Source organism: Triturus cristatus, chromosome 7, assembly GCF_964204655.1.
Source record: "Triturus cristatus chromosome 7, aTriCri1.1, whole genome shotgun sequence".
Taxonomy (NCBI): Eukaryota; Metazoa; Chordata; class Amphibia; order Caudata; family Salamandridae; genus Triturus; species Triturus cristatus.
Window position 1 is genome coordinate 109,131,016 of NC_140590.1, and position 288,358 is coordinate 109,419,373.

Below are 288,358 nucleotides of genomic sequence, written 5' to 3' on the forward strand. Positions count from 1 at the left end.
AGAGAAAGAAGAGAAAGAAAAGTCAGAAAAGAAGACAAAAGATTTAAAGACTAAAGTACTATTGCAACAGGCATATCCGCCTCGCTCGAATCAGTCAGATTCACAGCAGCGACCCCAGTTTCAGCACCAGCCACAATTTCAACAAGGGACGTCCCAAAGATTTAATTATGGATTTCCTCGACAACAGTTAGCATGGAATCAGTGTGCCTATTGTAAAAAGGAGGGCCATTATAAGAACGAGTGTCCAGTACTGCACGCACAGACCAGTGGTGTCCCAGCTCAGAGAGGTAATGGCGGGTTTATGCAAGCTCCTAGAGGTAGAGGACGTGGTACTATGACACCACAGGCCGATCGCCCATCAAATTATTTCGACCAGCGAAATGTACAACCTGCGCAACCGAGTAGATCTTCACAGTATCATGTTGAGGATTACTATGATCATAATGAAGAGATTCAGAGAAGCGAGTACTAGGACAGCCACAGGCAAAGAGAGGGAGTAGTATCAGTTCCAGTTGATCAGAGTGGACCTTATGTCGCAGTAGTTACATCAGGCGTGGTCGAACCGTTTCTGTTGGATACTGGTGCGGCAAAAAGTTCAATTATGCATGCGAAACTCCCTGGCGCACCTTTGTCTGGCTTAACGAACACTTCAGTAGGTTTCTCAGGCGCCCCTGTTCACAATCCTGTTTCTAGTCCTTTGTCAATCTCTGTTGGGCCATGCGAACTAGAAGCACCCCTTATCCTAACAACCGGTTGTAATGAGAATCTGCTTGGTTTAGATCTGTTGAAACGCCTGCATGCGACACTGTACTGTTCTCCTTCGGGAGTGCAGCTCACATTAGGCAAGAGAGTCATTTCTCCAATGTACATGTCGATGGATAAGCTCCCACCGGAGCTGCGTTCTCTCCCTGATACTCTTTGGGCGACTGGTCCTAACGATGTAGGCCTTTTGGAAATTCCCCCTTATGTGGTAAGTCTGAAAGTGAATATTAAATTCCCACGAATCCCACAGTATCGGATTTCAAATGAAGGTGAACGTGCACTTTTACTGATCGTGAAAGACTTAATACAGAAAGATGTGATAGAGGAAACTAGAGGAAATGTCGGCAATAGTCCTGTTCTGCCGATTTTGAAACGCACTGACCCGTCCAAACCTCCAATCTACAGATTTGTGATTGACCTCAGAGAAGTTAACAAAATAGTGATTCCGCAGTTTCCTGTGGTACCATATATCACTGCATTATTGACGTTGATTCCTGCCTCAGCCTCATGGTTTACAGTGATCGATTTGAAAAATGCATTTTTTAGCATCCCGATAGCCGAGGAAAGTAGAGACATTTTTGGTTTCTCCTTAAGTGGTCGCAGTTTCAGGTTCAAGCGCGCTCCACAAGGCTATTGTGAGAGCCCTTCAATTTACAGCCAAGCATTAAAAAGTCAATTAGATGCTCTTGTACTTCCTCCTAGTGTTGCTCTGATCCAATATGTAGATAATCTTTTACTGGCCGCTGATGACAAGGAAACTTGCAAAACAGCTACAATTTCTTTATTACGTCATTTGTCAGATTTGCATCACAAGATTTCACCTTCTAAACTGCAATATTGTTGCCAAGAAGTGACCTACTTAGGTCATCTTTTGTCAAAGGAGGGAAGAAGGTTGACCCCAGAGAGAATCAAAGCAATTTCGCAGATGACTGTACCAAGCACACAGAGAGAAGTGCGTGCATTTTTGGGTATTACGTCACACTGCAGGCAATGGATCCCAAATTTTTCTCTCATGGCAAAACCATTGGTGGCCCTGACTGGAAAAGGTGTTCCGAACCCTTTGCCATGGTCTGATGAATGTCAACAGAGCTTCTCCAACTTACGTGATGCGCTGTGTTCAGCTCCTGTGTTGGGTACTCCTGACTACAGTAAACCGTTTACACTATATGTGCATGAAAGAGAAGATTGTGCATTGAGTGTTTTAACGCAACAATTTGGTGACAAACAGCGACCTTGTGCATATTTCTCATCTACATTAGACCCGGTAGCCAGAGCGTTGCCAAGTTGTTTAAGAGCCACAGCAGCAGCTGCAGTGTCTATTCGACAGTCTGCTGGACTAGTCATGAACAACATGTTAGTAGTCATGGTTCCACATGCTGTGGATACACTCATGAATCGAACGAAAACTCAGCACCTCACCAGTGCTAGACTATCAGGCTATGAGCTGACGCTTTTGGCAAGTCACATTCAGATCAAGCGATGCAACATACTGAATCCAGCAACGCTGTTGCCGACTACTCTAGAATCGAGTGATTCAGAGCCCCATGACTGTTGTTTCAGAACTGAAGAAGAGACAAAAGGTCGGATTGATTTAAAAGACACTCCGTTATTAGATCCAGATGGCACTTTGTACGTCGATGGGTCATGTTTTAAACTACAGAATGGTGATGTGACGGCCGCGTATGCAGTTACGACTTTGAGTACAATTGTGGAGACCGCAAGAGTGAGTCAGAATTCTGCCCAGGCTGCAGAATTAATTGCACTAACAAGAGCGTGTGTTTTAGCTGAGGGAAAGAGAGTGAATGTGTTTACTGATAGCCAATACGCCTTCGGCGTAGCACATAGCTTTGGACGCCTGTGGAAAGAAAGAGGTTTTCTCACGTCCCATGGGACTAAGATCCAACATGGACAGTTAGTCAGCGATCTATTGGAATCCCTGACCCTACCGAATGAAGTTGCGATTGTGAAGTGCAGTGCACATCGAAAGATTACGGATGATGTTGGCCGTGGGTATGCGTTTGCTGATGAGGTCGCCAAAGAGACGGCCAAGAACATGACGAGCCGAATGTACGTCGCAACGTCTGCAAGATGGATTGCTGAATCAAGGATGTGTGAGAATACGACTGAAAGTGTGAAGGCAATCCAGAATGAAGCAACTGAAAATGAGAAAAATGAATGGAAGGAGAAAACGGGTAAAATGGATTCAAGTGGATGTTGGGTTGATTTGTCTGAACAGCAGTGTTGGATGTTACCTGATGCGTATGTGCTCGCAGTAGTCACGATGGCGCATGGAGCGGCGCACATCAGTTCGAAAGGGATCTGTAAAATATTAGCTCCAGTATGGAAGAATGATGGAATTACTAAGTGTGCGGAAAGAGTGGTGAAAAACTGCATGATATGCCTGATGCATAATCCTGGCAAGGGAACCCCAACCCCAACTGGTCATTTTGCTACCCCTTCTTGTCCCTTTGAAGTGATTCAGTTGGATTTTATCCACATGGACAGGTGTAACAATCTTAAGTATGTCCTAGTGGTAGTCTGTGCCTTTTCAAGATGGATTGAGGCATATCCATTAAAGGATAACACTGCTATGTCCACTGCCAAAATCCTCCTCAAAGAGTACTTCCCTAGGTATGGTATGCCACGGATTGTTTGGTCGGACAATGGAAGTGAGTTCGTAGGGAAAGTTATGAAGAGTGTGTGTACGGGTCTGGGGATCACCCAGAAGTTCCACAGTGCGAATCACCCACAGTCCGCAGGTTTGGTTGAAGGGTACAATGGTACCTTGAAGCTGAAACTTGCTAAAATTCAAGCTTCCACTGGTCTATCTTGGCCAGATGCACTGCCTTTAGCTCTACTGTCCACCAGAGCGACTGTACACTCTCGAGTAGGGCTAAGCCCATATGAGATTGTGTTCGGTCGTCCTGCTAATGTTTGGGGAGTCCCTAGGCCAAAGGAATTCAAACAGATCGAATATCCAATGTTGATTGATTATCTTTATGACCTGACTGCTAAACTAAGCCTTATTTGTCAACAGGTATTCAAATCCTTGCCTAAACTGCCAGAGAGTCCAGGCCACACGTTGAAACCCGGCGACCAAGTGGTGGTACGGAATTTCGAACGAACCCGGAACCTCCAGCCAAGATTCGTGGGCCCGTTCCAGTACTCCTAACAACGAGAACTGCTGTACGCCTAGCTGGAAGAAAGAATTGGGTGCACGCTAGCCATACGAAGCGTGTCCCTCTCCCACTCCCCTACGACAACTGGGTTAGACAGGGATTTGGTGTATCCGAGACAGAACCTGTTCCTAGGCTCATCCCATTCAGTGATGCAGAGTACATAACGGACCCACGAACTGAAACGCAGAACTCTGACACCTCAGCAGGAACCGCTCTTTCGAACCCAGAACAGAGTATTGTACAAAGTGATCATTTGTCACCTGTGGAGTCGAACATTTCTACACCTGTAGACCAGCTATTTCAAGATCAGACAAGACCTGGAAAGTACAGATATAATCTACGTTCTCATGCTATGAACTAATGACATTGCATAATTACCTTTCTGTTTGAAAACTGTTTTTGATCTTCTCGCATTCCATTCAGTCAGGAAGTTTGCTTTACATTTTTTATCTTTTTTTGTTTTTGTTGTTCTCTCACCTTGCCGTCTGGGTTACCGTAGGGTCGTAACGTGTGCCTTGTTTTAATTTGCAGGGAACCAGACACAAGGTCGGTTTCTTCTGTTTACTTTGGGAACCCCAGGGTAGACAGAGGCAATTTTTTAACAGGTACAAACCATCCGTTGCGAACGGTTGTAGAAGATGGAGCTTCCTGAACTGCGATGGGCTTACGTCATAAATGTGCACAAGACAAAACTATATGACATATTGTATAGCAAATGTTTCCTAATGCAATGCGCTCTGACACTTCTGATTGTTTTAATAACTTTGGTAGGCGGAATTATTTTTGGTATTCAATTGATCTTTGCACCTGTTACGTCTACAGTATCTCCCCATGTTTCTGTTTCTCCGACTGTTGTTTCTATTCATTCTTTCCATCCTTTTCCTGCACACGAGCAAGCTCGACGCTCCGAGTTTATAAATAACACTTTCATTCAGCTCTTGCACCAACATCAACTAGTGGTTAACACAACGAACTGCTGGGTGTGTGGCTTGATACCACATACCATGGATAAGGGCATCCCTTATCTGGTTCTGCCCTTTAGTTATAATGGATCATTCTGGGCATTTCAGACCATGTTCGCCTATGCCCTAGAGACCTATCCCCCACGACCTCCGCGTTCCACTAGATATAATTCCGCTAACAGAGCCTTGGTAAAGGGAATTACTGACATGGTTAGAGATGTCAATAACACTCCGTTTATTCCCAAGGATGAATTGCGAGTTTACATGGGTTGGAACGTTACGGAATATGGCATTACTTTGGGTGAGAACAAACGTAAAAGCTCGACTCTGATCTGGGTCGTACCCCACCAAGGTCAAGTCTGTTTGCAAGGAAATGGGAGGAATCCGAAAGCTCGACTAGGGAAGAGTGACTGTATTGAAACATACGTTTTCCCGTCACAGTCTTCCCCGGCATTCTTAGCTGCTAAGGGCACCTATTTTGTTTGTCAAGACAGAGCATACACATGGCTGCCCGCTGACTTCTCAGGCTCATGTTATATCGCTCAACTGTTACCTCCGACATACACAGCTGCACCGGACTATCACAAAACTAGAGTTGTGAGAGGTGTTTTCAGTAAAGAAGATACTGCCGGCCAAGAAGCAGGAGACTTCTTCAAAGGTTTCCTTCCATTCTGGGGGCCTATGGCCAACAGTAGAAACTTACGTCAACTAACACGGGTAGTTGAGTCCACTATTACCGAAACTGCGGGTGCCCTTAGTAACCTGACAGCTGAGCTTCAAGCGGATCGCCTCATGACGCTACAGAACCGTATGGTCCTTGATGTGTTACTTGCAGATCGAGGTGGGGTATGTAAGATGATCCAATCAAGTTGCTGTGTTTTTATCCCAGATAATGCGCCAACGGTATACAAGGCCATCTCTAAGTTACACAAAATCTCTGACTCCATTCATGTAGAGGAAGGTGACTGGTCATTAATGGGATGGTTCTGGAGTCTGTTATCTGCGTGGGGATGGAAGGTTCTGATAGTCACTGGTGTTGCGTTGGTATTTTTATTTTCGTCCTGTCTCATTGTTCAGTGTGGTCCTGCCTTATGTAGCGTTTGTGTTTCGTCATGCGTAAGAAGACCACCTGTTTTTAGAGATACGCCACGGGATAGAGTAATGCTTCAGCAACATATCAGTGACCTGATGAACATAGAAATGGACTCTGACATAGAGTAAGTTATTGCCTATGTAAGGGCAAACGGACGGTCTGAGGTTCTGTAGCAATCCGAACTCGTGTATTCAGTATCGTAGTACTGACACGATTTTGGTACCAATGAACCGCAAATGATCCATTATATGCATGACAGTGTTTTCGCTGCGCAACTAACATGAATTCACTGAGAAATAGGGCATTCTGTTGTTAAGTCATGGCATCCATTTTAGATATGGCATCCATTTTGTTTCTTGCCCTCACATAGTCAATGAACGGGCGATGACCCCGGCAGAATCACCTTGTTAAGGACACGTAAGCTCGAGCCCCGAGAAAGGCTGACGCTGCATGACTAGGCAGAATCAAGCCGCTTCCCTTGCCTGAGGCCAGTCCTGCTATACTGGTTCTCGTGTCCATTGTCCTGACTGAGAGGCCGAAGACGGTAGCCATGCCCGTTTATGATCCATAAACACCTCTTATCCTACTTTTCAATCCTTTGCACCTGGCTCTACTCCTCTCCTTCTGGGCTTTTACAATGGGGAGGTTACGATTTTTATGATGGGGAGGATCGGGCAAAGAATGGAAAACTGACAAGGGGACCTGATCGAATACCGAAAACCTACGACTAATTATTGTTTGATGTCTATTTATTGTCTGTTTGGGATACCGGGTTGGGCACGAGAAATATTCGTGTAATGTTGCCTTAAGACATATTTCGTGTATTTAAGGCGCAACCCACTTAATGCAATTTGAACAGTCTCGTAGATTCTGCCTTTGTGTGGTTCCTATGACTTCTGTGTCCCTGCAGTAAATAAACCTTGGTCTTTGACGCCACCATCGAGAAACCCGCGTCTCTGTTTATTTTGTGCACCGAGACAGGAAGGAACTCAGGGGTCTTCGGGTGTTGTTTCCCTGACACCTCTGGACTCTTAAAAGTCCAGAACCTCAGGAGAAGAAACAGTAACGAGAAATGCCTCCTGGTTCAGGGCGGTCCCATCGGTAGAGGGCGGGGATGACACCGAGGGAGACCTGTTGCAAGAAGGGCTCGAGGATAATAACGAAGAGACGGTCACTGAGGAAGCCTCCCGGGGAGAGGCTGGGGCATCGCCCACGCCAGCTGCGGCTCCTGGTAGCCCTGGGACCCCAATTCCGAGCGGAGGACCCCGCTCGGGGAGGTATGGGTTGAGGCCGAACCCCCAGCCCAGCCAGAGACTGAGGGACTTTGCATGCCTGCTGAGATCCAGCCGACGATGCCCTGGGAGAACGCAAGTATCCAAAGACTGTGTGAAAATTAATGGTCATGTAAAATATGTTGTCATGTACCTTTTGTGATGCTGTTTGGGGGGAGAACAAAAAGAACCCCGAAGTTTGGTAGGGATGTAATGACTACGGTCTAGTTGTTGGGGGTTTACACTGAACACACGCCCCTACATCCGCAGGCCAGGCGTGGCCTGCGGGGGAGCCAATAAAGGGAAGCGGCCCGCTCGAGGGCAGGACTTCCGACCAAGACACGTTGTGGTGCAGACTGTTTTCTCTCCTCCCCGCAGTATAGGCCTGGTGCTCCCTGTCCCCCCCCCTCTCTAATCGCAATCACCCAGGGCAGTTCTGTGGTCAGGACAGTGCACACGTGCGCGCTGCGGGCCCCGGCCGGGGCCCCCGAGGCTCTTAGTAAATGGTGCCCGGCCCCGGTCGGGGCCCCTGAGGCTCTTAATAAATGGTGTACGGCCCCGGCCTCAGTCTGAGGCTCTTTATAATAAATGGTGCGTGGGTGGGTGCGAACAGGCGGCGCGCAGTTGCTTCCGCGACGCATGTGCGCGCTCTTCAGGGTGGGGGGTGGGGCAGGGCTCTGGACCAATGCCCTGATTTGAATTTGTCAGATTCCTGACATGCGCATTGCCCAGCCACGCAGCCGCTCCTACGCAGGACTGTCGAAGTCAGTCACCGGCGGCCATAATTTAAATTATTTTATTAGCCCCCCCCACCTGGATAACCTTGCCCTGTCCCTATCCTGCTGCCTGGCCATCCTGCTCGCGCCTAACTGAAGCTGCAGGCGAGGCCCAGCCCTAGGGTCAGGTGAGTCCGAGTCTGCGCTGTGTCCACTCCGAGGCCGAGCCAACTAGCTGGTCAGCCTCTTCCATCGACAGCCTTCTGCTTGCTCTTAATGGGGGGGTGCTACAGGCTGTCTTCTCCCGGATGGCAGGTCGGTTGGCACTACGCCCCAGCGGTCAGCTTCTTCAGGCCCACCAAGGTGGTCAGCTACTTCAGGCCGCCTTTCTCACTGTCGGTCAGCTTCTTTGGGTAACGAGACGACAGGTGGCGTTCAGCAGCCACCTCTGCAGGCAACACTAGTCATGCACCAGAAGGCGTTTCTCCCTCCATTCCCCCCGAGACGGCTGGCAGCACGCTGGGCTTCTGATGGGTGCTCCAGCATGTAGGGGGCAACTTGGGGATCAGATATTTGTCTGGCTTCATGTACAACCCTCACTTCTCTTTAGATGTGCCCGCTCCTCTCACTGGCAGGTGCTTCGTGCACTTCAACTTCTGTGAAGACTTTTTTTTGCCCATACAGGCACTGCCGAAACGGGGAGGCCTCTCACCGGAGGTTTGGCGCTAACTGTGCAGAGTCAAAGATCAGGGAGGTTGGGGGCAGAGTTAAAGATCAATGGGGTTGGGGGCAAAGTCAGTCATTTCAGACCGCGCCTCACAAAGATCGGAAGGGTTGGGGCAGAGTCAAAGATCAGGGGGGTTAGAGGCAGAGTCAACGATCAGGGGGTTGTAGGCAGAGTCAAAGATCATGGGGGGTGGGGGCAGAGTCAAAGATCAGGGGGGTTGGGGGCAGAGTCGGTCATTTCAGATCGCGCCTCACAAAGATCAGAAGGGTTGGAGCCTGTGATCGCATAGGGTCGAAGGGGAAGGGGGGGGGGCAGGACATCTGTAAGACCCACACTGCCACAGCAGAGATGCTGTCCTGGGGTGTCGGTGCTTCCTGGTCGGACGGGGGAGTGGGGGGGGGTGTGAGGGCTGATGGCGCTTTGCATTGGACAATAAAGGCTGCACATGCCTCTGGTGTTTACACAACACTTTGTCACTTTGTGGTGGTAGTCAAATGTTTCGTGGCGGTGTGCTTGATGCTTGACAGGGCCGAGGGCTACTTAATACTGTGGCTTCACGGCCATGATGGGGGTCACGGTATTCTGTCTCCCACAGAATCACAACTGGGACTTCACCTGGCAGTCTCAGCAGAAAGGCCAAGTAATGAATGTGAACCCCCTCACCCCCCCCCCCCCCAGCCTGTGACTCACCCCTTGGGGCACCATGACAACCTCTCACTGGGCCCCCAATGTCTCTTCCTTCACATACAAGGTCAGCCAGGGGCTCACACCCCCGCCTTGGGGCATCATGACACCCTCTCAAGGGGTCCCACTGTCTCTTCTTTCACATGTGAGGTCAGAGGGTCAGCCAAGGACTAACATCCCTTGGGACACCATGCACCCTCCCACGCCTCCCCCACCCACTGCCTCTTCCTTCACATACAAGGTTAGCCAGGGACTCTCACCCCTTGGGGCACCATGACAACCTCTCAAGGGGCCCCAACTGTCTCTTCCTTCACATGTGAGGTCGGTCAGAGGGTTAGCAAGGGGCTCACACCACTCGAGACACCATGACACCCTTTCAAGCGGCCCCCACGGTCTCTTCCTTCACATACAAGGTTAGCCAGGGACTCACATCCCTCAGGGCACCATAACAACCTCTCAAAGGCCCCCCACTGTCTCTTCCTTCATGTGAGAAGTTGGCCTGGTATATGCTGTCCACTAGTTCCAGTGGGAACCTTGTACCAGTCCAAACAACCCTTATTAATAGTAGGTAAAAACAACCTTTATTGAAAGCTATCCTAGTGGTAGCTATGGAGAGCAGCTTTCAGGCTAAGTCTTGAAGAAATGTAAAGCAGCTTGTCTTACCAGTCTATAATCTCTTGAGTAACCAAATGAAACGAGAGCCACACAAGGTATATATATAAAATATATGTATTTATTTCTAAAACACTCCCCACTAATCTCTTGAGAGATTAGAGGTCAAAGCACATACGTTGCAATCAATAAAACACACTAAGTTAGCACAATATACGACAGGCCCCGGGGGGGGGCGAACCATATACTAAATGAGTGGTATAAGAACCACGACTAGACTAGACACAGTGCCTAGAGCATGTAGAATTGCTGGGACCCCACGGAACCACCCAAGGTAGTGACACAGGAGACCCATGGGGGACGAGTGCAGTGTCTGAACACAGGCGCGATCCCCGTACAATGATATGAGAAAGTCGCGGTTGAGAAATTAGAGTTTAAGGGCACTTAGCGGTGGACTAGGAACAAACCCTTTCAGACTTAGAAGGTTCTAATGTCAACACCCATGGGAGCACCCGAGTACTCGTGTTGCCTAACCCAGGGAAGCCGGGTGCATAGGTGTCAAATGCCAGAATAACAATAGTTTAACTTATACCTGAAACCCTACGCCGCCATAAATAACATGCTGAGTTACTTCAAGTGTCCGGGAATGCACCCTGCATTCAGACAACTCACTCCTCTTTCTCGCCCTTCACATTTACGCTCACCCTGCACTCACAGCAATCACACTGCACTCGCAATGCACTTGAGCTGTTCACCCTGCAGTCACACGAGCACACTACTCACCCTGCACTCATGTCACACTTCACTCACCTGTCCCCCTCACTGCTCAATCTGCAATCTCACTCAAATAAGCCCATAACTAACCATGCATTCTTTTGTCCAAATCTGCACTTGCATATGGTCACCTCACTCACCCTAATGTCGCTCCTCTTACCCTACTCTCACACTGTTGAATCACTCACCGTGCACTCTTTAATCTATGCCTACTCAGGACCATTAACTTTTAAACAGTAGGCACAGTATTTCCAGAATTGATGACTGACGACTCCGTGCAGTAATCACCAAGGTGGAATTATGTACAAAAGAAATGCCATAAAGGGACCTGCAGAGAGATGAAAAACAAAATAGTGTGCATATCTCTCACCTCTTAAGCCATTGCTAAGCGCTGCATCCTATTGCACAATAAGCTGCATGCACCCCAGTCAGTGGTCCTCATGCACAACATGGAATGGGAACACTTCCAACATAGCATCAAAACAAATACAACGCTCTTCCAACCACACGCCCTACACATATTGTAGCTTGCTACTCATGTAGGCAAGCGCTTCAATGCTCCACCTAGGGGTAGTAGGCCCTCTACAAATATAACAATACAATATCAATTCAAAACCACTCCATCCCCTGTCTTCTTGGCTCTGTCCTTTAGCTCCTGCCTCCTTGCAGCCGTCCATTCAATTCATGCCTTCTTGCATCTGCCTTCTACTCCTGCATTCTTGCCTCTCACCATCCTCATCCAACTTTTGAGTGATTACGTCCTGAAACATCTGCATCAATGTTCGGAAGCATCCAAACAGTTTTCTTCTTCAGCCTCGTTTGCCTGCCTGTTTTGCAGTGCTTACTAATAAAGACATGATGGTAGAAATTGAAATTGCTTCCTCAGTTTACGTTATTATCATACACAACCCTTGACAGTCGCTAGTTTGTGACATGCGGAGAATTCACCAGTCTATTTCTCTTGACTTTCACAGGCTACTGAGTTATATCTTGTGTACTTCTCATGTGTATTGTCAGTCGAGTTTTTATGGAATTGCAGGTTTGGATTTATCTTTCAAAGTTTTAAGTTATTGTCCATTAATGTCAATTCTATTTCAGACCCTTCATAGTTGTTCTTTGTTCTTCATCCATAGGCAGTTCCTGAAACAATAGGATCTCTCCTTGGCATTGTTCTGATTGCTGGGTCAGTTAAATAATATGCTTTTGACAGTATTGTTACAAATGGCATAGCTTGTATGTAAAGAGTATTTCCCATTTTCTCATTAGAACTTAGAGAAAGACAATATATAGGCATTTAATTTAAATGTTGGAGGGTTCAAACCAAAAAAAACTAGATTTCTCGGTGGTAGGGCAAAGTGGTAGGCTGGACCGCCGGGGGGGAGGGGCCCCCTCCATGTGCTTTGCAGGGGGGCCCCCTCAAGTTTCGTTATGCCACTGTTAGTGGGATCCATTTTAGCAGCCCATTGGTCCAGTGGTAACCTACGCGCCAGTTCTAGCAGCTACAATTGAGGGTCACAACAACACAGCATTGGAAGGTTTGAAGTAACTATTTGGGAGGCAAAAGGAGCACGGTAGAAAGGGGGAGAGGCTGAGGGTTACAGATTGTCCAAGACAGTCACAGAAGCGAGGTTGGGGCCAAAAAGAGGCAGGATGTCCATAGAAGAGGATTGCCCAAGAGTTGGGGCCGTATTTCGGAGTGCAGGGTCTGGGTTTACAAATGAAAAATCGATTCCTGGTCATGACCCTTTGTGTGTTTGACTTTGAAGCAGCATTGCGGCACAGATGTCTATCAGGGTGTCCGTGTAATGTTCAACTTCAGATTACTGAGGCATATGGGCGCAGTCAAAGATTAAAAGGCTGACTGTGCGTCCAGCAGAGGGCAGCACTGATGCGTTTAGTGCTCTCTGCATATGTCCATACATTTATTATAACGACTTGTTACGAGCGATTGTCTGTACCGCATAAACAGATCATAAACAGATTGGTTTTGTTGTGGTGGTGGTAAAAGCTGGCGGCAGTATTTTTATTTGCTGTTCACAATTCTGTGTGTTAAAGTCCAACTGTAGTCAATGCAGAAAATGTAAATATAGGAAACTGTGGACACATTCAAACACAACGACAAGAATCTGATTGCATGATACAGCTATTACCGCCGACAAAGCTGTTAGTGATATTTCCTGGTAGGTTGGATGGCAGTATGATTAGGGTGACCAGATCTGGAGAATCAAAAACCCGGACATTGTGCAACAAGCGTGCACGCCTCGCGCTGGCAGCAGGGGGGAGGGAGAGAGGAGGGGACCTGCGCCTGTTTCCCTTGCGGGAGTGAGCAAGAACCATCTGTCAAAGCTCGCTCCCGCAAGGGAATCGAAAGCAATGCAACGCATGCATGTTTTTGCCTGCAAAAGTGAATCGATGGCTAAAGGTCTTTTTCCTATGCCACGCAGGCGGGCTGCGTAGACGAGACCTAATGACTGAGGGCCTCATTTATAAAAAGTGACGCATCACTGCGTGAAAACAGTGATGCGTCACTTTTCACTGCGCCCTCCCTGCGACTCCAGTGATGCGTCACATTTACAGTATGACGCATCATGTCGCAAGGAGTCACAGATACGTCAGTATTTCTGACGTATCTGTAGGCGTTAAAGTGACGCATTGCTGGAGTGTGTCACAAAAGTGACGCAACTCCAGCAATGTGTACTTTCACATGGGGCAAGCCCCATGTGAAAGGGCCTGCGTCAGTCTTACGCCTGCTGTGAGGCAGGCGTAAGATATTGACGCATTTGCACCCTAGAAGTGGCGCAGTGAAATCTCGTAGATTTCACTGCGTCACTTCTACGATGCTTACTTACGTGGGAACGCCCACCCTGCATACATTATACCTGACGCAGGTATAATGTAGCGCAGGGGTTTACAAAGTGACGCATCTAGGTAGATGCGTCACTTTGTAAATATGGCGCATCATGGCGCATGTTTTACGCCACTGGTGCGTCACAAAAAGTGACGCACCAGTGGCGCAAAAGTGACGCAGGGGCTCATAAATGAGCCCCTGAGTTCCTAAAGTGAGGTGATGCAGGTCACCTTGTTTGCTTCTTTGCTTTTACTTCAGTTACTTTGAAAATAAATGCTTGCCCGGTTAAAATCTTTCTGAATGTTAGTGCTCGTCAAGTAAACAGCTGCCCGGGTTACATGTCAACTTAGCTTGGACATAACTGGGTTGGCAATAAAAATGTCACTATAAAATCTGGTTTGGCGGCAGGGCATGATTTTCATTAAAAAAACGCACTAACAGCAGACTCCATCTCCTCAAGAAGGAAAGAACGATTACATTTGGGGCGTGTCATCTTTGACGTAAGCTGATTGCTAGGGTAAATACCATTTATCAACAAGTGTTTTCCCTTTTTCTGTTTTTCTCATAGATTAGTGTTAAAAGGGGAGCTGTGGCCTACAGGAGCAACCCATCCCTTCAGGAGAAGCATCAATCCGCAGCAGCGGCGCTGGTTTTATGGAAGCAGTCTCAATCCACAGGTGCAGCCTCAGCCTAGTCTACAGGAGCATTACTCTATTCCAATGAACAGGGCTACTTTACAGGAGTAAAACCAGCCTTACAGGAGCAGTGTCAGCATCCAGGAGGAGAATCAGCTTTTCAGAAGCAGCACCAGTCCACAGGTTCATTGTTAGCACTACATAAACAGGTCCACACTACTCGAGGAGTTTCCATCTACAGGAGCAACAGCAGGTTACAGGAGCAGCATCGGTCTTTCAGGAGTAAGTAGAAGCATCAGTCCACCAGAGAAGCATTCCCTTGCAGACTCTGCTTCATTCTACAGGTGCGCTTCTTCCTTATAGGAACAGCATCAACCCTTCCAGAGTCCCGCGAGCCTTACAGGGACATTGAAAGTCGACAGGCGCATTGTCTCAGTCCTACATCATTACACTTACAGGATCAGTGTTAGAGTTACAGAAGCAGTGCCAGCCTTACAAGAGCAGTGCCTGCCCACAGGAGCACTGTGAATCTACATAAAGTGTCAGTCTACAGGAGCAACATTTGCCTTACAGGAGCAGTGCCATTCTACAGGAGGAGCACCAACTTACAGCGTCAGTCTACAGGTTCCCTGCTGGTCTTACATAAACAATTTCAGCCTACATGAGCAGTGCCAGTTTACAGAGGCAGTGTCAGTGTTCAAGAGCAGTGCCAGTCTACAGGAAAAGTGTCTTTCCACAAGAGCAGCATAGGCCTACAGGAGCAGCTCCCCATGGTGGTTGTCAAGGGAAAGGATGAAGGGCCGAAGGAGAGTGAACCATCCTCCACTGGGCCTCCACCAGCATCTGAGGAAGAAGCCAAAGGTACAGACAAACAGTGTTTCCTTAATATTAGAGCATATCATCTTTCAGAATCTGAAGGCCAGATGTCAGTGAATTCCAAGGAAAGGTGCATGAAGAGTCAGAATCCAACTGCACACTTGTCTAAGGCACATATTTTATTTCCTGCAAAATACCCAACATTGGGTTGTCCAAATGAGGCGAGTAGTCATGGGATAAGGAGCAGACATATGGTGGTGAAAACACCAACTCATCTGGAGCACTAGTAGTGAAACTTCACCAGGGGTATTGTGTTCACCATTAGTGAGTTCTCACCTTGAGTACTATGTGCACTCTAAGTGTAACCTCACTAGAACATCACGGTCACCTCTGGTGAGACCTCACAAAGATGACTGTTTTTATCACTGATGAGACCTCACCTGGAGTGTTGTGTTCACCGTTAGTGTGTTCTCACCTGGAGTTCTGTGTGCACTCTTAGTGTAATCTCACTTGAGCATTGTGGTCACCACTGGTTAGACCTCACAAGGATTACTGTGTACATCACGGAAGGGACCTCACCTGGAGTATTGTGTTCTCCATTAGTGTGTTCTCACCTGGAGTTCTGTGTGCACTCTTGGTGTAATCTCACTAGAGCATTGTGGTCACCATTGGTTAGACCTCACGTGTGTACATCACGGATGAGACCTCACCTGGGGTATTGTGTTCACCATTAGTGAGTTCTTACCTGGAGTACTGTGTGCACTCCTAGTGTAACCTCACTAGAGCACTGTAGTCACCTCTGGTGAGACCTCACAAGGATTACAGTGCACATCACTGATGAGACCTCACCTAGAGTATTGTGCTCGCCAATGTCAGACCTCACCAGAACATTTGTGTGCGCCTTTAGTGAACCCGTAACAGGGAAATTCTGTTTGCTGCTGGTATGACCTCATCTGGTGTGGTATCCACTCAGTCAGATATCACTTGCACTTCTGTACTCACTACTGTACTCACTACTGTACTCACTCTTAAGCGGTTCCTCACTTGTAGTACTGTGCCCACTCCCTACTGAGTACAGAAAGATTACTGCTTATTGCTACCACATGAGGATCTCGGGTCAGAGCTCTTCCCAAGCAGGACTGCACCCAGTCACCAATGGCAGATGTCAGCTTTCCAAGCCAACCCCTATTTATTTTCATATTGTTGTTTGGTTTTTTATGTTATTCAGTACAAAAGCTTGGTTTAGCAACATTGTACACTACACTATAGCATCGTGCATAACAAGAATTGGCAATGCTAATAGGTCTGGCTTTAAAGGAATATTGTATGGTAATGTAAAGTGTTAGAAATGGGGGTCTCTAGTTGGCACAGGTAGGTACCTTTGTCCAAAAAGGGACCCTTGCTTCTAATCAGGGTAAGAGGGTACACTTTTAAAATAACACCTGCTCACCCCCTTGGTAGCTTGGCACGAGCAGACAGGCTTATCTCAGAGGCAGTGTGTAAAGCATTTGTGAACACATACAGTAATACAGTGAAAGCACTACAAATGGACACCACACCAGCTTAGAAAAATAAGTAATCTTTATCTAAACCAAACAAGACCCAAAATGACAGAAATCCACAATACAGTATGACTTTCAAATGGTAGAAATAGTTCTGTTCAAAGCAAATTGCAGATACAACACTTTTCACACAAAGTACCTTAGATGCGTCACGCACACAAACAAAAATGGCCGCAGGGAAGGTGATGTGTCGGTTCCTTACACTCAGGGACGTGATGTGCCGGTTCCTTGCTCTGAGGCGGGTGATGCATCGGTTCCTTACTGCTGCGCAGGGAAAGTGATGCATCGGTTCATTACCGGAGAGAGGTGATTCGTCGATTTCTTATTGAGTGGGGAGGTGAGCGTTGGTTTCTTACTGCGTCCCTCAACCATGATACAGACTTGGCGCCTCAATGTGATCTGACAATCAGGATGATGTGTCGATTCTTGCAGCTGCACAGGAGGGCTTGCATTGGAATCGATGCGGTGATCTCGGACTTCGGAGATCGTTGCACTCGATGGGGCGTGCAGCGATTTCTCGAGCCGCGGCAGGTGCTGCGATGGTTTCTTCAGCGATGTCTTGCAAACAGGTAGGGATGTGTTATGCGTTGTGGTTTTGCATTAAATTTTCTATCCCCCAGCGGAAAACAGTCTCTAGAGGTCCAAAACAACAGCAGGCACCGCTTTGCAAGTCAGAACTCCAAGCAAGGAAGTTCAGGGGAGCCTTTGTGTCCCTGAGACTTCAAGCCAGGATGCAAGCTCAGGTTCAAGCTCTTGGAGATCGTCCTCAAGCAGGGGACACAGCACAGTCCTTTCTCCTTTCCTTGGCAGCAAGAAGCCACTGCAGGCCGACCCCATACAGCAGACAGCACAGGGGCAGTATTCCTCCTCAGCTTCTTCTCCTTGGCAAAGGTTTCTCATGATTCCAGAAGTGATCTGGGCATGTCCTACCTTTTACATACATTGCACCCTGCCCACTTGGGCCTACCGTAGGGGTGACTTAACATGTAAGAAAAGTGAAGGTTAGGGCCTGGCAAGTGGGTGCACTTGCCAGGTCGACATGGCAGCACCAGACTGCTCACAGGCTCTGAAATGGCACGCCTGAGTTACATTTACAGGCTGCTTATGTGGGTGGCACAATAAGTGCTGCAACACACTAGCAGCATTTTATTTACAGGCCCTGGGTACACACAGTGCACTGGACTAGGGACTGACTAGTAAACCTAACATCGTGGAATCACCAATCCATAACAACAATTTACAAAGGGAGCAGTTACACTTTGTCACTGAACAGCAGTGGCAAAGTGCCCAAAGCATCTAGACCAGCAAAACAAAGTCCAACACACAGCAAAAACACAGGAGGCAAAAGGCAAAAATACAGTTCTAACATAAAGCATTTCAAGTAAATAGCAATTGAATGGATATGTATTTGTGGAGAAACAAAGAACTTGTGAATAATATTGGTGTCGGTTAAAAGGTCAGGTGTCAGTTATACTGTCAAGCTCCTGACCCATGCATACAAGGTCCTACACAATTGTAAACCTGCCTACTTGAACCACCGCCTGAACTTCCGTCAGCCCAGCAGACAACTCTGTGTCCCTTTCTCTAACCCTCACCCCCGCATCCGATGTAGCAGATGCTGAGGTCGCTCCTTCTCCTACCCAGCAGCAAAGACATGGAACAAGCTACCCTTCCATTTACGGACCTTCCAATCTCTTCCAAAGTTCCAAAAGTGCCTGAAGACTAGTCTATTCAGCGAATAAACTGGATTCTGCCAACACCTGGATACCCTCATTGGTGATAAGTAGAGCTCTACAAATCTACTCATTGATTGATTGAAGCTAGATCAAAAAATTCATGTAGATTATGGACTGTCCTCCTTGCTGCTGCCAGAGAAAAACAACATACATTATCTAGTTATCTAAGACACTTTACTAGCATTCCAAATTATGTTATGTGTGTTCCCCTAAAAGTTCCACCTTATATTAGACAAAAATGATCCCGCCTGCATGGAGGGCAGGTGGTTTTCGGGGGAAAGTGCACAACTTCTACCCTATCACATGTACTCCCGCTTTTCAACATATGGGTTGGAGTCAATGCCTCTCTCTAGTGATGCTCACATAATTGTCTGGCATTAGCTGTGCTGTTGAGCCAGAGCCTAACAAGCATTAAAAATACAATAGGTCTCACCTTTTATTAAGTTAAAGCAATTTGCTTGGCTATAAAATACCATTAGCAGAGCAAATGGCTTTAACTTAATCAAAGGCGAGACCGATTGCATTTTCAATTTGCAATGCAATAGGTCTCACTATTGCGAGATTTTGAGCTGTTGGCGCTGTAAATGACAGTGCCTTTTATTTTTATGTTTAAAAAACCTGAAATAATAAAAGACATTGTCATTTACAATACCAATGGGTCAAAGTTTGGAAAAAATGCGAGACCTCTTGCATTACAGAGAGCGCGGTGTCCCTGAAGTGGGCGCCGCGCTGAGCATTAAAGTTAAAAATAAAAAAAGCTTAAACAGAGAGCGTAGGACTATCTTCCCATTAAAATGAAAGCTCAATTAACTGGACGTTTAACTGGAAAGGACAGGAAAACTATCAGCTACAGGCTATGGAGTTGTGGGAAACACTGCAGCTTTAATATTCACACTGGCACTGCGGTCAATCGACCACTGAAATTATGCAATACAGGGACGAAAAAATTATGTGGCAGGGTTGAATTTTTTTTATTGCAAGTAAAAGCTCTATGAATCACGTCCTTATTAATTGCTGGAAAACGAATTACACCAATTGTGGCACAGCAAAACTCTGAGCTATATATTAAAAAGTGTATAAAGCTCATGCCTACTGCTGGCGAACTTATGCAGCAATGCCCATCCGATGTATGAGAATGCAATGCAGTGCACCAGTCTTGTGCATACAAAATCATGTGAGGAAGCGCTGGTATTGAGACAGAGCTGATTTGCATACAGCATGCCATTAGGATTTTGCATTACCCCATAAGTGAAAGGAATGCAAGTAAAACAACCTTGCAAACGGAATGCTCAGGCAGGGATGTAGCTATCAACTGTGCAGCAGGTGCTGTGGCACCGAGACCCAGAGGTATGAGGGGCCAAATGAAATTAATTTTTGGGGTACTCTACAACCCACACAGGAGTCAGTGTCCTAGGTTCCCTTACTATTTTCCCTGGCCATGGGTCTCTGTACCCCACTGTAATAAATAAATACCTTGTGTCACTCATGCATCTCACCTGCTTAAAGTCTGCCAGGAGGGTGATAAATGTCCCATTAGCTTTTTTGTACTCCACGCTGATGCAGTCCTGCTCCCTGTCCGCCTCTATTGTCCAGCCGGACCCTGACGCGGAGCTCGGCCAGTCCCAGCATGGACCTTGGCAACAGGGCCAGCAGGAGGCACACGACCCCCAAAGACTATAGGTGCAGAGCAGAGAACACATCCTCCTGGGCACATCCAGACACAGGGGGTGGGGAGAGGCCCCAGAGTGGAGGGGCAGAGTTGAGTTGCGGGGAGAGTGAAGCAGGGAGTGGGGGGGAGGGGAAGAAACAATTGAGGGAAGCAAACAGGGGAAACAGACAGAAACAGGACAAACTGAGCTGAGAGAAATGATGGCCAGAAGAGAGTCAAGTGATAGAAGAAGCAAGTAGAGGTAGTGTTGTGAAGTGGAGCATCGAAGGATGAGCGAATAGGTTATGGAAAGGAGTCTTGGTGAGGGAGTACACACACTCATAGAAGACGGGGGAGAGTTGAATGCTAAGCAAGAGATGCAGACCTGAATGATGCGGGGGAGTAAAGGCAAAAACACACACAACTCCCCGCCTGCTCTCCGGGTTCTGAAACTTTCTAAAGTTTGCAGAATGTTTCCCCCAGAGTCTGGCGGGGGAGGGCAGCACTCTGGGGGATGGTGATTCTTTTGTCCCAGGACTGGCTGCTGTTCAGTCCCGGGGGCTGGCTCTGCCATGAGATCCCGGGACGGTGCTGCTCTGCCCTCCCCGTGGCTCTTTCTCCTTCCATTAAGGGAGGCCCATCACTTCCTCCAGCCCAGTCCGGCTTCAAAAGGGGTGGGAGCCAGCTCCCTCCTGTTACAGCCCCAAGCCTCCGGCCCGGCATCCGGGGGTAAGTGCCGTCAACCCTGCCCCCTCTAGACTCCCTAACTCCCCCACCCCCATCAGACGAATGGTGCCTATCAAGGAGCCGAGAGGGGCGATGGGCAGGGGTTACTTGGTCCACCTGTGGGCGTGTGGAACGGCGCGCCGGGTCTTGCTGCAGGGTTATGTCTGATCTTGAAGGCAGAGCTGCCTCCCCTGCAGCGGTGATAGCCTCCAAGGCAGCTGCTTGTTTGGAGCCTGTCTTAAGCGGGTTCGGTTCTGCGTTTAATAATTTAGTCAACAGATTAAATGCAGGGGTCCGACGATGACTGTCGGGTCTGAAACGAAAATCTGTCTCACCACTTAAAACCAGTGTGAAAGTTTCGTCCACAGGAGACGGTCTACAGCCCACCTTATCACGAACGTCTTTAAGATAATAAATATGGATTATTCTAAATTTTCAAACCGCATTTGTGATGCTTTATATTTACTAGAAACTAAAAAAAATCATGCCCTCAAGGGTAGCACTGTATGTTTCTTGTAGTTTTCTCTGTGCTCGCAATAAGAAACAAATGACTTTATGTAAGGGCATTTTTCATATGGGCGGGCTAAACTTTAAGAAGTACGTGTTTCCTTATTTGTATTTACATTTTAATTTTATGCTTATCCTGCCTCGGGCTGCAGTCCGCAAGACTCCAGAGGGTTTAGGTGAGAAATTAAAGCCTGCAACGCACGCATCACAACCGGCGCAGCGACGCAACTCAAAATAATCTTAGGGAAACACGGGGGGATGTTAAACAAGCTCTCGACATTGCAATGGCAGCCACTTGTTTAAATTTGCATCGCACTTTCACTTAAAGTGAAAGCGCGATGCAAAATTAAACAAGCTGTCGCCATTGCAGAAAGGCTTTCCCCTTAATGAAAAAACAAAGTGCCTACACCAGGTAATGAAGAGGAGAGTGTCACGCCACCAGTAAAGCATCCATTCCAGGTGGGCGGTGCTAAAACTGGACAGGGTGGTAACCAGGAGGGACTAAAAAGCCTCACTAACAATGGGAAGCGAGGGTTTAGCATGCACGATGACGCTAGCGAATGGAAATGGAGCGGAGGCTACACTCCACTTCCAAAACTGTATTGATTACAAGAAGCCCTCGCATGGCGAGAGCAACACATGCGCGCTGCTAACGCCAGGCGAGACCTAAAAAGGGAAGGTTGTAGTTCTTCAAGATAAAGACAGAGCCTGGAACAACAATTGCATTACTGCCATTGCTACAGGACTTTGCTGCGGTAACAACATAAACAGTAGAACATTTGAGGGGGAAATGAATTAACTGGGAGGATAGAGATGGACAGAAACGCTAACCTTTCTGTTTCCACGCACCAATTCACACCTAGGAGGGACCCGTTAAGGTCACTCTCTGCCATTCCCAAACCATGCAGACAAGTGTCACTTCATAGAGGAACTGACCAAGTCACCAGCCTTCAGCTAAGAGGCCTCAGTTGAGAGGATAGACACACTGGCCAAGTTCCCATCATGCCACTCACTAGCTGCTCCCGTAGAGTGCAGCTCATTAAGTTTAGTTAGAGTCTGCTTGATAAGGCATCTCTGTCTAAGTGTCTTACCTACAGTGGGTTCCCAATGTAGGTGTCAAAGGGTTGGCTCAATATCAAAAGTTTAGGCTATCCTCATAAGATAATTTAACATTCAAGTTATCTAAATGGAAGACAGTTAGTTAGTGGTCATCCTGAAAAGAATTGGGACCGTCTGGATCTACGTTGGACACTCCTGATCTATAGTTACCACAAACACCATCTGCTGACTGTGGCTGTACACCAGAGTAACTGGTGTGTGTGGCTCAATGGTCACTGCTGGAACACTATCTGCCCCTTAGCCAAGAGCCCAGGGTAGGGTTAGACTAGTTAGGAGCAGGGGTGATCACATTTTACATAGTGGATAAGGGACAGGGTTGACCAATTTACCCCTTCCGGGTGTCCTCTAAAGCCTTCTGGGTGTCCTCAAAAGCAGCCACCACTGAGGTTCTCCCCTGCATCCTTGGAGCTATTGGCACATCAGGGGTTCTGCCAGGATCTAAATCAGTTATTATTAGCCTGATGCCCAAGGAACCTTTCCCCCCAAGCCACCTCATCTAGTGCAAAGATCTCACACTGACCCTTGACCTCTCCCTTCCTGCACGCAGCTTCAAGGACTGGACTCACACTATGTGTACCCAGATATATCTCTTGTTCTGATCACAGTCCCATCAGGGATTATTCCAAGGACAGATGTTCGGACTTCCATCTCCTTCTCTTGTTAAAGGTCAGCAGCGCTTCTGCTCTGCTCAATTTCAAATCTCAATAGAGAGTACCACTGGGCTTTGCTATCTCTTAGCATGAGCTGTTATTACCTGCATGCCTACAATGTGAGGCTTATGGGGCATATTATCAAGCCAGGCGATAAAATTATCGCCGCTTTAGCGGCAGAAAACTGCCGCTAAAACGGCGATAATGGGCTTGATAATATGCTCTATGTAATTCCAATTGAAGCCCACGTTAGATGTGAAGGACGTCTAACATGGGCTTCAACTGGAACTCCATAGCGCATATTATCAAGCCCATTATCGCCGTTTTAGCGGCAGTTTTCTGCCACTAAAGCGGCGAGAGAGACTCAGGCCATTCTATGTGTAAGCGAGAACGTTGACAAGGCTGCATCGGTTAATCAATGTCCTTCATTGATTTGCTTGTTAAGGTCAGTAAATTTCCGGACTCTAAAAGATCTGCAATCCTGCTCACTAATCCCACCGCCCCTCTTTGCGGGGTGAACTAATCTCCTTTTATAGGATGTGCCCTATGCCACCTCTGAGATCAGGGGGTCTTGGCATCTTGGTAGACACTTCCATGAGACTTGATGTCCTGGTCACAGCCACGTCAGGCAGCTACTTTTATAAAATAAACATTTCAAACTGCAACTTGGCCATCTCATTCTTCCTCTCACAAAACTGATGCCATAAAAATAGGAGAAGAAATGTATGGTATTTGGAGGCTGCACATTACTAACACACTGCTGGTTCTCATCAGTGCAAAGTGTGCAGCTCCACGTAAGCACAAGCGCAAACCTTAGAAAATCTGGCTCTAGTTTCAGGTCACAGACAGAGGTATATGAGTCACACAGGTAACCCTCTGCCTGCAGGTGAGGTGCCTCCAGAACTCAGCCCTCTGCTTAACCCCTTCACCCTCTGACACACGAATAAAGAAGATTGGGGTGTGTTTAACGCACAGTGCCCTGGGGGTATAAGGAACGTGTTTGCCTGCTCTCTGTACTACTGAGGCATTGTTGTACTACGCAAAGGTCCGCAGACACTTGTGGAACCTCTTCTGTACTATAGATTGAGGCACATGTAGCACCAGCATGATCACCAGGGGGGTATCCTCATTTGCATGGGGCACACCCCTATGCAAATGAGCCAGCACGTTGCCTTAGCGTCCGTTCCATATTACAGGTGCTGGCACACAGTCAAAGCTGTCGGATGATTTGATCGTCCATCGCACAGAGGTTGCGCACATCAGTGTGCCTGCCAAGCCTCACAGGTAGCACTTGAAATAGGGGGAAAGTTGACCTCATCGACCCCCTCAGACATGCTCCTGCAGGCAGGTGTAGTCACTCATTACACTCGTCTTCAGGGAATCCCTGCTTCCCTTTAAAAATAAGGCTGCATTGCAACCTGCACTTTCGAATGTGGACATGCTGCTTCAGACAGCCGAGCAGCCTTTCATTAATGTGCAGCACCCAGGGCAATTGCGAGTTCACATTTGCCCTGGGGGCAGTTTATATGTAATAGTTCGTACTGTGAACTCAGTTAAAAAGCATCCTACACATAATATGGCACCCTGAGTCTCAGACAGTCTAAAGGCCAGGACATCACAGACAGAGACACAGAACACTAGGAGACAGAATAGATCTTAGGGTGTAGAATACCTCCTTTGTTCATAGCAATCAGGTCCGGCACATTTCTAGCCCTTCCATCTGTCTCAACAGGAACACTCATTGTGCCATTTAACGTCAAAGGCTCCTCCCTGAAAACAACAGACCTGCAGCAAAGTCACAGAATACACCTCTTGTTTCTGATGTACAGCCAAGTAAAACCCCTTCAGGTTGTTCTTGAAGGCACTGTAAGACGTTTTTTTGGGAGTACTTAAAGGGTGGCATTCCACATTTTCATGTAGACAACCACAAAGATTGTTTGAGACAGTTTTTTTCCTGCATTTTAGTATTTCTAGAGTGGTGTTTTCCTCGCTCTTGAATAACTGTATATAATAATAGTAATGTGCATGTATTTGTTGGGCACGAGGGTGTGTTATGACGCTGTACCTTGTATATGATGTATTGCATTCTGAAAAGTTTTAGTTTTGCTGTTAGTGAGACAATACACTGACTCCAGTGCTAAAAAACCAGGTTAAATGCAAATAAATGGGCCACGTTTTAATGGTGAGTGGTCAGCAGTATTTTACACATATTGGACACGGTGTATCTATACCTGTGATGACCCTGCTTACATCCCATCAGTTTTGTGAGGTGAAGAAAGAGCTTCACAGACAAGTGCCTTCACAAACACTACCCACAGCACACTCAGGTGCATCTGAAAGGCCGGAGGGTGTATTTAAAGGTCTGAGATGATCTGGCAGCAGTGTTGTAAGCCTGGAAGGTCTGCCTACAGCTTGGTCGGTCTGCCGACTGGTCTGCTAGTGCTTTTAAATGAGAAAAGCTATCAATGTATGGGCTTGTGGATGTATGATAGTGATTGGTAGGTCTGGGGAATGCAATAAGTAGGTTTGAGGCTGTCTATCAGTGCTGTGGTAGGTTGCAGAAGATCTATCAATGCTTCGTAAAACTGATAAGGGCTGTCACTGCTAGGGTAGTTCTGAGTAGAACTCTTCATGTTTCAGTATGTCTTACAAGATCAACCAGTGCATTCTTGGACCAGAGAACCTTCTTGAAGGACTGCCAATGCTTTAGGTACAACCTTTAGGACTGCCAGTTCCTGCGTAGGTCTGCAAAGAATTAGAAGTGTTTTGATAGGTTTGAGAAACTCTATCACTGCTGAGAGCTATGAGGAGGTATAGCAATGCTTTTGTAAGCCTAAAAGGTGCCATGTAGGTCTGTAAATGGCTGCACATACTGTGGTAGGTCTGTGAAGCTCTGTCAATGCCTTTGCAGTTTTATCAGGCATATTGGTTCTTGGTAAGCATGGAAACATCTATCAGTGCTTCTGTAGGTCTGAGCAGGACTATCAGTGCTTTGTTGGGTCAGAGGAGGTGTAGAGATAATTGGGGAAACCAAACATCTCTTATTAATGCTTTGTTTGGATGAAACTGGCCATTATTGCTTTTAGCTGTATCTGCGAAGATGTATCCGTGGACCATGATGCTATGGTGGGTTTAGGAAGGTTTTCAGAGCTTTGGGAAGTCTGAGAAGGTCTTCCATTGATCCTGTAGTTTGGGAAAGGCTGCCTGTTCTTTAGTATGTCCAGTGAGATCTATCAGTACTATGTGCTGTGGGTGCTTTGGCTGGTTTCAGCACTACTGTGAGTGCATTGGCAGGTCTCAACAGTATTGTGAGTGCATTGGCAAGTCTCAACAGTACTGTGAGTGCATTGGCAGGTCTCAACAGTACTGTGAGTGCATTGGCAGGTTTCAACAGTACTGTGAGTGCATTGGCAGGTCTCAACAGTACTGTGAGTGCATTGGCAGGTCTCAACAGTATTGTGAGTGCATTGGCAAGTCTCAACAGTACTGTGAGTGCATTGGCAGGTCTCAACAGTACTGTGAGTGCATTGATAGGTCCCAACAGTACTGTGAGTGCATTGGCAGGTCTCAACAGTATTGTGAGTGCATTGGCAAGTCTCAACAGTACTGTGAGTGCATTGGCAGGTCTCAACAGTACTGTGAGTGCATTGATAGGTCCCAACAGTACTGTGAGTGCATTGGTAGGCATCAGCGGTACTGTGAGTGCAGGCAGGTCTCAACAGTACTGTGAGTACATGGGTAGGTCCCAACAGTACTGTGAGTGCTTTGGTGGATTTCAACAGTAATGTGTGTGCATTGGTAGGTCCCAACAGTAATGTGAGTGCATTGGCAGGTATCAACAATACTGTGAGTGCATTGGCAGGTCTAAACAGCACTGTGAGTGCATTGGTAGGTCCCAACAGTACTGTGAGTGTATTGGAAGGCATCATCGGTACTATGAGTGCATTGGCAGGTCCCAACAGTACTGTGAGTGCTTTGGTAAGTTTCAACAGTACTGTAACTGCATTGGTAGGTCCCAACAGTACTGTGAGTGCATTGGCAGGCATCAACGGTACTGTGAGTGCATTGACAGGTCTCAACAGTACTGCGAGTGCATTGGCAGGTCTCAACAATACTGTGAGTGCATTGGCAGGTCTCAACGATGCTGTGAGTGCATTGACAGGTCTCAACGGTACTGTGAGTGCATTGTCAGGTCCCAACAGTACTGTGGGTGCATTGGCAGGTCTCAACAGTACTGTGAGTGCATTGGCAGGTCTCAACAGTACTGAGAGTGCATTGGTAGGTCCCAACAGTACTGTGAGTGCATTGGCAGGTCTCAACATTGCTGTGAGTGCATTAGCAGGACTCAACGGTGCTGTTAGTGCACTGGCCTGTCTCAATAGTACTGTGAGTGCACTGGCAGGCCTCAACGGTACTGTGAGTGCGTTGGCAGGTCTCAACGGTGCTGTGAGTGCATAGGCAGGTCTCAACCGTAGGTTTTTAAGGACCCACCAATGCTTTGATCTGTCTGGGTAGGCCCATCACTGTGCTAGAAGGTATCAGAAGGTTTATCACTACTTTCCTTTCGTGAGGAGATCTGTCAGTTCTTTTTGTAAGAGTGAGACGGGTTATCAGAACTTGGGGGCATATCAACAAGCAGGCGATAAAAAATTATCGCCACTTTTGCGGCCGTTTTCGGCCGAAAAGCGGCGATAATTTTATCGCCTAATCAGCAAGGTCACGCTAACGTGTGAAACCTTGCTTTAGCGTCAGGATTCCTAACGCCCAACTTTGCATCTCTAATGAGATGCAAAGTGGGCGTTCCTGACCTGGCATGACAGGAGAAATGTCGCTAAGCGACATTTCTCCTATCAGCAAGCCTAACGCTATGAAGCATAGCGTCAGGAAAAGTAGCGATAACCCCTGTTATCGCTACTTTCCTTATGCCTGCTTCAGGACTGACTTAGCTATGATATCCTATGGAAGGTGGATATCATGGCTAAGTTTGTGAGTCCCTTTCAACTAGCTAACGTGAGATTATCGCTGATGAGATAAGCGTTGCTAATAGCACGCTATCTCAGCGATAAAAATCGGCGCTAGCCGGTGATAATTATCTGAGCGCTAAGTGCGCTCAGCGATAATTATCGCCAGTTGTTGTTGATGTGCCCCCAAGTAGGTATGAGAACAACTGTCACTACTTTCGTGTGCTGGAGAGGTCTATTGATGTATTGGTAAGTTGTGAAGGTTCTTGGTAGGTCTAGGAGATGCCATAAGTGCTTTATTGGGTTTTAGTAATCAGAATGTATTTTATATCACACTAAAAATGTAATGTTGATAGACTCCTGGTTATACAACTACACTGTGTCGTAAGGTTACTGATGGCCATACACAACACTGGCCATTGTTCTTGATTCTGTAGTGATCCATGTTTGTAATTTCCAATAAAAATGCAATAGTTTTTTTTTTAAAGGGCTTTCATATGTGTTAGAACCTCTATCAGTGCTTCAGTTGATTTTAGAAGGTTTATCAGTACATCAGTAAGTATGAGATGCTCTAAAGGTGGTTTTGTAGACCAGGGCAGGTCTACCGCTGGCTTAAAAAGCGAGAATAGGCCCCTTCGTTTTTTTTATTCATTCTTGACAGACCTCATCGGTGGTTGGATTGACCTTAGTAGATCACATCAGTGTCTGTCTTAGATCTCATTCACAAAGCTTTTGGCACACATTGTTCCATGTATAGCACCTCAAATGTTCACTAAACTTAAAATGTGCCTTCTGTCACAAACTCCCTTATGTATGCTTTTCAAACCTTGAACTTTGTGTGGCTATTTACTCATTACTTTTATTATTCCCTCTCCTCACTTTCCCATCCTTTCATCACCTATCCCAGCTGTAGGTCCGGTCACGCCAAAGACAGGCCCCGCCTCTTTGATCCGGCGCATCCTGACCATGGCTTTGGCTGTGGCGCTTTTCAGCGGTGTGCTGGCAGCCTACAGTGTAGAGTTTCAGATCACCCATGACCGTCTGCGTCTCACATCCTTTGGTCTCTATGGAGCAATTCAGGTGCTACACTTGGTGGTCCAGAGCTTCTTCGCCTACTTGGAGCATCGTCGCATGGGAAGTGACCGTCTGACCTGCAGCGGGAAGAGGAAGGTGGCCCTCACCATCTCTGCCTACCAGGAGGACCCCAAGTACCTGAAGCAGTGCCTGCTTTCAGCGCAATCCATAGTTTACTCTCAGGCATGTTTAAAGATCATCATGGTCATTGACGGGAACAGTGAGGAAGACCGCTACATGCTAGACATGTTCAAGGAGGTCTTCAAGGAGGAGCAGGAGGTTGGGACATATGTCTGGCCAGGGAACTACCACTCCAGTGAGACTGGTGCCACGAGAGAGTGGACTGAGATCACGAATATGGTGGAGAACCACAGACACGGTAGAGGGGAAGTTCATTACTGTGAGATCCCCCCGGAAGACCCCGGGCAGGCGATAGTGGAGGATCTGATCCAGAACAAGCGCTGTGTGTGTATCATGCAGAAATGGGGCGGAAAGCGGGAGGTGATGTACACTGCTTTCAAGGCTCTGGGATCGACAGTGGACTACATCCAGGTACGATAGGTTTCTTCTGTTAAATAATTTGTTTAGAGCACAGTATGCGATTGGTATGGTACCATGGTGCCTTTTGTAATTTGTGAGCAACTTTTCAAGGAACTGCTGGGTGTATGTACATCATAGACCAGTGTCTGATTTGCCGTGTGACTCTGCCATGGATGTGATGTTCTGGTACATGTTAAAGTTTCGAGGGTATGCCTTAATTCATGCAAAAGTGTGTATGTGCCTGACAGGATCAGAGTAGTGGGGAACTCACAAATTGTACCTCAAAAATAGCACTTCACGAATTGCTCCTACTAATGGTCATGCTTTACTGCCCGTTCCCTGTCTCATCCACCACTGTTCATAAATCATCCTCTGTTTCAAATAGTCCACGTTTGATGGTGTTGAAACACTTGCGTAGGCGTGTCCTGAATTTCTGTTCAAATGCTCCTGATGCGCTCAATGTGCGGATACACCCTTCACCCTGAGGCCTGTCCCCACATCAGTCCTTGACTGGCACAGAATCTATATGCCTGCAGATGCTGAGGCTCTCACATTATGCATCCACCAGCAATAATACTACAGTATAGATCTCTGTGTTGGAGCCTGTCCATGACTAGGAGAACAGCCTTGTGCGCCTGCAGAGTTATCATCCCTCACCATTCTTCAGACTAACAAAATCATGTGTGTGCTGAGCATTCTTAACATAACAGGTGCATCTGTGGACTGCATCTCTCTTAGAGCTACTCTAAACAGGGGCACAACTGAGATACTTCTATTTGGTAAACATGAGGAGTTGTGGGAGATGGATTGGTGGTCTCCCGAACTGGGGCCAGCCCCGTCCCCTAAGCAAGTAGTAACAAGCATTGGCATAGCCAATAGGTCTCGCCTTTGGGACCTTATAAGTGTTTAGCCATGCAACAGTTGCATAACTAAACACTTATAAGGTCCCAAAAGCGAGACCTATTGGCTATGCCAATGCTTGTTTTAACTGCTGGAATCTATTGAAGCCTCACGGAAAGTGAAAGTAATCGCGGTAAAGCGCGACGCGCGCGCCCGCGAACATGCACTGTAGCTCTAGGCTGGCCTGGCAGCACTTTTTGGAGCCCTCTCAATAAGTCTCGCCAGACAAGCGCATGCGCTGGGTCAGGCGAGACCTAAAAATGTAGGTGCAAAGCTAGAACTCACACTGTCTATGAAAGAACATGTATCCTCGTTTTGGGAATTCTACTTTGCCACCGTGCGACTATTGAAAAAGCATTTCCTTAGCTCCCTCCAACTTTGGAAAAATTCTCATTCAAGCCTTGATCCCCAGTCGCCTAGACTATGGCAATACTCGATTGGTAGCAGCTAATGATACTTTGCTATCTAAACTGCAGGTGGTGCACAATACAGCAGCCAGACTAGTTTGTAATGTTCATCTTGTTCCTCCTCTGCTTCAGTTCTGAACTCTCTGCACTGGATACCCATTAGGAAAAGGCTCATCTTTAAGTGATGCTGCATTACCCATAGTTCACTAAATGGCACGTCTCCATCCTCTTTGCAAAATAGACTCAGACACTATTACCCAATCAGACTGTTAGGGTCTAAAGACAAAGCCTTTTTTCAAATCCTGCATATTCGTGCTGCTAGTTTCGGTGAGAGATCTTTCTCTTATCTTGCCCCCGTCCTTTGAAACAAACTACCTCTGCAGCTCTGATAATGTGCAGATTTTGGAAAGTTTAAAAAAAAACTAAAAACGTGGTTATTTTAGACCATTACTTCAGATTTAGTTAGTTTTGCTTGTCTCTATTCAGCTAAATGCTGAGGCATTCCTCCACGGATGATGTGCTGTGATACACCAAGTTTCGTTAACGTAGCATAACATAACATAACATAACTGACCAATAGCAGATGTGTATTTTGGCCTAACTAGACGGTACTCATTTCACCGACATCAGAAGAATGAAAGGCTGAGTGGAACTGTAGGGAATCACTGTTGATCATATACATATCCCTACAGTTGATACATTACCCACTGAGCCACCGGCAATGTCATATAACTACTTTAATGCACCTACCCATATTTTAAGGACTATGGGCCATACGCATTGTGTATTTTACCAGTCGGAAATGGCCCAATTCTGCAATCAGCCCGTTTGTGGCCGGAAAAATACATTTTGATATGTATGAATCCGAATTTGCAATTCAGTAACATGTTATCGAATCGCAATTAATACATACCGATTCGGTTTAGGAAGGGGCGTGTTTAGGGCGTCACTTCCTAATACTGACTCACAGCGGTATATAAGAATGTTTTGCGACCGAAATGTGATTGCAAAACACTTGCATTTTATCACCTACTTCAAGTAGGGGGTAACCCATTCACAAATAGGGAGGGGTCTCCAAGGAGCCACTTTCCCTTTGAGAATTCTAGGGAAAACGTTTTTTCAAACCTGCTCTTACAAAATGAAAGGAAAACTTTTCATTTTTCTTTTTAAAACATATCCAGTTTTCATTTAAGGAAAACTGGCTGCATTTAATAAAAAACGTTGCTTAATTTAAAAGCAAACACATACACGGTGGTGTGCTGTCCCCAGCAGGCCACCATGCCTTTTTTTAGCGAGTCCCAAATGGTTTGCAAATTGCGACCAACCTCATGAATGTTAATGAGGTAGGTCAACTGCGAGCCACTGGGAATCTCTAAATGAAACTCAGGAAGTTTCATACATTAGGAATAGCGAATATCTCATTGAAATTGGCAGAGAATCACAATTAGGTAATCACTTTTTCCAATGATGATGCATATGGCCGTATACCTTGTGTGGTGGTTGAATCAGTTACCTTCAGCCTCAGACCATCATGTATTACTTTATCTTTGTTCAGGTCATAACCACCACTGGTTTCACACATTTCAGGGCCACGCGCTGCTTCTGTATAATGTATTTGCAGATTTCCGAATAATGGGCGCTTGCCTGCCGTCTTCAATAATAGAGAGGCAACTTTCGTGGCCATACCACAAGACAGCGCTTGATGCCATGTTTTCTGCTTCCTTGAGTACATCTTTAAAATAGTTAGAAGCATGTGCTTTTTCCACCTGGCAAAAAAGGAAGTTGTGTTCCAAGGTTCAGTCAGAGGTTTTTGCCCAGGCTTTGCGATAACGTCTGTCAAGCCTCGCTCACATGCACATACCCTCTGATTTAATATTGCATGTGTACTTAACATTGCGTAGTACAAGACAGGCTCAACCCTATATGCACAGGGGGACCAGGATCAATGGTATTAATATACATATCAGTCCTGAGGGACTCATTCAAGAACAGGTGCACCTCTTAATGTTTCAAAAGCCACAGGACCGATGTCTATATTACACTTAACATTGTGACCATGTCTCCTTTTCTAAAGGTAATGGATATCATGGTCCATAGATCCCTTCCGCAAGCCCCCTTATCAGACATCGATGGCTCTCTGTTTCTCTCATCTTCACCTCAACTAGCTTTACTTTGTCCCTCCTCTTTAGCTAGATAGAAAAACCCACAAAACTCCAAGTTGAACACATTGACTATGCATGTAGTACTCACAGTTACCCATGAGATGTCACTGTCATCAAGCCTGGAAATCAAGCATTGTTTACTTGCCATGCTGCTCACAGAGGCTTAAAGCTGAAGATAGCTGCAGCTGGCCCTGTACAGCATAAGAATTATCCCTTGGTATATAACAAAGAAGGACAAAATTCCTAGGACTGTACGAACAGCTGTGGCATTCAGGGTTTTAGATCTGTCTGTTATGAGACGTATTGTAATCTTACAGTGGGCTTAGAGCCTGCCCATTGCTTTTCATTGGTTGGCTTTGTTGTTACTTTTATTTGCTTGCATCTTATTTGTTAGCGTGTGTTTCCTTCCTTTTCTTGTATTTGTCCCTCCCCTGAAACATGAACGCTTTACTGTGTCCTTACACTGTTATCTATTTCAGGCACTATTTTCTTTCTTTGTAACCACTCTACGAGTTGTGTTTTCCTGCTGTCTCTCCTCTTCACGCTGCTTTCTTTCACACCCGGGTGGTTCTCCCCTGCCCCCTTCCATGAAGTAATTGCCCGTGTGTGCTTCTTCCTACCTGTGTTGCTTTCTCGCCCGTATCCTTTCCCTTTCGTTGCACGTTGCTCTTGCCTCTTTGATTTTCTCTTCCGCTCTCCTCACTCTATGTTGTTCTTCCTCTCATCCGTTTGCTCCCCCGTATCCTTTGTGTTACTTGGACCCCACCCACTCCCTCCGGATTGCTTCAAGCACACCGTGTTGCTCCACCCCCCCACCTGCTTTTGCCCTTTTTTAGGTCTCGCTGGCTATCGCGTAAGCTATCGCGTAAGCGATCGCTCAGCGAGACTCTTGTAAAGGGCCTCCCAAAAGCGGATTGCATGGCGAGCACGCGCACAATCACGCGCATCGTGCCGCCATGCACTCCGTTTGGCATCCTACTTCAAAGGGTCCGCTCCCCCGCCTGGAATGCGCTCCCCCCCCCGCCAAGCGCGCACGCCACGCTCTGCCGGGCTTGTCTTGTATATAACGTATATACGTTTCTTATCTCTTCCTTAAAGCCAATCGCGATCACTTTCACTTTTGCAAATTTCTTGCGCTGCACCCTTAAAGCTAGATTACTTTCACTTTTGTCTACCGCATCACTAATACGTGTGCGTCTAGTCTAACTATCTCGGGGTTAACCTCTGGTCTGTGGCGGCATAAATCAGCTTCACGAGAGCCTGTCGGCTGTCATGCTCCAGCAGCTATAGAGGGAAAATCCTTCAAATGGCGACGGAAGCACAAATATCCCTCCGTAGCGTCTTCCCTCAGCGAAGCTCTCTCCTCTCCTCTTCCGGAACCAAATCTATCTCCGTGGGTCGCAACCATGTGCAAAGAATACTCCTGCCGGGCCCTTGAGAACATTTCCACTGCACCATATAAGTAAAACCGTTTAAAATTCGTGTTAAAACAACACAGAAACACACTCAGAACTTATTTCTTTTCATGATGTTCGTCTGGGGACGCAGTTTGTGACATGCCGAGAAAACGTGCGTGCAGAATAGTTAAGTAAAAAGCGATCCTAAAGATGAATGGTGTTTATTGAAGTGAGCCCATAGGTGTTACCCCTGGCAGTCTTGCTCCAGATGGACACTTTCTTCCGCTGTTTCTACGGCTGTGGTGTTTGGGGGCTGACCAGCACATTCCTGCTGTTGCCCATCGTCAACACGCATTCGCCGCTCCCCAGCCCGACAGCGAAGGTCTCAACACAACTCCCAAGCCCTCGTGTGTACACTTGGTGGCTGTACTTATTGCCTGTTGTTTTACTGGGAAGAGGGTGACCGCACCTACAAAGACTGTCCACAAGCATGCCGTGAGGCTGTGGCTTCTCCCAATATTTTGAAGGCAAGGCCCCCCAGCTGCACTAACGTCTCCATCTGATATTTACACAGTCAGCACCAAAACTTCGCACACCAATACAGAGTCACACAAGTAACCCTGAAAAGATATGTCTGCAGAACCTTCTAAACTGGTCACACCATCCAGGCACAGAGGGCCAGGGAAGCTTAAGTAAAGTACTAATACGGGTGTTCTCAAATGTGCCTTTTCAAAAGAGATCACTTTGATTATAGCAATATTGGCAAAAAGTCGGATTGTCCCTCTCCTGATCAGCAACAAAAACTTGATGAGTGCAGGTTGGGTTGGGGACTAGCCGATGTCTGGCAGTCTGTGAATGTGCGGGTGGGGTAATGGCTGTCCCAGCTGTAAATGCAAAGCAATTACAAAAGGAAAAGCATATTGGCAGCAATCTCCATCAGCGGGCCATGGTTAGCTGCAAGATACCTTATGCCATTCTTTTCATTCAAGGTGCATGGAAGCAAATCATTGGCATTTACACAATATTTGTGTCTGCTTACCGCAGATTGAAAAGAAAATGCCAAGTCACCTATGCTGAGAGGGGGCAGTGCCTATTAACAAGAAAGCTCATGCTAATTCAATGGACCACTCTCAGCTCTCATAAGTTCTCACTGACATTATGAATACAAAGACTGACTGTGAAGAGGGCTCGAGCCAGCCTGAGGTATGCTACCATAGGTAAGGAATAAGCCCAGGAGTTGGGCAAGTGATCTTCCATGCTCCCGATCAGTCTTTATCAGTCAGTGATAACTTTATTTCGGTCGAAGGACCATAAAAGTGCACATACGTACATCAACAATTACAAAACACAATAAGAAAATAAATAAGCATATCAAGTTAAAAATTTTTTTAAAAAAGATTAAACTTCAGGTTATCAGTATGAAAGTAATTAGGTTAAAAAAGTTTGTCTCCTACGCCACATGCTGTATAGATAGCGGGATACAGCGAAGACAATGTTGGGATGAGTATCATAGACTAACGACCTACAAGCCTGCTTAAAATGACGAAATCCCAGGTTCCTGCAAATGGGAGTCAGCCAACATTTCCTAATTGCATGATAAGCAGGACAAAAAAGTAGCACATGTGCAACTGACTCTGTTTTATAGTTACAAGCAGGACAACTTTCCTGGTTTTGTGTCTGCCACTTGGGTGAAAAGGACCTAACCGGTAGGGTACCATATCTTAACTGAATATACAATTTTCGACCAAGTGGGGGTTCTATTTGATCCAAGAATTCCTCTAATTTGGGATCTTGCTTAACCATGAGGAATTCTGAGGTCAACCTACCCATAGCTGAAGAGCTCAAAAGAGAAGAAAAGTTTTTCGTGGATATCAGAGAAAGAAGTTCTTTCCTTGGTATCCCAGAACAACTTGCTTCCGGGTTTGCCCACAATTCCGGGAGTCCTAGTTGGATACAAGCTGCATTGATATGCAGAAGCCAAGGGATCTTTTTATATTTAAGGGTAGGCCAAATCTCTGCAAATTCTGATCTATACGAGGTCAGTTCAGGCACTGTCCACAGCCTCTTCCAGTACAAAATTGGTCTTGCCCTTGTGGTAAATAAAATTCCTTTACCTGGACTTAATTTGATACAGAAACATAATAAAATAGCTCAGTAAAATGAGAGGCAGAATCCGTGGTATTAGAGGTTCGGAATGGGCTTTATTCCAATGATCGATTATAATCGGTTGCTCCAAGTTCCATCACCACGGGGGTTCAGGAAGTGAAGTACATACATTATTGACATGAAATGACTTTTATAGATCATACATTACAATGAAGCGAATGCAGTAGGCGTAACAATTGATAAGGAAAATGACGATTTATCTGCGTAACCAAAAATGGGTGTAATAAGGAGTAAAAAGGAACATAATTGGTTATGATGTCACATATAGGTGGATCTATAAGATAATACTTGGCATAGATGCGCGCGCAGCAGTATGACGTGTAATTGACGTGCAACTAGGGGGTGAAGGGGACTTGACATTTAGCTCTACATGTGGAGACAAAAAGTCTGGGGGGTCAAGTCAACCTAATCCCAAATCATATCTAACATCCTATGTTTAAAGAACTATGTTATCCACAAAAGAAGGACTCTCGGACAGAATCTATTCTATACTGACTGTGCGTGTACAAGCGTCTAAGTGTCTACACTGAATGCGAGGGTGTAGGAATATTCCATGGTAACAGGACTATGAATTACTTGCATAAGGGCAGAGAAGCCGGGCCTTTTTGCTCGGTAACTGGAAGAATGTTTACTTAAACTGCTAGGCAGGAATGCATCGGCTGAGGGGGAAGCAGATAATTCGAAGGTGAAATACAGTTCTTGGCAGAGAATAGGCTGATGTCAGGCTTCGGGAGCCGCGCAGAGAATGAGACAAAGTTCATGGTCACAGATGCAGGCTCAGACTCGAGCTTTCAGAGGCAGAAGGTAAGAAGAGTTTGATGACAGAATCAGGGCCTACTTGCCTGGACTGTAAAATGGCATAAGTGAACCATATAAAGTCGGTGGCCTTTCATATTTAGGAATGGAATATCCGGCCTATTCATGGCGGATCTAACAGAGGACATGTTGACGGTGGACGCACATGTATTTGCGTCTTCATAACTGGAACTGGAGGGAACATACATGTACTTGTGACATGCACATAGAACCGTTGGGGTCCAAGATAGGGGACATAACTGACCAGAAAAATCCATATTTCCACATTCCCTCCTTGTCCCCTACTTGCCCGTCAAGAGATATCAATCTTCATTAATCCATTGATCTGTTCATATAGCATCATTTGTTCTTCTTTCTTCTTCCGGGATCTTGAATGAAAATCTTGATGTGGAATGCACGATGTGGCACACAGACCACAGATCGCTGGTCCACATTGTAGACATAGACAGCAACTGAATAGTATGAGAAGGCCAATACCTAGGAAGGATAGAACTCTCCATCCCCAGGCTGATATCACACTCCAAAACCAACTGGACCAAGTCCAAGTGCCTGGGTTCTGGTGTATCTGGTTTACAATCTTATGAAGGCGAGTGATGGCTTTATATACAGATGGCGAATTTTCTGGTATGAATACGCAGCAGCTTGATCCGATGACCCTACAAGCTCCGCCCCTATCAGCCAGGATGACGTCAAGGACAAGACGATTTTGAAGCACAACAATCCGCATAGCAGACTGCTCTTCTGTTAAATTGCCTAAGGCGGAAATAGTTTCATTCACTACTGCTTCAAGGGTTCTAGTTAATCTACGTATCAGCTTACTATTTGTAACAGTACCTATATAAGGAAAGATGCCTTTATTGAAATCTGTGTATTTTTCCCATGCTGTTTCAGTGTAATCGACAATTGGGAGATCTCTCCGCTCTCTGTTGTGTACTAAATGAATATTTCTGTAATAATCAGGAGGAGCTAGGAAAACAGGTGGCAAAAGGAATGCAATGTAGCAGGTACCATCCCAATCTAGAGGTAGACGCATATATGCAGTCTGACCACATATAAAGTAGGAGTGGCGATAAGCTCTAAATGAAGATTTGCCTTGATCACTGAATTCTACTATAGTAGTGCATTTACTATGGCCCATATGTATGGAACCAACCTTTCTTACACACAATTCACCCTTCGCTGGGAATACTGACATGGTGGGTAAGACTAGTTCAACTTCGGATACGACATTTAGAATCATGAGATTAGGTGTAAAATTACCTAATCCATATACTTCATTTTCTAGATCAGTTCCTGTTCTCTTGGGGCGACCCTCCTTGTCAGGGTAGCAGACCTTGAGTAAAACTAGGTTCAGGTTTCCCCATACCCAATGATCTTGGTAAACTGCTGTGTCTGAGTCTATGGAATTGATTAAACTAAACCATGCTCCACAGGAGCCATTATGTGTAAACGGGTGTGGAAAGAATGGCAGGACTCCTTCATAATTCTGATAGGGAGGGAGCCGACCACACACCCAACAATTGGTGGCATTACTAGTCTGATGGGAATGATGTAACATACTAATGAAAGTGTTATTGCGCAGCGCAAGTCTATAAGACAATTCATGCGGAGGTAAGTCACTAAAAGAATGTTCAGCAGTAACATTATAAACATGTCTAGAAATAGGGTAATATATGTGCAACAATATACTTGCAGTAATTATTAAAAGACTTAAGGAAAACAAGATTATTAATGTCACTATGCAATGGCTACGCAGTGATTTACAATACGCCTGTCGTTTCAACATTTTCCGCGACTGTCCATGATTCAGGTCTAGAGGATACATGTCAGAGACAAATTCAACCGCTTCACCTTGGAGAGGACTTAAACAATCAAATTGTCTGACGTTCTAGGCCTCAATTTTACTTTATAGAGTTCGGTTTCAGTCTTTTCAACCAAAGGAAGTTTTGAATCAGTCTGTGAGGGAGTGCAGGGCATAATGTCTATATCCGAGGATAGTCCATGAAATTTCTTGATATGACTTGGATGAATCCAGCCCTTGCGGCCCTCGATCTTCACGGCTGTTCTTGTGGTCAGCAGAACCAACTTGGGTGTCTTCCACCTGGGCTCCAGCTGAGTCTTTCGGTCGAAATTTCTCACAAATACGAGATCACCCGGAACTACGTCATGGGGTTTCACCTCAGTGTTGTCGGGAAAGGCTGCAGCTACCTGTGAACGACAAGATTGTAGTGCAGACATCAAGGAAGCCAAGTAATCTGTCAGCATATTACAGTCAACATCAGTTATTTTGCGTGGTATAGGCGTCCCCCACATATTTGGTGGTCTGCCGAAGATCACCTCATACGGGGATAGCCCTGTTCGAGAGTGTGCTACCATTCTCATGTAAAAGAGTGCAACTGGTAACGCTACTACCCAGTCGACACCTTTCTCTCTGCATATTTTGGACAATCTGATTTTCAGTATCTGATTATGTCTTTCTACGAGACCTGCTGCCTCGGGGTGTCGGACACAGTGGAATTTCCACTGATATCCTAACAGAAGTGAAACATGTTTCATTAATTCGGATGAGAACGGCTGGCCGTTATCTGAGTAGACAACACGTGGTAAACCGTATCGTGGGAAGAATTCTCGAACCAACTGTTTGGCAGTAGTCGGGGCAGTGTAATCTGAAACCGGGTATGCCTCTGTCCAACGGGACAGAGCGCAGACAACTACGAGAACATATTTGAATCCTCGACATCGTTCCATCTGGATATAGTCCATCTGGAGGGCTTCAAAAGGGTGATCAGGAGGCTGAAATCCACCCTGTTCTACGGGAACGCTTTTTCCTGGGTTAAACTGACAACAGATCATACAGGTACGGACCTTTTGTTTGGCTGCTGCTCGTAAATGTTTATTGAACCAAATGTGTTGAATGCTGTCTAGCATAGCTTTTTCTCCTAGATGTGCTGGACTATGTATAGTGTTAATTATAACTTGGACCATTGAATCAGGAAGGAACCATACAGACTTTTCCTTCATCATCCATCCTTGGTCCGTTTGAATCCCTCCTAATTCAGTCCATTTCTTTATTTCGTCTGGTGTAGCATGTGTCTGTATGTCAATTACGTCAAGGGTAGGATCTTTAACTGTCATGCAATGTGTCGGCATCGGGACTATTGTCTTTATCATGTCGGGGGTTTGAGTTTGAGCAGTCTGTTTAGCTGTTCTGTCGGCTAGATCATTGCCTTGGGAAATGATATCAGTAACCTTCGTATGAGCCTTACATTTCATAATTGATATTGCAGTGGGTCGATGTATTGCATCTAATAAGGCATGAATGAGGGGTCCGTGCTGAATGTGGGCACCGTGGGAAGTTAAATAACCTCTCTCTCGCCACAGCACGCCGAAGTCATGTACAACTCCGAATGCATAACGTGAATCAGTGTATATGTTGACTTTTTTATTCGTGGCTTGAATACAGGCTTGTGTCAGAGCGATAAGCTCTGCGGCTTGAGCTGACAAAGTATTTATACGATTAGTTTCAATGACTTCAGTATCTGTTGTGACTGCGTAAGCGGCCACTAACTCTCCTGTACTTGTTCTCATACATGAACCATCTACATACAATGTCAGGTCTGGATCTGACAATGGGACATCGGTTAAGTCTTGTCTGGGTTTTGTCGTTATAGTAATAACTTCAATACAGTCATGAGCTAGTGGGTCTGTTCCGGTTACTGGCAAAAGTGTGGCAGGATTCAATGTGTTACAGCGTCTGATTTCTATATGTGGCTGAAACAATGTAAGTTCGTACCCTGTAAGTCGCGCTATAGTCAAGTGTTGTGTTTGCGTTCTATTTACAAGAACCTCTACTGCGTGTGGTACTTGAACTGTCAATGGATGTCCTAACACTATGGCATCTCTTTGTCTGATTGCTAAAGCTGTCGCTGCTACTGATTTTAGGCATGCAGGCAAAGCCTGAGCTACGGGATCTAATGTACTAGAAAAATAAGCACATGGTTTGTGTGCTCCTGCTTGTTCCTGTGTGAGTACTGACAAGGCAGTACCTTCGCGTTCTGTAACAAAGAGTGTAAACTGTTTTCTGTAACATGGTGTTGCTAAAACAGGTGCTTGACATAAAGCTTTCTTTAAGCTTTCAAAAGCTTGTGTATGTTCCTGAGTCCAAGGGAGAACAGTCGATGTGGCTGCCTCCTGTGTGGTTAACTGAATGAGTGGTTTTGCTAGAAATGCATACTGAGGGATCCACTGCCTACAATATGAAGTGAGGCCTGTGAAAGCCCGCACCTCCTTTTGTGTCTTGGGTATTGGCATGTTAGCTATTAACTGAATGCGGTCCGGTGTAAGCTGCCTTCCCTCCTTGGACAGCGAGTGTCCAAGATAAACAACTCGCTGGACACAGAATTGCAGCTTAGAAGGGGACACCTTGTGCCCCTTTTCGGCTAGAAATTTTAAAACTGTCAGTGATGCTTTTTCACATTCCGGTTCGCTTCTTGCGGTGATCAGCAGATCATCGACGTATTGGAGCAAGGCAGTGTTAACTGGCATGTGGATACTGTCAAGTTCTCGTTTCAGTGCTTGGCTATAGATGCTGGGGCTTTCTGTAAATCCTTGGGGTGCGCGTGAGAATTTAAAGCTACGTCCATTTAAACTAAATCCGAACAAATATTGGCTCTCCGGATCTATTGGGACGCTGAAGAAAGCATTCTTGAGATCAATTACAGTAAAGAATGTTGCTTCGGAATCAATGGCTGTCAGTAATGACGAGATATCTGGGACCACAGGGAATTGTGGCACAATGCATTTGTTTAATTCGCGCAGATCAATAACCAATCGATATACTGGCGGGGCCTTTGGATCTGTTCGTTTAAGAATCGGAATTATCGGTGAATTACATACATTGGAGTCTGTTTCCACAACTACTCCTTGGGCAATGAGCTCGTCAATGATTTGTAGTAAAGCCACTACAGCATCTGGTGGTAACTTGTATTGTCGCATTCGTGGTAGCACCACTCCTGCCTTTAATGTGACTCGATATGGTGTAATATTCATGCAACCAACATCAGTAGGGCCTTGTGCCCATAGATGTGTAGGTAAAGTCTGCAGTCGGGGATCCATGTCTCTAGACACATAGTGACCTTTAAAATCACGTAAAAACAACCTTACTCCTTCCGGAGAACAACATATTATAGCTCCTAGAGCTTTCAGAGTTTTTATCCCTAACAAGTTTTCTGGACATGATTTAGTAAGCAATAAATCTGTAGTTCGGGTCAGAGGTCCTATCGTAAGTGGCAGAGGTTGTGACACTTCATTAACAATAGGTTTTCCTGAAAAACCAAGGGAAATATTCTGTGAGCCTGAGAGGGGTGCCCCTGGAACTTCACTACGTTTTATAGTTGTTCGACTTGCCCCTGTATCGAGTAAAAATTTTCTATCTTGGCCTAATAATTCACTATGTACATAAGGTCCTTCTTGATCTACAGGAATCTCGATAAGGGGTAAGTCAACTTCCCTCTCTAGGCTAGTTCATGCGTAACGCTGATACTCAGGATATTCATACTGTGCGGTCTGATACATTTGTCGTGTTGTTGTCTGTGTGGCAGCAACAGGCAACGGTGGTGCAGCTGGCACAAACTGTATTGGCTGTTGTGCGGCTGGCATGGCCTGAGCATGCTGCAGAGCTCCTTGTTCATTCTGCTCTTGTCTAAATGGCCGTGGTCTTTCTTGTGTTTTACCTATGGCGATATTATGTTTTAAAACTGGACAATCGTGTACGTAATGACCTGGCTTTTTACAATAATTGCATGTCCCTTTTACAGGTCCTGCTGAATCGGAATGTGTCATACCCTTTTTATGTCCTTCAGCTGGAACTGTCTGGGAAACTAGCATTTTCATTTTCGTGTCTTTCATGCGTCTGTGTTCATGTTCTTGTTCCTCTCTAATTCTATTGTGATGGTACTGTAACATTTGTAACATTTGTGATGGAGTGTTACCTTGCCAGGTACTCTCGAATTTTAATACTCTATTCTTTACTGGGGGCAGGGCATTTTCCACTAATTTTGTCACAAACAGATGTGGGTATGATTCGCTACTTGCTTTTATGCCACTATTTATACCAAAACATTTTTCAAATCGGGCATAGTAATCACTAGTGTCTTCATCTTGCTTCTGTTTACAGGCTGAAATTGTACCCCAATCTTCCTTTTTCGTAGTTAATAAACGTGGCAGTACCTGTACTAATAAACCTGGTAATGCTTTAGTTTTATCCCCAAGTCCTGCTCCTGCAGTTCGGGCCTTTTCTTCCGCTTCTAACACTGACCATTCTATCTTTTGGTCTCCTACCTCCCACTCTTTTTCCTTGAGTTTCTCATAAATGCCAGCAGGCATCAATACCTTTAATATTGTCATAATGTCGGGATAGGTATACTCTCCCATGAGTAACATGTCTTTAATTTCTCGGTGAAAACCCGCTGGATCTTTGTCATGACTGGGTACCACTTTCTTCATTTGTAATAATTCTATTTTTGATATGGGCGTATATACAAATACGCGCTTAAACTCGTTGTCCTCGCCTTTTATTGGGTGCACTTCTCGTAAGGGATTCTGTCTATCCATGTGATACGTGGTTCTTTCCTTGACGGGCAATGAGACATGCTCTGCGCATACAAAAAGAATATACTGCTTTCTTGATTCTAGAATTTCTTTAATTAATTTAGTACCTGCACCTCTCCATTTATTCATAAGCAATTCAGTCAATATGTCAGGTAAGGGACCAGGGTCCGAATGCTGACTCCGATATAGTATAATGAGTTGTTGAATCATATAAATCCCAACTAACCTCTGTTCATCTGGGGTGAGATTCAAAAATGTGCGTGCTACTGTATCATCACTATATTTTCCGGGACTGTCCACCCAATGGACAGCTGCCCTGGCTAAATCTTGTTCATCCATAGAATCGAGAAAATGATAACCCCTTCGTTCTCGGAGTAGTTTGTCGGCGGTTTGGAACGAATGCTCGTTAGACCTTATATTAATTATAGGTATTTGAAAATTCCTGTTATTATCTGGACATATCGGACGTATCGAGTCAGTAAGACATCTATTACTATTACAAGATCTTCCTCTACCTACGTAGGCTATCGTGTCCGACTGTCCCACGGGCAGTCCTGACCCTTCTTCCTCGCTTTGTTCGAACTCGTCTACCTCTAATCTTTCTTCGTGTAGGCGTTCTATTTCTTTACGGATCTTTCGGCACATGGCTATTATACAATTTTGCTTATCATGTCTCCCTTCTGATATATTCTGGCTCCATCTGGTAAGAATTTGCATTGCTTCCGGGTTTACCCCCGGTCGGTCTTGATTTCTGATCACACAATTTATGAGGAAACGTAACAGTTCCCCCTGTATCTCTACTTTCTGGTATTCCATAGCTCTGTTAATACATTCTGGATCTCGCCCTGTTTGGACAAAATGATATATTTTATCTAGATGCGCAGTCATTCCTGGTAACTTCCCTAAATACACTGCGGCTCGTCTGATACGCAATGATGCCAGGGTCATTTCGTCCTCTTTACCGGGCACAGGGTCATATCTGCAATCTATAAGAAGTTCCTTAAGCGTACGGGCACTTATGAGTTTGGGTGTACGTGAATGTGCTGACTCTTGAAAAGTAAGTTTATTTATTCTGGGTGGCGTAGAAAAAATATTGGTAGCACCTCCCGTGGCCCCATCTGGGGTGTCGGGTGTGAAAGGATTCGTCGAACGTGACACAGCAACTACAGGTGTGGACACAGCTATAGAAGTAGCTGTAGGGACGGATGTAGAAACAGATGTGCTTGCCGGAACTTGTGACTCGATCTGTTGTTGTAGGGATACGGGTACTGGATCTTGGCGTTGGACCTCCCTGGTATGCGGTCTATGTGGGGCGGAATTAGCATACTCGGGAGCTGCGTCATCTAAATATGAGGAAAGAAAAACATCTTCTGCGGTTCTAGGATGCCCCTTAGGATGTACCTTTATTGGGAACAATGGGGGTGGCAAGTCTTTCGGTATTTCTGGAGTAGCCTTAGGTAATCCTTCGGCCAGAAGGGGATACATACCATTCATAAGGGCATTTCTTTGTCTGTCTACTTGTTCTGATTTCACTCGGATACCTTCCTCAATTAATAGATTTTCTCGAACTTTATTTGAACTCTCTTTATTCTTTTCTTCCTGTCTACGTGCTTTTTCCATACGTCTATGAGATTCTTTACGCCATAACTCAACGGCGTCTTTCTGTGACTGTCTGACCTTCCTTTTCCATAACTCTTCCTCGACTTTCATGATGCACTCTGCATCCCAGGTTCCCGCTGCGGGCCACCTCTGACTTTCTGGTAATCCCTTGGTGTAGTCTACCCATAAATCAAGAAATAATATAGCGTCTAAGCCATGTTTGTGATACATGAAGTGCCCTGGAGTGTCCCTAGGAGGAATAGGGACGGCTTCTTCGAGAACCCCTTTTCTAGTAGTGATCTGTCTTAGTTTCGAAAAGAACGGCATATTGAGAACTGACCCGATACTTAATCTTGAACACACTTAATACAAAAGCACAATAATGAACAACCATTCATACCACAATATGCAGGACGTTTTTAAACACATTAAACATTAAACATTAAACCTTTAACTGAAACAACAATGATGATCGTCTGCATAACTAATCACCAAGATAATTCTTGACAATAACTAGATACTTCGGAATACTTGATATACTGCTAAACAGTACAGATACACTGCTAAAATAGTGCAGACCGGATTTGTGTACCCAAACCCGTCTTGACCGGCACAACCTATGTGCACGTCAGAAATGCCTCCCCAGTAATGGTACTCACCGGGTAGCTTCGGAAACGGAAGGCCTCGGTAACTTGAACTTGGACCGGACTGGACTAGACTTCGAACTGGTGGGTCTCTGTATACCTCGGATCTTGCTCTCTCAGCTAGGCTCTGGTCGGGATACTTCGCACTTCTCACCGCCTCGTCTGGGTGTTGATCGCAGTCTCAGTCGCCCCCGCTTGACCGGAGGGAGATACAGGAAATCCTGCTGGTACGCGTTATTGTCCGTCCAGCTGTGGCAGGAGACCGGGCCTGCAACTCACCGCCGGCGCGTGAGATGAGAAAGTGTCCCTGTTCGGGCGCCATTCATGTGGTAAATAAAATTCCTTTACCTGGACTTAATTTGATACAGAAACATAATAAAATAGCTCAGTAAAATGAGAGGCAGAATCCGTGGTATTAGAGGTTCGGAATGGGCTTTATTCCAATGATCGATTATAATCGGTTGCTCCAAGTTCCATCACCACGGGGGTTCAGGAAGTGAAGTACATACATTATTGACATGAAATGACTTTTATAGATCATACATTACAATGAAGCGAATGCAGTAGGCGTAACAATTGATAAGGAAAATGACGATTTATCTGCGTAACCAAAAATGGGTGTAATAAGGAGTAAAAAGGAACATAATTGGTTATGATGTCACATATAGGTGGATCTATAAGCTAATACTTGGCATAGATGCGCGCGCAGCAGTATGACGTGTAATTGACGTGCAACTAGGGGGTGAAGGGGACTTGACATTTAGCTCTACATGTGGAGACAAAAAGTCTGGGGGGTCAAGTCAACCTAATCCCAAATCATATCTAACATCCTATGTTTAAAGAACTATGTTATCCACAAAAGAAGGACTCTCGGACAGAATCTATTCTATACTGACTGTGCGTGTACAAGCGTCTAAGTGTCTACACTGAATGCGAGGGTGTAGGAATATTCCATGGTAACAGGACTATGAATTACTTGCATAAGGGCAGAGAAGCCGGGCCTTTTTGCTCGGTAACTGGAAGAATGTTTACTTAAACTGCTAGGCAGGAATGCATCGGCTGAGGGGGAAGCAGATAATTCGAAGGTGAAATACAGTTCTTGGCAGAGAATAGGCTGATGTCAGGCTTCGGGAGCCGCGCAGAGAATGAGACAAAGTTCATGGTCACAGATGCAGGCTCAGACTCGAGCTTTCAGAGGCAGAAGGTAAGAAGAGTTTGATGACAGAATCAGGGCCTACTTGCCTGGACTGTAAAATGGCATAAGTGAACCATATAAAGTCGGTGGCCTTTCATATTTAGGAATGGAATATCCGGCCTATTCATGGCGGATCTAACAGAGGACATGTTGACGGTGGACGCACATGTATTTGCGTCTTCATAACTGGAACTGGAGGGAACATACATGTACTTGTGACATGCACATAGAACCGTTGGGGTCTAAGATAGGGGACATAACTGACCAGAAAAATCCATATTTCCACACCCTGATGATCTCCTCTATTGGGACTAGCCCGAGATCAAACCTAAGGGGGATCAACGGTGTGCTGGAAGGAAGCCCTAGAAGAGGTCTTAAAAAAGATTGCTCAGCCATTAAGAGAGACACTGTCTGCTTATGTCCCCAGAGTTCAGCCCCATAAATTGCAGCCACTCTTGCCTGCCGACAATAAATTTCAAGGGCAGGAGACACTGGTTTAAAAGTCGATTTTTTAAAAACTTTATTCAGACCCCCTGTCAATTGGACAAGCTTGAGCGTTGACTTAGCAATCTGAGAGTTCCAGCTAAAATTCTCCGTTAAGGTGACGCCCAAATAAACGAAAGTTTTGACCCTTTCAAGGGGAATATCAAATAAGACTGGATTTGGTCGCACCCGCTTAGGGGGGTTAAAAATCATATATTTTGTTTTCCCCAGATTTATTTCAAGTCCTCTTAGCTCGCAAAACTTCGCGAAACCATTCAGTGTGTTTTGTATGCCCGATGATGTTCTAGACAGTAACAGAGTATCGTCTGCAAACATCAGTGCGGGCACACGACCTGATACCAATTTGGGGGCATCATTATTTACCACACAATTCAGATGGTCAATAAGACCATTAATATAAAGGCTGAACAGTGTGGGGGCCAGGACACACCCTTGGCGAACGCCTTTTTGGACGGGAAAACGGTCAGTAAGCTCACCATGTTTACCACACCTTACTTGGGCAAAATTGTTAACGTGAAGCCTAGATAGGACAGCCAATAGTAAGGCGGAAGACCCAGATCTGCCAGTACTTGCCACAATTTGGTTCGTGGAACTAGATCGAAAGCTGCCCGCAGGTCCACAAACACCAGGTAGAGGCTGACACCCTCAACCAAAGCTGTTTTCCAATACAAGACCTGCAGGCGTAAAATCTGATCTAGAGTAGAAGTACCAGCCCTAAAGCCTCCCTGAAATGTGGACAGAATCGCGTTCTCCTCGATCCATCCCAAGACCCTGTCCAGAAGAACCCTCCCCATTAATTTTTGTGAGGTATCTATAAGACTAATAGGCCTATAATTGGAGGGGGTTAGTGCACAGCCCTTTTTAAGAAAGGGTACTATTTCGGCCCCGAGCCAAGTATAGGGTACTTCACCCCCCTGTAAAATACGATTAAATAAGACAGCCAAGTAGGGTGCCCATATCTTTGGTTGAGCCCTAAATAGGTCCCCAGGCAATTTATCCAAGCCAGGAGCCTTATTCGGGAGCATTTTTCCAATTGCTGTTTCCACCTCGACCAAAGTAAGGAGTTCAGATGGGGCATAGCATACTGGGGCTGGTGGAAGTTCTGGGGTGTCAACAAACAGACTATCAAGATCACGTGTGCCATAAAGGTCACAAAAGTGATTTTCCAAAATTCAAGCAGCGATATTAGGGACAGGGGCAAGAGAATGTCCACTAACTCCAGTTGCAACGATGGTCCAAAATAATTTAACATCCTTACAGCTGAGCGCATGGCCCAACTCTTCCCACAGTTCAGCCTCCCCTTCCTTCTTAGCATCACAGATAGCTTTTTTGTACAAGGAACGATTTGCCCTAATTGCTTCTCTGTCCTTAGCTTTTATTACCATCAGCAGGGCCTTTTTGGCTGTACGGCAGGTTTTGTTAAACCACTGAGCTGTTATAGCCCGAGACTGTGTGACCCTTTTTACTGGGTACAAAGTATCCTTTAGTGCAGCAACCAGTTTGCCGTGAATATCAGTGGGGCTACCCAGAGGCCCAACTTTCCCCATCTCTTCAATAAATGGTATTATTATTCTATACAGTTCCGCCAGCTTACTATTGGACATTTGGAATTCTGGCCACTTTACTCTCCTTCTACAATTTGTGATTGTCAATGGATCAGTCACAAAATTATCACCCGGGACAGGATTTTTGAGTCCAAAGCTCCCCGATTTGAGGGTCAGAGCTAGAGCGTTATGATCACTATCTGACCTCTCAATGACCACAAATTCATAAAGCCTATCCCAATGTCTAGCTTCGATAAAAATGTAGTCAATTATTGAGGTATGGTTTGCTCTGTTGGACATTGCTTTCCCAGGTCTATCTGGCATCACCCTTCCATTACATGCTCGCAATGATGCAGCTAAGGAGAGTGACTGCAATTGCAAGACAAGGGGAGTCCATACCTTAACCAAAGGGGTCAGTGGGTCAGGAATATTCCATAATTAATCCACTTCATCCCGATCTCCTGTATTTGAGTCCAAAAGAGGCTCAAAGTGGCAGTTAAAGTCCCCGCCCAGGATTAGCACAGTAGAGGAGTCAAGTGACTGTAAGAGTTTGGACAATACAGTAATAGCCTTCGATTCAAGGCCCCTCTTAATAGGTCTTGAGTAGACATTTATCAGAGCAATACTTGGGCCATTCACTACGTCCAATAATACAAATTGTACATCCCGAGAATCAGTTGGGATGTCCTTTGCCTTAACTCCCAGGTGGGAGCCAACCCATAAGGACAGCCCCCCCGAGGGCCTTCCCCTACTACTCTTGCATGCTAAAATATCAAATGTTGCAAAGCCCGGAGCCACACTCTCTTTAAGCATCCAGGTTTCTTGCAGCATGCAGATGTCAAAGGAAGTGATAAATGTACCCCACTCAGGGTTGGGGAGTTTATTTTTGAGGCCTGCCACATTCCATGAAATAATGTTAACACCTTCAGCATTAGGGGATTGCTTAGATGTTTGAAAATCCGATAGGCCAACGGAATTACTCAAGATGGAGGACCCAGCATCCGCCCCCTGACTGGATACACAATTTAAAGAGGGGCATGGAATAAAGGGAGGGACAATTGGTTCTGGAATCAAAATCCCCTTCAGCGGACTTTGTCGTTCCATTAGATCAAGTTTCCCATTTTGCAATAGCCCAAGATTTATTAATGGGTCAGACTGGATTGCGACAGGGGGTAATTTTGTCATTTGCCTCATCTGTCAGTCGCAGCCATCAAGGTTCGAGAGGGCCTCGTATCAATTTGAAACATCCAATGGTGTGAATGGGACCAAATGATCCAAATGGTCCAACCTCCCAGTGCGATTCCCATAACTCCATGGCAGTACGGTGTCCCACCTTGGGATGCTATCAAGGGTCATTGATTGGGGATTAGTTTCAAACATTTTGTGCTTGTTTTTACGAAATACGCGAGAGTTAATCAGAGAAAAAGGAGGAACCCCAAGGTATCTGGCTCTACTCCCTTGGTTTCTGGGGTAAAAGAAAGTTAGTTCCAAGGGAATAATAGAAGTACCAAGTGTCCCTGCAGGCCAGTTAAGAATATGCCTTACGGCCGCGGGGTCCCTAAAATTAATAACAATTAGATCTCCCTTAATGTCGTTCGTCCTACTTCCCAACCAGTCTAGTCGGTGGACATGAAGGATTTCACCATTGATGTTATGGGGGAGTGGGCGATTTTGGCTCAGCCAATGTACAATCTTATTTTTAAGCTGAAAGAACCCCTCCCTCTTACCATCTGGCAGTTTAGGAACTCTCGCCAACACTACCACATAGGGAACTGCTTCAGGTGGTAGTTCAACCTGGGGCTCCCTACAATTTGTGCCCCTGGCAATCCTGGAACTCATACACTCATCAATACCCATATTTCTTACATCTCGTTTGTCCCCAACCCTCTGGGTTTCATTTGGGATTAGCAAGGCCGAATGTCTTGCAGGTTTAGGGGTTATTTGGATCAGCTCTTTAGGCCAGTAGTCGTCTCGCTAGCTCTAGCTGGACCTTCTCCCCCGACAAGACATAAGGATGGTTTAGTTATAGCGGGAGGACGGTCCAACATCACTTTATCTCTAGTCTGCCCCACTTTGTTGCTAATGGCCAATTCTATATTCCCCAGCCTTTCCTCGACCCTCTTTAGCCTCTCAATAATTGGTATAATAAAAGACCTTATGAGGTGTTCAATACTTTCCAGAGGGTCATTTGATTGTATTTCCTTAGGAGGACTATATTGAGGGGTACCTACTTCCACCAGGTTTGGTACGATATTAGATACAACCTTTGGGGTTTGTACAAGCAACGCGGGGGCTTTGGGGATAGAAACAACTGGTTTAATAATCTTGTCACCTTTCCCAAAGTCAGTGTGACTAGTCCTAGGTCTACTTGCATCTCCACCCTTCTTTCTCCTTTTCTTAAGTGGTGGGCCGAGAACTTTATACAACAATGGATTTCTAGTCTTCCTTTTGGTAGTCTCTTTGTTTAACAAGGAAGGAATTGATGACACTTCTGTTCCCGGCGAAGAGTCATACGGGCAGGAAATAGTTTTTAGAAGTGTATAATCCGAGGAATTGGATGGGGAAGGTAAAGGGGATAACTCCCGGAGAAGTGCAGGGACACCATCTAAAGAAAACAGATCATCACTAGAGGGGTTTACAACCAACGGGGTAACTTGTTGTGATGAATCAATGGGAGGCCTTTTCTTCAAACACTCAATTGACTGGCGGCGCTCGGCCCTGCGCTCAGCTAGTGTATCCTCCCTCTCTAGATCCATGGTAACCTTACTAAAGTAACTGTCCAATGTGCCCTTAGCCAAACTGCCAGGCTTTGTAGAAGACAGATACTCTTGACTCTCAGCCATAGTGTGATAGATAAACATACAATCACTTAAACTTCGCTATGAGAGAAAAGAAAAGAGAAGTGACCCCAGGCAGTGAATAACACAAACTACAATAGTCCAGATAAACCCAATCAGAGTCTCTGGCCCACAACAGGCCTATCTCCAGGCCGAGGCAATCCACAGGGAGTGACAGAGTATATCCTAACAGTCATATGCTAATAATATGGCCAATCCAGGTAGGACCAATATCACAAAATAAGAGGGCAATACACAAGTGAATGGCAGGACAGGTAGGCGCTGGCAACACTTACAGATCGGTAGATGTGTAGCAGATGTCGGAGGGTATGCCCAGCCCGGCCTTGAACGGTCCTTGACGGGCAAGGACGGGCCCGCCCTTGGCCCGGGCTTTGCCCGGGCGCTGCCCGCGTGCGTCCCGCGCTGCGGTGGCACCCGGCGGCTTTTACGCTGATCGGGCGCGCGGAGGTGACGTCACCCGCAGCGCCGGTAGCGTGGAATGCTGAGAGAGGTGGTTTCTTCAGGGCCGTTCCCCTCACGGCGTTAGGAAAAAGTGAGGTAACCAGGATTCCCCCACTGACAAAGCCGTTCCCCTCACGGCGGATCAAAGGTATGCAAGGAAAGTTTTATTGGCTTTCAGGCGCGTCCCGCGCTGCGGTGGCACCCGGCGGCTTTTACGCTGATCGGGCGCGCGGAGGTGACGTCACCCGCAGCGCCGGTAGCGTTGAATGCTGGGAGAGGTGGTTTCTTCAGGGCCGTTCCCCCCACGGCGTTAGGAAAAAGTGAGGTAACCAGGATTCCCCCACTGACGAAGCCGTTCCCCGCACGGCGGATCAAAGGTATGCAAGGAAAGTTTTATTGCTTTTCAGGCGCGTCTTTATCGAATCCCATCCAATGCAAAAAGAAAGTGCATGTTTATCTAATGAAGCCAGTCCATTAACTTGAACATGTATATAGCGCAGCTTCACCAAAGTTTCTTGGTGCCAAATTATCATTACACATGTCTTTTTAAGCCTGCAGAGTAAATATGTATCTAGACTGCAGCAAGCTCGAGGCAACGTTCAATTTATATCTTTGCACAAAAAAAGAGGGTTTGAAGCAATGGATGATTGTGTCATATGCATAGAGAATTGGGGGGGGGGGGGTGTTGCGTTAGTTTTTCATTAAATTAAAGTTTTCCCAAATTCCTTTCACACATTCATTTTCCTGCGCCCTTAATTACCGCCCAATGTTTGTTCAGTCTCCGTGCGCATATGCATTCTGAAGGCACCAGTTGCTGTGTTTCACCCCCCCCCCCCCCAGCATGGTTTTAAACTGCCTCCTCTCCACAGTGGTGTGTGACAAACATTGTGTGCACTATAGAGTTTTACGTTTCGCATCCAAACCACCTCCCTGTATAACCACTGAACTGTTCTCCCTCGCTATCTTGCGGGTCAAGTGGTAAAGGCGTGCACTTGGTGCGCAGTTTGGGTTAATAGTAAGATAGCGACTGAAAACCGTAGCTAAAATACCTCAGGTGTCCCAGTTGGAGTCTAATAACCCTTGACTGCACTGTGATTACCCACTCTGCCCCCCAAATACTTCCCAAATGATTTGCGATGAAGGGGCATTGCTAATGCCCACTGTCCCAAAAGAAATCAGCAGTGATACTGGCCATTTCCCACAGCACACCTTGGTATGACCCTGCAACTTCCAACAGTCAACGCTGAGAAAAAACGGCCATAGAGGATCAGGCCACATGTGCCAGCAGCAGGGCAAGTACAATGCAACGGAACCCCGTGAAATCCCTCCTCCCGAGATCGCTGCCGCACCCAAACTTAGCGTACGGAGTGGTCTGTTTGCATGGTCATAAGCAAATGATAGAGCTTCTTTTGTGTGCTCCTTGCTCTTCCTGCTTTTGACTACGGCCTGGCTTCTGCAAGAGCCACCAACCCTTCTTCCTGGAGAGCATTGACTGCACTCGGAATAGCCTTTATGCTATCTCTGATGAGAATAGTGTTATTTGGTGCATGTGGGAGAATATCTTCTTTGGCACATGCGTAGTACAAAGATTCTGTTGGTGATGAACCAACTGCTAGCATTTACCCTTTCTTTGTTATCTTTTAATGGAACAAATATTTTGGCAAATGTTGCCATTTTAAAAAAAAAATATTTATCGACTTACACTTGTTACCCTGAGAAAATCTTAATGAAATTGGAAAGCCTTCCTCTCCATATAATAATAAAACAGCCCGGGGAATGGGTTTTAAGGGGCCTCTTGCAGGTTTTATGATGGGAGCTGCAAGCCACCCCGCTCCTTAGTAATAAAACAGCCACAGGGGATGGGAGTTCCTGGGGCCCTCTAGAAGACTTGGGGAGGGGTGGTGTCAAACCTCTCCCCTAATAATGAAATGCCCAAAGGGGGTGGGGTTTATTACTTTGCTAATTGGAGGAATCTGCATGAAACTTTCCAAATATACATGTTATACTCCTCAGCTTCTTCCTGACAAGTTAAGGGTTGATCCGTCAAGCAAGGGATGAGATGATGGGTTCCCAAACAAGCATTTGCAATGCAATAGGTCTCGCATTTATACGAGTTTGAGCTATTGGCATTGTAAATGACAGTGCCTTTTATTTATGTTTTAAAAAAAAAAAACTTAAATAAAAAGCATTGTCATTTACAATGCCAATAGCTCAAACTCGTATAAATGCGAGACCTATTGCATTGCAAATGCTTGTTTCATTTTATTGCCGATCCGAGTTGGAAACCTGTTGTGATATCAGGGTAAAAGACAGGAGTCAGGAACCGGTGTAGATTGCCTAAAAGGAGAATTTATTTAAGGAAAATAAATTAAAGTGTACAGGACCCACAGCCAATGCCAGTTGCTCAGGAGAAAGCCCAGAGATTCTGATCTTTCTCCTAGCTACTAGAGAAGGACTGTGGAAAACAAGAAACATTGCATTAAAGCAAGGAAAGAAATACTAACATATGACAACAGTAAAGTAATGTAATATTACACAGTAAATAAAAGTAAACAATCAATGTAAGCAAGCACAATACTACACCACCTTCCCCCTTATAAAACAAATTAAGATAAAACAAAATCATGAAAATGGGGAGGCAGTCTAGAAATCCTATTGGAAACAGAAGATTCCGATACAACAGAATCAGTGGATTGAGAAGAGGGTGTCGTTTGAGTGGGTCTAACATGTTCAACAGGTAAAGAACGTGAATCTTTGGCATCCAGAGAAGCGGAAATTTCAACATGACCTGAAACATGTGAATCAGTAGACACTTCTTTAGAACATGAAGAAGAAACCTTGGATCCAAACAAAATGGAGTCATCCACAAAAGGAGAACCATCAAAAGTGGATGCATGAGATCTAAAATAAATATGTTTTTGAATGTTGGAGATGGGAACAAGCATGTTTTATTCCACCAACCTCTTCCATGTAAAAGGATAGAACCTTTGCTGACACGCTCAATTTTGCAGGGAAAAGAAAATACAGATTCTCCCTTCGAAACTCTGACAGGTTTCTTGATAAGAACCCAAGGTCCAACTGCAAAATTTCTCTCAGAAACATGCTTGGAAGAATCAAAATATGTCTTTTGTTGTTTTTGTTTACATAAAACATGTTTCCTTAATGATAAGGCATCATAGGAATTAGACATGTTTTGAGAATCAAACCATGCAGGTAAAAGTTTAGATCTGCATTTTCTGCCTCTCAACAATTCAAAAAGTGAAAAGCCAGTAGTTGAGTGAGGGTTGGAGTGATAGGCATTGATTTTGTCCTTAAGAAAGATATCAACATCAGCCCCTGAAGCTAGGGCAAATTGTATACCTTCTTTTCTGAAGCGATTGGCTCTTTCCACCAGTCCATTAGAAGATGGACTGTAAAGTGCAATCTGTAGGTGTTTAATATCAGATTCCAAAACAAAACTCTTCATGAGGGAAGAAGTAAAAGGTGTGCCGTTGTCAGTGACTAAATCTTTAGGGGTACCCTCAAGAGAAAAAACAAGTCGTAAAAAATGTAATACAGATTGTGTAGAAGCAGATTCAACAAATGAGAAATAAATCCATTTTGAAAAATAATCAATGAGCATAATGAGAAACCTGTTACAAGATGGAAGAAGGTTATATGGGCCAGCAAAATCCAGCGCCACTTTGATCGAGGGACCATCAGGTAAGGGAACAGGATGTAAAGGTTCTTTACTAGTTTTCCAATGTGTATCAGAAATGACACATTGAGGACATAAATCAATAAATGAAGAAACCTTGGTGTTCATAGCAGGCCACCAGTAGTGCTCTCTCAAGATTTTACACAAAGCAGTTGTGCCCAGATGACCTTGATGAGCCAATTCAATGAGATGTGTTCTGAGGAGAAGCGGTGGAATACATTTCCCATTTCTGGTACACACTTGATTCACAATGGAAAGTTCAGGTGAGATTTGAGCAAAAGGTTTCAAGTCAGTATGAATATTACGTAAAGGAGGCCAACCAGATTTGATGTATTCCATGACTTTCTTGAGAACTTCATCCTGTGAAAGAGCGTCTAATCAGTCTTTTTCAGAAATTGCATTTTTGAAATAAGAAACAGCATCCAAAACAGCAATAACAAATTCATAATCATCATTAAGATCAGAGCCAGAAGATAGAGGCATGAAGGTAGGCAATCTGCACGATAATTTTTTCCACCTTGAATGTCGTTAATAGTAAAATTGCATTTCTGTAACTTGGAAAGCAGACACATCAATCTGGAGGAAGCCTTGCCAAGACGATTACCTTGAAGTAAAAATACATGGGGTTTGTGATCAGTCAAAATCTCAAAAGAACTGCCCCAAAGGTAAGTTTTGAATTTCTGAACAGCCCAAACACAAGCTGGAGTTTCCCTTTCGATGGTGCTATGGTGTGATTCTGATTGAGAAAGAGCTCTAGAGGCAAAGGCAATGGTGAGTTCTTTGCCTTTAACTTTCTGACTAAAAACTGCACCAATACCCTTCATCTGGCATCGACATAAATGATACAGTCATAACCTGGAACAAAGGGACTGAGTGCAGGAGCAGTGGAGACTAAATGCTTGAGATCAGTGAAAGCATGGTCAATCTCTTTGTTCCAGAGAAATTTAATCCCCTTTTTGAGAAGTATCCTAAGGGTTGAACAGCATTGGCATAGGAGGGAGCAAATCGAGCATAGAAGTCACAGAGACCAAGAAAAGATCTCAAAGAATCTCTATCTGTTGGGACAGGTGCTTTGAGAATGGCTTCAATGTTGCTGAACTGAGGTAAAATACCAGTGGGTGTAATAGAATGACCAAGATAATCTAAATTTTGTACCAAAAACTTGCATTTTTCAGATTGAATAGTAATCCCCCAGGAAAAGAGAATATTTAAAACTTTATTGAGAACTAACAAATGCTGTTCTTTAGTCTCTGTAAAAACAAGAATGTCATCTTGAAAAGCTTGGACATTTTTAATATCTTTGAATAAACTGTCCATGGCTTTCTGAAAAACACTTGCTGCCGAAGCGAGACCAAAAGGCAGTCTTAGATATTTGAAAGCACCAAAAGGTGTTATGAAAGTGGTGAAATCTTGTGAAGCAGGAGTGAGGGGAATTTGGTAGTATGCAGAATGTAGGTCGATGGTGGAAAAGTACTTTGCCTCACCAAGATTAGCCAACATCTCTTGAATGTGTGGAAGCGGAAGGCAGTCAACCAAAATATTGCGCTTAAGAGATCTCAAGTCCACACATAGACGAAGAGAACCATCTATTTTTGCTAAAACAATGGGAGAAACCCATTCTGAGCATTCAGTAGGAGTGATGATCCCCTCCTCACTAAGTTTCTCAAGTAGAATCTTTAATTCTGAACGAACACTGATGGGAATAGGCCTGACTTTATGTATTACAGGTGTGGCATTTTTTTTAGTTTAATTTCATGTTCAAACTCTTTAAAGGTACCAATACCATCCTTAAAAACATTTGGAAATTTGTGCATGAGGTCCAAAACAATGTTATCAGAAGCATCAGGAAGAGCCAAAATGAGTATCTCACCCAACACGATAGGATTTTTGTGACCAGGTTTGAGATATATACCCAACTTGGCTAAATCCATCCATCCAACAAGGTCTTTACCATTGATGGCAACATAAATCTTGGTATGTACAGATCTCCCCAGAATGCTTAAATCGTCAAAGAAAAAACCTAAGAGATCAATCTCTTTGTCACCAAAAGCTTTGGGACACATATCAGGGGAAATAAGTTGAACAGAAGAGGACCACAAATCATGAAAAGTTTTATCAGCTAAGACAGTTATGGAAGCACCTGAATCTGCCGTAACATTTAAAATGTTGATACCAATATAAGCTTGACAATAAGGACCTTCACTTTGCCTGAGATTTGGCCATCATCAACAGTGAGTAAAAGATTTGACATCCTGCGAGCAGAATCATTAGCAGTCATAAGCATTGCAATCAAACTTTTGTAAAGAAATTTCAGATTGTAAAACCTCTTTAGATTGCAACTCAAGTGCATGAATGGTAGATCTGCGAAGTTGACCTTGCGATCTACACACAGTGTGAAAATGTCCTAATTTCTAACAAATTATACATTTCTTACCAATTGCAGGACATTTAGGATTATTGCCAATGTGTGTTTTAGAACCACAATGATAACAGAAAGATTAATTTTTTTAATCTTTGGTATCTTTAGAAAATGTAACTGTCGTAATGGTGGAATCATCGTTAACCATAGAAGACAGTAGGCTGAATTTGATGAGAAGCAAGAGCTTGCGAAGATAAAATGGAACGCTCAATGCTTTTGGCAATGTCTATAACCTCAGCTAATGAGGGATTACGGCAGGTAAGCAGGCGTTCCTGCCTTTTTTTTTAATAGCAGTTCAAAACAAATTGATCCCTGATGGAGGTTTCAACAGAATTTTCAAATCCGCAAATGGAAGCTAAGACACGTAAATGAGCAATAATTTCTTCCACAGTTTCATCACTGGTTTGTTTACGCATAACAAAGCTGTGTCTCTCCAATAATATACTTGGTTCATCAGCAAACTGTTTTCTAAGGCTCACCTTAGCTTCAATGTAAACATTCCATACAGAAACCCCAGATGAATGTGGAAAAACAGGAAGGTTGTCAAAAATATGCTGACCTGCAAAACCTAAGCTGTTAAACAGTAAACCAAGCTTTCTAGCAGGTGAGTATTCAAGGCCATCAATCGCAACTAAATAACCTTCAAAACCTGGAAGCCATTGTTTCCACTTGATCCCAGGTTTTCCAGGCTTCGGTAAGAAAGGAGGAGGATGTAAAACATTGCTAGAAGAAGCCATAGTGAAAAGAAAGACAGGAAGAAGAATTAAAAGGAAACACAAGGATAAGTGAAACAGAGTAAGTATAGAAGAAAGAAAGAATAAGTGGATAAAATATAAAGCAAAGAGAGAGCGGTTGGAGCAAGAATGCCGACAATGCAGACCGAAACTCCCACAACCAAGTAAAAATAATGCAAAAATGAAGAATTCTATAAATGCAAGAAAAAAAATGCAGAATGTAGAAATATCCTGGCTGGAGCAAGTCTGTCAAAACACAGATCGAAACTGCTGCAGCAGGATGTTAAAGGTGGCACAGAAGTGGAGGAATCCCATGTAGTAAACAGTGTGAAATAAAATGTTCCTGAAGAAGAAATATGAATGCACAAGTTCTCCACTAGATGTCAGGGTAGGACAGAAATCTGAAGATGTATGTAAATATTCCTTAAAGAGTAACAGGAAGCACTTAGGGGCCCATTAGGATAGTAGTCGGAAAATCACTCCGAACGCCATGGTAGCGGGAAAAGACCGTCCGCTAGGACTGCGGTATAACCGCTGGTCCAATTAGTATGCTCCGCAGTCGAAATCCGACCGCGGCGGTCGGATTCCGGCAGTTAACATTGCAGCGGTTGCTGCTGCCAGCAGCACCGCCGCGATGTGAAAAGGAGCATGTCTTGCAATTCCCTGCACTGCGTGGCAGGCACTGGACAGTGCCTGCCACCTGGTACAGGGAAATGTAGTAGGGGGTTACCATGGGTACCCCCCCAGTGCACCCACACCCCCACCCAACACATTGGGGGCCCGCATTGGGCCCCCGGAACCAGTCTCCGCCAGCCTTCCAATGGCGTTCCCACCGCAGCGGAAAGGCTGGCTACCGCAGGCATCCTGATTGCACCGGCGGTGCTTGGCCCTGATCCGCAACAATAGTAGCGGTCCAGCTCCACCTGCAGGGCAAGCAGGCGGACTGCAACCGGCGGAAATGTGGCGGGCGGAAAATCACACCGCCGCGGTCACGACCGCAATGCTAATCAAACCGGCGTTTTCCCGGCTTTCAACGTGTTGAGGGAGTTTAGAGGCTCGACCGGTGCGTGAGGCAAAACCCCAGGCAGCTCGGACCCTGCCCGCCTCGCGCCCGCCAGTCAGACTTTCCTTCCCTGCGCACACAGCGAGCCCGTTTCATTGCCCAGCTACAGTAGCCCGCCAGGAATCCTACCCTGAATCGGCAGGTACCAATAAACCCAATGCTATATAGTTCATAACCTCAAGGAACTGAAGCTTACACGGCCAGTACCAAGATGAGGTTATGTGTACCTGCCATGTAACTAATACTAGGAGGGATGGCAGTCTTGATCGCTAAGCTTGTACCACTGTAGGTTAGAGGGATCTAGCCCTTGGTGAGCTCACGCGCATCTGGCGGGATACATACAGCAGCCGATGCTAGCGAACCTGGGTTTGAGCTGAGAGCGGGAGGCAGGCACTCAGGATCATGTTTCACTAGGGCAGTATTCCTGGCCGGAGATTGTGCCCTGTTAATTGTACATTTTGTTTTGTATATGGTTGGCATAACTAGCGGCTGTGCATAAAAAGGGCAGGAAAATGTGACCAAAAACAGCAGCTACTAACTGAGTGCCATAGACTCTTAAAGATCACGACAACACAGGAGGCTCACGTAGTGATATTCCTATTGTTAGTCCATGTATATTCCAGAGTGCAATGACGTGTTTGTGCCACCAGGTGGCACTGTCCCACTGGTTTTGTTATTTCTCCTTCGTAGCTAGAGTATTGGAAGTTGAGCATTTAATTGTTTTTCTCCTGAAAACCATGAAAAGGCGTACCTCGGGCCTCGCTTCTTAGAACCATTCTTAGGACTAGTGGCACCCTGGACTTGGTGGTCCTGATTGCCCAGGATCGGGATAGCGTGCCACCTATGGCTATATATGTTTCTGAAACTCGGGTAATGTTTGTCACAGGATGGTGGTTACCTGTCCCCTGGAGGCGATCATCCTTCTGTCGGTTGCCAGCCAAGGAGGATCACTAACTCTTGAGACAGATTTTACTATGTAATTAGTGAGTTGAAGTGAAAGTATTTTAGTACAGCCAGTTCTGCGGCTTCCTTACAGAGGATAGGCTGACGATGAGGAACCTGCAGATGTCGCTGTTCTAGCTTCCCTGTTGCTTCGTAGATGCTGTCATGCCCGCGTATGCTAGTGACAATCAATTCACTTTCTCTATGGTTTGTCGTCTTATTCAGTCTCCTCCTAGCGATAGACTCTCTATCGATCATAAGTTTACTTGTGGTGTCTGACTATATGGCCTCAAACTTAATGTTACAGCCAGCATAGACTGTCTCGCTCCTTCGTGAGTTGATGCTTAAGCCGAGAACTCGGTTGCTCTATCTGTGTTTGTAAACAGATCTGACTTGTGTTTTATTTTCTCTGCGAACTTATTACGCTATTTTAATCATTTGGCCCTCGTGTCCAGTTTACTGGGCAGGTTGACTGGCAATGCCATTGGGCCGCCAGTAGTAAGACTGGCAAAGTGATGTAGGTTTTATGCAAACAAAAAACAAAAAAAAGCGTAATAAGACAACTGCGGTGGCAGTGAGGTATATCGCCGACAGCGTTGCCTATTGCCAAGTACGCGACAGGGACGGAAATCATACTTGGATGCTAAATACGCCGGCAACTGTAAGGCAGGAGCCTGGGTTCCAGGGCTGAGGTCCTAGGGAGAAAGGTGGCATAAGGGTGTGATCAGCCAGCTATGGCACTGGGGCCTTTTTCTCGTACCTGCTTAGCGCGATAGGCATAGTGCCAATATCGGCAACAGTTATCACAAAGCACATAAGTACATAAGTACATAAATAAAACACACGACACTGTAATGTAAGTGGAGAAATATTGCTGCAGGTTTATTAGCATAACCAATATGCAAACAAGGTGGGTTATCTTATGGGCGATCCCAGGGCAGGCCAGCCCTATGCCGCCTGCCCGTCTGATAAGCCTAGAGTCACCATGGCAACGCCAACTGGTGTAAACCAAATATTGGGAGGGTCCACCCCTCCCATCCGTGGACCACCAGTCCACATGCTTCACACGCCCCCCCGTGATGGGTGGGCGGAGCATACATGGCAGCCCCCGGTTGCTCAGACCCACAACCGCCTTTCGGTTAACGGGGCGCCGTCGTTCTTCCAGGGGACCCGCTAAACATCCCTGGGTATCCTGGCTTAGCACCCCGCGGTGCTACTGCATGCTGTACCCCTTGGTATGTGCAGACCCTGGATCGCCCTGTAAATCCTCCTGCAACACAAAGTAAAATTGTTAGAAAAAACCTGCCCCCCTCCCTTTTGTCCCTCCGGACGCCGGGTAAGCGGAGGGGCGGGCAAGGCGAACGAGCGGACAAGAGGACGAGGAGGGGGCGGAGACAGTATAAGTACCCCTGTCTCCTGCCCGCCCTCGCCGGAAACAGCTATCTGTTGGGGTCTCCCCCGGACTAGCCCAGGGACTCGACCTCCCACCCCTGTGCCTTCCTGTGGCACTAAGGCGGCCGCCCTCCAAGGGGCGGGCCGCTGCGCAACCCCCCCCCGGGCAGCCTTACATAGTGCCAATATCGGCAACAGTTATCACAAAGCACATAAGTACATAAGTACATAAATAAAACACACGACACTGTAATGTAAGTGGAGAAATATTGCTGCAGGTTTATTAGCATAACCAATATGCAAACAAGGTGGGTTATCTTACGGGCGATCCCAGGGCAGGCCAGCCCTATGCCGCCTGCCCGTCTGATAAGCCTAGAGTCACCATGGCAACGCCAACTGGTGTAAACCAAATATTGGGAGGGTCCACCCCTCCCATCCGTGGACCACCAGTCCACATGCTTCACACGCCCCCCCGTGATGGGTGGGCGGAGCATACATGGCAGCCCCCGGTTGCTCAGACCCACAACCGCCTTTCGGTTAACGGGGCGCCGTCGTTCTTCCAGGGGACCCGCTAAACATCCCTGGGTATCCTGGCTTAGCACCCCGCGGTGCTGCTGCATGCTGTACCCCTTGGTATGTGCAGACCCTGGATCGCCCTGTAACTCCTCCACAGCCTTGGGAGTGGCCACCGTCACTACCAGGGCCCCCCACCAAGGTAGACCTGTTTACTTACAACCTGCTGCAGCCCAAGCTTCCCCTAGGTCCAGTAGGAAAAGGTCCATGCCTAAACTAGAGAGGAGCACCCCATCTCCCTCCAGGCACCCTGTGGACTTGACGTGTATAAGACCATGCCTGATGAAGCCAAGGCCTCTTTGCTCTGCGCAACTGCGCATGGCTCCCGATAGGCCTTCATACCTACAGCATATTGAAACCGGGCTTCTCCCAGGTCCAGCCAAAACAAGTCTACGCCCAACTGGGCCGGCGGCCAGCGGGCACAATCAGGACATGTTCCCCCATCCTTTCTCACTCCCCCGTGGATTTGACTGAAATGACCTTAAACCTAAAATAGGCGATGGTCCAAGGTTGCCTTTGCATGGCTAAATAACACTCTCTTTGCCGAGACACTCCTGCCTGGCAGTGCCCATGCGGGAGGAGGTAAGGGTTGACAAGCCTGCCTTACTTCCTCCTTCACTCCGTTGGAGTACGCCCCTCGTATTCCATCAGTTACCACCAAATGTAAAGCCTTGCCCTCCCAAAATTCTGCTAGTATACCAGGGAGAGACAGATCAGGGTGACCACAGAGGAGAACCGCCAATTGTTCTCCTGTAGATTTGTAGCCCAAAGTGTTGCCCCGTTGTTTCCCTTAATCGTATGGACCATAAGCCACTTCCACAACCTGCATAGCTGCCAGCCAGTGCTGGAGGGGGGGAGAAGTTACCCGGTACTGATACTCGCATCAAAGGTACCCGTTTCGTCGAACTCAAGGGCGGGCTACTAAGTGAGCAACCAGGCTCCGCCCTAGTATCCAGGGTCAAACCCAAGCCCCTCCAAGTTCTGCTGCCTCACCTGCCTGATAACACGAATCCCAGGGCAGGCCACCGGCCTATAACCCATGCATGGCCATGCCCGAGCTAAAATACCTCTGAACAGCATGACAACAGGCTAACCACCAGCATTGCGTTCTGGATGTTTCTGACACTGCCAAGCAACATGGGCATAACTAGAGCAACTGGCACCATGCCATAAAAGTATCAATTCAGCCTTCTATGAATGCAAAATGTGCTCTTGTGGCAATCCGTATTAGTGTTCCCTCCAAACCAACAGCCCTAACCAGGCAACCCGCACCCTCTTGGCACTGGCACACTCCCGCCACAGCAGCACTAGAGTGCCTGGTCGTTTGTGGCCACCACCTGCGTATTATCACTGACGTTATATCGGGGTGAGATGACACTCACTTAACTCTACTGCTGAGTGCCCGTTGCACCATCGCAAGTATGTATTTGCCTACTCCGTGTCTGACTGCAAAGTTAGATGACCGTGGCAGCCCGGTCCCGGGCGAGCATAGCAGCTTTACAGTTTCTGGTGCTATAGACAGTACCCGTAGCTTGATGGAACAGAATGCAATTCCCTTGCTCCTGTTGAGCACGAAACCCACAACAATTGCGCACCATGGTTCAATACCTTCCTGATGCTCATCATGTCCTGGCAGAAGGTTTAGAAATCTATGTTCTGCAATGGCACTGCTTCGCAGCCTGCACCATTCTGCCAGTGCCGAAAAGACCCTTGTCATGCTGCCTGGCCTAATCAATCTTGCCCTGTTCTAGAAGCGCCCGCTTCCGCCCTAGAGCAAACAATGCCTGTTAACATGAGTCCCAGAGCAGACCACCGACATCTAACCCATGAATGACCCGGCCTGAGCTAAAACACCTCTGACCGGCATGACACGTGCTAACCCCCCCTTGCATTCAGAAAGTTCACAGACATCTACCAAGGGAAATGCGCATGATGAAGCAACTGTCACCCTGCCATCAAAATATCAACTTTACCTTCTACGACTGCAAGAGAGCTCATATATTGTCTGTGTTACTACTCACTCCCTTACCTGTCAGCCCTAACCAGGCAACCCGCACCGTCTTGGTACTGGCACCCTCCCGCCCCGGCAGACAGAGGGTGCCTGATCGTATGTCACCCCAGCCATACGATGTCACTGACGGTATACCAGGGTACAATGTTAACAACCATGTTCTGCCCTAGCGGGAGTGCAAGCTCTACTCAGTTCCTAGAAGAACCCTGGTTGACGCCCCCAAAATTACCACTTATCGCCATGTTGCCTGGGCAGGAGCAACTTGTCAACGTATCCAATAGAACCCAGCAGTCTAGCCTTACCCATAATAGTGACCCCATCTCGATCCAGTGATAAGGAGGATATCTCCCTTGGCATGCCATTCCTTTAGCACCACATTTACAGCCTTAAACATGCCGCTTAAAAGGTATGTTAATGCTAAATGGATTGACTTCTGCTCTTGACAGCATCCCTTCCAACCATCGTAGAGTTCAAGGATCATTTAACAATTAACTAATCTGCAGGGCTGCCCAGACGCTCAGGCGATCCCCCTGGCAAGCAGACAGGCCACCAGCACACCGTGTCGTTACTAGGTGTTCCGCACATTGAAATCCTGCCTGAACACTATTCATGGCTAATTTCCGGGCATTGAGAAACCTCTCAATGTAGAAATGTAACAGCTGTGACGCCGGAGTAGAAACGTGAAACAAGAGCTCCCCGAATCTGGGATACTGAGCACCTGACATGCGTCCCTATCTTTACTACAAATAAGCACTCCCTACAACCCACCCATCTGGTGGCTACCCAGCTGACCAACAGAATCGTAGCGAAACTGGCTCAAACGTGCACGTGCCGTGGGCCCACTGGAAGGCAACAGCCTTAAGATGCCTGACAAGTGTCCCGCTCTGTGGATGCCAGCCTGATCACCCTTACTCACATCACTGATACCTGTTGTGTCAAACTCAAGGACGGGCTACTAAATGAGCTTGCCCGGCTCTGCCCTTGTAACCAGAAGTCAGGCCCATGACCCTCTAGGTACTGCAGCATCACCTGCCTGATAACAACTCCCAGGGCAGACCACTGACCTCTAACCCCTGCTTGGTCATGCCTGGGCCCGAACCCCTCTGGGAAGCATGACAGCAGGCTAGCCACCAACAGCATTCTGGATGTTCCTGACACTGCCAAACATGTGCATAAGTAAAGCAACTGGAAAACTGCCTAAAATGTCTGTGTATGTGGGTGCAAAGGTGTTGAAACGATAAACATGAGCTCCAGTTACATGACACCTGCGCACATATCATCGCATCCCTACATTTACTACGCGAGGAGCACTACCTCCCAAAGCCCATCTATCCGCTGATCAGTGCTATGATTGCATATCGTGAATTAATATCCCCTCGTCGCTTCGTTGCCAGGCCCACCGAGAGCTATTCTACATCATGTCATCCTGCCCGCGAATACGACAACTGGGCTGTCCCCCCACCTAGAAAACAGTCAATTCTAACACCACACCCGGGGGAGCCCTTACCAAGCAGCGATGATGAAGGAAATGCACAAGATATACAGCGACCTTCTAATTGGCCCACTGCGCACCCGACGCAGGCTGCCGTCGACACACCTGGCTGACCGCCCTAAAGTGACAGGGCACACAACAATGTGAGAGACACATATCCGTGACCATAATTAACGGGGGGAGAAAGCATGTTGCGATGGTGAGAGAGATCTATATCCACGTACTGGGACAGAACGCGGGAGAGTAGCAGTGTTAAGGAGGGACAGTCTGCTCAGCGGAGGTCCAAGTCAACCTACGATCGAGACCTGCTGGACGGGCGCGTTGGTAAGAGACGAGCCCCGAGAAGGCTCCAGCCTTCCCTTGACACCTGTAAGCGCGGGGGAAACCGAGCCCATCGCCGGAGGCGTGCGCGATCCCCCCCCCCCCCCAAGACAAGACTTGTTTCCCTGCTCCAAGCCGTCACGACGGGATAGTGGTGGGGGGTGAGATTTGCCTATGAACACAGCTGAAGACACGACCCCCAGGACCAAACCCGTGTCCCGTGTACTGCAGTCGATGCCGAGCTGCGAGTATTCTGTTCACTCATTCCCCCACCGTACACGTTAAAACGCGACCCCGACCTCGTACCCACCCCCACGCCTCGGCAATAACTGGCCTCAGCTCAGGGCACGACCACCCCCCGCCCGTGGTACGCCTACCACAGGGTCCCGTCGCCTGGCACTGCCCAGGGACAGGGCCGGGGCGAGGAATGCAACCGGCCAACTCACCGAAATCAGAAGGAGCAGGCGCAACGGTACGGCGACTCGCGACGACGATCTAACCCAAGGCGAACGAGCGGACAAGAGAACGAGGAGGGGGCGGAGACAGTATAAGTACCCCTGTCTCCTGCCCGCCCTCGCCGGAAACAGCTATCTGTTGGGGTCTCCCCCGGACTAGCCCAGGGACTCGACCTCCCACCCCTGTGCCTTCCTGTGGCACTAAGGCGGCCGCCCTCCAAGGGGCGGGCCGCTGCGCAACCCCCCCCCCGGGCAGCCTTACAGAGCATCTGTTTATATCCGTATGTCCTGAGTTCGATCCCTGGGCATTCAGGAAGCGAGCACTGGTTTGATTGCCCATCCTTGAGCACGCAGCATGTTCATGTTTGCCGGTCTGGAAGAAAGCCGGTTTGGGAGGTCCGCGCTTACTTTTAAGTATACTTTGTGCCTGGGGGAATTTGAGACTAGGGTGTATGGTCAATGTATGACCCAGCACACGTGAGACCCCATCCCTAGCCGGGAAAATGTGCTCAGTAGGAGCACAGGGCATGCAGATGGATCCCTTTGCAGTGTGGTTTTGCCCCACTCTAAGACTTGACTTTATTTAGTTAGGTTTGGCTGTCTGGCAGGGTGCCCAGTGAATAGGGCTTGCCATGAATTTTTTTTTGTGCGGCTGGGATTTGCTTCCTTGTACAGTTCATATGGAGTATGTACCGGACGCGGGGGTGGGGCAGAACAGTCTAGTTTGAGGAGAGAGCTTGTTGTTACGGTCTTTTATTTTGTCGTGAATTATGCGTTTGGTGCTGTCTTCCATATAGCTAATATTCATACCTTAGCGTGCAGCTGGGTCAAGACAGCAGGCCCTCCAAATATGGTCTCCAGTGCCTCATGGGGACATTGCGCCCGCAGTTACAGTGAAAGGGATAGTTGAGCAGCCCCTTAGAGAACGCTGCTCCGCATCCCCCCGTTCTGATTTTAGTAGGTTATCAACTCACAAATGTGAAATTTGTGCACCTCTTCAAGGGTGCTCCATGGGCCACGTGCTAATATGTTCAGTAACAAGTCCATATTTTCTCTTTTCACTGGTGCAGGTATCAAGCACCATTAATATCACAGCCCGAGTTCCGCCGCTTGCTGCTCCCAAGGGCCTGGAGATTTGTGGACTTGTTTGAAGTTTGCTGCTTCGCTGGCGCTTTTGACTTTCAGTGTTGACAAATGTCCTCTGGTGTGTTCTAGATGATTGCGATTCTGCGCCTTTATGCGAGGGCCGGGGATCTTGGCTCATTTTGGGCCATGGGCACGGTGGCCATGTGTCCTCCCTGGCACAGGGGCAGTACTGTCAGGAGAGCAGCGGGATGTGGGTCCTTCCTGGTTTTGCAGTGCTTGGGCAACAGGGGGTTTGTGCTCCCCATCGCGGTGAGCATTACATGGAAGTAAGTGTTGCGGGGGGACGTGGTGTTCTTTCTCTTCACCATTTACATGTTTTCATTGTGAATTGTACTGCCATTTTGGGCAAACCGGTGTTGGCGTGTTGGTCGACTTGAGTTCAAGCAACGACTGCAGCGGGAGGTACGGTAACAGGGCTAAGGTGGCCGGTAGTGTTTGCTTGGCCAGGCGTTGGCAGGAGGTGTCGTACAATTTCTTCGTGGGCTTAGCTGTGCAGGCTACCCGGCGGACGGATTTTTAACAGACTAGGACATGCAGCGAAATTTGTGGCAGGCAGGAGACAAGAGATGAGTCTTCCAATACACCTATACATGGTTTAGTATCTAGGCCATGGAGTGGCTGCGTGGCATTCTGATGTCGGAAGTTGTCAGCCGGTTGGCAGGCTGTCTAGATCTGGGTTCCTAGCTCGGGCCTGTCCAAGTATGGGTTCAAGTGCCAGATGTCGGCCCTGGGATACAATTTCACAGGCCTGTGGAGCGCAGAGCAGAAAGTGGCTTGTTTCAACCTCTCGGTCATAGGTTCAGTCCCAATAGGTCCACTCAGCATTTCATCCTTCTGAGGTCAATGAAACGAGTACCTTGGAGTTGGGTAACAATAAACATGTTATGCAGCGCCAAGATACCATTGGGCGAACGTGTTCCCAATTACAGTCAGAAGAGGAAATGGTGAAGGAATTTGGTGAATACAGTGGGCTCACTCTGCAGTGTAGTAAGCGAGAGCTCAGCACTATTTCCATGGGGCTGAAGGGTGGCGCAGGCAACAACATTGACAGCCAAACCAACTAAGTTTTCAATAGCGCCGCAAGTGCAGGGGCATGGAGGCCTCAGGAGAGTAACTAGCTCACTGCACCTTTAATACTTATTGTGCAACCCAACATGATGGGAGTGGGGTAGTTACTTGTGCATTATCGGCCATGAAGCCAAGTATACTTCGCGGGGCTCTGCTCACACCTAAGTGGGCAAAGATCACACATAGCATAGGACGAGAGTGCGGTGTCACTCATATATGGCGATTTATGAGAATATGCCAGAGGTAGCGAATATGACATCACAGACTTGATCAGTGATATTATCATGGCTCATCTTTTGTCCCAATAGAGACAGTAGTTACGGACAAGTTCTGTTTTGCAAAGAATAGTTATTGTCTCATTCGAGTGCTGCACGTTGTCTCATTTGAGTGCCGCACGTGTCTCGTTCGCAGTATAACGAGGTCAATTTTGTCTCCAACATGGGGATTGTGCGCCGCCATTCCATTTTCAAAAGGGCTGCCGCCTTCTGGTTTTGGCACCTGGCATACGCGCAGGTGACCTGTCTGGCTGTTGTGGAAGTATGGAGGGTGCGGAGGGACTCTGGTGGACTTGACATTTTGGTGATAAACTGGTTCTAGTGGTTTCGTTTGGCTGCGGCCGGGTTTTACACACGTCAACGTGTTATTGGCTGGCACAGCACTTGGCCGTCAGTCTGTACCCTTGTACTGGTGATCATCCAGGGAAAAGTGCACATTAGGGCTCAGTCATCCCAGAATGATATGTACAAACTGGCACGCGGTGCGTTAGGGTTTGTGCCACACAGAGTTGGCGTTGTCTCAGTTAGCACACCCACTGCCCATGCATTGTGCTTTGGCCGGTTTGTTTAATCTCTTCATAGGGAAGAAATATGTGGGGTATCTAATTGCTTACAGCACGGCACATCAAGTCGGGTGCAAACCAGGTTGTTAACCGTCAAATGTTTTACAATAAATGCTTTAGGGCACCTGCAGCAGTGAGGGATGCTTCCTGAGTCCTTAGGACTTGAGGTTTATCAGCACTCCCCCCCCCCACCCTCAGGCCCACAGGGCTTTCAGAAGAATGGTCACAGGCTGGAGCAGGTCAAAGGGGAACTCCTGCGCAGCGCTTGTACAATGTCACGTACCATTGAGGGCGTGTTCCTACTAAAGCTGTCCCAAAGGTTTGGGGGTCAAACTGGGCGGAGCAGTACTCCGTAATGTTCGCATGACCAATGCGGTTTGTTGTATCTCCTAGCGGATCCACTGAAGGTGTACTGCAGCTAAACAGTAAACTGGGGATCTGGGATTCCGTCACTTTTGCGGTTTTAAAGCATCCAGGGCCAAAGATGGACAGTAGGTACTGTGCATCTGTGATCCGACGGCAGTTAAGCTAGCGAGGTGCGCTGCGTAAGTAATCTCACAGCACGATAGGGTGAGGTGTCGCCAATAGTGGGCACAAGACATATATTGTTTCAAACCAGATTGGACACCATTAAAGAGTTCACCAGGGTTCAGCAATCAAAGGGGTTTGTGCAATCGTCTGGTCAACGGGGCGAAGTAAGTGCACCCCAGAACCAAGGGTAGGTGATATGTTCTTGCAGTTAAGTTCTAATGCCCCACCCAGTTAGCTATATTCGCCTCTCTGGGTGGGTTCGCTGTCTGTCAAAATAGTGTGCTACTGTCCAGAGAAAAGGGGAAAACAACGTGTCAAGCACAAAAGGCTACTATGCAAAAAGAACATTTGGCAAGTCTAGTGTTCAACAAAAATTAAAATTTATCGGAGCAGGTTATTTTCCACTGCTGGGGCTGCTCAGGGTGGCCAGTGTAAACCAACCCCAACCCCCTATCTGGGAGTATTCTAGGATGGTGGTAAAGTAGGACTTAGTCAATCCTTAGTGTTAGGACCTTATTGCAGACAGGGCGCACTGTATTAAATCAGACAGAATCTCTAGCTGATATGCCTAGGAGGTTTCACCACTAAGGGAGCTGAGTGGGCTAAATTCCCATAAGGAATAAGGGATGCTTGGCAAGGGCAGGAGGGCACCCTTGCTCATTGTCACATACTACTAGTTATAAACATTCCCATGCTTCATGATTTAGAAGGCAAAGAGACTGTTCAAATGTTAAGGGTTGGGGGAGTGGTCACCTAGCAAGTGGGCTGCTGTCCCATAGAGGAGGGACACAAGTGTCCAGGCACACACGGTGTTAAAAGTACGGCAGCGAGGTAAGATCAGCAAATAGATGGGGCAATGTGAGCCATAGTGTCTGAAACCATCCCGCCCAGAGTTGGCCCGGGGCTGAGTCATGTGATGCAGTGGAACTTTCCCGCATGGGGTGAATAGTCTTGGCACAAGTTCATAGGCCAAAAGGGCCTTTTGTTTCATCAGACACTAACTGATCCAGGCTAACTTCAAGGGCTATTGTGATATAGATGGGGTTCATCTATCAACAGTAGGGATGGATCTCTTTCTTCTAGACTTCTAGGCGCTAGAGATGAGAGGTTGCAGGTAAGACAATAGCGGTTTGGTGGGGGGCACTGGCGGCGACGGTGGCCACCTCCAGAGCTGTGGTGGAATTACATGGCGATCTGGAAGCAGGGCATTACAGAAAGGTACCTCTGCGCGGCACCATAGGGGGGGCCAGAGCCAAATCCTAGGAGCCTCATGTGAGATTCCCGGAAAACCGTGTCAGCGCCCCGTTAGTCCTTCGAGCAGTTGTGGGCCTGAACAACCGGGGGTTTGCTATGCTACGCTCCGCCTTGAAAGGGGCGTGAGTAATATGGGACCAAGTGTCACGTGATCCGGGAAGAGGATCACCAGTAATAGCAGCACAGGTGGGGTTCGCCCCAGTGCTGCCTGGCTCATCAGGCGGCCCAGTTTGTTGCCTGCCCTTGGATCGCCCGTAAGATAACCCACCTATTACATAACGGTGTATGTAATAAACCTGCAGCAACTTTACCCAAACAAATAAAAATGTGTTGGGTATTTATTTATTTGCATACATGTTATGTTGGAGGGGTGGGAAAGGATGCCAATGGTGATACTATGGGGCTGGCTGAGGCCCCCACAGGGGGCCACTATAGAGGTCAGCACTCTAGTGTCACCTGGGCACCCCACACCCCCTGCCCCCATCAGGGGCAGGGATTATGGGTGGAGTCCCCCTAGCCTGGTCGCGGCACACTAGGGGCGTCACTTCCTGGGCGCCAGGACTTGGGGGAGGGTATATATGCCTCCCCCACCATTTTAGCACCCTCTTTTGCGCGCCCGACACGCCGTCTCCCACCCTATCGCTTACCCGGCGTGGTTTGTGGCAGGCAGGAGGCAGAGAATGTTCTGATGTTTTCTTTATGGTTGCAGGCGGAGTTACAGGGCGATCTGGAAGCAGGGCGTTACAGAAAGGTACCTCTGCGTGGCTCCATAGGGGGTGCCAGAGCCCCAGGCACCCCGTTAGTCCTTCGGACGGTTGTGGACCTGAACAACTGGGGTTTGCTATGCTACGCTCTGCCTTGAAAGGGGCGTGAGTAAAATGGGACCAAGAGTCACGTGATCTGTGAAGAGGATCACCAGTAAGGGCAGTACAGGTGGGGTTCGCCCCAGTGCTGCCTGGCTCATCAGGCAGGCAGGCGGTCCAGTTGGTTGCCTGCCCTTGGATCGCCCGTAAGATAACCCACCTATTACATAACGGTGTATGTAATAAACCTGCAGCAACTTTACCCAAACCAAAAAAATGTGTTGTGTATTTATTTATTTGCATATATGTTATGTTGGAGGGGTGGGAAAGGATGCCAATGGTGATACTATGTCCATGGAAGAGGCACCTGGGCCGGGGCCTCCATGAAGGCAGCTCTGCTGCTGCCACGTTTCACTGTGTCCTGATCCCCGGGGACGCCAGCTGCTCGCAGTGTACACAGGCCACGTGCACGGCCCGGCCTGATGTTAACACATGTCCATAGGGAGGTTAACATCACGGAGAGTCAGAGATGACCTGAGATGACCGGAAGTCTGACACCCAGACCTGCTGCCCCTCGGGCCCTTTCTCCAGCTCAGCCTGGACCGCTCAGGAGCTGCTGCTGGAGCGCACTCAGTCCAAACCGCGTCTTGCAGGTGTGTTTGCTGGTCTCTGTTTACCAGAGCCTGTGCTGACCAACAGGGAAAAGAGAGACAAAAGAGGGTGAGGAGAGAGAACGGAATTTCACAAAACGGAAGAGAAAGAGAGGAAGGGAGGGACAAATATAGAAGGAGCAGAGGAGAGAGAGTTGACCGAGAATGGCATTTCACAGACTTAGTGGCAATGGGGAGTGCCAAGGGTGCAGAGAGGAAGGGAGAGAGGAGAACCCACTTCCTAATTCGGTGCAATGTGGGGATTATTTCATCATTTTTGTCAGGGCTGCTTTCTGTTCCCAATCTGCCCTGATGACCTGCTTAATGGTTCAGTCTGTCCTTGCTTTCCTAGGGTGTGTAGCCCCCTGGGACGCTGTAGAAATGTGGCCCTTTTCCGGCTTGGGGGATACCCAGGGCAGGATCTAATGGCTGAAGTACAGTGCCTTGAAGCGCTTGTTAAGCGCAGACTTCCTGAATCCTGCTTGACAATACGCTGCTTGCATCTGGTAGGTCTATCTTTCAGCCTCCTAGTGAGTCGTCATCTGCTACCTGCTTCCCTCCCATGTAGAGAGCCGGGGAAATATCCACAAAGACGCACCTGGATGGCTGGGGAGATGAAGATGGCGCATCTTGTGGCTGGGCGCTGTGTCCTGGCGAGTGCCCCACCATTCCACGCATTTTGGCTAGTACTTTGTATCATCAGCTGCGATCAGCCTGCAGGCCAGGAACAGACTCTGTCACTATTTACCGTGGAGTAAACAAGGAGTGATGGATCGAATCCTTGAATTAATCTCAGCCCCTGTTAATTACTCAGGGTTGCATCCTAGCCCATCGTTTTGTGCACACCCTGCCACCTCAGATTAGCCTGAATCACTTGCAAGTCTTGCAAGTCAGTCTTGACCCTGCTCCAGTAGGAACAGTCCAGCTCGAATTGTCAAGCCAGGCCCTCTCTGAACTGGAACACCAGCAGTTGAGGACCAGTGTTGCCCTTATTGGGGCTCTTCAGTCAGGTGCAGTTTGGTTACAATGGCACAGTGTGCACGGAACTCATGTCTTGGCATACCCGTTGCTCTTTTAGGGCATCACACTGATGAAAACAAAAAGTGATGGCTGATTGCTTGAATTAATCTCAGCCACTGGTAATTACTCAGCGCAGCATCCCAGTTCATCATTTTTTTTGCCCTCCGTACCACCTCAGATTAGATTCAGCCATCTAGTGGATTTCCCCTTACCACTGAGAAGCTGTCATGTAGACACCAACTGGGGCATACTTTTCGAACATTCACTCAACGTAGAGCAGGAAGCAAAGTTGCTGCATAATGTTGTGTAAACAGGAGAGAGCTGATGAGCGCCATATTTATGAAAATATGGTATTCTTCGGCTCGCTCCCTTTGCTAGCGCAGTCACACGTACACTATTGCCTGACTGTTTTTGTGCAGGAAGAAATACGTTTCTGCACAAAAATAATCCAGAAAGACGTATTCCTCTTTTTACGCGTAATGCAGAAAGCATCAGGCATAGAAAGAGGAAGTATTGAGGACACGTTATCATATTTCTCCTGTTGCTCCTCTCTGTGGTAGGCGTGCTGATTCAGGTAGTTCCAGCTTTACAAACTGTAGTTAAACTGGAATTGCTTGAAATCCATGGATGGTGCAGGAGCCGTCATCCTCCAACCATGGAACGCATACCAATGCGAAATGTGATGCAGCACAGTGCGAGCTACTGCATTTCGTTGCATTGCTTTACAAAGCTATCCAATGCCATGCAAATCAGGCCTTGCATGGATTTTTAAATCTCAAATAAGCCTTTGCATTGCCCTACGATGCCTTGCACGTTGCAAGGTCGATGCAAAGGCTTAGTAAATCTGGGCCCACCTCTGGTTGCACGGCATCTCTCTCTGTACATTATGGAGCACTGCCTTTCTTGGATAAAGAGAACTTGGACGTGGAAAAACAAGTGGGTTGGTGTATTTCACGTTTGTACAGTGAAAGCAGACAGGGATGTGGATTCTTTGTCTCGACTTTCAGAACTGGCTTTGGGTGGTTCTTCTTTCAAGTGTCATCTCCAAACTGTTCTGTAGACCCAGCCTTTGTGTAAAGCAATGCTCTTCACAGCAGGATAATCTCCAGCCTGAAGTGCCCACAATAGAGGTACAAAGAGATGTTAATTCTTTGAACCAGACTATAACCAGCCGCACTGGGCAGCGGTGCTTCCTCCACTAGGGGATAAGAGCGTCCCCTCACTGTTCAATAGGAAAAATAAAATGATAATAATGCAACGTTATTATCATTTTATTTTCCTAATGCAGTGGCTCAGTATCATGAGGGGGCGGGTTGGGGCAGGGCTGAGCAGAGCAGGGGGAGGAGTGGCGGCACTCTCTACGTTTGAATGACGGTTTGACTGGCCGTCTTGGGCCGGCCAAACAGTTATGCCCACTTTGCATGTTCCGCACCAGGTTATAATGAACAGCCTGGTGAGGAACATACACAGCCTCCTTGTTCCCACCTGAGCGCCGAACCACGGAGCTTAGACCAATCACGATGCTGCTGTCATGGTGACAGCAGCATTGTGATTGGCTTAGGGTTTCCTAGGATCCCGGGTGTTTCTTTTTTGGGGCTTTTTTGTGGGGTTTTTCATTACCTAAATCACACCCCATCCTCACCGCCTCACCACCCCAGTCCGGTAGCAACCGCTACTGACACTGAGCAGTGATCAGGAAAAATTAAAAGGCAGGCCTCACCAGAAGGACCTTTCTCACTCTTCACAACAGAAACTGGGAAAATGCAGTCCCTCCCTTCACTGCCACCACCTACCGGATGTATGTCGTTACAACGCACACTTTTACAACGCATGCACTTACAACGCATTTTTTACAACGCAACATCCACTACAACGCATTCCATTACATCGCATGACACTACAACGCATTTTTAAAAACTACCTTTACAACGCATTCCATTACATCGCATACTACCTTTACAACGCATACCATTACAACACATAATATTAAATTGCATTTAAGGTAAGTGTTGGATAGTATAGGGCTAAAAATTACTATTCTTACTCCAGGGGGTGCAACAGTAGGGTAAGTGTTGGATAGTATAGGGGTGAAAAATTACTATTCTAACTCCAGGGGGTGCAACAGTAGGGTAAGTGTTGGATAGTATAGGGGTAAAAATTACTATTCTAACTCCATGGGTTGCAACAGTAGGATAGGGTAAGTGTTGGATAGTATAGGGGTAAAAATTACTATTCTAACTCCAGGGGGTGCAACAGTAGGGTAAGTGTTGGATAGTATAGGGGTAACAATTACTATTCTAACTCCATGGGTTGCAACAGTAGGATAGGGTAAGTGTTGGATAGTATAGGGGTAAAAATTACTATTCTAACTCCAGGGGGTGCAACAGTAGGGTAAGTGTTGGATAGTATAGGGGTAAAAATTACTATTCTAACTCCAGGGGGTGCAACAGTAGGGTAAGTGTTGGATAGTATAGGGGTAAAAATTACTATTCTAACTCCAGGGGGTGCAACAGTAGGGTCAGTGTTGGATAGTATAGGGGTAAAAATTACTATTCTAACTCCAGGGGGTGCAACAGTAGGGTAAGTGTTGGATAGTATAGGGGTAAAAATTACTATTCTAACTCCAGGGGGTGCAACAGTAGGGTAAGTGTTGGATAGTATAGGGGTAAAAATTACTATTCTAACTCCAGGGGGTGCAACAGTAGGGTAAGTGTTGGATAGTATAGGGGTAAAAATTACTATTCTAACTCCAGGGGGTGCAACAGTAGGTTAAGTGTTGGATAGTGTAGGGGTTTTAATGTAATATTATGCGTTGTAATGGTATGCGTTGTAAAGGTAGTATGCGATGTAGTGGAATGCGTTGTAAAGGTAGTTTTTAAAAATGCGTTGTAGTGTCATGCGATGTAATGGAATGCGTTGTAGTGGATGTTGCGTTGTAAAAAATGCGTTGTAAGTGTAGTGCGTTGTAAAAGTTGCGTTGTAAAGGTTGTTCCCCCCACCTACCAAATGACAGTGCTTAGGAAGACAGCCTCTCTCAGCAAATAGACCCAAAAGAATTTCTTAAGACCCCGTATTTCCTCTTTCCTGGCTTGAGTGTGCAAGTCTCTTCCCAATAGCAGGGCTGGAGATGTCTTTTATTCCAACAGGTGTTCCCCTGGTGGGATGGAGGCAGGTTTTGAAAGCCTGAGGGTTCCTCTATCACTTTCCCAGCTCCCCGAGGTTAGTTACAGCAGGCACAGAGAGTCTTCGAGAAAGAGAGAGAAGGAATGGGGAGGAAGAGAGAAAGTAATCAGAGCAGGAGAAGAGGCAGGTGAGAGAAGGAGAGAAAGAGTGGATGGATGGAAAGAGAGAGATTGCATTAGGAGACAGAGGGAGAGGGGCTAGTTTGAGCATTTTTGCCAGGGTTAGTCTTGGTTTCCCAGTATGTCCCTTTCCCTCTCTCTTCGGAATTGGCTTCAATACATTTTCATTCTCTGCGGAAACAACCTCATCTTTGTTTTACGCACATGAACAAGACAGGGGCTTTCAAAAGGATACCCACAGGCCTCCATTATTCTGGTTTACTCACATACTTCCAATACAGGTACCACGCAGACTCATAACAAATAACTGGGATGTTAGCGCTAGAATCTCAGTCAGCGCATAGAAGTGGAACTTTATGCAAGTAGGCCAATAGTCCTCCACTCCTGTGACGATGATGATACTACTTATAGTGCTCACTGCTACTCATAAGTGTGTCCCGGCGCGTACCAAAAGATCTGCCCTCGGACATGAAGGAAACTAACTCTGCACAATATCCAAGTCCTGAGCTTTTTTTCAAACTTTGCAGCGTTGCTTAGAGCTCAAAGCTCCAATGGAAGCTTATTCCATGCCACTGTACCTTGGTAGACCAGAGATGTACCTCCTGCCTTGGCGCATTGAATTTGGGGGATGGTTGGTGGCAATTGTTTGCCGCCCTTCAATATTTCTGAGGATTTTAGAGACTAAACCGTGCTCTGAGATAGATCGCTCCTCACTGGTGCAGGGCCCTATGTACTAATGCCAGACCTTTAAACAGAATACTTTTTTTGGATGGGGAGCCAATGAAGATCTCGCAACGGGGGAGACATTCGAGTTTTGATTGGCAGATTCAATAATAGATGAGCAGCTTCGTTTTGGACCACTTGGAGCCTACTCAGTTGCTGTTCTGGTAGTCCAGGATAAAAGGCACTACCATAATCCAGTCTTGAGGTTCTCGGGCCTGAATCACCAACGTTTTTGCTGAAAGTGACAAAAAGTGTAGCCATTTTATCAGTGAGCGTAACACCCCGACGCACATGCCAGCTACTGATCAAATTTGACATTTGAAAGGCAGACTATCATCCAGTGACACTGATAAAAAGGTCTGGTCAGAACTATTGATTCACAAAACATAGTACGCTCCCACCACTCCTTTTGATGCTGAATCCATGACAGGGACAGTAGGCTGCTGTCAATCAAATGAGGACATGCTCTGTGCACCCCTTCAGGTCACAGGACAAGTCCAGGACCTCACGCATGTCGAGAGAGATGTCTACGCCTGTACATGCATCTTCCAGCTTCATTGAAAAGGATGTGAATTCAAGACTAGGCATACAACATCTCCATTACAATGACTGATTCAAGGAGTAGGGAGTCAGGGGAAGCAGCACAGGCAGGAAAAGGGATATAGCATGCTTTCTTCCAATAATCTTTTTATATGGTGTGGTTTATAATCCTTCCTTTTGCAATAATTCTGTCTGATTTCTAACATTCAAACAACAGCAGGAATATGACAAATCACAAGTCATCGCACCCAAGCTACTATCTGCAGCTATTTCCCTATATCTTACCATTGACAGCAGACCTAAACCTTCAGCCTCATGGCAAAAAAATCACGAAAAAGACAAGTCCCATCCATTCTGAAAACTAAAAGGTGCTTTGCTTCAAAAACAGCTGAGAGTGACACTAGTAAAGGCCATTCTATAAAGTCTACTCACAGTAACGTTGGCCCCTCTTAAGATGAGACTATGGGTCATATATACAAGAAGACTGCTCCACCAGAATGTCAATTTTTTTATGTTCTGGTGGCACAATGCTCTGTACCATATTTACAAAGCGGCGATAAGCCACCTTGCATGACTTCTCGCCGCTTTGTAAATATGGAACCCTGTTACGCAGGTATCTGCATGAAAGGGGCGTGCAATGGGTGTTGCTGAGAGCATTCCATCGCATTGCTTTTTGACGCTGCCCCAGATTTACAAGGATGTGTAAATTTGAGGCAACACCAAAAACTAACGCTATGAAAAAACAGACGTTAGATTGGTGCAACGAGGAGGAATGCTTTTATTTATCCTTGTTTTGTCTTTATCTATGGGCGCTGCATTCTGCAGTACATTTAGAAAGAGCAAAACACCATTAATTATTGTTTTTGTGCAGAAAGATGTCCCTTCCTGTCAAATTTCTACTTCAAATTTGCTATTTGCAAGAATGCAGCACACATAGAAGTAGCAAACCGCTATTAGTGATTGTTTATGTGCAGGAAAGGACACCTTCCTGCACATGAACAATCATCCCTGCAAAGTAGGCACCCTTGCACTAGGGTGCAAGGGTGTCTTTGTTGGTGCTACCCAGCTATTTTTAGTGCTAGTGAAAACACAGGGGTGTGCTGTATGCTTGTAAATATGGCACCAACCTCTTCCATGTAAAAGGCATTTTTGTTTGTGATCTCAACATTGTGGAATCCCTTCCATAAGACATCTGACTGTCTACCTCCCTCATAGGTTTCAGAAAAGTCTTCAAAAAGCATTAGTTCAAAATGCATTGATCAACGTGATGATACTAGATCCCTTGGTCACTTCCACCATCTCTTTCCCTCTGCAAAATTGCCTTTCTTCCTTTTACTTATATCAGGATAATCCGCCTATTGTTAATTATTGTCCTGTGTCCTCTTTTGTGTATGACTACTCCCTTTGGAGCACATTTACACCTCAAATGTAGGCCACAGTTTAGAAATAAATAAATGTTTATGCATTCCAGGATGTCTCCACCATATTTCCAAGGTCACCAGATAGAAGACAGCGGATATGTGGATTTATCTGCTCATTCCGTATGATGCATTCCTGAAGATCTCCACCATATTTCCAAGTTCACCAGATAGAAGACAGCGGATATGTGGCATTATCTGCTCATTACATAGGATACATTCCTTAAGGTCTCCACCATATTTCCATCGCACTAGATTGAAGGCAGCTGATATGTGGCATTATCTGCTCATTCCATATGATACATTTATTAAGGTCTCCAGCATATTTCCACGGGCACTAGATAGAAGGCAGCTGATATGTGGCATTATCTGCTCATTCCGTATGATGCATTCCTTTAGGTCTCCACCACATTTCCCAAAGCACTAAACAGAAGACAGCTGATTTGTGGCATCATCTGCTCATTCTACAGAATGCATTCATTAGGTCTCCACCATATTTCCAAGGGCACTAGATAGAAGGCAGCTGATTTGTGGCCTCATCTGCTCATTCCATAGGACACATTCCTTAAGGTCTCCACCATATTTCCACGGGCACTGGATAGAAGACAGCTGATTTGTGGTATTATCTAGTCATTCCAAGCATTCACTCTTTAAGGTCTCCACCATATTTCCATCACACTAGATAGAAGACAACTGATTTGTAGCATCATCGGCTCATTCCACAAGATGCATTCCTTAAGGTCTCCACCATATTTCCAAGGTCACCAGATAGAAGAAAGCTGATATGTGGCATTATCTGCTCATTCCATATGATGCATTCCTGAAGATCTCCACCATATTTCCAAGTTCACCAGATAGAAGACAGCTGATATGAGGCATTATCTGCTCATTACATAGGATGCATTCCTTTAGGTCTCCACCACATTTCCCAAAGCACTAAACAGAAGACAGCTGATTTGTGGCATCATCTGCTCATTCCATAGGACACATTCCTTAAGGTCTCCACCATATTTCCACGGGCACTGGATAGAAGACAGCTGATTTGTGGTATTATCTAGTCATTCCAAGCATTCACTCTTTAAGGTCTCCACCATATTTCCATCACACTAGATAGAAGACAACTGATTTGTAGCATCATCGGCTCATTCCACAAGATGCATTCCTTAAGGTCTCCACCATATTTCCAAGGTCACCAGATAGAAGAAAGCTGATATGTGGCATTATCTGCTCATTCCATATGATGCATTCCTGAAGATCTCCACCATATTTCCAAGTTCACCAGATAGAAGACAGCTGATATGTGGCATTATCTGCTCATTACATAGGATACATTCCTTAAGGTCTCCACCATATTTCCATCGCACTAGATTGAAGGCAGCTGATATGTGGCATTATCTGCTCATTCCATATGATGCATTTATTAAGGTCTCCACCATATTTCCATCGCACTAGATTGAAGACAGCTGATATGTGGCATTATCTGCTCATTCCACAGGTCTGTGATTCTGACACAAAGCTGGATCGTCGGGCTACTATCGAGCTAGTGAAAGTTCTGGAGTCCAACGAGCAATATGGTGCTGTGGCAGGAGATGTGAGGATCCTGAACCTCTCTGACTCAGCCCTCAGCTTTATGAGCAGCCTCAGATACTGGATGGCCTTCAACGTGGAGCGTGCATGCCAGTCCTATTTCAACTGTGTCTCCTGCATCAGTGGCCCCATTGGTGAGCCGGTGGGTCAAGTGGGTATGGCCAGTGATGGGCATGGAAGTCAGTCCTAAGACATCAGGTGAAGGGGTGGAAATGAGAAATTATATGTAAAAAGGCATTGGCCTAAGTGACTCCATCTTCTTGTGTTATCCCTACCTTATGACAAAGGCATTGGTGTGCTGTGCAATGATGTCATTTAGTTTCCATTTCCGCTCTTGGTTGCAGTGTTGATTATTTATATATGGTGCTAGTGAACAGGAAGGAGTGTGAGCTCATTGTCTGAGAGATGTACTTAACAATGAGCCTGTGTAAGAGAAGGCCTTATGACCCCAAATGATCAGTACATCTGCCCTCTCAGTGGAATTCCCCAAGATCTGGTAGGAAGGATGAGATGTCATTTTTAACTGAAGTGCCTGGACCCAGAGACAGAGAGCTCACAGCAGTGGGGTCAGGAGAGCCATCCAGTAAGGAGAGTAAGGAGCTTATAGCATTCAGAGAACCATCCAGTAAGGAAACAGGGGGATGGGGTAACAGCGAGCGAGAGAGAAAAAGAGAGAGAAGAGAGAGAGAGAGAGGAAAGAGAAAAAAGAGAGTTTCAAAGCAAGTTGAGGATGTCATATCCTTCAAAATATGGCTAGCAGGAACTCAATCCAATTGGAGGGCCTGATATCCACTCAGAGCCTAATAGTAAGTCAGGAGACTCAGATGGTAATAGACTCAGCACACAGCAGTGAGACCCCAGAGGACACTCCCAGTCCGGGAGAGAGGAGATGGTCACCTCAATGTGGCTGACACAGAGATGCTCAGAGAGTTGAGGGATGAGTTCCTCCTCTCTGCCCAGGTAACTAGTCACAATATCGAGAAAAAAAAATATCGACTGGACAGAATATCGAGTTTTTAATATAGAATGGACAGATTATCGAATTGCAAAAATATAGTGGTGCAGAATATCGAAATTCAGGTAAGAAATATCGATTTTCATAATATCGAAGTTAGTAATATTGAGTCATAATATAGTTGTTAAAAATATCGAATTTTTTATAGTGTTTTAAGTGCTAGTATATGTGTTAAAAGTATTTATTATTTTTGTAATGTATGTTTGAATTTTTTTAAAGTAATGAATTTTATGTTATTTAATTTTTGCGTAATTTAATTCCGTAGCGGGTTGTGGCTTTATAGGGGAATAGGGTGGGAAGCAATTTAATTATAGTAAGTTAAATATTAATTTGTAGGAATTATTAAATATTTGAAATTTAATTTTGCGTTTTAGTTCTGTAGGGGGTTATGGGTTTATAGGGGAATAGGGTGGGAAGTAATTTAATTGTAATTAAGTAATTATTTAATTTTATTTATTGGTATTGATAATTAATTTGTTGGTAATTAATTATTAATTGGTAATACATTTTTATTAATTGGTAATTTATGTTTATTAATTGATTATTTGATAATTATATTAATTGTATTAATTTATTATTTGGAGCGGGTTGTGGGTTTATAGGGGAATAGGGTAGGAAGTAATTTAATTGTAATTATTGAAATTTTTTTTGTGTATTGATTATTAATTTACTGTTGATTAATTATTAATTGGTAATATTTGTTCATCACTTATTAATGTTTGGTATTGACAATTAATTTGTTGTTAATTAATTATTAATAGGTAATTAATTTTTAATAATTGATTTGTATTAGTATTCATAATTAATTATTTGTTAAATAATTTGTAATAGGTAATTAATTTTTAATACATTTGTATTTGTATTGATATTTAATTTATATATATTTAATTATTAAGTCATTACTTTCCCTACTGTTGCACTCACTGGAGGGGGAATAGTGATTTTTACACCTCCGCTATCCAACACTTTCCCTACTGTTGCACTCACTGGAGTGGGAATAATAATTGTTACCCTCCCGCTATCCAACACTTTCCCTACTGTTGCACTCTCTGGAGTGGGAATAGTAATTTTTACCCCTACGCTATCCAACACTTTCCCTACTGTTGCCTTCACTGGAGTGGGAATAGTTATTTTTTCCCCTACGCTATCGAACACTTTCCCTACTGTTACACTCACTGGAGTGGGAATAGTAATTTTTACCCTCCCGCTATCCAACGCTTTCCTTACTGTTGCACTCATGGGAGTGGGAATAGTACATTTTACCCTCCCGCTATTCAACAATAAAAATATTGAATATTTTTTAATAATATTAAGTTAACATATATATGTATTAAAAAATAAAAATGCATGTTTATATTTTTTTATTTACATTAATTATTTATTCATTTTAAGGTTATTTAAGTATTTTTAAATATGTTTTACTTAATTATATTCTTTATTTCATTATTTTACATTACTTCTAAGACATTTTAAAAATTCGATATTTTAACAAACTATATTATTTACAACGATATTTTGAATTCGATATTTTTGTACTTACCTGTCTGTAGATAGGAAGTCGATATTCTGTCATTCTACATTTTTTCATCGATATTTTGGCAGGTCGATATTTTGCTCCTCGATATTCTGTCAGTGATCCCTGCCCACATGTTAACAATCTTTCCTTTCCACCCTCCATCGCAGGTTTATACCGCAACAACCTTCTCCAGCTCTTCTTAGAGTCCTGGTACCACCAGGTGTTCCTGGGCACCCGCTGCACCTTCGGAGATGACAGGCACCTGACCAACCGGATGCTGAGCCTGGGCTTTGGCACTAAGTATGTCATCGGTGGGAGAGCACTTTATATCTGCACTTTTGTGAGACGGAGAATGTTCAGGCTGATTGGTGGGTGAGTCTGAAGCTTGAGTCAGAATGTTGCCTGTAGGTTCATGTTTGGAGGCTGGAGGAATATGATGCAACTAGCGAGGGGGCACAGGGCATATGTCATACATGATCCTCAGGGGTTAGCCCATTCCCTTCTCAATGCCATTAAATGAAATGACTCTGGACCTAGTTTTGACTCACCGCAGAGGACACAGCTAGGAGAACAGCCCTCCACAGGTCTTCACGAGGGCCACAAACACTCTGCAGGGGCCAGGCTGCTGGCAAGGTACCAGTCTATATGTGGTCAAGACCCTTCTCATAGGAGGCCCATTACATGAATGTGGACAGCAGAGTGCATTCATCCATCATTGCCCAGAGACTTGCACTATCTGAATAAAGATGGTCCCCACATTCCTCTGGGATGTGGGGCCTCTGGGGAGAAGGATGCTCCAGAAGCTAAGTGACACAGTAGCCTAGAAAGCCTCACAAGAGAAAAAAAGAACATGAGGTGTGGGGCTCGGGCCCACAATCTATAACTTTCAAATACATGAGTTTTGGCACACGATTGGTAAGTCTGTGTTCCTTTGTGGGGAGTCGTGATGTAAACTTCAGCAGTCCCTGACCTGCCTAAACACCAGGGGGAGGTGCTTTGATTGGTTGGGTTATGTGGCATGAGCACCATACATGGAGCACACTGGACAGCATAGATCCATGCTTAGGCCCTCCTGGTGACCAATGCTTGCTGCTCTTCTCTAGGTTTCTTCCTAGCAGAGACATGAAGCTACACTTTGGCCCATCACCGTCATTCCATAAGGGGGCCTAGATGCATCACGCATCATGGTCTACACTGACTGCTCTCGATTCTGCACTGGTTTTCCGGGGTACAGGTCTGTCTAGCAGTCTCACACATTCCTCGGAAGTCAGTCCACATCCATCACTCTCTCACTTTGTCGTTACACACTGCGCAGACACTAAGGGGCATATCCTCAAGGGCTTTATCTCCGCTTTTCTGGCTTTAAAAGCCTAGATAAAACCAACGCCCTATCAGCAAGAGGGTGCTAACATGCGTATTCGCATGTTAGCACCCTTTTACACTACGCCTACCTTTGTATCTCCAATGAGATGCAAAGTGGGCATTCCGTACATACACTACATGTCAGGAGAGCAATAACGCGTCTTTGCGCTATCAGCAAGGATGCCCTTGCATTTTAGCAGACGTTAGTTTTTGGAGAAAACTGCTGTTTTCTCCAAAAACGAATGTCTGCTAAAATCCTGACTAAGCCTCCCCTAACATTGGGGGTGGATTATGCTGATACGACCACAGGGTCGTATCAGCAAGGTGATCGCCTTTTGCAGGGAACATCGCTGGGAAACCAGCGATGTTCCCTGCAAAACGGCGATAACATCGCTATCTCTGGAATCTTTATCGCCCTGGAGCAGTGCGTTGATGATAACGCGCTACCAGGGCGATAAAAAGCAGAGATAGCCATCGATAAGAAAATTATCGCTAAGCACGGCCAGCGATAATTATCGCTGGCCGTTGCTGATATGGCCTTAAGCGTCTGCACGCAGACTCTAGTTGTCTGCTTCCAGAATGCCAGAACCCTGTGGGTGCCATTCATTTGATCACCAGCTCCCATTTCTGCAGGCCTGTGTCCGTGTCACCTAGGTTTCCTGATCAGCTACAGTTCGGATGGCTCCAAGGCAGCAAGAGAAGTAAGTAAGAAAAAAAAGCTTACCAAGTATTGCTGCAGGCACTTGCACGCTGAATTTGCTGTAATTCAGTGAAGCAATACAGCAGTAAAATAATCACGTAAACAAACCATGCTGCTCTGACAGACTCCATTAAACCAGAGTCCGTAGTGAGCGAGTTACTTGCTCTGACTGTGTTAAACCGGAGCCAGTGGTGAGCGAGTTTGTTGTTATACAGGAAGTATTTGTTTTCAGCTTTGTGAAAGGAGAAACCCCTCTGCCCTCTCAGTAAAAGATGAGGCAGTGGATCCCGGGGGTGGGGAGGAGGGCAGGCGGGCAAAGGGGAACCCTGCATTGAAACAACACTGGCTGTAAATTAGCTCAGGGTAGTTGTTGGGCCATGGCCAGTCTCACAGACAGCTCACTGTGCATTAAGTCTGTCAGGCCCAGCAGAGATTGCATGTGTCAGTTTGCAGCCACCACCACAGAGTTGCAGATAATCAATCAATCAATCAATCAATCAATCAATCAATCAATCAATCAATCAATGGTTTATAAAGCATGCTAATCACCTGCGAGGATCTCGAGGCGCTGGGGGATTTGGGGGGAAGGGGAGGGTGCAGCTCCATGTTCAGTCGAAAAGCCATGTCTTGAGGCTCTTCCTGAAGGTGTGCAGGGTGGGGGAGCGTCTGATGTTGACTGGGAGCTCGTTCCAGGTTTCGGCTGCGACGTAGGAGAAAGCCCTTCCGCCTGCTCTGGCTCTGGTTCTGCGGATACAGGGGGTCTCTGTGAGGGCGAGGTCTGCGGAGCGGAGGTTCCTCTTGGGTACGTGGAAGGAGATTTTCTCGTTGAGGTATTTGGGTCCGGTGTTGAGGAGGGATTTGTAGGTGTGGGTGAGTAGTTTGAAGGTTACTCTCCTCTCGACGGGGAGCCAGTGGAGGTCTCGTAGATGTTGGGTCATGTGTTCATTCCGTGGGGTTCTGAGGACGAGTCTGGCTTCAGTGTTCTGGATGGTTTGGAGCTTGTGTAGGAGAGTTTTGTTGATTCCGACTGTTAGACATGGCATTTCTTGGTGTGATTACCCCTGACTTTTTGCCTCTACCTCCTCTATTTTTGATGCTGTGAACGATTGTGTTTTATTGGCTTAGATGCTTTTGGCACTTTGCCACTGCTGATCTGTGTCAAAGTGCATGTGATCACTGTATAAAGTGTAGTGATAATTGGTTGTCCATTATTGGTATGTTTGCCTTACTGGTAAAGTCCCTAGTAAAGTGCACTATGTGTGCCAGAGCTGGTAATGTAAATGCTACTAGTGGGCCTGCAGCACTAATTGTGCCACCCACACAAGTATCCCTAAAGAGAGAGCTCAGGCCTGCCACTGCAGTGCCTGCGTGCAGTTTCTTAAACTGCCTTGTAGTCCTGACAAGTGCACCCACTTGCCAGGCCTCACCCTTCCCTTTTATGCACATCAGACACCCCTATGGTAGGCCCAAGGTACCCCCCGGGGCAGGGTGCAGTGTATGTGAAAGGTAGGACATGTACTGAGGTGCGTACCATGTCCTAACAGTGAAATACTCTCCATGTTGCTTTTCACTGTTGAAAGGCCATCTTGCCTATAGGACAGAATAGGGAGGCTGTGTAATATGTTTCCAGCCTATCTTCCCATAAGATTAAGATGGAGAGGTGAAGTTAAGTGTGCCTCAACTCACAATTCAATAACACATCCTTTTGTAGATCCGAAGGCAACTCAGCAATCAAACCAAATTTGGGGGAAGAAGCTTGGTGATCCCATTTTAAATCTTTATATTTAAGTCCTTTAGAAGGAGATGTAGTTGCAAGGGCACCAGTTATTGAATGAATTCCCCTAAACACTCCTCCACCTCTCTGCACATTGACAGAGGTTCCTTTGGCGCTGGCTAAATTGCTACCAAACAAGGCACCAGGGCTGGATAGAATCCCTGGCGATCTGTTTAGGAATGAACAAACAGTATGGGCACCCTATCTACGGATCCTATTCAACGCCATCCTTCAAGGTATGGCACCCCTACCAACTTGGGCCGGCGCAGAAATCATTCCTACATATAAAAAAGGCTCCCCCCCTCAATCCGGCAAATTATCGGCCAATAAGCCTCATTGATGTCAACCAAAAGATATTTGCCCGGGTTCTCCTAGGTCGATTGCAATCATGGATGGATGAGATGAATATCTTAACTCCTTTACAAGCTTCGACCATTGACCAAATTTTCCGATTGCAATTGATATACTGGAAAACTGTAATTTTGGAGGGTGGCAGTCTTTACCTAATCTTTGTGGATCTCAAATCCGCATTTGATATGGTGAACCGCAATCAGCAATGGGGCCTACTCCATGATATGGGAGTACCAGTATACCTTTGCCAACAGCTGAAGCTGAAGCGCTTACATGATGGCACTTATGGGAGGATAAGACATGGTAAGATAGGGGAATTGACAGCTCCCTTCCCAGTAGAGAAAGGGGTGAGAAAGGGGTGAGACAGGGATGCGTTCTAGTGCCGACTCTGTTCTCCCTCTTTCTAAATGGTTTAATTGAAACCCTCCTGGCAGTGAAGGACACAGATTCACCAAGGTTAGCGAACCGCAAAACACCTGCTTTAATGTTTGCGGACGATACGCTGCTCTTGTCCAAATCACCCATGGGTATGCAGCGGGTATTGGAAGAGTTTACCCAATTTTGTAGGAAGAGGGATTTGGAGATATATCTCCAGAAAACAAAATATATGGTCTTCCATGCCAATACCAGTAATTGCCCACACCCCCAAATGGAAGGTAGGGCATAAGAGAGGGTGTCCATTTTTGATAATCTGGGTCTCACACTGAATGATAAGATGGATTGGGGAACCCAAATTAAGAAACCCAACCTTAAATTAACACAGTCTATAGGGGGCATTTTAAAAGTACAAGAAATTGCACCCAAAAGGTGGTGGGTCCTCCAGCCGAAATGTATAAGATCCAAGCAAGGGGAGCCTCAATTTATGGAGCTGAACTTTGGAGACATTATTCGTCTAACATTCTATGTGTAACAGAGAACACGTTCATCAGGCAGCTGTTGGGTCTTCCCAAAAGTACTCCATTAACCCCACTAAGGATGGATCTGGGCATTGGCCTCATTACCGACTGAATTGCCTCTTGTCCACTCCTATCCTGGCGTCACTTATGGAGCACGCGCGAGTTAGAAATGTATAGGGAGGAATTGAAGGATGTTATGTCCATACTTGGAGCTGGGAACCTACCTTGGTTGTCTTATATTAGGAGTACATGTCATGCAATGGGGAGGGCAAACGTGTGGTTAACACCAGAAGAGACCTGCCCCTCCATCCCTAAAAAATCCTTATCCCTCGCCTTTGAAGAATACAGATTTGCTCACCTGTCCCAGAGTATGAATTCTTGCTGCCTGACCTCTAGGTTCACGGATACCAAACAGCATTACAAGTTGAAGTTGGCCCTTGACAGTATCCAACCTTTTATGGCAAAGAAATTGTTTTTACAATTTAGACACGGGACGCTCCCGCTCCGCGCATTTACAAACAAATGGAAGGGAGCCACCAAACTAGATTGCCCTGGGTGCATTTTGACAGAAGAAACAGAACTCCATGTTATACTTTTCTGTCCTGCCTACAGAAGTTCTAGGTTCAAGTGGGTCATCCAACTTTGTAGGAATCTGGGGCTTAGAAATTACATCGAGGTCTTTAGGCTACTGAAATATGGGACATAGCCATTATTTGTAGTCGCAATCTCGAAATTCTTATTCATGATGTGGTGCATACGTAGAGGCATTATAAAGGGGAAAAAAGCTGGGTAATATTCAACAGTACCTTCTTACTAACTGTCAGTGATTTGTATCTGCAAATATCTCCAACTAGGGAAACTGTCTTGATATTTTTCTACAAATTTTAATGTTTTATTTTTAAATTATTTTTTTTAAAGAATTTTTGTTATATTTTACTGTCTCAAATGTCTTTTACCCCTGCTTACAAGATAGCCTGGCTACAGCTGATGCATAGGATGGTCAATCAAAGGGTGTGGAGTAGTAGTGGGGTTCGAAAACAAGTTATAAAATTGTAGTATATCGTCCATGGTTTTAACGGTCTTCAGTATCATCATTTTAATATTCAATTGTCGGGCACTATGAACTTTGTAAATCATGTACTGTTATAATTATGTGCTTTTATGGCTGTATAAGCGAAATAAAGTTTTTTGACTGACTGACATTTCAATAACACATCCTTTTGTAAAGGTTTTTTTTTAATTATGAGTTTAGAAACCACTCTTTTAGAAGTGGCTGGTTTTTTGTGTTCTAACATTTCTGTGTGTCTCTGCCTGATTGTGGATTGACTGTCTGGATTTGAAAGTGATAGGATCTGGGGAATGTCTTGACCCAGGGAAGGAGGTGAGACAGAAATAGGCTGACCTGCATCTGGAGTGTAGGGGGGAGGAGTAGCCTCTGGAGGTGAAGAGGCCTGGGCTGCTGCCACAAAACAATGGCTCTAACTCCTGCTGTGTGATTAAGGACCCTGACCCCTACTATCAAAGGAAGAAGTTGTCACTGGCGGGGAGACACCCAGAACTGGGTTTGACAGGGGTCAGTGCCCCCCTGAACACAAAGACTTCAAAGACATTTAGGGGTATAACTATGAGAGTTGAAACCCCTGAACGTTGGAAGAATGGATTTGATCAAGACTGTAAAGGATTGAAACTTCTTCGTGGTCAAGAAGAACCTTTGGCAAGGAAGAAACAGTTGAAGAGACTGAAGGAAAGGACTGACCCTTGCTGTGTGTTCTAGGTCTGGCCTGCAGTTTGCTGCTGTAACCAAGGAGAGGCTAAAGGAACTTTGCTGTGTACTGTGTGCCCCTGCTTGAAAGGACTTTGCTGTGCTGTGTCCTGAAGTAACTTAAACCCAAGGGCCTGTGGAGATCTGGCTCCTTGTTGTGGAAACTCAGGAACACAAAAGTTTCCAGAAGTGTCTCAGCGGCGCTGTGTGCGTGTTCTTTGTGCAGTCTGAGACCTTCATGAGGATTGCCTTGTGATCGTGCACACCCGAAGTTCAAGTGTGTCTCAGCGACACTGTGTGCGTTTGCTTTGTGCAGCCTGAGACCTACGTGAGGATTGCCTTGTAATCGTGCTCACCTGAAGTTCAAGTGTGTCTCAGCGACACTGTGTGCGTGTGCTTTTTGCAGCCTGAGACCCTCGTAAGAATTTCCCTGTGATCGTGGGCCCCAGGAGTCCAAGTAAGTCTCAGCGACACTATGTGCTTTTTGCATCCTGAGACCTTCGTGAGGATTGGCTTGTGATCATGCACACCCAAAGTTCAAGTGTGTCTCAGCGACACTGTGTGCGTGTGGTTTTTGCAGCCTGAGACCCTCGTAGGAAGTGCTTTGCGATCGTGGGCACCAGGTGTCCAAGGGAGTCTCAGCAACTCTGTGTGATTGTGCTTTGTGCAGCCTGAGACTTCGTGAGGATTGCACTGTAATCGTGTGCACCCAGAACTCAAGTGAGTCTCAGCGATGCTGTGTGCGTATGCTTCGTGCAGCCTCAGACCTTCGTGAGGATTGCCCTGTGATCGTGTGTACCCGAAACTCAAGTGTTTCTCAGCAACGCTGTGTGCGTGTGCTTTGTGCGGCCTGAGACCTTCGTGAGGATTGCCCTGTGACCATGCACACCCAAAGCTCAAGGGTAGTCTCAACGACGATGTGTGTGTGTGCCCTGTTTCAGCCGAGGACCTTCGTTATCACCATCGGACATAAAGCAACCAAGTTGCATCAGAGGCCAAGTCGCGAGAGGCGGAGAGGAGAGCGAGGTCTCACTCCCCAGGTAACGTGTATCGCCGCCTGGGGCGGGTTGCGGGCTTGGAGAGAGACGCTCTCGGCCTCTCCCCTTCTTGCAGCACAAGCCTCAGTTCCAGCTCGTATTGCGGCCCGTACGTGCCAAGGAGTGGCAGTACCGGGACCGGAGTGTGGAGCGGCACTGTGGTTTATACCAGACCCGTGTTGGGGGCATATGTTGACGGAAACTGACCGCGAATCAGTACGAGGGGCGGAGACACCGTCTAAAGCACCGTGATCGGTGCTGGAGTGTATTACGCATTGCATTATTCCTGCATAACAAACTGCCTGATTGTTGCATTACACATTGCATTAGTTTGCAGAACGAACTACCTGGTTGTCGCACTACGCATTGCATTATTTCTGCATAACAAACTACCTGATTGTTGCATTACGCATTGCATTAGTTTGCAGAACGAACTACCTGATCGTTGCATTACGCATTGCATTATTTCTGCATAACAAACTGCCTGATTGTTGCGTTATGCATTGTATTATTTTAGCATTACGAACTGCTGGATTGTTGCATAACGAACTGCATTATTTTTACATCGCGAAGTGCCTGATTCTTGCATTACGAACTGCATAGCATTGCATTAGGACTGCATAGGATCATCTAGAATTGCTCATTAATACCGCCAGAACCTACAAGGGCTGGCTGGCCTAATAACCGACCAGGAGGCATGTTACAAATACGCATATGTTGGATTTTTATCATGTGGTCTCATCGTATATATTTTTTATATAAACTTATGCTTGTTTTTCTATGAAACTAGTGTGGAGTCCTTTTGTGGTGTCATCATTGGGTCACTGAGATTGTGATTGCAAATACTTTACGCATTTGCCTTGAAGATAAGCCTGACTGCTCATGCCAAGCTACCAAGGGGGTGAGCAGGGGCTATCTGAGAAGGGGTCCTCCCTTTCCCTGATGTAGAAGCGAGGGTCCCTACTTGGCCTAAGGTACCTACCTCAGCCAACCAGGGGCCCCGTATAGGGTGTTTCCGTTCCAGATAACAGTGGTCTCACACTTTATATCGTAACATTTAGCCTGCAACATCAGCAGGAACCCTTAGCCTAGCAACGGGCAGTCACAGTGTCCATAGGCCATAGTTTATTTAATTCCAATTAGCCTATTGGTGTACCAGATTACACAATGGTTTCTATAATCTTGATGTTTGGAGGTCGGACATTTTGCAGTGGCCTTCTTAGAAATGATTGGACACTGACACTTAATTTCTGTGTACAAATTAAGCACTGGTAGACTCCCTCAAGTGAATCTTTTGATGAGTGCCCTTAAGGGCTGTCTGTTAAACCTTTGGCTTTCAATGATGTATTTGAAAACTGTATTCTAAAAAGGTCAATTTGGCTCATGTTTCAAAACTTTCTTGAAAAGAACATTTGCAAGAAGGCCTGGAGGAAAATTAGGCTTTCTGGTTTGGATTAGCAACTTCAGTTCAGGTCACCAGTTTAAGCCACACCAGTTTGAAAATTCACTGGCCACCACTGGTGCCAGGTCAAGCTAGAGAGACCTGCATTGACTTCCATGCTTGTCAAGCTTTTATAAGCAAGTGTCCACCTTTACAAGGTCAAGAGTACCACTGTTAGACCTGTCAGCCCTTTGGGTGGTCCCTCCTTATCATTATTTATTTTGTCCCACTTTTGCCTCAAGCCCTGTTAGTATTTTTCCTTTTTGGGAACCACCAGACTTTTTAGTGTTGATGCAGATTCAGGGAGCCATTTTATCTACCCCTGAAACTTCTGTCTGAGGGCCTGGAGCACAAAATGGTGGCCACCTGTGACATCATCAGCACCCACTGGAACCTACTAGAACCTTCTGCAACATTCTGGAGCCCTGTGACAGTTGGAGGCGGTTTAGAATGTTGGGAAGCTAAGACAGAGAGTTGGCAGTTGGAGCGGGCAGTTGGCACCTGACTGGTGAAGAGTGAGCAGCAGAAACCTGAAGGAGGAAGGAGTGAGGCAGCAGGGGTGGAAACTTGTGCCTGGAGTGGGGTCCATAAACCCACCCTTGATGCTAGTCCCTACTGACTGAGCCCAGCCTGAAGCCCTGTGTGGGAAGAAGTAAGAAAAACCATCCTAAGGACCTGGACAGCAGGAACAGGCCTTAGAACCAAAGAACAGCAAGATCCTGACCTGAATACTGGTTTCCCTGGAGTCCGGCGTCGAGTAGCCTGAGACCTGGAGCCCGAGGTGGAGAAGCGGCGCTGACTGGAAAGCAGACGTCATACTCGGAGCCGCCGGAGGTCGAGAGAGGGCGCCGACGGAGGTCGTGGAGAGTACCAGAGGTCGAGGAGGAAATCACCCGAGGTCGAGTGAGTGGCGTCATCGGAGGAGTGAAGTCCGCCCTCCGGAGTCGTCGGAGACCGAGGTGAAGCGTGCCGGAGGTCGGGAGTGGAGATCGCACTCCGGAGTCGCCGGAACCTGAGGAGAATCGTGCCGGAGGTCGGAGTGGAGGTCGCACTCCGGAGTCGCCGGAAACCTGAGGAGAGGAGCACCGGAGGTCGGGAGTGGGGATCGCACTCCGGAGCCGCCGGAAGTCGACATCGAGCCAAGGCCGGCCGACGTCATCGAATCCGAGGTCGCCATCGGACTGGAGCCGCCCGAAGTCGACATCGAGTCAAGACTGCCCGACGTCATCGAATCGGAGGTCGAGATCGAGCCGAGGCCGCCGACATCGAACCGGAACCGCCTACCGGCGTCGTCAAGAACTGACATTGCGCCGAGGCCGCCGACATCGAACCGAAACCGCCTCACGGCGTCGACACGACTCCAGCGGCGTCGGAGCATCAGAAAAAGGGCAGTAAGTGGAGTAGAGGGCGCCTAAGGCCCTGTGGAGACCTGAGAGACTACTCTAAGGGGCTAGGGAGGTGCTGGAACCAGCCTGACTGTGCCAGGGGTGAGCTGAGACTACTTCAGTGGGGTTGTGTAGAGTGGGAAAGCCAGATCTCTAAAATCCCCCCTTGATCTACCTCAGTTTAGGCCTCAGCCTTGTCCAAGCCAGGGAGTAGACACCCTCAAGCCATCTACCTCACCACAAGCTGTGCCTGGGCCAGTTCAGCCCATAATAATCTAAATGTGATCTGATTCTATAAGTGTCACTGTCAGCTTTTAATTATTTATTGAGAGCACTGTATTTATTGTATTTAACCTATTTATTGCTTCACTGTATTTATTGGTTTGCAGTATTTATTGCCTCAGAATATTTAATTGCCTGTATGTATTGCACTTATATTTATGCCTTAGTTAATTATGATCTCCCCTATTTATTGAATCATTAAGACAGTATTTATTTGACCTGCACTATTTAAAAAGCCTTGTATATTGTGATTGTCTTATAATTTATTTATCTAATCAGCAACTAAGAGAAAAAGAAGGTAAAGAGATATTTTCATAATTTTTACGGTGTAGAGTCGTTTTTGGAACGGATGCACGTATGGTTATTGTATGGGTATAACGTATGCTTAGCACGGTGCCTGTTTCCTGACCACTCGAGCCAAGCTACCACAGTGTGTTCGGGAAGACCACCACCACCCTTCCAGGGTGGGAGTGGGTATTTCCAACATAATTGGTGTTCAGTGGTGGGATAGAGCTGTGCCTACGTATACTCAACAATAACTGTGGGTAGTCCATAGGCCTACACCGGGAGTTTTCTCAAAGCGGCCTTCCTATTTGTTAGTTTTTGTTTTTCCAAATTTACTCTGGTGGTGGGAGGAGGTATTATATAAGGTACCCCCCTGCATAGTTACTGCAAATAACTGTCCTCTGACCTGAGTGGGCAAGATGGAGTTTGTACTGGAGAATTTAGAAACGTACACGGTGGCCCAACTCAGGGAGTTTTGTCAGCGGGAGGGGGTGTACTGTCCCCCAGGAGCAAAGAAGGGTGCACTCCAAACCAGCTTAAGGGCTTGGGGGGAGGCACGCCGAGAAAGCAAGGCTGAGGAGGAGGACAGGGATAGAGAGCCCGACAGTGAGGGAGCTGGTTTGTACCAACCTGAGGTGGGGAACCTGTTAGCGGGGCCCAGGACACTTTCCGGGAAGGGCAGCAGTGCCTCTAGCGGCGGCTTGTCTGAAGTGGAGTTAACAGACCGGAGGGAGAAAAGACAGCTCACATGGGACTTAGCAAGGCTGGAGAAAGAGAAGGAGGAACAGAGGATGGCTCATGAGATAAGGCTGAAAGAGATAGATCTTCAGATCCTGAGAATCGGGGCACACCCTGTACCTAACGGTGGCAGCGAAGAACGAGAGTACACCAGGGAACCCAAACCCTACCTGCCAAAGGACATAGTAGCTAGCTATGGGGTGGGTGACGATATCGCCAAGTGGCTAGCGGCCTATGAGGTCTCGTTAAGGGCCCATGGGGTTCCAGAGAAGTACTGGGGAGGGGGATTGTACAAGTACATGCCTCCAGCTGGTAGGGATGCTTTATTGGCCCTCGAGGAGGATGAGCAGACCCACTACCCCACCATGAAACTGGCGCTCATAAGAAAGTTTGGACTAACACCCGAAAAGTACAGATAGAAGTTCAGGGGTAGTCACAAACTGGGAACACAGAATTGGGTGGACTTCCTGGACTATGCAAAGAAGGCACTAGAGGGTTGGATTCAGGGCAGTGAAGTGAGGAACTACGAGGGGTTGTGTGATCTAGTACTGAAGGAACACCTGCTCGAGAAATGTTTCCCTGAACTGCGTCAACACCTGGTGGATAGCAAGCTGACCAGTCCCCGGAAGCTTGCTGAGGAGGCGGACATTTGGGCTAGTACCCGGGTGTCCACAAGGGGGACTGGAGGGGATACTCAAAAGGCCGGACAGGGCGCCCCCCAGAAGAAAGAGGGAGGGGAAAAGAAAAAGGAGTTCTCCAAAGGCCCCCAAAATAACTTCCAAGGGAAGGGAACAGGATTCACCCCTAGGGCTAACCCACCCAGAAACCCTAATCCTGGCCAGAGTCAGCAGCCAAGGGTTGTCCATTGCTACGAGTGCGGTGGCGTTGGACACTATAAAGGAGATGCGAAGTGCCTGAAACGACCACCCCCTCCCATTGGAGGAAAGACCCCCGGAGTAGCTAGTGTAGTGCTCGGGGAGGAGATGCCCTTAACTAAGGGAAGGGAGTGGGCGGGTGTCACTTTAGTGTCCCTGGGAGAACGGGAGATGGTTCCTAAGATCCAGGTGCCCGCAAATACTGTAAAGTATGGGCAGTGGGTCACCATCAACGGCCAAAGAGGGGAGGCTCTGAGAGACACAGGAGCCAGCATGACTATGGTACGTAGTCAACTGGTGTCTCCAGAGCAGGTAATTCCCGATGTACTCCACCCAGCCGCGATGGCTGACGGCAGAACAGGCCACTATCCAGTGGCCGAGGTTCCCTTTGAATGGGGGGGGGTTGCAGGTTCACTTCGAGTTGCCGTAAGCCCTGCCGTGCCAGTCGATTGTCTACTGGGGAATGACATGGAGCACAACGCTTGGAAGGAGGTGGAATACCGGACTCACACTGAGATGCTGGGTACACCTGACTGGGCCTGTGTCAGCACAAGGTCCGCGACTACCCGGAGAGGGAGTTCGTTTCGGCTGGAGCCTGGAACAAAGGCCCAGCCAGCTGCCAGTCAAGGGAAGAACCGAGGACAGGAGGAGCCTGCCTCGGCGTCCACACCCCGTAGGACGGATAGGCCACCGGAGGTGGTGGACCAGGAGTCTGCGGTGGGGGACGTTACCAAACTGGAGGACCTACCCATCCCGGCCGAGTGGCACGTGGAGGGAGGCCCGTCCAGGGAGGAATTCTGCCAGGGCCAGAGGGAGTGCCCTACCCTTGAGGGGCTGAGGCGACAGGCCGAAGCCCAGGCAGCAGGGAACGTTGAAGGGAACTACAGTGTTTACTGGGAGGATGGCCTCCTCTACAGTGAACCCAAGGCACCCCTACATGGATCGTCACGAGCCTTGGTAGTCCCTCAACGTTATCGAGCCTTCCTACTGGAGTTGGCTCACGAGATCCCATTGGCAGGACACCTGGGGCAAGACAAGACCTTCGCCCGTCTTGTCCCACACTTTTATTGGCCTCAGATGAAAGTGTCGTCCGATACCTACTGCCGGACATGTGTGTCTTGCCAAGCCAGTGGGAAAACAGGGGTGAAGCTGAAAGCTCCCCTGGAACCACTTCCTGTCGTTAGCACCCCCTTTGAAAGGGTGGGCATCGACATTGTGGGTCCGTTAGATCCGCCAACGTCAGCTGGTCACAGGTTTATCCTGGTTCTGGTGGATCATGCCACACGGTACCCAGAGGCAATACCTCTGAGGACCATAACAGCACCTGTTGTGGCTAGGGCCCTGATGGGAATCTTTACCCGAGTGGGTTTTCCCAAGGAAGTTGTGTCCGACAGGGGGACCAACTTCATGTCAGCGTACATGCGGGCGATGTGGAAGGAGTGTGGAGTGACCTACCGGTTCACAACTCCTTACCACCCCCAGACCAATGGTCTGGTGGAGAGGTTTAACAAAACCTTGAAAGGCATGATTAGAAGTCTGCCTGAAAGCCTGCGGAGGAAATGGGACGTCCTCCTCCCCTGTCTATTGTTTTCCTACAGGGAAGTGCCACAGAAGGGAGTGGGCTTCAGCCCCTTCGAGCTTTTGTATGGGCACCCTGTACGTGGACCTCTCAACCTGGTGAGAGACGGATGGGAAAGAACTCCCAGAAAGCTTCCCCAGGATGTGGTGAGCTACATGCTGGCCTTCCGGAGCCAAATGGCTAAGTTGTGGAAGCAAGCTTCTGACAACTTGGAAGCCAGCCAAGCAGTGATGAAGGCGTGGTATGACCACAATGCTCACCCAGTGGAGTTGGAGCCTGGCCAGAAGGTGTGGGTGATCGAACCGGGAGAGCTTAGGGCCCTCCAGGATCGCTGGTCAGGACCCTTTGAGGTATTGGAGAAGAAGGGTAAGGCTACCTTTTTGGTGGACCTTAAAACCCCTCGTCAGCCCCTACGGGTGCTGCACGCCAACCGCCTCAAACCCCACCACGAGAGGCCCGAAGTCATCTTGATGATGGTGACTGACGGAGGAGAGGACGTGGAAAGCGAGCCTCTCCCCGATTTGTTTGCGTCTCGAGAGAAGGATGGGTCGGTGGAGGGAGTGATTCTCTCCCCATCTCTAACTCCTGCACAGCAGGAGGACTGTCGCCAGGTCCTGGGGCAGTACTCTTCGTTGTTCTCCCTTGTCCCGGGTAGGACTCACCTGTGCGTCCATGACGTGGACACAGGAGACAGCCCACCTGTGAAGTCCAAGATCTACCGGATGTCAGACAAGGTGAAGGCCAGCATTCACAGTGAAGTCACTAAGATGCTGGAGCTAGGAGTAATCGAACCTTCTAGCAGCCCCTGGTCCAGTCCGGTGGTACTAGTACCAAAAGCTGCACCACCGGGTGCCCAACCAGAACTGAGGTTCTGTGTGGACTACCGGGGACTGAATTCAGTGACCAAAACTGATGCTCATCCGATCTCTAGGGCGGATGAATTGATTGACCGGCTGGGAGCTGCCCAATATCTAAGTACCTTTGACCTTACTTCTGGGTACTGGCAGATCTCTTTGACTGATGGAGCAAGGGAAAGGTCAGCCTTCTCCACGCCCAATGGCCACTACCAGTTCTGTGTGATGCCCTTCGGGCTCAAGAACGCACCTGCCACGTTTCAGCGCCTGGTAAACCAGATCCTCACCGGAATGGAGAGTTTCTCTGCTGCTTATCTGGATGACATAGCCGTCTTCAGTAACAGCTGGGAGGATCACTTGCGTCACCTGCAAGCTGTTCTCCAGGCCCTGAGACAAGCTGGATTGACGATCAAGGCCAGCAAGTGCCAGATCGGGCAGGGGTTGGTAATGTACCTTGGACACTTGGTGGGTAGGGGAGCGGTGCAACCCCTCCAGGCGAAGATCGAGGCCATCATGGCCTGGGAACCCCCCAAGACACAGACTGAGGTCCGAGCCTTTCTGGGCCTCACGGGATACTACCGCCGCTTCGTGAAGGGGTACGGTACCATCGTAGCCCCCCTCACGGAGCTCACGTCCAAGAAACAACCTCGACGGGTAGTCTGGACGGAGGCTTGTCAGCAGGCCTTTGTGAGACTGAAGAAAGCCATGTGCGAGGCCCCGGTCTTAAGGGCCCCAGACTTTTCAAAGGAGTTCATTGTCCAGACGGATGCATCAGAACATGGCATTGGGGCAGTGTTATCGCAACTCAATGAAGAGGGTCTGGATCAACCCGTGGTCTTCCTATCCCGGAGACTACTTCCCAGGGAACAAAAGTGGAGTGCAATAGAGCGTGAAGCCTTTGCAGTGGTATGGGCTCTGAAGAAGTTGCGGCCATACTTGTTTGGCTCGCACTTCCTGGTTCAGACCGACCACAGACCCCTTCGTTGGCTGATGTAGATGAAGGGGGAGAATCCCAAGTTGTTGAGGTGGTCTATTTCCCTACAGGGAATGGACTTTCAGGTGGAACATCGGCCTGGAGTGGACCACGCCAATGCAGACGGTCTCTCAAGGTATTTCCGCCTTAGTGATGAGAACTCCCAAGGGGTTGGGTAGCTCTCCCCACTTTCAGCTGGGGGGGACGCGTGTTAGACCTGTCAGCCCTTTGGGTGGTCCCTCCTTATCATTATTTATTTTGTCCCACTTTTGCCTCAAGCCCTGTTAGTATTTTTCCTTTTTGGGAACCACCAGACTTTTTAGTGTTGATGCAGATTCAGGGAGCCATTTTAACTACCCCTGAAACTTCTGTCTGAGGGCCTGGAGCACAAAATGGTGGCCACCTGTGACATCATCAGCACCCACTGGAACCTACTAGAACCTTCTGCAACATTCTGGAGCCCTGTGACAGTTGGAGGCGGTTTAGAATGTTGGGAAGCTAAGACAGAGAGTTGGCAGTTGGAGCGGGCAGTTGGCACCTGACTGGTGAAGAGTGAGCAGCAGAAACCTGAAGGAGGAAGGAGTGAGGCAGCAGGGGTGGAAACTTGTGCCTGGAGTGGGGTCCATAAACCCACCCTTGATGCTAGTCCCTACTGACTGAGCCCAGCCTGAAGCCCTGTGTGGGAAGAAGTAAGAAAAACCATCCTAAGGACCTGGACAGCAGGAACAGGCCTTAGAACCAAAGAACAGCAAGATCCTGACCTGAATACTGGTTTCCCTGGAGTCCGGCGTCGAGTAGCCTGAGACCTGGAGCCCGAGGTGGAGAAGCGGCGCTGACTGGAAAGCAGACGTCGTACTCGGAGCCGCCGGAGGTCGAGAGAGGGCGCCGACGGAGGTCGTGGAGAGTACCAGAGGTCGAGGAGGAAGTCACCCGAGGTCGAGTGAGCGGCGTCATCGGAGGAGTGAAGTCCGCCCTCCGGAGTCGTCGGAGACCGAGGTGAAGCGTGCCGGAGGTCGGGAGTGGAGATCGCACTCCGGAGTCGCCGGAACCTGAGGAGAATCGTGCCGGAGGTCGGGAGTGGAGGTCGCACTCCGGAGTCGCCGGAAACCTGAGGAGAGGAGCACCGGAGGTCGGGAGTGGGGATCGCACTCCGGAGCCGCCGGAAGTCGACATCGAGCCAAGGCCGGCCGACGTCATCGAATCCGAGGTCGCCATCGGACCGGAGCCGCCCGAAGTCGACATCGAGTCAAGACTGCCCGACGTCATCGAATCGGAGGTCGAGATCGAGCCGAGGCCGCCGACATCGAACCGGAACCGCCTACCGGCGTCGTCAAGAACTGACATTGCGCCGAGGCCGCCGACATCGAACCGAAACCGCCTCACGGCGTCGACACGACTCCAGCGGCGTCGGAGCATCAGAAAAAGGGCAGTAAGTGGAGTAGAGGGCGCCTAAGGCCCTGTGGAGACCTGAGAGACTACTCTAAGGGGCTAGGGAGGTGCTGGAACCAGCCTGACTGTGCCAGGGGTGAGCTGAGACTACTTCAGTGGGGTTGTGTAGAGTGGGAAAGCCAGATCTCTAAAATCCCCCCTTGATCTACCTCAGTTTAGGCCTCAGCCTTGTCCAAGCCAGGGAGTAGACACCCTCAAGCCATCTACCTCACCACAAGCTGTGCCTGGGCCAGTTCAGCCCATAATAATCTAAATGTGATCTGATTTTATAAGTGTCACTGTCAGCTTTTAATTATTTATTGAGAGCACTGTATTTATTGTATTTAACCTATTTATTGCTTTACTGTATTTATTGGTTTGCAGTATTTATTGCCTCAGAATATTTAATTGCCTGTATGTATTGCACTTATATTTATGCCTTAGTTAATTATGATCTCCCCTATTTATTGAATCATTAAGACAGTATTTATTTGACCTGCACTATTTAAAAAGCCTTGTATATTGTGATTGTCTTATAATTTATTTATCTAATCAGCAACTAAGAGAAAAAGAAGGTAAAGAGATATTTTCATAATTTTTACGGTGTAGAGTCGTTTTTGGAACGGATGCACGTATGGTTATTGTATGGGTATAACGTATGCTTAGCACGGTGCCTGTTTCCTGACCACTCGAGCCAAGCTACCACAGTGTGTTCGGGAAGACCACCACCACCCTTCCAGTGTGGGAGTGGGTATTTCCAACAACCACCATATCACCAAAACCACCAAAACCACCCACCACCACCACGGTGATGACGCAGAAGCATTTAAAGCGGTACAATGTGGTGCGCATGCTTCAGAGTAACAAAGTTCCCAAGTTGAACTTTTTCAAGGCTTTCTAGGGTTGGCATCATGTCTTGAGTCAGATGCTGTTGGAAAATACCCATTTGTTTGGGAACGTTTATTTCCCATTTAGGAGGACTTTGAATGCAAAGAGCAGGTTGCCAGCACCCTTAACCCCTATACAGCACTGACTCGTGGCAGCCATCTTGGATCCCTTTGTACTCGTATCTCAGTATCTGTGGAGTGTTCTAAATTTTACTGATGCATGCTTGCTTTTAGAAAAAAACTTTTTGACACACCTGACCTATGCAAAATTAGGATTTATATTACCAAGTGTGATTTGTCAGATTCCATACAAACTAATACATTTTAAATGGAAACTAATTTCAAGTTACTCCAGTGTTGGAACTTTCATAGATTCACATGCTTGAATCATTCCCTGTCGTCGAGTAGGGAGTCCCCGGTATATTTATTAAGTAATGTAATAGTAGACATAGTAGTCAAAAGGCCATAGGCCTCTATATTTAGTAACATATTCAAGTCCTTATTTTAAAAATGACCTAACTTAAGAAAACAACCAATCAACTGACACCACCCACTAGAACCTTCCTGAAAGGAGCTCCCTCAGATTTATGACCGCGCGTCGTGCTAGGGAGACTCCACTGAGCTCTGCTCAGTTTTTTCCTCATAACTTTTGGAATATCCTTGTCTTCAGTTTTTCTCTATAAATTCAAGGTATTTTACAGCTACAGCATTTTTTATTGGGTGAATTTCACTGATTTCTCCTTGTCAAATACACCTAAAAAGCCTTTTCAGGCCCTGTGGTACCTGCAGGAAGAAAAAGCTGCATATCGACGCCCCCCATAAAGACTGCCTTTACTGCCTTTTACTGATCACAAACCTAAGGACTGTAAGGTATGTTGCACCTTTTCGTCAAAGACTTTAAAGGACCATGAGGGGAGGCTTTTATTATGGCTGCAGAGGCTTAAAGACAGGGAGGACTCTGTATCTTCTGAAGAGAGTAAAGGTTCCTCAAGATCCCCCTCCAAGATGCCTCAAAAAAGACCACTGGATGTCTCTCCAGGTCATTCCTTGTAGCAACCTCCAAAGAAGACGCACACAAATCTTCATCAAAGAAAAACCAAAGACTTAAGCTTCACATCATTATATATATATGAAATCTTTTTTGTACTGTTGGATTACACTGTTAATTCAGAAACGATATAACTTCTCTGTGCTAAGGGATTTGTATTAATGCACAAAAATCTTCAGAGGGTACTAAAAAGCCTTCCAGATTGTCTCCTCCACGTCAAAGTTTGATTTCTGCCAAGAAATCTCACCAGAAATCAGCCTCAGACCCTCCTACACCTCCTGTGAAGGTAAAACACGCTTTTAAAAAACTTTCCTCAGCCCCTTCGATGGACAGCTCGTCGACGGCAGCACCAACGACAACAAGATTTCCATTGACAGTAGTTGGGCTAACATCGTTGATGACTACCGTCACCAGGGCTACAGACTTGTCGGCATCAATTTCATCGTCGACGACTTCTTTGTCCACGAGTCAAGTTCCTTTGTCATCGACGATAAAGATATCCTACAAGTCGTTGACGATGAAGATCCCGACGGCGAAGATGACGACGAGTGCTTCGTCGATGGCGTTGCCTGCGTTGACGGTGAGTCTACCGTCGATAACTCTCTCGGCGACGATTTCTCCCATTACGTCGCCTACGGCCTCGTCGACGAGAGATGCATCGTCGACAACGGTGTTGTCATCCATGCCGATTCCCACCTGGATATCACTACCAATACCCGTCGACGACTCTTTGATGAAGATATGTGTACTGATCATGACATTTACGTCGACGACCTCGTCGGCGACACCAAAATCTGGATCAGGAAAATTGATTTTCCAATCAAAATTTCACCGAGAGAGACTAACACCTTCCTTAACTCCTCCAAGTAGGGTCCAAGCTTTATTACCAACTCATCTCTTAGATGACGATGATGACTCAGACGAAGACAGCTTGATTGGGGCTGCACAAAGCCCCTCGGAGTTGAATGTGAAATACCAGGAGGACTCAGATGAAGAAGAATTTTATGACCAACAACTGTACTATTCTGACCAGCGACGTCAGCAACAATTGCAACCAGGGATGGTTTGTTTTCCCCCCACTCTTGTAACTGATTTGCAATTCATGCTGGCAGATTATAAAAATGGATTTCCTTTGTCGACACTGTCTCCTGCTCCAATGCTTCCGCCACCTCCTGTGGTCCAAAGTCAACCTCCACCCCTTCCTATGCCTCAATCAATCAATCAATCAATCAGACATTTGTAGAGCGCACTAATCACCCGTGAGGGTCTCATGGTGCTGAGGGGGGGTCAGCTACTGCTCAAACAGCCAGGTCTTGAGAAGTCTCCTGAAGGTCAGCAGGTCCTGGGTCAGTTACAGCTGTGTGGGTAGGGTGTTCCATGTCTTGGCGGCGAGGTAGGAGAAGGATCTGCCGCCGGTGTATGTCTTGTGGATGTGTGGGAGGGTGGCGAGGGAGAGGTCGGTGGAGCGAAGCTGACGGTTTGGGGTGTAGAAGGTGAGTCGTTAGTTGAGGTATGCGGGTCCGGAGTTGTGGAGTGCTTTGTGAGCGTGGGTGAGGAGCTTGAAGGTGATCCTCTTGTTGACTGTAAGCCAGTGCAGATCTTTCAGGTGGGCGGTGATGTGGGTGTGGCGGGGTGTGTCGAGGATGAGGCATGCAGAGGCGTTAGAGTCTTTTCTGGAGTTTGGCCGTGGTTCCTGCGTAGAGGGCATTGCCGTAGTCCAGTCTGCTGCTGACGAGGGCCTGGGTGACCGTCCTTCTGGTTCTGGTGGGGATCCATCTGTAGATCTTGCGGAGCATGCAGAGGGTGTTGAAGCAGGAGGAGGAGACGGCGTTAACTTGCTGGGTCACTGAGAGCGATGAGTCCAGGATGAACCCCAGGTTACCTGCGTGTTTGGTGGGTGTGGGTGCAGCTCCCGGGGGGCTGCTGGCCACCAAGAGTCGCCCCAGGCAGAGGGGGTGGAGCCGAGGATGAGGACCTCTGTCTTGTCTGAGTTAAGTTTCAGGCGGCTGTTCTGCATCCAGTTGGTGACGGCCTTCATTCCTTCGTGGAGGTTGGTTTTGGCGGTGGCGGGGTTCTTGGTGAGTGAGAGGATCAGCTGTGTGACTTCTGCGTAGGAAACGATGTTGAGGTTGTGCGAGCAGACGATGTTGGCGAGCGGTGCTATGTAGATGCTGAAAAGGGTAGGGCTGAGGGATGATTCTTGGGGCACGCCGCAGATGATCTTGGTGGCTTCAAAGCGGAATGGGGTGAGGCGGACCCTCTGAGTTCTGTCAGTGAGTAAGGAGGTGGTCCAGTCCAGGGCTTTGCCACGTATTCCTGCGTTGTGTAGGCGTGTGTGTAGGGTGTGGTGGCAGACAGTGTCGAAGGCGGCCAAGAGGTTCAGGAGGATGAGGGCCGCGGTTTCGCTGTTGTCCAGTAGTGTCCTGATGTCGTCTGTGGCAGCGATGAGGGCGGTTTCGGTGCTGTGATTGCTGCGAAATCCAGATTGGGATGGGTACAGGATGTTGTTCTCCTCGAGGAAGTGGGTCAGTTGGCTGTTGACAATCTTTTCGATGACTTTCGCCAGGAACGGCAGCAGGGAGATGGGCCGGAAGTTCTTGAGGTCCTTAGGGTCTGCTGTGGGTTTTTTGGATTCAGGTTTCAGGAGCAAAGAAGGGTGCACTCCAAACCAGCTTAAGGGCTTGGGGGGAGGCACGCCGAGAAAGCAAGGCTGAGGAGGAGGACAGGGATAGAGAGCCCGACAGTGAGGGAGCTGGTTTGTACCAACCTGAGGTGGGGAACCTGTTAGCGGGGCCCAGGACACTTTCCGGGAAGGGCAGCAGTGCCTCTAGCGGCGGCTTGTCTGAAGTGGAGTTAACAGACCGGAGGGAGAAAAGACAGCTCACATGGGACTTAGCAAGGCTGGAGAAAGAGAAGGAGGAACAGAGGATGGCTCATGAGATAAGGCTGAAAGAGATAGATCTTCAGATCCTGAGAATCGGGGCACACCCTGTACCTAACGGTGGCAGCGAAGAACGAGAGTACACCAGGGAACCCAAACCCTACCTGCCAAAGGACATAGTAGCTAGCTATGGGGTGGGTGACGATATCGCCAAGTGGCTAGCGGCCTATGAGGTCTCGTTAAGGGCCCATGGGGTTCCAGAGAAGTACTGGGGAGGGGGATTGTACAAGTACATGCCTCCAGCTGGTAGGGATGCTTTATTGGCCCTCGAGGAGGATGAGCAGACCCACTACCCCACCATGAAACTGGCGCTCATAAGAAAGTTTGGACTAACACCCGAAAAGTACAGACAGAAGTTCAGGGGTAGTCACAAACTGGGAACACAGAATTGGGTGGACTTCCTGGACTATGCAAAGAAGGCACTAGAGGGTTGGATTCAGGGCAGTGAAGTGAGGAACTACGAGGGGTTGTGTGATCTAGTACTGAAGGAACACCTGCTCGAGAAATGTTTCCCTGAACTGCGTCAACACCTGGTGGATAGCAAGCTGCCCAGTCCCCGGAAGCTTGCTGAGGAGGCGGACATTTGGGCTAGTACCCGGGTGTCCACAAGGGGGACTGGAGGGGATACTCAAAAGGCCGGACAGGGCGCCCCCCAGAAGAAAGAGGGAGGGGAAAAGAAAAAGGAGTTCTCCAAAGGCCCCCAAAATAACTTCCAAGGGAAGGGAACAGGATTCACCCCTAGGGCTAACCCACCCAGAAACCCTAATCCTGGCCAGAGTCAGCAGCCAAGGGTTGTCCATTGCTACGAGTGCGGTGGTGTTGGACACTATAAAGGAGATGCGAAGTGCCTGAAACGACCACCCCCTCCCATTGGAGGAAAGACCCCCGGAGTAGCTAGTGTAGTGCTTGGGGAGGAGATGCCCTTAACTAAGGGAAGGGAGTGGGCGGGTGTCACTTTAGTGTCCCTGGGAGAACGGGAGATGGTTCCTAAGATCCAGGTGCCCGCAAATACTAGTATGGGCAGTGGGTCACCATCAACGGCCAAAGAGGGGAGGCTCTGAGAGACACAGGAGCCAGCATGACTATGGTACGTAGTCAACTGGTGTCTCCAGAGCAGGTAATTCCCGATGTACTCCACCCAGCCGCGATGGCTGACGGCAGAACAGGCCACTATCCAGTGGCCGAGGTTCCCTTTGAATGGGGGGGGGTTGCAGGTTCACTTCGAGTTGCCGTAAGCCCTGCCGTGCCAGTCGATTGTCTACTGGGGAATGACATGGAGCACAACGCTTGGAAGGAGGTGGAATACCGGACTCACACTGAGATGCTGGGTACACCTGACTGGGCCTGTGTCAGCACAAGGTCCGCGACTACCCGGAGAGGGAGTTCGTTTCGGCTGGAGCCTGGAACAAAGGCCCAGCCAGCTGCCAGTCAAGGGAAGAACCGAGGACAGGAGGAGCCTGCCTCGGCGTCCACACCCCGTAGGACGGATAGGCCACCGGAGGTGGTGGACCAGGAGTCTGCGGTGGGGGACGTTACCAAACTGGAGGACCTACCCATCCCGGCCGAGTGGCACGTGGAGGGAGGCCCGTCCAGGGAGGAATTCTGCCAGGGCCAGAGGGAGTGCCCTACCCTTGAGGGGCTGAGGCGACAGGCCGAAGCCCAGGCAGCAGGGAACGTTGAAGGGAACTACAGTGTTTACTGGGAGGATGGCCTCCTCTACAGTGAACCCAAGGCACCCCTACATGGATCGTCACGAGCCTTGGTAGTCCCTCAACGTTATCGAGCCTTCCTACTGGAGTTGGCTCACGAGATCCCATTGGCAGGACACCTGGGGCAAGACAAGACCTTCGCCCGTCTTGTCCCACACTTTTATTGGCCTCAGATGAAAGTGTCGTCCGATACCTACTGCCGGACATGTGTGTCTTGCCAAGCCAGTGGGAAAACAGGGGTGAAGCTGAAAGCTCCCCTGGAACCACTTCCTGTCGTTAGCACCCCCTTTGAAAGGGTGGGCATCGACATTGTGGGTCCGTTAGATCCGCCAACGTCAGCTGGTCACAGGTTTATCCTGGTTCTGGTGGATCATGCCACACGGTACCCAGAGGCAATACCTCTGAGGACCATAACAGCACCTGTTGTGGCTAGGGCCCTGATGGGAATCTTTACCCGAGTGGGTTTTCCCAAGGAAGTTGTGTCCGACAGGGGGACCAACTTCATGTCAGCGTACATGCGGGCGATGTGGAAGGAGTGTGGAGTGACCTACCGGTTCACAACTCCTTACCACCCCCAGACCAATGGTCTGGTGGAGAGGTTTAACAAAACCTTGAAAGGCATGATTAGAAGTCTGCCTGAAAGCCTGCGGAGGAAATGGGACGTCCTCCTCCCCTGTCTATTGTTTTCCTACAGGGAAGTGCCACAGAAGGGAGTGGGCTTCAGCCCCTTCGAGCTTTTGTATGGGCACCCTGTACGTGGACCTCTCAACCTGGTGAGAGACGGATGGGAAAGAACTCCCAGAAAGCTTCCCCAGGATGTGGTGAGCTACATGCTGGCCTTCCGGAGCCAAATGGCTAAGTTGTGGAAGCAAGCTTCTGACAACTTGGAAGCCAGCCAAGCAGTGATGAAGGCGTGGTATGACCACAATGCTCACCCAGTGGAGTTGGAGCCTGGCCAGAAGGTGTGGGTGATCGAACCGGGAGAGCTTAGGGCCCTCCAGGATCGCTGGTCAGGACCCTTTGAGGTATTGGAGAAGAAGGGTAAGGCTACCTTTTTGGTGGACCTTAAAACCCCTCGTCAGCCCCTACGGGTGCTGCACGCCAACCGCCTCAAACCCCACCACGAGAGGCCCGAAGTCATCTTGATGATGGTGACTGACGGAGGAGAGGACGTGGAAAGCGAGCCTCTCCCCGATTTGTTTGCGTCTCGAGAGAAGGATGGGTCGGTGGAGGGAGTGATTCTCTCCCCATCTCTAACTCCTGCACAGCAGGAGGACTGTCGCCAGGTCCTGGGGCAGTACTCTTCGTTGTTCTCCCTTGTCCCGGGTAGGACTCACCTGTGCGTCCATGACGTGGACACAGGAGACAGCCCACCTGTGAAGTCCAAGATCTACCGGATGTCAGACAAGGTGAAGGCCAGCATTCACAGTGAAGTCACTAAGATGCTGGAGCTAGGAGTAATCGAACCTTCTAGCAGCCCCTGGTCCAGTCCGGTGGTACTAGTACCAAAAGCTGCACCACCGGGTGCCCAACCAGAACTGAGGCTCTGTGTGGACTACCGGGGACTGAATTCAGTGACCAAAACTGATGCTCATCCGATCCCTAGGGCGGATGAATTGATTGACCGGCTGGGAGCTGCCCAATATCTAAGTACCTTTGACCTTACTTCTGGGTACTGGCAGATCTCTTTGACTGATGGAGCAAGGGAAAGGTCAGCCTTCTCCACGCCCAATGGCCACTACCAGTTCTGTGTGATGCCCTTCGGGCTCAAGAACGCACCTGCCACGTTTCAGCGCCTGGTAAACCAGATCCTCACCGGAATGGAGAGTTTCTCTGCTGCTTATCTGGATGACATAGCCGTCTTCAGTAACAGCTGGGAGGATCACTTGCGTCACCTGCAAGCTGTTCTCCAGGCCCTGAGACAAGCTGGATTGACGATCAAGGCCAGCAAGTGCCAGATCGGGCAGGGGTTGGTAGTGTACCTTGGACACTTGGTGGGTAGGGGAGCGGTGCAACCCCTCCAGGCGAAGATCGAGGCCATCATGGCCTGGGAACCCCCCAAGACACAGACTGAGGTCCGAGCCTTTCTGGGCCTCACGGGATACTACCGCCGCTTCGTGAAGGGGTACGGTACCATCGTAGCCCCCCTCACGGAGCTCACGTCCAAGAAACAACCTCAACGGGTAGTCTGGACGGAGGCTTGTCAGCAGGCCTTTGTGAGACTGAAGAAAGCCATGTGCGAGGCCCCGGTTTTAAGGGCCCCAGACTTTTCAAAGGAGTTCATTGTCCAGACGGATGCATCAGAACATGGCATTGGGGCAGTGTTATCGCAACTCAATGAAGAGGGTCTGGATCAACCCGTGGTCTTCCTATCCCGGAGACTACTTCCCAGGGAACAAAAGTGGAGTGCAATAGAGCGTGAAGCCTTTGCAGTGGTATGGGCTCTGAAGAAGTTGCGGCCATACTTGTTTGGCTCGCACTTCCTGGTTCAGACCGACCACAGACCCCTTCGTTGGCTGATGTAGATGAAGGGGGAGAATCCCAAGTTGTTGAGGTGGTCTATTTCCCTACAGGGAATGGACTTTCAGGTGGAACATCGGCCTGGAGTGGACCACGCCAATGCAGACGGTCTCTCAAGGTATTTCCGCCTTAGTGATGAGAACTCCCAAGGGGTTGGGTAGCTCTCCCCACTTTCAGCTGGGGGGGACGCGTGTTAGACCTGTCAGCCCTTTGGGTGGTCCCTCCTTATCATTATTTATTTTGTCCCACTTTTGCCTCAAGCCCTGTTAGTATTTTTCCTTTTTGGGAACCACCAGACTTTTTAGTGTTGATGCAGATTCAGGGAGCCATTTTATCTACCCCTGAAACTTCTGTCTGAGGGCCTGGAGCACAAAATGGTGGCCACCTGTGACATCATCAGCACCCACTGGAACCTACTAGAACCTTCTGCAACATTCTGGAGCCCTGTGACAGTTGGAGGCGGTTTAGAATGTTGGGAAGCTAAGACAGAGAGTTGGCAGTTGGAGCGGGCAGTTGGCACCTGACTGGTGAAGAGTGAGCAGCAGAAACCTGAAGGAGGAAGGAGTGAGGCAGCAGGGGTGGAAACTTGTGCCTGGAGTGGGGTCCATAAACCCACCCTTGATGCTAGTCCCTACTGACTGAGCCCAGCCTGAAGCCCTGTGTGGGAAGAAGTAAGAAAAACCATCCTAAGGACCTGGACAGCAGGAACAGGCCTTAGAACCAAAGAACAGCAAGATCCTGACCTGAATACTGGTTTCCCTGGAGTCCGGCGTCGAGTAGCCTGAGACCTGGAGCCCGAGGTGGAGAAGCGGCGCTGACTGGAAAGCAGACGTCGTACTCGGAGCCGCCGGAGGTCGAGAGAGGGCGCCGACGGAGGTCGTGGAGAGTACCAGAGGTCGAGGAGGAAGTCACCCGAGGTCGAGTGAGCGGCGTCATCGGAGGAGTGAAGTCCGCCCTCCGGAGTCGTCGGAGACCGAGGTGAAGCGTGCCGGAGGTCGGGAGTGGAGATCGCACTCCGGAGTCGCCGGAACCTGAGGAGAATCGTGCCGGAGGTCGGGAGTGGAGGTCGCACTCCGGAGTCGCCGGAAACCTGAGGAGAGGAGCACCGGAGGTCGGGAGTGGGGATCGCACTCCGGAGCCGCCGGAAGTCGACATCGAGCCAAGGCCGGCCGACGTCATCGAATCCGAGGTCGCCATCGGACCGGAGCCGCCCGAAGTCGACATCGAGTCAAGACTGCCCGACGTCATCGAATCGGAGGTCGAGATCGAGCCGAGGCCGCCGACATCGAACCGGAACCGCCTACCGGCGTCGTCAAGAACTGACATTGCGCCGAGGCCGCCGACATCGAACCGAAACCGCCTCACGGCGTCGACACGACTCCAGCGGCGTCGGAGCATCAGAAAAAGGGCAGTAAGTGGAGTAGAGGGCGCCTAAGGCCCTGTGGAGACCTGAGAGACTACTCTAAGGGGCTAGGGAGGTGCTGGAACCAGCCTGACTGTGCCAGGGGTGAGCTGAGACTACTTCAGTGGGGTTGTGTAGAGTGGGAAAGCCAGATCTCTAAAATCCCCCCTTGATCTACCTCAGTTTAGGCCTCAGCCTTGTCCAAGCCAGGGAGTAGACACCCTCAAGCCATCTACCTCAAGCTGTGCCTGGGCCAGTTCAGCCCATAATAATCTAAATGTGATCTGATTCTATAAGTGTCACTGTCAGCTTTTAATTATTTATTGAGAGCACTGTATTTATTGTATTTAACCTATTTATTGCTTCACTGTATTTATTGGTTTGCAGTATTTATTGCCTCAGAATATTTAATTGCCTGTATGTATTGCACTTATATTTATGCCTTAGTTAATTATGATCTCCCCTATTTATTGAATCATTAAGACAGTATTTATTTGACCTGCACTATTTAAAAAGCCTTGTATATTGTGATTGTCTTATAATTTATTTATCTAATCAGCAACTAAGAGAAAAAGAAGGTAAAGAGATATTTTCATAATTTTTACGGTGTAGAGTCGTTTTTGGAACGGATGCACGTATGGTTATTGTATGGGTATAACGTATGCTTAGCACGGTGCCTGTTTCCTGACCACTCGAGCCAAGCTACCACAGTGTGTTCGGGAAGACCACCACCACCCTTCCAGTGTGGGAGTGGGTATTTCCAACAACCACCATATCACCAAAACCACCAAAACCACCCACCACCACCACGGTGATGACGCAGAAGCATTTAAAGCGGTACAATGTGGTGCGCATGCTTCAGAGTAACAAAGTTCCCAAGTTGAACTTTTTCAAGGCTTTCTAGGGTTGGCATCATGTCTTGAGTCAGATGCTGTTGGAAAATACCCATTTGTTTGGGAACGTTTATTTCCCATTTAGGAGGACTTTGAATGCAAAGAGCAGGTTGCCAGCACCCTTAACCCCTATACAGCACTGACTCGTGGCAGCCATCTTGGATCCCTTTGTACTCGTATCTCAGTATCTGTGGAGTGTTCTAAATTTTACTGATGCATGCTTGCTTTTAGAAAAAAACTTTTTGACACACCTGACCTATGCAAAATTAGGATTTATATTACCAAGTGTGATTTGTCAGATTCCATACAAACTAATACATTTTAAATGGAAACTAATTTCAAGTTACTCCAGTGTTGGAACTTTCATAGATTCACATGCTTGAATCATTCCCTGTCGTCGAGTAGGGAGTCCCCGGTATATTTATTAAGTAATGTAATAGTAGACATAGAAGTCAAAAGGCCATAGGCCTCTATATTTAGTAACATATTCAAGTCCTTATTTTAAAAATGACCTAACTTAAGAAAACAACCAATCAACTGACACCACCCACTAGAACCTTCCTGAAAGGAGCTCCCTCAGATTTATGACCGCGCGTCGTGCTAGGGAGACTCCACTGAGCTCTGCTCAGTTTTTTCCTCATAACTTTTGGAATATCCTTGTCTTCAGTTTTTCTCTATAAATTCAAGGTATTTTACAGCTACAGGATTTTTTATTGGGTGAATTTCACTGATTTCTCCTTGTCAAATACACCTAAAAAGCCTTTTCAGGCCCTGTGGTACCTGCAGGAAGAAAAGGCTGCATATCGACGCCCCCCATAAAGACTGCCTTTACTGCCTTTTACTGATCACAAACCTAAGGACTGTAAGGTATGTTGCACCTTTTCGTCAAAGACTTTAAAGGACCATGAGGGGAGGCTTTTATTATGGCTGCAGAGGCTTAAAGACAGGGAGGACTCTGTATCTTCTGAAGAGAGTAAAGGTTCCTCAAGATCCCCCTCCAAGATGCCTCAAAAAAGACCACTGGATGTCTCTCCAGGTCATTCCTTGTAGCAACCTCCAAAGAAGACGCACACAAATCTTCATCAAAGAAAAACCAAAGACTTAAGCTTCACATCATTATATATATATGAAATCTTTTTTGTACTGTTGGATTACACTGTTAATTCAGAAACAATATAACTTCTCTGTGCTAAGGGATTTGTATTAATGCACAAAAATCTTCAGAGGGTACTAAAAAGCCTTCCAGATTGTCTCCTCCACGTCAAAGTTTGATTTCTGCCAAGAAATCTCACCAGAAATCAGCCTCAGACCCTCCTACACCTCCTGTGAAGGTAAAACACGCTTTTAAAAAACCTTCCTCAGCCCCTTCGATGGACAGCTCGTCGACGGCAGCACCAACGACAACAAGATTTCCATTGACAGTAGTTGGGCTAACATCGTTGATGACTACCGTCACCAGGGCTACAGACTTGTCGGCATCAATTTCATCGTCGACGACTTCTTTGTCCACGAGTCAAGTTCCTTTGTCATCGACGATAAAGATATCCTACAAGTCGTTGACGATGAAGATCCCGACGGCGAAGATGACGACGAGTGCTTCGTCGATGGCGTTGCCTGCGTTGACGGTGAGTCTACCGTCGATAACTCTCTCGGCGACGATTTCTCCCATTACGTCGCCTACGGCCTCGTCGACGAGAGATGCATCGTCGACAACGGTGTTGTCATCCATGCCGATTCCCACCTGGATATCACTACCAATACCCGTCGACGACTCTTTGATGAAGATATGTGTACTGATCATGACATTTACGTCGACGACCTCGTCGGCGACACCAAAATCTGGATCAGGAAAATTGATTTTCCAATCAAAATTTCACCGAGAGAGACTAACACCTTCCTTAACTCCTCCAAGTAGGGTCCAAGCTTTATTACCAACTCATCTCTTAGATGACGATGATGACTCAGACGAAGACAGCTTGATTGGGGCTGCACAAAGCCCCTCGGAGTTGAATGTGAAATACCAGGAGGACTCAGATGAAGAAGAATTTTATGACCAACAACTGTACTATTCTGACCAGCGACGTCAGCAACAATTGCAACCAGGGATGGTTTGTTTTCCCCCCACTCTTGTAACTGATTTGCAATTCATGCTGGCAGATTATAAAAATGGATTTCCTTTGTCGACACTGTCTCCTGCTCCAATGCTTCCGCCACCTCCTGTGGTCCAAAGTCAACCTCCACCCCTTCCTATGCCTCAATCAATCAATCAATCAATCAGACATTTGTAGAGCGCACTAATCACCCGTGAGGGTCTCATGGTGCTGAGGGGGGGTCAGCTACTGCTCAAACAGCCAGGTCTTGAGAAGTCTCCTGAAGGTCAGCAGGTCCTGGGTCAGTTACAGCTGTGTGGGTAGGGTGTTCCATGTCTTGGCGGCGAGGTAGGAGAAGGATCTGCCGCCGGTGTATGTCTTGTGGATGTGTGGGAGGGTGGCGAGGGAGAGGTCGGTGGAGCGAAGCTGACGGTTTGGGGTGTAGAAGGTGAGTCGTTAGTTGAGGTATGCGGGTCCGGAGTTGTGGAGTGCTTTGTGAGCGTGGGTGAGGAGCTTGAAGGTGATCCTCTTGTTGACTGGAAGCCAGTGCAGATCTTTCAGGTGGGCGGTGATGTGGGTGTGGCGGGGTGTGTCGAGGATGAGGCATGCAGAGGCGTTGGAGTCTTTTCTGGAGTTTGGCCGTGGTTCCTGCGTAGAGGGCATTGCCGTAGTCCAGTCTGCTGCTGACGAGGGCCTGGGTGACCGTCCTTCTGGTTCTGGTGGGGATCCATCTGTAGATCTTGCGGAGCATGCAGAGGGTGTTGAAGCAGGAGGAGGAGACGGCGTTAACTTGCTGGGTCACTGAGAGCGATGAGTCCAGGATGAACCCCAGGTTACCTGCGTGTTTGGTGGGTGTGGGTGCAGCTCCCGGGGGGCTGCTGGCCACCAAGAGTCGCCCCAGGCAGAGGGGGTGGAGCCGAGGATGAGGACCTCTGTCTTGTCTGAGTTAAGTTTCAGGCGGCTGTTCTGCATCCAGTTGGTGACGGCCTTCATTCCTTCGTGGAGGTTGGTTTTGGCGGTGGCGGGGTTCTTGGTGAGTGAGAGGATCAGCTGTGTGACTTCTGCGTAGGAAACGATGTTGAGGTTGTGCGAGCAGACGATGTTGGCGAGCGGTGCTATGTAGATGCTGAAAAGGGTAGGGCTGAGGGATGATTCTTGGGGCACGCCGCAGATGATCTTGGTGGCTTCAAAGCGGAATGGGGTGAGGCGGACCCTCTGAGTTCTGTCAGTGAGTAAGGAGGTGGTCCAGTCCAGGGCTTTGCCACGTATTCCTGCGTTGTGTAGGCGTGTGTGTAGGGTGTGGTGGCAGACAGTGTCGAAGGCGGCCAAGAGGTTCAGGAGGATGAGGGCCGCGGTTTCGCTGTTGTCCAGTAGTGTCCTGATGTCGTCTGTGGCAGCGATGAGGGCGGTTTCGGTGCTGTGATTGCTGCGAAATCCAGATTGGGATGGGTACAGGATGTTGTTCTCCTCGAGGAAGTGGGTCAGTTGGCTGTTGACAATCTTTTCGATGACTTTCGCCAGGAACGGCAGCAGGGAGATGGGCCGGAAGTTCTTGAGGTCCTTAGGGTCTGCTGTGGGTTTTTTGAGTAGGGCATTGATCTCGGCATGCTTCCTGCTTTCTGGCAAGGTGGCGGTCTCGAAGGAGCTGTTGATGATCTTCCGGAGTTGGGGTGCTATGATGCGATTTGCTTTGTTGAAGATGTGGTGAGTGCAAGGGTCAGATGGTGAGCCGGAGTGGATAGTGTTCATGGTCTTGATGGTGTCATCGTTGTTGAAGTGGGTCCAGGATATCAGGCAGTTGCTGAGGCTGGGGGGTGGTGAGTCTGCGGTGTCGGCGGCTGTAGGGAGGGTCTGGATGTTGACGCTGTTGTGGATGTCTGCGATCTTGCGGTGAAAGAAGGAGACTAAGGAGTCGCAAAGGTCTTGAGACGGCGGGATGTCATTGGAGCTGGAGCTGGGGTTGAAGAGTTCCTTCACGATGTCGAAGAGTTCTTTGCTGTTGTGGGCGTTGTTGTCGTTGCGTTCCTTGAAGAGGTCCTTTTGGTGGCTTGGATGAGTTGGTGGTGTTTGCGTCTGGCATTCTTTAGGGTTGCGTGTTTGTCCGGTGTCTGTTCGTGGCGCCACTTTTTCTTGAGTCTTTGGCAAGTCCGCTTGGATTCCTGAAGGTCGGTGGTGAACCAGCTGGCCTTTCTGTAGTCTATTTGAGGGTTTTTTGATCGGGCGAGAGTGTTGACACAGTCGTTAATCCATTGCCTGAGGTGGCGGGCGGCTGTGTCGGTGGTGTCTGTTGGTGGGTCTAGGCTGAGGGTGGTGATGAGCTGGTCTCCTGTGACCTTGTTCCAGCTGCGGTAGGGGATCCATTGTGAGTGGTGGTGCAAGGTGGCTTTCTTGAAGGCGAAGCGGACGCAGCAATGGTTGGTCCAGTGAAGTTCGGCTGAAGGAGACGTGGTTGCTGGAGGAGAAGATGGGGTTGAGTGTGTGTCCGGCAGTGTGGGTGGGGCTCATGACGATCTGTTTGAGTCTGAGGTTGGCCAGGTTATTGAGCAGAGTAACAGAGTTGCTGTTATCGGCGTTCTCGAGGTGGAAGTTCAGGTCTCCGAGGAGGATGTAGTCTGTGGAAGCAAGAGCGTATGTCCCGACAATGTCGGAGATGGCGTCGATGAACTGTGGCCTGGGTCCGGGGGGTCTGTAAACGAGTGTTCCTCTGAGGGTGGTGTTTGGGTCCATGTGGATCTGGAAGTGAAGGTGTTCAGTGGTGCTGGAGGTGTCTGCTGTGCAGGTTGAGACTCTGAGGGTGTTTCTGTAGACGATGGCAATTCCTCCTCCTGGTCTGTTGGTGCGGTCCCTTCTGGTGATCTTGTAGCCATCAGGGATGGCTATGGCGATGTCGGGTGCTGAGGAGGGGCTCATCCAGGTCTCTGTTAGGAAGGCGACGTCCGGGGAGGCTGAGTCGGAAAGGTCCCAGAGTTCGATGGCGTGCTTGTGGACGGAGCGGGTGTTGAGTAGTATGCATCTGAAGTGGTTGCGTTCAGCTCTGACGGGTGGGGTAGGACGTGCAGGTGTTCGGTGGCTTGTGAAGCTGCAGCTACGGCAGGTAAAGGGTCCGTGGGTGAGTTTCAGGCTGGCCTGGAAGCAGTTTGATGATCGGCCGATGTTGAGTTCGCGGAGGGTGTTGGCGTTGTAATGGCGTCGGGCGTCATGGCGTTTACGGGGGCCTGGGGGTCTGGCGCTGGGCGCGGTCCAGGCGTGGACAGGCGCAGATGGGCCTGCCTTAGGCATGACCGCACAGTGGTCGCCATGATGTAGTGGAGGGGGGAGGGATGAGGAGCTGGGAGTCGGGAGCGGGGCGGTATGGGGAAGGGTCAGTGGCAGCAGGAAATGGAGTGAAGACACCAGCCCACAGCAAGGGCTGAAGGGGAAAAAACGGAATAAAAATCAACCAATTAACACTACCAGTACAGAGGGAATTACACCATTAGGTAAACACAATCCAAAACAGAGGGAATTACACCAGAAGAAAAATACAATCACATCCACAAAGCGCGTGAAGGAAGCTGGACCAGGGTAGTCTTGAACCCTGCTGAGGAGAGGGACTGGCTTGAAGGCGAAGCAGGGAACCGTTGAGCTGCCGGGGAGAGTACGTGCCTCAGAGCGAGGTCTGAGGACTCACACGTGCTCCACCGCAGCGGTCGCCATGATGTAGAGGAGGGGAGAGGGATGAGCAGCTGCAAGGCGGGTGGGGGGCGGTAGGGTGAGGGGTCAGTGGCGGCGGGAAATGGAGGGGAGACGAGGGGGGACACCAGCCCACAGCAAGTGCTGAAGGGGAAAAAACGGAATGAAAATCAACCAATTAACACTACCAGTACAGAGGGAATTACACCATTAGGAAAACACAATCCAAAACAGAGGGAATTACACCAGAAAAAAAATACAATCACAGTCACGAAGCGTGTGAAGGAAGCTGGACCATCGTAGTCTTGAATCCTGCCGAGGAGAGGGGCTGACTTCAAGGCGAAGCAGGGCAGCGCGGAGCTGCTGGGGAGAGTGTGAGCCTCAGCTCTTCAGATCAGTGTCAAGTAGCCACCTTCTCAAGTGCCTGTACAGCAACTTCCATCTACAGATGAAGAGTAAGAGGAACAGCAGGAAGAAGGGGAAATACAAGATGTACAATTACAGCAAGACGAGTGGGATGATTACATTATCCCTCCACCAGCGTCACCATCCCCACGACAAGTGGACTCACTTCCAGAGTATATTGGGGTGTTCATAACCTCGATGACTGGATCATCAAAGCTTCTTCTTACAACGCCGCAAAAGAGTCTTCCGAAGCATGTCTGCGGCTTTTCATTCAATTGGGTCTCACACTAAACCCAGAGAAATCAGTCCTGCAGCCTTCTCAACTAATTACTTTCCTGGGAGCCATACTGGATACTGTTCTGAAAAAGGTCCACCCCACAGTGGAAAGATAACGAAAATTTCTAACATTGGCAAGCTGCATACAAAAACGAAAGTCTCTTTCGGTGCGCCTATACAAATCTCTGCAGGGTATGATGTCCTCCTGTATTCTTCTGATTCCCCACTGCTGTCTACACATGCGTCCTCTTCAGGAAGCTCTGAACACTGAATGGGTTCAAATCAACGGAACGTTCGCTGACCTAATCCAAGTGACCCCAAAAATGGTCACCTCGTTATCTTGGTGAACTCATCTTCACCAATTGTCTCAAGGGTTACCTTTTCTTCCACAAGCCTCTCCTCTGGTAATAACAATGGATGCTTCTCTGGAAGGTTGGGGAGCCTTCCTTCAGGAACTTCAGATCAGTGGCAAGTAGCCACCTTCTTAGCGAAGCCTGCACATAAATATCCTGAAACTAAGAGCAGTTTTTCTAGCTCTACAAGCTTTCCTACCCAGGATACAAAATTCTCTAGTGTTTGTCAGAAAAGACAATACTACGACAATGCACTATCTAAACAAACAAGGTGGAACTCGATCTCTCTCACTCTCCCAAGAACACCAACGAATTTGGAACTCGGCAATTCAACACAGAGTTTCATTAAGAGCGGCGTACGTGCCAGGAAAGGAGAATACCATAGCGGACTCGCTGAGCAGACTACAGACATCCTGCCATGAGTGAGAGTTAATCCAAAATACTCTTGACTGAATCTTCTCCCAGTTGGGCAAACCAACTATAGACCTGTTTGCCACAAACAACAACGCCTAATGCTAACACTAACACAGCTGGCATCCACAGCAGGGATCTTGGGGGAATGCTTTTTCAATAGCATGGTCCGGCGTACTTGCCTATACTTTTCCTCCAATTCCTCTCCTTCCCGGAGTACTGAAGACGATGAAGTCAGAACCCTGCAAAGTAATACTAATAGCACCAGCGTGGCCTCACCAACATTGGTTCACGGAGCTCCATCTCCTGTCCGTACGACCGCCGGTTCCTCTGAAGCCGTTTCCGTCCCTTCTCACTATGAACCAGGGACAAGTTCAAAAACCCGGATCCAGGTTTTCTGGGATTATCTGCTTGGCTCCTGAGTTCCAGGAGCTTCAAAACTTAAACAATTTTCAAGAGTGCAGAGAGATCCTGTCTCGTGCTCGAGCCGACAGTACCAACAAAACTGATTCTTTGAAATGTAAGAAAATCAGTATCTGGTGTGGGTCTGCAATGGTGCATCCCCTCGATTAATCTCTGGAGGAAGTTTTACAGTATCTCCTCCATCTAGCAAAGTCAGGTTTGGCTCATGCTTTGAGCAAAAATCACTTGGCTACTGTTGGAAATCGGGCAACCGGGTTAGCAGTCACCAGGTTCCCAGCACAGTGGTAGCTTGGCTCGAGCGGTTGGGGGCAGGCACCGTGTTAAGCGTACGTCACACCCTCACAATAACCATGCGTTCATCCGTTCCAAAAACGACACTACACCGTAAAAATTATGCAAGTCAAGTTGAAAATATATATGTCTTTATCTTATTTTCTCTTAGTTGCAGGTTTCATAACATAAATACAATACAATAGGATTTTCCTTTAAAAGAGCAGGTCAAATAAACAACGTTACTTTGGAGTTTCAATAAATAGTTTCAGGTCATCATTACGCAAAGAATAAATAGATGTGCAATACATACAGATGGCAAATAAATACAGTCAGACAATAAATATAGTGCAGGAATAAATTAGTGGATGACAATAAATAAAGCACCTCCAATAAATAAGGTAAAACAATCAATGACAGTTACAGTTCAAAGCATTTTCATGAGGTCACTTGGTCTTACTTTGCCCATACACAACTTAAGGACACTTGGATGGCATGGGGGTGTCCCACCTAGATTGGTCAAGGCTGGGGCCTAGGCTGAGGCAGAACAAGAGTAATCTAAAGATCTGGCCCTCCAAACTACACAACCCTTTATGGAGGTCACTGTACCAGTCTCAGTTCACCCCTGGCACTCCCAGGCTGGTTCTAACACCCCTCTAGCCCCTAGAATGGTCTTTTAGGGCTCCACAGGACCTCAGACGCCCCCTCTACCACTTACTGTCCTTTTTAAGATGATCGGCTCCGCTCGTCACCGTGTCGACGCCGTGAGGCGGCTCCGGATCGATGTCGTTGGGCGGCCTCGACTCGATGTCGCTGGGCGATCTCGACTCGATGTCTCTGGGCGGTCTCGACTCGATGTCGCTGGGCGGTCTCGACTCGATGTCGCTGGGCGGCCTCGGCTCGATGTCGCCTTCCGGCGTCACAGGGACTCGAACTCCCCACTTCCTGGTGTCTCCGGAGTGCGATCTCCACTCCCGACCTCCAGCGCGCTTCACCTCAGCTTCCGGTGACTCCGGTGGGCGGACTTCACTCCCCCGTCGACGCCTCACCTCGACCTCAGGTGACTCCCGACTCGACCTCCGGCGCCTCTCCACGACCTCCGTCGGCGCCCTCACTCGACCTCGGGTGACTCCTGACTCGACCTCCGGTGCCACTCCACGACCTCCGTCGGCGCCCTCACTCGACCTCTGGCGGCTCCGGGTACGACGTCTGCTTTCTGTCAGCGCCGCTTCTCTACCTCAGGCCCCAGGTCTCCAGGCTTCTCGACGTCAGGACTCCAGGAGGACACTGCTGAACAGGTCAGGAACTTGCTGTTCTTCTTCTTTAAGGCCTGTTCCAAATATTCAGTTCCTTAGGATGGTTCTTCTGGTCTTGGTCCCACACAGGGCTTTAGGTTGGGCTTGGTCAGTAGAGACTAGCATCAAGGGTGGGTTTCTGGACCCCACTCCAAGCACTGGTTTCCACCTCTGCTGCCTTACTCCGACCTCCTTCTATCTCTGTCCTCTCTCTTCTCCAGTCAGTTGCCAACTGCCAACCTGAGATGGCCTCCCAACATTCTAAACTGCCTCCCACTGTCACAGGGTTCTAGAATGTTCCGGAAACCTCCAGTGAGTTCTGGTGATGTCACAGGTGACAATGGGTGGCCACCATTTTGTGTCTCAGGCCCTCAGACAGAAGTTCCAGGGGTAGGGAAAATGGCTCCCTGACCCTGCATCAACACTAAAAAGTCTGGTGGTTCCCAAAAAGGAAAAATTATAACAGGGTTTGAGGCAAAAGTGGGACAAAATAAATAATGATGAGGAGGGACCACCCAAAGGGCTGACAGGTCTAACACGCGTCCCCCCCAGCTGAAAGTGGGGAGAGCTACCCAACCTCTTGGGAGTTCTCATCACTAAGGCGGAAATACCTTGAGAGACCGTCTGCATTGGTGTGGTCCACTCCAGGCCGATGTTCCACCTGAAAGTCCATTCCCTGTAGGGAGATAGACCACCTTAGCAACTTGGGATTCTCCCCCTTCATCTGCATCAGCCACCGAAGGGGTCTGTGGTCGGTCTGAACTAGGAAGTGCGAGCCAAACAGGTATGGCCGCAACTTCTTCAGAGCCCATACCACGGCAAAGGCTTCACGCTCTATTGCACTCCACTTCTGTTCCCTGGGAAGTAGTCTCCGGGATAGGAAGACCACGGGTTGATCCAGACCCTCTTCATTGAGTTGCGATAACACTGCCCCAATGCCATGTTCCGATGCATCCGTCTGGACAATGAACTCCTTGGAAAAGTCTGGGGCCCTTAAGACCGGGGCCTCGCACATGGCTTGCTTCAGTTTCACGAAGGCCTGCTGACAAGCCTCCGTTCAGACTACTCGTCGAGGTTGCTTCTTGGACGTAAGCTCCGTGAGGGGGGCCACAATGGTACCGTACCCCTTCACGAAGCGGCCGTAATATCCGGTGAGGCCCAGAAAAGCTCGGACCTCAGTCTGAGTCTTGGGGGGTTCCCAGGCCATGATAGCCTCGATTTTCGCCTGGAGGGGTTGCACCGCTCCCCTACCCACCAAGTGTCCAAGGTACACTACCGACCCCTGCCCGATCTGGCATTTACTGGCCTTGATCGTTAAACTAGCGTGTTTCAGGGCCTGGAGAACAGCTTGCAGGTGACGCAAGTGATCCTCCCAGCTGTTACTGAAGACGGCAATGTCGTCCAGATATGCAGCAGAGAAACTCTCCATTCCAGTGAGGATCTGGTTCACCAGACGCTGAAACGTGGCAGGTGCGTTCTTGAGCCCAAAGGGCATCACGCAGAACTGGTAGTGGCCCTTGGGCGTGGAGAAGGCTGACCTTTCCTTAGCTCCATCAGTCAGAGAGATCTGCCAGTACCCGGAAGTAAGGTCAAAGGTACTCAGATATTGGGCAGCTCCCAGCCGGTCAATCAGTTCATCCGCCCTCGGTATCGGATGAGCATCAGTCTTGGTTACTGAGTTCAGTCCCCGGTAGTCCACACAGAACCTCAGTTCCGGTTGGGCCCCCGGTGGTGCAGCTTTTGGTACTAGTACCACTGGACTGGACCAGGGGCTGCTGGAAGGTTCAATCACTCCTAGCTCCAGCATCTTAGTGACTTCACTGTGAATGCTGGCCTTCACCTTGTCTGTCATCCGGTAGATCTTTGACTTCACAGGTGGGCTGTCTCCTGTGTCCACGTCATGGACGCACAGGTGAGTCCTACCCGGAACAAGGGAGAACAACGAAGATTACTGCCCCAGGACCTGGCGGCAGTCCTCCTGCTGTTCAGGAGTTAGGGACGGGGAGAGAATCACTCCCTCCACTAACCCATCCTTCTCTTGAGACGCAAATAAGTCGGGGAGAGGCTCGCTTTCCACGTCCTCTGCTCCGTCAGTCACCATCAGCAAGATGACTTCGGGCCTCTCATGGTGGGGTTTGAGGCGGTTGGCATGCAGCACCCGTAGGGGCTGGCGAGGGGTCTTCAGATCCACCAAGTAGGTAGCCTTACCCTTCTTCTCCAACACCTCAAAGGGTCCTGACCAGCGATCCTGGAGGGCGCTAAGCTCTCCTGGTTCGATCACCCACACCTTCTGGCCAGGCTCCAACTCCACCGGGTGAGCATTGTGGTCATACCACGCCTTCATTACTGCTTGGCTGGCCTCCAAGTTGTCAGAAGCTTGCTTCCACAACTTAGCCATTTGGCTCCGGAAGGCCAGCATGTAGCTCACCACGTCCTGGGGAAGCTTTCTGGGAGTTCTTTCCCATCCGTCCCTCACCAGGCTGAGAGGTCCACGCACAGGGTGCCCATACAAAAGCTCGAAGGGGCTGAAGCCCACTCCCTTCTGTGGCACTTCCCTGTAAGAAAACAATAGACAGGGTAGGAGGACGTCCCATTTCCTCCGCAGGCTTTCAGGCAGACTTCTGATCATGCCTTTCAAGGTTTTATTTAACCTTTCCACCAGACCATTGGTCTGGGGATGGTAAGGGGTGGTGAACCGGTAGGTCACTCCACACTCCTTCCACATGGCCCGCATGTATGCTGACATGAAGGTGGTCCCCCTGTCGGACACAACTTCCTTGGGAAAACCCACTCGGGTAAAGATTCCCATCAGGGCCCTAGCCACAACAGGTGCAGTAATGGTCCTCAGAGGTATAGCCTCTGGGTACCGTGTGGCATGATCCACCAGAACCAGGATAAACCTGTGACCAGCTGTAGTAGGCGGATCTAACGGACCCACAATGTCGATGCCCACCCTTTCAAAGGGGGTGCTAACGACAGGAAGTGGTTCCAGGGGAGCTTTCAGCTTCACCCCTGTTTTCCCACTGGCTTGACAAGACACACACGTCCGGAAGTAGGTGTCGGACGACACTTTCATTTGAGACCAATAAAAGTGCAGGACAAGCCGGGCAAAGGTCTTGTCTTGCCCCAGGTGTCCTGCCAAGGGGATCTCATGAGCCAATTCCAGAAGGAAGGCTCGGTAACGTTGAGGGACAACCAAGGCCCGTGACGATCCGTGCATGGGTGCCTTGGGTTCACTGTAGAGGAGGCCATCCTCCCAGTAAATATTGTAGTTCCCCTCAACGTTCCCTGCTGCCTGGGCTTCGGCCTGTCGTCTCAGTCCCTCAAGTGTTGGACACTCCCTCTGGCCCTTGCAGAATTCCTCCCTGGTCGGCCCTCCCTCCACGTGCCACTCGGCCGGGATGGGTAGGTTCTCCAGTTCGGTAACATCCCCCTCCGCGGACTCCTGGTCCACCACCTCCGGTGGCCTATCCGTCACACGGGGTGCGGATGCCGAGGCAGGCTCCTCCTGCCCTCGGTTCTTCCCTTGATCGGCAGCCGGCGGTGCCTTTGTTCCAGGCTCCCGCCTTAACGAACTCCCCCTCCGGGTAGTCGCAGACCTTGTGCTGACACAGGCCCAGTCAGGTGTACCCAGCATCTCAGCATGAGTCCGGTATTCCACCTCCTTCCAAGCATTATGCTCCATGTCATTCCCCAGCAGACAATCGACTGGCACGGCAGGGCTTACGGCAACTCGAAGCAACCCTGCAACCCCTTTCCATTCAAATGGAACCTCGGCCACCGGATAGTGGCCCATTCTGCCGTCAGCCATCGCGGCAGGGTGGAGTACATGAGGAATCACCTGCTCTGGAGACACCAGTTGGCTACGTACCATAGTCATACTGGCTCCTGTGTCTCTCAGAGCCTCCCCTCTTTGGCCGTTGATGGTGACCCACTGCCCATACTTTGTGGTATTTGCGGGCACCTGGATCTTAGGAACCATCTCCCGTTCTCCCAGGGACACTAAAGTGACGCCCACCCACTCCCTTCCCTTATCTAAAGGCATCTCCTCCCCGAGCACTACACTAGCTACTCCGGGGGTCTTTCCTCCGATGGGAGGGGGTGGTCTTTTCGGGCACTTCACATCTCCCTTATAGTGTCCGACACCACCGCACTCGAAGCAATGGACAACCCTTGGCTGCTGACTCTGGCCAGGATTAGGGTTTCTGGGTGGGTTAGCCCTAGGGGTGAATCCTGTTCCCTTCCCTTGGAAACTATTTTGGGGGCCTTTAGAGAACTCCGTTTTCTTTTCCCCTCCCTCTTTCTTCTGGGGGGCGCCCTGTCCGGTCTTTTGAGAGTCCCCTCCAGTCCCCCTTGTGGACACCCGGGTACTAGCCCAAATGTCCGCCTCCTCAGCAAGCTTCCGGGGATTGGTCAGCTTGCTATCCACCAGGTGTTGACGCAGTTCAGGGAAACATTTTTCGAGCAGGTGTTCCTTCAACATCAAATCAAACAACCCCTCGTAGTCCCTCACCTCGCTGCCCTGTATCCAACCCTCTAATGCCTTCTTTGCATAGTCCAGGAAATCCACCCAATTCTGTGTGCCCAGTTTGTGGCTACCCCGGAACTTCTGTCGGTACTTCTCGGGTGTTAGTCCAAACTTCCTCACGAGCGCCACTTTCATGGTGGGGTAGTGGGTCTGCTCATCCTGCTCCAGGGCCAATAATGTATCCCTACCAGCTGGAGGCATGTATCTATACAATCCCCCTCCCCAATATTTCTCTGGAACCCCATGGACTCTTAAAGAAACCTCATAGGCTGCTAGCCACCTGGCGATATCATCACCCGCACTATAGCTAGCTACTATGTCTTTTGGCAAATAGGGTTTGGATTCCCTGGTGATTTCTCTTTCTTCGCTGCCACCATTAGGAACAGGGTGTGCCCCGACCCGTAGGATCTGGAGATCTATCTCCCTGAGCCTCAACTCGTGAGCCATCCTCCGTTCCTGCTTTTCTTTCTCCAGCTTCGCCAATTCCCATGTGAGCTGTCTTTTCTCCCTCCGGTCAGTGAATTCTGCTTCTAATAAGCCGTTGCTAGAGACACTGCTGCCCTTCCTTGAAAGTGTTCTGGGCCCCGCTACTAGGTCCCCCACCTCAGGTTGGTACAACCCAGCCCCCTCGCTGTCAGGCTCTCCATCCCTGTCCTCCTTCTCAACCTTACTTTTTCGCCGTGCCTCCCCCCAAGCCCTCAAGCTGGTCTGGAGTTCACCCTTCTTTGCACCTTGGGGACAAAACACCCCCTCTCGCTGACAAAACTCCCTGAGTTGGGCCACAGTATAAGTTTCCACATCCTCCAACACAAACTCCATTTTGCCCACTCAGGATAGAAGACAGTTGCTTACAGAAGCTATGCAGGGGGGTACCTTTTGTAATACCTCCTCCCACCACCAGAAGTAAATTTGAAAAAACCAAAACTCAAAATTAGGAAGTCCGCTTGGAGAAAACTCCCGGTGTAGGCCTATGGACTACCCACAGTTATTGTCGAGTAGACGCAAGCACAGCTCTATCCCACCGCTGAACACCAATTTTATGTTGGAAATCGGGCAACCGGGTTAGCAGTCACCAGGTTCCCAGCACAGTGGTAGCTTGGCTCGAGCGGTTGGGGGCAGGCACCGTGTTAAGCGTACGTCACACCCTCACAATAACCATGCGTTCATCCGTTCCAAAAACGACACTACACCGTAAAAATTATGCAAGTCAAGTTGAAAATATATATGTCTTTATCTTATTTTCTCTTAGTTGCAGGTTTCATAACATAAATACAATACAATAGGATTTTCCTTTAAAAGAGCAGGTCAAATAAACAACGCTACTTTGGAGTTTCAATAAATAGGTTCAGGTCATCATTACGCAAAGAATAAATAGATGTGCAATACATACAGATGGCAAATAAATACAGTCAGACAATAAATATAGTGCAGGAATAAATTAGTGGATGACAATAAATAAAGCACCTCCAATAAATAAGGTAAAACAATCAATGACTGTGAGAAGTTGGCCTGGCATATGCTGGTCACTAGTTCTAGTGGCCACCTTGCACCAGTCCAATTCGACTCTTGGTAGATAGGTTTAAAGACAACCTTTTAAAAGAAAGCTATCCTAGTGGTAGCTGTGGAGAGCAGCCTTCAGGCTAAGTCTCTGAGGAATGTAAAGCAGCTTGTTTTACCTTATAATCTCTTGAATTACCAAATGAAAGGACACCACACAGGTATATATATGAAATATATATGTATTTATTACTAAATATACTCTACTAATCTCTTTATGAGATTAGTCCCAGGTAAACATTCAAAAGGTCAACATTTCTCAATAAATTAAGCACATAAATCACTGTAGCCTTAGGGGCGTACCAGACCATATACTAAGTAAATGGTATAACAAATTCGACAAGCAAAATGAAGAGGCCTAGGGCCTTGGGAATCACTGGGGCTTCACCGCTGTAGTGTGTTCAGGTAAGTAACCAGCCCACAGGAGGCGCGTGCAGTGTCTAAACACGCACGCGAGTTTCTCATAGACTTCAATGCAAAAATGTAGCGATTTGTATTTTAAAGTTCTAGGGCACTTCTGAGTGGACAACAAGCACACAACTTACAGGGTAAGTATTTCGATAGCCAATGCACACTTGGACACCGTAATGCCAGAGTTACCTCACCCAGGGAGTCCGGGTGCACAGGTGTCCTTTGGTGTCGGGTCGCGATGCTGATTTCAATGGGAATCGAGGTGTTCTTGCTGCTTGTGTCGTCGAGAGGGGTGTCCGTTCGGTTCCAACGATGGATTGGAGTTGCAGGCGACCTAGAAATTGAGGGGACAGAGTTCAGAGTCACTTGCCAGTGACCGGTGGCCTTCAGGATAGATGACCACAACTGTCGCGTCGCTTTCGTCGCTGATGGTGTTTTGTCTCTTCGCCCACGTCGTCAAGGAGGGATCGATGACGATCAGCAGCTGGAGTTGGAGGGTCCCACAACGTCTGCAGCTGTTGGCGGTGTCGGCACTCGGATTGGAGCCAACAACCCTTGGCAACTGCAAGTCTTGGGTAGAGTAAAGATTGTGGATGGCTCAGACCAGCAAGGTCCGAGGGACTTACCCAGCGAGGGTAAGTGAGGGCAGGCCCAGAGCAACCAGGCCAGCCCTTGGAATAGTTAAGGATGTCTTCAGGAGGGCTACTAGCCAACGGGCAACAACCGCGAAGACGCCTTTGCAGGAAAACTTCAGCAACAGCCCACGGTCACTCGAGACGGGGTTGGCCGCTGATCTTTGGTTCAGTACCTGCTCGGGACTTGGACCTTAGGTGGTCCAAAGCACAGGTTTGTAGTTCGTCGTTCAGGGCTTGCACTCGAAATCAGTGCACGGTTCCCTGGTATTGTCGTTCCTCGTCACTCGTGGGGTCCAGACGCCACAGCTTCGCTGGGGACTCAAAATGGCCGTAGAGAGGTCAGGAAATTGACTTCAGGGGACGCAGGGACTTCGGGCTCTGGCGGGAGCGGTAAAGTTTGCAACCGTTGTTCAGTCCTTAAGGTGCCTGCAAAGCAGGGGAGCCACTCCTTGGCTCCAAGGGAGATCCTTCGGTCTTCTAAAGGTAGTAGAACGTTGAAGGGACCGGATTCTTCTTCGTAGAGCGTCGTCCAGGTGTAATCTGAATTGCATTGGCAATGTTTGGTATCTTCTACTGTAAAGATGGGAGGGACTAGCTCTATGGCCACTCCTCTAGGAGGGCCAGGGTAGGGGGTGGTTACACCCACTTCCCTTTGTCCAGTTTCGCGCCAGGACAGGGGCAGAGGCCCCTGAACCGGTTTGAGCTGGCATATGCACAGAGGAGCCTACTGCTCCCCCAGTGCAGGACTTCAAAGGCACTCTAAGAGTGCACCCACCCAGCTCCAATACACTAAATCCTGTCTGGAAGGTTGTGACACCTCCCTGTGACAGGAAACCCTTTGTTGAGCTCCCTCCACTGCGAGTTTCGGTCAGCAGCAGGAGGGCAGCCCGGTGTCTGTGCTGGTGGCATCCATTTTGTGATGCCAGGGCTTTAGAAGATTTCTACCGTTTGGTACAGTGGGTACATGTCGTCCCCTCTAGTAGGGTGGGATCATACTCCCACACCAGTTACTGGTGTGGGGGTATGATTCCAAAACGTTTGACACCAAACACGACATGTTTTGATGCAGTCATTCCAAAGTTAGCATTAACCGGGAGGTTATAATGCACTTAAGAGTATATGGTTTAACCGCATCCACAAACAGCAGCAGAGAATAGACTCTGCCAGCTGCAGAGGGGTCCTGCTCAGGCAGAAGCACCCCCTCACATAGTAAACCATGCACCCTGCCCTTGGGATTGATAGGGCCTACCATAGGGGTGACTGATAGGTTCATATGTGTGTGTATGGTGAGATATAGAAACCTATACCTCTGTGAGGAGTGCTAACACTACCTCACACAGGCTGCAGTAGCAGGCCTGTGGTGTCAGATTGAGAATGCTTCCCAGGGGTGGCATAATACATGCTGCAGCCCCTGGTAGGCCTGTGAAGTACCAATGCCCTAGGTACCTAAGGTACCATATACTAGGGGCTCACAAGGTACCACAGTATCCAATCACTAGTGCATCTAGTATGCACATCAAGTTGTTTAGAGAGATCAGGTAGACTGGGGCCCTGATTAGCAGGGACCCAGCCAGACTATAGCCAGAAACCAGTGTATACATCAGAAAAAAAGTGGGGGCAACACAAGTGCAGATCCTACTTTCCTACACAACCCCCCCCAAACGCAGGGACATTAAACTAACCTTGACCAGTTGAGTCTTCATGTTCTAAGTGGAAATACCTCGAGAGTCCATCTGCATTGGCATGTTGGGTCCCAGGTCTATGTTCCACTGTATAGTCCATCCCCTGTAGGGAAATGGACCACCTGAGCAGTTTAGGATTTTCACCTTTCATCTGTTTGAGCCATAGGAGGGGCTTATGGTCAGTCTGAACAATGAAGTGAGTGCCAAACAAGTATGGCCTCAACTTCTTCAGGGCCCAAACCACAGCAAAGGCCTCCCTCTCAATAGCTGACCAACGTTTCTCTCTAGGGGTCAGCCTTCTGCTTATGAAAGCTACTGGCTGGTCTTGACCTTCATCATTAAGTTGAGACAGTACAGCTCCCACACCCAGCTCTGAAGCATCTGTTTGAACAATGAACTTCTTTTTGTAATCTGGACTCTGTAAGATGGGGGCAGTGCACATTGCCTGCTTGAGGTCATCAAATGCCTTTTGACAGCTAGCTGTCCACTGAACCTTTTTTGGCATTTTCTTGGAGGTTAGGTCATTTAAGGGGGTCACTATAGATCCATATCCCTTAACAAACCTCCTATAGTACCCAGTCAGGCCCAAGAAGGCTCTCACCTGTGTCTGGGTGGTTGGAGCTACCCAATCCTTTATGGTCTGGATCTTGCTCTGCAATGGTTGAACCTGGCCCCCACCTACAAGGTGGCCCAGGTACACAACATGACTCTGCCCTATCTGGCACTTAGTGGCCTTGATAGTGAGGCCTGCTTTCTGCAGGGCCTCCAGTACATTCTTGAGGTGGACCAGGTGATCCTGCCAGGTAGAACTAAAGACAGCAATATCATCTAGATATGCTGAGCAGTAAGCTTCCATACCAGTCAGAACTTTATTCACCAACCTCTGGAATGTGGCAGGTGCATTCTTCAAACCAAAGGGCATTACCACAAAGTGATAGTGCCCACCAGGGGTCGAGAATGCAGTTTTGGCCTTGGCTTCATCAGCTAGCCTGATTTGCCAATAGCCTGCTGTAAGGTCAAATGTACTTAGATATTTGGCTGAGGCCAAAGTATCTATTAGTTCATCTGCCCTTGGTATTGGGTAGGCATCAGTCCTTGTGACTGCATTGAGGCCCCTGTAGTCAACACAAAACCTCATCTCTTTCTTACCGCCCTGGGTGTGAGGTTTTGGGACCAGGACTACTGGGCTAGCCCAAGGGCTATCTGAGGGCTCAATAACACCTAGCTCCAACATTTTCTGGACTTCAGTCCTGATACAGTCCCTGACATGGTCAGGTTGCCTGTAGATTTTACTCTTTACAGGCAGACTGTCTCCAGTGTCCACCTCATGGGTGCACCAGGAAGTCTGACTTGGGGTCAGACTGAACATATGTCTAAACTGCTGTAGCACTTGTCTACATTCAGTTTGTTGATGTTCAGTGAGGCTGCCTGCCAAAGCAACGCCATCCACTGATCCATCATCAGGGTTCTGAGAGAGGAGGTCAGGGAGAGGGTCACTCTCCTCCTCCTGGTCCTCATCAGTTGCCATGAGCAAGCTCATGTCAGCCCTGTCCACATATGCTTTAAGTCTGTTGACATGGAGCACTCTAAGAGGGCTCCTGGGAGTACCAAGGTCTACCAGGTAGGTGACCTCTCCCTTCTTTTCAACAATTGTATGGGGGCCACTCCATTTGTCCTGGAGAGCTAGTGGAGCCACTGGCTCCAACACCCACACTTTCTGTCCTGGCTGGTAAACAGTCAGTACAGCCTTTTGGTCATTCTAAGCTTTTTGTAGTTCTTGGCTTGCCTCAAGGTTTTTGGTGGCCTTCTTCATGTACTCAGCCATCCTGGAGCGGAGACCAAGTACATAGTCCACTACATCCTGTTTGGGAGGTTTGAGAGGTAACTCCCATCCCTCCTTCACTAGACATAATGGTCCTCTCACAGGGTGCCCAAACAGAAGTTCAAAGGGGCTGTAGCCAACCCCCTTCTGAGGAACCTCCTGTATGCAAATAGAAGGCAAGGAAGTAAAAGGTCCCATTTTCGCCTAAGCTTTTCTGGGAGGCCCTTAATCATTCCTTTCAGGGTTTTGTTGAATCTCTCAACTAACCCATTGCATTGTGGGTGATAGGGAGTGGTGAATTTGTAGTTTACACCACACTCCTTCCACATTGCAATCAAATATCCTGACATAAAGTTGGACCCTCTGTCAGAGATAACCTCCTTAGGAAAGCCCACTCTGGAGAATAATCCAATGAGGGCTCTGGCTACCACAGGGGCTGTAGTAGTCCTGAGGGGAATAGCTTCTGGATACCTGGTGGCATGGTCCACTATCACCAGTATGAATCTGTGCCCAGATGCTGTTGGTGGGTCAAGGGGACCGACTATATCAATCCCTACCCTTTCAAAGGGGACCCCCACCACAGGTAGTGGTATCAGGGGGGCCTTTGTAGTGCCACCTGTCTTGCCACTGGCTTGACAAGTGACACAGGAGCGACAAAACTCCTTTGTGTCTTCAGACATGTGTGGCCAATGAAAATGTGGAACAAGCCTGTCCCAGGTCTTGTTTTGGCCCAAGTGACCTGCCAATGGGATATCATGTGCTAGGGTCAAGAGGAACCCCCTAAACTTCTGAGGAATCACCAGCCTCCTGGTGGCGCCAGGAGTTGGTTCCCTAGCCTCAGAATAAAGGAGCACCTCATCCCAATAAATCTTATGGGACCCACTAGCACTCCCAGCAGCCTCAGCAGCAGCTTGCTGTCTGAGGGGTTCAAGAGTGGGGCAGCACTGTTGCTCTTTGCTCAGATCTTCCCTGGAAGGGCCCCCTGCCCCCAAGAACTCAACCTGTCCAGGCTCAAGACCCTCTGGGGCAGTTCCTTCTTCAGGCTCTGCTTCTCCTCCCTCTGGAGGGGAATCTGTGATCTGAGACAGAGGGGAAGGCCCAGCCTTTACCCTACTGCTCTTCCTCTTGGGTAGCACCTGGTCCATAGTTTCAGGATCCAGAGCTGGTTCAGCTTTATGCATTTTGGCTTGTGACCTGGTCACAGCAAATACCTCTGCAGGTATGCCCAACATCTCAGCATGAGTCCATAATTCTACTTCAGACCAGGCTGAAGTCTCCAGATCATTGCCCAACAGACATTCGACAGGGAGGTCTGCACTGACTACAACCTTTTTAAGGCCAGTTACCCCTCCCCAGGAGAAATTAACAACTGCCAGGCTATGGTTGGTCCTGGTGTTGCTAGCATTGGTTACCTGGTACATTTCCCCCAGGATGATCTGTGTAGGATCCACTAGGTCCTCTGCCACCATGGTGACACTAGCACCTGTGTCCCTAAATGCCAAAGCCTGTTTGCCATTTATAATAGGCTGCTGTTTGTATTTGCCCAGGTAACTGGGGCTCACTAGGAATGACATATCAAGGTCTCCCTTACAAACAAGCAATGCCTGTGTTGGTACTCTGACTAGGCCAGAGTCCACATCAGAACCCAGGGTCAACCCTACTACACCCTTATTCTGTGCATTACCTCCACCACTGGCTGTACTAGGGGGAACAGGTGCCTTTGGGGCTGAAGTGGTGGGGGATTGGTCTTTGCACTTGGTACAATCAGAAGTCCAGTGCCCCTTCTGTTTACAGTAGTTGCACCAGGGCTTCTTTTGGCCTTTTTTCTTGTTAGATTGTGACTCCCCACCAGATGCAGATTTTTGGGGCCCTTGCGAAGACTTCTGGTCTTTAGACTTATCCCCACCTTTCTCTGAGCCTTTAGGATCTTGCTTCTTAGTGTCACCGCCCTGGTTCTGGTTTTTCTGCTTCACCCTGGTTCTGACCCATTTGTCTGCCTTCTTTCCCAATTCTTGGGGAGAGGTCAGATCAGAGTCCACCAGGTACTGATGCAACAACTGGTTCTGGCAATTATTAAGGATCTGTTCTCTCATTATCAGATTATACAATCCCTTAAAGTCAGTTACTCTACTACCAACCAGCCAACCTTCTAGAGCCTTGGTTGCACAATCAACAAAGTCAGTCCAATCCTGAGTCTGTGTTTTCTGGGTATTCCTGAACTTCAACCTGTACTGTTCAGTGGTTAAGCCAAACCCATCTATCAAAACACTCTTCAGGGCTTCATAGTCATTAGCATCCTCTTCTCTAACAGTGAGGAGCTTGTCTCTACCTTTATCTGAAAAGGAGAGCCACAAGATTGCTGCCCACTTTTTCTGGGGGACCTGTTGAACTTTACAGGCCCTCTCCATAGCAGTTATCCATTTGTGGATATCATCCCCACTCTGGTAGGGAGGAACAACCTTGGACAGGTTCCTATGGTCAGGAGTATAATCTCTGTTTCTAGGGACACTGTTGCTGCCACCAGGGGCATCTAACCCCTCCTTCTTTGAAGCTCTTTGGAGCTCGAAGGCTTCCCTATCTAAGGCCAGTTGCTTGGCTCTGAGAGCAAGCCTAGCTTCCTCATACTGTAGCAACTTGTACCTTCTCTCAGAAGAGGTCTCCCTGGGAAAGTTGGAGTTCTTCTGTGGGACAGATTCTCTTCCAGAGTGGTATGAATGGTCAGATTCCCTTGAGAGGGACCTAGGCCTCTCTCCCACTCTGTCAGTTCTCTTAGGGAGAATTCCTCTGTTCCTTTCAGACTCTTCTGAGTCTGGCCCTTCAATCACAGACTCCAGGTCATCTTGATTTTCATCATCAGACCCAAAGACTATGTTTGACCCACCCCCTGATCCAGACCCACTTGCTCCTAGAGCTTGTTTCAGGTCATCTGCTACTAGCAGATCTATCAGGTGCTGTGATGAGGGACTCCTGCCCACCCTCAGTCCTCTTTCAAAGCATAAGGCCTTCAGGTCAGTGTAGGCCAGGTCTTTGTACTGAGCTGGGATGGACCCACTGGCTCCATCCTGGTGAGGCATGCTAGTGTTGTGCAGTGTTGTACTACCTACACTAGTTGTGGCCTACTAAACCTAGCTTGAGCTGTAGCAAGGGTGTGCTTATCCCTTTACACACAGCTCTAAGTTCAGTAGAACTTATTGATACTAGCTTGACTTTATATGTACCTTGAGTACCTTAAGTGGTTTTCAGTTAGTAATTCAAATTGAGATTTTCTGGTAAAACAATGGCAAGCTGTAATCCCACACGCTGCCCACCAATGTGAGAAGTTGGCCTGGCATATGCTGGTCACTAGTTCTAGTGGCCACCTTGCACCAGTCCAATTCGACTCTTGGTAGATAGGTTTAAAGACAACCTTTTAAAAGAAAGCTATCCTAGTGGTAGCTGTGGAGAGCAGCCTTCAGGCTAAGTCTCTGAGGAATGTAAAGCAGCTTGTTTTACCTTATAATCTCTTGAATTACCAAATGAAAGGACACCACACAGGTATATATATGAAATATATATGTATTTATTACTAAATACACTCTACTAATCTCTTTATGAGATTAGTCCCAGGTAAACATTCAAAAGGTCAACATTTCTCAATAAATTAAGCACATAAATCACTGTAGCCCTAGGGGCGTACCAGACCATATACTAAGTAAATGGTATAACAAATTCGACAAGCAAAATGAAGAGGCCTAGGGCCTTGGGAATCGCTGGGGCTTCACCGCTGTAGTGTGTTCAGGTAAGTAACCAGCCCACAGGAGGCGCGTGCAGTGTCTAAACACGCACGCAAGTTTCTCATAGACTTCAATTTAAAAATGTCGCGATTTGTATTTTAAAGTTCTAGGGCACTTCTGAGTGGACAACAAGCACACAACTTACAGGGTAAGTATTTCGATAGCCAATGCACACTTGGACACCGTAATGCCAGAGTTACCTCACCCAGGGAGTCCGGGTGCACAGGTGTCCTTTGGTGTCGGGTCGCGATGCTGATTTCAATGGGAATCGAGGTGTTCTTGCTGCTTGTGTCGTCGAGAGGGGTGTCCGTTCGGTTCCAACGATGGATTGGAGTTGCAGGCGACCTAGAAATTGAGGGGACAGAGTTCAGAGTCACTTGCCAGTGACCGGTGGCCTTCAGGATAGATGACCACAACTGTCGCGTCGCTTTCGTCGCTGATGGTGTTTTGTCTCTTCACCCACGTCGTCCAGGAGGGATCGATGATGATCAGCAGCTGGAGTTCGAGGGTCCAACAACGTCTGCAGCTGTTGGCGGTGTCGGCACTCGGCTTGGAGCCAACAACCCTTGGCAACTGCAAGTCTTGGGTAGATTGAAGATTGTGGATGGCTCAGACCAGCAAGGTCCGAGGGACTTACCCAGCGAGGGTAAGTGAGGGCAGGCCGAATAGTTAAGGATGTCTTCAGGAAGGCTACTAGCCAACAGGCAAGCAACCGCGAAGACGCCTTTGCAGGAAAACTTCTGCAACAGCCCACGGTCACTCGAGACGGGGTTGGCCGCTGATCTTTGGTTCAGTACCTGCTCGGGACTTGGACCTTAGGTGGTCCAAAGCACAGGTTTGTAGTTCGTCGTTCAGGGCTTGCACTCGAAATCAGTGCACGGTTCCCTGGTATTGTCGTTCCTCGTCACTCGTGGGGTCCAGACGCCACAGCTTCGCTGGGGACTCAAAATGGCCGTAGAGAGGTCAGGAAATCGACTTCAGGGGACGCAGGGACTTCGGGCTCTGGCGGGAGCGGTAAAGTTTGCAACCGTTGTTCAGTCCTTAAGGTGCCTGCAAAGCAGGGGAGCCACTCCTTGGCTCCAAGGGAGATCATTCGGTCTTCTAAAGGTAGTAGAACGTTGAAGGGACCGGATTCTTCTTCGTAGAGCGTCGTCCAGGTGTAATCTGAATTGCATTGGCAATGTTTGGTATCTTATACTGTAAAGATGGGAGGGACTAGCTCTATGGCCAATCCTCTAGGAGGGCCAGGGTAGGGGGTGGTTACACCCACTTCCCTTTGTCCAGTTTCGCGCCAGGACAGGGGCAGAGGCCCCTGAACCGGTTTGAGCTGGCATATGCACAGAGGAGCCTACTGCTCCCCCAGTGCAGGACTTCAAAGGCACTCTAAGAGTGCACCCACCCAGCTCCAATACACTAAATCCTGTCTGGAAGGTTGTGACACCTCCCTGTGACAGGAAACCCTTTGTTGAGCTCCCTCCACTGCGAGTTTCAGTCAGCAGCAGGAGGGCAGCCCGGTGTCTGTGCTGGTGGCATCCATTTTGTGATGCCAGGGCTTTAGAAGATTTCTACCGTTTGGTACAGTGGGTACATGTCGTCCCCTCTAGTAGGGTGGGATCATACTCCCACACCAGTTACTGGTGTGGGGGTATGATTCCAAAACGTTTGACACCAAACACGACATGTTTTGATGCAGTCATTCCAAAGTTAGCATTAACCGGGAGGTTATAATGCACTTAAGAGTATATGGTTTAACCGCATCCACAAACAGCAGCAGAGAATAGACTCTGCCAGCTGCAGAGGGGTCCTGCTCAGGCAGAAGCACCCCCTCACATAGTAAACCACGCACCCTGCCCTTGGGATTGATAGGGCCTACCATAGGGGTGACTGATAGGTTCATATGTGTGTGTAGTGTGAGATATAGAAACCTATACCTCTGTGAGGAGTGCTAACACTACCTCACACAGGCTGCAGTAGCAGGCCTGTGGTGTCAGATTGAGAATGCTTCCCAGGGGTGGCATAATACATGCTGCAGCCCCTGGTAGGCCTGTGAAGTACCAATGCCCTAGGTACCTAAGGTACCATATACTAGGGGCTCACAAGGTACCACAGTATCCAATCACTAGTGCATCTAGTATACACATCAAGTTGTTTAGAGAGATCAGGTAGACTGGGGCCCTGATTAGCAGAGACCCAGCCAGACTATAGCCAGAAACCAGTGTATACATCAGAAAAAAGTGGGGGCAGCACAAGTGCAGATCCTACTCTCCTACAATGACAGTTACAGTTCAAAGCATTTTCATGAGGTCACTTGGTCTTACTTTGCCCATACACAACTTAAGGACACTTGGATGGCATGGGGGTGTCCCACCTAGATTGGTTAAGGCTGGGGCCTAGGCTGAGGCAGAACAAGAGTAATCTAAAGATCTGGCCCTCCAAACTACACAACCCTTTATGGAGGTCACTGTACCAGTCTCAGTTCACCCCTGGCACTCCCAGGCTGGTTCTAACACCCCTCTAGCCCCTAGAATGGTCTTTTAGGGCTCCACGGGACCTCAGACGCCCCCTCTACCACTTACTGTCCTTTTTAAGATGATCGGCTCCGCTCGGCACCGTGTCGACGCCGTGAGGCGGCTCCGGATCGATGTCGTTGGGCGGCCTCGACTCGATGTCGCTGGGCGATCTCGACTCGATGTCGCTGGGCGGTCTCGACTCGATGTCGCTGGGCGGTCTCGACTCGATGTCGCTGGGCGGCCTCGGCTCGATGTCGCCTTCCGGCGTCGCAGGGACTCGAACTCCCCACTTCCTGGTGTCTCCGGAGTGCGATCTCCACTCCCGACCTCCGGCGCGCTTCACCTCATCTTCCGGCGACTCCGGTGGGCGGACTTCACTCCCCCGTCGACGCCTCACCTCGACCTCAGGTGACTCCCGACTCGACCTCCGGCGCCTCTCCACGACCTCCGTCGGCGCCCTCACTCGACCTCGGGTGACTCCTGACTCGACCTCCGGTGCCACTTCACGACCTCCGTCGGCGCCCTCACTCGACCTCTGGCGGCTCCGGGTACGACGTCTGCTTTCTGTCAGCGCCGCTTCTCTACCTCAGGCCCCAGGTCTCCAGGCTTCTCGACGTCAGGACTCCAGGATGACACTGCTGAACAGGTCAGGAACTTGCTGTTCTTCTTCTTTAAGGCCTGTTCCAAATATTCAGTTCCTTAGGATGGTTCTTCTGGTCTTGGTCCCACACAGGGCTTTAGGTTGGGCTTGGTCAGCAGAGACTAGCATCAAGGGTGGGTTTCTGGACCCCACTCCAAGCACTGGTTTCCACCTCTGCTGCCTTACTCCGACCTCCTTCTATCTCTGTCCTCTCTCTTCTCCAGTCAGTTGCCAACTGCCAACCTGAGATGGCCTCCCAACATTCTAAACTGCCTCCCACTGTCACAGGGTTCTAGAATGTTCCGGAAACCTCCAGTGAGTTCTGGTGATGTCACAGGTGACAATGGGTGGCCACCATTTTGTGTCTCAGGCCCTCAGACAGAAGTTCCAGGGGTAGGGAAAATGGCTCCCTGACCCTGCATCAACACTAAAAAGTCTGGTGGTTCCCAAAAAGGAAAAATTATAACAGGGTTTGAGGCAAAAGTGGGACAAAATAAATAATGATGAGGAGGGACCACCCAAAGGGCTGACAGGTCTAACAGCTGCTATCTCCCCTTTTCAGAGATCATCTGAGAGTCCTTACTTGTGGTCTAACAGATTGATAAAACTGTTTCCTAAAGGGCTATTCAGGACCTTTCCACCTGTGACGTCTCCGCCTCCAACATGGCAACTCAACGTGGTGCTTGCTGAGGTTATGAAGCAACCGTTTGAACTGATACATAGAACCGACTTAAAGTTCTTTTCATGGAAGATTTCTCTTCTTCTGGCCCTTACATCCGTAAGAAGAGTTAGTGAACTTCAAGCTTTCACCAGACATGAACCCTTTATGCAATTCAAACATGATAGGGTGATCCTACGAACCAACCCAAAGTTTATACATAAGGTCCCATCAGACTTTCATCTTAGCGAGTCAATTGTTGTAAAATCTTTCTTTCCAAATTCTCAAACAGCAGCTGAACGAGCTCTGCATTCTTTTGACTTAAAACGCTGCCTTAAAGTTTATCTGGATAAAACAAAATCCTTACACAAGACCATACAATTGTTTGTGTCCTACAGTTTACCTTGAAAGGGCTTTTCTGTAATTAACAGAGCATCTCTAGATGGATTTCTAGTGCAATTCTTTTCTGTCACCAGCAAGCTGATCAGCCCCTATGATCAAAGGTTTGTGCACATTCTAATAGAGCGGTATCTACATCTATGGCGTTGTTTGCTGGTGTTCCCCTATCAGACATTTGTAGAGCAGCAACCTGGAAGATGGAGCATGCATTCACTAAGCATTATTGCTTGGATTCTGAGTTGTTGAAAGATGCTGCGGTGGGACAGGTGGTGCTGAGACATCTGTTTCAGTAGAGGTGAGCCTTCCTTCCTTCCCACCAACCTTTCCAATGCACATTTCCCAGTTTTTTCACTTCTTTATGCCAATATTGGAAAGCATCCATTTGTTATTTCATATGCATGTACATGTTTATATTTATGTATATGTACAAATATATATATATATATAGATAGATAGATAGATAGATAGATAGATAGATAGATAGATAGATAGATAGATAGATAGATAGATAGATAGATAGATAGATAGATAGATAGATAGATAGATAGATAGATAGATAGATAGAGAGATAGAGAGATAGATAGAGAGATAGATAGAGAGATAGATAGATAGATAGATAGATAGATAGAGAGATAGATAGAGAGATAGATAGATAGATAGATAGATAGATAGATAGATAGATAGATAGATAGATAGATAGATAGATAGATAGATAGATAGATAGATAGATAGATAGATAGATAGATAGATAGATAGATAGATAGATAGATAGATAGATAGATAGATAGATAGATAGATAGATAGATAGATAGATAGATAGATAGATAGATAGATATTGTTATGCTCAATAAATAGTTATTGACTATTCGTATATGTACGATAGATATATATAGCTAAATGTACTCATTACTGCTTTTTATTCTGATTCAAGCATGTGAATCTATGAAAGTTCCAATACTAGAGTAAGAAGTTCCTTGCCTGTAACTGTAGTTCTCGAGTATTGGAATCTTTCATAGATTCACATGGGACCCACCCACCTCCCCTGGAAGGGCTCACTTGATCCTCTCAATTGTCTCTCTTTGTACACACAGTGCTTATGAAAATCCGAGGGACTAGAGCTCCTATCAGGAAGGTTCTAGAGGGTGGTTTCAGCTGATTGGTTGTTTTCTTAAGTTTGGTCCTTTTTTAAATAAGGACTTGGATATGTTACTAAATAATAAGGCCTATGGCCTTTTGACTTCTATGTCTATTATGACAATTCTTTACAAATATACCGGGGACTCCCATCTCGACAACGGGTAATGATTCAAGCATGTGAATCTATGAACGATTCCAATACTGGAGAACTACAGTTACAGGTAAGTAACTTAGTTCTTTCTGTGTTTGTATTTTGGTCCATAATACAGCTGTGATTCTCTTACCCACCTCCTATCTACTCTAACACAGCTATCCTGACCTTCCCAGGCAGGAGCAGCCCTCTACATCCACTTCATTTTATTTTTGTTCCACCTCTGTCTCACTGGGATTAGCTCTCTCCCCACCCCACTTCCATTGCATTCTTTCTTGTTGCACGGTTTATTCTACCCACTGCTCTTTCCACTCTACCAGCCTCTTTACCGTTCCTTAGAACACCTCCTGCTTTTCAGGAGGAGTCTGTAATTCCTTTCCTCCATCTTTGTCTCTGTTTTTCTCCCACATGTAGGTAGAAACGAAAGAAGGATGACCAAATCCCATGTTTTACATGCATCCCGTCAAACCTTCTATTCATTATTTTGAAATGAGACATTTATTCAAGTTTTTATTTTTTGAAATGTAATCCTTTTGTGTTTTTTTTATTATAACCCCCAGGCTTGTAATTTGATAAGTTGTGTGCTCTTTGGTTCCATAAATTTATCAGTTGATGAATCAGTCCCTGACCACTCATTAATTATGTCATTCATTTAAGGACTAATTTGGCCATTTGTTCGCCACCTTTATATTCATCAAGTTATTACCAAGATAGTAAAGTGTTCTATGGAGCCGGGATGTGGTGGGAACTGTTAAAGAGAAACAAGTTATGAGCATTAAACTGAATTATTCTTGTCTTCCAGGTACACAGCCAAATCCATATGCTACTCAGAGACCCCGAACCAGTACTTGCGATGGATGAACCAGCAGACGCGTTGGACCAAGTCTTTCTTCAGAGAGTGGCTGTACAATGCCCTCTGGTGGAGCAAACACCATCCGTGGATGACCTACGAGGCCATTGTGTCAGGGGTGTTTCCTTTCCTTGTGACCGTGACCGTGGTGAAGATCTTCTATGCCGGCGGCTTGTGGCACATACTTTGGGTTCTCCTGTGTATTCAGCTCATGGGCCTGGTCAAAGCCCTCTATGCCTCCTTCCTCCGCGGAAACCTCATTATGGTTTTCATGTCCCTTTACTCCTTCCTTTACATGTCCAGTCTGCTCCCAATCAAGTTTTTTGCCATCCTTACCATAAACAAGACCTACTGGGGGACCTCTGGGAGGAAGAAGATGGTCGGAAACTACATTGCCCTGCTCCCCTTGTCCATATGGTGGGTTGCCCTTTTAATTGGTCTAATCTACAGCTTTGTGAAAGACATTGGACGAGACTGGAATGCTCCTCAGCAGAAGGAAGAGAAGGTGTATCTTCTCTTTGGCTCATTGGCTTACATTTTGTACTGGTTCTTCATGGTCCTGTTGTACTATATATGGATCAGGAGGTCCTGTCGCAAACGTTCTGAGACCTATTACCTATCCCACGACATGCCCGAAAAACCTCAGGGAATTTTGATAAAGGGCCCGACAAGGAACGTTTGTGGCCTTGGGCACCTGAACTTGACAAATGTGTAACCTTATATGTGGGTGAAAATGTTCACTAGTTCTGCAGACTGCACTCTGGGTATTCACTTCACTTGTGCCACAAGAACGTCTCCAAAGAGCATTCCTATCTGGTGGGCCATGAGAAATGCTATTGCATAAATTAGGGTCAGATGACACCTGGTTTCGGAGTGAACAAACATTCCAAAAGTCAACATAACCTCAAGAATACAAACGTGTGGCCATTCAATAATCTAAAAACACGAGGAATTACCCCGTCTAAAAACAGGGCAGTTCTTCCAACAAACCCACCTTGCCACCTGAGCATCTCTGTCTCCTACAGCAGCTCAATGCTATGCAGTCCACACACCAGGGGACCAAACCAGTGCCGCGTCTGAGAAGGTGCGATTGCTGCAGTTGCAACAGCACCACGCAACATTTCAGAGATTGACAAGTAGATGGTTGGCACTTTTCCTACTGGAGTGTGTCTTCTGCCCCTGGGGTTTAGGGAATGCAGATAAATGCCTCTTCCGGTTATGCTAGCACTGATCAATAAGATGAGTTGGTGCCTTAGAACGTTCAGAATCACTTGTTTTGAAATTTGGTCAATGGTATGTTTCAGAATGTGGCCTGTGTTTGAAGTCTATCCTGGAAGGTAAGGCAGATTAGCAATAATTCCAGTTTCAGCCTACTGCGAATTGTATATAGAAAGCTCTAAACTATCTATGGATAATTGACCCCAGTATAGCGCTAGCTTGTCTATAGAGAAAGCATTGAATTGTAAAGAGCTACATTTTAAAGAAAACATATAGGAGTCTACTTTTTCTACAGAAGAAATGTTACAAGTCAACAGTACAGACTACAGTATACATTCATTGTATGCTTCAACACAGTAAACAATCCAACTTGATACACCCAATCACAGAAATAACAAATATATCTCAAACCTTGTACCCATATGCACTTTCTCCTCCTCCTCTTTTATGGTTGTCGCTGCTCAGCTAGATTCTGGCCTGGCTTCCCCTCTGCTTGTAAGGCCTGCCAGACAAGGCTCTGTGGAAGATCGTACATTTTCAATATAAAATTGGTCAGATTAAATTAAATTAGCGTTGACCTATGAGCTGCCCTACACACACTAGGCAGAAAGATCAAAGGATCACATTCAGTGATACAAATTGGGGTTTGAAATTCAGGGGTGTGAAAATCCATATTTTCCCCTGTTCCCTAGAAAGCACTTGGAACAAAGTGGGCACACTAGAGACATTTTAAGAGAGGCAATGCAATACAATAATGTTAATGGTGTTCCATGAAGAGTTTCCCAAAAGCAACCCATGTGGACTCATCCCCTCCTTTCTCTTAAGATCACTTACCACTTCTTTAGGCTGTAGGATGTGTGGATATGGGGACCCACCCCACTATGAGGAGTATCTCAGGCCTCTCTGACTCAACGCAGTTTCACCATTCTCTTCGGGCTTCTCCTCAAAAATCCTGTCCTCCAGAAAGGAGTGATCTAAAGGACACTTTTGTTTGGCTGGTCTCTGTGCATTAATATACTCTACAGAGATGGAGCAAACACTAATTAAAGAAGATAGCCTTTTGCCTGCTGCCTACTAGGTGCATGGTGGTCTGGTCTGTAAGTGAGAACAATCCAGGTAACAATCTTTCTAATCCATAGGAATTCTGGAATGTCATACATCCTCATCAGTAAGAACATTATGTGGGATTCCATGGCAAATACTGGATTTGGCAGGTATGGATCCCGCTGAACTTAGGTAACTATGGACTTAAACCCCACACATATAGAAACCCAGCACAGCTCTCTGCAGGCAGCTCAGACCCATCACAGATGTCTTTGACCATGAGGCGCCTCTTCTGCCAATGCAGAAGACTGAAGGTCGGTGGAATGTAGAGCCAGAATAGAATTGCTCCAAAAGTAATCTTTCAACATTGTCTGCAGCCAATCATGTTCACTCTTACGCACCAGTAAGCACATCTTGTTCCATAAGTAACAAGGAGCTACTGGAACACACACACTTCATAATCTACACCTGGGACTTGGGTAATGTCACTGGAACAACGGGCACAGCCCTTTTGCACTCCTATCTAATGAGTCATTGTCATATAAAGAAACAGGGCATAGGAGAGCAGCCAATCATAGAGGTGATTACAGAAAATGCTTCAGAGTCATATCCTATTGGCTATAAAAAAACACATTGTCTTGAATGGTGGTAGCCTGGATGCACTACTGACTATTGGAATCCTGGATGCCCTAATGACCATTGGAAGCCTAGATGTACTACTAACTATTGGAATCCAAGACGCACTACTGACCATTGGAATCCTAGATGCACTAATGGCCATTGGAAGCCTGCACACACAACTGACCATTGGAATCCTGGATGCTCTACTGACCATTGGATTCCTGGGTGTACTACTGACCATTGCAATCCTGAAAGCTCATTAGACTATTGGAAGCCTGGATGCACTACTGACTATTGGACTCCTGGACAAACAACTGACTATTGGAATTCTATTGGAATTCTAGATGCACTAGTGACCTTTGGAAGCCTGAATGCACTACTGACCATTGGAAGTCTGCATGCCCTACTGACTATTGGAAGCCTGGATGCACTACTGACTATTGGAATTCTGGATGCCTTACTGTCCATTTCAATCTTGGGTGCACTACTGACATTTGAATCCTGATTGCACTACTGACTATTGGAATTCTAGATGCACTAGTGACCATTGGAAGCCTGTGCGCACTACTGACCATTGGAATCCTGAACACACTACTTAACATTGGAATCCTGGGTGCACTACTGACCATTAGAAGTCCGAATGCGCTGATGACCACTGGAAGCCTGCATGCAGTACTGACCATTGGAAGCCTGCATGCACTACTGACCACTTGAATCTTGCATGCACTACTGTACAGTGGAAGCCTGGATGCACTACAGACCATTGAAAACCTTCACACACTACTGACCATTAGAAGCCTGCATGCACTACTAATCATTGGATGCCCGCATTAACTACTGGCCATTAGAAGCTTGCATGCACTACTGGCCATTGGGAGCCTGCTTGCAATACTGACCATTGAAAGCCCGCACACACTACTGCCCATTGGAAGCCTACACGCACTACTGACCATTGAAAGTTTGCACGCACTACTGACCTTTGGAATCCTGCATGCAGTACTGACCATTGGAATCCTGCATGTACTTCTGTCCATTGGAAGTATGCATTCACTACTGCCCTTTGGAAACCGGAATGCGCTACTTCCCATTGGAAGCCTGCATGCACTACTGCCCATTGGAAGCCTGGACGCACTACTGCCCATGGGAAGCCTGCATGGACCACTGCCCATTGGAAGCCTGCACGCACTACCGACCATTGGAAGCCTCCGCGCACTACTGACCATTGTTATGTGATACCAAAGACCTTTTAACTCCTTGCACTTGCTTTCAGTTCTTTCTCCACAGTAGTGGCAGCTGCTCAACTTGTTTAATGGTGAGCGTGGGGAAGGGTGGAAGGAAGGTTGGAGGTGTGAAGGAAAACATAAACAAATTAAAATTGCACATACCTGCTGCTCCGACGGCTGCCACCATGCTCCTCTCTTCCAATCGTCGACTCAGCTGCACACTGCACAGGTTCCCATATACCAATCCAGGTGCTTCTCTCATGCTTAGAATACTTTTCCCAGCATTAGAGAAGCGCTGGGATTGGTCTGAGCAGTCCCGTTTGCCGCTCCGGCAGTGCCTGGGATCCTGTGGTGTTCCTCCAACCCAGCTGTGCAACATAGCTGTGTTGGAGGAACTTAGGTGCGCATGTCAGTTTGGCCCGCCTATAACGGTGGGTCAAACTGGCATACGTACTTAAAAGTGCTCACCACTCCTCCACCTGCCATGTCTGTCACGCAGGATTACCTGGTCCCGCCCCGCTGAAGACTCGCGTGGGCTTTCAGACAGGCAAAAATAAAATATTAAAAAATGCTTTCATTATCATTTTATTTTTCATCTTTTAGCAGGGGGTGGCGCTCCTCCGCCATTACGGGGCGGTCTCCCCTGTCTGTGTCAAAGCTGCATTCTGTAATTCAGTGTTATGCTTTTTTTTACAGCTTAACTTTTTCGTGGTCCTGTTGGACTGTATAAATAAATATACGTTGTTTAAATTAATTTTTCAATGTTGGTTCTTCTGGTCCCAGCCCCCACCTCTTCAGAATAAAATGCATATTTACCTAGTCCTTACCATTTAGGTAAGAACGTGAATTTACTTCTTGTATACAGGTACCGCCAAATATTATTACGACATATTGAAGACAGTTACTGGGCGGTTCCTCACAGTTTGTGGAGAAAATGACTATTATGCCAACAACTGTAAGATTAGTCTGGCTCCAGGCACCTGAGGTTTTGGGCACTGAACACACAGAGCTGGCCTGGCTACCAGCCCGGAGGCTGCGAAGGAGGCCGCGAAGGAGGCCCTGAAGGAGGCTGCGGAGTTAGTCGAGAGGGCAGGTAAGGCTGGATGTATCAAATTGCGATTTTCTGTGAATCACGATTAGGTAATCACTATTCCTAATGTATGAAACTCATAGTTTCATTTAGCGATACCTAGTGGGTCGCAACTCGACCTACCTCATGAATATTAATGAGGTAGGTTGAAATTTGTGACCCAATAAGTATCGCTAAAATCACAGGGATAGTGGCCTGCTAGAGTCAGCAGACCACCATGTCTGTGATTGATTTTTAATATTTTAAATAAAGAAATATATATTTTTAAAATGCAGCACATTTTCCTTATAGGAAAAATGAATTGCGTTTAAATAAATAAAATGAAAACTTTTCTTTTCATTTTTTAAGAGCAGGTCCACTGCCTGCTCTGAATAAAAGTTTTTACAAACAATCACAAAGGGAAGGGGTCCCTTGGGGACCCTTTCTCCTTTGTGAATTGGTTAGCACCTACTTGAAGTAGGTAGTAAAATGCGAATGTTTAGCGACCACATTTCAGTCGCTAAACATTATTACATATCACTGCGACTCTGTATTAGGAAAGGATGCCCTAAACACGCCTCTTCCTAATACCAAACGGGTATGCATTCACAATTCCAAACTGCAATTCGATAACATGTTAATGAATTGCAATTTGGGAATGATACATACCTAAAAGCATTTTTCCGGTCACAAAAAGCCCGATTCGCAAAATCGGTTCGGCGGCGACCGAAAAAATGCTTGATACATCCGGCCTTTAGTTCCTTGTCTTTGTACAGCCATTTGTTTCTGAGTTTGGCACAAGCTGTGCTTTAGCGCTTGCATGTTTGACTGCACCTGTGAAGAGACACTATGATACTACTACTGAACCTGTGAAGGGAGGCAGAATGAGGCCACAACTACACCTCACCGAAATGAGCCCTCCAGTTCTTCCTATCTGATGAGTTATTATGGGCCAGATGTACGAATCCATTGAGTATTTCTTGAAGGGCTGAATCACTATTTCAGCCTGTTAAGAAATGCTAAATGGCCTTTTCTTATGTACAAAGGTCAAATCGCGGTCGCAATTTGCAATTTCTACCTGGTGGACATCGCAAATTGCGATTGCTATTTAGCGAATAGCAAATAGGGATTACACATGTACGAAGCATTTCTTACATGCAAATTGGCCATTTAGGAAATGCAATTACCATTGACTCAAAGTCGATGGTAACTATGTGCAAATTAAAAAAAAAATAGATTTTTTTAAATTTGACATGAAGCACACTTATGCCCCTAGGAAATATTTGCAATTATATTTTCATTAGGAAATTTGAGGTATTTCCAGGGGGGGGCATAATCCCAGAGGCACCCTTGGCTGTGCCTTTCTTAAATTGTGATTTTCTATTAGGAACTTGCAATTTAGGAAATGCAAACCATGGGCCAGATGTACATAGACTCAGCCGCGGTCCGTGCTAGTAACAGTGGTGGGGCAGTGGGGCCAAGTAAGGGGGGATTTCGAGAAACGATGGCGAGGGAAAATTAAATAAATAATTAATTTTCCCTCTGCATCATCCCTCCAAATCCCCCTTTACACGGCCCCCACCGCCCACTGCGGCTGCATAGACTTCCATTCATAATTTCCTATTAGCAAATTTTTGCGATTCGCTATTAGGAACTTTGTGAATCGGGCCATTTGCGAGCTGACAAAAGCTTTGTACATCTGGTCCCATTTCCTATTTTGCCCATAGGCGGGAATGCAATAGCATTTCCTATTTGCGATTCCCTAATAGTGTTTTTTACTCTGTAAGAGTTGTTACACAACCTTTAACATCGATTACAACACCAACAGTGATATCAGTGAAGTCAAAAAAGAAAACTAAATGTTAAAATTATTAAATAATACTGGAGTACTCCAAAGGCTTACAAAGGTAGGCAATGTTGTAGCTTGCTGTGGTGTTCAATGCCTCTTATCAACTGAAGGGGTGTGTAGGGGTACTCTTACTGTGTTGGGAATGTCTTCCTGATGCTTCTGTAGCTCCTAAAAGCTGCTCTTCAAACAGCTATAAATGGAGTGGCATTTAAATTTCAGGTTTTATTCTTCAGCAGGCGTGACATTTAGCCTCTTGTGAGTGATAGCTCAACCCAACCTCCAAATGTGAGAGTCCCACTCACATTGAGTGAGACTTGAGGTCTCTGTGTTTCCAGATTTGTACCTCTGATTGGAGGTGCTTAGTGTGTTGAGCTATTTGGTTGTAGAGGATCTGACACACAAGTGCGGTGCAGCTCATCACTAGCACTGAGGGCCCTTGGGAGCAGCAACCACTACAGGTCTGCCGTTTGTGATGTCACCTCATGCGAAGGTGACAACCACTTTACCCCCTTTTGAAAGGAGTCGCTTCACAATGATGGCAGGAGGAAAATAACTAGTGCTTGACAGATGGAGGACTCCACCTTGCTGAAAGCATGTAGGTGCTGCAGGGCTTGCTTGTAAGAGGACATGAAGAAAGTGACCCAATTAGGGCCACCCGGGTCACTCGCGACCACCTCTCAGCCTTCTATACAAATGGAGAGTCAGTCAGACAGTAGAGAATACAAACCAAGTTATTTATTAGTATGCGCTCGAGCTGAGTCCGGTCTGACCAGCCTCCTTAGATTGCTGCAGAGGGACTGACCCCTGCCAACATGGTAATTCCAGATATACATTTGCAGCACCCCTAAAGATCCGCCCAGACTGGAATTTTCTAGTCTGGGAGCTGTTGAACAAAGGAAGTAGAGAAGGATGTGTCACGATCCTGAGACTGGGTACATACTATCTCAGTTTCAAGGTCACTCTGCTCGTGCCCATCTCCCTGAGAGTGGGAGCAGGCCTACCTACTGGGAAAGGCATGCAGTTACAGAACACTCTATTCATTAGTGCAGCGAAGCTCAATCTTGAATAATAAAGAGAAACAATCAAGGCTGTTGTTTGCTGAGGCAGACAGTGTGAGACAAAAACTTAATTCGGATCATGACACAGAATGGCGGCTGGATACAAAATGGTGCCGCAAATACTAACTTAACTCGCACAATGCTACAAGGAGTCAGTTCGATGCATTTTTTCAGTCCAACAGATACCATATGATGGAAGGGATGAACAAGAGCAAACATCTGGGTAGTAAGGAGTGACAGCATTAAATGTCAGCAATTCCAGCATTCACCTACTGCTGCATAGGTTGCCCATGGCAATGTGCAATCACTCAAGACTATCATCAGAGTCTGTAGGAAAATACCATAATCATGGGCAAAACAAGTTCTTCTTCTGTCACCAATGGGAATACACAGCTCTATTGGAAAGAAACAGTCCTTCGGTGTTGGGAAGTGAACATCCCCTGTATGGTTTAGAAATATCAACCCCTGCCCCGAGTAAACTCCTCATAGGTGTCCTGATGTTTTTATGCCCAGTGTGTATGACAATCTTACAAGTGTGCTGGAGCCTCTGCTTTGTGAAAGGTTCTGAGATGCAGAGTGTGGCTTTGTGGTCTGGAGGGGTGCACCAAACATGCCTTCCTAGGACATGGAACTAGTCTCCATGCTCCGGGACAATATCATGGAGTGATGGTGGCAGCATACAGTTGTTCTGATCTATAGTACAGGACAAGCCTTTTTCTGCGCTTGAATAGTAAGATGCCTATTGGTCTCACGTGGATAAAATGCTGGTTACCATGATGTGCCAAGACCCTACGCTGATATCCCTGAGTAAATGCTGTGTGCATAGGGAGTGTATATGGTGACAAGCTGTGCAACTCCGTGGTGAATGTAAGGGTGTGACTATGAAGCTAGTGTGATCCATTTTGGATCCGCCCTGGTAAAGCATGACACAAGATGGAGGCTGAAGAACAGTCTCCTCAAATGGGCAAGTTGGTTGCTGGGCTTCTGGATCTTTGGGGTTAGTTGGTCATGCAGTGGGGACCATGTCAGCATGGGCCTGCTGCCTGAGTACCAACATTTGGCTTGATGGAGGGTTTGGGGCGTAGAAGACAAGGACCTCCTTAGATGTGCAGACGGAACCATCCATGCAAGGCCTGCCAGTTTTTCTTTCCCAGAAGTGCTACTCCCAAGAGAGTGATAGCCTCAAGCTGCAAGGTCGTCATGCATGATTTTGGTCATGTTTTGGGTGCTCCAGTTGGAGACTCCTTGTCTCTATCTGCCTTGGATACCATCAATTGAAACATAGACTGTGTCGGCTCTCCAGAGGATCAATACACTATTAAAATGAACTACATTGAACAGGTTCCAGGACCCTCACAGAGGAATCCATGCTCCATCGCTTCAACATTTAGTTCCAGATTTCATGTTGATTGAAGAGATGGTTCTCCAAAGAATATCTAAGGATTTCTTTAAGTCCTGTGCTGGTGTTGCTGATAGCGCCAGTCTCCCAGAGGTGAGGGGACATCACCTGGGAAAATCAGCAAGATGTTGCTGGAGAAGTTGTGGGACTTACTCCGAACCTTAGCTTGCCTGTCCTGATGAGGAAGGGGAAATGAAGATCCCTTTGCAGGAGAGGACCGCCCAGAGGAGCCCTGCCCTTGTGCTTGTTGGGAAGAAGGGCTCTAGCTTTAGGACTATTCCCCCACTAGAGCCTGCAGCTGCCCCACTGATCAGTCGTGGTCTGCATGAAGCTCCCAAACAAAATCAGAGGACCAATGTACACACACTCCAGATTTAAGGCTGTGGACCCCGCTTCAACTCTCCTTAGACAACTCATGCACCGTTGGACTTGTGTTCACTAACCACTGGGGCTCTTTTCACTACAGTGGTTATTGCTTAAGGACTGGTCTACAGGCCATCGACACAGACGTCTGCATACACTTTTCACAGTTAGCTTGTATCTGTGAGATTAATCTAAGCCTGATAGTTTTTGCTTGTTTTCTCTGTAGCGCCTGTTATAGAGCCATGTGCCCATTGGCATATTCCTTTGTGTGTTATTTAGTTCATTTTGGTACAATAAAGCATTTCTTTTTAGGTCTCGCCTAGCTATTGCGTTTACGCAATAGCTATGCGAGACTCTAGTAAGAGGGGCATTTCAAAGTGCTCAAAAAGTGGATTGCATGGCGAGCACGCGCACAATCACGTGCATCATGCCGCCATGCAATCCGTTTGGGGAAGCGCTTCAGCCTACTGGCATGTGCACGTGTAGCCAGCCACAGCCTCGGCATCATACGTCAAAGGGTCCGCTCCCCCGCCTGGAATGCGCTCCCCCGCCCCCGCCAAAGCATGCCGAGAGATTGTTTCCTCATGACGCCTCTCACAACTGTCCCTCCCCCACCACAGGGCTAGTCTCACTGACGCATTGCCATCCATCGATTTCACTTTCATGCCTGTGCTCTCTTTGCCTTTCAGCACACAGCCCGCCCTCCCCCCTCCGTGTTTTCTTGCAGCTTTGCCCAGATCTGAGTCTCAAACAACCAAAATAATAAGTTTGCCCTGCACGCTTTCTGCGCTTACAAAGTTAACATATGCCGCGCTCATTCCCTTTTCATCCTTCTAAGGTTGATAACATTAGCTCCATTAATTCTGCGTCTAAGGATTTAAATAACCATATGTTTTCTTGCAACTTTAGGCACTTCACACACACAGCCCCGCTGCTCACACACACAGGCATCTAGGCAGCAACAGAATGCTCTGAGCCCCACCAGTGTTTGCCACACACACATGCCTCTCGCATCTCGTGTTTTCTTCCAGCTTTGGCCCGTGTTCTCTTTGCCTTTCAGCACTCAGCTTCCCCATATCCACCATTTAACTAACATCCTGCCACACTCATTCCATTTTCATCCTCGCTTTCACTTTCATGCCCGTGTTCTCTTTGCCTTTCAGCACACAGCTTCTCCGTAGCCACCATTTAACGACCATCCTGCCACACTCATTCCATTTTCATCCTCGCTTTCACTTTCATGCCCGTGTTCTCTTTGCCTTTCAGCACACAGCTTCTCCGTAGCCACCATTTAACGACCATCCTGCCGTAAACACCATTTAACTACCATCCTTTTAGTTAAAATAAAAGAATTGCCTCTAAGGGTTTAAGGCACCATAGAAATACAAGGCAAGGCAGCAACAGAACACTCTGAGCCCCACCAGTGTTTGCCACACACACATGCCTCTCGCCTATCTCTCCCACGCCCTCCCCCCTCCGTGTTTTCTTGCAGCTTTGCCCAGATCTGAGTCTCAAACAACCAAAATAATAGGTTTGCCCTGCATACTTTCTGAGCTTACAAAGTTAACATATGCCGCGCTCATTCCCTGTTCATCCTTCTAAGGTTGATAACATTAGCTCCATTAATTCTGCATCTAAGGATTTAAATAACCATATGTTTTCTTGAAACTTTAGGCACTTCACACACACAGCCCCACTGCTCACACACACAGGCATCAAGGCAGCAACAGAATGCTCTGAGCCCCACCAGTGTTTGCCACACACACATGCCTCTCGCATCTCGTGTTTTCTTCCAGCTTTGGCCCGTGTTCTTTTTGCCTTTCAGGACACAGCTTCTCCGTAGCCACCATTTAACGACCATCCTGCCACACTCATTCCATTTTCATCCTCGCTTTCACTTTCATGCCCGTGTTCTCTTTGCCTTTCAGGACACAGCTTCTCCGTAGCCACCATTTAACGACCATCCTGCCGTAAACATCATTTAACTACCATCCTTTTAGTTAAAATAAAAGAATTGCCTCTAAGGGTTTATGGAACCATAGAAATACAAGGCAAGGCAACATACACTCCAAATGTCACTCAGAGCCACATAATTACATGCCACATAACTACAATGCACTCAATACAACAGACACTCCAAAAACCAATCAGTGCCACATAGTTACACACCACATAATTACACAGCGCTCAATGCCACATACACTTCAAATACCACTCAGCGCCACATAATTACACACCACATAATTACACTACACTCAATGCCACATGCACTCCAAATAACACTCAGTGCCAATTAATTACAATGCAAACAATGCAAGATACACTCAAAATAACACTCAATGCCACATAATTACACGTCACTAAAATCAACATACACTCCACACAAAACCACTCAGTGCCACATAATTATATTCTACATAATTACACTCTATCAATCAATCGCCCTATCTATCTATCTATCTATCTATCTATCTATCTATCTATCTATCTATCTATCTATCTATCTATCTATCTATCTATCTATCTATCTATCTATCTATCTATCTAATCTATCTATCTTATCTATCTGTCTAACTATCGGACTATTGTACTCTATCTATCTATCTATCTATCGCATCACCACAGCATCACTTAGCACCACCAGAGCATCACTCAAGGGCACCACTACATCACTATGCGCTACCACAGCATCAATTAACGCCACAGCATAACTCGACACCACCACAACATCACTCACCGCCACCACAGTATCAATCTGTACAACCATTCAACAACAACTGGCTCTAATATGTTCTCGCAATATTTAGGCTTTATTACAAATGGCACAAAAAAATTATAATATTTAACTTCTGTTCTTGGATTTTAGGCGCAATTAAATACACTAAACATAATCTTCACAAGAGTTATTAACAAAAGTTTAAACGATTGCCATTATAATTTACGTTAACTTTTATTTAAGTATTAATTATTTGCAAAAATTAAAAGCCATTGTTATTTGTAATATCAATACATCTAAGTCACGTAAATACAACACATATTGCATTACAAATGCTATAAGTGTCACATTTGCAACAGTTAAAACTATTGACATTGTACATGAGAAAGCTAGTAATTTCAATATTTTCAATACCAACACATAAATAAAAAATTAGTCAATTTACAATACAAAAAGCTCAAACTTTCCTAATGCGAGACCTATTGCATTGCAAATGCTTGTTTATTAAAGCACTGGTTTGGTTAATCATAATTGCATGCTATTTCTATTTGGGAACTGTTGAGCTTTGAGCCAACAAGGGCTCAAGCTGTGTATTTGGTGCTCATGCTGCAGCGCCATAATACGTTAGGCCCAGAGACCGCAGTAGTAAATGTTCTCAACCACCTTATTGCATTAAGTCAGTCAAAGTATATTTATTTCCAAGAAACCATCTAATAGAAATATCAAATATTGCATATGCACATACAAAACACATAAAACTTTGATATACAACATATACTTTAAAATCCTTGAGATAAATAAATTTGTTAGAGCTGGCACCATTGGCGTGGGTCTCCCTTCCATTTTTTGATGTTGCCTCCTGTGTTTTTGCTGGTCTAAATGCTTTGGGCACTTTGCGACTGCTGTTCAGTGCCAAAGCGCAAATGCTCCCTTTGTAAATTGTTGGTATGGATTAGTGATTCCAAGATTGGCTAATTTGAATTTACTTGTCAGACCCTAGTACAGTGCACCATGTGTGTCCAGGGCCTGTAAATCAAAGGCTGCTGGTGGGCTTGTAGCATGGATTGTGCCACCCAGAGAAGCAGCTTGTAAAATGTGGCTCAGGCCTGCCATTGCAGAGCCTGTGTGCAGTCTGGGACTGCCATGTCAACTTGGCAAGTGCACACAATTGCCAGTCCCCAAACCTTCCCTTTTCTGCATGTTAGTCACCCCTAAGGTAGGCCCAAGGTACCTCTGTGGGCAGGGTGCATTGTATGTGAAAGGTAGAACATGCCCTGATATCTGTGACATGTCCTGATAGTGAAATACTCCCAATTTCATTTTTCACTATTGCAAGGCTATCTGTTCCTATAGGCCAGAATGGGGAGTTTGTTTATAACATCTTATAAATATAACTAACCCTGGGAACAAGATAGGAAAATAAAATTTTGTATGCCTGAACTCAGAATCTTAAAGTGCATCTTTTAGTGAGGGTGATTTCTACATTCTGTGTTTGAAAATACCACTTTTAGAAAGTGGGTATTGTCTTGCCTAACAATCCAGTGTGCATCTGCTAGGTTTGTGTATTGCATGTCTGGCTTTTGGATGACAGGGGCTGGAGAAGGGCTGTGGATCCAGAAGTCTGATGAGTCAGGGCTGGGCTGAATGGGCCTGGGTTGCCGGTCCCAGGAGGCTTGTTTCCGGTCCAAGAAAGACATGGCTTAGCAGTTCGGGCTGGACCATTCCCATGAGGCACAGGGTCAAGACTGATTTGCATATAGCTGTGTCTGAACTGGGGTGGCAAACTGAGCTAAAGAACAATGATGGATTCAACACAGATCTGTGACTGGGGGTGAGTGTCTGAAAAGTTTCAGCGCTCCGTCCATCATCTCCTTGTGTTTGCTTTGTTCACCCTAAGTTGGCAGGGTATTTCCAGACGTGGGTCCCTTGCCCACTTTGCCACTGGATTTAAGCTAGCCCGGCTGATGAGGGCTGTTAGCCCGAAACCGGTCCTAGGATGCTTGTTTCCGACCCAGGGAAGACATGGCTTGGCAGTTCGGGCTGGACTGTTCCCATGAGGCACAGGGTCAATACTGATTTGCCTATAGCTGTATCTGAACTGGGGTGGCGAAGTGAGCTAAAGAACGATGATGGATTTAACCCAAATCTGTGACTAGTGTGAGTGTCTGGAAAGTTTCAGCGCTCAGTCCATGATCTTCTTGTGTTTGCTTTGTTCACCTTAAGTTGGCAGGGTATGCCCAGACGTGGGCCCCTTGCTCACTTTGCCACTAGATTCAAGCTAGCCTGTCTGATGAGGGAGGGCTGTTAGCTGTTAGTCCCAGGATGCTTGTTTCCGGTTCAGGGAAGACATGGCTTGGCAGTTCAGGCTGGACTGTTCCCACGAGGCACAGGGTCAAGACTGATTTGCATATAGATGTGTCTGAACTGGGGTGGCGAAGTGAGCTAAAGAACGATGATAGATTCAACCCTGATCTGTGACTGGGGGTAAGTGTCTGAAAAGTTTCAGCGCTCTGTCCATCATCTCCTTGTGTTTGCTTTGTTCGCCCTAAGTTGGCAGGGTATGCCCAGACGTGGGTCCCTTGCTCACTTTGCCACTGGATTCAAGCTAGCCTGATTGATGAGGGCTGTTAGCCTGAAACCGGTCCCAGGATGTTCGTTTCTGGTCCAGAGTAGACATGGCTTGGCATTTCGGGCTGGACTGTTCCCCATGAGGCACAGGGTCAAGACTGATTTGCATATCGCTGTGTCTGAACTGGGGTGGCGAAGTGAGATTAAGAACGATGGTGGATTCAACCCAGATCTGTGACTGGGAATGAGTGTCTGAAAGGTTTCAGTGCTTCGTCCATCATTTCCTTGTGTTTGCTTTGTTTGCCCTAAGTTGGCAGGGTATGCCCAGACGATGGCCCCTTGCTCACTTTGCCACTGGATTCAAGCTAGCCTGGCTGATGAGAGCTGTTAGCCCGAAACCAATCTCAGGATGCTTGTTTCCGGTCCAGGGAAGACATGGCTTGGCAGTTCAGGATGGACTGTTCTCATGAGGCACAGGGTCAAGACTGATTTGCATATAGCTGTGTCTGAACTGGGGTGGCGAAGTGAGCTAAAGAACAGTGATGGATTCTCCCCAGATCTGTGACTGGGAATGAGTGTCTGAAAAGTTTCAGCGCTCCGCCCATCCTCTCCTTGTGTTTGCTTTGTTCGCCCTAAGTTGGCAGGGTATGCCCAAACATGGGCCCCTTGCTCACTTTGCCACTGGATTCAAGCTAGCCTAGCTGATGAGGGCTGTTAGCCCGAAACCGGTCCCAGGATGTTCGTTTCTGGTCCAGGGAAGATATGGCTTGGCAGTTCGTGGTTGACTGTTCCCATGAGGCACAGGGTCTAGATTGATTTGCATATAGCTGTGTCTGAACTGGGGTGGCGAAGTGAGCTAAAGAACCATGATGAATTCAACCCATAGTTTCAGCGTTCCGTCCATCATCTCCTTGTGTTTGCTTTGTTCGTCCTTAGTTGGCAGGGTAGGGCCAGATGTGGGCCCCTTGCTTACTTTGCCACTGGATTCAAGCTAGCCTGGCTGATGAGGGCTGTTAGCCAGAAACCAGTCCCAGGATGCTTGTTTCCGGTCCAGGGAAGACATGGCTTGGCAGTTCGGGCTGGACTGTTCCCATAAGGCACAGGGTCAAGACAGATTTGAATATAGCTGTTTCTGAACTGGGGTGGCGAAGTGAGCTAAAGAACGATGATGGATTCAACCCATATCAGTGACTAGGGGTGAGTGTCTGAAATGTTTCAGCGCTCCGTCCATAATCTCCTTGTGTTTGCGCTGCTGTCTGGGGTTGGCATGCAGGGGCTGCTTGCTGCTAAGGAAAGGAGAAAAAGGACTTTGCTGTTTTGCTTTGTCACCTGCTTGAAGAAAAGATCTCCAAGGTCTTGAAACTGAGCTTGCCTCCTGTTCTGAAGTCTCAGGAACACAAAGACTTCACCCCTTCTGTCTTCCTGCATCTGGAACTGCTGTTTCAGCTGCTACTGAAGGAAATTGCAACACCAACGTTGGCGAGCGACGCCGCAACATGCACCGAAGCTGTGAGCTTCTGACTTGGCACACAATTAACAACTGAACTAGCATCTACGGCCATTCCTACATCTTCAACTGCGGTTCCTTTTTTAGAGACAGGTTTACCAGACAACGCAGACCCAGGAGGGGCAAAAAACGGAAGACCAATGGCACCGTCCTTGGACAAGAGAGTCACAAGAAGTCATCAATAATGGAGCGTGACAATTTGGTGATTAACATCTCCTCAGTACCTTTAGATGAATCCCAGACAGCATTGCTTCAAAAAGGCTCATCCTTTGTTCCAACTTATTGCTCCAATCAATTAGAGACTGAGGTTAGTTTCCATCGCTTCATGCGTTCACTAAGACTTAGGAACTTTTTTGATAATGTTGTGACTGATCCTCAGCTCCAACCTATCGATACCTTGGCCGGTTTAAGAACCAAAAGTACCTATACGGCACCTGTTAGCCACAAAGTACTTGATACTTTTGAAACTCTTGTTAAACGCGATTTATCAAGGATATACAAACCACACAAAACGATTCATCGCAATCTGACAGTAAAAGATAGAGCACTTCTTCAAAAACTGGCCGACAATCCAGATCTTACGTTTCTTAATGCTGACAAAGGGGGTGCTTTAGTCGTAATGGACTCTTCCCATTACAGACTTAAACTGGATGAACATGTACAAGATCTTACAACTTACTCCGTACTTGATAAGGATCCAACAACTGACATACAACTGACTTTACATGAGATCGTGGACAAATCGGTCCGCTGTGGCACCATCGGAGAGAATGAACGCAGATTCTTTACCCAGAAGTTTCCGACACGCCCATCTTTAAGAATGCTACCTAAGATTCACAAAAGTCTCACCGACCCACCTATGAGACCGATTGTTACTACATGTGGCTCACTGCATGAACCAGTAGGTAAATATCTAGATCAACATCTCCAACCCTTCGTACAGCAAATGTCAACCTATGTACGGGACACCACTCATTTTTTGAACATCATTCAACAAAGTGATATCAAGTGGGATACCAATACCCTTTTTTGTACCATCGACGTAACTTCACTGTACACTTCCATTCCTCACGATCTTGGCATGGAAGCCATTGAATTTTTTCTTTTACAATCCTCCATCTGTGAAGATCTAAAGGTATTTTTACTTGAGTTACTCCACTTTACACTTTATCACAGCTATTTTTGTTATAGCAACAGGTATTACTTGCAATTGAACGGAACATCCATGGGCAATTGTGCAGCTCCTTGCTACGCACAACTGTTCATGCATAAGTTTGAACTGGATCATATTCTCAACAATACACAATGGAAACCTTACATGCCTTTATTCCTACGGTACGTTGACGATATTTTCTTAATTTGGAGAGGACCTGAACAACTTTTGAAAGAAGCGATTAATGTTCTCAACGGGATTAATGACCGCTTGAAGTTTACCTACAACATCCACAATGACACCATCAACTATCTGGATGTACTGCTGTACATCAAAGGTGACCACATTGAGACTACTCTTTACAGAAAGAGCACAGACAGAAATAACTTGTTACATTTTTCCAGCTTCCATCAGCCTTCTCTTAAACAACATCTACCATATTCTCAATTCCTCAGGGTCAAAAGAATCACCTCTGAACCTGCGCTTCTGCTACAAGAAAACCTGAACATGGAAAAACGTTTCATTGATCGAGGGTACCCCAAAGAAATCGTACTGACCTCTTTGGAAAGGGTCCAATTCAAATCCAGATCACAATTGTTAAAGGTTAGCGACATCAAAAAATCTACGTCAAGATCTGTTATGGTTACTAAATTCTCCACCATGAGCTACAACATCAAAAAAAACATTTTGAAACATTGGCCAATGTTACAAATTGAACCTGATTTCAAGGATATATTTTTGGAAAGACCACTTTTCGCATATGAAAGGGGCAAGAATCTGATGGAGCTTTTGCGCTTTCAACCAACCAGCGATTCAGTTTGTTCTTACAAGGGCACAATTCCCTGTCATAATTGCGGTCATTGTAACAGCATTATTAAAGGCAATTCGACTCAGCATCCCACACAGGGTTATAACATCAAGTTACATGTTACGGCGACATGCGACTCCAAAAATCTTATTTACATGCTTAAATGCCCTTGCGGCTTGATATACATTGGCAAGACTGAGAGAAAAATCAAGGTTCGCCTAACAGAGCACAAATCCAACATCCGCAACAAGATCACCAAATCCACAGTAGCGATGCATTTTCTTGCTAAAAGTCACAACATCAGCCAATTGAGATTTCTGGTATGTGAGGTGGTACCGATCACGGAAAACAGAGACAACCGCAAGTACCTACTCCAGAGAGAAACAGCTTGGATCTATAAAATGAATGCTCTGGTCCCACACGGACTCAATGACCGCGTTGAACTCAGTTGCTTCCTATAAACTTTACTCTGTACATCCAGTCCCTTTGAACTTATACATCTTTTGTTTTTTCTTGTTCTCTAATTGTTGCACAACATTGCTTTTTATTGTCTTTCATATCTGCTAATTTCCATAAACTCATCACGTTTTATTTATCCATTTTTCTACCTTTCTATTCATCATTACGTTTTTCTACAACCTTGATCACCCGTTTAGCTCACATTTAGTCTCTTTTTTTGTTTCATTTCAAACAACTTTATTTATTCTTTTCCATTTTTCATTTCAGTCTTTTCCTTCCTTACATGTTCATTTTATCTTTTCTTTATTGACTTTAACCTACGATTTAACTGTTTTCTATTTTTCTTCTTCTTTTACCTGCCTCTTAAACTTTTCTTTTTCACTCATTGTATAAACACCATTATCTCAACTATCTTAGGACTCCATTCCAATATGGCTGCCGTTGGAGTTCTCTATCATTTGACCCCTTTTCACTTTCCGTCTTCACGTCCCGCTCATTAGCGTGTTCCTTCTCACTGCCTACTAACCACTATACCCGTTGGCGTCTGACTACACGAGTATACGCTGTTCGTCTTTTGCACGCATGACACTAGTGATCAACTGGATCACCCGAATCACAGGTATATTTTGGTTTTAAGTGTATGCGATTGGGCTTCTCATAACGCACCGTTGAATTCTTTATTTTTGCACAAGCGGTTTTACTTAACAGAGTATTACTCACGCATCGTCGTCCCTAATATTCTTCTCACTTGAAAACCTTTTTACAGGATTAACAACTTATTTGTTGGTTGCACTTTTATATAATTGATATATTTCGGGACACCTCCATTGGTTTTCGTTTTTTCTATTAGTCAACTCTTTCCCTTGCTATCACTGCCACATTACTTTAGATTTTTTCACAAGGGTGGATTAATGATTTTTTACTGATAGTTAACACCACTGAATAGGCCGCTAAATCTCTCCTTTTGTATTCTTTAGGACTTCTCCTGATGAAGGGTCGTGTGACCCGAAATGCATTGAGCGCATTTAAAAGTCCTTTGTTGAACCTTTGTATTTAATCATCGATCTCGTGAATGTAACGAGGAACCCAACATTGAACAATTATTTGTTAATAAATTTGCATGTTGGAACATTTTTTTGAACCAAACTCCACTCTTTGATTTATCTTGCAACTTCGTTGCTATTTTGGCTGTGCCTAGAGGGACACTACTCGTTTTGACTAGTGCAATTCTCATTCAGCCTCTGACTTGCAACATAGGCCCAATGCCTGCTGCCATGCCGCATATACACCGAAGCTGACTTCATCATCGCGGAGCCGATCCTCGACGTGGGTGATCCCCAAATCCATCAACATCGCGCCATCGTAAGGAACAGTGGTTTTGGTGCCATTGTGACGTCATCTCCCTGATGGAGTAAGGAACTGTCGTCTCACCTCCCCTGCGCTGCAGTAAGGAACAGAGGCTGCACCTCTCCTGGGGTCGTAAGGAGCCAACGCCGCGCAGCACCTACGAAGCCGCACCTCCCCAAGCAATTTGTTGCTACAAGCTTTATTTTTGTGAATAACCTAGTTTTGAGGATATCTTGATACCTGTACTGTGGATTTTTGTCATTTGATCTTGTTTTGGTTTAGGTAAAGATTATTTATTTTTCTAAGCCGGTGTGGTGTCCATTTGTAGTGTTGTCACTGTATTACTGTATGTGTTCACAAATGCTTTACACACTGCCTCTGAGATAAGCCTGTCTGCTCGTGCCTAGCTGCCAAGGGGGTGAGCAGGGGTTATTTTAGGTGTGTATCCCCCTTACCCTGACTAGAAGCAAGGGCTCTTATTTGGACAAAGGTACCCACCTCTGCCAACTATAGGACCCCATTTCTAACAATATTAATTTCACTATTTGACAACTGGCTCTAAGTGACTTTTTTTCAAATTATAAAAGAGTTACGGCTATGATCACTGTGCCAAAAATAATCATTCCAAGCAAAAGTGCAAAGTGCTTCATTGTTAGTACAAAAATAGATCGTTTTTGCTACTTAACAACAAAACCTTAGCGGCTTCTTCAATTATAAAACTGTGTTTTTCTATATAACTTTGATATGTCTTACAATCGCAATCACGCTGTTAAAATTCTTCATTGCAAATAAAGTGCTTAATTCCTCTGTTCATGATAAAACTCCATTTCTTTTGAATAGAGGGAGAATCATTTGTTTTCTTATATCTTTAAAATCTAAGCAATCGAGAAACAAAAGGGTTATATTATATTTATCTTCAAGGCCACAGGCACAATGACCTTTTTTATGGCGAATTCTCTCCCAGAACACAGGGAATTTCCAAATAGGATCTCTGCGTATTCAATTCTGTAGTATTCGATTTCTAATTCTCTTAACTATAATTTTGGAGAGGGAGGGGATTGTCCCTGCATTTCCCAAATTTTCATTTGAATGTGTTACAGGTACATTTTCCACAACCTTCCCATCTGTGGCCCAGTTCACCCCTGATTCCCTGTAGTCCTAGAAGAGCTTCTGCCTCTCAGCCTCCTAACTCAGGGATAATATTTCATAATGGGAGGAAACAACCTAGTGAAATCTTGTCTCATATGATTTACCACATTACTGCATTAGTAAGAGGGGACAAGCACCCCATAGCTCTCTGGTGGGAATATAGCACAAACTTAAGAAAATTGCTGCAAGAAGTCACCACTGAATGGGAGGAAACACTACTGCAGCTCTTACATGAAAGAAAAGATCACATTAATGAGAGGAGACAAGCAGTGAAGAGATCATCCATAAAAAAAAACCCCTTCATGGGAAGAGACAACCCTTGAAGATAAGCACTTGAAGGTGAATACCAAAAAAATTTAGGGGAAGCTGAAGCTAAGCTATCACCTAGACATAGACACCGCACGAATGAGCGTGAACAATTACGGAAGCCATCTCGTTTGTTGAGATACGCGATTCATGTAAAAATGCGTCAACTCTAGAGACAGTTTCTCACCACAAAAATACAAAATAGAGGACTACACACCCCAGAGCTGTCGCCCATCATTAGGAGGAGACAGCCACTGCAGTGCTCTCCTGAAGGAGGATACTCCCATTTAGGAAGAAGTTAAAGACAGTACTTTTTTCGGCAGCCTGGGGCACAGTTTAACTTGCCACCTCCTCATGTGCTAGGGTAGGGCTCTCTCTCATAGCGCTTAGAGACCTGAAGGTGATAAAGCGCTTTATAAATGGCAATTACAATTACAATTCCAACTACTAGAGCATCTGATAAATGGGAAAAGACAAACACCCTAGTATTTTCTTTGAGGAGTACATCACATCCCCACATCATTGTCAGAAGACAACTACTCCAGCGCTCTGTTCCAGGCGACCAGTACTTCAGCACTCTCATGGGTGAGGACACCACATCAACCAATCAACCCGAGGAGGCAACCACTCCAATGTCCTGACTAGGAGGAATATCACTTCTGTGGGAAAGTGCCCTTTTTGTATGGTCACTGCTACACTTTTCTCCCAAATGCTGATGGTTATGAAAGTATACTGGAGCCTGCTAGCCAAGCTCCACTGACAGGTCTATATCCCTAAAATATGACACATATGAATTGGTAACCCCAATTGTCAAGAACTTTAACCACTCACCGAGTCCCTGGTAAGTGGTACCAGTGGTACCCAGGGAATGCAAGTTGAAAGGGTCACTAGGGTCTGCAGCACTGATTGTGCCATCCTGAGTGAACCAGTTAAAAAGATGACAGAAGGCCTGCCACTGTAGATAGCAGGAGCAGTTTTCAATGCTCCAAGCCGACTTTGCCCTCATCATGACGGGCAAGGTCACAGTACAATGTTTAATATATGTCAGACACCCCTAAGATAGGCCTCCTGAGCCCAGGAGGTAGGATGCAGTATATTAAATGTGTGGACATAGCGTATATGTCACAATAGTAGCCTCTTTCTAGTAAGGGCTAGTATGACTGGTCAGGGGGGCCATAGGCTAACATGGGCTGACACCCTGGCACCCCGAGATTGTCGGCTCCATTATGGTCCAACTGAAAGTGTCAAGTTGGTATCTAACTACTTATGAAATCAAGTCTGATTTTTTCCCAAAGTCAAATTTGATGTGGCATGCACCCAGGTGGCTGCCTTAGACGTTGGCCATCTGGATACCCTAGTCTTTCCTGTGCCATTGCTGTCAGCCTACAGCTGTTGCCACCAAGACAGGAATCTGGCCCCCTGCTGGGACGTGTAAACACTCCCAGAAGTCAGAAACAAATGCCTGCCTGAAAAGGAGGTGTCACCTCCCTCCCTGACAGGATGGCTAGTGAAGTGGCACATCAAGGTAATGAGTTACAAAGCTTTCATTGCCTCTAACATGCAGCCAGACTGCCTCCTAAAGAAGTAACCAACCAACTCCCCGACCCCAGGCACATTTGCACCCATTCAGGTGGGAACATTTGGTAATCAAGAGACGTTCACCCCCAGAAGAAGCACTCTGCAAGCCAAAGGCAACTCCAGAACTCCTATGGACTAGAGGTACTAGTCCCCTTCAGCCTGCAGGTAAAGCATGTTCCCAAAACCAAAGAGCCATTGAGCCCACCAAGAGATCACCCTAAAGTAAATGGCCTAGTGCATTGTGGGAAATACAGTCCTAATCTCAAGCAAGTTTCAGGCAGCTACTGTTTTCTATTGGACTCCTGGACATTGAAGTAACTGTAAGCTATGTTTGCTACTGCCAAGCTGGCCAGTCGGGCTACCACTATCGATGCTGCACATCAAGGGAATTTCGCAGTTGAAACTGGTAGGGAAGCACGGGGGGGTGGAAAGGGGTCGGAAAAGTTGTTTAAATTAAAATCACTTACCTGCCACTCCGCTCCTCTCCTGCTGCCGACTGCCTTGTTGCTCCTGCTCCTCTCTTCCTTCGAAAGTGGATGAGCATGAAGGCACAGGTTCTCCACCTAATTCAGATGCTGCTCTCATAGCATGAGAGCTGCACCGGGATTGGTCTGAGCCGTTTCGTTTGCCGCTAAGACAGTGCCTGGAAGCCTGTGGCGTTTCTCTAACTGGGCTGTAGAACACAGAAGAGTTAGAGAAACATAAGTGCCTTAGGCAGGCCAAACAGACATGCGCACAGTACTACTCCTCCCTGCCATGGCCCAGCCCAGCCCCTCCCACTCCCACGTCAGCAGCACAGAGATAAATAAAACGATAATAAGAATGTTTATTATCATTTTATGTATCTTCTGCTGGCAGTGGGGCAACGCTCCTCTGCCATTGCAGAGGAGCCACCCCTGATCTTCAACCAGCTGCCTCAATGCCCCTGTTGTTAAGTTATTGCATCACTTCCCTCACCCACACTGTCCAAGCAGCAAAACCAGCACCTGCGGCTCCCATGTTCAGCACCAGGGACAGCCAGGACAACTCTGCACCCGGGCCCTACGAGCCAGGTGAAATGGGACTTGACTCTCGGAGCCTGGTCCTCTGACCCGCATCACCTTACCCCCAGTGGCTTCCACTGGACTCGACCTGCAAGTGACCGAGTATCACTAGTGTGTTTTCCCATTGACTGCAACATTATCGTAATGCAACAGTTAACCCCTTGTGTGCCACGCCCTTTCCCCGCCCTGTGCCGGGCGTTGCATTAGCGGGCGGGGTTCATGACGAGCTGGACTCGTCATGGGCACAGCGCAACCGCGGCCCATGACGAGTCCAGCTCGTCATGGGCACAGAAGGGGTTAAATGCACTGATTTATTTTTCCTTAAAAAATCCATAACTCCGGTTACACTCATATGATTGTCTTCGAGTTGGTGTCTACATTTATATTAAAAAATCTGCTTTCTTTTTATAAATTGGTGTTGGATTTCTTTCAAGTTGTGTCAATAACTTATTGTCCATGTCGTTATTATGAGATGCTTTACGCATGTTCCTCTAGTAAAGTCTAACATTTCTGTGCCACACTACCAGGACTGAGCTAAGGATTTATTAGATTGAATCCAAAAGACCTATTTGGGGTAACGTGAAGGTATTGATAAGTGAAGACTAACCAGCTTCACACATAATGCCTCGCTTTCCTACAAGATCCCCACATCATTGATAGAACTCAATCCCTCCAGAACTCTTATCTAGGAGGCTACTTCTTCACTGAGAAACCAGTACTCCAGCATTCTTCCCCAGGAGACCAGTACTCCGGGCTCCTCTGAGCAAGGATACCACATCAACCGTAGGAAGAACCAACTCCAATATTCTGTCTGAAGAGGTATATCACATTCCACTTCATTGACAGGAATCAATCACCCCAGTCCTCTTCTCTAGGAAGCTATTTCTTCACGGAGAAACCAGTCCTCTTCTCAAGGAGACCAGTACTCCAGGCTCTCCTGTGCAAGGATACCACATCAACATATCAACGGTAGGAGGCAACTGCTCCATTATTCTGTCTGAGAGGTATAACACATCCCTACCTCATTGATAGAAATCAATCACTCCAGCACTCTGCTGAGGCGGGAGGGCAGGATTTAAGTACTCCACCACTCTCCCGTGGGAGGATACCACTTCAAAGGGAGGAGGCTACCACTTCATTACTCTTCTCCAGAAAGCCATGACACTGAGAGACCAGTACTCCAGCAGGTTCCTGAAGGTGGGTACTAAATCAACACATCACAGGGCAGAGGCAACCACTCAAATATCCCTCTGGATACCATGACATCACTGAGAGGCCAGTTCTGTAGCACTCTCATCAGTGAGGATACTACAGCAGTACATCAGAAGGAGGAGGCGACCACTCCAGTATTCTCCTCAAATTACACCATCACATCAGTGTGTGATGCACCTACTCTAGCATCCTGTTGAAGGTGTATATCACATCTCCAAGTCACTAGGAGAAGACAACCACTACAGTGCTCTCTTGAAGGTTACCACAGCATCACATCAATGGCAGAAGACAACCACCCCAGTATTCGGATTGTGGGGTGTGAGAAGTTGGCCTGGTATATGCTGTCCACTAGTTATAGTGGGCACCTTGCACAAGTCCAAACAACCCCTTATTGATGATAGGTTAAAGACAACCTTATTTGAAAGCTATCCTAGTGGTAGCTATGGAGAGCAGCCTTCAGGCTAAGTCTTGAAGGAATGTAAAGCAGCTTCTTTTACCAGTCTATAATCTCCTGAATGACCAAATGAAAGGAGAACCACACCAGGTATATATATAAAATATATGTATTTATTTCTAAACACACCCTTCTAGTCTTTTTACTAGGCTAGAGGTAAAAGCACATATGTTACACTTCAAATATCACAGTAAATTAGCAAAATATACGATAGGCCCTAAGGGCGGACCAAACCATATAATAAGAAAGTGGTATAAGAAGCACAACTTGACTAGACACAAGGCCTAGAGCCTGTAGAATCGCTGGGACCCCAAGGAACCACCCAAGGTAGTGACAAAGGGGACCAACGTGTGCACTGTGAGAACACAGCTGCGAGCTCCTGTTAGCTTCTAAGGGGAAAGTCGCGGATAGAATTTTAAAGTTTAAGGACACCTAGAAGTCGACTAGGAACAAACCCTTTTGGACTTAGATGGTTCTAGGGCCAACACCCACGGGAGCACCAGAGTACTCGTGTTACCTCACCCAGGGAAGCCGGGTGCATAGGTGTCAAATGGTGTCGGGTCGCGTCGTCGTTTTCAATGGCAGGAGACTGAAAAGTGCTGATGCCGGGAAGAGGAGAAGTGTCCGAAGAGATCCAAGCCAGGATCAAAGATGTGAAGAACCTGAAAGCAGAGGGGACAGAGTCTGGGTCACTTGCTAGTGACCAGGGGCATGATAGATGAATGCCCACCGATGTTCGGTGCTTCAGGTGCGAAGGGGGAAGCTTGAGTCTTAAGCCACGAGGACCAGGAGGCGTCGAGGACAACCAGGAGCTGGATTCGAGCTGTCCCACGAAGGATGTTGAGTACTTCATCGTCGGTGCCCGGATTGGACACAACAAGCCTTGGCAACAGCAACCCACGCAGAAAGAAGAAAGATGCTTCGGTGTAGACCAGCAAGGTCTTGGGGACTCCCCAAGCAATGGAGAGTCAGGGCACGTCTAGAGCAACCAGGGAAGCGCAATTGAAGTAAGAGTTGCCTTCACAGGGACCCACCAGTCAATGGACCAGGGATCGCGAAGGAGCCTCGAGCGAAAACACAAAGGGCGGGCTCACGGAACACTCGTGGAGTGTAGGCCAGCAATCTTCAGTGTAAAAGGTGCTTGGGTCTGGGCTACAAGTAACCCAATGCACAGCCTCAAAGGACCTTGAGAAGTTGATGCACTTGCAAATATGCACGGTCTCAAGGGGTTCCGATTCCACGGCACCCACGAGGGCTACGGGTCTCAGCTTTGCTGGGGACTAGGGTCAGCCTCTGTGAAGTCTGGAAACACACCTCCTGTGTTGCAAATTCTTCGGCATTCGGCAGGAGCTTCGGAGATACAGACCGGACAGATGCGTCTTTCGGCCAGGTGTAATCTAAAGTCCTGTAGCCAGGGGTTCCTTTCTTATACCCAAGGAAGGGGTTGGACATACTCTGGGGACCCACCTATGGGAGGGTCAGTAAAGAGGGGTGGCTACACCCATTTCCTTTGTCCAGTTTCACGCCAGAGCCGGGGCTGGTAGCCCCTGCAAGCGGTTTGAGCTGGACTATGCATAGGGACACCAAATGTGCCCCCAGTGCAGACTTCAAAGCACTCCTGGAGTGCACCCACCCAGCCCTAATCCACTAAGGCCTGTCTGGGAGGTTATAACACCTCCCTGTGACAGGAAACCTATTGTTCAGGCCTCCCCTGCCGGAGTTTCCGTCAGCAGCAGGAGGCCACACTCATGTCTGTGGCTGGCAGCATCCATTTTGTGATGCCAGGGCTCTGCTAGCTGGTACTGGGTATACCGTAGCGGTCATGTCTCTCCCTCCTGAAGAGTGGGATCATACTCCCACACCAGTTACTGGTGTACGGGTAGGATTCCAAGGTGTTTGACACCAAACACGACATGTTTCCGTGCAGCCATCCCAAAGTTAGAATTTACCGCAAGGTTATAATGCACTTAAGAGTATATGGTCAGGCTGCATCACAGACAACACCGGAGAACAGATTCCGAAGGCTGCAGAGGGGCTCTGTTTATGCATGGGCACCCTCTCACATAAAACCAAGCACCTTGCCTTCAGGATTGATAAGGCCTGCCATAGGGGTGACTGATAGGTTTAAAAGTGCAGTGATAGGGGGAGATATAGTGAACCTATATCTTAGTAAGGGGTGCATGCACCACCTCACCCAGGCTGCAGTAGCAGACCTGTGGTGTCATTTTGGAGGGCTTCCCAGGGGTGGTATAATACATACTGCAGCCCCTGGTAGGCCTCTGGGGTACCTATGTCCTGGGTACATAGTCTACCATATGCTGGAGACTTATATGGGCACCCCAGAATCCAATCTGTGGTGTTCCTAAGGTACATAGAATCAATTTAGAGAGGAAGCAGCTAGGCTGGGGTCCTGAATAGCAGGGACCCAGCCAAACTAAAGTCAAAAACATCGGCAAAAAGTGGGGGTAACCATAAGAAGCAGATCCTACTCTCCTACATGGGGTATATCACATACCAAAAACATTGACGAAAGACAAGCACTCAGTCACTCTTCTCCAGGAGGCCAGTACTCCAACACTCTTCTGAGGGAGTATACAACATCAACCCATCAATCGGAGGAGGAAACCACTCCAGCACTCTCCTGAGGGAGGTTACCACATCAACTCAACAGTTGGAAAAGGCAACCACTCCAGCACTCTCCTGATGGCGTATGCCACATCAAGTCATCAATCGGAGGAGGAAACCCCTCCAGCACTCTTCTGAGAGAGGATACCACATCAACTCATCAATCGGAGTATGCAACCACTCTAGACCTCTCCTGAGGCACGATGCCACATCAACCAATCAATGGAAGAGACAACCAATCCAGCCCTCTCCTGGAGGAATATACCACATAGGTGGAAGAGGCAGCCACTCGAGCACTCTCCTAAGGGAGTTTACCACATCAACTCATCAATCGGTGTATGCAACCACTCCAGCATTCTGTTGGGAGTATATCACATCACCATATCAATCGATAGGAGAAGACAACCACTACTGCGATCTCCTGAGGGAGTATACCACATCAAATCATCAACCAGAGGATGCAACCCAGCCAGCACACTCATGAGAGAGGATGCCACATCAACTCATCAATGGAAGAGGAAACCACTCCAGCACTCTCCTGGAGGAATATACCGCATCAACTCATAAGTGGAAGAGGCAACTACTACTCGAGCACTCTCCTAAGGGAGTATACCACATCAACTCATCAATCGGAGTATGCAACCATTTGGGAGTATATCACATCTCCACATCAATCCATGGGAGAAGACAACCACAACAGCACTCTCTGGATGGAGAATACTCAATCACCCCATCAAAGAGGACGATCATTCCTCAAGACAGGGGCTTCATCACTGGATGGAGACCGGAAGCACGTCACCTGTCTGCAGTTCTGTAAGGCGGTGCTCGAGGGTGAAACTGCAGTGACATAGGAGTCGAGGGGCGGGGCCACAGCGCTGAAAAACACATTTCCCAAAACGTTAACAAATTCAGCCGTGCTGGGTAAATACGCCTCATCATCCTGGAGGAAAGAGAGAGCGGCTCGTGCTGGCGGGCAGGGGACGGGTTATTTCGAAATATCTCCATTCCTCGTATTCATACCATTATTGTTTTCCATGGCACGGTAACCAAAAACCACAGGTTTGGCGCTTTGAAGGCGGCGGGAGCTGAGTGTTTCTTCACAGGAAGCGTGATGCAGCACCACTTCCCGGACTCGGAGCCAGGGCCCTCTTTCCCACATCAAGGGACTTCCAGGTATGCGCCGCGTCAGATGGAGGGCAGCTCAGCGGGTTCACTGCCCTGCGTGCCGCCAGTACACCAAACGCCGCCAGAGTCAATCCATTCACACACAGCTCGGAAATATAACCTCAAGTAATAACTGTAAAAAAACTAATTTTAGGATTGTCACTTACATTTTACAGTGATGTTTTAAAATGTATATTAGACTGGCAATATATTTTCTCAGCTCAAAAAAAGATTGCTGCACAGCTTCGGCCTTCTATCATCTGCTTGATCAAATGTAGGTGAGGTAGCTCAGTGGATTAATGCAAATTACCCACACGTCAAAGACTCACATGCTGGTGGGTCCGAACTACATTTCAAGATATTAACTGGTTTCTTAAATTGTTGTAAATGACTGAAAAAGATGGCCGTGCTGATGTTCACATTACTAAATACTGGAGTTCTCCAAGTGTCAGACTCAGAAGGAAGAAGGGACAAGTTGGCCACCCCTCTACTCTATGTCTGTACAATCTCCGCCACTCTACTCTACTCTGTGCCCCTCTACTTTTCACCACTGCAGTCTATGTCACTGCACTCTACGCTACACAACTCCACTCTATCCTGAATCACTGCACTCTACGCCATTTCACCGTTCTCTGAAACAATCTACCCTATGCCACTGCATTCAATGCCACTGCACTCTACTCCATCCTGTGCCACTCCATTTGACGCCGCTGCACACTATGCTGCACCACTCTATTCTACACCACTGTGCTCTACCCCACTCTACTCTAAGCAACTACACTCTATGCCATTGCACTCTAGACCGCTTTCCTTAAAAACAATGCACTGTACGCCTCGCTACTCTACTCTACACCACTGTCCTCTATACCAGTGCACTTTACTATACTCCATCATTATTTTTATTTTATTTAAAGATTTTATTCAGAAATTTTCAGGTATACGAATAAGACAATGGGATTAAGGCTTACAGCGTGTTCAGGTATCGATAAATAGAGCTGTTAGGCGCATAGTTCCCGGTGCAGAGTTCACCGTGCGTGGGCCATGGGGAATTGTCAACAGAGTATGGTGTTCGAGTTCTCAGGGAAGTTATGCGCTGCACCATCAAGGTAGGAGAACGACATCCCAATAATTTGTCCCAGTCTGAGCTTATTGAAGTCACAACAAACAACAAGACTAACGTACCCCTCCCTCTCCTTCCCTTCCCCCCTATGTAACTCCCCCCCCATCACCCCTCAGGCATGTCGCTTGGTCGTCATTAGTTCTGTGGAGAATCCTACCCATCCATACAAGACAGCAGACACTGCCATTCTCCCATATGTCACAACCCACAGGTCCTCACACTCAGGGGGCGGGTCGTTGTTATCTGTCGGGCGCTTGAGCAGCTCAACTAATGCCTCCCACGCTCTCGCCACGCCCAGCATTTTTTCATTATCCAATCTCTAGGCCATTTGCAGCCTAAGAATTCCCTCACAGTACTACTTTACTCCACTCCCCTATCTACCTCTGAACTCTCTGGCAAAGAACTCCACACCACTCCAGTCTAGGCCACTCCATTCTTGTTAGACCTGACAGCCTTGGCATGGTCTTCCCCCCCAACTTTTTGCCTGCCTCCTCCAGTTTTCTGATGTCGTTTTTGCTGATATTATGCTGGTATATGTACTTTACCATTGTTAACCATTGCTAAAGTGGTAGTGCTATTTTCCCTAAACAAGGTAATATTGGTTCATCCTGAATTGGCATATTTATTTTACTTAAAAACCCTGTACCCAGGGCCTGTAAATCAAATGCTACTAGTGGGCCTGCGCACTGATTGTGCCACTCACTTTAGTAGCCCTTGAACCATGTCTCAGGCCTGCAACTGCAGAGCCTGTGTGCAGTTTACACTGCCATTTCGACCTGGCAAAATGTACTTTTTGCCAGGCACAAGCCTTCCCTTTTTGTACATATGTCACCCCTAAGGTTGGCCCTTGACAACCCAGGGGGTAGAGTGCAATGAAGTGAAAAGGCAGGACATGTACTTTTAAGTTTTACATGTCCTGGTAGTGAAAAAGTCTAAAAGTCATTTTTCACTGCAGTAAGTCCTATCTCTTCCATAGGATAATATTTGGATTACCTTATTACATTTTATAAGTGTAATTTCCAATTGGGAAGAGATAGACATCCAAGTTTGGTGTCTCTGGAATCACTTTAAAATCACAATTTATGGTGAAGTTGGATTTTAAATTGCTATTCGGAAAATGGCCCTTTTAGAAAGTTGTTATTTTCTTACTTTAGCCATTTGGTGCCTGCTGTCTGTCTCTGATCACTTCTCTGATTGTGGGTGACAACTGGGCTTTGTGTATTCTCCATAGAGAGCCGCACATGATGGGAGCTTAGGTGTGACTTGGTGGACCATCCTGCCAGGATGGGAGGGAGAAGCTGGAGAAGCCTCACTTACACCTGAATTGGCAGTGCCCTTTCCTCACACAAAGGGTGTAGTGAGTCTGGAGCTAGAGCAGAAGGGGCAGGACCTCTGTTCACTTCAAAGTCCTGTCTTTGAAGTCTATCCCACTTCAAAGCCCAAACTGGGATTAAGTACTGGACTTCTGACACCGCCATTTCAGTACACTTCTGGACATGTGAAGACTGCCAGGAAGAAGGACTGCTGTGCTGCTGGAAGGAATGCCACTCTGCTGGACTCCTGTTTTGCTGATCTACTGCTTGCTGCCCTCTTGCCTGGGTGAAAAGGCTTGAACCTGCATCACTTGAGCCCAAGAGTGATTCCAAGGGCTATCTGGCTAACCTTCTGATCTGAAGTCTCAGGGACATAAAACACATCCGATCTAACTGCTTCTACAACTGGACTCTGCAATCTGTGAGTTTGCCCGGCCAAGTGGTGCCACCTCAGTCCTGGACACTTGGGAGTGCGACTAAGGTGTTTCTCCAGTGAAACTGATGCATCCTCTGCTGACTGATACATCCCAGAGCAAAACCAATGCATCTCCTTGACTGAGATGCGCATCTTTGAGCAGAACCGATGCATCACAGTGTGTTGCGTGAATTGGACCCGTCACAAAAGACTTGCATCGCCGCTGCATCCGGCATCTGGGATCAACTTGTCACCTTCAGAGCTTACACTGTGTAATGCGGTTCCTGGTGCAAACTCCTCACATCTGTTGTTGACAGCCACCTTAATGACAACTGTGAACCTTTGTATCGCAGTCTTAGCGCTCATCGGACCCAAAGCATCGTCTCAGCTTCACCACGCATCTTCAACACCAGCCTTCGCATTGGAAGCTCCCATCAACAAGCTCCTTGATGTTGATGCATCCGGCTCTCACACGCAGCCTTGTCACATCTTTGAATTGATGCTTTGCATCTGCTGCGCAAAGCATCTTCAATACAGATCCACCCACGGCTTGGCAACTTGGATTACGGTACTTTTATTCAGCGGGCCTAACTGGGTCCATGTAGCCAGCCTGGGCTCCATTACGGTTGGCCTGAACCTTTGAATTTGTCCCAGTCCGACACGACCAGATAACCCACAATAGCACTTTGTGCTTTTAGGAGCTATTTCTTATTTTTACATTTTTCAAATCAATATCTCAAGTTCTACTTATTGGATTTTTGTCGTTTTTTTATATATATTTTTTTATATCAAAATCTATTGTTGTAACCTGGTGTGGAATCTTTTTGTGTGGTGTTTTCATTGTTTTACTATTTTATGTATTGCACAAATACTTTACACATTCCCTCCAAGCTAAGCCTGACTGCTCTGTACCAAGCTACCAGAGGGTGAGCACAGGTTAATTTAGGGTGTACTTGCACCTCATCCTGACTAGGATTGTGGTTACTGCTTGACCAGTGCTTGTTTTGTTATGTTACGTGTTCTTTTTAAGCACTTGCATACCGAAAAAAGTGTCTTGGTGCTAGCAGAGATAGCAGGAAAGCAAGGAGATCTCGTAAATAGCAATCAGCAGGAGGAGAAAAACCATGTCATCAAAGATTTCCTTAAAAGCCAAAATATTGGGCATAGCTTTAATATGCAAGGACAGGGCATTTCAGGCCTTCTATGCTCCAAGCACAAAACCTCTGTCACCCCAGTCCACACACTTTAATCTGGGGACCATCACCAGTTTGGAAGAGACTGAGTGAAGGTGTATACCAGGGAAACCTCTTCCTCAGAAAAACCCGTCCTTGCTCGTGCAGATCTTTATACACAATGCACAGTGCTTTAAAAGTGACCCTCTGTCCGACAGGAAGCCAGTGTGGTTTCCTGACAGCCTTAGAAACCGATTGGTACTTGGGAATTTTGCAAAGCGCGCAGGCTGCCACATTCTGAAATTTATTAAGAACATGCTGGTGCACGTTCAAATAAAACTCATTGTAGTAATCGATCTGCGACAAAACCAGCGAGGTAACCACTGTTTTCTTAAACTGAGCTGGAGTAAAAGGAGGTATCTTCTTGATCATCGTACAAGTGAAAAATGCGGCGGAGGTAACTGCTTTGACCTGATTGACGTAGGACAGTTTATCATTTAGGAGAACTCCCAGGCTCTTCAAAGACCTGCCTGGGGAGGGGAGTAAACCTAGTTCAGATGGCAACCATTTAGGGGACAAAAAGGAAGGCTGGACCCCAAAAGGCTATGCCTTAGTTTTACCAGAGTTGAGTTTGAGGCAGTTCATAGCCATCCACAAAGTAACTGGCTTCATGCAGTCACAAAATTAGGCAGCAACACCTATGTCCTCCGTAGCCAGCGAGACGCTGATTTGCGTGTCATCGGCATAAGATGTTAAGGCAAAACCATAAGATCGCATAATTTCTGCCAATGGGGTGACATATATGTTAAAGAGTGCTGGGCTATGCGAAGACCCCATGGTGACCTCGCAAAAAAGAGAGAGAGAGTGAGAGATAAAGTCAAGTCGTTCCGATTGCTTGTGACTTGTGAGGAAAGAGTATAGAAACTCCCAGGCTGTTCTGGTCACCCCAAAAAGCCGCTGACAGATTAAGCATGATCAGGGCAGCTCTTCCCCCCGATCAAGTAGCATCCAGATTTCCTCAGTAGCTTTAATAAGGGCAGTCTCAGTACTGTGCCCAGCACGAAAACCCAATTGGGTGACATCCAGAAGGTTGCTAGTATGGATATGCTCCACCAGTTGTTTAATCAGGACCCTTTCAATGATCTTGGTAGGTAGTGGAAGTCAGGAGATGGGGGCGATAGCTGCTTGGGTCTTGTGGATGGGTCAAGCAAAGTTTTTTTTTTATTTAACTGTAAAAATTACGCTTTCTTCCTGGCTGAAGGAAATACTCCTGAGTGGCATATTAGTTGGAAAATATATGCCAGTGTAGTTGTGAGACCGGCCTCGTGGCGTGGGCCCTCCCGACCAGCAAGCTACCCCGCAACCGCACCTAAATCCCCGATGTCGCAGACTTCCGGCCACCATGGCCCAACATCCCGATGGCCAGCCGGGCCCCAGCAACACCCAAGACCCCACCACGCATGCCCGGCCGAGGGAGAGAGCAACCCCCAAGCCAGACCAGGAGGCGTCGTCCCTGTCACACCTCTGGTCTCCTCCCCAAGGAGGGTTTCGATCGGCCACCAGGCCCCCGGTGAGCAGGCGCCTCGCCTGCTGGGCGTCTGGAGATCCTCCCAGACCCACCTGAACAGATCAAAGGGCCGAGCGACAGGAAATCCCGACACACCGCCCCTAGGCACCAAGACCCCTCTCCGCGAGGACTCCGGACTTCAAAGAGGAGGGTGAGTATAACAAGGGGTGCTGAAGGGACGGGAGGCAGAGAAGACCTGGACAACGAGAGCCCTGCTGACGCTGTCGCGGCTCCCCGAACTCTGAACCATCTGAGCCCTGCTGACGCTGTCGCGGCTCCCCGAACTCTGAACCATCTGAGCCCTGCTGACGCTGTCGCGACTCCCCGAACTCTGAACCATCTGAGCCCTGCTGACGCTGTCGCGGCTCCCCGAACTCTGAACCATCTGAGCCCTGCTGACGCTGCCGCGGCTCCCCGACTCCGAAACCACCTGTGCCTGCTGAGTGACTCGCGGCACTCTCCTCCAGAAGAATCGGCAGAGATTGCCGAGAGAAACAACATCCCCCAGCTCGAGGATTGAGAGCTGTGCGAAGGATACTCCGCAGAGACACTGAACTAAAAGACTGTCCCGCTACCCCCATACCCCCATCACGCAATCGCCGCCGCTTGTGGCGCTGCTTCAATACCTGCATTTCGGATCATAAAGGTCCCTTAAAGCTAACGATAAAGTACTATCTTACGAAGAACTACTGTGTGGTGTCCCTCTGTCCGAGAGTGCAAGTTCAGTGAGTGCGATCCTAGGTACGAGACCCTTCCAGGAAGGGCCTCTCCGCCCTTGCTCGGCCTAACTCTGGGAGAGGTGGGTCAACGGGTGGTCAGGAACGTATTCCGAAGCCCCCAGAGAACGCCTTTCCAACATTTGGTGGCAGACGACGGGATCCGAGCCAACACCTAGAGATCGTGCAGTAAACGGCTGACGCACTACCAAGAAGAGATGGAAGGAGAAACCTCCCTAGGTGCCGCAGGTACCAACACAAGCCCGACATTCCGAGAGGACCAGTTGGAATATTATACGCATCTAGAATTAAAACAATTCTGCAAAGACCTTGGAATTGCTACCACCGGGTAAGCACGAAAGAGGATTTCCAGGGAGCATTGAAGACCTGGGTCGAGGCAGGAGCTTCCCGGGCCCAAACAGAAGGAGAGCCGCCAAACGAACCACGAAGCATCCCGGGAAGGAGCAGCGCCCCAGAGGGGGGCCTATCCCCGGAGGAGCTAGCGGACCGAGAAAGGGGCCGCAACCACGAACTAGAGCTAGCAAAACTGAAAATCGAGGGAGAGCTAAAACTGGCCGAGAAAAAGTTGGCAGTAGAACAATTACGCCTACAAGGAGAACTCGAGGAAAAGAAACGACAGAGAGAACACGAAGAAAGAAAACTCCAACTAGAACACGAACGCAGCCTGAAAGAGATCGAGCTCAAGGCTAAAAGTGAGGAGTCCAGACCCTCGGGAAATCAACCACCCTCCTCCACCGTGGAACCAAAGGTCCACATCCCCAAGGACGTGGTGAAAGAGTATTACAAAAACGACGACATCCAGCAATGGTTCAAGGCCTACGAGATGGCCATGACCTCCCACGAGTTCCACAAAAAGACTGGGGGGCTGGTTTATGGGGCCGGTTCCTGAGCGAGGGGAGAGATACCCTGCTGGACCTGCCCTCCACGATGCTGAACTCCTACAATCACATAAAAAAGAGGCCCTAGTAGCCAGATATGGGCTCACCCCCGAAATGTACCGGCAACGGTTTCGAGAATGCAAAAAGATACCCGGTACCACATGGGTGGAGTACGTGAACTTTTACAGCCGGGCCTTGGACGGGTGGATCAAGGGCAGCAAGGTCTCCACCTTTGAGGAGCTGTTTGACCTAATCGCGTGGGAACACTTGTCCGCCAATTGCTTTGTGGAGTTACGCCAGCACCTCCTGGACAGCAAGCTCACTGACCCTCGAAAACTGGCCGTCGAAGCTGACCGATGGGTGAACACCCGGGCCTCCCGGGGTCCCGTCGGGGACTACGGTCGCCACAGTCAGGGACCCCCCCGCCAGAGGGGCGGAGGGAACCAAGGCCGACTGAGAGAATTCCCGGGGGGCTCCCAGCACAGTCCTCCCAGAGGCCAACCTCCGCCCTTTCCAGCCCCACCTCCAGCCAGCACCGGGCCACCGGGGAGGTCGGGACCCCGAGTCAAGATCACCTGTTTCCGCTGCCAGCAGACCGGACACTATGCCCATGACCCCCAGTGTCCCATGTACCAACGACCCGCAACGACAACCCCTCCGGATCAACAAATGGCCTCCGTAGCCCTAGGAGAAGAGACGGAAGACTCCGAAGAGTGGGAACCAGCCGCCATGGCCCTGGTCTCCTTAGGGGACCGAGAGATGGTCCCCGGAACACCCCTACCCGCAAGAAGTACTGACAGCAGGTGACGGTCAACGGTCAACGGTCACCGCGCCGAGGGCCTCCGTGACACCAGGGCGAGTGTCACAGTGGTCCACTGCCACCTGGTCTCCGAAGACCAGATCCTGCCCGACGCCTTTTGTCCAGTCATCTCTTCGGACAATTCCGAGAGCCTATGCCGGATGGCCCTGGTACCCTTCGAATGGGGGGGAGTCGCCGGTAAATTGAGGGTGGCAGTCCGAACCTCCCAACCCGTAGACTGCCTCCTGGGTAATGACCTTGAGAGTTCCCCGTGGGGACAAGTGGAACGAAGAGCCCATCTCGAGATGATGGGCTTACCCGAATGGGTATGCGCCACCACGCGCTCTATGACTATCCGATTGCCTTCCTCCGAGGGAGTTGAGGCTGTACCGCTGAACACAGTCGCCGTCCCCGAGGGCCGGGATGCACTACCCGAGCCCGACAACCCTCTTCCGGAAGAAGAAACCATTCCCGATGACGGGTCAGTGCATCCAGATTCCGAACCACTGACCGTGCTCGGGGACCTGCCCGAGATGGCCCAGTGGCACTGCGAGGGAGGTCCCTCCCGAGAAGAATTCTGCCAGGAGCAAGCCACCTGCCCTTCCCTCGTGGGGCCCCAGCAACAGGCCGAAGCCCAAGCAGCAGGCGACCAGTCCGGAACCCACTGGATATACTGGGAAAACGGCCTCCTGTACAGCGAACAGAAGTCGGCCGAGCTGGGATCGGCCCGAGTACTGGTGGTACCCCTGCGCTTCCGAAGTCTCCTCCTGGGCCTGGCCCATGATGTACCACTGGCAGGACACTTAGGCCAAGACAAGACCTACCAGCGACTAGTTACCCACTTCTATTGTCCCAAGATGCGAGCGAATGTGGAGGCCCACTGCAAGTCATGCCTCACGTGCCAGGCCAGCGGAAAGAGTGGGGGGAAGCGCAAGGCTCCGCTACAACCCTTCCCCGTTGTTAGTACCCCTTTTGAGCGGGTGGGAATCGGCATCGTGGGACCCCTGGATCCCAAGACCGCCCAGGGCCACCGATTCATCCTCGTCCTGGTGGACCATGACACCCGCTACCCCGAGGCCATTCCCCTCCGTACCGTGACGGCCCCCGTGGTAGGCCGGGCCTTGATGGGGATCTTCTCCCGCGTGGGGTTCCCCCGCGAAGTTGTGAGTGATCGTGGCACGAACTTTATCTCCAAATACATGAGGTCCCTATGGCAGCAGTGCGGGGTATCATACAAGTTCACCACCCCATACCACCCCCAAGGGAATGGCCTAGTCGAGCGATTTAACAGGACCTTGAAAGGGATGATCATGGGCCTCGAAGAACCCCTACGCCGGAGATGGGACGTGCTCCTCCCTTGCCTCCTGTTCGCCTACCGAGAGGTTCCCCAAAAATCTCTGGGGTTCAGCCCGTTCGAACTACTGTACGGACACCCCGTCCGGGGACCCCTGAGCCTGGTCAATGAGGGCTGGGAAACGACTCCCCGGGGGACCCCTCCTGATGTGTTCCGCTATATCCTGGCGCTCCGCAACCAGACCCAGAAATTCCGAGAACTCGCAGAGGCAAACCTCGAAGCTAGCCAGGAAGAGATGAAGCGCTGGTATGACCAGAATGCCACGCTGGTCGAGTTTCAGCCGGGTCAACAGGTCTGGGTCATGGCCCCGGTGAAACCCTGCGCCCTTCAAGACAAATGGACTGGTCCCTTCAAGGTGGTCGAGCGGAAGAGCCAAGGTACCTATCTGGTTGATGTGCAGTCCCCACGTAACCCCCTCCGGGTCCTCCACGTGAACCGCCTCAAACCCCACTTTGTGAGGACCGAGTTGAGTTTGCTCCTGGCCACCGACGGTGGGACTGAAGAAGACACAGAGCCCCTTCCAGACCTCCTGTGTGCTAAAGAAACAGATGGCTCCGTAGAGGGGGTGAGACTGTCAACCACCCTCACCCCCCAACAGTCCGACGACTGTCGCCGGCTACTAAGACAATTCACAGACCTCTTCTCCCTAACCCCTAGGGTCACCGACTGGTGTGTCCACGACGTAGACACCGGCGACAGCCCACCAGTGAGACACCGAGCCTACCGGGTCCCTGATCGGGTCCGAACCTGCATCCAGACTGAAGTAACCAAGATGTTGGCCCTCGGGGTGATTGAACCCTCCGACAGCCCCTGGGCCAGCCCGGTAGTCCTGGTCCCGAAAGCGGCCGCCCCTGGTGTCGCCCCCGAACTGAGATTCTGTGTGGACTACCGGGGACTCAATGCGGTCACTCGAGCGGATGCTCACCCTATCCCCCACGCAGACGAGCTCATCGACCGCCTCGGGGCCGCTCGCTACCTCAGCACCTTCGACCTAACCTGCGGATACTGGCAGATCGCGCTCACTGAGGGAGCCAAGGAGCGCTCCGCCTTCTCCACCCCGGATGGGCACTACCGCTTTAGGATGATGCCGTTTGGAATGAAAAATGCCCCGGCCACCTTCCAGCGACTGGTGAACAGGGTCCTGTCCGGACTAGAGGGGTTCAGCGCAGCGTACCTCGACGATATAGCAGTATTCAGCTCCCAATAGACCGAGCACCTCCAGCACCTCCGACAAGTACTGCTGGCCCTGCGCCAGGCCGGCCTAACCCTCAAAGCCAGCAAATGTCAAATCGGACAAGGCTCTGTGATCTATCTGGGGCACCAGGTGGGAAGCGGGCAGGTCGCCCCCCTCCAGCCGAAGATCGACACCATCCTGTCCTGGGAACCCCCAACGACCCAAACGGAAGTCCGGGCCTTCCTGGGCCTCACCGGTTACTACCGGAGGTTTATTAAGAACTATGGCAGCATCGCAGGACCCCTCACAGAGCTAACCTCCAAAAAGCACCCGAAGAAAATACAATGGACTCCCCCGTGCCAAAAAGAGTTCGACGCCTTGAAAGCCGCTATATGTACTGCTCTGGTACTCAAAGCCCCCGACTACGCTCAGGAGTTTGTGGTCCAGACAGACGCCTCGGAACACGGCATCGGGGCCGTCCTCTCGCAGTTCAACGACAGAGGCATAGATCAGCCCATAGCCTTCATCAGCCGAAGGTTGCTACCTCGAGAACAGCGGTGGAGTACCATTGAAAGAGAGGCCTTTGCCGTGGTCTGGGCCCTCAAAAAGCTACGGCCCTACTTGTTCGGAACCCACTTCCGAGTGCAAACGGATCATCGCCCCTTGCGGTGGCTGATGCAAATGAGAGGAGAAAACCCCAAGCTGCTACGATGGTCAATCTCCCTCCAGGGGATGGACTTCACTGTGGAGCATGGCCCCGGGACTGACCACGCCAACGCGGACGGCCTGTCCCGATTCTTCCGCTTCAGCGAGGAGAACCCCCAAGTGGATGGGTAGTTCTCCCCGCCTTTCAGCTGGGGGGGGCACGTGTGAGACCGGCCTCGTGGCGTGGGCCCTCCCGACCAGCAAGCCACCCCGCAACCGCACCTAAATCCCCGATGTCGCAGACTTCCGGCCACCATGGCCCAACATCCCGGTGGCCGGCCGGGCCCCAGCAACACCCAAGACCCCACCACGCAGGGAGAGAGCAACCCCCAAGCCAGACCAGGAGGCGCCGTCCCTGTCACACCTCTGGTCTCCTCCCCAAGGAGGGTTTCGATCGGCCACCAGGCCCCCGGTGAGCGGGCGCCTCACCTGCTGGGCATCTGGAGACCCTCCTAGACCCACCTGAACAGATCAAAGGGCCGAGCGACAGGAAATCCCGACACACCGCCCCTAGGCACCAAGACCCCTCTCCGCGAGGACTCCGGACTTCAAAGAGGAGGGGGAGTATAACAAGGGGTGCTGAAGGGACAGGAGGCAGAGAAGACCTGGACAACGAGAGCCCTGCTGACTCTGTCGCGGCTCCCCGAACTCTGAACCATCTGAGCCCTGCTGTCGCTGACGCGGCTCCCCGAACTCTGAACCATCTGAGCCCTGCTGACGCTGTGGCGGCTCCCCAAACTCTGAACCATCTGAGCCCTGCTGACGCTGTCGCGGCTCCCCGAACTCTGAACCATCTGAGCCCTGCTGATGCTGTCGCGGCTCCCCGAACGCTGAACCATCTGAGCCCTGCTGACGCTGTCGCGGCTCCCCGACTCCGAAACCACCTGTGCCTGCTGAGTGACTCGCGGTACAAAAGGGGGTGGTGATGGACGGAGCATCAGAACCAATCAAACACTCACACCCAGTCAACAGATCTGGGTTTGATCCATCACCGTTGTTTAGCCCACTCTGCCACCCCAGTTCAGACATGGCCATATGCAAATCAGGCTGACCCTGTGCCTCATGGGAACAGTCCAGCCCGAACTGCCAAGCCATGCCTTCCCTGGACCGGAAACAAGCTTCCTAGGACCGGTTTCTGGCATTTCAGCCGTCTTCAGCCAGGCTTGCTTGAATCCAGTGGCAAAGTGAGCAAGGGACTCACGTCTGAGCATACCCTGCCAACTTATGGCGAACAAAGCGGTACAAAAGGGGGTGGTGATGGACGGAGCATCAGAACCAATCAAACACTCACACCCAGTCAACAGATCTGGGTTTGATCCATCACCGTTCTTTAGCCCACTCTGCCACCCCAGTTCAGACATGGCCATATGCAAATCAGGCTGACCCTGTGCCTCATGGGAACAGTCCAGCCCGAACTGCCAAGCCATGCCTTCCCTGGACCGGAAACAAACTTCCTAGGACCGGTTTCTGGCATTTCAGCCGTCTTCAGCCAGGCTTGCTTGAATCCAGTGGCAAAGTGAGCAAGGGACTCACGTCTGAGCATACCCTGCCAACTTATGGCGAACAAAGTGGTACAAAAGGGGGTGGTGATGGACGGAGCATCAGAACCAATCAAACACTGACACCCAGTCAACAGATCTGGGTTTGATCCATCACCGTTCTTTAGCCCACTCTGCCACCCCAGTTCAGACATGGCCATATGCAAATCAGGCTGACCCTGTGCCTCATGGGAACAGTCCAGCCCGAACTGCCAAGCCATGCCTTCCCTGGACCGGAAACAAGCTTCCTAGGACCGGTTTCTGGCATTTCAGCCGTCTTCAGCCAGGCTTGCTTGAATCCAGTGGCAAAGTGAGCAAGGGACTCACGTCTGAGCATACCCTGCCAACTTATGGCGAACAAAGCGGTACAAAAGGGGGTGGTGATGGACGGAGCATCAGAACCAATCAAACACTCACACCCAGTCAAGAGATCTGGGTTTGATCCATCACCGTTCTTTAGCCCACTCTGCCACCCCAGTTCAGACATGGCAATATGCAAATCAGGCTGACCCTGTGCCTCATGGGAACAGTCCAGCCCGAACTGCCAAGCCATGCCTTCCCTGGACCGGAAACAAGCTTCCTAGGACCGGTTTCTGGCATTTCATCCGTCTTCAGCCAGGCTTGCTTGAATCCAGTGGCAAAGTGAGCAAGGGACTCACGTCTGAGCATACCCTGCCAACTCATGGCGAACAAAGCGGTACAAAAGGGGGTGGTGATGGACGGAGCATCAGAACCAATCAAACACTCACACCCAGTCAACAGATCTGGGTTTGATCCATCACCGTTCTTTAGCCCACTCTGCCACCCCAGTTCAGACATGGCCATATGCAAATCAGGCACTCTCCTCCAGAAGAATCGGCAGAGATTGCCGAGAGAAACAACATCCCCCAGCTCGAGGATTGAGAGCTGTGCGAAGGATACTCCGCAGAGACACTGAACTAAAAGACTGTCCCGCTACCCCCATACCCCCATCACGCAATCGCCGCCGCTTGTGGCGCTGCTTCAATACCTGCATTTCGGATCACAAAGGTCCCTTAAAGTTAACGATAAAGTACTATCTTACGAAGAACTACTGTGTGGTGTCCCTCTGTCCGAGAGTGCAAGTTCAGTGAGTGCGATCCTAGGTACTAGACCCTTCCAGGAAGGGCCTCTCCGCCCTTGCTCGGCCTAACTCTGGGAGAGGTGGGTCAACGGGTGGTCAGGAACGTATTCCGAAGCCCCCAGAGAACGCCTTTCCAACAGTAGTCCTGATAGTCTTGGCTGTGAGGATGGCAACCCTAGGAGGGAAAGGGTCAAATGGCGAACCCATTGTAGAGGTTTTAATACATTTTGTAACCTCGTCCCTAGATTGTGGAGGGAAACGGTCATCCCTAGATGGTGGAGTGAAATGGCTAAGGAAGGAGTCTATATCGGATTGTAAGGAAGATTGAAAAACTGAGGACGATGCAGATCTAAGGGAAGAAACATTTTTGTAAACATCTTTAACATTGAGATGGAAAGCCTCTACCACAGTTTTACAAAAAGATTGGCTGCAATCTTTAGGCAAGGACGAAGTGTCATGGAAAGTTTTTTGACTGTAGCGAACAGTTCTTTTGAAGAGCTTGCTGCTGCCTCAATTTGTTGGTGAAGTAGTTCGATTTTTCCTTACGAATCAGCGCCTTAAATATAGCTAGACAGATTTTATATTTGGCCTTTTCCGAATCACTATAGCTGGCTCTCCATCTTTTCTCCTGCCTCCCGCAGGCCTGTTCAAGGGCCCTTGGGTCATCAGAGAACCATCAGGCAGATATTAGATCTCCTTTAATCACGGTCCTTTCCACAGGTGCCAAGGAATTGGTAGCAGAGTCCAGCCAGTTCACATACTGCAAGACTGCTGACTCAACACATTTCAGTGGCCCAGGAAGAGTGTTTTCTAGTAGTTGAGAGAGTGCTGGTGCTTGGATCTTGTGCCATACACCTGAGGAGATCAAAAATGGACTGGCTAAGGGTCCTTGGGCTGTTTGCTGGAACTTGATGTAAAAGAAAACAGCCCTATGAAAGGACCAGACAAGGGGAAGCTCTCCCATGTTCCTCAAGGATTAATTATTAAAAAAATGCCGTCCAAAGTATGGCCAGCTTGGTGCGTGGGACTATCCACCAGTCGGTCCAGACCAAGCAAGAACATAGTCAGAAGTAGGGCTGCAGTGTCATTATCATAGTGAGCATCAAGATGAAAATTAAAATCCCCATGGACCGTATGGTCACTTAACAAGATATCAGCATCCAGGAGACCACTAATCTCCTGGGACAAGGTAGAACGTGGGTCAGGTGAGCGATAAATAACAATGGCTTTAAAGATCTGCGTGTTAGACAATTCTGCGCCAAACATACTGCTTCACATAGAGGGGATAATAGAGGAGAGCATCGGTCTGTAAACTCCGCTCTATAGATAATCGCAATGCCACCTCCCCTTTTTCCCACGCAGTCCAGTCTGAAAATGCAAAATCCCAGAGGAATAGAGGCTAGGATATCAGGGCTAGAAGATGAGTCCGCCCAGGTCTCTGTAATAAAGATAAGAGAAGGATGGTGTGTTTCAAGAAAGAGAGCAAATTCTTTGCTATGTTTCACTAGTGATCTTAAGAAGATGAGAAGTACACACGACACAGTGGCACTAGGCTGGTGAGAGGCAAATGAAGTAGTAGAGATAGTCGGCAGAGAAGTTGAGCTGTTTTAGAGAGTGACCGTAAGTCAGGCCCAAATTCAGTGGGAAACACCTCATAGCAGAGCAAGTAGAAAGAGGAGCCGCTAAGAAGGAGGTGAGTTTGTAGCCTGTGCAACCCAAAGACTCATCTGGATGGTTAAAGGCTAGCAGTGTGCACCATGAGTATGTTATCCTGGGGGACTCTGGCCCAAAACTGGCAGGGGGGCTTGCGCTGTGCATGGTCCGTGCCCGGATGGGTGCAGATGGGCTTGCTTTTGTTATGCCCGCGGCATTCCAGCGGAGTGGCCACGATATATACGTTGAAGTAAATAGCCCGCTATGAGCAGAGGTGTTGCTTGCTTGCATTGAAACATGGCTAGTCTAAGATGTTTAAAAACAGGTGGGCAAAATAAGGAAGAGCTCCGAACCAGGGTTCAGCAACCCCTGACTCCTGTCCCTGGCAACACTGGGAGCAGAAATATACTGGTAAAGAAAGATTAAACTAAAGCAAAAATGAGTAACAAAATCATAAAACAAGTAAAATAAGGGTAGCAACCCTTTGGAATATGGCCCCCTCACTTGAGGCAGGGAGACAGGCACCTTCCAAAGAAGTGGCAGCAGAGCCTGCCTACAAGGAAATCAAATGGTAGTGAAGGGTTACAAAGCTGCAGCACTCAGCTATGCAGACGTGTCAAACCAGGGTCCCGCAACCACTGACTCCTTTTCCAGTCTACCCTGGAAGCAGAAATCCACTGGTAAAGAAAGATTTAACTATAGCATAAGTGAGTAATAGAATCATAACATTTGTAAAATAAGGGTAGCAACCCTTTCCAATATGGCCCCACACTTGAGGCTTGGAGCCAGGCACTTCCCAAACATTGGCAGCAAAGCGCGCTTGCAAGGAAATCAAATAGTAGGGAAGGCTTCCAAAGCTGCATCACTCAGGATCATATCCCAGTTAACCAGGAACCCTAACAACTTTACTCTGCGGCACTGAACTCTACCCCACTCCACTGTATGCCACTGTGCTCTGCAACACGGCACCCTATGCCACTGCTCTGTACGTCACTAGTCTATGCCACAGCACTCTACCCTGCACCACTCCACTCTACTCTGCACCACTCTACTCTACTCCACTTCACTCTACCCTGAAACAATCTACTCTACGCCATTGCACTCTACACCACTCTACTCCACTCTGCATCACTCTTCACTGCGCCAGTCCATCCTCCGCCACTACACACTATGCCACTGGAATCTATGCTTCTCCACTCTACACCGCACTACTCTACTATACAAGACTTCACTTCGTGCCGCTACTCTATGCCACTACACTCTACTCTGCAACACTCCACTCTACTCTGCACCACTCCACTTTATGCCACTTCACTATACTCTGAAACAATTTACTCTATGCCGCTGCACTCTATGCCACTGCACCCTATGCCACTCCACTCTGCTCCATTCCTCTCTATGCCATTGTGCTTTACGCCACTCTGCTCTAAAGGACTGCACTCTAAGCCAATGCACTCTAAACCACTTTACTTGAAACCAGTTCACCCTATACCCTGCATTCTATGCCAACTACTCTATAGCACTATAGTCTACTCTGCACCTCTCTACTCTACATCACTGCACTCTGCCACTCAACACCATTGTGCTCTACGTCAATGCACGCTACGCCATTACGTCAATGAGTCTACGCCATTCAGTTCTACTCTGTACCACTGTACTTTCCACTACTGCTCTCTACACCACTCTACTCCGCACCATTCTACTCTATGCAACTACATTCTTTGCCAATCCACTCTACGCAATCTACTTTGCACCACTGCTCTTTGCTACTGCACTTTACACCACTCCAGTCTAGGCCACGCCTCTCTACTCCGAGCCACTCCTCTCTATGTCACTCTAATCTGTCTCTCTGCACTACACTGTATGCCACCACACTCTATGCCACTGCAAACTATACCCCTCTACTCTCCTGTCCATGACTGTACTCTATACCACTGCACTCTACGTCACTTCCCTTTGGCACTGCACTCTTCCCTGCACCACTCCACTCAACCCTGCACCACTCCATTCTATGCCACTTCACTGTACACTGAAGCAATCTACTCCACACCGCTGCACTCTATGCCACTCTATTCCATTCTATGCCATTCCACTGTACGCCACAACACTCTACCTCGCTCCACTCTATACCACTGCACTCTACGCTGTTCCACTCTGCTCTAAGCCAATGCGCTATGCCACTCTACTCTAAACAACTGCACTCCAGCCAATGCACTCTACACTACTTTACTCAAAACTAATGCACACTATGCCACTAAATTCCTCTCCAACTACTCTGCATCACTGCACTTTATGCCACTATGCTCTACTGTTCTCTACACCACTGCACTCTATGCCACTGCACTGTATACTGCACCACTCCATCCTCTGAACCAAAATACCATATGCCACTGCATTTTATGCCACTGCACTCTACACCACTCCACTCCTCTTTGTGACTCTCTACACCACTGCACAGGCGCGCAACGCCATTGGGATCAAAGGGCTTCAGCCCCCCCCCCCCGTTATGTGTGGCAGCCTGGGCTGAGACAGCTTCCCGGGCACACACACAACCGCACCCGAGTACTTCACAGGTCTTTAAAAGACCATTCGCTTGTAAATGAGGCGTTGTTGTTTTTTCACCCCTTCTAGAGCCCCTGCATCTCCACTCTAACTATTGCTGGAAGAGTCATCCCCCCTCCCCCCCGAATTTTTTTTCTTAGTCCCCTCCCCCCGAAATTTGGCTCTAGTTGTGCCTCTTCCACTGCACACTATGCTGCAACACTCCAATCTGTGCCACGTTGCTCAACGCCACTATACTCTAAACCATGGCACTCTACGCCAATGCACTCTAAACCACTTTACTCAACACCAATGCACTCTTCGCCACTTCACGCTATGCCACTCTACTCTGCACCACTCTAATCTAAACCTGTGTACTTTTCGCGCTTTTCCAATGTACCACTGCACTCTACGCCACTGTACTCTACACCACTGGAATCTATGTCACTCCACTCTACTTTGCACCACTGCAATCTATGCCAGTACTCTATGCCACTGCACTCTACCCAGCACCACTCCACTCTATACAAACAAAATGGGGGTATTAATTATCACAGGATAACCAACTTGGCGCTTGCCAAATAACGTGAAGTAAATGAAACAAATAAATGCGGTGCCACAGGTGAGGGAGAACCCCTAAACCCTCAATTTTTGGACCCTAGAGTCCGAAATGAGTAACAAAAGTTCCTATGCACACGCATGCAAGTAAAGTACAGTACAACACATTTTTGTCGCTCAAGGATGGAGACAAACGGTGACCTTTCTGGCTGGCTTGTTGTGCAATATACCATTGAAGGCGAACACTTCAAAAGGACACCATTTGTCTCCATCCTTGATCAACAGAAATATGTTGTACTGTACTTTATTTGCATGCATGTGTATAGGAACTGTTGTTACCACTCCACTCTTTGCCACTTCACTCTACCCTGAAATAATCTACTCTACGCCACTACACTCTATGCCACTGCACTCTACACCACTCTACTCTAATCTGCACCACTCTACTCTACACCACTGCACTCTAGGCCACTAGTCTATGCCACTGCACTCTACACCAACTTCACTCTACCCTGAAACAATCTGCTCTTTGCCACTACACTCTTGGCCACTACACTCTATGCCTTTCTACTCCACTCTGCTCCTCTCCACCCTGCACCACTCCACTCTACACCACTGCACTCTACACCTCTGCAATTATTGCCACTCTATTCTACTCCACTCTACTCTACACCACTGCACTCTGCACCACTAGTCTATGCCACTGCACTCTACTCTGCACCACTCCACTCTACGCCACTTCACTCTACCCTGAAACAATCTACTGTACACCACTGCACTCTATGCCTCTGCACTCTACGCCACTATACTCCACTCTGTGCCACTTCACTCTGAACCACTCCACTCTACGCCACTGCACTCTACTCCTCTACAATCTATGCCACTATACTCTACTCTACTCCACTCTACACCACTGCACTCGACACCACTAGTCTATGCCACTGCACTCTACTCTGCACCACGCCACTCTACGCCACTTCACTCCACTATAAAACAATCTGCTCTTCACCACTACACTCTTTGCCACTACACTCTTTGCCTTTCTACTCCACTCTGCGCCTCTCCACGATGCACCACTCCACTCTACACCACTGCACTCTACACCTCTGCAATTATTGCCACTCTATTCTACTCCACTCTACTCTACACCACTGCACTCTGCACCACTAGTCTATGCCACTGCACTCTACTCTGCACCACTCCACTCTACGCCACTTCACTCTACCCTGAAATAATCTACTCTACACCACTGCACTCAATGCCACTACACTCTACTCCACTATTCTCCACTCTGTGCCACTTCACTCTGAACCACTCCACTCTACGCCACTGCACTCTACCCTGCATCACTCCATTCAGCCCTGCACCACTCCACTCTATGCCACTCCACTCTACCCTGAAACTATCTACTCTACACCCCTGCACTCTATGCCACTGCACTCTACGCCACTCTACTCCACTCTGTGCCATTCCACTTTCTGCCACTGCACTCTATGCCACTGCAATCTATGCCACTCTACTCCACTCTGCACCACTCTACTCTACACCACTGCACTCTACGCCACTACTCAATGCCAATCTATTCAACCCTGCAACAATCTGCGCCTGTTGGTATCACTTTTAGGATGCAATCCTGAAGCAAAGTCTTAATAAATTTGGTCCTGGGTGTTTAGTCTGCAGTTACAGTACTTTCAAACAGTATCATTTTATTAATAGCAATCAGATGTTATCTAGTGCAGATCTTTTTATAGGTTTTCATCAAAAGGATGTGTAACACCCTTAAAGCACTTCTGAAAAATAATAACTCTTTGTGATCGTGAAGCTTCAAATGATGCAAACAAGCTTGTTCTGGCTCCCAAGCAGGCTTTCGATGTGCTGATTACCCAGTTGTACACAAATGCGTTTTACTGGTAGCAGAACCCCCTGCAGGCAAGGCTTGTTTCATCTTTAGCTTCCTGTCTCTTCTCATGGCCTCACGTGGAAGGACTCACTCCTTCCCTATCAGTCAAAAGCAACTCAAGGTCGGCATTGACCCTTCAGGAACAGTTGTTTTTTAATAAAAAGTATGGAACAGTTTAATTTAAAAAAATAAAGTGTGCATTGTAGTTAGCAATAGATCCTGCCCACTTCAACCTTTGTTTCTTGACTATCCCTGCTGGGTTGGGATTTATGCATTAGTGCTGACTAAACTGGCACTGCTTGGTTTGCTTTTCCTGGTCTTGCCCAGCACACACACACCTGCCCTGCCTTCCACTGCCTGTCCTGGGTCATGGTAAGAGGCTGACTGGTCCCTGGCAGGGGAGGCATGCAAGAAATAGGTGTGCCCAGATTCACACCCACTACTGTACACGCCTTCACCTGTCCCTTGCATGGCACGGGGCTGAAGCTGCAGCGGCCAAGCCTGCGGCAGCCCTCTTTGCCTCACACACTCGCTTCTGCTGTGGGTGGCTTGTCTCTGCATTCAGGGATTGGGGCAGACATAGTTAGTCTGCCCTGGTCGTGTCTGTGCTGTTAAGGTGCTGATGTGGATGACGAATGGACCGAACAATCCCAGCCTTCTCCAAAACAGTGTGTGCAGCAAGTACTCAAAATAAACAGTAGTTTACCTTCTTCCAAGTGATTTCTCTAAGCATGCACTAAAATTAAGAACAGCCTCCATAAAATGTACAATTTGATGACCATGAGAAGAAATGTAATCTAAAGACAGCTGTGGACTCTTGGGGGCCTATTCATGAAGCAGTTTGTCGCTCTTGCATCACAAAATGTGGCGCAAGAGCGGCGCAATCCTTAAGACAGATTTATGAAGCCACATAAAGCCACTATACCTCAGGATAAAGGATTCAGTGCCATCAATGAACTCAAGGTATCCAAATTCGTGTAGAAAGATTCAGCTCTGTGTAAAGCACTGTCCTTGCGTTACATTACCTCAGAGAGGTGGATGGAAAATTCCAGGCTCAAATAACTATAACTAGCACCTTCGCCATGCACAGTGTGGTCATCAATGATGTCATTTCAGATGTCATCAGTGATATTATCAATGATGGCTTAGAACATGTTATAAGTTACGCGATATGCGCGTGCGGTCATAAGCAGTGTATGTTGAGGGTGGAAGGTGTAGTTATTTCAGTTAACTAGAACTGTGAAATTCCATGTATTTTTTTGTTTAAAATGTTATGTTTAAACTGACATTTTCACCAAACTATAACATCATTTTAACCTTTGTTTTTTTACAGTGTGTAGTGATCACGCTGCAGACAGTTTAGATGTAGCAGATAGATTTAATGTCTGTCTGTCTCCACAGCCTCCAGGAAACAACTGATCAACCTGCACATTCAAAGTATAACATTCCATCACCATGGCACTGACATCACAGTAACCATGGAGTAGCACAAGCACAAGCAGGTAGTACAATAGACAATGTACATATGGAAGATCACTACAACATCTCCCTTCTCTCGAGAAATCATAAACCAAAAGGAAACATAAAACATGTGGAAATAATAACTTAACAAGACTAAAACACAAAAACAAAAACCATAAGAAAAACATAACCCACACAACCCCATAGTTCAAAACATACAAAAATGAAGCACATGCCCTACTGCTTTTCCACCCAAACTAACACTAGAGATCTAGACGATTGGGTGGAACACTAGTCCTAAGGCTTATTCGTGGAGGAAGATATTTCATAACCGACGACTCCTCCCCCACTTGTGGTTGAGCCTGACTCAAATCATCTGATCCTAAACCCAACCGTGTTACCACTTTCAATGGAACCTTATAAACTCTAGAAAGATTCCACCAATTTTTCCCATTCACTCTGATGGCAAAACGTGACACTGCGTCCACTTTAACTGGTGAACCAAACTTAGAAAGACCTTTGGGAGTATGCAAAGGGGATTTAATCCTAACCCAATCCCCAATCTTAATCCTAGGATTAAAACAAACTTCAGGATCCCTTCCAGGTTCACCAACAGAACCACGTACACCAGATTCAACAACAGAACCACGTACACTACCCTTGTTGCCCCCACTTCCACAATTCTTGGACAACACTTCCCACTTTTTCATCCAAGCCGGACACATATAAAAAGAAGCCTCCCTCCCTCGTAATAAAGAGAAGGGACTAGATCCAGTTGAAGGGTTGGGAGTCGTTCGATGAGCCCACAACATGCTCTGTACAGCCTCCATAATGTCCACCTTACCCGATACTGCCCATTGAATACATTCCACCAACACTCTGTTATTGCGTTCAATGAACCCATTGGCTTGAGGATGATATAAAGCCACACGTCGATGGGTAATACCTGACTGAGACAAAAAATCAGACATCTCCTTTGATGTAAATTGTACCCCATTGTCAGAAATTATTTCTTTAGGAAATCCTTCTCTACCAAAAAGAGCCTGAAGAAACATAATAACCTCTCTGGAATTTGGATCCGACATAAAGTGCACATCCCACCATTTGCTGAAATAATCAGCTACCACCAGGGCATACTTATATTTATTTGGCAAAATGGTGAAAGGACAAACAAAATCTATGGCCAATCTTAGCCAAGGACCCTCAGGCCTGTCAATATGTTGTACTGGCGGTGATGCCACTTTTATCACTTTGTCACTAGTACAACACGTCAAATACGTTTCTACAACATCATTTATTTGTTGATCCGTGGAAGGCCACCAATAAACCGCCCTGATCCTTCTTTTGGTGTAGGTCTGACCCAAATGTCCTTCATGGCCATACTCAATTATACGATTCCTGACAGACACCGGGGGCATAAACTTGTCTCCCCGCATGATCATACCACCTTCTTCTACTGAAAGTTCATCAGCAACTTTTGCAAAAGGATGAAGATCAGACTCTAGGTGTTTTTCCTTAGGCCACCCTGACACTATAAGTTCTTTTACTCCCTTGAGAAGACCATCAGACTCCATCCCCCGAAACCAATCATTTTCAGAAAAAGTACCAATACAACAAGCATCAACAGCTGCGATGATACACTCATCCATTACGTCTAGATCATATTCATCATTTTTTAAAGGTAAGGGTGATCTGAATTGTCAGCCCTTGTGTTCTTGCCACCTGAAATATGTGCAACCCGAAAGTTATACTGCAACAATTTCGCACTCAACCTAGCAATCCTAGGTGTGTGATCTTTCACCACTTTTCCTTCCAATATAGGAATCAATGGTTTATGGTCCGTCAGTAGTCTAAACGTTTTCCCCCATATAAAACACTTAAAACGTTTGACAGCCCAGCAACACGCCAACAATTCACGCTCAATGACTGAATAATTCTTTTCACTTGGTCTTAAAGCCCTGGACGCAAACCCCACAGTGAACTCCTTCCCTTCTTTGACCTGAGATATCATGCCACCCAAGCCATCAAGACTAGCATCCACCGATACCGTGCATTGCAACGGATCAAAAGGGGTAAGAATTTGACAAGTAGCTAATTCTTTTTTTACTCGTTCGAACTCAATCTGACACTCAGCACTCCTACAAAAAACAGTCTTTTTCTTCAATAGTTCTCTCATGTTGGCCGTCTTCCCTGCAAAGTTTGAAATAAACTTGGCATAGAACTCACACATCCCCAAAAACGAAGAAACCTGATCTCTAGATCCAGGACAAGGTGCATTAGATATTGCGTCAATCAAACCCTCTCTAGGTACTATACCCTCGCCTGAAATACAATGACCCAAATATTCTACTGATTGCACACCAAATGTACATTTGAGCTTATTCGCTACTATCCCTTTGGTTTCTAACCGCTTTAAAACCCTACACACATTCTCATCATGTTCAATCTTGTCTTTGCCAGCCACCAAAATATCATCCTGAAACACTACTGTGTTTGGAACTCCATCCAATACTTTCTCCATAACCCGTTGAAAAACGTCCGCCGCCGAAGCCAACCCAAAAGGCATCCTTCCGAACTGAAAAGTCCCAACTGGAGATACAAAAGCAGTTAGATGTTTGGAGTCCTGATCTAGTTCGATTTGGTGATAAGCCAACGCTAAGTCTATCATGGAAAACCACTTAGCTCCAGCAAACTTAGAGAGAATATCATCAGTGCGCGGTAGGGGATGAGAATCCACCCAAATCTCTCTATTGAGGCTGCGCAGATCAATGCAAACCCTGAGACTGCCATTTTTCTTCCTGGCTACAACCAAAGGACTCAACCACAAAGATGACTCAATAGGTTCAATAACCCCATTCTCGCACATCCTTTTGAGCTCGAGAGACAGGTCATCTCTGATGCTAAACGGGACATTGCGTAACCTATGCTTCACTGGTAAGGCACCATCTTTCACTTTAATTGCATGCCAGAATCCTGTGATACATCCTAACTTATCACTGAAGACTTTTGGGAACATACCCAACCAAGGACCCAAACCCAGATCTTTAGGCTCATCATGCACAATAGAAACTTGCTCAAGAGTCCCTGGTCTGAGCGTCATTCTGAACAACCCCTGATGGTACCACCCCAGAATGTTCAGTCCTTTTTTGGCCACATAGACCTTCCCTTGAATGCATTTGTCTTCGAAAACCAACAAAGCATCAAAAAACCTTTTCAAGTCAATACGTCTACCCTCATACGAGACGGGGCTTCTATCCGGTGGATTCAGAGGCTTATCTCCCCAAACTTCCTCGAAAAGTTCCTCAGTTATCATAGTCATTCTTGCCCCTGAATCAACCAGCAATTTTAGACACTTACCATCAACCAAAATATCAACCACTGGATCAACACAATCTTCCAAAATCATCCTTCACAACCACCACAAAATCTGTTAAGGAACTGATAACCTCCTCACAAGCATCCTGTCTCGTACCTTCTGCATAAACTGCGTTTACATTCCCACGAGAGATACACATCTTTGCAAAATGACCTGGTTTCCCACACTTGCGACACATAGCATTCTTGGCTGGACATACCCGTGCATCAGGAAAATGCGAAGGGAAACCACACTTATTACACACGTTCCTCGCATAAGTGTTTTTTTTTCCTAATTTGCTTGAAAATGATTTATTCTGAGGAAATCTAAGACCTCTCTGATCATAGCTAACTCTGCTCTTATCAGTGTTCTCTTTCGAATCTTTTGATCCTTTGTCTTCATTGACTTCTTTTACTACACTGACTGTACTTTTCTCAGGTTTAAGTTCATTAGAAGATTTCTCAGACAATTCTATACTCTTCACAATACTAATTGTCTCTTCTAGAGAAGGATTCTTTAGTGTGAGTAGTTTCTGTTGTACTTTTTTTTCACGACAATGAACTACAATTTGATCAAGTATAAGCTGTGAGCAAAAATGTTCAAATTCACACTCAGACGCTAAAATGCGTAGTGCTGCTACATAAGAAATGATGCTCTCTCCACTTCCTTGTACCCTGGTAAAGAACTTATGTCTGGATACAACTAAACTGCTTTCTACGTCAAACTGTATTTCTAACATTTTTAAAGCTTGATCGTATTCATTCAAAACCTCTTCACCTACTACTGCAGGTATAGGGGGTAAGTGTTCAAGTACAGCTTGACCTTCAAATCCTAAATTGTGTTCCAGAATAAATCTCTTCCTCTCAGCACTGAATCTCGATCCCCCAATTGCCCCAAGATACTTTTCAAAAGCTCTGTGCCAAATTTTCCACTTAACCGGAGGATCTCCTGGAAGCTGTAAGAAAGGAGGGGGAGCTTGTACATTTTGCATATTGCCTTATTCCAAAACACACAAATATACTATAGTGAATTTGAAATTCTTAAACCAATACACTGTATAGCTAGAAACAGGCTATATATGACGAGCCAAAAACATTCATCCCCTTTTTTTTTTAAATTATAAGATCGCTTGCACAAATAAATAAATGTAGGATAATGTCAGGATTCGATTTCACTCTAGCGTGACTTTCCCTATTGACACAGTATTTTCAAAAAAAAAAAATTAAAAATGGTCCAACTACTTGCTCCCGATTCTGCACCAAAATGTCGAACAACAAAATAAAGAAAGAATATAAATAACGATGTTTAGGCACTTTCCAACTTGTCCTGGCACATTGAACTGACTTCGGTTGTAGTCTAGTAGAAAACGAGTTCCTCACAGGTGGTGACACTTGACGCTTGACATAACAAAATATACAGAATGTTGATGTGTACTTAATTCCACAACGAACTACAGTTACACTTCCCCATGTGGTGACACTGGATGCTCAACGCAACGAAGGATTCAGCGAGTCCCTCTAAATCGGTGACACTTGACACTCGACGAATAGTCGACACACAAAGGATACAGCAGGTCTCTCTCAGTCAGTAATGCTTGGCGCTTGACACTCGACAAAGAAACGAATAGTCAACTCACAAAGGATACAGCAGGTCCCTCTCAGTCGGTAAGGCTTGACGCTTGACACTCGACGAAGAGTTTCGCATGCGCCGTCTGGGAACACAACTTGCGTTCGTCAGGCACCACTGAATCTTGACCTACGTTCCAGCACGTCACCCTCGCTGACTCCTAGCGTACGTTCTGATACGTCATCATTCCTCCCTGAACAGCAACGGAACAGCGTCGACGAACAGGAAGAAATCTACTCCCAGGAACCAAACGGGAAAGAAAACAGGACTCACGCAGGACTGCCCGGAGCCTCCAGATGACCGCTGCCACAGATGAAAAGACGATTCGTCGGGATACAAAGAAAAAGGTAACGCGACCACCTCTTTTTTCCAAAGTTCTCCGTTTGTATTGAATCACAGAGAGTCCATTCGACTTCAAAATACTAGATAAACCTTGTCGCTTGACACAACGTCGTCGTCTCTCTTGTCACGGACCTCTTTTGTGTTTTCAGAGTCATAATGTACTTCTCATCGTCTTGACTTAGATGGAGATGACTTCAGAAAACACGAAGTTAGAAACTGCTAACTTCACTAGGTAGACCCTAGTACGCGTGGGTGGAGACAGATGACTAAACTCGTCGCCAATTTTGTAGTGATCACGCTGCAGACAGTTTAGATGTAGCAGATAGATTTAATGTCTGTCTGTCTCCACAGCCTCCAGGAAACAACTGATCAACCTGCACATTCAAAGTATAACATTCCATCGCCATGGCACTGACATCACAGTAACCATGGAGTAGCACAAGCACAAGCAGGTAGTACAATAGACAATGTACATATGGAAGATCACTACAACAGTGTCTTTCTAAGATTTTTACTAAGTAAACTAAGACATTATTACTTTTTAGAAATTGGGTTTTTGGTTGAGGGGGGAGTTAACCCTTCTCAAGCAACAACCACAATCCTTGTCAGGATGAACCACAAAAGTCACTAAATTCAACTATGCTTAACCCTCTGGTAGCTTGACACAAAAGCAAGCAGGCTTAACTGAGAGGCACTGTACTAAGTACTTATGCCGGACACAAACAGTAAGAAACAGTAAGAAAGTGAAAACTCAACACAAGAAAAGTCCCACTCAAATTCATCCAAGCTAATTTAATCCAGTCAGCATACCAGAGTTATGAATTTTTCAATTGTTTTGTGAAATATAGGGGCATATCATCAAGCTGGCGATAAAAAACTTATCGCCGCTTTTGCGGCCGTTTTCGGCCGAAAAGCGGCGATAATTTTATCGCCTAATTAGCAAGGTCACGCTAACGCGTGAAACCTTGCATTAGCGTCGGGATTCCTAACGCCCAGCTTTGCATCTCTAATGAGATGCAAAGTGGGCGTTCCTGACCTGACAGGACAGGAGAAATGTCGCTAAGCGACATTTCTCCTATCATCAAGCCCCACGCTATGAAGCATAGCGGCAGGAAAAGTAGCGATAACCCCTGTTATCGCTACTTTCCTTACGCCTGCTTCAGTCGAAGAGACCGGGGCGAAGTCAAAAGTTAAGGGCACAGCGATGGAGCACGGTTCGTATACAAGAAGGGGATTGGGCCAGTGGTGTCCAAGGAGGAGGTGACATTGTCGGAGAGCTGCTGGACGAAATTGCAATCAAGATTTCTGCATTCAGCAAACGTTTCTATGTTCGGACTTTGTCGGAATTCGAAAACCTCCAGCATAAAAAAAGCTGCAGGCAGTCTCTGACGAGTGCCACACAAAACCAGATACCCTTCCAGAGAGGAGCCGCTGAACTTGATTTGCTGCTGTGGATAAAAACATTACAACAAACAAATGATGGACGGAATGCTGACAATGCAGACATTCTTCCCCAGTCAAGAGATCTGGGTTAAATCCATCGTTCTTTTGCCCACTACGCCACCCCAGTTTAGACATGGCCATATACAAATCAGTCAAGACCCTGTGCCTCATGGGAACAGTCCAGCCCGAACTGCCAAGCCATGTCTACCCTGGACCGGAATCAAGCATCCTAGGACCGGTTTCTGGCTATCAGCCGTCATCAGCCAGGATAGCTTGACTCCAGTGGCGTAGTGAGCACGGGTCCCACGTCTGGGAATACCCATCCCACTTAGGACGAAAAGCGTTACAACAAACAAATGATGGACGGAATGCTGACAATGCAGACATTCTTCCCCAGTCAAGAGATCTGGGTTAAATCCATCGTTCTTTTGCCCACTACACCACCCCAGTTTAGACATGGCCATATGCAAATCAGTCTTGACCCTGTGCCTCATGGGAACAGTCCAGCCCGAACTGCCAAGCCATGTCTTCCCTGGACCGGAATCAAGCATCCTAGGACCGGTTTCTGGCTATCAGCCGTCATCAGCCAGGATAGCTTGACTCCAGTGGCTTAGTGAGCACGGGTCCCACGTCTGGGAATACCCATCCCACTTAGGGCGAAAAGCGTTACAACAAACAAATGATGGACGGAATGCTGACAATGCAGACATTCTTCCCCAGTCAAGAGATCTGGGTTAAATCCATCGTTCTTTTGCCCACTACGCCACCCCAGTTTAGACATGGCCATATGCAAATCAGTCTTGACCCTGTGCCTCATGGGAACAGTCCAGCCCGAACTGCCAAGCCATGTCTTCCCTGGACCGGAATCAAGCATCCTAGGACCGGTTTCTGGCTATCAGCCATCATCAGCCAGGATAGCTTGACTCCAGTGGCTTAGTGAGCACGGGTCCCACGTCTGGGAATACCCATCCCACTTAGGGCGAAAAGCGTTACAACAAACAAATGATGGACGGAATGCTGACAATGCAGACATTCTTCCCCAGTCAAGAGATCTGGGTTAAATCCATCGTTCTTTTGCCCACTACGCCACCCCAGTTTAGACATGGCCATATGCAAATCAGTCTTGACCCTGTGCCTCATGGGAACAGTCCAGCCCGAACTGCCAAGCCATGTCTTCCCTGGACCGTAATCAAGCATCCTAGGACCGGTTTCTGGCTATCAGCCGTCATCAGCCAAGATAGTTTGACTCCAGTGGCTTAGTGAGCACGGGTCCCACGTCTGGGAATACCATCCCACTTAGGGCGAAAAGCGTTACAACAACCAAATGATGGACGGAATGCTGACAATGCAGACATTCTTCCCCAGTCAAGAGATCTGGGTTAAATCCATCGTTCTTTTGCCCACTACGCCACCCCTGTTTAGACATGGCCATATGCAAATCAGTCTTGACCCTGTGCCTCATGGGAACAGTCCAGCCCAAACTGCCAAGCCATGTCTTCCCTGGAACGGAATCAAGCATCCTAGGACCGGTTTCTGGCTATCAGCCGTCATCAGCCAAGATAGCTTGACTCCAGTGGCTTAGTCAGCATGGGTCCCACGTCTGGGAATACCCATCCCACTTAGGGCGAAAAGCGTTACAACAAACAAATGATGGACGGAATGCTGACAATGCAGACATTCTTCCCCAGTCAAGAGATCTGGGTTAAATCCATCGTTCTTTTGCCCACTACGCCACCCCAGTTTAGACATGGCCATATGCAAATCAGTCTTGACCCTGTGCCTCATGGTCCTAGGATGCTTGTTTCCAGTCCAGGGAGGACCTGGCTTGGCAGTTCGGGCTGGACTGTTCCCATGGGGCACAGGGCAAAGACTGATTTGCATATGGCTGGGTTCAAACTGGAATGGCATGGTGAGCAAAAAAACGATGGATTTAGGCCCAGATCTCTGTACTGGGGTGAATGTATGACATTGTTCTGCATTCTGTCCATCAATTGTTGTTTTTGCATTTGTCACCCCGAGTGGGAAGGGTATGCTCAGACGTGAGTCCCTTGCTCTCCATGCCACTGGAATCAGGCTATCCTGGCTGATGAGGGCTAAAAGCTCGAAACCGGTTCTAGGATGCTTGTTTCCAGTCCAGGGAGGAGCTGGCTTGGCAGTTCGGGCTGGACTGTTCCCATGGGGCACAGGGCCAAGACTGATTTGCATATGGCTGGGTTCAAACTGGAATGGCATGGTGAGCAAAAAAACGATGGATTTAGGCCCAGATCTCTGTACTGGGTTGAATGTATGACATTGTTCTGCATTCTGTCCATCAATTGTTGTTTTTGCATTTGTCACCCCGAGTGGGAAGGGTATGCTCAGACGTGAGTCCCTTGCTCTCCATGCCACTGGAATCAGGCTATCCTGGCTGATGAGGGCTGAAAGCCCTGAACCGGTCCTAGGATGCTTGTTTCCAGTCCAGGGAGGACCTGGCTTGGCAGTTCGGGCTGGACTGTTCTCATGGGGCACAGGGCCAAGACTGATTTGCATATGGCTGGGTTCAAACTGGAATGGCATGGTGAGCAAAAAAACGATGGATTTAGGCCCAGATCTCTGTACTGGGGTGAATGTATGACATTGTTCTGCATTCTGTCCATCAATTGTTGTTTTTGCTTTTGTCACCCCGAGTGGGAAGGGTATGCTCAGACGTGAGTCCCTTGCTCTCCATGCCACTTGAATCAGGCTATCCTGGCTGATGAGGGCTGAAAGCCCGAAACCGGTCCTAGGATGCTTGTTTCCAGTCCAGGGAGGACCTGGCTTGGCAGTTCGGGCTGGACTGTTCCCATGGGGCACAGGGCCAAGACTGATTTGCATATGGCTGGGTTCAAACTGGAATGGCATGGTGAGCAAAAAAACGATGGATTTAGGCCCAGATCTCTGTACAGGGGTGAATGTATGACATTGTTCTGCATTCTGTCCATCAATTGTTGTTTTTGCATTTGTCACCCGAGTGGGAAGGGTATGGTCAGACGTGAGTCCCTTGCTCTCCATGCCACTGGAATCAGGCTATCCTGGTTGATGAGGGCTGAAAGCCCGAAACCGGTCCTAGGATGTTTGTTTCCAGTCCAGGGAGGACCTGGCTTGGCAGTTCGGGCTGGACTGTTCCCATGGGGCACAGGGCCAAGACTGATTTGCATATGGCTGGGTTCAAACTGGAATGGCGAGCAAAAAAACGATGGATTTAGGCCCAGATCTCTGTACTGGGGTGAATGTATGACATTGTTCTGCATTCTGTCCATCAATTGTTGTTTTTGCATTTGTCACCCCGAGTGGGAAGGGTATGCTCAGACGTGAGTCCCTTGCTCTCCATGCCACTGGAATCAGGCTATCCTGGCTGATGAGGGCTGAAACCCCGAAACCGGTCCTAGGATGCTTGTTTCCAGTCCAGGGAGGACCTGGCTTGGCAGTTCGGGCTGGACTGTTTCCATGGGGCACAGGGCCAAGACTGATTTGCATATGGCTGGGTTCAAACTGGAATGGCATGGTGAGCAACACAACGATGGATTTAGGCCCAGATCTCTGTACTGGGGTGAATGTATGACATTGTTCTGTATTCTGTCCATCAATTGTTGTTTTTGCATTTGTCACCTCGATTGGGAAGGGTATGCTCAGACGTGAGTCCCTTGCTCTCCATGCCACTGGAATCAGGCTATCCTGGCTGATGAGGGCTGAAAGCCCGAAACCGGTCCTAGGATGCTTGTTTCCAGTCCAGGGAGGACCTAGCTTGGCAGTTCGGGCTGGACTGTTCCCATGGGGCACAGGGCCAAGACTGATTTGCATATGGCTGGGTTCAAACTGGAATGGCATGGTGAGCAAAAAAACGATGGATTTAGGCCCAGATCTCTGTACTGGGGTGAATGTATGACATTGTTCTGCATTCTGTCCATCAATTGTTGTTTTTGCATTTGTCACCCCGAGTTGGAAGGGTATGCTCAGACGTGAGTCCCTTGCTCTCCATGCCACTGGAATCAGGCTATCCTGGCTGATGAGGGCTGAAAGCCCGAAACCGGTCCTAGGATGCTTGTTTCCAGTCCAGGGAGGACCTGGCTTGGCAGTTCGGGCTGGACTGTTCCCATGGGGCACAGGGCCAAGACTGATTTGCATATGGCTGGGTTCAAACTGGAATGGCATGGTGAGCAAAAAAACGATGGATTTAGGCTCAGTCTCTGTACTGGGGTGAATGTATGACATTGTTCTGCATTCTGTCCATCAATTGTTGTTTTTGCATTTGTCACCCCGAGTGGGAAGGGTATGCTCAGACGTGAGTCCCTTGCTCTCCATGCCACTGGAATCAGGCTATCCTGGCTGATGAGGGCTGAAAGCCCGAAACCGGTCCTAGGATGCTTGTTTCCAGTCCAGGGAGGACCTGGCTTGGCAGTTCGGGCTGGACTGTTCCCATGGGGCACAGGGCCAAGACTGATTTGCATATGGCTGGGTTCAAACTGGAATGGCATGGTGAGCAAAAAAACGATGGATTTAGGCCCAGATCTCTGTACTGGGGTGAATGTATGACATTGTTCTGCATTCTGTCCATCAATTGTTGTTTTTGCATTTGTCACCCCGAGTGGGAAGGGTATGCTCAGACGTGAGTCCCTTGCTCTCCATGCCACTGGAATCACGCTATCCTGGCTGATGAGGGCTGAAAGCCCGAAACCGGTCCTAGGATGCTTGTTTCCAGTCCAGGGAGGACCTGGCTTGGCAGTTCGGGCTGGACTGTTCCCATGGGGCACAGGGCCAAGACTGATTTGCATATGGCTGGGTTCAAACTGGAATGGCATGGTGAGCAAAAAAACGATGGATTTAGGCCCAGATCTCTGTACTGGGGTGAATGTATGACACTGTTCTGCATTCTGTCCATCAATTGTTGTTTTTGTGGATAAAAACATAGCAGCAACTATCATGAATTCAAGTCGACCAGCAATGCACCTCGGGCAGATCAGGGAGCAGGTAGGCCCAGTTTTGTTTTTTGGCTCTTTGTGCACCATTAGCACTATTACCACCACTTTCTAAGATTCCAGGACTGGGTAGGACCCATTTGGAGGACAGGACTCACTACAGTTAAGGGCCAGGTGCAGGTTGCAAGTTATTAAAACTTTTTATGTCCCTGTAGCTCAGAACAGGAGACCAGCCAACTAGCCCTTGCAGTCAATCTGGTAGTCATGGTTCGGATACGAAAAATGGATTGAGCCTGGTCTCGGCCTACCTTCAGACTAATAAGAAATTCAGAAGAAAAATGTCTGTGGCGGTAATGTTCAGCGACCCAAAGCAGCCGAGGGTGTCTCAGGAGGAAAGTCATCATTGGGGAGCCGCTGGACGAAACTACATACCATAGCAATCTTCCAAATAATACACGCTGACCTAAAATTCCTACCTTCCTACCATGCCTGCTACTTAATATATCATATCCAACATACCACACCTAACCTACATAACTACCTACCACAATAACCTACCATATTGAACCTACTGTATCTATTTAGCATAGCTAACCTACTTAATGTAAAACAGCACACCTAACCTAGCATTCCTAACAAATATTCCTAACCTACCTATTATGTCTACCTAATCTATCACATCTACCTAATTTCCGATACCTAGCTACGGTACATATCTACCCACCATACATATAAGAATATATGTCTTTGTTACACTTCAAATGTATTGTACAAATAAGCACAAATTTAACACAAGATCATTCTCTTCCAACAATTGTTTCATCAAACGTAAGCATTAATACACACATCATGAAATACAAGCTCACTTGCAAATAGAAAATAATAGTGGGAAGCTGTGGCTCTGCACAGATTCTCAAACATCTTTTTGGGGTGAAGATCTGTCAGACAGCACAGCTGCCTGGTTGTGAAAGACGTTTGGGGGGCATATGTTGTACTGTACTTTACTTGCATGCATGTGCATAGGAACTGTTGTTACCACTCCACTCTATGCCACTTCACTCTACCCTGAAATAATCTACTCTACGCCACTACACTCTATACAACTGGACTCTACACCACTCTACTCCACTCTGCACCACTCCACTGTCTGCCACTGTACGCCACTGCAATCTACACCACTCCAATCTAATCTGCACCACTCTACTCTACACTACTGCACTCTACGCCACTAGTCTGTGCCACTGCACTCTACTCTGCACTACTCCACTCTGGGGACCAACCTTTACAACGCAACTTTTACAACGCACTACCATTACAACGAAACTGTTACAACGCGAGTGCATTGACAACGCAGGACATTACAACGCAAGTCTTTACATCGACTTGCACTAGATGGCGTGCTAACATTAAAAATAGTGTAGTTTACTATCCCAACACCTTCCCTATTGTTACGTGGACTGGAGTTGGAATAGTAAATTACACTTTTTTAATGTTAGCACGCCATCTAGTGCAAGTCGATGTAAAGACTTGCGTTGTAATGTCCTGCGTTGTCAATGCACTCGCGTTGTAAAACTTTCGTTGTAACAGCATGCGTTGTAACAGCATGCGTTGTAACGTCATACATCCCTCCACTCTACACCAACTTCACTCTACCCTGAAACAATCTGCTCTTCACCACTACACTCTTGGCCACTACACTCTATGCCTTTCTACTCCACTCTGCACCTCTCCACTCTGCACCACTCCACTCTACACTCCTGCACTCTACACCTCTACAATTATTGCCACTCTATTCTACTCCACTCTACTCTACACCACCGCACTCTACACCACTAGTCTATGCCACTGCACTCTACCCTGCACCACTCCACTCTACGCCACTTCACTCTACCCTGAAACAATCTACTGTATACCACTGCACTCTATGCCACTGCACTGTACGTCACTATACTCCACTCTGTGCCACTTCACTCTGCACCACTCCACTCTATCCCACTGCACTCTGAACCACTTCACTCTATGCCACTGCACTCTACTCCTCTACAATCTATGTCACTATACTCTACTCCACTCCACTCTACTCTACACCACCGCACTCTACACCACTAGCCTATGCCACTGCACTCTACTCTGTACCACTCCACTCTATGCCACTTCACTCCACTATAAAACGATCTTCGCTTCACCACTACACTCTTTGCCTTTCTACTCCACTCTGTGCCTCTCCACTCTGCACCATTCCACTCTACGCCACTGCAGTCTACACCTCTCCAAACTATGCCATTCTACTCTACTCCACCCTACTCTACAACACTGCACTCTATGCCACTAGTCTATGCCACGGCACTCTACTCTGCACCCCTCCTCTCTATGCCACTTCACTCTACTATGAAACAATCTGCTCTTCGCCTCTACAATCTTTGCCACTACACTCTCTGCATTTCTACTCCACTCTGTGCCTCTCCCCTCACCACACCACTATACACCACTGCACTCTACCCTGCATCACTCCACTCTAACCTGCATCACTCCATTCTGCCCTGCACCACTCCACTCTACCCTGAAACAATCTACTCTACACCCCTGCACTCTATGCCACTGCACTCTACGCCACTCTACTCTGTGCCATTCCACTCTGTGCCACTGCACTCTACCCCACTGCACTCTATGCCACTCTACTCTGTGCCATTCCACTCTCTGCCACAGCACTCTAGCCCACTGCACTCTATGCCACTGCAATCTATGCCACTCTACTCTACCCTGAAACAATCTACTCTACACCCCTGCACTCTATGCCACTGCACTCTACGCCACTCTACTCTACTCTGTGCCATTCCACTCTGTGCCACAGCACTCTACCCCACTGCACTCTATTCCACTGCAATCTATGCCACTCTACTCTACCCTGAAACAATCTACTCTACACCCCTGCACTCTATGCCACTGCACTCTATGCCACTCTATGCCACTCTGTGCCATTCCACTCTCTGCCACAGCACTCTACCCCACTGCACTCTATGCCACTGCAATCTATGCCACTCTACTCTACTCGTTACAACAAACAAATGATGGACGGAATGCTGACAATGCAGACATTCTCCCCCAGTCAAGAGATCTGGGTTACATCCATCGTTCTTTTGCCCACTACGCCACCCCAGTTTAGACATGTCCATATGCAAATCAGTCTTGACCCTGTGCCTCATGGGAACAGTCCAGCCCGAACTGCCAAGCCATGTCTTTCCTGGACCGGAATCAAGCATCCTAGGACCGGTTTCTGGCTATCAGCCGTCATCAGCCAGGATAGCTTGACTCCAGTGGCATAGTGAGCATGGGTCCCACGTCTGGGAATACCCATCCCACTTAGGGCGAAAAGCGTTACAACAAACAAATGATGGACGGAATGCTGACAATGCAGACATTCTCCCCCACTCAAGAGATCTGGGTTAAATCCATCGTTCTTTTGCCCACTACGCCACCACAGTTTAGACATGTCCATATGCAAATCAGTCTTGACCCTGTGCCTCATGGGAACAGTCCAGCCCGAACTACCAAGCCATGTCTTTCCTGGACCGGAATCAAGCATCCTAGGACCGGTTTCTGGCTATCAGCCGTCATCAGCCAGGATAGCTTGACTCCAGTGGCGTAGTGAGCATGGGTCCCACGTCTGGGAATACCCATCCCACTTAGGGCGAAAAGCGTTACAACAAACAAATGATGGACGGAATGCTGACAATGCAGACATTCTCCCCCAGTCAAGAGATCTGGGTTAAATCCATCGTTCTTTTGCCCACTACGCCACCCCAGTTTAGACATGTCCATATGCAAATCAGTCTTGACCCTGTGCCTCATGGGAACAGTCCAGCCCGAACTGCCAAGCCATGTCTTTCCTGGACCGGAATCAAGCATCCTAGGACCGGTTTCTGGCTATCAGCCGTCATCAGCCAGGATAGCTTGACTCCAGTGGCGTAGTGAGCATGGGTCCCACGTCTGGGAATACCCATCCCACTTAGGGCGAAAAGCGTTACAACAAACAAATGATGGACGGAATGCTGACAATGCAGACATTCTCCCCCACTCAAGAGATCTGGGTTAAATCCATCGTTCTTTTGCCCACTACGCCACCCCAGTTTAGACATGTCCATATGCAAATCAGTCTTGACCCTGTGCCTCATGGGAACAGTCCAGCCAGAACTGCCAAGCCATGTCTTTCCTGGACCGGAATCAAGCATCCTAGGACCGGTTTCTGGCTATCAGCCGTCATCAGCCAGGATAGCTTGACTCCAGTGGCGTAGTGAGCATGGGTCCCACGTCTGGGAATACCCATCCCCCTAAGGGCGAAAAGCGTTACAACAAACAAATGATGGACGGAATGCTGACAATGCAGACATTCTCCCCCAGTCAAGAGATCTGGGTTAAATCCATCGTTCTTTTGCCCACTACGCCACCCCAGTTTAGACATGTCCATATGCAAATCAGTCTTGACCCTGTGCCTCATGGGAACAGTCCAGCCCGAACTGCCAAGCCATGTCTTTCCTGGACCGGAATCAAGCATCCTAGGACCGGTTTCTGGCTATCAGCCGTCATCAGCCAGGATAGCTTGACTCCAGTGGCGTAGTGAGCACGGGTCCCACGTCTGGGAATACCCATCCCACTTAGGGCGAAAAGCGTTACAACAAACAAATGATGGACGGAATGCTGACAATGCAGACATTCTCCCCCAGTCAAGAGATCTGGGTTAAATCCATCGTTCTTTTGCCCACTACGCCACCCCAGTTTAGACATGTCCATATGTGTTGGACTTGGCCCTTCTGGCCGGTTCACCCCAAAACTTTTTGCTTAATATTGTGACTTGGTTTAGTGATTTTATTGACTTCTGCGCACTTTACCGCTGTGTCCCAGGGTAAAGTGCGTGCGTGTTGTGAGGTTGGCCTGCCCTCCCATAGGAATGCATGGGGGAATGTATGTGTCCTGGTAGTTCCTGATGCGTGGGGTGTACAGGCCCGTGTTTGGTATGTGCGGACTCGTGTGAGTGAATGCTGCGCGATGATGTGTGCATGTACCTAGTGTGGAAGTACCACTTCTACAAGTGGGCACTTCAGTGTGCAATATGAAATGTGTGGCTTGTCTGGCGATTGGCTAGTGGAGGTCATGTGACGGGCTAGGGAAATCCCCAGAGTCAGGAGGAGTCACCCAGTGGTGAATGGGGAGTTAGCATGTTGATGGCTGGGGAGGAGTGTACCTAGGTCCTGAATAGGACAGGGCTTTCCCCACACAATGCTGGCGCCGGCCCCTGTGGTGCGTCTAATGACCCTAGCCCTGCCAGTGAATAGGGAGAGGGGCTGAGCAAAACAAAGTGCTCAGGAACCAGATGTAACTGGTTCGCCCCTTCCCTGCACCTTCAGACAAAGGCTTTTTACTGTATAAAAAGGGGCTGTGTCCCCTTACAAGGTGTTCTCTTGCAGGATCATCTGAGGGGGGGGCCTGCTGCTGCTGGGTGCCAGGAAAGACCGCCACTGGGGACTGCCTCCCTGCTGGAGGGCCCTGTGTGCTGGCTCTGGGCCCACCCTTTGCCCCCTGTTCTTTAAGGACTCTTTACTGGACCTTTTTGTTGATCTACAGCGCCTGGGAGCGCTCCTTGAACTTTGTAGCGCTATGCGCGCTGTTTTCCTGGACTTGCTATCTTGGTAGCGCCTGGGAGCGCTTGTTGGGCTTTCTAGTGCTGGGAGCGCTGTGCGTGACTTTATAGCGCTGTGTGCGCTTTGATTCTGCTAGCGGGTGCCCACCCCGCCTATTTTCGTGCCTCTGGCCGTGAGGACGACCGCGGGTGCCCACCCCGCCTTGTGTGATCGTTGGCGGGTGCCCACCCCGCTTATTGCCGGTTTAAAGTTGCAGGAGCCTACCCCGGCAAAACAGGAAGTCAGGCAGGCTGCAGGCGGGCCGCCGGGACAACAAGGACAGGAAGTAGGAGGGCGGGAGCCTACCCCGCCTCCTTCCCGAGACTCGCGCTGGATCGGTAAGCCCGGAGCAGGCAGGAACCTACCCTGCGCCCCAAGGCCCCGAGAAGAGCAGCGCCGCAGTGGCCGAAGCAACGAGGAGACGAGGTCTTCACGAGTCCCGGTGAGTGGGGGCAGCACTGTGGGCCTCAGAGCGCCGGACGCCTCCTCGGTGGGCGGGCGCAGTGCTCCTCGAGTCGGAGACACTCCAACCTGGGGGCATTCTACTTTGGTGTCTCGAGTCCCCGTGAGGGACTCCAACGAAGGGGGCACATTGTTTTACGAGCCTGTGAGGCTCGCGAGTCCCTGAGCAGGACTCCAACGTTTGGGGGCATTGTTTCTTGAGCCCCGAGGCTCCGACGACGTGGGGCAGTATTTGTGCTCAGAGTCCAGAGGGACTCCAACGTTGGGGGCGTATTGGTTGTGCAGAGCCGGTGGAGGCTCTAGGGGACATTCTTTTAGCTAGAGCCCAGAGGGGCTCCACGAGAGCGAGAGATTTGCGTTGGAGGGCACAGTGGTGCCCACGCTCAGTTCTACAGCTGCCCAGCACTTAGTGGGCAGCTGCAACGTTTAGGTGGGGATAATTGACATTCTGGCTGGCGCAGCTGGCGCAGCTTGACTGAACGCAGGGCGTCCTAGCCCCTACAAGGCCAGTTGGCCCAGGGACTGCCACAGGTGGTGGCGACTATGAGTCTTGCGCAATTGTTCCTTTCCTTGCACCTCTGAATGTGTGTTGATGCATCATGTGCCTTGTTCTTACACCGCTGAATGTTGTTATACATCATGTGTTTTCCTTCCCTACACCTCTGAATGTGATGCATCATGTGTAACGTTCTATTACCCCTACAGGTATTGTGATACTTAGGTGGTTGGTTGCTTTCTCCTAGTACAGGTGGTGCTAGTGAGGTTCTAGTTCCCTGCGCAGTATTCTCCTAAAGTGGTTAGGGTTGCGTAGGTGATACTTTCTTGATACCAGTAAGTACTGGTTGTGTGCTATACCTATTATTTTGGTGCTACAGTAATCTTATATATTTTTGTGCTACGTGCTAAAAAGTGCTAATTCCTGACAGTGGTCCAGGTGGCCCTGTCTTGTACATAATCCCTTGTAAATTCTGCCCGTGCCTGTTGGCACATTGTAAAGTGTGTGTTTTTATCTAATGTGTTGTGTATAATACAAAGGTTATTTTTATAGAATACCTTGTGTGGAGTTTCCTTTGTGGTGGGCCTTGGGTGTTGTTGCTGGGTGCGCGCGCAAACGCTTTACACATCGCCTCAGAGATAAGCCTGACTGCTCGTGCCAAGCTACCAAGGGGGTGAGCAGGGGTTGTCTTTGGCGTGTAACTTCCTTGCCCTGACTAGAGTGGTGGTTTCTGCCTGGCTTTGGCGCAAGCCGTAGCCAACCAGAAATCGCCAGTTCTAACATTGGTGATCAGCGGTGGGATTTGGACTTGCGTTTGCGCTGTACCGCAGCAGCGACTGGCTACACCACAAAACTCTGCATTAGATAAATCACATTTTAGGGATTATTGTTTTGAAGTTCCTTTATTTCTTCTCCTGAAGGTATCATTGTGTAATTGTGTCCAGTACATTTGTCCCCCGCCCTGCGCCCAGAGTTGGTACCTGTGTCACGTGGTGGTCAGGTTGAGGGATCAGGGGTGGTAGAAACTGCCTTACCAGTCCGAGGGGAGGGTTGTGTGTGGATGGTGTGTGTGGCACTAGACAGTGAGTGTGAGTTCTCCAGGATAGAGAGCTCACTGAAACCTTTTGTGAATTGTGTACTCCTGTGTAGCTCCGACCCCCAGGTTCCTGGTGTTAAACTCTTCTCAAGAACGTCTGCCAAAATGGAGCCTGCTTTTAACTTCTGTAGTCTGTTTAGGTACAGTAGGTTGGAGCTGGTAAGGTTCTGTGAGGAGAGGGACATAGGGGTGGGTGAGTCAGATACCCAGTCCAAACTGAGGGACAACCTGATCCTTTGGCAAAAGGAGGAGTGGGAGCGAGAGCGCAGTGAGGAAGATAGGGCCCGGGCCGCACGCCAAGAGGGTGGTGGGTCTGAGGGGAGCCCTGAGGAATCTGAAGAGGAGGAAGGTTACCTGACAGGGACGCCAGTAGAAAGTGAAGACCCCATAGATAGGGAGTCCCTTGCTGGGTCCAGTGTCAGGAGCAGCACCCCATCCCTTTCCCTGTCCCCAGAGGAGTGGGTAGATAGGAGGGAAGAAAGGGAGCATCAGCTGGCCATGGAGAAACTCAGGTTGGAGCATGCCCGGGGGATGGCGCAGCTGAATATAGAGGAGAAAAAGCTGGAGACCGAGAGGGTCTTAGCGCAGGAGAGGATAGAGGAGGCTGAGAGGGCCTTCACCAGGGAGAAATCAGCGCTGGAGAGTAGACTATCCCCTGCGCGCAGTCTTAGTTTTCTGGGCTCCCCAGGGAGGGTTGAGTCCAGTGGTGGCAGCGAGATAGATTTCAGTATAGGAAGTCCCAGTTCCCCCAGTCTGGTACCTGTTTCCCAAGAGGAGGAATGTAGGTTGAAATTCAGGGGCAGGAAGAAGCTGCCGCACCAGTCTTGGGAGAAGTTGGTGGAGGAATGCGATGATGCACTGTTTGATTGGGTAAGGGTTAACACGAAGGAGGATTTTGACGAACTGTATGGTCTGGTTGTCAAAGAGCAGATGCTCCGTAGTTGTTCTCCAGGGTTGCGCCAACACCTGTTGGGGTGTGACGCCTTGGATGCTTGGGACCTTGCAGAGGAAGCCGACCGTTGGGAAAGGGCCCAAGGTTCTCTCGAGTCATTAGGGAGTGAATCCAAAAGTAGTGGTTCAGGGGTCTTCCAGCCCAGTGTGGTGGAAGAGGCTCAGTGTAGCCCAGCTAGGTCCCAGGATAGCGAGGAGGGTGTAGGGGCTTACGGCCTGGCTCAGTGGAGCGGGAGTAAGTGGGTGACCGAGGGTCCCCAGACGTACGAAACCCTGCCTCAGGACTTGGATGGTTTCATGAGGGAACACCAAGTTGGGGACCTAGGCTGTCCTGTTAGCCCATTTGAGGAGGATCACCTAGTGAGTAGAGGACCTGGAGCGCCTGTAAGCAGGGCTCCTGTGGTTCTAGAGTCTGGCAGTACCGCTCCGGTAGGGAGGGTACAGGAGTCCAGCGTGAGGAGTGGTTGGGGGATGAGTTTCCCAGTGGATGCACCAGTGGACCAGGGACTAGCCAGTTGGGCTAGAGCTCCTTGGGGGGACCAGGGTGGCGCCACTTCTGTTCTGGGGGATCTTCACGCACTGTCAGGTGGACAGGGGACGGGAGATCTGCGCCAGACAGACAGTCACACGACACATGGGTCATGTGTCAGCCTCAGGGGGATGGTGTGTAAGTCCCCAGAAGTCCTGGAGTGCCAGGCAAGTATTCCACCGAAGGTTTTAGACCAGAGGTTGGAAGGCCAGGTTCAGGAGCAGCCTGACCTGAAGGGTGGGACTACTGTAACAAGTGTCCTGACCGGTTCTTCTTCCAGAGGTACCGCCCCAGTTGGTAGGGAGCAGGACTCTGGAAGGGGGTGCAGAGGGTGGGAGAGCCCGCCTCTGACCCCGGTGCAACCTGAGGGGTTAAACCCTAGGTTGGGAGACCAGTTCTCAGGGAGGGGTCCTGAGCTGGTTGGTGAGTTATGTTACGGGGTCGCCTCTCAGAGGAAGAGAGGGCGGAACCCTAGGAGAAGAGGTAGGGGGAGGAGAGCCTCACCCGTGACTTTTGGTCAGCTTGAGGGTACGGACCCTAGGCTGGAGGATCAGTGGCAGTTTAGAACTGCCCTGATGAGGGGTAGAGTGGAGAATGGCTGCTATGTGCCAGGGGTTACTACCCCCCACTCTGTGGTTAGGCAAGGACCAGTGGCACCTGGGTGGCCTAGGGCCTGGTCTTGGCCGCGGACAGCTTGGGAGTACCAGTGGGGTAGCCCAGTTGGTCCGGAGAGTGGTTTGAGAAGAAACCCCAGGGGTTCACCGTGGCGTAGGACAGGAGGGTGTCCCGGCAGTTGCGGGCCCGCGTCCGTGTTCTATCGCCCCAAGCAGGGAAGTCCATCACGGTGGTGATTGGTCTACCCTGCGTTTTGGCTGGAAGGGGGTTGTGTTGGACTTGGCCCTTCTGGCCGGTTCACCCCGAAACTTTTTGCTTAATATTGTGACTTGGTTTAGTGATTTTATTGACTTCTGCGCACTTTACCGCTGTGTCCCAGAGTAAAGTGCGTGCGTGTTGTGAGGTTGGCCTGCCCTCCCATAGGAATGCATGGGGGAATGTATGTGTCCTGGTAGTTCCTGATGCGTGGGGTGTGCAGGCCCGTGTTTGGTATGTGCGGACTCGTGTGAGTGAATGCTGCGCGATGATGTGTGCGGCGTGCATGTACCTAATGTGGAAGTGCCACTTCTAGAAGTGGGCACTTCAGTGTGCAGTATGAAATGTGTGGCTTGTCTGGCGATTGGCTAGTGGAGGTCATGTGACGGGCTAGGGAAATCCCCAGAGTCAGGAGGAGTCACCCAGTGGTGAATGGGGAGTTAGCATGTTGATGGCTGGGGAGGAGTGTACCTGGGTCCTGAATAGGACAGGGCTTTCCCCACACAATGCTGGCGCCGGCCCCTGTGGTGCGTCTAATGACCCTAGCCCTGCCAGTGAATATGGAGAGGGGCTGAGCAAAACAAAGTGCTCAGGAACCAGATGTAACTGGTTCGCCCCTTCCCTGCACCTTCAGACAAAGGCTTTTTACTGTATAAAAAGGGGCTGTGTCCCCTTATAAGGTGTTCTCTTGCAGGATCATCTGAGGGGGGGGCCTGCTGCTGCTGGGCACCAGGAGAGACCGCCACTGGGGACTGCCTCCCTGCTGGAGGGCCCTGTGTGCTGGCTCTGGGCCCAGCCTTTGCCCCCTGTTCTTTAAGGACTCTTTACTGGACCTTTTTGTTGATCTACAGCGCCTGGGAGCGCTCCTTGAACTTTGTAGCGCTGTGCGCGCTGTTTTCCTGGACTTGCTATCTTGGTAGCGCCTGGGAGCGCTTGTTGGGCTTTCTAGCGCTGGGAACGCTGTGCGTGACTTTATAGCGCTGTGTGCGCTTTGATTCTGCTAGCGGGTGCCCACCCCGCTGATTTTCGTGCCTCTGGCCGTGAGGACGACCGCGGGTGCCCACCCCGCCTTGTGTGATCGTTGGCGGGTGCCCACCCCGCTTATTGCCGGTTTAAAGTTGCGGGAGCCTACCCCGGCGAAACAGGAAGTCAGGCAGGCTGCAGGCGGGCCGCCGGGACAACAAGGACAGGAAGTAGGAGGGCGGGAGCCTACCCCGCCTCCTTCCCGAGACTCGCGCTGGATCGGTAAGCCCGGAGCAGGCAGGAACCTACCCTGCGCCCCGGGGCCCCGAGAAGAGCAGCGCCGCAGTGGCCGAAGCAACGAGGAGACGAGGTCTTCACGAGTCCCGGTGAGTGGGGGCAGCATTGTGGGCCTCAGAGCGCCGGACGCCTCCTCGGTGGGCGGGCGCAGTGCTCCTCGAGTCGGAGAGACTCCAACCTGGGGGCATTCTACTTTGGTGTCTCGAGTCCCCGTGAGGGACTCCAACGAAGGGGGCACATTGTTTTACGAGCCTGTGAGGCTCGCGAGTCCCTGAGCAGGACTCCAACGTTTGGGGGCATTGTTTCTTGAGCCCCGAGGCTCCGACGACGTGGGGCAGTATTTGTGCTCAGAGTCCAGAGGGACTCCAACGTTGGGGGCGTATTGGTTGTGCAGAGCCGGTGGAGGCTCTAGGGGACATTCTTTTAGCTAGAGCCCAGAGGGGCTCCACGAGAGCGAGAGATTTGCGTTGGAGGGCACAGTGGTGCCCACGCTCAGTTCTACAGCTGCCCAGCACTTAGTGGGCAGCTGCAACGTTTAGGTGGGGATAATTGACATTCTGGCTGGCGCAGCTGGCGCAGCTTGACTGAACGCAGGGCGTCCTAGCCCCTACAAGGCCAGTTGGCCCAGGGACTGCCACAGGTGGTGGCGACTATGAGTCTTGCGCAATTGTTCCTTTCCTTGCACCTCTGAATGTGTGTTGATGCATCATGTGCCTTGTTCTTACACCGCTGAATGTTGTTATACATCATGTGTTTTCCTTCCCTACACCTCTGAATGTGATGCATCATGTGTAACATTCTATTACCCCTACAGGTATTGTGATACTTAGGTGGTTGGTTGCTTTCTCCTAGTACAGGTGGTGCTAGTGAGGTTCTAGTTCCCTGCGCAGTATTCTCCTAAAGTGGTTAGGGTTGCGTAGGTGATACTTTCTTGATACCAGCAAGTACTGGTTGTGTGCTATACCTATTATTTTGGTGCTACAGTAATCTTATATATTTTTGTGCTACGTGCTAAAAAGTGCTAATTCCTGACAGTGGTCCAGGTGGCCCTGTCTTGTACATAATCCCTTGTAAATTCTGCCCGTGCCTGTTGGCACATTGTAAAGTGTGTGTTTTTATCTAATGCGTTGTGTATAATACAAAGGTTATTTTTATAGAATACCTTGTGTGGAGTTTCCTTTGTGGTGGGCCTTGGGTGTTGTTGCTGGGTGCGCGCGCAAACGCTTTACACATCGCCTCAGAGATAAGCCTGACTGCTCGTGCCAAGCTACCAAGGGGGTGAGCAGGGGTTGTCTTTGGCGTGTAACTTCCTTGCCCTGACTAGAGTGGTGGTTTCTGCCTGGCTTTGGCGCAAGCCCTAGCCAACCAGAAATCGCCAGTTCTAACAATATGCAAATCAGTCTTGACCCTGTGCCTCATGGGAACAGTCCAGCCCGAACTGCCAAGCCATGTCTTTCCTGGACCGGAATCAAGCATCCTAGGACCGGTTTCTGGCTATCAGCCGTCATCAGCCGGGATAGCTTGACTCCAGTGGCGTAGTGAGCATGGGTCCCACGTCTGGGAATACCCATCCCACTTAGGGCGAAAAGCGTTACAACAAACAAATGATGGACGGAATGCTGACAATGCAGACATTCTCCCCCAGTCAAGAGATCTGGGTTAAATCCATCGTTCTTTTGCCCACTACGCCACCCCAGTTTAGACATGTCCATATGCAAATCAGTCTTGACCATGTGCCTCATGGGAACAGTCCAGCCCGAACTGCCAAGCCATGTCTTTCCTGGACCGGAATCAAGCATCCTAGGACCGGTTTCTGGCTATCAGCCGTCATCAGCCAGGATAGCTTGACTCCAGTGGCGTAGTGAGCATGGGTCCCACGTCTGGGAATACCCATCCCACTTAGGGCGAAAAGCGTTACAACAAACAAATGATGGACGGAATGCTGACAATGCAGACATTCTCCCCCAGTCAAGAGATCTGGGTTAAATCCATCGTTCTTTTGCCCACTACGCCACCTTAGTTTAGACATGTCCATATGCAAATCAGTCTTGACCCTGTGCCTCATGGGAACAGTCCAGCCCGAACTGCCAAGCTTGATTCCGGTCCAGGGAAGACATGGCTTGGCAGTTGGGGCTGGACTGTTCCCATGAGGCACAGGGTCAAGACTGATTTGCATATGGCCATGTCTAAACTGGGGTGGTGTAGTGGGCAAAAGAACGATGGATTTAACCCAGATCTCTTGACTGGGGGAGAATGTCTGCATTGTCAGCATTCCGTCCATCATTTGTTTGTTGTAACGCTTTTCGCCCTAAGTGGGATGGGTATTCCCAGACGTGGGACCCGTGCTCACTACGCCACTGGAGTCAAGCTATCCTGGCTGATGACGGCTGATAGCCAGAAACCGGTCCTAGGATGCTTGATTCCGGTCCAGGGAAGACATGGCTTGGCAGTTCGGGCTGGACTGTTCCTATGAGGCACAGGATCAAGACTGATTTGCATATGGCCATGTCCAAACTGGGGTGGTGTAGTGGGCAAAAGAACGATGGATTTAACCCAGATCTCTTGACTGGGGGAGAATGTCTGCATTGTCAGCATTCCGTCCATCATTTGTTTGTTGTAACACTCTACTCTACTCTGCACCACTCTACTCTACACCACTGCACTCTACGCCACTACTCAATGCCAATCCATTCAACCCTGCAACAATCTGCGCCTGTTGGTATCACTTTTAGGATGCAATCCTGAAGCAAAGTCTTAATAAATTTGGTCCTGGGTGTTTAGTCTGCGGTTACAGTACTTTCAAACAGTATCATTTTATTAATAGCAATCTGATGTTATCTAGTGCAGATCTTTTTATAGGTTTTCATCAAAAGGATGTGTAACACCCTTAAAGCACTTCTGAAAAATAATAACTCTTTGTGATCATGAAGCTTCAAATGATGCAAACAAGCTTGTTCTGGCTCCCAAGCAGGCTTTCGATGTGCTGATTACCCAGTTGTACACAAATGCGTTTTACTGGTAGCAGAACCCCCTGCAGGCAAGGCTTGTTTCATCTTTAGCTTCCTGTCTCTTCTCATGGCCTCACGTGGAAGGACTCACTCCTTCCCTATCAGTCAAAAGCAACTCAAGGTCGGCATTGACCCTTGAGGAACAGTTGTTTTTTAATAAAAAGTATGGAACAGTTTAATTTAAAAAAATAAAGTGTGCATTGTAGTTAGCAATAGATCCTGCCCACTTCAACCTTTGTTTCTTGACTATCCCTGCTGGGTTGGGATTTATGCATTAGTGCTGACTAAACTGGCACTGCTTGGTTTGCTTCTCCTGGTCTTGCCCAGCACACACACACCTGCCCTGCCTTCCACTGCCTGTCCTGGGTCATGGTAAGAGGCTGACTGGTCCCTGGCAGGGGAGGCATGCAAGAAATAGGTGTGCCCAGATTCACACCCACTACTGTATACGCCTTCACCTGTCCCTTGCATGGCACGGGGCTGAAGCTGCAGCGGCCAAGCCTACGGCAGCCCTCTTTGCCTCACACACTCGCTTCTGCTGTGGGTGGCTTGTCTCTGCATTCAGGGATTGGGGCAGACATAGTTAGTCTGCCCTGGTCGTGTCTGTGCTGTTAAGGTGCTGATGTGGATGACGAATGGACCGAACAATCCCAGCCTTCTCCAAAACAGTGTGTGCAGCAAGTACTCAAAATAAACAGTAGTTTACCTTCTTCCAAGTGATTTCTCTAAGCATGCACTAAAATTAAGAACAGCCTCCATAAAATGTACAATTTGATGACCATGAGAAGAAATGTAATCTAAAGACAGCTGTGGACTCTTGGGGGCCTATTCATGAAGCAGTTTGTCGCTCTTGCATCACGAAATGTGGCGCAAGAGCGGCGCAATCCTTAAGACAGATTTATGAAGCCACATAAAGCCACTATACCTCAGGATAAAGGATTCAGTGCCATCAATGAACTCAAGGTATCCAAATTCGTGTAGAAAGATTCAGCTCTGTGTAAAGCACTGTCCTTGCGTTACATTACCTCAGAGAGGTGGATGGAAAATTCCAGGCTCAAATAACTATAACTAGCACCTTCGCCATGCACAGTGTGGTCATCAATGATGTCATTTCAGATGTCATCAGTGATATTATCAATGATGGCTTAGAACATGTTATAAGTTACGCGATATGCGCGTGCGGTCATAAGCAGTGTATGTTGTGGGTGGAAGGTGTAGTTATTTCAGTTAACTAGAACTGTGAAATTCCATGTATTTTTTTGTTTAAAATGTTATGTTTAAACGGAACATGTTCACCAAACTATAACATCATTTTAACCTTTGTTATTTTACAGTGTATTTCTAAGGTTTTTACTAAGTAAACTAAGACATTATTACTTTTTAGAAATCGGGTTTTTGGTTGAGGGGGGAGTTAACCCTTCTCAAGCAACAACCACAATCCTTGTCAGGATGAACCACAAAAGTCACTAAATTCAACTATGCTTAACCCTCTGGTAGCTTGACACAAAAGCAAGCAGGCTTAACTGAGAGGCACTGTACTAAGTATTTATGCCGTACACAAACAGTAAGAAAGTGAAAACCCAACACAAGAAAAGTTCCACTCCAATTTAATAAAAATGGAAAAAAGTTTAGTGAAAAAAATTGACATCCAAGCTAATTTAATCCAGTCAGCATACCAGAGTTATGAATTTTTCAATTTTTGTGTGAAATATAGTGTCTAAAAGATCAAAGCACCAACCGTGGGCTTCTAGTCACTGAGACCGGGGCGAAGTCAAAAGTTAAGGGCACTGCGATGGAGCACGGTTCGAATGCAACAAGCGGATTGGGCCTGGACTCGGCTTACCCTCAGACTTAGAAGAATTTTTGAAGAAAAATGTCTCATAAGGTAAAGTTTAGCTGAGCAAGCCAGCCAGTGGTGTCCAAGGAGGAGGTGTCATTGTCGGAGAGCTGCTGGACGAAGTTGCAATCAAGATTTCTGCATTTTGCGAACGTTTCTATGTTCGGACTTTGTCACTTTTTCGGAAGTCGAAAACCTCCAGCAAAACAAAGCTGCAGGCAGTCGCTGACGAGTGCCATACAAAGCCAGATACCCTTCCAGAGAGTAGCCGCTGAACTGGATTTGCTGTTGTGGATAAAAACATAGCAGCAGCTATCATGAATTCAAGTCGACCAGCAATGCACCTCAGGCAGATCAGTGAGCAGGTAGGCCCAGTTTTGTTTTTGGCTCTTTGGGCACCATTAGCACTATTACCACCACTTTCTAAGATTCCAGGACTGGGTAGGCCCCATTTGGAGGACAGGACTCACTACGATTAGGGGCCAGGTGCAGGTTGCAAGTTATTGAAACTTTTTGTGGCCCTGTAGCTCAGAACAGGAGACCAGCGAACTAGCCCTTGCAGTCACTCTGCTGTCGTGGTTCGGATACAAGAAATGGATTGAGCCTGGTCTCGGCCTACCTTCAGACTAAGAAGAAATTCAGAAGAAAAATGTCTGTGGCGGTAAAGTTCAGAGACCCAAAGCAGCCGGTGGTTTCTCAGGAGGAAAGTCATCATTGGGGAGCCGCTGGACAAAAACTACATACCATAGCAATCTTCCAAATAATACTAGCTGACCTAAAATTCCTACCTTCCTACCATGACTGCTACTTAATCTATCATATCTAACATACCACACCTAACCTACCATAACTACCTACCACAATAACCTACCATATTTAACCTACTGTATCTATTTAGCATAGCTAACCTACTTAATGTAAAACAACACACCTAACCTAGCATTCCTAACAAATATCCCTAACCTGCCTATTATGTCTACCTAATCTATCACATCTACCTAATGTCTGATACCTAGCTACAGTACATATCTACCCACCATACATGTAAGAATAAATGTATTTATTACACTTCAAATGTATTGTACAAATAAGCACAAATTTAACACAAGATCATTCTCTTCCAACAATTGTTTCATCAAACGTAACCATTAATACACACATCATGAAATACAAGTTCACTTGCAAATAGAAAATAATTGTGGAAGCTGTGCCTCTGCACAGATTCTCAAACATCTTTTTAGGGTGAAGATCTGTCAGACAGCACAGCTGCCTGGTTGTGAAAGACTTTTTGGGGGCATATCAATAGCTGACTTCAAAAGCAACTCTGCCTTGATTTACATTGACTTTTTGTCACTCTTATTTTATTGCTTTCTATTCGATTACTTTATTTGTATTTGCTCTTCCATCTAGTCTTTGTCCCTCCTATGGAGCATAGCCTGTTTACCATCTCTCTGACTGGGTTCATACATCCTTTCTGCTTTTCTGGAACTTTTTTCTTTTTAAAAAGTACTCCATGAGTGTGCATGCATTTCCCCTTATCTCTGTATGTGATCACACATTTCTTTTCATAAAATTATAACTTTGCCTTTCGAGCTACTCTTATGTATGTACGCTTTCACTTTTATACAGCTTCCGTGGCTGGAGCTTTCTGTGTCCCTGCAGCTCAGAACAGGAGACCAGCCAACTAGTCATTCTGGTAGTCTTGGTTCGGATGCAAGAAAGGGATTGAACCCGGTCTCGGCCTACCTTCGGATTAAGAAGAAATTCTGAAGGAAATTGTCTAAGAAGGTAACGTTCTGCGATGCAAGGCAGCTGACCTTGTCCTAGGAGGAGAAGTCATCTGTGAGGAGATGCTGGACGAAGTGAAATGCATCCTGATGACAATTACAAAGGCACATTTTGACTGAAAATATTCACTTTTTATCCATCTATAATTTTATAATATGTTTGGCCTCCAAAATCATCTGCCTCTGCTTTTAATTGTTACAAAGGACAGAGGGATAATGGGAGAGCATAGAGCCTATAAAACATAGCCTCACCTCCCTGTCTCAGTTGTTAAAAGAAAATACCTCACCACTTGCTTCCAACCCCCTCATCCTCTTTGCTTCCCCTCATAACTCCTCCTGAAGCTGTCCTGTCTGCTCTCCATTGGGAAAGGGAGCAAGAGCTGCAATCAGGCTGCCCGAGAGACCTGTCAAAGTAACCTCCAATTCCTTTATGATGTAGTGACAGTGAGAAACAACTTTTGTTTCCAACTGTTGCAGCATCACAGCAGTGAATAACGAGATTTAGAATCTGATATTCACGCTAGTTGTTCTTAGTGGGAGCCATACCTCACACTACTTCTCCTCTGCCTCCTCTAACTATAATTTCTCCCCAGCAAACAGCTTTTTAAGAAATTGGGTTATTAATTGAGATGGGTAAGAGCCCCACTCAAATGATAAACACAGTCCTTGTCAGGGTGAACCACAAAGGTCACTATAGAAAGCTCTGTTTAATCCTCTAGTAGCTTGGCATCCACCGCTACTACTCAGCGGCCCTCCTCGCGCTCAACACCAGAAGGAACAACCTCTGCCAGAGGGCCATGCCGAGCACAACCCATGGCCAGTTCTCCTGCCGCAACTGCCACCAGACCTTCACCACCGCCCCAGCCTCCAACACCACCTATGCCCTAAGATGCATCCTCCTCAATGTGTGCTCCATGCACAGACACGCTGTGGAAATCTGGAACCTCCTGGATACCATTTCACCTGACGTCACCATCCTTACAGAAACCTGGACCAATGCATCCTCCGCCCCTGAAATCCCCATCGCCATCCCGGACGGATACAGGATCCCGAGGAAGGACCCCCCCAACCACCCGGGAGGAGGCCTGGCCATCGCACACAAAAACTCCCTCTTCCTCTCCACCTCCAGCGACATCTTCCCCTCAGCTCAACACCTGCATTTCCAGGTCCAGACCAGTCCCAACTCCACACTCCGTGGCACCCTCGCCTACAGATCCCCGGCCCCTGAGCCCTCTTCACCGACACCATCACCGACCTCATCACATCCCACGCCATCGCCTCCATGGACTACATTCTCATCGGAGACATGAACTTCCACCTCGACAACTCCAGCGACCCCAACTCCACCACCCTCCTCGACAATATCGTCAACATCGGACTGAAACAACTCGTCACAAGGCAGGACACACCCCCGACCCCATCTTTGCAGAAGGAAACAGCATCCACTTCAGTCACACCACGCAACCCCTGTGGACCGACCACCACTGCGTACACTTCCTCATCGACAAACCCAAGCCGCCCAAACCCGCTCCGCACCCCTGCGAACGAATTGGAGCAAAGTCACCGAGGAGCGGCTCAACTCAACCCTCAACCGCAAAACCCCCACCACTGCAACTGATGCCAACCTCGCAGCCAGGGAATTCCACACATGGATCTCCTACTGTGCAGACAAGCTCGCCCCACTATGCAACTCAGACAGACAGTGCCCCAGGAAAGCCGCCAGGTTCACCACCGACCTCCAAGAAGCCAGACACACCTGCAGACGCCTGGAGAAGAACTGGAGAAACAGCAAGACACCCAAAAACTACACCCCATACAAGAACACCATGACAGAATACCACCAACGCAGCAGAACCACCAAAAGGACGTTTATCAACTACAAAATACCGCGTCAACTCCAGCAACTCCAAGGAACTCTTCAGCGTCATCCAGGAATTCACCAAGCCCCCCAGCGAGCCACGGACATCGTCCCTTCCCAGGGCCTCTGTGACAAGTTTGGATCCTACTTCCACCTGAAGATCAAAAACCTCTACGACAACTTCAATGACCATCCACCTGACTCCGCAACCATCCCGCCCTCCAGCAATGCCAGCCAGCCCACCATCTCCTCCTGGACACTGATCACTACCGCAGAGACCGCTCAACCATAAAAGGCACCCACTCAGGGGCCCCCACACATCTACCACAGAGCCACCACCGCTATTGCACCATAATTACGACGCACCATCAATGCCACCTTCGAGACCGACATTTTCCCCAACAACTGGAAATGCGCCGAAGTCAGGCCGCTGCTCAAGAAGCCCTCAATAGATCTGACAGACCTCAAGAACTACCGGCCCATCTCAATCCTCCTCTTCACGGTAAAAGTCGCTGAGAAGACCGTCAACACAGAACTGACAAGGTTCATCGAAGACAACGCCATCCTCGACCCCTCTCAATACAGATTCCACAGCAACCACAGCACCGAAACCGCCCTACTCTCCGCCACAGAACACATCCGCATCCTCCTCAACCAAGGCCACACCGCAGACTTGAGCCTGCGGACCTGTCAGCAGCATTCGATGTCATCTCCCACCGCACACTTGCCACAAGACTACACGACGCCGGCATACAAGGAACCGCCCTCGACCGGATCCGATCGTTCCTCACCGGCAGGAGCCAAAGGATCAGACTGCAACCCTTCCTCTCTGAACCCACGAAAATCGACTGCGGAGTGCCCCAGGGATCATCGCTCAGCCCAACTCTCTTCAACATCTACATGGCACCCCTTGCTGCCATCATCTGACCGCAGGGCCTCAGCTTAGTATCCTACGCCGATGACACCCAGCTCATCCTCTCCCTCACCAAGGACCCCACCACCACCAGACTCAACTTCCAGGAAAGGATGCAGGATGTCGCAACCTAGATGAGCAGCAGCTGCCTGAAGCTCAACTCAGAGAAGACAGTAGTCCTCGGATCCACCCCATCGGCATGGAACAACACCTGGTGGCCCACTGCCCTCGGCAGCCCTCCGACCCCCACGGGACCATGCCAGGAACCTCAGCATCGTACTCTACTCCTCCCTCTCCATGAACCGACAGGTCAGCGCTGTCGTCTCCAGCTGCTTCAACACCCTCCGCACACTCCGTAAGACTTTCAAATGGATCCCCCCCCCCCCGAGGCAAGGAAGACAGTCACCCATGCACTCATTACGAGCAGAATGGACTATGGAAACGCCCTCTACGCCGCCATAAACAAGTCTCTACTCCGCAAGCTCCAGACGATACAGAACACCACCGCCAGACTCGTCCTCGGTATCCCTTGACACAAGCACATCAGCCAACACCTACGGAATCTTCACTAGCTCTCCGTTGAGAAGAGAGTCACTTTCAAGATACTCACCCACACCTACATATGCCTGCACAACACCGGACCCCAATACCTCAGCGATAGAATCACCCTCCACGTACCCAAAAGAAACCTCTGATCCGCCAACCTCGCCCTCGCCAAAACCCCACGCATCGGCAGAGCCAAAACAGGAGGAAGAGCCTTCTCCTACATCGCAGCCAAGTCCTGAAACGAGCTCCCGATCAACATCAGATGTGCCCTTTCCCTGAACCCCTTCATGAGGCGCTCAAGGCCTGGCTTTTCAGCTGAACGGAATTGCGGCCCCTCCTCCCTCGCGCCTTGAGACCCTCACGGGTGAGTATTGCACTTACAATTCGATTGATTGATTGGTACGAAAGTAGCCAGACTTAACTGAGAGGGAATGTGTAAAGTATTTATGCAGCACTCAAACAGTAATAAATTACAAATATAACATAAGACAAATCCCAAACCAATTTAGAAACATAAGGTAAATTTCAATAAATAAAATTACACCAAAATTACAAAAAATACAAAGCTCCACTCAAGGTTATCTGGTTGTGCTGGACAGGGTTAAAGTCCCAAGTTCAGGCCAACCACAATGGAGCATGTGTCAGACACAGGGACCAGGTTTGTCCCAGTGAAGAGTTGTAACTTCTCACACAGTCCAAGTGCATGCTATGAGCCTCAGCTGGAGCTTCGCGTTGGAGGGAGCAGCACAGAGATAGTTGTCGGTGCGAAGAGCAGTGGTACCAAAAACAGTGGTCCTTAACCAATGATTAATAATTCTGAGGCATGTATTTCACTTTGTCAATTAGTTAGCTAATTATGAGCCTAAACGAAATTTACTTTGAGAACAGAGGCTCGCAATATTCAATACGTAATTCAATCCAACAGAGGACAACATCCAAAACACTAAGAGCTGGTATACATCCGTTTATTTTAGCAAATTTTTGCAATATTCATAGGACAGAACAAGGTTGCTCCAAGAGGAAACATGCATCAAAGAAATGTGATTGAAAGGTGCGTGAATAGGACAAGGAATGAAAGATACACAGTAGTAAGAGTATTCAATCAATTACAGGCAATGTGGATCGGTAATAATTCACCGTCCAGATACCAAGTAACCTGGTCACATTCATTGGATACAAAGTTAGTATAGTTCAGAGAATGACCCCATTGGTGGTCTTGCACGAGAGACTGAAAATGTGTCCCAGGTAGTAAAGGGTGGGCGTCGACGTTTCGACCCGTCTTGGTGGCCTTGGGTGCTTTTAAGCCTTGGCCTTGCGGGTCTTCATCAGGACCAATAGGAGGGCAACCTGACTGGGAGGTGATCTTAACTGAACCACCTAGTGGGAATTACACTGAATGAATCACTGGATTGGAGGGCTTGCTATGACAGGTCATGTAATTCGTATCGCTTCATGGATTTGTAGCGATATATCCACTGTCTATTCTGGGATAGCCGAAGCGTAGATTCAATCAAGGCATGCAAGCACAGAATTGTGCTGAAAAAAGGAGCGTCCGTCTCCGTGAGAGCCCCAGCGCCGTGTGGGCTCGTCCGTGATAGCCGATGCGTAAATTCAATCAAGGCATGCGAGCACAGAATTGTGCTGAAAAAAGGAGGAGCGTCCGTCTCCGTGAGAGCCCCAGCGCCGTGTGGGCTCGTCCGTGGTTTCACCGCGGAACCACGGACGAGCCCACAGGGCGCTGGGGCTCTCACGGAGACGGACGCTCCTCCTTTTTTCAGCACAATTCTGTGCTCGCATGCCTTGATTGAATTTACGCATCGGCTATCACGGACGAGCCCACACGGCGCTGGGGCTCTCACGGAGACGGACGCTCCTTTTTTCAGCACAATTCTGTGCTTGCATGCCTTGATTGAATCTACGCTTCGGCTATCCCAGAATAGACAGTGGATATATCGCTACAAATCCATGAAGCGATACGAATTACATGACCTGTCATAGCAAGCCCTCCAATCCAGTGATTCATTCAGTGTAATTCCCACTAGGTGGTTCAGTTAAGATCACCTCCCAGTCAGGTTGCCCTCCTATTGGTCCTGATGAAGACCCGCAAGGCCAAGGCTTAAAAGCACCCAAGGCCACCAAGACGGGTCGAAACGTCGACGCCCACCCTTTACTACCTGGGACACATTTTCAGTCTCTCGTGCAAGACCACCAATGGGGTCATTCTCTGAACTATACTAACTTTGTATCCAATGAATGTGACAAGGTTACTTGGTATCTGGACGGTGAATTATAACCGATCCACATTGCCTGTAATTGATTGAATACTCTTACTACTGTGTATCTTTCATTCCTTGTCCTATTCACGCACCTTTCAATCACCTTTCTTTGATGCAAGTTTCCTCTTGGAGCAACCTTGTTCTGTCCTATGAATATTGCAAAAATTTGCTAAAATAAACGGATGTATACCAGCTCTTAGTGTTTTGGATGTTGTCCTCTGTTGGATTGAATTACGTATTGAATATTGCGAGCCTCTGTTCTCAATGTAAATTTCGTTTAGGCTCATAATTAGCTAACTAATTGACAAAGTGAAATACATGCCTCAGAATTATTAATCATTGGTTAAGGACCATTGTTTTTGGTACCAATAATCCACCCAGGTCCTTCTTCCTAGGGTTACCCCATTTTTGTAATGGTGCGAAGAGCAGAGCAGTTCGTCATCTGAGCTTCACATTGGCGGAAGAATTGGGCAGTCATTGCACATGCAAAGAGCAGGTCGCCTTCAGATCTTTGCACTGATTGAAAATGCAGCGGTTGTTCATGCTCGCAAGGAGCCCCAAACTTCTACATTTTCACCTGGAGTTCTTATCTTGCAGATTTGAAGCAGGACGAGTATGCTCTGACATGAGCCAAGGGTCCAGAACCTGGGAAGGCAACTCAGGGGCATTGGGACTAACTCTTGCACAGGCCAGCTGCAGGGCTCAGGCATGTCCAGTTGGTGCTGGTCAGCTGAGAACTTGCTGAGGAGGCCTCTGCAAGCTTGTGTTCTTCTAGCTCAAACAGGAGGTCACCCAGCTGACCCTTGGAGTCACTTCTGAGGATCCTTGGCTCAAGGTAAGAAGATTCAGTCTCCCCTCTTCAGACTGTAGGGCAGATCTTCTTCTGAAGCATCCAGAAGTCCAGGAGTGTTGCAATCTGAGTTTCTGAGGATGTCACTTTTATATCCAGCGTCAGCCTGTGTATGGGGGTCCCTCTCTTTGTCTACACCTAATTTGATTCTTTTCAGTTCTGAGTCCTTCCGTTCTGTCTGGCTATGAACTGTTTAGGGTGTCAAAGGGTATGCAGGCCCTGGTGTCAGCTGAATTTGCCAGTGACAGGACAGGCAGCTTCAAAAGACAGGAAGTGTGGGGCATAGCCCTGAGGCTACCCTTTGAAGCTCAGGAAGGGCCGAGTACCACCCCCAAACCACCCTCCTCATGAAAAGGAGCCCCAATCACCCCACCCAAGCACTCGTGCCCCTGTCAGGAGGAATACTCATCACACCACAGGAGAGTCATTAGGAATCATGTGACCATGGACACTGGTGAAAAGGCCCATTTGGTTTAGGCAGAAACATTTAAACATTCTAAAAGTGGAATTATTAGAATAATAACTTGAAATCTGACTTTACCATTAAAGAGGATAATATAATACAATTCAAATGAGTGGAGGAAGTATTTCTCTACCTACTAACAAACTGAAGATATAACTCATTAAGTGTAATAAGGTAACCCAGTGTTAGTCTATGTGAGAGGGAGGGTGTTTCAGTAAAAAACTTCTTTAGGAGTTTTTCACTGTGAGGACATTTAACCTCAAGTACATGTCTTACTTTTTAAATCTAATTCACCCTCTCCTCTGAGCCTTTTAGAGACTACCTTAGGAGTGACTTATAGGTATTAAAAAGGAAAGTGTATGCCCTCCAAAGGTTTTGTTTTGCCAGGATCGAAATTGAAGTTCAAATCTGCACTTTAGGTGGTGGCACAATGATCGCGTGCTGCCCACCAGTAGCATTTAAATTACAGGCCATGGGTACATGTAGAACCAAACACCAGGGACTTATTGGTGAATTAAATGGACCAATCAGGTGGATACCAATTTTACGTGGTTAAGAAGGGAGAACATAAGCGCCTTACCACTGATTAGCAGGAGTAAAGTGTTCAGAATCCTAAAAGCCTACAAAAACACGTTCAGCAAGGGAAGGCAAAACTCTGGGGTGACCTTGCAGAAAAGGCCAAATCCAACAAGCTCCACATATGAAATGACTATGTGGATGTTGGGACAGAAGTCTTGGAGTGGCTGTGATAGACTTTGGCCCTGCCCCAGATCAACTTTTTTATTGTGATTTTCCCCAATGAGTTCTTCAGTTTTTGAGTTGACTAGAGGTGATCTGCATTTAGGTCTCTCCTAAGACATTGCATGTGCTGCCTCAGGCTAGACCTTTTGGTACCTTTTTATACTCTCTCTGCTGCTCCCGATCACCCTCTGCTAACCGTCTGCTTGCCCCCGCCCCTCCCAATCATGCCCTACATTGTTGGTCTGCTTGTCAAAGCCCCTCCCACCCACTCTCCTTGTCTGGCTGCTTGTCCCAGTCCCTACCAATCATTCTCTGTTCTCTGTGTGCTTGCCCCGGCCCCTCCCACTCCCCGTTGTCTGCTTGGTTGTCCCAGTCCCTACCAATCACCCTCTGTTCTCTGTGTGCTCGCTCCGGCCCCTCCCACCCACTCTCTGTTGTTTGGCTGCTTGTCCCAGTCCCTACCAATCACCCTCTGTTCTCTGCGTGCTCGCTCCGGCCCCTCCCACCCACTCTCTGTTGTTTGGCTGCTTGTCCCAGTCCCTACCAATTACCCTCTGTTCTCTGTGAGCTTGCCCCGACCCCTCCCACCCCCGTTGTCTGTGTGTTCCCCATTCCTCTCTCGCCTGTCTTCTCCCCCCAACCGCATACTTCTCTCGCACCCTCCCTCTCTATTGCCCCAGGGGAGCACAGGGCTACATCAGGACCGGGCTGACCGTAGCGGCCATCGGGCGTTTGCCCGAGAGGCTGAAAGGATGGGGCTGGTTTTGCGGCGGTGGGGGTAGTTTTGTCACTGGGGGCGGGTTTTGCAGCGGTTCTGCAGTATCTGCGCACAGTAACAAAAGCAGCAGTGCTTCACACTTGCCCCTCCCCCACCTCACACCTCTACGGAGCACTCGTATTTACAATACAGTGTGGTAAATTTAAATTACCTGGACTTAATTTATGCGGTAAAATACAATACGAATAACTCAGTAAAAATAAGAGGCAGAATCCGTGGTATTCGAGGGTATAATAGGGAGTTTATTCCTTACAGAGGAATGATGGTTCGAACCAGGCAATCGAGTTCCGTCACCACGAAGGTTCAGGAAGGGATCAGCAATACATTATTGACAGGTTATGGCATATATAGTAATGCATTACAGTAAAGACAGATGCAGGAGGCGTAACAACTGATAAGAATACACATACGTAATAGAAAAGGCGTTACAATAGGCGTGCATAGAGGCGTATACTAAAAACGTCATTATGATGATGACACATGTGGGTGGATCCATAAGAGAATCCTGCAAAGTCAGCAAAAAATATTATGGCAGAGATGCGCGCGCAGCCGCATGACGTGTGATTGACGTGTAACTAGAGGGTGAAGGGAACTTGACATTTAGCCCTACATGAGGAGACAGAAGTCTGGGGTGTCAGGACAACCTAGTCCTAAATCATATCTAATATCTTGTGTTTAAAGAACTATATTATCTAGAAGGAAAAAGTCTTCTCGGACAGATCTATACTGACTGCTAGTGCGTGTACAAGCGTCTAAGTGTCTACATGAGATGCGAGGGGGCATGGGCCTACCATGGTAACGAGAGTCATGAATTACTTGCACGGAGACAGTAAGGCCGGGCCCTTTGCTCTGCAGCTAGAGGGATGTTTACCTAAGCTACTAGACAGGAATGCATTTCTTGAGGAGCGGAACAGATAACTTGAAGGCTGAATACAGTTTTTGGCAGGCAACAGGCCGGGCTAGGCACCGTTAGCCGCGCAGGAAGTAAGACAAAGTTCATGGATACAGATGCAGGTCCAGGCTGGAGCATTCAGAGGCAGAAGCAGAAAAAAAGCTCGATGGCAGAATTCAGGGCCTACCTTGCCAGAGCTGGAAAACGTGAAAAGTATACCATATAAAGACGGTGGCAAGGCATACTTAGGAACGGAATATCTGGCCCATTCATGGCAGATATGAAAGAGTACATATTAACGTTGGACACAATTGTATTTGCGTCTTCATAGCTTGAAGTGGAGGGAACATACATGTACTTGTAGCATGTACATGGAGCCGTTGGGGTCTAGATAGGGGACACAATTGACCATAAAAATTCATATTTCCTCATTCCCTCCTTGTCCCCTACGGACCCTCATGAAATATCGATCTTCAGGAATCCATCAATCTGTTCATGTAACATCATTTGCTCTTCTTTCTTCTTCCGGGATCTTGAATGAAAACTTGAACGTGGAATACACGATGTGGCACACAGGCCGCAAATCGCTGGTCCACATTGTAGACATAGGCAGCAACTGAATACTATGAGAAGGCCAATACCTAGGAAGGATAGGACTTTCCATCCCCAGGCTGACAACACGCTCCAGAACCAACCGGAGCATGTCCAGGTGCCTGCGTTCTGATGTATCTGGTTTGCAATCTTGTGAAGACGAGTTATAGCTTTATATACGGAGGGCGCGTTTTCTGGGATGAAAACACAGCAACTTGATCCGATGACCCTACAAGCTCCGCCCCTATCTGCCAGGATGACGTCAAGGACAAGACGATTTTGGAGAACAACAATCCGCATCGCAGACTGCTCCTCTGTTAAGTTGCCTAGGGCAGAGGTAGTTTCATTCACTACTGCTTCAAGGGTTCTAGTTAATCTACGTATCAGTTTACTGTTTGAGACAACACCTATGTAAGGAAAGAGACCTTTATTGAAGTCTGTATATTGTTCCCATGCTGTTTCGGTGTAGTCAACAATCGGGATATCTCTCTGGGGTCTATGGTGTACTAGATTGGTATTTCTATGATAATCAGGAGGGGCTAGGAAAACAGGTGGCAGAAGGAATGCAATGTAACAGGTACCATCCCAATCTAGGGGTAGGCGTATATATGCGGTGTGACCACAGATGAAGTAGGAGTGACGGGAAGCTCTAAATGTAGACTTGCCTTTATCACTGAATTCGATCACAGTAGTACATTTACTATGACCCAGGTGTACTGAACCATTCTTTCTTACACAGAATTCACCTTTGACTGGTAATACGGACATAGCAGGCAAGACTAGTGTAGCTTCAGATTCAACATTCAGAATCATGAGGTTAAGTGTAAAATTACCTAATCCATATACTTCATTTTCTAGGTCAGTTCCTGTTCTTTTGGGAAGTCCCTCCTTGTTAGGATAACAGGCTTTAAGCAAAACTAAGTTCAGGTTTCCCCATACCCAGTTGCTCTGGTAAACTACAGTGTTCTAATCTAAAGAGTTAATCAAACTAAACCATGCTCCACAGGAACCATTGTGTGTGAACGGATACGGAAAGAGAGGCAGAACTCCTTTGTATTTCTGATAGGGAGGGAGTCGGCCACATATCCAACAATTTGTAGCGTTGCTGGTCTGATGGGAATGATGTAACATACTAATGAATGTGTTGTTGCGCAGCGCAAATCTATAGGACAACTCATGTGGAGGTAGTTCACTAAAAGAATGTTCGGCTGTAACATTATAAGCACGCTTGAAAATAGGATAGTACATGTGTAACAGTATACTTGCAGCAATAATAAAAAGACTTAGAAAAAACATAATCAACAATGTCACTATACAGTGACTATGAAGTGATTTACAGTATGCATGTTTCTTGAGCTGTTTCTGTCTATTTCTCTCTCTCATTCGGTCTAGAGGATACATGTCAAAGACTTAATTCAACCGATTCACCTTGGAGAGGACTTAAACAATCGAATTGTCTGACTTGCTAGACCTTAGTTTCAGTTTATAGTTTTGAGATTCGGTCTGTTCAACCAGGGGGAGTTTTGAATCAGTCTCTGGAAGGGGGCAGGGCTGAGAGTTCAGATCGGCTGGTAGTCCATGAAATTTCTTGATATGACTCGAGTGTAACCAACCCTTGTGACCCTCGACCTTCACTGCTGTCCTCGTCGTTAGAAGAACCAGCTTTGGTTGTAGCCAGCGAGGCTCCAACGGGCTCCTCCTGTCGAAGTTTCTGACGAAAACGAGATCTCCCGGAACTACTTCATGGGGCTTTACCTCGGTGTTGTCGGGAAAGGCTGCAGCTACCTGTGAACGGCAAGATTGTAGTGCAGACATCAAGGAAGCAAGGTAATCTGTCAGCATATTACAATCAACATCAGTTATTTTATGAGGTATAGGCGTCCCCCACATATTTGGTGGCCTACCGAAGACCACCTCGTACGGGGATAGCCCTGTGCGAGAATGTGCTACCATTCTCATGTAAAATAGTGCAACCGGTAAGGCTACTATCCAGTCGACACCTTTCTCTCTACAGATTTTAGAAAGTCGTATTTTCAGGGTCTGATTATGACGTTCCACGAGACCTGCTGCCTCGGGATGTCGGACACAGTGGAATTTCCATTGATAGCCTAACAAGAGTGAAATGTGTTTCATTAGCTCGGATGAGAACGGCTGGCCATTATCTCAGTACACGATACGGGGCAAACCATACCGTGGGAAGAATTCACGAACTAATTGTTTGGCAGTAGTCGGGGCAGTGTAATCTGAAACGGGATACGCCTCTGTCCAACGGGAAAGAGCGCATACAACTACGAGGACATATTTGAATCCTCGACATCGTTCCATCTGGATATAATCCATCTGGAGGACTTCAAAAGGGTGATCGGGAGGTTGAAATCCACCCTGCTCTACAGGTACGCCTTTACCTGGATTGAACTGACAACAAATCATACAAGTTCGGACTTTCTGTTTGGCTGCAGCTCGTAAGTGTTTGTTGAACCAAATGTGCCGAATACTGTCTAACATGGCTTTTTCTCCTAGATGTGCTGGACTATGTATTGTGTTAATGATAACTTGAACCATTGAGTCGGGGAGAAACCATATAGATTTTCCCTTCGTCATCCATCCCTGATCTGTTTGGATCCCTCCTAATTCAGTCCATTTCTTTATTTCCTCTGGTGTAGCATGTGTCTGTATGTCAATTACATCAAGGGCGGGATCCTTAACTGTCATGCAGTGTGTCGGCGTCGGAACTATTGTCTTTGTCAAGTCAGTTGCAGGAGTCTGATTCTGTGCTGTTTGCTTAGCTGTTCGGTCTGCTAGGTCGTTACCCTGGGAAATGATATCGGTGACTTTTGTATGGGCCTTGCACTTCATGATAGATATCGAAGTAGGCAGATGTATTGCATCTAACAGAGCTTGAATGAGGGGACCGTGTTGAATGTTGGCACCGTGAGAAGTCAAATAACCTCTCTCTCGCCAAAGGACTCCGAAGTCGTGTACAACTCCGAATGCATAACGTGAATCTGTGTATATGTTAACTTTTCTATTCTTGGCTTGAATACAGGCTTGTGTCAGAGCAATAAGCTCTGCTGCTTGAGCTGATAATGTGTCGATACAATTTGTTTCAATGACTTCGGTGTCTGTCGTGACTGCATAAGCGGCCACTAACTTTCCTGTACTTGTTCTCATACATGAACCATCTACATAAAGTGTCAGGTCGGGGTCTGGTAATGGGACATCTGTCAAGTCTTGTCTGGGTTTCGTCGTAATAGTAATGACTTCAATACAATCATGTGCCAGTGGGTCTGTTCCACTTAATGGCAAAAGTGTGGCAGGATTTAATGTACTACAACGTCTGATTTCTATGTGTGGCTGAAACAATGTGAGTTCGTAACCTGTCAGTCGTGCTATAGTCAAGTGTTGTGTCTGTGTCCGGTTCAAGAGAACTTCTACTGCATGTGGTACTTGTACTGTCAATTGATGTCCTAGTACTATGGAATCGCTTTGTCTAATCGCTAGAGCTGTCGCTGCAACTGATTTCAGGCACGCAGTAAGAGCTTGAGCTACGGGATCTAATGTGCTAGAAAAGTAAGCACATGGCTTGTGTGATCCTGCTTGTTCCTGCGTGAGTACTGACAAAGCAGTACCTTCACGTTCTGTAACAAAGAGTGTAAAAGGCTTACTGTAACATGGTGTCGCTAAAACCGGTGCTTGGCATAAAGCTTTCTTTAAGTCTTCAAAAGCTTGTATATGTTCTGGAGTCCAAGGGAGGACAGTCGATGTCGCTGCCTCCTGGGTTGTCAACTGACTGAGTGGTTTTGCTAGAAATGCATATTGGGGGATCCACTGCCTGCAGTACGAAGTGAGGCCTATGAAGGCCCGTACCTCCTTTTGTGTCTTGGGTGGTGGCATGTTTACAATTAACTGGATGCGATCAGGTGTGAGCTGTCTCCCCCATTTGGACAGCAAGTGCCCTAGGTACACAACTTGCTGGGCACAAAATTGCAGCTTTGAAGGGGACACCTTGTGCCCCTTGTCGGCTAGGAAATGTAAAACCGTCAGTGATGCTTTTTCACATTCGGGTTCGCTTCGGGCGGTGATCAGCAGATCATCGACATACTGAAGCAGTGCAGTGTTAACAGGCATGTGGATACTGTCAAGTTGTCTTTTCAGTGCTTGGCTGTAGATGCTAGGACTTTCTGTAAATCCTTGAGGTGCGCGTGCGAATTTAAAACTTCGTCCATTTAAACTGAATCCGAACAAATATTGACTTTCCGGATCGATTGGGACGCTGAAGAAGGCGTTCTTGAGGTCGATTACAGTAAAGAACGTTGCCTCTGAATCAATAGCTGTCAGTAATGACGAGATATCTGGGACCACGGGATATTGTGGTACAATGCATTTGTTCAATTCGCGCAGATCAATAACTAATCGATATACTGGGGGTGCTTTTGGATCAGTTCGTTTAAGAATCGGAATAATCGGAGAATTACATACATTGGAGTCGGTTTCTACAACCACTCCTTGTGCAATGAGCTCGTCAATGATTTGCAGTAAAGCCACTACAGCATCTGGCGGTAATTTGTATTGTCGCATTCGTGGTAGTACCACTCCTGTTTTGAGTGTGACTCGATATGGTGTAATGTGCATACAACCTACATCAGTGGGGCCTTGCGCCCATAAATGTGCAGGTAGATTCTGTAACCGGTGATCCATGTCTCTAGACACGTAGTGACCTTTAAAGTCACGCAAAAATAGTCGTACTCCGTCCGGAGAACAACATATTATAGCTCCTAGAGCTTTCAATGTTTTTATACCTAACAAGTTTTCTGGGCATGATTTTGTAAGCAATAGATCTGTAGTCCGTGTTAATGGACCGACTGTAAATGCAAGTGGTTGCGATACTTCGTTAATAGTAGGCTTTCCTGAAAAACCAAGGGAAATATTTTGTGAGCCTGAGAGGGGTGCCCCTGGGACTTCATCGTGACTTATAGTTGTTCTGCTTGCCCCTGTATCAAGTAGAAACTTTCTGTCTTTCCCTAATACTTGACTCTGCACATAAGGACCCTCTTGATCTACAGGAACCTCAATAAGGGGTAAGCCAACTTCCCTCTCTAGGCTATTTCATGTGTAACGCTGATACTCTGGATAGTCATTTTGTGCATACTGGTACATCTGTTGTGTCGTGTTTTGTGTTGCAGCAATAGGCTGTGGCTGTTGTTGTGGTACGGTCTGTTGTGCAGCTTGCATAGGCTGTATATTCTGAGGTACTTGTTGTTGGATCTGATCCTGTCTAGGCGGACGTGGGCTCTCCTTGGTTTTACCCGTGGAGATATTATGTTTTAGAACTGCACAATCGTTTATATAATGACCTGGCTGTTTACAATAGTTGCATGTCCCTTTAACGGGAACCGCTGAGTTACTGGACTGTGCCGCACCCTTTTTATGACCGTCAGCTGGAACTGACTGAGCGACAAGCATTTTCATTTTCGTGTCTTTCATACGTCTTTGTTCGTGTTCTTGTTCTTCTCTAATTCTATTCTGGTGATACTGTAACATTTGTAACATTTGTGAAGGAGTGTTAGCTTGCCAAGTGCTTTCAACTTTCAATACTCTGTTTTTAACCTGTGGTAGGGAATTCTCGACTAGTTTTGTTACAAAAAGATGTGGATATGACTCACTATTTGCTTTCAGGCCGCTATTAATACCAAAACATTTTTCAAATCGGGAATAAAAATCACTAGTGTCTTCATCGGGTTTCTGTTTACAAGCTGAGATTGCTCCCCAATCTTCCTTTTTCGTAGTTAATAAACGTGGCAATACTTGTACCAATAAACCTGGCAATGCTTTTGTTTTGTCCCCAAGCCCTACGCCTGCAGTTCTGCTATTTTCTTCAGTTTCTAATGCGGTCCAATCAATCTTTTGGTCTCCCACCTCCCATTCTTTTTCCTTGAGTTTCTCATAAATACCGGCAGGCAATAATACTTTCAATATTTTCATAATGTCGGGATAGGTATAATCACCCATGAGTAACATGTCCTTTAGTTCACGGTGAAAACCTGCTGGATCTTTGTCATGGCTGGGCACTAATTTTTTCATTTCCAATAGTTCTATTTTGGTTATGGGCGTGTACACAAACACGCGTCTAAACGTATTGTCATCATTCCTGACTGGGTGTACTTCGCGTAAGGGATTCTGTCTGTCTATGTAATACGGGTTTCTCTCCATGGAAGGAGCTGGATCATGTTCTGGGCACAAAAAGGCACTATATCTATGTCTGTATTCTAGAATTACTTTAATTAGATCGGTACCTAAACCTCTCCATTTATTCATGAGTAGTTCTATCAATATATCAGGTAGGGGACCAGGATCGGAGTGTTGGCCTTTATATAATATAAGGAGATGTTGTATCATGTATATACTAGCTAAACGCTGTTCGTCTGGGGCGAGATTCAGAAATGTGTGTGCTAGCGCATCATCACTATATTTTTCAGAGCTGTCAGCCCATTGTACTGCTGACCTGGCTAATTCTTGTTCATCCATAGAATCGAGCACATGGTACCCCCTTCGTTCTCGAAGTAATTTATCAGTAGCCTGGAATAAGTGTTCAGGGGTCCTTGGATTTGAGATAACTGTTTGAAAAATTCTGTTACATTCTGGACGTATCGGACGTATTGTTTTATTAAAGGATCTTCCTTTTCCTACATAAGCTATCATTTGTTTAGCTGGTAATTCAAATTGTCCTGTGTTCATTTCTGACTGTTCCTCCTCCTCTTCCTCTGATTCAGTTTTATCTGCTTCTACTCTGCTTTCATGTATTCGTTCTACTTCTTTTCTGATCCTTCGGCACATGGCTTCTATACACTTCTGTTTATCATGTCTCCCGTCTGTTATATTCTGACCCCATTTGGTAAGTGCTTGCATTTCCTCCGAATCTACCTCAGGCCTATCTCTATTTCTGATCAAACAGTTTATGAAAAAGCGTAACAGTAATTTTTGTATGTCTACTTTCTGGTATTCCATGGCTTCGGCAATACTTTCAGGACCTTGCCCTGTTTGGATAAAGCGATATATTTTGTCTAGATGTTCAACCATTCCTGGTAACGTCATTAAATATTGTGCAGCTCGTCGCAAACGTACTGAAGACAGCATCATTCTGTCGTGTTTTCCTGGCACTGGATCATATCTACAATCGGAAAGAGGCTCGTTTAATATATTGTCTGATATTCTTTGGGGTGTACGTTGGTATGCTAAATCCCTATAAGTCAATCTAGTTGTTGGCGGTGGCGTGGAAAAACCTCCTGTCGCACCCCCTGAGGTGCCAAGTCCAAAAGGATTTGTTGGGTGTAGGGTAGAGAGTGTGGGTGCAGGAAGGACTGTAGAAACAGATGGAATGGTTAGAACTTGAGTAGGAGTTTGTTGTTGCGGAGGTGAGTGCAGCTGATTTTGGGGTTGAGCGTCGTTAACGGGTGGTGTGCGTGGCTGCGCACCATTAGCATATTCGGGGGCTGCATCGTCTAAATAGGAAGAAAGGAAAATGTCTTTTGCGGTCTTGGGATGTACTTTAATCGGGAGTAACGGAGGTGGCAGATCTTTTGGCACCTCCAAGGTGGCCTTAGGCAAACCCTCGGCCAGAAGAGGATACATACCATTCATAAGAGTGTTTCGTTGTCTGTCTACTTGTTCTGATTTTACTCGGGTACCTTCGTCAATTAATATGTTTTCTCGGGCTTTTTCTGAATCTTCCCTACTTTTCTCTTCCTTTCTGAGCGCTTTCTCTGTGCGCCTATGCGATTCTTTACGCCATAGTTCAATGGCATCCTTCTGTGACTGTCTGGCTTTCTTTTTCCATAACGCTTCTTCTATTCTCATGATGCAATCTGCATCCCATGTTCCGGCAGCGGGCCATCTCTGACTCTCTGCTAAGTCCTTGGTGTAGTCCACCCATAGATCAAGATATAATACGGCATCTAGGCCATGTTTATGGTACATAAAGTACCCTGGAGTGTCCCTAGGTGGGATGGGAACAGCTTCCTCGAGTATCCCTTTTCTAGTTTTTATCTGTCTTAATTTTGAAAATAACGGCATCTTGAACCTTGTTACTTAATTCCTACTCGGTCTTGAACAAAATAATTACAATAAACACAATAATGAAGATCAAACAATCACTCATACCACGACATTTAAAACATATCAAAACATTTTAGAACGAACAATAATGATTAGAATAAAACTAGTTAACTGCATAATACTAAATATACTGTATGTACTGCTAAACAGCACAGATACACTGCTAAAACAGTGCAGACCAGGTCTGTGTACCCAGACCCGTCTTGACCGGCACAAACTAATGTGCATGTCTAGATGCGTCCTCAGCAACGGTACTCACCGGGAAGCACGGAACGGAAGGCCTCGGAAGTCTGGACTGGACTGGACCAAACTGGACTGGACTCGACTCGTGACTTAGATACTTCGGAACTTCGGAATCTGGTGGGCCTCTGTATACCTCGGATCTTGCTCTCTCAGCTAGGCTCTGGTCGGGATTCTCCGCACTCCTCACCGCCTCGTCTGGGTGTTGATCGCAGCCTCAGTCGCCCCCGTTGGCCTGAGGGAGATACAGGAAATCCTGCGGGTACGCGTAATTGTCCGTCCGGCTGTGGCAGGAGACCGGGTCTGCAACGCACCTCCGGCGCGTGGGGTGTGAGAGGTGTCCCTGTTCGGGCGCCAATTATGTGGTAAATTTAAATTACCTGGACTTAATTTATGCGGTAAAATACAATACGAATAACTCAGTAAAAATAAGAGGATGAATCCGTGGTATTCGAGGGTATAATAGGGAGTTTATTCCTTACAAAGGAATGATGGTTCGAACCAGGCAATCGAGTTCCGTCACCACGAAGGTTCAGGAAGGGATCAGCAATACATTATTGACAGGTTATGGCATATATAGTAATGCATTACAGTAAAGACAGATGCAGGAGGTGTAACAACTGATAAGAATACACATACGTAATAGAAAAGGCGTTACAATAGGCGTGCATAGAGGCGTATACTAAAAACGTCATTATGATGATGACACATGTGGGTGGATCCATAAGAGAATCCTGCAAAGTCAGCAAAAAATATTATGGCAGAGATGCGCGCGCAGCCGCATGACGTGTGATTGACGTGTAACTAGAGGGTGAAGGGAACTTGACATTTAGCCCTACATGAGGAGACAGAAGTCTGGGGTGTCAGGACAACCTAGTCCTAAATCATATCTAATATCTTGTGTTTAAAGAACTATATTATCTAGAAGGAAAAAGTCTTCTCGGACAGATCTATACTGACTGCTAGTGCGTGTACAAGCGTCTAAGTGTCTACATGAGATGCGAGGGGGCATGGGCCTACCATGGTAATGAGAGTCATGAATTACTTGCACGGAGACAGTAAGGCCGGGCCCTTTGCTCTGCAGCTAGAGGGATGTTTACCTAAGCTACTAGACAGGAATGCATTTCTTGAGGAGCGGAACAGATAACTTGAAGGCTGAATACAGTTTTTGGCAGGCAACAGGCCGGGCTAGGCACCGTTAGCCGCGCAGGAAGTAAGACAAAGTTCATGGATACAGATGCAGGTCCAGGCTGGAGCATTCAGAGGCAGAAGCAGAAAAAAAGCTCGATGGCAGAATTCAGGGCCTACCTTGCCAGAGCTGGAAAACGTGAAAAGTATACCATATAAAGACGGTGGCAAGGCATACTTAGGAACGGAATATCTGGCCCATTCATGGCAGATATGAAAGAGTACATATTAACGTTGGACACAATTGTATTTGCATCTTCATAGCTTGAAGTGGAGGGAACATACATGTACTTGTAGCATGTACATGGAGCCATTGGGGTCTAGATAGGGGACACAATTGACCATAAAAATTCATATTTCCTCAGTTGGTCTGCTTGTCAAAGCCCCTCCCACCCACTCTCCTTGTCTGGCTGCTTGTCCCAGTCCCTACCAATCATTCTCTGTTCTCTGTGTGCTTGCCCCGGCCCCTCCCACTCCCCGTTGTCTGCTTGGTTGTCCCAGTCCCTACCAATCACCCTCTGTTCTCTGTGTGCTCGCTCCGGCCCCTCCCACCCACTCTCTGTTGTTTGGCTGCTTGTCCCAGTCCCTACCAATCACCCTCTGTTCTCTGCGTGCTCGCTCCGGCCCCTCCCACCCTTTGTCCCAGTCCCTACCAATTACCCTCTGTTCTCTGTGAGCTTGCCCCGACCCCTCCCACCCCCGTTGTCTGTGTGTTCCCCATTCCTCTCTCGCCTGTCTTCTCCCCCCACCCGCATACTTCTCTCACACCCTCCCTCTCTATTGCCCCAGGGGAGCACAGGGCTACATCAGGACCGGGCTGACCGTAGCGGCCATCGGGCGTTTGCCCGAGAGGCTGAAAGGATGGGGCTGGTTTTGCGGCGGTGGGGGTAGTTTTGTCACTGGGGGCGGGTTTTGCAGCGGTTCTGCAGTATCTGCGCACAGTAACAAAAGCAGCAGTGCTTCACACTTGCCCCTCCCCCACCTCACACCTCTACGGAGCACTCGTATTTACAATACAGTGCTCCATGATGCAAGGATTAACAGATGCGTCAGAAATTCTGACGCATCTGTTGGCCCAAAAGTCATGCATTGCTGGAGTTGTGTCGCAAGCACGACGCAACTCCAGCAATGTATTTTGAGGCCTATACTTACTGTACTGCGTCACTCCTCACGCCTGCTTCACGCAGGCTTAAGGTTTTGACGCAGTGGTGTCCTAAAAGTGGCGCATTGAAATCTTGTAGATTTCACTGCGTCACTTTTACGAAGCCTTCCTGCGTGGGAACGCCCACCCTTCATACATTATACCTGACGCAGGTATATTGTGACGCAGGGCTTTACAGATGTGTCAAGTTGTAAGTAGCCCGCATTGTTTGCGCCGCCTTTGCGTCAAAAAAAGTGACGCAATGGCAGCCCAATGAGGCGCAAGGGGCTTGTAAATCTGCCCCGCAGTTTGTGGCAGGACCCCAGGTAGCATCTTCATCCGGGAAGTTTTGGGCAGCCTCTTATCTATGGGGCTTATTTACAAGCCCCTTGAGCCACCGTGCCTCACTTTTTTCCCATATTAAAAGTGACGCACCGGCGGCGCATGGGGCTTGTAAATAAGCCCCTATGGACCACAGGAAGGTCTGTAGAGTGAACATCGCAAATTCGTGGGAAATGGCTCTTTGGCAGGCCCGCAGCATGATTTGTTTAACTCTCACTTTTTACTTAATTCTCAGAATCTTGAGTCTCTAAGGAGGGTGAGAATAGTGGTTTTGGGTGGAGAGCCCAGTTAAGCCAATTTAAGAACATTTTTGGAGGGTGAGGAAGCCTCAGGGCGGGTGATCCCACCGGAGAGGCGTTTAGAGATCTGCTTAAAGAGGGAACTCCCAATATTCAATCTGATGATTCAGATACTGATGACGGGAGTAGCCTTTTTATTGAGAATTCATATCAGAATGACTCACAGGTGCTGAAGTACCAGCACGGGTACTTTGCACACGTTGTTGTGTTTTAATTGGCATTTTGGATCCCGTGCGACCCACAGTGACGTTTCTAAATCTTTCAAGCTGGGAATGTTTTTGGAGGGTTCTGGCACAAACATGCTGGTCAGTCAATGCCGTGGTTGGAAGATGAGGCCACGGAAGCGCCTTCCTCGGGAGCTGCTCACCGCAGCGCTGTAACCTCACCATGTTTACGTCCAAGAGCCCTGGTCGTCGCCGAATGCAGCTGCGACTTCCACGAACCCCCGTCCTCTCGCGGCCTCGCGGGAAGGATGTGTGCTGTGTGTTTCTGTGTGGTTTTCACCGCTGTGTTTATATTTTTGTTGAACAGGAGCAGGTTTCCTTGAACACTCTTTTTCAGGCCTGTTTTATCGGCAGTTTGGACCTCGGGGCGGGACGTGTGCCCACAGCTGTGACCTTCTTGGAAGCCACGGCGTGTCTCACTGGCTCCTCGGGAGGCTGAGGCCAGCCGGGCGCCGGTCCCTTCCCTCAATGCAAAGGACACACCCGCCGCTATTTTTTACCTAAATGTTTGCATGTGTTGCACCGCAGAAGCGCTCAAGTATGGAAAGACCCATGAGACCCTCGACATGTGCTGTGAATATGTCTGCCGTATAATTTACAAACTGAGAAAGCACGCAAAGACTGATCATATTAAGGCGAGAATCCGTTGTATGATCATCTAAAGAAATTCAGTCAAATAAACGGCTTGGCAGTTGGAGCTGGACTGTTCCTATTGGAGGAGGGTCGAGACTGATTTGCATATGACTAGGTCTAGACTGAGGTGTCCAGGTGGTAAAACACCGGTGGGTTGGAATGCTGTCCGAGGGATTGCCTGTGGTTAGACTTATTGCAAGCATGCCTCCCTTCACCTTTTTTGTGTTTCATGTTGAAAACATTTACCAACTTTTACTCACAACCAGCACCAGACTTTCGAAGGTTTCACTCAGTCAGTCCTCACACATGCTGCTACCCCCAAACCCCATTGATTTTCTTGTCTAGGAAATTCTCTCGCCCCTACATGGACAGGTGGTGAGGTTACCGGCTCCTCCAATCAGGGCTTGGTCTATCACTCTAGACTAAAGGTGCAACCTGGGGTTTGAAACTGATCATTCTGTTAGCTCCCATGATGCATTGTCAGGGCACCGTAGGTTTCTACCATGGACACGATGGCCTTCCTTCGGCTGGTGCTCAAGGAGAGAAGATGGAGGCCGCCCAGTCCTGGTGACTTTAAGCGCCAGTCATGGCAGTAAACAGAAAGATGTCTGGTTCTGTTTGCACTGAGAGATCTAGTGTGCACAACTCCCCAAACACACACGAAGGAGCCCATGGCTGTGCTCCGAGGCCGTCCTCAAAGCTGACATGGTAGTGAGGTGGGACCCACAAAATGGATGGCTGGTGATTAGAGACATGCCAGCCCTTTGAGTGTAAACACACAACACACATCTTTAACACAAGAGCTCTAGTCAGAAGCGCATCAGTGCCACACTCACACAATTGATTCCAAGGCCCAGTGCCTTGATCAGAGCTAAATAATTAAACAATTACCACAAAGGATGAATGTATACATTATTTCAAAAGGGTAAACCTGCTTGTACGTTGCAAGCAGAAATGTATAAGTTCTTTGAGTACACATCTTCTTTCTTCATTTTTGAAAATGTTTTTGTGTGATACATGCAACACGGTGCAATACTTATTCCTCCTCCAAAGGCCCCACCCGAGGGCGACTATCACCCCCCGTCAATCCAAAAGGTCAAACCTGCTCTGAAAAGTACCTGAACTATGCACTGTGTCTTAAACCCTCCAGTCTGGCCCCAAAGTGATAATGTCAATACGAGCATCGCCTACTTTGAATTATCTTTGCCGGAGAATTTGGTCAAAGGCTCTGCGTAAATATCGAAGAGTGCACCAGGACAAGTAAGAGTATTCTCAGCCACAGCCCACACGTGTTTTGCCCCGCGGGCGCCGACTAACTTGGACTTCTCGCTCCTAGACCTTATAGAACTTTCTATTGTTTTTGGACTATGATGGACTATTAAGCTCTGATCACTTTAATACAGAAGCGACTGAATCCAGACCTGAACCTAACAATATTTTACTTTTGTGCATACAAAAAGATAAGATGCCTTGAGGAAGCCCTAGGCTTTCGGGCCAGAGGGGGCAAAACAAGTGTTGGCTGTGCCTCACAAAAGTATGTTTTTTTCATTACCATCCATGACCCTAAATAAACTCTCTGAATTGAAGAGTTTCTGTCCAAATTTCCGACTGACTGAAACTAGCACTGGATACATTACATATTCTCTTCTGCATCATCATGAATACCCTTACTTGTCCTGGTACACTCTTCTGCTACTGAAGGAATGGGTAAGGGGTTTCCCATTTCCAAGGACAAGTGGCATCGGAATCCTCCTCATTAGCAAGCACGTTGCAGGGCTGGCTTTAGGGCGGTGTGACCGGTGCCACCGGGTGCTGACTTCACATGGGGGCGCCTGTTTGCTTAAATGCACCTGCTGCTGCGTTCCTGGTCTCAAGCAATTTTCAGTCAACAATTAAAATGTCAAGAAAACTCCAGTGATTAATGTTCTTCCAGGCAAGATCGAAGTTTTGTCTTAGTAGAAGTTTTGACTAGTGGAAGTTTTGAAGGTAGCGCAGAGGGTTAATATGCCTGCTGCAAATAACATGTGCCATGCAGATAACAAAGTGAATATAATTTAAACAGGTCAGTGGGTTACTGCTTTTGTCAGAGACTTCCTTTTGTTAGTTTCAGTTTACAGTGAGCTATTAACTGTCATCATAGAACTGCGTGCAGACTTCAGGGTATAACTTAGAGCTATGGATTTTCCCCCCAGACTTTAATTATTGTAATGTTGCAAAAAGGGTTCATTTTGGGTACAAACCAGTTCTTGCTATTAAAGAGAGCCCCAATCCATTGTGTTACATTTTAAATTCAGAGTTTGTGCTTCTCCAGACCAAGTACTCTTCAACAACATTTACTATACACTGATTTACAGACCTACGATTACATTTCTCTGTGTAATGAGTGTGTTATCTAAAATGCTTTGACACCCTTCACTTTTATGAGTGACGCTATAAAATTAATTAAATGCATCTGAGAAAGAGGTTATGGAGACTGTTAAAGGGTGGTAGTGAGGGTATCCGTGATTGAGGTGGTCGTTGAGGGCGCCAAAAAACATTGTCGCCACCAGTGCTAAAGCCGGCCTTGGCACGTTGGGTAAAAAAAGTGGATCCATTACCCCTTCAAGTTTCTATATATCCGCATAACTTTCCCTCTGTTGCAGCTTAATTCATGTGCCCTGTGACATTATTTTTACCTCTCTAAAAAGCGCCTTGAAGAATTAAAAGTATGCAACGGGTACTATGCAAACAAAATAAACACGCATTGTGCGTTTGGATGTGACATTGTCTGCCCTCTTCCAATGAGAAAGGACGTTCTTGCACGCAGGAGGTGTTCCTTACTTCTCCAGCGCGCCTTCTTATCAACGGCTGCCCCTCAGCAGAGGACCTCGGAGAGAAGGGGGATCCCCATGTTGCCTCGATCGTAGGTAACTTCTGGGGGTATCCAGGGACTTGCGACTCTATGAATACTGGTCAGTGTAGATTGTCCAACTGTGCACAGGTCTGTCTGGGTGCCCCTGCGCCCAGACTGATGCATCCATCCATGCAATCAGATGAATGCTGTTACTGACACCTGCAGACATTGCATCTGCATATGAGGTCAGTTACATCCCTTACCTGCAGACATTGCATCTGCAGATGAGGTCAGTTAAGTCCCTTACCTGCAGACATTGCATCTGCAGAAGAGGTCAGTTACGTCCCTTACCGGCAGACATTGCATCTGCAGATGAGGTCAGTTACGTCCGTTACCTGCAGACATTGCATCTGCATATGAGGTCAGTTACATCCCTAACCTGCAGACATTACATCTGCATATGAGGGCAGGTGAATCCCTTACCTGCAGACATTGCATCTGCATATGAGGTCAGTTACATCCCTTACCTGCAGACATTGCATCTGCATATGAGGTCAATTACGTCCGTTACCTGCAGATATTGCATCTGCATATGAGGGCAGGTGAATCCCTTACCTGCAGACATTGCATCTGCATGTGAGGTCAGTTACATCCCTTACCTGCAGACATTGCATCTGCATGTGAGGTCAGTTACATCCCTTACCTGCAGACATTGCATCTGCATGTGAGGTCAGTTACATCCCTTACCTGCAGACAATGCATCTGCATATGAGATCAGTTACATCCCCTACCTGCAGACATTGCATCTGCATGTGATGTCAGTTACAGCCCTTACCTGCAGACATTGCATCTGCATGTGATGTCAGTTACAGCCCTTACCTGCAGACATTGCATCTTCATATGATGTCAGTTACATCCCTTACCTGCAGACATTGTATCTGCATGTGAGGTCAGTTATGCCCCTTACTGGATGAACGAGGCTGAGCTGCCATCACTCGCGACCAGTATACATTTCCGCATCCATTTGGACGTGCTTGGACAGCTTCTGTGGTGAAAAAACAACAGTAAATTTAGAGTTGTGCAGGGGGCGATGAGGGGTACTGCTAAATGTGGCCATGTTCGTCTCTTTTCTTTGGCTTCTCATCTACAAGAGGACTTTGCAATGGATTCTGGTACTTATGCATGACCCTGCGCCTGCGTCTGGGTGACATACTCCAGAGAGAGGACTGAGATCACTAGCCCTCACGGTAGCCGCAGGAAGAAGGTCTCTCAGCCAGCCTCTGGGAAGGAAGACTTTGCAGTCATTGCTTCTCTAGCTGTTGAATGACCCTCCACACATTTCAAGGGCAGACCTCATGGAACAGTTTAAGAATGCCTACTGACCCACCTGGATCTGGTGAAAGGTCTCAGATACTGAGAAGATGCAGGCACTTGGGTACCCCTGGTGGCTATAGCTATAAGCAAGGTTATCATCAGGTGGAAGCACAAGCAGAGACTGTCCCGGTGGAGTGACTTAACAACGTTAATAGGACCAGTGATAGAAAAGGAGTGAGACTCTGTTAGGTGTGTTATGCTATGCTGGAATGAGTGGACATTCACATGAATACATGGCATTGGTGATATAGGAGGAATGCCACTCAACTGAAGTGGCTATTGGTGTGTTGTGGAAATGAGTGAGGTTCCATGTAACTGTATGGCATCAGAGATGTGGGAAAGAATGAGTTTATTGACATGTAAAATGCTAGTTAGATGGGAATGAGTGAGAGTCCACTTATGTGTATTGCATCAGTGATGCAAAAAGGACTGAGACTCTTGTGAAGTGTACGATTCTAGTTTTGTATGAAAGAGTGAGATGCCACTCTAGTGCCTGGTGTCAGTGATGAGAAAGGAGTGAGACCCCCCCTGTAGTATGTAGTGGCTCAGTGTACTAATGCATCCACGCTCGGAATCTGTTTCAACTAATGGTCATGTCCCAGCAGAGCAACTCAGACTTTCATCCTTGTGAGGCCACTAAAACAATCAACACCTGCTATTCAGCATCGAGAAACTCCTTGGAATGAGTGTACATTCTGCAAATACAGAGATTACATCACAAGGCCTATGATGGCTCTTGAGTCAGGCTCCACTGATGTGTTGGGGCCAATGACGAGGAAAGGGCGAGACCCCCGGAGCGAATGGCAACAGTGAAGGACGATGATTGAGGGTCTGAAGCAGAAATGAGTACACCTGCACTGCATCAGGTGCCTACTGATGGAGTCAAGCTGCGGGCCTGCATTAAGTAAGTTCAGGGGAGGGTGGGATTTCCATTGGCGGGAAGAAGAGTGAGTGGGAAATCCCTGGTGGAAAAACTTGAGTGTGAAAACTCTGGTTGTCAGCAGCTAGAATTAGCATATCTTCTGCACAAGGAGCCAGTAGTTGCTTGAGGTGGGGTGTGATGTGGGTTTGTCGGGGAAGGCTGAGGATGAGTATAGCTGCAGCGTTCCTTATGGTCTGAAGTCTCTGTATATAGAGGGCATTGCTTTAGCCCAGTCATGTGGTGATGAGGGCCTGTGTCACGGTGCCTCTTACGTGTAGGGGTAGCCACTTGAAGATCTTACATAGCATACGCAGAGTGAGAAAGCAGATGGAGGAGACTGCACTGATCTGTGATTTCATGGTGAGCTTGTTGTCAATGATGATTCTGAGGTTTCTAGCGTAGTCGGAGGGAATGGGCGCGTTTGAGCCAGAGTCTTGCCTTGCTATATAATCCAGTGCTGACGACCCGTATTTTATGTTGTGGCTAGAGTCAGCCAGATCAGGTCAACTTATACATCTGTTCTGCACCTCCCCTGATTGCTATCATCCATCCTGCATGTTTTGAAGTGTGTGTACTGAACAGTCACAATCCTTTTAACCACAGTTGCACGTCAACATTGCTACAACCTCCACCAGATCTTTGTTTGACGTGTCTTCTACCTAACAATGTTCAAGGCCAGAGTGATGATGGGAGAGCTTTATTCCACATAAACATGGATTGCAACACTTCTCATCTATTCCAATGTCTGCTCTAAAATGTGCATATTTTAACAACACAAATTAAATTCTGTTTACAATTCAGACCGATAAAAAGATTTACAGTTCTGCAGATAGGCTGAAACACTGTGCCTGGATATTTGCAAGCACTATCGAGTCACCTTCCAGCTGATGATGGCTGCATTCAGGCATTTAAATAGTGATACAGCTGCCCAGGCGGTAATGACATTTCCAACGGATGTTATAAGAGGCAGACTTTTCTGTACGAGGTAAATGCAAGACTTAACTACCCAATGTGGTTAAAAACCAGACAAAAATAACAGTAACTTCTTAGTCAAGGAAAAGCTTTGTTTAATTTAAAAACATGTGTTCGAGGCATATGAGCTGCATATTACACACTGTGCATAGATCGCAATCTGGTGTTGGGCCCGGATGTTGCAGTTGTTTTTCACTTGGAAAGTCTTTGGAAGTCACGAGGTATGTGACTCCTCCTTTGGATCATATTGCGCATGGGCTTCGGCTCCATCTTCAGATTGTTTTTTTCCGCCATCGGGCTCGGATGTGTTCTTCGCGCTCCAGTTCGGAACCATTCCAGTTTTCCTGATCGGCGCGCAATCCACCCCCCTTCGACGGTATTGTCTCGATCGCGTTCTCGAGCACTCGAAGCGACTCTCTACAATCTAAGTCTTCGATTCCGGTCGTCGACGAAGGCCTTTGGGCCTACCTGGGCTCCGGTCCTGGCTGATGGAAAGGACTCCATTTAAGAAGTGTCCTCGATGTGGGTCGAAGTTTCCCCACACCGATCTCCATGAGGTGTGCAACCTCTGCCACTCCCCAGAACACGAGGTACGGGACTGTCTAGCTTGCGCCTCCTTCCGATCGAAGAAGACGATCCGGGACCGACGAGCAAGGAGAACAATGACTCACTCGTCGACTTCGATCCCCGACGACATCTTCGAAGAAGGCGTCGCTGTCCCGGAACACCAGCACACCGAAGAAGGCCTCATCAGCGCCTCCGAAGATGACGACTCCGATGTCGAGGACATCACTCCGGCACAGAGGGGCATGAGTACAGACGTCGACCCCGACCCTAAATCCCCCTCGACACTATTGAAAAAGGTTTCGGTCACTCCTTCGCCTCCGGGCCTAGGTATGCACCAAAAGACTGCTTCCCATACCTCGTTTCCGGGCCCAGTTAAGAAGCCCATCAAGCCTTCAGGCAGCTCGGGCTCGAGCCAGCCTACCCTCGGTGCCGAAAAAACCTCATCGGCACCGACACCGAAAAAGAAAACGCCCGTTTCCTCGTCCGCGCCGAGCTTGACACAGAAGCTCTTGGCACCGAAAACTGGCACCGGCTCCTCGGCACCAAAACCACCCTCGAAGCCGAGCAAGAAGCCCAAAAGCCTCGACTCCCAAACCTCAAAGCCGAAAGCCATCTCGGAACCGAGGAAGGCAAAAGACACTGCTAAACCCCACGGTTCGAAACCAAGAACCAGTGCCGAATCAACGCCGAAAAAACCCACGGCTCCGACACCATCGGCACCGAAGGATCTGCCCCTTACAGACAAACTGTTTCGACCCGATCCTTACCAAAAAACCCTTGTTAAAGATCCAAGGACTAGTCATTTGTCGCTTAGCACCAGAAAAAGACCACTGGACAAGCCTGCACCAGCTCCACCACCAAAAAGGAGAGACTTTGCCACCTCCCCATTGAGGATTCCTTCACCTCCTCCTTCACCTCCTCCTCCTCCTCCTCCCCCACCTCATCATTCTCCTACACCATCTCCAGATGAGGATGATGATGATATTATCTACGACACATGGGATGGGGCGGACAACCAACCAACAGGGGACCCTACTCCTACAGGCTCCCCAGACCCATGGGACGACTATAACATCTCAGACGTCCCTAACGTCCCGCAGGACGTGCTTTACCCTTCTAGACCCTCCCCCCCAGAGGGCACTATGGGCTTTAACCAACTACTCCATAGGGCTGCCCTCTACCACGGGGTTGATCTCCACCCAGACCCCGTAGAGGAGGACTTCCTCTTAGATACATTCAACACTGCACACAGGTCTACTTCAATCCTGCCAAGGCTTAAGGGAGTTATTAAGCACGCACCAGAGGTGTTTAAAGACCCAGTTAGGGCCAGGGTCATTAACCCACATATTGAGAAAAAATATAAAGCCGCCCCAACAGACCCACCCTATATTAAAGGCCCCACACCACTAGTCTCCCTGGTAGTCTCCAATGCGAGGAAACGTGCCAATTCCCAGGCATCAGGTGAGGCACCACCACCAGATAAGTAGTCTAAACTCCTAGACGCCTCTGGCAAACGGACGGCGTCTCTGGCGGCCAACATCTGGCATATCGCTAACACCCAAGCGCTCCTAGCCAGATATGACGGGCACATTATGATGAGCTGGAGACAATCATGCAACACCTCCCTGATAAATATAAACATAAGGCCAACGAATTGATTCAAGAGGGCAAAAACATTACAAACACTTCCATTCACTGTGCCCTCGATGCAGCTGACACCACCTCCAGGGCAATTAATACCAGCACCCTTCTGCGTAGGCATGCTTGGCTACGCATCTCAGGTTTCAAACCTGAGGTTCAAAGTTCCATCCTCAACCACCCCTTTGATGAGAAACATCTGTTTGGTCCTAATGTCGATTTAGCCCTCGAAAAAATGAAGAAGGACACAGACATGGCAAAATCTATGGGAGCCTTGCAGTCGCAAGCTCCCAGGCGCTCCTTTCGCTGTTCCTCCTTTAGAAGCAACACCAGAGGCTACTCCTCTGACAGCACCTACACTTCCTACAAAACCCCTACCCAATCCACCTTCACTAGGGGTTATCAAAGAGGCAGTTACAGAGGTAACAATAACAAAGGCAGAGGCAAAACTAACACCTTCCGCTCTGCCTCCACCCCCACCCAGTGACTTCCCTCCACTTCCCCCAGACTATTCCACTCCAGTCGGGGGCAGACTCCACAATTTCCTTCCTGTCTGGGCTACCATCACCTCAGACAGATGGGTACAACAAATAATCCAATCAGGCTACTGTTTAGAGCTATCCTCAACCCCCCCAACCATTCCACCCAAACAGCGCCCCATGTAACAGGAACATTTGCCACTTATAAAGCAGGAGGTAATCTCCCTCCTACAAAAAGATGCAATAGAACTAGTTCCTGCCCACCAACAAAACAAGGGAGTTTACTCCCTATATTTTCTCATACCAAAAAAGGACGGCTCTCTCAGGCCCATTCTGGACCTCAGACCCCTAAACCAATACATACACTCAGACCATTTTCACATGGTCACACTCCAGCAAGTGCATCCTCTGCTCTCCCAAAACGACTTCCTAACCACCATAGACCTCAAGGACGCCTATTTGCACCTTCCCGTTCACACCGCTCACAGGAAATATCTCAGATTCGTAGTGGACGGTTACCACTACCAATTCAAAGTACTCCCCTTCGGAGTCACCATAGCCCCAAGAGTGTTCACCAAGTGCCTAGCAGTAGTGGCAGCACACCTGAGAAGACAACACATCCACGTCTTCCCATATCTAGACGACTGGCTTATAAAAGCCAGCTCATACAACCAGTGTGTACAACACACTCACGCCACGATCCAACTACTTCACAACCTGGGCTTCACAGTAAACTAGGCCAAATCCCATCTGCATCCCTCCCACGTACAACAATACCTCGGTGCCACGATAGACACCTCAAAAACGTTAGCCTACCCCAGCCCTGCCCGGATAGCAAGCATACAAGCTCTTCACGTCAAATTTCACCCCCCAACACTCACTTCCAGCCCGAGTGTTTATGCAACTTCTAGGGATGATGGCCTCTTGCATATTCATAGTACCTCATGCAAGACCCCAGATGCGTCCTGTCCAAGAGTGCCTAGCACGCCAATGGAACCAGGCTCAAGGTCAGCTAACAGATCTGGTGTTGGTAGACGGTCGTGCCCATCGCTCTCTGCAGTGGTGAACCACCAAAAACCTTTCCAAAGGGCGACCGTTCCCAGAGCCAGTTCCTCAAATAGTTCTAACAGCGGATGCATTGCTCTCCGGCTGGGGAGCTCATCTACTACATCACACCATGCAGGGCAGGTGGACACCTCAACAAAAGTTACTCTACATCAACCATCTGGAGTTACTGGCCATATTTCTAGTCCTGAAAGCCTTTCAAACACACGTCTCAGGCAAGGCTGTCTTAGTCCGCACAGACAACATGACAGCAATGTACTACATCCAAAAACAAGGCGGCACACACTCTCTGCAGCTCTCTCAGCTAGCACAGACCATATGGAGATGGGCCATACCTAAAAACATCTTTCTCCTAGCACAACATGTCCCAGGAGTCCAAAACACCATTGCAGATCTGTTGAGCCGTCAAACTCAACAATTCCACAAGTGGGAACTCCATCCACAAGTTCTTCAGCCATTCTTTCAAACATGGGGGAAACCACAAAAAGACCTCTTCGCTACCCACGAAAACGCCAAATGCCAAAGCGTCGCTGCCAGATATCCACACCCATTGCCCAAAGGCAATGCGATATGGATGAACTGGTCAAGCAAATTTGCGTACGCTTTTCCGCCTCTCCCACTCATTCCATTAGTGGTGCGCAAACTACCGCAACGCTCCCTAACTCTCATCCTAGTTGCTCCGACTTGGGCCAGACAGCCGTGGTACACCACATTGCTGGAACTCTCTGTAGTTCCGCACCAAAAATTACACCTCACTCCACGCCTCTTAACCCAGAACCATGGAGAGATCAGACACCCGGACCCAGCTCAGCTCAACCTTGCGATCTGGCTCCTGAAATCCTAGAATTTGGCTACCTTAATCTTCCCCCTGACTGTATGAACGTCATTAAAGAAGCTAGACGTCCTACCACTAGAGCTTGCTATGCAGCCAAGTGGAAACGATTTGTGATTTATTGTCACAAGAATAATATCAATCCCTTGGATGTGTCTATCCAACACATCATAGGCTACTTACTACACCTACAAAGATGCAACCTAGCCTACACGTCTATTAGACTACACCTTGCTGCCATAGCAGTGTAGCTACAAAATAGACAGCATCTATCCCTCTTCATGGAAGGCCTCAAAAGAATAATTCCCCCAAGAGTGCCACCCTCACCTGTGTGGAACCTAAACATCGTTCTCACAAGACTAATGGGGCCTCCATTCGAACCTCTACATAAATGCGAGCTTCAATTTTTAACATGCAAAACAGCTTTCCTTGTAGCCATTACTTCCCTCAGAAGGGTCAGTGAGATACAAGCACTCACCATTCAAGAACCCTTTCTGCAAATGCATCATAATAAGGTTGTTCTCCGCACTAATCCAAAATTCCTTCCTAAAGTAATTTCTCCCTTTCACCTCTATCAATCTGTGGAACTGCCCGTATTCTTCTCGCAGCCACAAACCATTGCAGAAAGAGCTCTGCACACCCTAGACGTCAAAAGAGCTTTACTCTACTACATCGAGAGAACACTACCTTTTCGCAAGACCAAATAATTATTCGTGTCTTTCTCACCACCACACAAAGGCAACCCCATCTCCAATCTGGGATAGCTAGGTGGATTGTTAAATGCATACAGATTTGCTACCACAAAGCAAAAAAAACGCTATCTGTTCCCCTTAAAGCCCACTCTACATGTAAGATAGGGGCTTCCATGGCATTTTTAGGGAACATCCCCTTAGATGATATCTGCAAAGCAGCTACATGGTCTACACCACACACTTTCACTAAACACTATTGTGTAGATGTGCAAACTAAGCAACAAGCTAGTGTGGGCCAGGCTGTCCTCAAAACACTGTTTCAAACAACTGCAACAGATACTGGTGGTCGCCGCTAAGAGGGGGTACTGCTACACAATCTATGCACAGTGTGTAATCTGCAGCTCATATGCCTCGAACGGAATATGCTACTTACATGTATGCATCTGTTCTTGGCATGTAGAGCTGCAGATCTACACACGCCCACCCGCCTCCCCGGCTACCTTTATCTGTTCCAGTTTGATCTTATTTAGATACAGCACACATGGGCATCTTTCCTGTTTCTTACAAAGCTCCATCATTTCCCTGCTGGCGAAAAACAATCTGAGGATGGAGCCGAAGCCCATGCGCAATATGATCAAAAGGAGGAGTCACATACTTCGTGACTTCCAAAGACTTTCCAAGAGAAAAACAACTGCAACATCCGGGCCCAACACCAGATGGCGATCTATGCACATTGTGTAGATCTGCAGCTCTACATGCCAAGAACAGATGCATACTGGTAAGTAGCATATTCCTTATGTCACAGTCTTCAAAGTAGAGGTTGTTTCTAGAGGGCACTCCGAATTTAGAAGTATCCTTCATAAACAGCTTGTAAGTGCAACTGGAATCATAACATTCCTCCAGGGCAAACAGGCACACTCCAGGTGCACTCTACCAATGAAGCACTGAAGCATCAGGGTCGGCACTCTGGCACATCCCCCTGCTCAAGGAGGCTTTATTCCGAACAGGGTGGTCACCCAGCGGCATGGCCACTATGTCATGGGCCCTATGCAAGAAAGGAAATGCCCCCTGGCCACTGTCAGAACTGTGAAATGCACCAATATTCAGGGTTCGGGGGGCCCTGGTTTCATTGCACGTGCTGCACCAATAGAATAAAGCTACGCATCTGTGGACGTCCGTGAAACACTATAGTATGTGGCTGCTTAGGACATTTTTCCCAGGGTTGATTTGGTTACCAGTTCCGCTCTGGAAGAAACCACAGAGTACGGTAGGTGGCGCCCTGTCACTGGAACGCCACCAGTTCAGTCAGGTCGTCCAGTTCTGGCCCCTACACAGGCCTCACAGTGTTGGCCGACTGTGTCCAGCCCCCTCCTGCTGTGACTGCCTAGCTGGCCCCCTTCTCCTTGACGGGCGTCAAATCGATTTCTCTCCACCCAGATGGTGTCCAGCTGGAAGGAGCCGCTGGTGCCCCGATGCCAGCCAGCAGACTGGGAGGTGTCACTTGGCACTCTTGGCCAGGATCCTCAGAGACCGGCACCGAATGAGGCCACCCGCACCCAGCCTGGTGCTGGAGGAGTCCAGTTGGCGGAAAAAGACAAAGGGACGAGCTGCAGTGGCCAGGCCACCTTCCTCTGTCATGTGAACTGCTCCTCGAGCGCCAGTGTTGAGGTATGACTGCACACCCCTGTCATGAGCACCTCGCAGAGTGCAGCTCTGAGCAGACATCAATGCTCATCCCAAGATGGCATCAAGCATCAGGTGTGCGTGAGGTGGCGTGAAACGTCCTCACTTGAGGCCCTGTCAGATAATCTGTGGCGCAGTCCGTGCACAAGCAATGGGATAAGCCACGTCACTGGTAGCAAGTAGCTACATGAGACACATCACAAGACACCCACCAGAAAGCAAATGAGCAATCAGGGACTGGAAACCCGAATCCTGGTGGCACATCAGTGACCTCTCACCACTCGCCCCTCAGGATTAGTGCAAAACTGATAGCCCTGTCACTAGGGTTACCATCACGGGTACCCCTTTGGCACATCCATTAAACAGAAGGAGAGTGATTAGGAGTGGTGGCACCATTAGTGAGATGTCACCAACAGAGCAGAGTAAACATTCCAGAACCCAGACACAAAGGTAAGCCATAGGCAATCCTTGACTCTTGCTTGACGACACTTGGCAGCATGGGTTCAGGAGCAGGGCTCTGCTCTTGGAGACATGTGCCGTGCACGTGTCACAGTTTACACAACAGAACAGGACAAAGATATGAACAACTTCAGGTCCAAAGAAAGTCAGGTGAGACCCAGATTGAGTAAACTTCAGGAGCAAAAGGACCAATCTTTGGCTGTTGTTGCACCAGACCCAGGGTTCTTTAATGGCTTTGCCACATTGTAAACTCCTTGAGCCCGTCGAGCCTGCTCGCTCCTGGCAAACCGCTAGGTTTTTAATTCGCTATCTCTTCTTCCGGCTCTATAGTGCCCATATTTTGCTGTCGCCCTCCAGGGTCTTCATCTAACTTTGCAGACCTAGTGGTTTATTTTATAATCCGCTATTATTATCTAATGCAGGGATTCTGCTTCTAGGAGCCTTTAATGTGTGGGTCGGACGTGGACAGTAACACACAGGCTATGGGTCTCGTCAGTTCTCTCCAGCTCCAGAGCTCTCTTCAGACTGAAGGATGGCCTGGTGATAGATTTAATCTTTGCCCTGGGTCTGGCATCTAGCCTCAGCAGTGTTCCCCATGTCTGGGTGGATTATTATACCCTGATTCATCTTAAGATCAAGGGACAAAGCAGCCTAGGCTATGGGAAACAATGAGGTGTAAGCCTCTGCTGGCCCGGTCCATGAGGTGGATAAACCGGGCTCTGGATGAAGCTCTTCCTTTAAAGAGGGTGAGGCTCAACCACACTCGCCCTTCTGCCTCAAGGCACAATGCTGCTTCGGAAGACGCGACAGCAGGCTGCAAGAAGCCTGAAAGAATCAGGCGGTCTCACAACTCAGACATCACATCCCTCTACCTCCAACACCCAACCCCTTGCCTTACTTCCCCCCCACAGTCCCAAACAACTCCCTTGATTCTAAACTGGAGTTAAAGGAGACACTCAGGGGTATATTCACAAGAACGCGTGATAACTACCGCATGAGTAGCGTAATGCAACTTTCAATATGGCAGCCCATCGTGGTAAAATAACCCTGTGTCAACGAGGAATTCACAACACGGTGGTACCATGCGATAGTCTGCCGGAACCGCGGATAATGTACGCGATAGAACCACCTCGATGGAGATAAAAACACAAACCACAACACAAAAAAGCACGAAATGGGCCAAAGCACGATGAGGAAATCAGCGACAAGCAGCGCCAGGCCTGCAACACACACCTGGCAGGTGGGAAAATACACCATAAAAACAGAAAAAACAACCAAACACAAACTGATAAAGACCCAAACACCATGAAGGCAGCCGGAGCAGGCGCAGAGGACGAGTGCAACCCAACAAGCACCCCGGACAACCAGCCCGGGACCTCGGGGACAGGGAAGGTAAAGGACAAGAAGACGATGAAGACGAAGTTCAGTCCGCAGGCGAACAGGATTATAGTCACGGAGGTGATGGAACACCATCAACAACTCTTCATTACCTCCAACGTCTCAGTGGGCACCAAAACTGGAATATGGCGGTACATCGTCAACAAGGTGAATGCCGTCGGAGAGCACAAGAGAACAATGGATGAGGTCAAGAGGCGATGGAATGACATCAAGCAGAAGACCAAGGAGAAACTCTCCGCCAACCAGAAGGCAGCAACGCTGACTGGAGGTGGGGGCCCAGCGCCACAGCTGGATGACATGGAGGAGCTGGTGTCCACAGTCATCAGTGTGCAGACTGTGGCCGGACTCAGGGGACTGGACACTGCTTGACAGGACCCAACACAACTGCACCAGGGTGAGTGACCAACAGGTACTGGGGGGACGGGTGGAGATGGCCACGATGGCACACATGCACAATCAAGCAGAGCCCAGTGCACACCCACAATGACCCTAGGTCATCGCCCAGATCTACAGACTGTCACAATGTTCAATGCCATGCTGTCTGAATGTCAACATGTACCATGCGGCTACATACATGTGGACACATTGTAATACACCATCTCTCATTCACATCACAGGGCCACTGTCAACCCCCCCTGTAGAGCAGTCCCAGCCACTCTTCACTGATGACGAGCAGGACAACACCAGCATTGACACCCAAACCATCAAAGACATCATTGACCTCATCCGCCAATCACCACCAGGATCTAGGCAGCCCAACTACATCGATGAGACCCCACCCACCACCCAAACCACCCAGCAGGAGGCACCCACAGCCCCAGCACCCTCCCAAGTCCCCCACCAACAACACATGGCCTTCCAACGCCGTGTGCTGGAGGGCCAGAGGGAGATGGCTGAGCAGTTGCGGGTGGGCTTCGACCTCATGGCTACCAAACTGGACGCCATCCTTGGGTGTCTAGACCCGACCCATGGTCTCCAACGAGCCATGACTGACATCGCTGGAGTCATGACGCGGAGGGAAGAACACCAGTCCGCTGAGAGTGGCTCCAGTGATGCCAGCCGTGAGCTGGCACACATACGGAGGCTCATGGAGAACATGGTGCGGATGGAGGCGAAAGGATGGCAGCCACCGCTGCATATCAGCTAAATGTAGCTGGGATCTATCATGCCCTGATGGTCTACATCATGGCATCACCGCCACAAAGCGTGAAGCTGATGAATGCTGCTACCCCCACACCATCCACATCTAAGCCCCCTGGTGTGTCAGTGCCTCCCAGTGTGGCAGGCCTATCCACCCAGGCACCTGATGTGTCAGTAGCACACAGTGCTGCAGCCGGAACAGCAACACCCACAGGTGGGGCATGCCGCACATCTGGGGACGAGGACGTGGATGGGTTTGTGATCAGAAGGAGGCAATAGCATTCTTTCCCACCAACGGGCCTGTTGCTGCTTGGTCCCGCACATCGCCTCATGACCTTCCACTGTCCCCCGATACACTCAGATGCACTCACCTTGGACAGCGACATGGACTGACACATCCTGTCCGATGAACAATGGCACGGCGGACAGACTGCCGACTATACCCTTCCCCTATTGCAGTACATGTCATCCCCGGATGGACTCTGGCTGCTCCTCCACGGGCCCATATTGTGTGGTGTGCTCGGCATTGCCCTGTACCGCTCCAGCTGCAGAACTGCAATGGATGTGCCAATAAACATCTAGTGATGCACTGCTTTGTCATGTCTTACATCATTCATGTATGGATGTGTGGACAGTGCCTTCCCTTTGCTTAACTGATGTTCAACCTGCGGGATGCGAGTCAGAGGGTGCGACATTGCATTTTGTGTACATGGTCCCGTGGACACTACAACAGAGACACACGCATCAGTCACTTCCTTGTCCAGACATGGACTGAACCACGCCCAGAGCCAACGTGTCATTGTGGCAAGCCCTGCACTGGTCCGGCGTACGGCAGGCCAAACCACTCCGCTTATGCTCCGAGGGGGGGCCACATTGCTACTCCTCGCAGGCGTACTCGCTGGTGCTGTGCAAGTCACTGGTCTAGTCGTCAGCATGTCACAGCCACTCCCTGAGGGCAGGTTTTCACACACACCACACCCATCCGGCACAGGTGTCACTGACCATGTGACTGCGCCAACATAAGGGGCCGACAGCATCACATCCCCCTCTTCCGGTGCTGACTGGATGACGGACGCTCCACCCTTCTCATCCATAATGGGCACATTAGTTGTTTAACATCTTTATGTCCCCTTTGGCGGCCTTGGTGGAAGCATATGGGGCCCAGATCATCTCTTACGCCGACGACACGCAACTCCTCTTCACATGCGGGAAAGACCAGGAGTTTGATGGAGGGAGAATTCGGGACTGTCTTACATTGGTCTTTGACTGGTTCCAACGGAACAGTCTAAGGGCCAACTCGAGCAAGTCCGAGGTTCTGTTTTTTGGTTGCGGTGTCGATCCGGAGTGGCAGCATTGGTGGCCGTCCGACATGAGCCCTCCTGCACAGTCTTCCTTGGTGGCTAAAAACCTGGGTGTCAAGCTGGACAACCAGCTATTGCTGCGAACACACATTCTGGGTCTGGCTGGCACCTGTTATGGAATTTTGAAAATGCTCCGTAAATTCCTGCCCCTGCTGTCTGAGGAGCACAGGCGTATTACTGTGCAGGCTCTCGTCGGTTCGAGGCTTGATTATGCTAATGCCCTCTTCCTTGGCCTCCCTGATTACCTAGTTCAGCGCCTACAGGTGGTACAGAACTCTGCCGCCCGGGCTATCTTTGGCCTGCGTAGACGAGCCCGAGCTTCCGGGCTGCTTCAGGCGCTACATTGGCTGCCTGTCCGGAAGCGGATCCAGTTTAAATCCCTGACTCTGATGCACAAAGCCCTGTTTGGATCAGGGGCTGGATACCTGCGGCGGAGACTAGCCTTCTATCGACCAGTCCGCTCCTTGCGCTCGGAATCCCTTTACAAAGCGGTGGTCCCTCGGGTGAGGAAGGCCCGCACGGGAGGGCGCTCTTTCAGCTGCAAAGCCCCACAGCTGTGGAACTCGCTTCCTCTTTCGCTGCGCAGTACTGTCAATTTGTTCCAGTTCAGGAAGAGCCTGAAGACCTGGCTTTTTAATCTTTAGGCTGTTCTTATTGCTTCAGTTTCAGTTCTTTTTCTCATTCTTTTGCTGTGTTGTGTTATTTTTATTCTGAGATGCAGGTGGAAAGCGCCGGGACACTCTTTTCGAGTAGCCGTGCGCTATAAAAGAACGCTGTAACATAACATAACATAACATAACATAACATAGTTGTTGCGCACAGGGTTAGTGGGACCCGAGGCCTTGCCACCACATGGCGCTGACTGGGGTTGCACAGGGTTAGTGGCATTGGAGACCCTGCGGATGGCACAGGCCCCCGCCACTGGACGGTGGCTTTGGGTGCACTGAGTCAGTGGCACCTTAAGCTGCTGAGCGGGTGTACAGCCTGCGATGATGCCCTGTCCTGGCGATCCGGCCAGCTCAGGTAATGTGTGCCCTGCTGGACTGCAGTGTGGGCCAGAGCCAGCAGCCAGCGTGGGCCTACCGCCATGTGGCGTCACCTCCTGAATCACAGAGTTAGTAGCACCCATAGAGCTGAGCGGGTGTGCAGCCTCCCATGGTGTTGGGTGCACTGGTATGTCACATGCCATGAAGTAATCAGGACCTAGCACCACATGTGAGACCTGGTGGCCTTTGGAGCGTGGCTGCAATGTGTGGAGGGTCTCATGTCCACGGGCCCCAGGCTTGTGGTTTGCAGCGACACATGGTGGGACCTCCCGTCTACACGCCGGTGACGGAAGATGAGCATTGAGGCCTGGGTGTGCATGGGCGGCCAAGCTCTGATGGGCGGCGGGAGGGGCTGGTGTGACTCTGCTTGGGTGTGCATTTGCGGGCAGGCGATGTTGTCTTGTGCAATTGTGTGTACTGTGCCAATCGTGTATCTGGACTCTGTTTCAGATGATGGCTCTGTGTCAGATGTGTGACCTGGGGTACTGCTATGCATGCCGGCAAGTGGTTGGAGACACACCCATGGCAGCAGGTGAGCAGTTTGCCCTGGGTGCGCAGGGGCAGCTCTCCCTCTCTTCTTCTCCCTCTCTCCTTCTCCCTCCCTCACTCTCTCTCCCTCTCCCTCTCTTCTTCTCACTCTCTCTCCTTCTCTCTCCCTCTCCTTCTCTTCTTCTCCCTCTCTCCTTCTCTCTCTCTCTCCCTCAATCCCTCTCCCTCTCTTCTTCTCTCTCTCCTTCTCTCTCTCCCTCCCTCTCTCCTTTGCTCTGTCTGTCCTTTGATGTGCGCAGGACACACCTTCTCATCATGTTTTTTGTCTTGCAGGCTGGGACCTGCGGATTGTCCGGAGGAGAGTGGCCATTTGTCATCATTTCATTTCTGTGTTATTTTTAATAAAGTTAGATTTGTTGTTTCCAAAGCGGATGTGTGCTGCTTATTTCTGTTTCGACACATGCATGTCACCAGTTGTGATTGTGCGACGACAGGCTGATTATTTTGGACATGTTTGGGTGTAGCTGATGTGGCATGTCTTTGGTCAAGGGAGTGCCAGGGAGGGGTGGTCCAGGGTTTGTTGTCGGTGGGTGTTGTGGCCCTCTTGGGTGTCCGGGCCGCATGATGAGTGGCTCCATGGCATCTGTTGCCCTTCCGATGTGGCCCTGGGCTGGTTTCCCTTTTGTGGCGCAGGCTACTGTCCGACTTAACATCTGGTCAGATCAGGTGTAGATTTCCTGGTGCTAACGCGATTTATCCCCCGATTTGTGTTCTTATCGCAGATCTGTCTGGTCGTTGTGAGTGTTGAGGAGTGGTGTAGACATGGCTTTTGGCACGGGAACGCCCACTCTGCATCTCATTAGCGATAGTTGCAGAGGTCCTCTGTGGTGATGTTTTTTGCGGCCGCTATCATGGGTGAACTGGTGCTGTGGGCTGTTAGCACCAGCTTGTGAATGGGGTGGTAAATTTATCACAACTTTGGCTGTGATAAAGTGCCATTAATTCGGCGATAGCTCCGTGTGAATATGGCCCTCAGATCCTACAAAGAGTACGTTATTACGACAAAGGCAGATGGTTTTTCTTACAAAATTCTCAGCTCTCACAATCTCTCTAAAGATATTTTTACAATGGTGCATTCTCGGTCTGTCACTCTGTGCACCAGAGAGGTGTGTGATCACACACATCTTTGTGATGAGTTATCTATATTTTTTTGAGGAGAAAATTGCTTAAATGTGTGGTAGCTGGCACAAGCATCTACACCTATGATGATGGTTGAAGGGGTGATGAGCAATGAGAATATGCTGGCTAATTCTATTCCTTGAGGTTCGATCCGATCTATCCTAGAGTCTGGATACAAATGTCTTCTTCCTTGGTCAAGCTACTGCTGGATATCTGTAGCAGATCTTTGACAGCCTCTTCGGTGCTAGCAGAATGGAAAAGGGCATTGGTGGTCCATCTATTGAAAAAGGACAACATTAATCCTTCAGTTCGGAAACAACTTTCTCTCAATATCCTCACTGCCTTTTCCAGTTAAAACCATGAAAAAATATGTGAGCCCGTGTTTGGCTTTTATTGAGCGCCATCCTCTGTAAGACCCTGCACGATCTGGTTTTCCCCTTTGCATGGCATTGAAACTGCTTTAGCCTCTGTCCGTGTAGACCTAAGAATGTCAGCAGAGAAAGGTCCCTTTGGGGCTTTTGTGTTACTTGACCTATCTGCTGCATTCAATACCGTTTCCTGTACCATCTTGCTTCAAGGCTGGCAAAGGATGGTTTTACGGGAAACAACCTGAAATGGTGCAGAGGAGAGATGTCAGGCGGTTCTTCATTCCATTACATTAGTTACATATTAGGGACATGGTGTCCCTCAGGGGTCCGCCCTTAGTTCTACTCTTTTCAGTCTGTACATCCACCCATTGGCACTGCTGATTAGATCTCATTAGGTGAACTTAATGAGTTATGTGGATGACACACAATTGCTTATTTCAAAAGACTGCACTGTGTTTCAACCTTTTGATTAATTTCATTGATGCAGGACTGATATCACCTCTTGGCTGTTCCAAAATACATAAAAATTCGATGGGTACAAGAGGGAGAGTGTGTGCTGCTTCAACAAAGCCCTGTAAGGGTCTTACCCCCAATTTCTGGCCATTATGTTTGCACTTCCCTCTTTCCCCATTGGATTTTACTTAAATGATAATAAATTATCTTTACTATCCATGTGAATCAGCTGTCTGACACCTCTTTTGCTTGTCCTTTGAAAAATGTTACTACTTCTTCCATTTCCTCTCCCCCTTTAGTGGTTCATTCGACCATTCCAAGCAGGTTGGGTTATTGCAACTCCTTATTTCTGGGCTCTTCTGTTCGCATCTTGACCCAGCTAAAGTGAATGCAAAATGCAGCTGCCTGTTTGTCACTACAATAGCTTCGATATTCCTCTAAGTCGGCCGCCCTATATGTCTTACACTGTGTTAGGAATGGGGATCTCTAGTTGGCAAGGGTTTGCACCTTTGTCAATGTAGGGACCCTTCCTTCTAGTAAGGATAAGGGAGTTACACTCCTAAAATAATCCCTTCTCACCCCCTTGATAGATTGGCACGAACAGTCAGGCTTATCTTAGAGGTAGTGTGTAAAGCATTTGCACATAACTAACAGTAATACAGTGAAAAAACTACAAAAAGGCACCACACCTGTTTTAGAAACATATCAAATATTTTATATACTTAAAACAAGACCAAAACTATAAGAATCCACAATACAGTTCTTAAAAAGGTATACTTTACAACAATACTTGAAAAACACAGTTCATACGAGTCGTTAGCTCTGTCCGGGGTTACAGCGATGCTAAAAACAACGGAGTCTAACATTTCCAGCTGACCGCGTCGGTACGGGCCAGTGAAAACATGGAAAGACTCGATTACAGTACCTTTCTCGATGCGGCTGACATGGTGGTGCGAGCTGGTCGTGGAAACCGTCACATTGCGGTGCAGGCGACAGGGCTGGTTAGTGGGAGCTGGTGTCAGTCGGCCCAGCTGGCTGTGTGGGACGAGGTGGTGCGTCGTGAAACTTACGAGTGGTGCCGCCAGCCAAACTGTGGTCACGGGTATCGAGGTCAGCAGCAGTGACGGTGTCGGTGAGACCAGGATAGCGAAGTGAAGTGAGGTGGTGCAGAGTGTGGTGCCCACAGGTCATGGTGCAAGCAGCGGCTCAGTAGCGGTGGCAGCGGTCGTCGGTGAGACCAGGGTTGCTGTGCGAGATGCAGACGGTGCGGTCTGCGGTGCCGTCAGGACACAGAGCCAGCGACGGAGTTGGTGATTGAGTCGGTTGGGTTTCCCTTTTCCGTGGCAGCTGAAACAGTGGTTCCAGAAGCGGTACCCAGAGGTTGGTGAAGTCTTTGCAGTTCATGAGACTTCAGAACAGGAGGTACGCTCTATTTCAGGCCCTTGGATATACTCAATAAATAAGTTCAGTCCAGTCCTTTTACTGCACAAGACAGAAGCAGCCACTGCAGGCCAACACAGCAAAGCTCTCATCAAAGTGGTAGTTCCGCCTCACAGCATCTCCAGCTCTTCTTCTTGGCAGTCTTCTTGGACCAAAAGAGTTCTAAAGTTCTGGGATTTGGGCCCCAATATTTATACCACAAAATCCTTTGTCCTCCAGAGACAGAGAGGGTAGGGCCTGGCAAGTGGGTGTACCTGCCAAGTCAACATAGCAGTACCAAACTGCACACAGATACTGCAGTGGCAGATCTGAGTTACCTTTTCAGGGCTACTCGTGTGGGTGGCACAATTAATGCTGCAGGCCCACTAGTAGCATTTGATTTACAGGCCCTGGCACACACCGTGCACTTTACTAGGGACTGACTAGTAAATCAAATATACCAATCATGGAAACACCAATCCAGAATAACAATTTACAACAGGAACACTTGCACTTTAACACTGAACAGCAGTGAGAATGTGCGCAGAGACACTAAACCAGCACAAACAGAGTCAAAACCAGGAGGTCAGAAAGCAAAAAGACAGGGGAAACACGACAAAAGATGCCAAGTCTAACACACTGGCTGTCTCTGTCCAAGAGCATTATGTTTAAATATCTTTGTTGTGTTCATAAGGCCTTCCATAAGAGAGACCAGCTGCACTTTCAGCAAAAGTTTGAAACCTATCCTCTTCCTCGCCTGCTGAGGTCTTCTGACACAAATCTTGTGACTACCGCAGAGTTCAGACGTGAACTTCAGGGAGGCAGCTCACCTTTGGTTACGTGGCTGGCTAATAATGTATGTCTTCCTTGTGAGCAATGTACTATCTGCTAGCCTTCAGAAAGCTGAAGTCAAGTCATAAATAGACGAATCTCCGAAGAGTACTTGACTCTCCATTGGTAATGATTGTGACAGGCAAAAGGACAGCATCCAGTCAAATCTGTCACAGAAGCTGCCGTTTGTAGACGGGCCCAGGAAGTCAGTCAAGTTTAGGCAGGAGAGTCACAGATGGGTGCAGGCAATATGAGTCTAGTAAAGCCTTAGGGTATCTCAGGCTTGACCTCATGATTCAAGCTGAATAGTAGAGAGCCTAGTTCCACGGAAAATAAGGTAAATAGTAAAAGATAACTTAAAATGTGTCTTTTTATTATTTTCTTCATTTTTTGGCTTTGCCCAGGGCATTCTCTGAGCAAAGGCCAGCTCTGGATCGAGTAAAGAGTATTTATACCTTTCAGTGCTCACTTCCAATGATCCAGGACTGGGGTGAAACCAATTGGCAGGGGAGACTTACAGATGGAAGTGTCCAGGTGCAGATGCAAGGATGGTGGAAGCCCCTTATGTCCCGGAGGCTTCAGATCAGAAGGCCAGCCAACTAGCCCTAGGAGTCACTCTGGGTTCTGGGTTCAGGAGAGGCGGGTCTAGTCCTTCTCACCCCAGGCAGGAGGGCAGAAGGTCAGCAGGGCATTAGTTCCTACAGAGCAGCAGTCCAGCAGCTTGGCAGTTCTTGTAGCAGCACAGCAGTCCTTCTTCCTGGCAGAGTATCCACAGGCCCAAACTTGTACTGGAGTAGTGGTGTCCGAGGTCCAGTATTTACACACAGGTGTAGCTTTGAAGTGGGTAGAAGCTTTTAGATGCATGCCTTTGAAGGGCACAGGTGCCCTGTTTTCCATGACCTGTCTCCAGACTAACTACAGGGGGTATGCAGCCCTTTGTATGGAGGCAGGACACAGCCTATTCAAGTGTGAGGCGGGCTCCAGCTCCCTCATCCCTTCCTGCCCGTGATGGCCTATCCAGTCACACCTAAGCTCCCTATTGTGTGGGGCTATCTAGGAGGAATGCACAAAGACCCACAGTCACCCACACCCAGTCATGTGACCCAGAGACAGGCTGCAGGCACCAAATGGCAAAGACAAGAAAATGCCAACTTCCTAAAAAGGTGCATTTTCAGAATTGCAAGTTAAAATCCGACTCCACCATAAATTAAGACTTTAATAGGAGTGGACTTTTCATTGCAATTCCAGAGACACAAAACATGAAGGGGTTACCTGTTCCCATTTGGAAATTACACTTATTATATGTTTTAAGGTAATTCCAATGTTATCCTGTGAGAGAGATAGGCTGTGCAGTAGTGAAAAACAAATGTAAGGGTTTTTCACTACCAGGACAGGTAAAACAAATGTACTACTTTTTAAATACATTGAACCCTGCCCTTGGGGCTGTCCAGGACCTACCTTATGGGTGACTGATCATTTGTCTTAAAAAGGAAGTTTTGGGCCTTGCAAAATGTTTATTTTGCTAGGTTGAAATGGCAGTTTAAAACTTCGCACACACAGGCTGCAATAGCAGACCTGAGACATGTTAAAATACTACTTAAGTGAATGTCACAATCAGTACTGCAAGCCCACCAGTAGAATTTAATTTACAGGCTCTGGGCACAGGTAGTGCCACTTTACTAGAGACTTATAAGTAGGGTTGGGCGGAATTTGCGAAATCCACTTTCGCAAATTATCGCGAAAATGTTAAAAATTATCGCAAACACGCGGAAATATCGCGAAGATGCGGAAGTTTTTTTCCCGCACGTTCGCGAGATTTTCTGCATGGTTGCGGCTCGCCAACTTAACCATGTGGTTGCTCGCGGGCGCGGCCATCTTGTTTTCAGTTGTCTCGCGGTGCATGATCGCGAGAAGAAAGACGTGATCGCTCGACGCATGACGTCACTGCGGGCGCGAACTGTCGCGAGACAGCGCAAATGGCTAAAAACAATACAACATCTCATGGAGAACGCGACCGGATCAAGAAAACTTGTCGGCGAACGCAGGGATTCAGGTAAGGCGATCGCGCGCGCGTGAGAATGTATTATTTTACAGCGCGAGCAAGAACCAAATTATCGCTAAGCTGCGGAATGCGGAAATTTTGACATTTTCGCGCTTTCCGCGGAACGCGAAAATGTCAAATTATCGCAATTTCCGCGAACGGAACGAAATTTTAGCCCAGGCCTACTTATAAGTAAACTAAATATTCCTAATGGGTTTAAGCTAATGTTGACATGTGTAAGTGGAAATAACTCAAGCACTTTAGCACTGGTTAGGAGTGGTAAAGTGTGTAGAGTCCTCAGACCAACATAAAACAAAGTCAATAAAAACAGGAGGTCTGAAGGCAATAAGTTAGGGGGGAAAACCACACTGAGGATTCCAGGTCTAACACTTAGGTCTACAAATGCACACATTCACAAATGTGGAGACTATTTGGGACATGTCACTATGCAGCCTGTCCCTTTCTCTGCCTCCTACGCCTGTGCCCACATTTGTATTCCCCGGGCTCGCCCGTTGTGCCTTGTTTTATTTCCTAAACTTGTGGTTCTAATTTCAGGCAGTACCACGAACTTGATAAATAAAAAATAAGGCACAGACATAGAATAAATAGAAAGCAACAGGTTGCACAGCTACACAGCACAAATAATATGTGCACACTTGTTCATGATCTTTTAGAGCATTAACTCATCCCTGCTTACTTTGCCAATGCCTTTTTTCTTAAGCCTCACCTGCCTAATATAACTGCAGATAATTACCAAGAAATACAATTTGTATTGCTTGTCACTGACAAGTTTGGTCACCCTTTGCCCTTAACAAACTACTCATTTTTAATTGCCAAGAACACGTGGTAAGTAAAGAGCTCTCCCTACGGGGCACACAGCACTCTTTGAATGTGTGATCAGCAACACTGTCCTGTGACATCACTGGGGCGACTGGGAGAGGAGAAGGCCCTCTACCCCTGCACATGGTACCTTAATGAAGGGTGCAGAGTGAAAGGGGTCCCTTGGAGGTACTCAAATGCTCATTAAGCATCCACCCCACCCAGAGTGAGTCTTCAGGAGGGGTCATTAAAATACCAGTAATCAATGTGACCCTACCTCACCTAGCGCACCCTTTGCCTCCCATCCAGGGTGTACTCAGGGAGTGCGCATTTAATCCCAGTGAGCAGGGAGTCAGTCCAGTTATAAAGATAATTCAGGTACATAGCAGTATCTCTCAGCAGCTTGATCTGGGCAGCAGAGATGAGATCTGCTGGGTGCTCCCCTGTGGTTTAATGAGGGAGACATTACATCTAATGCAAGAAAGGGAACTGACTCTTTTCTACTTGTTGGGTAGTAAGTGAACCCCATAATTCAGGTGTGCTAGATGTCCTAACAGCTCTAGGCCCTGGTGTGACTGCACCTGCTTCATCATTAATAGGTTCCCACCTGGCATCCCACTCCCTGCTCTCTGAGAAGGGCTTTCATACACCCACTGAAGGCGGAGAATGGACCAGCTTGCTTTACACGTTCATCTAATGAGGATGGTCCCACTGTATAAGAGGGGAGTGCAGGATCACAGCCACAGACTGAAGCCTTTGTACTACAATAAACACTCCATGACACATGAATAGGGTGAAAGGCCATTTTATTAGGACATGGTTGCACATCAATAACTTTATTAACCAATAACATCAACTTTTAACTTAAGACAACAATCCCCCAACATCACACGTCCAATCACGTCTCACAGGAACTTTCAACCCCAAACGTCCTTTCTCATTCCATCCTTTCACGACAAGGTACTGCCCCCGGTTTTCCCTCCTGCGCACTGTTCTTCTCCCCCCCGAGGATGTGTAAGAGCCCGCATGTGACTTTTTACCCCCAAGACTTCCTACCCATCTGCTAAACCTGCAACCTGTCCTAACCTTATACAAATCCCCCACTCCTTTGAACCTTTCACAATGTAGGGTGGGTAGGCGAACAAAATAAATCTTTCCCTTCTAGCTCCTACCCCGGTGATGCACAGGGTCCGGAAGAGGCAGTTTAAGCTTCGCCGGACCATTATATGCAAAATAGATGACCCGCGTCTTCCCCCCTCAGCAACCTATCCCCACCCATATCTTGTTTAGGCACAAATTCCCTGAGGGAACGAATAGTCTGCACCTTTCATTCCCCAGAGTCCATCATTGTGCACCCTGCCCCTGCGAGCTTGAGCGAGCTTGAGAAAGCAGTGTGGTGCACAGCTGTAAATAACACTGAGCTGTATAATCCTGACAGAAGCTGTGCAAAAGGTCAGCTCTTCTGTCATTCATTGGCCAGATCTTGGATAAGAAGGAATGCGGCTAGAGTCCTGGCACCAGAAGAGGCACGTGTCCCCTTCCCGAACAGTTATTGAGCTCAAGGTGACGCACAAGTGGACAGTAGATCAGTTTTCTTGTGCGCAAGATGATGTGCACTTGAGAGTCCTGGCACCGAAAGAGGCATGCGCCCCCTTCCAGATCAATTTTATTGCGTGCAAGATGACACGCATGTGGAGAGTTCTAGCACCTGAAGAGGCATGCGCCCCTTTCCAGATCAGTTTATTTGCGTGCAAGATGACGCGTGCGGAGAGTCCTGGCTCCGGAAGAGGCACGCTCCCCCTTCCAGATCAGCTCAGGGCCGGTCCTAGGATTTTTGGGGCCCTGGGCAGAAAGGGAATGGGAGAGGCCCCCCTAATTTGCATATGGCGTGACATCACATTAATACTATACATTGACTTACTCATATGGCGTTGTTTGAAGCGATTTTGCATGAAGCAACTTTATTGATGCAATATCAACAGGAACATAAATAATTGCACTGATAACATCGTTTTTAAATATTTCAACTTATTTTAAGTGTAAATACATTATATTTAGGCTACCGGTTTTAGGTTTACACCTATAATAACTGATAAAACCCCACTGAAAGAGAAATAGCACTTACCAGTGAAAACATATAAACACTGAGAAAACTCCTGCACAACCACAAACTAAATGCCATTCAAAGAAAGGAAAAAGAGAGTGACAGAGTCATTTTCTTTCTTCCTGAATTGGTCAATACAATGTAACTTTGTTATACAAACTAGCAGGAAGAAAGACTGGGCTAACCTTATTCTGCTTGAGTTTTGTTGTTTAAGAGATGCCCCTAAAATATTGTTTCTTCATCCTTTTGCTTTATTCAGTTTAGTGGTCTTTGCTCTAAAGATGCAGGGTTTAGAAGAATGTTTTAGGTCTTGTTGAATTATTGTATAAACTGTAGAGAATCAGGAAATATCAAAACCATATTTGATATTTTGACTGCGTTTGATTCTTACACTGATGGGTAAAATGGCTGGTTTCACAAGAATCTTCCCTAATATATGCCAACACATAAACCCACAGAGAATGGGTAAAAACCCTTAATACATCAGCCCCTAGTTTCTAGTGAGTCAGTATTGATAGTAGATGAATTGCCAACACCTCGTGCTTTAAACATTCAATGCATGGTATAGTGACAAGTATATGTGAAAAGAGCGCTATCACCAAGCATATGGGATAGTGGTGAAAACATGGCACCAGACCTTTGGAAAACATGGAATGCAGTGTCAATTGGAATACTCTGCAAAAAAGGTTCTTTCCAAGTTCAACAAAGATTGGAGAGATATTGTTTGTATATGCAGTGATTCAGCTACGTATATGAAAAAGTTGTTTGATGACCTGTGAAAATTGATACCTGAGCTGAAGTGCTTCCCTTGCCACTTGTTAGATTGTATGCTGAAAGCACCTTTACAATCTTCAGAGATAATGAGGAATGCTATTGACATTTTTGTTCATTCTGGTGCACTGTTTTCTTATGCACAGGAACTAAAACACAATTATTTCTCATTTTGGTGCTTTGTGTGGCATCAAAGAACGAGTCATCCCAACTGTGTCCATTAGCTGATGGTTCTCAGTCCAAGGGACTATGAATGTTATATTATCCATGTGGCAACCGTTTACAGAACTTTTGCTGAGTGATGATGCCAAAGGTAAGAAATGTGAGGATCTTTGGTCACACATTGATAGTGTTTTGAAAAAAAGTACACTCTACTGCATTCTTCGATTTTTACAGGAAAACTTAACTGCTTTAGTGGACATAATAACAAAACTAGAGTCTGAGAATACCCTTGTCTGCCAAGTGTTCAGCATAATTGGTGTAGATGTGAATTATCTCCTTGAGAGTAGGCTGGGCGACACCTTTAGTGACTTTGGCACTGCAACATGTTCCATGTTAGAGTGCTTGCCACTTGGTAAGCAAAGCAATGTTGAAGAGTAATTCAGGAACTATTATTTTACAGTGTATGAGAAATGGATTGCAATGATGCATAGAAATGTCCCTTCACCAACCATGGCATTTGAAGTCAATGAAACCTCACTGTGGCACTCTGTACAAGTGTTAGATCCTTTCCATAAAGGGGAATTTCCTCCGTAGTTTCAAAAGTGCTGCTTAATTTTTGACCGCTTCAATAACTCTGAAGGCATAAGTGCCCAGCTCAACACAAATGTTGCAGAACCTGCCCTGAGACTCTCAATCTTCAAGTACACTAGTATTGGCTTGGAAAGCTATGTCAGTGGCCATAGTTAACACATTTTATACTGGCTGTTTTGGCGTTGCCCGTCTCAAGTGCCAATGTTGAGAGGGCCTTTTCACAGAAGTTTACATGGGAAGGAAAGAGCTAGCACACATGACCAAAGACTCAGTGAAGAAGTATTGTATGGTGTATTACAATAGGTTTAATTTGCAAAAATCTATTTGGACCTCATATACACATCAGTGCAGAAAGCAAGCAATAATAAAAGTAAAACATTCCATAAACACCGGAAAAACACAGTTTCTGTTGTTTCTAATGGTGTGAAAATGTGTAGGCACTGATAACCACTGCTTTTTTAAGGTATTGAAATCACTTGAAAACACTGAAAAAACCCCACCAGAATTTACCAAAAATAGAAACTGAAAACAGGAAAGCCTAATTATATTATTCAGTCAGTGTCAAAAAGCATGGCCCAGGTTTCTACAAAATAATATATATCTTTACTCCAGTGTAAACATTTCTTCCAGGCTAGTATGTTATTATATGTATAGGTATGTGGTATTGATATAGTGTAAACCAAACGCATATCCCTCCAATGCCCAGGGTAGGGGGTCCTCTCTTGTGCCTCGCAGCAATTGTGTAGTGCTGTGAGGCCAAGGGGAGGGGGCCCCCCTTAGGCCTCACAGTGATGGTGACCAAGACAACAAATGAGGCACCCTCGTTTGGCTGCTGTTTCCTCCACCCTACCCGGACCTTCAGTGCAGGGTGTTAATCTTCACCCCCACCTCCCCAGACAATCGTAATTGCCCTTTGAAGTGGGAGGTGCGAGGCGCGCCACACCTGGCTGCTAAATAGTGCATTGATTGGGGGGTGGGGAGCATAAGAGGAGCACACAGTGTGGGTAGAAATGCATGTGAAAAGCGTGCTGTGGGCTTGGACCAACTGATGCGGGGCCCTGTGTGGGTATAGTAAAGGTGGGGCCCTGGTCAGCAGCCCACACTGCCCTTGCCGTGCACGTGGAAAGTCCTGGCACCGGAAGAGGCACGCGCCCCTTCTAGATCAGTTATTGCGTGCAAGATGATACACATGGAGAGTTCTGGCACCGGAAGAGGCATGCGCCCCCTTCCAGATCTGCATTTTGCGCTCAGGATGTCTCGCACAAGGTCTGAAGCCCAGGGGTGTCAGGCTGACAATGGCATGTGCCCCCTCCCGCACTTTACATACGCAACTGTGCCTTGTTAATTTCACTCCTGTAAAATGTTCCAACTACAGGATAGCTTTGTAGGACAAGTGTTTAAAGAAGCTTTTCCAAGTGTTTCTGAAAATAAATTGGAATTCATTTCCTGAAGAGATCTAAGATTACTTAGTGAACTACACCTTACCCCCAACCAAAAGTAATAAACCCTGCAATTCTTCTGTGGACTTCTGTCTATTTATTAATAACGCGTATATATAGCACTTCGTATTTCACGTCTACAGTCTTTAAGGGGTTTCAATGGTAGGTGTTAACCTTCTTCAAAGGTTCTGAATTTTATGGCACGACACGGAGGCCAACATTATGCAATAAATCCTTAATTGCCACCACTCAGCAGCACAAGAACAAAGGTTCACAGAATACAGAATACAGAACCTTTTACAACATTCCAAAAAACAATAAAACTCCTCATCATCCTCTCTTCTTCCTTCTTTTATTGCTGCTGCTCAAGGAGATAAGTATTTCATGATCTTATCTTTTTATTAGAAGAAAAGTTTAAATTTGGTGGATTTTAAAAGTGAAAAATATGATTAACCATAGAAGATTTAAAATAATTAATGTATTTAAAGTTTAAGAACGTTTTATAAATCTTTCCTATTAGATCGATTTTTTAAAATCAGTGTTTTTTTAGGCAAAATATTTACAAAAGGTCATAGAATTTAATATTTATAAAGATGGGGAACGTTTACTGGTTTTGGTTTAACTTGGGGTTAAAGTCTGGGGTGTTGAAAAGAAAACAATGAGTGGTTTATTCGTATTAAATGTGATTCAGGGAAGGTAATAAGCATGACTGTTTATTTCATGTAAGCTTTCTGTGCTAGGTAAATCAAAGGGTATTTGTAGAGGGGAAGGCTATTTAAAGAAATGAATATTTGAAGAATATGTTCAAATGGTAAAGTTTAAATCTTACCGTTAAGCACACACGAGCCCTGTGAGAGCGCGAGTCTTCTTTCCTCGAGCCTTTGAAGTGAGAGAATGTGTGTGCTCACTCGCACACACGTAAGAATTATCACTTCGCTTTTGAAGTTTTATGAGTTTCAGAATTTGCCGTACATGCTTGTTTCCAGGGTGACGGCGTTATTTTCAACAGAGGTCATTTTTGTGGGGATCCGAATTTGCGTATGCTGTTACGATCGTGAGGAGAGTTTAGGGTGGTTTATGTTAAGTGCGCAGGAGGATTAGGAGAATTATTTTAAGAGGGAAAGTCAAATAATTTTGGATAGGTTAGAAGGTTTATGTTTGATGACTGAGGTAAGGAGTTAGAAGACAGGATTTTTTATTTAGATATCAAAAGTTATTTTGGTTGGATAAACAAATAATTTAATATTACTAAGTTTGAGTAGTAATTTAAGGAGAATTTAATAAAATGGAGCCAGGTGAAGGATCTTTTGATGAAAAACTTAACAAGGCTATTGAGAAGATTACCACGGAGGTGTCTATTCGTATGGAAAAGAAATTAGAACTTATTGCTGCCTCTAAGTCAGGAAGACAAGATGAAGAAAGATTTTGGTCGGCAGCAGAAAATGATAATGCTCATGGCATTTCTAAGAAGGCATTTCGTAAAAGAAAACATATTTCTTCCAGTGCGCAACTGGGAAAGAAAAGGAAATCTACTTTGGTAGAACATGTTTGCTGTACAGACAGGCAAGTTGATGATGCCATGGGCATGCAAGAGGGGCAAGAAAGAGTCCCACATGATGATGCTTCAAAGAGGGGGTGCAAACATAGGTCAGTTTGTTGTGAGGAATTCTCTGGTAGTGCGGAGGTTGAATTAAGTTGCAGTTCTGATTTTGAATCAAATAATGATTTTATGCAACCTAAAAAATCATAGAAGGATGATGTCTCATGCTTTGAAAGCAAAAAGATTTTAGACCCACTGGGTGGTAATATGTTTGATCCTTTGCTCATAAATCACCCCCTATCACCAGAATGGTCTCCTTCTGATCATGTGGCAGAGTATCTTCATTACTGGGTCAGAAGGGAGAGGCCTAAAGATGTACGTGTTAGACTCAGATCTGAGTGCTCATGACCATCTATTGAAAACAAAGTGTTGGTAACTCCGGAGTAAGACCCTAAGATGATTCCATTCATTGCAAAAGGGGGTCGGGACCCAAGAAAGGGTATTGCCCATGGATTAAAGTCCTGTCAGGACAGGTTATTGGATATTGCCGGGCCTTTGTCGAAAATTTTTGAGATGGCAGAGGAGGCTTATGTATGTAAATCGAATATTGACGTGGAGGAGTTACATAAATGGATTCAACGTGTAATTTGTGTACTTGGCAATGCTAATACGGCGTTCTCAATTGAGAGGAGGAAAAGTATTTGACTAAAAAGAGATCCAAAATTGGTGGTATTAGCTACGAAGGAAGAAGGACCTTCAGCAAGGGGTCTTCTCTTTGATGAAGAGTTTATTAGGGATCTATCTAGGATACATAGGAGCTTTCAGTTCCCTGCAAAAATCTCAGAGAGAGATTAAAAAGGTTTTCAGTGATCGTGTTTTTGGATCGGCCGGGAGAATGAGGAGTCGGTTTCCCGGCCGAGGCTAGGGCATCACGAGAGGCTCCTTTTCATGTGGTTATGGATTTAGAGGCTATCAAGGACAGCAGTTTTACCGCAGAGGTGGATTTTATCCCCAGAGGCAACGTTCAAGGGGAAGATTCAACAGAGGTGAAAGACGTGGCAGAGGTACGACTGGTAAGTCAAGGACTTTCTGTTATCCAAATAAAATTGGGCGGCAGACTTGCCCAATTTATTCAGGTATGGAGGTCAATAACAAGGTACCCTTGGGTTTTAGAAACCATACAGGGTTTTCGGATAGAGTTTGTCGCAAATCCAGTTCAGAGGTTTTTTCCAAGGAAAATTTATTTTCAGGAAAGTCAAATGAAATTAATAGACTTAGAGGTAGACGATTTACTAAAGAAAGGAGCGATAGTAGACAAGAAAGATTTTGTAGAAGATTTTATCAGTAACATATTTTTAGTGGAGAAAAAGGACAAGGGTGGAATGCGTCCTGTGATAAATTTGAGAGAGTTAAACGATTGGGTGGTTTATCACCACTTCAAAATAGAAGGGATTCATTTGCTAAAGGATGTGTTGTTCAAAGGAGATTGGATGACCAGGTTGGATTTGAAAGATGTGTACCTTACAATTCCAATATGCAAAGAACATTAGAGATTTCTGAGGTTTGTGTGGAGAGGCAAGATGTGGAAGTTTGTTTGTTTGCCTTTCGGCCTGTCGTCAGTTCCGTGGTACTTCACAAAGGTGTTACGGCCAGTGGCTGCTTTTGTGAGAGAGAGGGGTGTTCGTCTAATTATTTATTTGAACAATATTTTGATTATGGATCAAGACAAAAAGATTCTTCTTTCTCACACAAGGTTAGCTGTGGAATTACTAGAGTCACTGGGTTTTGTGGTAAACAGAAAGAAATCACAATGTGTTCCGAATCAACAAACACAGTTTGTGGGTTTTGTTGTGGATACAGTGGAGGCAGTTTTGAAACTCCCAAAAGAGAAATTAAAGAGAATACGAAAAGAATTAAAAAATGTTTTAGTAAAGGACTGTATTTCTTTAAGGATGTTAGCACGTATTGTTGGTCTACTTTCTTCAACGATACAGGCTATATTTCCAGGCCCTTTATACTACAGGGCCTTACAAAGATTAAAGGCTTTGCATTTGAGGAATGGTTTGAAATATTCAGAGAGTTTATGTCTTTCTCAGGAGGCAAGACAAGAATTGACTTGATGGCTGAAAAATATGGTAGCATGGAATGGTCGTGCAATTTTTGGAGTAAATGCGGATCTGATTGTGGAATCAGATGCGAGTTTGGAAGGCCGGGGTGCAAGATGCGGGTCTCAAAGTACTGGCGGACGTTGGACAAGGCAGGAAAAGAAGCTGCATATAAATTGTTTGGAATTGTTAGCTGGATCTTTTGCAGTAAAATGTTTTGGGGAACAGACTGCCAGATGTTCTGTGATATTAAGGATGGACAATATTTCTGCGGTACAGTATGTAAACAGGATGGGCGGTCCAAGATCGAAAGGTTTAGCGGATCTAGCAAGGGTGTTTTGGGATTATTGTCTGGAAAGGGACATTTATGTTCAGGCGGAGCATATCCCAGGGAATACAAATTCAGTGGCAGATTGGTACTCGAGGAATTTCTACGATTCCAGCAACTGGACTCTAGACAAGTTAGTTATTACAAAATTAAAGTCTTTGAGGTCCTTTTCAGGTAGACCTTTTTGTGACAGAATAAACACCCAGCTAAAGCAGTTTTTCAGCTGGCATCCAGATCCAGAAGCGTTGGGGATAGATACTTTTCTGCCGGTTTGGAGGGGACTCCATCCATATGCTTGCCCTCCCTTTTCAATGATCAGCAGAGTAACAGGGATGATTTGGAAATGGAGCAAAACAGTGGTGGTGATCACACCGTTTTGGAGTTCTCAGGCATGGTACCCAATGTTGTTGGAAATGAGTGTGGATTGCCCAGTACTTCTGCTGGATTGTCAGGGAATCTTAAAAGGTTCTTTGGGAGAGTTTCTCGGGTTGGTGGAATCGGGCCATCTTCAACTAATGGCTTGGAAACTTTCAGGAAAGTCTGGAGAAAGCCAGGACTTTTTTCTGAGGCTTCGAAACTAATTAAGGAATCATGGACATACGGGACTAGGAAGGCATATAAGTCAGCCTGAAATAGGTGGAATGGTTGGTGTATGGAAAGGAACCTGGATCCCGTTTCAGCAGATGTAGTTCAGGTGTTGAATTATTTAACTGGTTTGTTCACAAAAGGTTTGGCTTACAGATCAGTGAACTTACATAGGTCTGCTATTTCAGCGGGACATGTTCTGGTGAATGGTATTACTGTTGGACAGGATATTATGGTTAGGAGATTGTTAAGCAGCATCAGGTTAGCAAAACCCCCAGGTCCAAGATATACTTCCCTTTGGGATGTGTCTCTGGTTCTGTGTTTTCTAGAATTTTGGAATGACAATATGGATTTGAATTTGAAAGACTTATCCTACTAACTTATGATGTTGTTGTGCCTTCTTTCATTCAGGAGAGTATCTGATGTCCGTGCATTAGAAATCTCAAGTAGGTGTTTTACTCCTGAGGGAATTTGCTTTTACGTTAAACAGCGAACAAAAGCAAATTCTTCAACTATTTTTTATCCATTCATGGTTGAAAAAGAAAAACTTTGTGTGGTGCGTTGTGTGAAAGGGTATGAACGTAGAACAAATCCTATAAGACCTGTTGGGGTGGAGCAATTACACATTTATTTCAGGTATCCTTATAAAGCTGTTTCTTCGCCCACTTTGGCAAGATGGGTGAAAGATTTGATGAGGATGGCAGGTATTGATGGAGTACACTCTGTGAGGGGTGCGGCTGCTTCTGAAGCATGTGTCTTAGGTGGTAGCCTGCAAGACATTCTTCGGTGTGCTGATTGGTCTACTGATTCAGTTTTTAGAAGGTTTTATTTTAAACCAATTGAAAATGCAGCTAATTGTCTGGTAAGTATGCTTTGAACTTGCATAATGTTGGCCTTCGTGTTGTGCCATAAAATGTAGATTTTCCACAGCCACGGTGGGCTGACAATCTGGATTTTATTAAGGACACGTATGCTAATATTATCCCTCCCATGTATTTTTCCCAACCCTGATGTTGTCTTCTGATTTTGTTACCAATGCAGGTCAAAACTAGGACTTGTTGGATTCGTTCACATCTCATCATCTCTACGTTTATGGAAGCAAGAAGACTTTTTTTGTTGTTTTAATTGGAGTATTAAAGACTGAAAAGTTATATTGTTAGACGTTTCTCTTTTTCGCAGGCAATGGAAAGAAGGAAGAAGAGAGGATGATGAGGAGTTTTATTGTATTTTGGAATGTTGTAAAAGGTTCTGTATTCTGAGAACCTTTTTTCTTGTGCTGCTTGCTGAGTGGTGGCAATAAAGGATTTATTGCATAATATTAGCCTCCGTGTCCTAAATAAAATCCAGATTTTCAGCCCACCGTGGCTGTGGAAAATCTACATTAATCGACCTTGGAAGGTGGAATGTTGAGTGGCTGCTGCCAGGATTCGAGCTCTTGAGTTTGTGATCACTGCTGATGACAGCAGCGGGTATTTAACTCTCTGAGCACTTTCGCTCTATGGGCAGCCCCAATCCAGGCACACCCTGCAACACTATCTCTTGTGTGAGGTAAATTCCACCTGCGCAGCAGTTTCCGGATTTATCACTTCCTCCAGGACTTTGGAGGATTTCCCGTTATCAGCGTAATGTAAGTCAGGTCCAAGGGCAACCCAGGATGGGTGAATCTTGGGCCATTTGATGACACTCAAAACTGCAGAAATGTACTGCTTTCACTTCTCAGGAGACAATGTGACAAATTCTTTTGAGTAAAAAATGTGGAAATGCTTCCATCTTTTCAAAGCCTCTATAAAGTCGGGTTTGTGACATTGCAAATATAAAGTTCCCATGAGGTAAAAGATGAAAGTCATCTTAGTAGAGGCAAAAAGCGCATCCCTTTCTTCACTGTCGCCGAGGACCAAAAAGAGGCCCAGGCACCAAAATACAAGTGCCCCCCGCTTAGCGAGTCAGATAGATAAAACGTGGCCCACATTTACGTTGAACTGGCAACGTAAGGGTGTTTTGCATGGTATGTGAGACTGCATTCATTGTGTTTGCTGCAGGCAGCGTTTGTGTTATCACGGGGAAAACCAGCAGCAAACACCGGCCCTCCTGGCCTTGACCAGGCCCAGAAGCTACTATAAAAGCGGCCCACATACTGACCTCTGAGTGGAGGCCATGGGGCACTGCCTGATGACCTATGGACCACCCCGACCATGTCTTACATTCAAGCATAGTCCATATAAATGCTTACATGATATGTGTGAGAGCGCCCACTTTAGTACATTAACATATCATGTGCCAGCTGCCCGTGCCATGTGCGGCCATGTGCAGCGAAGGTCACTCAAAACAACTCTTATCTAAATGTGTATCAATGCTTCAGAGATGGTGTCCCCTTGTCTGTCATAGACTTAAAGTGTCGGGAGACCTGAGTTCTGAATGCCACCGCAATGTTATTCTTACGCTGCACACAATTCCAACTTGAGCTAAAACTTTTGTACTTTTTAAATAAATACACAACTAGGGGTGGGTGGAACTCAGGGAGTTTCACTCTACGGATTTCCGCGGAGTTACATAAAAACTCCATGAGATTCCGCAGAGTTTCACGAGCGGGCGGAATTCGGCACATTGCGCTGCTCGCATTGATTTTTAGCGCCGGAAGATTGTTCCGCAGTTGTAAAATCAGCGCAAACAGCACCACGCGGTGTGCCAGAGGGTGCTGCTTCTTTCTGCCACACGATTAAATGTTCTGCTCGAGTGGCAGATTTCTCAATGCAAATGGCCGCGACCTGCTGTGACTGCCCGCATTGAGAAATCTCAAAGCGAGACGTGTTAGGGGACACAAATTCTCGTTTGCGCTCGCCAACTTAAAGTTGGCAAGCCATGCACAAGAAAAAGTCCACCAGGCTGCTGTTGGCGGAGTTTTGCCAGAAGTTTGTATTGCAAGTGGAAGGTGGAGTGGGCAAAACTCAGCAAACTCTGCTGGCAGACCAGAATTCTTTGCCCACCCCTATATGCAACTCCCACACTTAGAAGTGCAGAAGCAAAGGCTGGCGTGGGCTGCGGTGGAGTCTTCACTCCTGTTTATGAAACTCAGACATGTTCATGACCAATTTTTCCTTTGAACATCGCACTGTAGTGTGAGCAATGTTTAGTTTTAGAATGTGATCCCTTCTACAGCTCCTTTTAGTGGAAGAGGGAACCTTCTGCATGTGGAGTGTGTGTGAGTTTTCTGTTGTGCTTGTATGCATGTGAGTGTGTTGAGTGTTATGTATATTAATGCGTATTTTATTGTAACATTTATAAAGTGCTCATTGCCTATATGAGGGGTGTATATGTCATGTATGTCAGTGTTTTCTTAGGGTATATTTGCTTGTTTTGTATGTAAATGTCCATGTGATCTCGTCTAGCACCATCTCATTTTATTTTCTCTTGTCTGTTTGAGTCTTGTTAACAAAGAATGAGAGGGTGGGTGGCCTCTATCTTGAGTTCAATACCCATGTGCCCACACACTGTGGCCACGCCCCTTTCACCCCTCAGCAGCTCTCAGCAGTGGGGAGCACAAGCACCTGACTCCACCGCATTATTTGAAAATTGACTCCTTGACACTACGATGGACACCCAAAACCAGCCCTAATTAAAGTGCGGTCGGCATCTCCAGTCCCTGGGCACCAAGGCCCAGATTTATGATAGGATTACGTTGCCCTTGCATCATACAGGGTGACGCAAGGGCAAGATAATCATTAAGTCAGATTTACCAAGCCACGCAAAGCCACCTTGCATGGCCCTGCGTGGCTTGATAAATCTGGAGTATTTCAAGGCAGCGCAAGTCACTGCCTGGTGTTACTCTGCCCCGTGGGTGTTTCATGCATTCACCTATGGATATTAACCAAGACAGGTAAACCTGAGGATGCCTCAAAATGCTACGCCTTCCTGATGGAGGTACAACCAGGACAAATATCTTTATTTCTCCTAGTTTTTCCCTCTTTCTACTTAGAAAGACCAAAACGTCTCTAAGGATTGCTTTTGTGCAGGATGGTGTCCCTTCCTGCACAAAAACAATCATGCCTGCAAATCTGGCACCCTAGCACCAAGACGCGTTGGCACTTGACTGCACCGAGTGAGCCAGTGCAGAGACAGAGCAGGAATGGGTCATATCTTAGTAAATATGGCACATTCATGCTCTCTGCATTTGGCACAGCGCAGCAAGGTGTCTTGCTGTGTTGCACAGCACCAAACAATTATAAAACTGGCCCCAACTGCCACTGCACCTGCTGCACTAACAGTGCAGGAAGTGAAGACATACAGCCGTGTCTGGCAGCCCCTATTGAGTCAGATCCGCCTAGCCCCAGTAAAGTACGCTGAATTTGTCTAGGTGTAATTTGGCAGCAGTGGCGCATACGCCGGGGTACATGCATGCTTTGGGTGCAGCAATCTGCAGCTTGGCCCAACATAATTGCTTTGCTTAAAGGGCCATTCGCCCTTTATTTTGTTTGAGTCTCATCATGTTTAGAAGCCATCTGCAGCCTAACACCTAGGTACCAAAACAATGGAGGGAACAAAGGCACGCAACTTGTTATAACTTCACAATTGCT

General features: G+C 47.7%; 1 protein-coding gene across 1 annotated transcript; it reads left to right on the forward strand.

The window, feature by feature from the left end:
• The first annotated feature begins 28,954 nt into the window (after positions 1–28,954).
• On the forward strand, positions 28,955–145,139 carry LOC146808949 (hyaluronan synthase 1-like). Its single transcript, XM_085614808.1, has 4 exons — positions 28,955–29,614; positions 82,732–82,957; positions 85,522–85,654; positions 144,377–145,139. The coding sequence occupies exons 1-4, from the start codon at positions 28,955–28,957 to the stop codon at positions 145,137–145,139; spliced, it is 1,782 nt and encodes a 593-aa protein (XP_085470934.1).
• The last annotated feature ends 143,219 nt before the right edge of the window (positions 145,140–288,358 follow it).

Excerpts from the sequence above, each read along its gene's own strand:
- LOC146808949 (XM_085614808.1), top strand. The coding sequence starts at position 28,955 with ATGGCTTTGGCTGTGGCGCTTTTCAGCGGTGTGCTGGCAGCCTACAGT. Across the intron at positions 29,615-82,731 it reads CGACAGTGGACTACATCCAG|GTCTGTGATTCTGACACAAA; the intron begins GTACGATAGGTT and ends CTCATTCCACAG. Across the intron at positions 82,958-85,521 it reads CTGCATCAGTGGCCCCATTG|GTTTATACCGCAACAACCTT; the intron begins GTGAGCCGGTGG and ends CCTCCATCGCAG.